Source organism: Brachypodium distachyon, chromosome 4 (assembly GCF_000005505.3).
Source record: "Brachypodium distachyon strain Bd21 chromosome 4, Brachypodium_distachyon_v3.0, whole genome shotgun sequence".
NCBI classification, from domain to species: Eukaryota; Viridiplantae; Streptophyta; class Magnoliopsida; order Poales; family Poaceae; genus Brachypodium; species Brachypodium distachyon.
Window position 1 is genome coordinate 43,593,448 of NC_016134.3, and position 263,914 is coordinate 43,857,361.

General features: G+C 43.8%; 36 protein-coding genes, 2 long non-coding RNA genes and 2 pseudogenes across 54 annotated transcripts in view; 23 read left to right on the plus strand and 17 right to left on the minus strand.

Moving 5' to 3' along the window:
* LOC100835279 (P-loop NTPase domain-containing protein LPA1 homolog) overlaps positions 1–2,254 on the plus strand; it is a 4,566-nt gene extending 2,312 nt beyond the window's left edge. Inside the window, exons 5-7 of one of the 2 annotated variants that reach the window (XM_010240251.3) lie at positions 47–790; positions 949–1,071; positions 1,450–2,254. In XM_010240251.3, the coding sequence (XP_010238553.1) occupies positions 47–790; positions 949–1,071; positions 1,450–1,863 (1,281 nt within the window). In that variant the 3' untranslated portion in view covers positions 1,864–2,254. The remainder of the gene's footprint in view (positions 1–46; positions 791–948; positions 1,072–1,449) is intronic. The other variant, XM_003578655.4, reaches the window with a different exon arrangement.
* A 1,308-nt stretch (positions 2,255–3,562) lies between these two features.
* Positions 3,563–7,508, minus strand: LOC100836203 (ABC transporter F family member 1). Its single transcript, XM_003578658.4, has 5 exons — positions 7,173–7,508; positions 6,197–6,270; positions 5,903–6,113; positions 5,517–5,751; positions 3,563–4,973 (listed from the first exon to the last, which is right to left on the minus strand). The coding sequence occupies exons 1-5, from the start codon at positions 7,377–7,379 to the stop codon at positions 3,913–3,915; spliced, it is 1,788 nt and encodes a 595-aa protein (XP_003578706.1). The 5' UTR covers positions 7,380–7,508; the 3' UTR covers positions 3,563–3,912.
* Positions 7,509–10,714: 3,206 nt separating this feature from the next.
* LOC100831769 (transcription factor RAX2) lies at positions 10,715–12,208 on the plus strand. Its single transcript, XM_010241160.3, has 2 exons — positions 10,715–11,135; positions 11,254–12,208. The coding sequence occupies exons 1-2, from the start codon at positions 11,000–11,002 to the stop codon at positions 12,000–12,002; spliced, it is 885 nt and encodes a 294-aa protein (XP_010239462.1). The 5' UTR covers positions 10,715–10,999; the 3' UTR covers positions 12,003–12,208.
* Positions 12,209–16,715: 4,507 nt separating this feature from the next.
* LOC100836506 (mannan synthase 1) lies at positions 16,716–19,022 on the plus strand. The gene is made up of 2 exons (XM_003578659.4): positions 16,716–17,030; positions 17,368–19,022. Exons 1-2 carry the CDS (start codon positions 16,716–16,718, stop codon positions 18,640–18,642), a joined length of 1,590 nt encoding a protein of 529 aa, XP_003578707.1. The 3' UTR covers positions 18,643–19,022.
* On the minus strand, positions 18,844–22,901 carry LOC100835894 (histidine--tRNA ligase, chloroplastic/mitochondrial). Its single transcript, XM_003578657.4, has 10 exons — positions 22,502–22,901; positions 22,330–22,418; positions 22,065–22,194; positions 21,860–21,952; positions 21,417–21,491; positions 20,670–20,787; positions 20,361–20,503; positions 19,767–19,895; positions 19,316–19,476; positions 18,844–19,194 (listed from the first exon to the last, which is right to left on the minus strand). The coding sequence occupies exons 1-10, from the start codon at positions 22,841–22,843 to the stop codon at positions 19,056–19,058; spliced, it is 1,419 nt and encodes a 472-aa protein (XP_003578705.1). The 5' UTR covers positions 22,844–22,901; the 3' UTR covers positions 18,844–19,055.
* Positions 22,902–22,912: 11 nt separating this feature from the next.
* LOC100836817 lies at positions 22,913–24,561 on the plus strand. Its single transcript, XM_003578660.4, has 4 exons — positions 22,913–23,050; positions 23,109–23,258; positions 23,778–23,965; positions 24,103–24,561. The coding sequence occupies exons 1-4, from the start codon at positions 22,962–22,964 to the stop codon at positions 24,237–24,239; spliced, it is 564 nt and encodes a 187-aa protein (XP_003578708.1). The 5' UTR covers positions 22,913–22,961; the 3' UTR covers positions 24,240–24,561.
* Positions 24,562–24,708: 147 nt separating this feature from the next.
* On the plus strand, positions 24,709–27,051 carry LOC100832072 (probable serine/threonine-protein kinase PBL23). The gene is made up of 2 exons (XM_003576846.4): positions 24,709–25,010; positions 25,123–27,051. Exons 1-2 carry the CDS (start codon positions 24,818–24,820, stop codon positions 26,202–26,204), a joined length of 1,275 nt encoding a protein of 424 aa, XP_003576894.1. The 5' UTR covers positions 24,709–24,817; the 3' UTR covers positions 26,205–27,051.
* LOC100832370 (stomatin-like protein 2, mitochondrial) lies at positions 26,946–34,897 on the minus strand. The gene is given in 12 exon segments (XM_024462687.1): positions 26,946–27,121; positions 27,214–27,463; positions 29,534–32,355; positions 32,357–32,482; positions 32,560–32,619; positions 32,720–32,811; positions 33,505–33,537; positions 33,773–33,865; positions 33,947–34,004; positions 34,085–34,234; positions 34,351–34,597; positions 34,683–34,897. Coding segments are annotated over 10 exon segments (1,104 nt in total). The 5' UTR covers positions 34,832–34,897; the 3' UTR covers positions 26,946–27,121; positions 27,214–27,463; positions 29,534–32,259.
* Positions 34,898–37,063: 2,166 nt separating this feature from the next.
* LOC100835587 (quinolinate synthase, chloroplastic) lies at positions 37,064–46,105 on the plus strand. The gene is made up of 7 exons (XM_003578656.4): positions 37,064–37,878; positions 39,542–39,826; positions 40,753–40,971; positions 41,073–41,252; positions 41,880–42,395; positions 44,204–44,365; positions 45,608–46,105. The coding sequence occupies exons 1-7, from the start codon at positions 37,144–37,146 to the stop codon at positions 45,674–45,676; spliced, it is 2,166 nt and encodes a 721-aa protein (XP_003578704.2). The 5' UTR covers positions 37,064–37,143; the 3' UTR covers positions 45,677–46,105.
* Positions 46,106–49,771: 3,666 nt separating this feature from the next.
* LOC100832685 (coilin) lies at positions 49,772–58,560 on the plus strand. The gene is made up of 13 exons (XM_010240253.3): positions 49,772–50,064; positions 50,351–50,415; positions 51,111–51,365; positions 51,462–51,623; positions 52,191–52,257; positions 52,393–52,470; positions 53,861–54,065; positions 54,951–54,985; positions 55,900–56,202; positions 57,120–57,191; positions 57,370–57,522; positions 57,599–57,806; positions 57,883–58,560. The coding sequence occupies exons 1-13, from the start codon at positions 49,792–49,794 to the stop codon at positions 58,107–58,109; spliced, it is 2,103 nt and encodes a 700-aa protein (XP_010238555.1). The 5' UTR covers positions 49,772–49,791; the 3' UTR covers positions 58,110–58,560.
* A 902-nt stretch (positions 58,561–59,462) lies between these two features.
* Positions 59,463–65,141, plus strand: LOC100837126 (E3 ubiquitin-protein ligase RGLG2). 2 transcript variants are annotated; one of them, XM_024463251.1, is made up of 12 exons: positions 59,463–59,796; positions 59,972–60,493; positions 61,314–61,398; positions 61,479–61,619; positions 61,714–61,827; positions 61,911–62,008; positions 62,128–62,207; positions 63,330–63,435; positions 63,508–63,635; positions 63,732–63,963; positions 64,701–64,757; positions 64,857–65,141. In XM_024463251.1, the coding sequence occupies exons 1-12, from the start codon at positions 59,782–59,784 to the stop codon at positions 64,935–64,937; spliced, it is 1,659 nt and encodes a 552-aa protein (XP_024319019.1). In that variant the 5' UTR covers positions 59,463–59,781; the 3' UTR covers positions 64,938–65,141. The 2 variants fall into 2 exon arrangements, with proteins under 2 accessions (XP_024319019.1, XP_003578709.1); XM_003578661.4 differs by having other exon boundaries at positions 59,467–59,796; positions 63,732–63,936.
* A 2,801-nt stretch (positions 65,142–67,942) lies between these two features.
* Positions 67,943–76,975, plus strand: LOC100837435 (alpha/beta hydrolase domain-containing protein 17B). Of its 2 annotated transcripts, none has more exons than XM_003578662.4 (5): positions 67,943–68,679; positions 70,953–70,989; positions 71,078–71,314; positions 71,396–71,443; positions 76,189–76,975. In XM_003578662.4, the coding sequence occupies exons 1-5, from the start codon at positions 68,378–68,380 to the stop codon at positions 76,663–76,665; spliced, it is 1,101 nt and encodes a 366-aa protein (XP_003578710.1). In that variant the 5' UTR covers positions 67,943–68,377; the 3' UTR covers positions 76,666–76,975. The 2 variants fall into 2 exon arrangements, with proteins under 2 accessions (XP_003578710.1, XP_014758474.1); XM_014902988.2 differs by lacking the exon at positions 67,943–68,679 and adding an exon at positions 68,732–69,348.
* Positions 76,976–80,940: 3,965 nt separating this feature from the next.
* On the plus strand, positions 80,941–89,301 carry LOC100837736 (oxysterol-binding protein-related protein 1D). Its single transcript, XM_003578663.4, has 8 exons — positions 80,941–81,661; positions 82,078–82,434; positions 83,082–83,166; positions 83,405–83,856; positions 86,038–86,193; positions 86,305–86,613; positions 87,751–88,095; positions 88,751–89,301. Exons 1-8 carry the CDS (start codon positions 81,266–81,268, stop codon positions 88,913–88,915), a joined length of 2,265 nt encoding a protein of 754 aa, XP_003578711.1. The 5' UTR covers positions 80,941–81,265; the 3' UTR covers positions 88,916–89,301.
* A 421-nt stretch (positions 89,302–89,722) lies between these two features.
* On the minus strand, positions 89,723–97,459 carry LOC100838043 (probable Ufm1-specific protease). Of its 2 annotated transcripts, none has more exons than XM_003578664.4 (13): positions 97,183–97,455; positions 96,721–97,068; positions 96,128–96,378; positions 95,675–95,768; positions 95,286–95,461; positions 93,910–94,000; positions 93,681–93,803; positions 93,514–93,561; positions 93,340–93,416; positions 92,146–92,234; positions 91,952–92,063; positions 90,686–90,788; positions 89,723–90,292 (listed from the first exon to the last, which is right to left on the minus strand). In XM_003578664.4, exons 1-13 carry the CDS (start codon positions 97,391–97,393, stop codon positions 90,063–90,065), a joined length of 1,953 nt encoding a protein of 650 aa, XP_003578712.1. In that variant the 5' UTR covers positions 97,394–97,455; the 3' UTR covers positions 89,723–90,062. The 2 variants fall into 2 exon arrangements, 1 of the variants encoding a protein (XP_003578712.1); XR_001407999.2 differs by having other exon boundaries at positions 90,253–90,292; positions 91,952–92,053; positions 97,183–97,459.
* A 3,519-nt stretch (positions 97,460–100,978) lies between these two features.
* LOC100838343 (ultraviolet-B receptor UVR8) lies at positions 100,979–105,902 on the minus strand. Of its 2 annotated transcripts, none has more exons than XM_003578665.4 (6): positions 105,519–105,900; positions 104,311–104,641; positions 103,888–104,237; positions 103,396–103,797; positions 102,482–102,860; positions 100,979–101,538 (listed from the first exon to the last, which is right to left on the minus strand). In XM_003578665.4, the coding sequence occupies exons 2-6, from the start codon at positions 104,536–104,538 to the stop codon at positions 101,293–101,295; spliced, it is 1,605 nt and encodes a 534-aa protein (XP_003578713.1). In that variant the 5' UTR covers positions 104,539–104,641; positions 105,519–105,900; the 3' UTR covers positions 100,979–101,292. The 2 variants fall into 2 exon arrangements, with proteins under 2 accessions (XP_003578713.1, XP_024310781.1); XM_024455013.1 differs by lacking the exon at positions 100,979–101,538 and adding an exon at positions 101,569–102,390 and having other exon boundaries at positions 105,519–105,902.
* A 333-nt stretch (positions 105,903–106,235) lies between these two features.
* LOC100838642 (alpha-ketoglutarate-dependent dioxygenase alkB) lies at positions 106,236–110,291 on the minus strand. Its single transcript, XM_003578667.3, has 7 exons — positions 109,622–110,291; positions 109,384–109,538; positions 108,775–109,130; positions 107,521–107,659; positions 107,373–107,439; positions 106,862–106,983; positions 106,236–106,776 (listed from the first exon to the last, which is right to left on the minus strand). Exons 1-7 carry the CDS (start codon positions 109,732–109,734, stop codon positions 106,637–106,639), a joined length of 1,092 nt encoding a protein of 363 aa, XP_003578715.1. The 5' UTR covers positions 109,735–110,291; the 3' UTR covers positions 106,236–106,636.
* Positions 110,292–111,744: 1,453 nt separating this feature from the next.
* Positions 111,745–114,160, minus strand: LOC100833309 (pentatricopeptide repeat-containing protein At3g46610). 2 transcript variants are annotated; one of them, XM_024455012.1, is made up of 2 exons: positions 113,841–114,160; positions 111,745–113,773 (listed from the first exon to the last, which is right to left on the minus strand). In XM_024455012.1, the coding sequence occupies exons 1-2, from the start codon at positions 114,143–114,145 to the stop codon at positions 112,048–112,050; spliced, it is 2,031 nt and encodes a 676-aa protein (XP_024310780.1). In that variant the 5' UTR covers positions 114,146–114,160; the 3' UTR covers positions 111,745–112,047. The 2 variants fall into 2 exon arrangements, with proteins under 2 accessions (XP_024310780.1, XP_014758199.1); XM_014902713.2 differs by having other exon boundaries at positions 111,864–113,763; positions 113,841–114,092.
* A 2,223-nt stretch (positions 114,161–116,383) lies between these two features.
* LOC100839151 (protein RETICULATA-RELATED 1, chloroplastic) lies at positions 116,384–121,921 on the plus strand. Its single transcript, XM_003578668.4, has 8 exons — positions 116,384–116,806; positions 117,926–118,087; positions 118,193–118,285; positions 118,369–118,484; positions 119,094–119,192; positions 119,274–119,579; positions 119,675–119,839; positions 121,186–121,921. The coding sequence occupies exons 1-8, from the start codon at positions 116,399–116,401 to the stop codon at positions 121,454–121,456; spliced, it is 1,620 nt and encodes a 539-aa protein (XP_003578716.1). The 5' UTR covers positions 116,384–116,398; the 3' UTR covers positions 121,457–121,921.
* Positions 121,922–123,051: 1,130 nt separating this feature from the next.
* On the plus strand, positions 123,052–132,081 carry LOC100839762 (DNA-(apurinic or apyrimidinic site) lyase). 2 transcript variants are annotated; one of them, XM_003578670.4, is made up of 9 exons: positions 123,063–123,416; positions 124,660–124,752; positions 125,401–125,545; positions 126,826–127,024; positions 127,591–127,669; positions 128,929–128,990; positions 129,986–130,072; positions 130,448–130,551; positions 131,774–132,081. In XM_003578670.4, exons 1-9 carry the CDS (start codon positions 123,162–123,164, stop codon positions 131,857–131,859), a joined length of 1,110 nt encoding a protein of 369 aa, XP_003578718.1. In that variant the 5' UTR covers positions 123,063–123,161; the 3' UTR covers positions 131,860–132,081. The 2 variants fall into 2 exon arrangements, with proteins under 2 accessions (XP_024319172.1, XP_003578718.1); XM_024463404.1 differs by lacking the exons at positions 130,448–130,551; positions 131,774–132,081 and adding an exon at positions 129,789–129,872 and having other exon boundaries at positions 123,052–123,416; positions 129,986–130,018.
* Positions 132,082–133,333: 1,252 nt separating this feature from the next.
* LOC100839458 (lysine-specific demethylase JMJ705) lies at positions 133,334–142,938 on the plus strand. Its single transcript, XM_010240256.3, has 7 exons — positions 133,334–134,364; positions 136,549–136,627; positions 136,727–136,794; positions 137,499–137,649; positions 137,968–138,656; positions 139,218–139,865; positions 140,562–142,938. Exons 1-7 carry the CDS (start codon positions 133,533–133,535, stop codon positions 142,577–142,579), a joined length of 4,485 nt encoding a protein of 1,494 aa, XP_010238558.1. The 5' UTR covers positions 133,334–133,532; the 3' UTR covers positions 142,580–142,938.
* Positions 142,939–145,883: 2,945 nt separating this feature from the next.
* On the plus strand, positions 145,884–152,018 carry LOC100833617 (zinc finger CCCH domain-containing protein 65). 3 transcript variants are annotated; one of them, XM_010240258.3, is made up of 11 exons: positions 145,884–146,342; positions 146,594–146,656; positions 148,283–148,345; positions 148,743–148,805; positions 149,002–149,046; positions 149,163–149,222; positions 149,400–149,459; positions 149,719–149,844; positions 150,407–150,733; positions 151,027–151,317; positions 151,579–152,018. In XM_010240258.3, exons 1-11 carry the CDS (start codon positions 145,962–145,964, stop codon positions 151,732–151,734), a joined length of 1,635 nt encoding a protein of 544 aa, XP_010238560.1. In that variant the 5' UTR covers positions 145,884–145,961; the 3' UTR covers positions 151,735–152,018. The 3 variants fall into 3 exon arrangements, with proteins under 3 accessions (XP_010238560.1, XP_014758740.1, XP_014758741.1); XM_014903254.2 differs by having other exon boundaries at positions 145,885–146,342; positions 149,017–149,046; XM_014903255.2 differs by having other exon boundaries at positions 145,885–146,342; positions 149,020–149,046.
* A 6,103-nt stretch (positions 152,019–158,121) lies between these two features.
* On the plus strand, positions 158,122–163,214 carry LOC100840065 (cystinosin homolog). 2 transcript variants are annotated; one of them, XM_003578671.4, is made up of 9 exons: positions 158,122–158,552; positions 159,941–160,073; positions 160,316–160,405; positions 160,503–160,627; positions 160,786–160,828; positions 161,583–161,700; positions 161,791–161,840; positions 161,962–162,034; positions 162,854–163,214. In XM_003578671.4, exons 1-9 carry the CDS (start codon positions 158,431–158,433, stop codon positions 162,904–162,906), a joined length of 807 nt encoding a protein of 268 aa, XP_003578719.1. In that variant the 5' UTR covers positions 158,122–158,430; the 3' UTR covers positions 162,907–163,214. The 2 variants fall into 2 exon arrangements, with proteins under 2 accessions (XP_003578719.1, XP_010238563.1); XM_010240261.3 differs by lacking the exon at positions 162,854–163,214 and having other exon boundaries at positions 158,129–158,552; positions 161,962–162,353.
* Positions 163,215–163,328: 114 nt separating this feature from the next.
* Positions 163,329–166,853, minus strand: LOC100833925 (GDSL esterase/lipase EXL3). Its single transcript, XM_003576852.4, has 3 exons — positions 166,372–166,853; positions 164,372–164,502; positions 163,329–164,288 (listed from the first exon to the last, which is right to left on the minus strand). The coding sequence occupies exons 1-3, from the start codon at positions 166,685–166,687 to the stop codon at positions 163,599–163,601; spliced, it is 1,137 nt and encodes a 378-aa protein (XP_003576900.1). The 5' UTR covers positions 166,688–166,853; the 3' UTR covers positions 163,329–163,598.
* A 3,424-nt stretch (positions 166,854–170,277) lies between these two features.
* LOC100840365 (U-box domain-containing protein 43) lies at positions 170,278–174,769 on the plus strand. Its single transcript, XM_003578672.4, has 4 exons — positions 170,278–170,577; positions 171,177–171,723; positions 171,808–172,117; positions 172,846–174,769. The coding sequence occupies exons 2-4, from the start codon at positions 171,193–171,195 to the stop codon at positions 174,423–174,425; spliced, it is 2,421 nt and encodes an 806-aa protein (XP_003578720.1). The 5' UTR covers positions 170,278–170,577; positions 171,177–171,192; the 3' UTR covers positions 174,426–174,769.
* Positions 174,770–174,992: 223 nt separating this feature from the next.
* LOC100834238 lies at positions 174,993–183,166 on the minus strand (annotated as a pseudogene).
* Positions 183,167–185,277: 2,111 nt separating this feature from the next.
* On the plus strand, positions 185,278–185,958 carry LOC100834538. Its single transcript, XM_003576853.1, has one exon. It carries the CDS (start codon positions 185,278–185,280, stop codon positions 185,956–185,958), a length of 681 nt encoding a protein of 226 aa, XP_003576901.1.
* Positions 185,959–186,429: 471 nt separating this feature from the next.
* LOC100840676 (senescence-specific cysteine protease SAG39) lies at positions 186,430–187,801 on the minus strand. The gene is made up of 2 exons (XM_003578673.2): positions 187,293–187,801; positions 186,430–187,165 (listed from the first exon to the last, which is right to left on the minus strand). The coding sequence occupies exons 1-2, from the start codon at positions 187,753–187,755 to the stop codon at positions 186,573–186,575; spliced, it is 1,056 nt and encodes a 351-aa protein (XP_003578721.2). The 5' UTR covers positions 187,756–187,801; the 3' UTR covers positions 186,430–186,572.
* Positions 187,802–188,417: 616 nt separating this feature from the next.
* Positions 188,418–193,079, minus strand: LOC100834838 (protein WVD2-like 7). Its single transcript, XM_010240262.3, has 7 exons — positions 192,768–193,079; positions 192,081–192,662; positions 191,585–191,989; positions 191,435–191,493; positions 191,020–191,116; positions 190,665–190,772; positions 188,418–188,796 (listed from the first exon to the last, which is right to left on the minus strand). Exons 1-7 carry the CDS (start codon positions 192,855–192,857, stop codon positions 188,665–188,667), a joined length of 1,473 nt encoding a protein of 490 aa, XP_010238564.1. The 5' UTR covers positions 192,858–193,079; the 3' UTR covers positions 188,418–188,664.
* Positions 193,080–194,353: 1,274 nt separating this feature from the next.
* LOC104585154 (GDSL esterase/lipase At2g24560-like) lies at positions 194,354–195,081 on the plus strand. Its single transcript, XM_010241161.1, has 3 exons — positions 194,354–194,581; positions 194,688–194,948; positions 195,064–195,081. The coding sequence occupies exons 1-3, from the start codon at positions 194,354–194,356 to the stop codon at positions 195,079–195,081; spliced, it is 507 nt and encodes a 168-aa protein (XP_010239463.1).
* Positions 195,082–195,881: 800 nt separating this feature from the next.
* On the plus strand, positions 195,882–199,324 carry LOC100835146 (probable solanesyl-diphosphate synthase 3, chloroplastic). The gene is made up of 6 exons (XM_003576855.4): positions 195,882–196,251; positions 196,376–196,521; positions 197,532–197,659; positions 197,749–197,852; positions 198,078–198,205; positions 198,287–199,324. Exons 1-6 carry the CDS (start codon positions 196,074–196,076, stop codon positions 198,833–198,835), a joined length of 1,233 nt encoding a protein of 410 aa, XP_003576903.1. The 5' UTR covers positions 195,882–196,073; the 3' UTR covers positions 198,836–199,324.
* An 841-nt stretch (positions 199,325–200,165) lies between these two features.
* LOC100835972 (WEB family protein At5g55860) lies at positions 200,166–205,146 on the minus strand. 4 transcript variants are annotated; one of them, XM_024463645.1, is made up of 3 exons: positions 205,037–205,146; positions 203,885–204,073; positions 200,166–202,150 (listed from the first exon to the last, which is right to left on the minus strand). In XM_024463645.1, the coding sequence occupies exons 2-3, from the start codon at positions 204,053–204,055 to the stop codon at positions 200,384–200,386; spliced, it is 1,938 nt and encodes a 645-aa protein (XP_024319413.1). In that variant the 5' UTR covers positions 204,056–204,073; positions 205,037–205,146; the 3' UTR covers positions 200,166–200,383. The 4 variants fall into 4 exon arrangements, with proteins under 4 accessions (XP_024319413.1, XP_010238568.1, XP_010238567.1 ...); XM_010240266.3 differs by lacking the exon at positions 205,037–205,146 and adding an exon at positions 204,532–204,917; XM_010240265.3 differs by lacking the exon at positions 205,037–205,146 and adding an exon at positions 204,663–204,870.
* Positions 203,935–206,419, minus strand: LOC104584741 (UDP-glycosyltransferase 88A1-like). The gene is made up of 2 exons (XM_014903005.2): positions 205,037–206,419; positions 203,935–204,073 (listed from the first exon to the last, which is right to left on the minus strand). The coding sequence occupies exons 1-2, from the start codon at positions 206,263–206,265 to the stop codon at positions 204,058–204,060; spliced, it is 1,245 nt and encodes a 414-aa protein (XP_014758491.2). The 5' UTR covers positions 206,266–206,419; the 3' UTR covers positions 203,935–204,057.
* A 2,867-nt stretch (positions 206,420–209,286) lies between these two features.
* On the minus strand, positions 209,287–211,004 carry LOC112268932. Of its 3 annotated transcripts, XR_002960487.1 has the most exons (3): positions 210,869–211,004; positions 209,931–210,766; positions 209,287–209,805 (listed from the first exon to the last, which is right to left on the minus strand). It is a non-coding gene; the product is annotated as an uncharacterized LOC112268932 (long non-coding RNA). The 3 variants fall into 3 exon arrangements; XR_002960488.1 differs by lacking the exon at positions 210,869–211,004 and having other exon boundaries at positions 209,287–209,694; positions 209,931–210,809; XR_002960486.1 differs by lacking the exon at positions 210,869–211,004 and having other exon boundaries at positions 209,931–210,809.
* A 49-nt stretch (positions 211,005–211,053) lies between these two features.
* LOC100841280 (oxygen-independent coproporphyrinogen-III oxidase-like protein sll1917) lies at positions 211,054–214,647 on the plus strand. The gene is made up of 2 exons (XM_003578675.4): positions 211,054–211,985; positions 213,842–214,647. Exons 1-2 carry the CDS (start codon positions 211,210–211,212, stop codon positions 214,470–214,472), a joined length of 1,407 nt encoding a protein of 468 aa, XP_003578723.1. The 5' UTR covers positions 211,054–211,209; the 3' UTR covers positions 214,473–214,647.
* Positions 214,648–218,686: 4,039 nt separating this feature from the next.
* LOC100841584 (cytochrome P450 71A1) lies at positions 218,687–220,670 on the plus strand. The gene has a single exon (XM_003578676.4). It carries the CDS (start codon positions 218,864–218,866, stop codon positions 220,421–220,423), a length of 1,560 nt encoding a protein of 519 aa, XP_003578724.1. The 5' UTR covers positions 218,687–218,863; the 3' UTR covers positions 220,424–220,670.
* Positions 220,671–221,598: 928 nt separating this feature from the next.
* LOC100841891 lies at positions 221,599–224,373 on the minus strand. The gene is made up of 6 exons (XM_003578677.4): positions 224,030–224,373; positions 223,818–223,909; positions 223,571–223,710; positions 223,447–223,496; positions 222,605–222,679; positions 221,599–222,519 (listed from the first exon to the last, which is right to left on the minus strand). Exons 1-6 carry the CDS (start codon positions 224,260–224,262, stop codon positions 221,913–221,915), a joined length of 1,197 nt encoding a protein of 398 aa, XP_003578725.1. The 5' UTR covers positions 224,263–224,373; the 3' UTR covers positions 221,599–221,912.
* Positions 224,374–224,980: 607 nt separating this feature from the next.
* Positions 224,981–227,165, minus strand: LOC112268722. Its single transcript, XR_002960102.1, has 2 exons — positions 226,639–227,165; positions 224,981–225,295 (listed from the first exon to the last, which is right to left on the minus strand). It is a non-coding gene; the product is annotated as an uncharacterized LOC112268722 (long non-coding RNA).
* Positions 227,166–233,557: 6,392 nt separating this feature from the next.
* LOC100842184 (isoflavone reductase homolog) lies at positions 233,558–235,464 on the plus strand. The gene is made up of 4 exons (XM_003578678.4): positions 233,558–233,992; positions 234,253–234,493; positions 234,626–234,829; positions 234,972–235,464. The coding sequence occupies exons 1-4, from the start codon at positions 233,678–233,680 to the stop codon at positions 235,133–235,135; spliced, it is 924 nt and encodes a 307-aa protein (XP_003578726.1). The 5' UTR covers positions 233,558–233,677; the 3' UTR covers positions 235,136–235,464.
* Positions 235,465–235,996: 532 nt separating this feature from the next.
* Positions 235,997–238,893, plus strand: LOC100842494 (annotated as a pseudogene).
* A 9,673-nt stretch (positions 238,894–248,566) lies between these two features.
* LOC100842802 (transcription factor IIIB 60 kDa subunit) lies at positions 248,567–259,596 on the minus strand. 2 transcript variants are annotated; one of them, XM_003578680.4, is made up of 20 exons: positions 259,169–259,596; positions 256,911–257,020; positions 256,660–256,741; positions 256,500–256,575; positions 256,336–256,421; positions 256,170–256,246; positions 254,696–254,752; positions 254,511–254,623; positions 252,636–252,715; positions 252,475–252,561; positions 252,236–252,316; positions 251,301–251,441; positions 251,034–251,222; positions 250,270–250,354; positions 250,073–250,131; positions 249,873–249,953; positions 249,718–249,792; positions 249,538–249,621; positions 249,366–249,413; positions 248,567–249,179 (listed from the first exon to the last, which is right to left on the minus strand). In XM_003578680.4, the coding sequence occupies exons 2-20, from the start codon at positions 256,973–256,975 to the stop codon at positions 249,003–249,005; spliced, it is 1,743 nt and encodes a 580-aa protein (XP_003578728.1). In that variant the 5' UTR covers positions 256,976–257,020; positions 259,169–259,596; the 3' UTR covers positions 248,567–249,002. The 2 variants fall into 2 exon arrangements, with proteins under 2 accessions (XP_003578728.1, XP_024310265.1); XM_024454497.1 differs by lacking the exon at positions 259,169–259,596 and adding an exon at positions 258,609–258,909.
* Between the last annotated feature and the right edge of the window lie 4,318 nt (positions 259,597–263,914).

A 263,914-nucleotide genomic window follows, 5' to 3' on the forward strand; every position in this document is an offset into this window, starting at 1 on the left:
CCTGATATATTCCGTATGAAATTGTGAAATCATTTGAATATTTCAGATGGGGTTAATGAGGAAACATCCATCAATAATTCCTTTTATGATCTACATATCCAATGAGGACAAGCACACTGAGAGGTTTGCTGTACGTGCAAAGTACATGACACTTGACCCAACAAAAAATAAGTATGTCAAATACATCAGCAACATTAGAACTATCCAAGAGTACCTCTGTAGCCGAGCTGACAAATACTTAGTTCCCAAGGTAAACAACACTAATGTTGACCGGAGTGTTGCTGCTATCCATGCCACCGTCTTTAGCTGTCTCCGCAGGCGAGCTACTGGAGATCAGTTGTGTGACTCTGATACAAATACCATAGCAGCTGTAAATGAAGAGTACAAGAACCAGTGTGTCGCTAACTCCATGAGTTCCAAGGGGATGTTCAAATTAATCCAACGTCTAGGATCCTCAAGAAAGCTCATGGCCATCATTAATGTGGATGGATCTGTTTCAAAGGCTTGGCCGGTTGAATCCAGTACTGGCAGAGATGGGAAATGCAGTTCTGAACCTGGGAACAAGAAATCTTTAGGAAATCCAATATATGGACCTCTAAGTATTGGAAGGGCAGAATCAGTCAATCTCCAGTTTGGCTCCTTTGGAATAAGTGCCTGGCCTACTGACACAGGTTGTACAAGTCAAGCTGGAAGTGCCGATGACTCATGGATCAATGCTAATGAAGGCAGTAGCAGCCATGTTGCATCTTCATCCGGTTCCCCTAAGAAGTTGGATGGACATTGTAAAGAGGTATGCGATTTTACTTTTTTGCTGATAACGTCAACTTGTCTGATTTTGTTGCCACCGGTCAGTCGAGAGAGATAACACCATCCGAATTATCAGATTGAAACAAGATGGAGAGCCTACCTGTGTCTTAATTTCTGATTATTTTTCTTTATTGGGGTTAGATTAAAGAGTTATCAGCAGCATCTGGTAGTGATGACGATGACGAAGAAGAAGCTGATGTTCCACCTAATTCAGGGAGTGATGAGGATCTAAGTGAGGAAGACAAAGAGGAAAACCATGATGAGGTGAGAGACAAGGCAGTCTTTTACCTTGATTTTAAGTTACTGTAGCCTGGATGTAGTGAGTTACAAAATGCTTGGATATCAATGACAAATGTCCACCACAAAAATAGTGAAATGTAAATGTAAATAATAATCTGATGATTTGATTCCATGGCACCTTTGGATTTTGTTTCAGAGATTAATGTTCTAAAGAATAAATATTAACAAACCAATAAGAAAGGATGTGATGTTGATCTTCTGCAATCTAGGTTGGAGATAGTTGGCTATAAACCACGTTGTTTTTGTAAGCTCCATTGCATTCTATGCATGCATAACAAAGTTTTTTCTTTCCTTTTGGGTTGAAAATGCTTGACAACGTTATTAACATTTCTATTTGCTTAGCAGATGGAAGGGTCTGTTGATGAGGATTGCAATAGGTCTGATGAGGAATATGATGACCTGGCCATGCGGGACAGTATGGAGAATGGTTATTTGAGTGATGATGGCATGGTTCACACCGGCTCATGCAAATTTTCAAGCAACAGGTTTTTGGATAGCAATCAACAGAACCAGAGCACGCCAAGAAAACAGCTAGAGACTATGCGCAGCCTGTCGAAGATCGATATATATGTTCCTGAGACTGCGCGGTCTTCTTCTGCTATGCCTGTGGGCACAAGCAGCAAGAGGAACATGACTAGGAAGTGGAGGCGGTCCCTGAGTGACTCATTCCGCTCGCGACCACGGAGTTGTCCATGTCTTGCGGAATCAGCGGTGAAGTTGAAGGGCCCTACCATTCCAGTTGCTCCTGAGAGCTAGGCATCTAGTTGTTTACCTGGTGATGAAATAATAACTAGGGAACATGGTCAGATGAATAATGGAACTCTTGGTTTCTTGTCTAGCCTCTAACCGTCTTCTGGTAGAATCTTTCTGTTTGGAATTGGAGAGTGATTTTTTAATGCAAGCTCTCTAGTAAAAGAAGACAGTAGATTACCTCCAAAATATGTGTAATTCTGGAGAGGAGTGGGAAATAGAGTGCAGTGCAGTAGAGTAGAGGTTTGCTAATGATGTTGCTCTGTGAACGAACAAGTGTAATAGCTCCAGTAGTGCATTTTTCTGCTTACGTTGTTGCTAGTTGGGTTGACGTGCTGGGCCATGATTTATAAATTGAAATTGGGAGGAATCCAGGTGAAAATTACAATTTTCCGCATGTTAATTCATGTTCGAGTTTTCTAAGAGCAAGTAAATTTCCATGCAAGAACAATGAGTTTTGTGCCTTGGGCAAAAGAAGACGATGTTGTGCTAGAAAGTTTGTTTTTAGCACATAAACTTGTTCCTTTTGTCCAGTAAACAAGAAGGCTCTTTTTTTACATGAAACTTTATGGGAAGGTTAAAAGCTCAAACATGTACGTACTCAATGTTTTTCAGAATTGGTCGACATTCTTTAATATATACTGGATGCATGAACACCCAGGAGAATAACAAAAATTGTAAATGATGTCAAAATTTCTTGTTGTAGTAAAATAAAACCTTTAAATGGGCCGGGCCGTATATCCTACGTGACGACGACTAAATCAACATTTCTCAGCACAAGTCAAGACGCCAACGTGACATGGTCAATCTTACATGACAAGGGAAGACAAGTCAAGCCTCTCATGCCATGATCAAAAGGAAAATTGAGCTTGAGTAGAGGGCAAGAAAGGAGTGAGAGTGCCCTTAGTCCATTGGACCATGGACCAAGCCCCACTTTTTTTATTTGGTGCACACAAACGCTATGGACCAAGAAGTTACTTTTAACATTTTGTCCCCACTTTTCTCTCCTCCAAGGGTAGCCATGTTCTTTTGTCATGGACCCCTAGGCTATAAATATCCTTCATGGGGGCAACCATTCACTCTCAACTTGAATAAAATTAAGGAAAGAGGGCTAGAGATCCTCTTTGAGAGGAGCTCTAGTTTCGGGATCTCAGGAAGCCTCGTTCGGCCTGATCCCGAAGGAGAGGGAATCGGGTTAGAGTCCTAAGAGTATCTCGACCTCGCTACTTGGAAAGCCTCGTTCGGCCCACGTACGAGACGGCCCCTTTCGACCTCTCGCTAAGTGATTCGGGGAGTTTCGATCGACCCGAAACACTTTGGCTAACGATTTTCTCGAAACCTCTTCTAACATAAGACTAGGTCGCACCCGCAGAGTCGACCGAACCTATTCAAAAAATATCGACGTGTCAAGTTGTCCAAGTGTACATGCCCTACTTTTACGCACTTGTGTCATCGAGTTTGGCACTCCTTACTCTAATTGTCGTCGAGAACAACAACATTTCTAAATTGTATTTTTAACTTACCCGCAAAGTTTCATGTGAAATGGAGCATTTTGATGAAAACAAATAAGTTTCAGCGCTTAAAATGGGAAGCAACTTGTTTGTACAAGCAAGATCGATTTGGACGAATAACCAACGTACAAGGAAGATCGATTTGGACTTATAGCCAACGTGTTTTGCCTATCTCGGCGCCACACCAACCACGCGAAGACCAAAACCATAAATAAATACTTTCAGAAACAGTAAATAACATCTCACAAACAGACAAAAGATGATAATCAAACCATGCATTCTCAAGGTCATAAACTACACATAACACACGCATCCGATTGGTGCCGTGCCGTGCTGCGCAGCGCATAGATAACTAACTGCAGACAGCATTACTCTCGGCATCATCCTTCATATGCAGCGGATTCACTCAAGATGACAAATTCAACTCCTACCCATTCTCCACAATACCCTTTTTGACTTGGCACTTACTCGATCAACCAGCAGGAAACGTGTTATCCCATACATTGAGATGCAGGGCATCACCTGCGGCCTCGGCACGGGAACCTCAGTCGTCCGACAGGCCAGACTTGTTCCTCAGGTGCTCCTTGAACTCCATGATATCGCCTTCCCACCGTGTCACCGCCTGCTTCTCACAGACCCAGATCTCCTGCGCCACCTGGTTGATCAGCCTGAAGTCATGGCTCACCAGCACCAGCCCACCGTCCCACTCGTTCAGCGCCTCCGCCAGCGAGTCGATCGTCTCGATGTCCAGATGGTTCGTCGGCTCGTCCAGCAGCAGCAGCTGTGGCTCCCTCCATGCCAGCCATGCGAAGATCACACGGCTCCTCTGCCCGTCCGACAGGTTCCTCATTGGCATCACCTGCGATTTTCCAGACAGCCCAAACCTGCCAATCGCCGCCCTCATCCTCTCCTCCCCGTTACCAGGGTATTCATTCATCATGTACTGCAGGGCCGAAAGATCCAGGTCCAGCTTCTCCGCCAGATGCTGGTGGAACTGTGCGATCCGAAGGTGGTTGTGCCGCCTCACCATACCGTCCAGTGGTACCAGCTCGCCAGTCATCAGCTTCAGAAGTGTGCTTTTCCCCGCCCCGTTGGGACCAACTAGTGCAACTCTAGAGTCAAGGTCAACACCAAAATCAAGCTTCTTGTAGATCAGGTTATCCTCTGTGTACCCAAACGTCACTTCAACAAACTGCAGCACCGGTGGTGGGAGATTGCCAACATCTGTAAAGCGGAATGTTAGTATCCTGTCTCTTGCAACCTTCTCTGTCAGCCCGCCGCGCTCCATCTTAGCTAGTGTTTTCTCTTTACTTTGAGCCTGCCGTGCCAGTTTGGCAGACCCGTGACCAAAACGTGCAATGTACTCTTTCATCGAAGCAATCTGCTCCTGCTCCCATCTGAACTGTTTCATTTGATTTTCTTCCAGTTCAGCTCGTGTTTGGACATACTGATCGAAATTACCAGTGTACAGCTTAAGCTTCCTATTCTGCATATGTATGATGTTTGTGCATACTCCATTTAGAAAGTCTTGGGAGTGTGATATAACAACAAGTATACGCTCAAATTTCTTTAGCGTTTCTTCCAACCAGACACACGCCTCAAGATCTGCAAATAGTGGCAAAGAGTTGCAGACATTAATTTAGAAAGTGGATGTTTTTTTTTCAGATATCATTTATCAGGAATACCTCAGTCACAAATGTGTCAGTTTCTCAGGGTACTGAAAACAGGCGTACAACAGCTAAGCGCTAACCATAATAATTATAGAAGCGCTAGACGTGATAAAATACATTTGGTAATAACATCAATGAGAGATGGGTAAACAAAGACCAATAGTTGAATCAAATAATATACCAACACTTCCTGCCAATCAACTGAAGCGCGTCTTGGGCAAACCAGGCCATTAGATAATTGAAGCATGCCAATAAACAGTACAGAATTTAGATTCCATCCTACCAACACCCAACTAAGTGAGGTCCAGCAAACTAAAAAACAAAACCCAAACGTGCCAAGATATGTATAGTCAAGACCTGTGACACTCTACTTTTTTTAAAACAACCTAAGTTCATAGTGATATGTGTGGTATTGCAGTAACATAGTGATATATGCGGTAAGATATGTATAGTCAAGATGGGCTGCAGAGAAACTCACCAAGATGATTAGTAGGCTCATCAAGCAAAAGGATGGTTGGATTCATGAACAGAGCTCTTGCCAATGCAATTCTCATGCGCCAACCACCAGAAAAATCCCTAGTTTTCTTGGCCTGCATCTGCTTGTTAAAACCCAGGCCAAACAAAATCTCAGCAGCACGCTTTTCAGCAGTAGATACATCAATTGCTTCTAACCGCTCATACACGCGTTCCAAAGCTTCACCTCCACCATCATCCTAAATATGCCAGCACGGACACATGTCAGAACAAATATTCAGAAATCAGAAGACTGATAAAGCTTAGAAGTACAACACTGCAGACATTGCAAAAGGAGTAAGTTCAAAGAACGTCATAGTAAAATAAAAAATGTAGTGATCAGAAACTTACTTGAGCAGCCAAAACTTCAGCTTCCTTTTCCAACTTGACTCTTTCTTCATCACAACTAATGACTGCTTCTAGTGCAGACATTTCTGAAGCCTCGATCTCATGGCTGAGGTGATATATATCCATGTGTTCAGGGATAGGAAGCTCTCTGCATCCTATTGCTTTAAGAAGGCAGGACTTTCCACAGCCATTCAAACCAAGCAAGCCATAGCGCCTGAAATGGTATAAACCCATTAAATAAGATCACAAAAGCAGATACCTGGGATCATGTTAAATAAGATCATGGCTTTGTTATACCTTCCATAGTTAAGTTCCAGCTCCGTATCTACAAGTAGATCATGGCCATGGAATGTCAAAGTGAGAGACTCTATCTGCAAGTGGCATTGAACATAGAAAATCGCATTAGAGCATATCATTTACTTTTAGTGAAAAGCACTCTATACGAATCAGTGATACCAAAAGGGATATAATGCCTCTGAAATGAAGCAGATAATATTTTGCAAGACATGAAGTAAATTACTCTTGTTGATATCTTTTTTTATGATTTTTTGGAAAGACATGAAGCGAATTACTCTGATTTGTCAGTTACATCATAGGCATTTTTTTTATGGATAGGCAATACATCACGATCCATGACAGAAAGCGGTGGCAGGTTTGAGAAATCCATCATCACCATCATTATGGCAAACTAGGCAAGCATTTTTTTTGTTGTTGCAGGGATCAGAATTAGGACCCGTATGGACAGTAGGAACCAAAAAAACAGGAAATCAAGTGCAAAACATAGGAAAACTGTAGGAATAGTCCTTTAGATAGAATATGTGAAAAATGCAGGAAAATTGCCTTGATCTTACTAGAGCGAATGGATGTTGGAATTCCCAGGAATTGGGAGCATACCAAAGTAGTAAACAATAAAATTTTGGCAGCATTATTCATATGATAAAAAAAAGGTCTCTATAGGAAAATTTCCTAAAGATCAGAATCCTACGAAGAGAATATGGAAGTCCTACAATCCAAAGAGGGCCTAAACGTGCCCAGTACCCTAGGTGATAAACCCGGCCCAGTCATGAGTTTGAGAAAGTAGTACACTCCAGTACAGTATCCCCTGATCTAGCGGCGGGGCACAGGTTAATACTAGACTAGTTGTGTTCTGGATTAGGCAGTGAATCCATGAAACCAATCAATTTCTAAAATCGAGTCTATAAAGTGATGAATGAACAGTAATATATAAGAGATAGGATTAAAGGACGATCGAGCGGGAGCGCGCAGATCTCACATGGATGTCCCGGGAGAGCGGGTGGGAGGTGAGGACGGCGGTGCAGGTGCGGTCGGAGAGGTGAATGGCGGCGAGCGCGTCGGCGGCGGCCTTGGCGGAAGCGGAGGAGGAGGAGGAGGAGGTCGACGAGGGCACCTTGGCCCCCCTCTTGGCCGCGGCCGCCGCCTTCTTCTGCGCGGCCTTCTTCTTGCTGGCGTCGGACACCATGGTTGAGGGCTGAGGGAGAGAGACTCCGGTGAGTCAGGAAGGCGGAGGCGGTGGTGTTGTTTGTTGCTGGCTGGTTGGTTCTTCCGGCTCCGGGAAGAAGAAGGGAACGGTGAAAGAAGGAAACAAGGTGTCGTGGTGGGCTTGGCCTTCCGGAAACTTCAGGTAGTCAATAATGGACACGTGTTGGGCTTCTTTCTATTTTTTTCCTGTTGTAAAGTAGGAACCGATGGTGATGGGCCGTCTTTCGGCCCCTCCTCGGACGACACGTCCACAACCCTGCATCTCCTTCTTCCTAATTCTTATTTGTTTTCTCTTCCCCTAAAAAAAATTGTTTTCTCTTCCGCTCTCTCTCTCTCTCAAAAATAATAATTTGTTTTCTCTTCCAGCCAACGTTGATTTTCCAAGTTGTCGGAACAAAATTGGGTTTTTTTCGACGACGGAAGGATCTGCCCAACGACGAAGATCTTCTGTGGGCTTCTCTCCGTTGGTCACTCGAGTATCTGTATTCGATTTTTCTTATTTCTCATTCGGTTTTTTCAATCTTTTGACAGGAACTCTGCTGTTCATTAGGATCAAATAAGGTTAGCAAGGAGTATTTGCTATGAGAAATTACAACCTGCAATCTCGGCAAAGTTGCTCTTGCCATCAAGATTAGCAACAAAGAACTCATATAGAAAGAGGTTTACGTTTCTTATATTATTTCCTTTCATGATAAAAATGAAAAATCGGATATCTAAATATTTATAGGTCATTTTGAGTCTTTGACCGTTGTAATTCTATCAATAAAATCGATAGTAACTCACCAAAAATAGACCTCTATTTACAAATGTACGAGTTATGGCATCCTCCGTGCTTTATACGGTGAGCACGAGCTTTATGTTTGTTTAGAAATAATTAAGTCTTTCTTATGAGGTGGTCAGGAGAGTACCGAATTTTATATTTGCTGAAATATAATTAAACCTTTCGTGGGCCATGAATCTTACGTGGCAGTACCAAGTTAACAAAATAAGGATATATCGTTCAAAGAGTCAACAAGTCGATCAAGCTTGTGGTCTCCCCCAACAAGGATACTTTTCTCCGATATTTAGTCCACCACAAAGTATGGACCATTTCCCCCCCTTTTTGCCACCACTTGTGGTCTCCCCCAAATTAACATTGGTCTTTTGTCAAGAATCCTCGGCATAATTTTCGAGCTCGTGGGGCTTGTACCCTCGTTCAATTCGTCTTGTAATAAGAAATCAAGGGGAGAGCCTAATTAAACCTCCTATGTTGATATCCTAAAAGGACCATTCAATTTTCATAGTCAAGGGACGTCCAAAAAGACCCATTCGATATGAAATCGAGTGATCTAGAATAGCCGGGGAGGAGGAAGGGATCGCGGGCTGCTAGTCCCACTCAGTGGCGCTCCTAACATAGGAGCAAGACCTCATGAAAAATTCTCTTTTGTGTCTTTATTTTATCTTGTCTCTCTTCAAATTCGTGCAGATTTTTTTTTTGCGAGAAGGCCAAGGCCATATATTAAATCAACCAACCCTTACAGAATCATCTTTGAAGTAAAAGAAAATGACACGCAGATTCTTGTCAGTAAGTCGTTGTTTTCCTCCTGCACTCGTTGGTGGCGCCGTGAGCGAATCTCGATGCTACCTCTGGACCTCCGAACCACGTCAGAGCCAGGAAAATGTTGTTGACGTAGCAACCGGGAAGTTGCCTGTCGGAGCCAGAAGACGTCGGCGACAGTGATCTGAGTAACAGACCACCATTCCGGAGAAGAAAACGACGAAGAGGGTTTTTGTTGCCTGTGTTTCAAAAACCCTCGTGACTCCAAATTCTATATTAATTTTTCTGTTCATGCATTTTGAGAATTCTGCTATCTAAAGACGCCCTTAATTGATTGCAATGCTGTAACCCATAACCTAGCAACTAGTGCAAGAAGATCAGGAGATGTTTTCTCTACCTCCTTTGCCTGTGTGAATTCCTCTCATAGAGCCACTGGTTGTCCTGTACACCAAGCTCTACAATATGTAAGCGTGCATGCCAGATATCACGTTAATCAGTGTACTTTGCTTCTAATTGAATAAGTCCTTTTCTTTCCAAAAAAGAAGACGCCCTTAATTTTCATGGAGCATCTATCCAACAACAACAGCATGTATATATGTATCATGTACGTTATACGTACTTTTGGTTGGGTGGCAATGCACTACGTACCAACGGCCAAAGTTTCAACAAGTTGCATGTACCTCACGAGAAAATCACTACCATCTATTAATTCCCTGATAGTACATTCTAGCTGGCTAGTACATATATGTATCATATGCTGCTGTGCGCAAGGCATTTGGTTTAAATACGATTGTTCGAAATACAGCACGTACGACACCAGTACGTATAGATCCGTACGTGTGGGTCGCTCAGGAATTCCGTTCAGAAACCGCATTATGTACTAGCTAGTACAATTATTAATTATCTGAATGTTTAGTACTCTAGCTAAAAGCTGCAAGAGGGCCGTGCGGTATCGTTACCTGGCACCTTTCTGGGATTTAAGTTTATAACAAGAATTAAGTATCAAGATGGCATGGCTTTTGGCGCCAGCGTGGCATGCTGGTATTTTTTTAATTTTCTTTAGCATTAAGTCCACTTGTTTTTGGCATCAAAACCAAGAAAAAACACGATTAGACCCACACCGACACGAGGAAATGTGACATTCTCTCGTCAGTAAGTTGTCTAGCTAGCTTCAGGTCCAACCAGATAGTCGACCGCGGGGGACAAAATCATGACATCTTGGCCGCTTTGAGACCGCGAGAAACTTGTGATGTCCGATTACAACAGTCGAGGGACGAAAAATATATAAAAAATTAAAAGACCATTTGCATATTTTTTAACAACTTGAGGATGCTTTACTCATTAATTTGTTTGATACAGCAAAATGCACTATACGTACTCGCAAGTCCTTAAAGCACCCACCTTATAATTTGTACCACTCACACGGTCACACCGTAGCTAGTCTAGCATTATTGTCCTTGGCTAGCTCTTTTTAGTATTAGTGTATTACCTTACCTATATAGCGAAGTTATGAGTTACGAGTACAAGAGAAACCTGCAGAGAGAGTACTGACCGTGACAGTGTGTGTAGTTCAAGGGACATGATGGACCAAAAAAGAAAGAGGCTCCAAAAGTACAGAGGAGGAAATGGATGGATGGGTGTGGTTGTCTAGTTGTCTGAGCCGTGCGTGCGTGTGATGTGAGAGTGATGACATGAGCAGCCGAGATTCATGACAGTGCGTGCAAAGGGAGAGATGGATGTCACTGTCACCATCACTCCCGGCCACTGTCACCATCACACTCTTGTACATATATACAGCAGAGCAGCTCATGCTGGAGCAGCTAGAGCTAGCTTTAGGCAGGTGATCGAAACTAGACAAAGAGGGAGAGAGCCATCCTCCTGCTTCCTTTTTGACTTGTTTGCCACATGTAGCTGGCTGGCTAGCTAGCTAGATTTCTTCTTCCTTTAGCTTGTACTCTCTCTGCCTTTCCGTTCGCCGTCGAGCTTTGTCTCTCTATATCTCCCCCAAGCTAGCTCGGTAGCCAGCCAAAGCCAAGAAGAGCTAGCTGCAAGAAAGGAAGAAGATGGGTAGGGCTCCATGCTGTGACAAGGGGAGCGTGAAGAAAGGGCCCTGGTCGCCCGAGGAAGACAGGAAGCTCAAGGACTACATCCACAAGTTTGGCACCGGCGGCAACTGGATTGCGCTCCCCGCCAAAGCCGGTATATATGTGTATCTAGATCAAGTTCAAGGTCGAATTGTTCCTCTATCTATATCTCCCTTCAGAATTAATTGATTGTGGATATGTGTGTTTTATGTTGCGATGGGGCCGGAGAGAAGGCCTGAAGAGGTGTGGGAAGAGCTGCCGGCTGCGCTGGCTCAACTACCTGAGGCCAAACATCAAGCACGGGGGCTTCTCGGACGAGGAGGACAGGGTCATCTGTAGCCTCTACGCCAGCATCGGGAGCAGGTGGTCCGTCATCGCGGCGCAGCTCCCCGGGAGGACCGACAACGACATCAAGAACTACTGGAACACCAAGCTCAAGAAGAAGCTACTACTCAACGTCATGAGCCACAGCCACAGCCAAATCAGGTCGTCCAAGGAGCCTCCTCCTCCTGCTGCTGCTGCTAATGTCGGGATCGGAGGAGCAGATGATCACCCACCACTCGCATTGTTCTCCCAGCTGCTGCTTGATCAGCAGCACTACCATAGCTCGTCGTCTCTCATGTTTGGAATTGGAGGCGACCACCACCATTACCAGCAGCAGCAGCAGATGGCGCCATCGTCGTCTGTCTTCCTCAATGACTTTGACCTCATGATCAGCAGCGGCAGCGGCAGTGATGGCCTGGAACAGAGCTCCATCTTCGCCGGCTTGCAGTTGCAGCAGCAGGAAGAACTTCCAGCTGCTGACGGCCTGATGCCTCAGCTGGATCATCATCATCATCATCACCATCACCGGCTTTACGCGTACGGCAGCAGCTATGTGGAGGATCAGCATGAGATGAAGCCGTTGGTGATTGCGCCGTCGACGGGTAGCTTCTTGTACGCTGCTGCCACGGCAACCCCAGGGACTAGGTACCAATATTAACTAGCTAGTAGTACGGTTTAGAGATAACCAGCCATTATGCTGCAGCCGATGCATGCATGCATTTGTATGATCAATGATGTGTGTTTGTCGTTTCTTTTGTTTTTTCATGAGGTGGAGTGTAATTTGGAATGCATGGTGTGTTTTGTTGGTACTTTTTAGAGTGGGTTGTAATGTTAATTCGACAAATATACTGGCAATTAAGTTAATTAAGCGTACTGGATACTTGCATATATACTAAATCCTTGCTTAAATATTACTCCGGTACTTTGCATGCATGTACTAGCAGAGTATGCGTACATGTAAATTAGTCGTTGCGTGTTTGAGGGGCCAGCTTAATTGAGCACTTGTGAAACTGGAGAGGAAATTGCATAAATTCATCTTTGGTCCCCTTGTCGTTGCAGAGAACACCCACTCGACGTCTTTTTGCACAAAACATCTCTAATCCGTTGCAGATAAATCCTAAACCGAGTTTTAGTCGTTAACGAGGTTTCTGACATGTGGGGCCCATCCATCAGTGAGCATTGCCATTGTCATCCTCAGGTTGCCACGGCTGAAGCGTTGCCGCTGCCTTCGGCGGCTCCTCCTCGCCTTGCCCTTCTTCTCTGCGTCCTCCTCTTGGGTCGGCGTTGTCGCAGCAGCCTCAATGGCGCCGTCGTCGACGATGTCGAAGGCACCCCGACGGCTTGGGCTTCTCCACCAGTTGAACGCCCGGAGCTACACCACGCCTTTGCCACCTGCGGCCTTGTCCCTGACGACCGCGCGCCGGAGCTCGCCCCGACGCCGCTCCGCCTCCTCCCTCGGTGCATCCCAGAACATGGACACGCTGAGGCTGATCATGCGCGGGGCGCGGCACCCTTGACCTGCTTGATCCTGTCCACGCCCGCCATTGCCGCCGCCTCGGCCCCGACTATGACCCACCTCTTACTCCGCTGGCCAAGCAGTCCAGGATGGCCGCCATGTCCTCCTCTCGCACTTGATTAGGTAGCTCTCTCCCGGCCATGCATGCGCCCAGCTGGTTTGTTTTCTTCAATTGGCCGTGAGCTGCTGCTGCTGCTAGGATTAGGGACGGCGGGTAGTAGCCGTGGCCGTGTTGCGGCACGTTGAAGCAGAGCTACAGGGCCTTGCACTGAAGCGGGTGTGAGTGGCGGTCTGACGGTGACGATGAGCTTGGCACTAACAGGTGGGCCTGGTCAGAAATCTCGTTAACGAGCTAAAACTCGGGTTAGAACTTATCTGCAACGGATTAGACGAATAGTAAATGTTTTACGAAAAAAAAAAGTCGAGTAGATATTCTCCGCAACAAGGTGATCAAAAATGAGCGGTTTGTGCAATTTCTTCCGGAACTGGAAGCAAGCAGAAGGAAAACTTTGGGAGCCAACGACTCAGCCAAGTGCATCTCTCTCGCCCTTTAATTTATCGATCGGCCTGATGGATGGATGGATGAAATGATATGTCCTGCTGTACGTACGTGACGACATGTTGACTAAAAATCTCGCTCTTCATCGATCGGTCAAGAAAAGACGTATGGTACCAGCTAGTGAAAAATATAGATCGAGATGGATGGGATGGATCGAAGCTAGCCAGGCGTGCGTGCGGATCGGCTATACAGCATTGCATACATATGGGTCGGGCATACCGATGTCCGTTTCTAGCTGATCGAGACTTCAAATCGAGCTCTCTCTCCGTCCCAAAATACGCGTGTCTAATAAAGTCTGTCATCAAATGTAAGCCGTGCAGGGACAGTACAGTACATGCAGGGCTTAATTTGCACTCTCCCATGGATTAATTCCGTCGCCTCCCGTACGGTACTTAACTTCTGTCAACAAAATCATCAATCCTAAAGGCAGTACGTACTCGTACGAATCAACAAATTAATCCATCCAATCCGTTTGCCGATGATCTGGGGTGCGTACGGGAGCTGAAAAGGAGACGTTATTGTGATATGGCAAAAAAACAAGGGGCACGTTCTTATTAATACCGGTAATAAATTATATGCATTTGATAGACTCCTTTCCGTTCAGAAATACATACAGATGGACATGGTCAACGTGCAACTTTGACCATTGTTTTCCACATCAACATGTTTCTCAAAATTTATGATACGGAGTAATACATTTTTCTCACAAGAATGATGTGATTCTTCGCATGCAACATGATGATGATGATGGCAAAATTTTCAAGTTACGAAAATAATGATGGATTCCCAGCGTGTCCGCTCTCCCCGGCCGTCCGTTGTTTGCGGTGAAGTTGGAGTTGTCTCGGCGTTGTCCAAGCAGTGGCGATGATAGTCAATGGACTTCTCTTTGCGACGATCTTTCCTGACACAAACCTTGCATAGCTCATCTGCTTCGACGGGTCACACTGCGGCAGCCACGATGACTTCCTCTATTAAACTACCTACTGTTTAAACATGTTTTCTGAATGCACGATTCAGTTCGCCATGTTTTGCAATGCAGCTAATTAATATGTTCGAGTTACACATGATAGTCGTTATTTTAGTCATGTTTAATATTTTAACATTTAATCATGAAAGTGTGAACAATTGTTCATGACACTGCTTCTCTTGTGTTGTGACTTGCGAGCTACGCTAGCTAGCAATTAGAAGAGCTGATAAGGCTGCAAGAGGTTAGCGCGACGGGGAAATCAGGAGCCGTTAATTGATGGATTAGTGTGGCGGGTGGGGTAAATTAATCCAGCGACTCCCAGTCACAGATTTTTTTTTATAATCACTGGTACAGTGCCCGTGCGTTGCCACGGGCTCTTAAACATGTGCACGCGAAAATTCATGTTTATACAAAACATAACAATATAATTGGACATTCAATCAAAATGATCTCGGGGCTGATGCTAGCGGCCGCGGCCACGGACATGGCACCCAGTCCACGCCGCCCGCCGGCCATGGCTGGCGTCAGAGCACGTGGTGGCGCAGTGCACGAGAAACCGTGCGGCGGTGTATAGCGCCGATCAGCCCTGGACCCCTTTGCTCGTCTCTTGCACAATAATCTAATCCGGCGCCGACGCGTATCGAGAGCGGTCACCATAGGAAGGTGTTGCGCGGGTAGATGAGTCGGCGGTGGCGGCCCGGGAAGGCAGCGCTGTGGGAAATATGAAAAAGAAGGTTCGATGGAGTGTAAGGAGACACGAAAAATCAGAACATGTACGGAAATTGATGCACAGCGGACGACGACGAAGGAAACCTTCATGCTTTTACTGTTAGGGAGGGATAGACTGAGACTGCAGAAGAGGAAAGTGAGAGAGGGCCGGGTTTTTAGGTCGATTGTGAGTAAATGGTTGGGTTTTAAATACAGCGCTGATCCAAAGACTTGGTTTCTTCCTCCCGGCCGCCCATGGTTTGGGCCGGCCCAAAACGGATTTTTCTTTTTTTACATGGTTTCCCATTTCAAGTTTCAACCCGCATCCGACGCTGTTCTGCACGTGCGTTCTGTGTTTGTGGCCAGATGAGGTAAGGGAAGCTTGAAAAAACTTAAAAAAAATGATCGGTGGCCGTTGCAGGAGAACGTACGGGTGACGTGGAGGCACCGTCGTCAGAGAGTGGACAGTGACAACACTACAACAGTCACAGGCGTTTTATCTGGCTTTTCTTTTGCGGGTAGACTTTCTTCTTCTTTTACAGGCCGGCCGTTTTATTTGCTTTGGTTTGATATGCCTTTTCCGTTTCTATATATCAAGTGTCACGACTTTGTGGTTTGAAAAAAAAAATGTCACGACTTTATCTAGACACACACTTATCTAGACGTGTTTAGGGTACATGTATATTTAGACAAAGTTACAACATTTAATATAAAACAAAACCACAAAGGGAGTATATAACTGCCGTGCTCGAGTACTTTTGATCCTTGTATGCATCCATCTTGCCGATCCGATCTTGTTGATTTGTTCGTCTCATCCTACGGCCATATGCCCATGCATATACATGTACCCGAAACACAGAAAAAGATCACCACACTCTTTTCAAGAAATTAATCACGATGCGTGCATGACCACGTATCTGGATATGCTGCACTTTTCTTCTCCTTTTCCTTCCAGTACGTACGTCCTCTTCGATCAGTTCGTCCCAGAATCCAGACTAGTTTCTTTGTTTTCTTCTTCACTGATACTTGCACAAAAGCTTACCCCATCCGGGCCTTGTTGAATCCCCCGGCGGCCCGCCTGCCCTCACTATACATCAAATACATGTATGCACGTACATGTATTTATGACCAATATGTAATCCCCCCCCCCCCCCCCCTCTCCATTTATCACTATACATCAATTTAACGCTATATATAGCTTCAATGGTGCTATATGCTCCTGGCCGTTGCATGCACCGAATGCACCAACTACTTGCCATACGTCTGCATATAATCTAGCACACGAATGAACTTCTGACTTAGTATGTCCAATGTACTACGGATGGAGAAGCGAATGGCTTTATTAGCTGCATCTGTATATTTATACTACGGAGTAGTATTATTAATGACAGCTATCGCCGCCTGCAGTGTATATATGCGTGTACAATGGCTTGCACCTGCATACTGCAGGCCTGCAGCCGCCTGTGTAGGACTGGTCTATGGATCCCAATTTACCACAAAACTAAAACAGCGCCCACTAGATCGATCGAGCCTGATTATTAGTTCCAGTTTGGGAAATTCAATCGACCAAAAACTGGATTAGCTCGAAAGCAAGTTTGCTAAGTCGGCCGGCCGGCCGGCCATGGGGAGCTTGAGCCTGGTGACGATGATGCGTGGGGCATGGCTGGCAGTGCGGCACTCGGTGGTGGTGCCGGCGCTGCAGGTCGCCGTGTACCTTTGCGCCGCCATGTCGCTCATGCTCTTCGTCGAGCGCCTCTACATGGGGCTCGTCGTTGCAGGGCTGTGGCTCCGGCGCCGCTGCAACCGCCGCCTGAACTCCGCCGCAGACGAAGACGATGACAAGAAGCTGATCATGGCGGATTCCGACGACCTGGAGTCCACCGGCGCAGACCGGCCCATGGTCCTCGTGCAGATCCCCATGTTCAACGAGAAACAGGTCAGTACTGCTAACTCCACACAACGGCTAGAGCAGTAAATGCAAACAGCTGCTTCTTTCTTGTATGATATGCATGACCACTCTGCTGTTAGTACTGCATGTTCGACCGATCGATCGGTCCCCATCACGTGAATTATGCATTGTCCTGCATATACTGTATGATTTTGTTTCTTCGCGTGTATACAAGGCTGTTTGATTAGGGCGTGCGTAGTATGTTGATGCTGATACCGGAAGAGGAAAAAAAAATACTACGAAAGAGTCAACTCTCTGGTAGTAGTAGCGGTCCTGATAGAATGACGACATGTAACGCGTTACTAAAATTATGTGCCAAATGCAGGTGTATCGGCTGTCGATCGGCGCGGCGTGCGGGCTGTGGTGGCCGAGCGAGAAGCTAGTGATCCAGGTGCTGGACGACTCGACGGACGGCAGCATCCGGTCGCTGGTGCAAGCCGAATGCTGGCGGTGGGCGAGCAAAGGCGTCCACATCCAGTACGAGAACCGGAGCAACCGGAGCGGCTACAAGGCCGGCGCCATGCGTGAGGGCCTCAAGAAGCACTACGCCAGGGGGTGCGAGTTCGTGGCCGTCTTCGACGCCGACTTCCAGCCCGACGCCAACTTCCTCCGCCGCACCGTGCCACTCCTCCAGACCGACCCGGGCGTGGCCCTCGTGCAGGCCCGGTGGCGGTTCGTCAATGCCGACGAGTGCATCCTCACCAGGATCCAGGAGATGTCCCTCGACTACCACTTCTCCGTCGAGCAGGAGGTGGGCTCTGCCTGCCACGCCTTCTTCGGCTTCAACGGGACTGCCGGGGTGTGGCGGGTCCAGGCCCTGGCCGATGCCGGTGGTTGGAAGGACCGGACCACCGTGGAGGACATGGACCTTGCCGTCAGGGCCAGCTTAAGGGGCTGGAGGTTTGTCTATGTAGGAGATGTTCAGGTCAGGAATGAGCTGCCCAGCACCTTCAAGGCTTACAGGTACCAGCAGCACAGGTGGTCTTGTGGTCCGGCAAACCTGATGAGGAAGATGTTCAGGGAGATCGTGGTCAGCAGGCAGGTGTCGGCATGGAAGAAGCTGCACCTCCTCTATGGCTTCTTCTTCGTCAGGAAGGTGGTGGCGCACCTTGTCACCTTCCTCTTCTACTGTGTTGTCATCCCAGCATGCGTGCTGGTGCAAGGGGACGTGCGCCTGCCAAAGTATGTGGCAATGTATGTCCCCGCCGTCATCACCCTGCTCAACGCCGCCTGCACCCCTAGGTCATGGCACCTGCTCGTCTTCTGGATCCTCTTTGAGAACGTCATGTCCATGCACCGCTCCAAGGCCACCATCATCGGCCTCATGGAGGCCAGCCGCGCCAATGAGTGGGTCGTCACCGAGAAGCTCGGCTCGTCATCTACTACTGTCACTGCAACGACAACCACCGCCGCCGCCAAGGGGAAGAAGAAGAGGGATCAAAACCAAAGTTTCCATGCTGCGGAGATCCTCATGGGCCTCTGCATGCTCTACTGTGCCATCTACGACATCATCTTCGGTCACGATCACTTCTATGTCTACCTTCTCATGCAATCCGCTGCCGCCTTCATCATCGGATTTGGCTATGTTGGGACTCAATAATTAGTCACATACTACAAGCTAGCTAATATGTTGGCTTGTATTCCATCTATATAGTTTGTTTCAGGACATTTTTTTTTTATCTTCGGCAGTTACTGTTGGTACATATGGCTCATATTCAGAAATTCGCTTGTACAGAAAGACAAAATGATTGCTTAACAATGGAAGATGATTAGAAAAAAGATCGGGCTATAGGTTTGGAACTTGGAAGTAAAACTTTCAGATTGATATGAATAACATGGGAAAGCAAATTTCACTCAACCATGGCAGGCATCGTACACTTCCTATATATATGATATGAATGACACAACTTCTTAGAATGTTGCAGAGGGAAGACTAACAGTGGAAGATGATTAGAAAAAAGATAGGGCTATAGGTTTGGAACTTGGAAGTAAAACTTTCAGATTGACTAACAGTTACTGCAACTCGCCTGCGCTGACCTCAAATTCTTCTCTGGTTGATAGTATCTTCACACGGACCATGCCTCGTTCCCACTCAGATTTGCCAACCAAAATCAGCCTGCTAGCATTTATCCTCTCTGCATGTTTGAACACCCTGCAGGCACAGTAGTAAAAAGCAATTACAGATAACAATATGGTAGCTGCAAGAACAGAATTCAATACGAAGTTTATAAAGAAATTTACGGAAGTTCTAAAAAAACTACTGAAAGTTATACCATTTAAGACGCTTGTCTTCTACAAGATCTACAGATCTGCCTTTCTTTCGCAGAGAGGATGCAACACTAGATGCTGGTTCTTCAAGATCCTCATCCAATGGGAAGACAATATCATCTATCTGACGTGATAGATCAGGCAGAAGACCCTTTTCTTTCAGCAGCTGACAGAATGTGAACATAGAGTTAGTGTTGCTGCCACTCAAACTGTGTCACAAATTCACACCTGCATGAAAGAACGGCATGGACTTATGCACCCAGTACTAGACACATAAGCTCATACTCAGCTTAATCAATTCTAGCCTGGCTTGTGCTATTCTGAACTTCTGAATTAGCACGCGTTTCTCGTATCTGTATTAAAATACTAATCCAAAAGGAACTTAAATTTGGACCAAACAATTTGCTTCACTCAACACAGAAAATAGAACCAGAGAAGGGATAAAACATATCATACTTCAACTATAACAGCATCTCCAAATCCAAAGCCACAGGCTGGTACATCTTCACTTCCAAATGTTGAAAGTAGCTTATCATACCTTCCCCCACCACAAATTGCTCTCAGTTCCCCTTCTCTATCGAAAGCCTGTAAACAAGCATCAAGAGAGTTCAGCATGAAACAAGGGTTGGTAACAAGAGAAAAATGGATGCCATAACAACATAAGTTATATGATTAGGACATCAATGTTAATAAACTTGTAACCTGCCATTTGCATTTACCTAACATGCTAGGACCATAATTTACAATACTCCCCAATTAATATGGAACCGAGGGAGTAACTAACTTGAGGAGCTAAAAACTACAATTCTACGTAAAATGAAACATAATCTCACAAAGAATTCTATGTAACTACAGAGCTTCCTGTTTCAAATATTGTTTTGTAAAATTGAATCATCATCATTTGTTGAAGATCAAGGATATATCATCAATGAAATATATCTCGTATAATTTGCTGATATAGATACTTTTGCTGCTTCTTAGCAGGCCTGCAAATTGTTGAACACAAAGATGCTATGATTTTTTTTAATTAAGAGATGCATCAACAACAACCTCGAAAACAACCCCTGTGTAGTATGCAAGGCCACGAACAACAGATGCATCGAAACAGATCCAATCAGCGTAACCATATTGCTCAGCAAATGAGAAGAGCTTCTTCAAGTCAGAAACAGCTTCAACACCAGGGCCTAGCACCTCTGCATGGGAGTATCAAGATATGAGACATGAACAGTGGGCCAGCTTGCTTCTCTCAGAGGATTCCACGATGGACTTTCCTTTCTTTTCTCAAAACATAGGCAAATAGGAATGACTTAAAGTTTGGACAGTATAAAGCCATGTTGAATACTAAAGCCAGAAGAAAACCTTCAAGTTTGGATAGTGACTTGAGAGAAAGCACTTCAATGATACCCTGTACAGCTTCAGACGACAGTCCAGTCGTAATTAGTTCCTTCTCAATATCTTCTCTACTCAGTTTTCCCAACTGCATAATTATAAAATCATGATGCAAGATAGGCACAGTACCAACATGAAGATAGCAAGAATTAATTACATAAACAACCAGGGGGGAATCGACCATGTGGCATGTATTAGCTACAAAGTTCCGTCTAATACAAAAACACTCAATTAAGTCCAGAAAAATATCTAATTGCCTGAGTATGAATTTGTTTTTTAGCTGTGGCATACCAAGAAAGGCAGCTGACTCATGTATTCTCATTGGAGCAAACTCCCAAATCACATCGTTATTCAAATTGTTTTGATGAATGCAGAATGCAATGGATGATAGTTATCCTAGAACAGCAGGCCCTACAGGAAACCACTGCTGTGGATGTCTCATACTTCATTAAACAATCTTTCAGAGAAAATGTCACCCATATTTTTTCAACACCCTCTGAACATTTTATAAAGTGTTGGTCCACGGATCAGAGTTCATGGATCAATTTGTAATGAGCTCAACAAGAGATCCTATTAGGCTCGTACTTCTATTTGAAATTTAACGCTGTTAACCTGCCAGCTACGAAGCTTCAAAAATAGTACAATGGACATGAAGACATCATTGTACAACAATCAGATTTCAAAAGGTAAATATTCATTAGCAGAATTTGGACATACTTTATCAACAATAACACAAACTTGAGTAAACAAGTGTTCTGGTATGGAGTACATATTCAACACAGCCTGAAGAACCTGGAGAAAACAGGGAATAGTCAGGCACACAACAGAGCTGCTAATAAAACATGCAGGGATTGAAGTAGTTATCAAGTGGCAGCCACAGGAACATTTGGGTTACACAATGGAGTTCCACCTCGTGAAATATAAAAGTGAAAAAGATACCAGTTTGTTCATTTTTCCATTACGCAAATCAACATGATAATGTATTAACTATGACAAATGGAATATTTAACCTTTAAAATAAATGGAATATTGACACAATTTGTTTACTTTTAGAGGACAAATGGAGGTAGATAAACTAAACCATAGACATAACTTTTTTGTTTGGAAACAACATTTGAGGATGGAAAGGTGAACTATATGAACAAAGAGTGATAGGTCACCTTTCGGCTGGACAGTCTGATCCCCACATCTGAGGATGTAATTCCAAGACGTTGAAACAAGAGAACAACAGCTTGAAGAAGTTCAGCCTCGGCCTGATTTTGAACAATGAGAAATCAATTGTGAATCATACAAGGTGCACACGATTGTAGCACATCAGCATCTTGAGTTGGTAAATTACATCAGGGGCTGCCAGAACGGACATACCCGAACTTTAGGCATACCAAAGATATCCATGTTCCATTGATAATGCTCACGCCGTCTTCCTCTTGTCATGCGTTCATATCGCCAGCATTGTCCTATAGTAAACCATTTCAGTGGAAGGGAGACTGATTTTCTAGACAGAAGAAAGGTAGGCGAAAATCAAACACTGGCGCAAAATTGGAAAAGGAAATTGAGTGAACTGAGATCGATATCTATCTTAGGTTGGGGGAACCAAACAAATCAGATGGAGAAACATAAACATATATACCCTTGCTTGATGACTAGGCGTGCGAGGGAAGGGGTGATTTCGGGTCTGAGAACAACACGGCGGCCCCCTTTATCCTCAAAGTTATACAGCTGCAGAACAGCCCAACCATCTCTAAGTAACAATGACATTGCATCGCATTGCATTGAGTATTTGAGGGTCCCGTTTAGGTTACCTGCTGCGTGATCTCCTCCCCGGCCTTGCGGATGAAGAGCGCCTCGGACTCCAGCACGGGGAAGTCCACTTCCTCGAAGGCCATCAAGCGGGACACCTCTCTGAAGTTGTCGAAGAGCCAGGTGCGGAGGCGCATGTCCTCCGGGGGAAAGTCCCTGGTACCCCGCGGCGGGTTCAACTCCACCACCCCCACGGAAGAAGCAGAAGAAGAAGAAGAAGAGTCTCCATGGGTCAGCACCGAGGAAGAAGACGAGGAGGAGGAGACGCAGAGGAGGCGGCGGGCGGGTCGAAGCGGGCGGAGCAGGAGGAGGTGGCGAAGCGACGCCGACGACGCGGACGCCATTCACTCCCGGCGGATTGGGGGTTCGTCCAAGCCAGGAGATGAGATAACAGTAGGAGGTTTTGTTCTGGGCCTGCCTCTCCGGCCCATTAAAGGCCCGAAACAGAAAAGCCGAGGGTAAATGTCGGCGGCGAGAAAGCTCCTCCTCCTTCCCCTGCTCGCCGCCGGCCGCAGATCCGTCCGCCCCTCGCAGCCTCTTCTCTTCCGGCGGTAAGTAACCACCTGTCCCAACGCACTGAAGATCCGAGACTGACACCATCTCTCTCAGCTCCTACTCTGCCGACAAGGCCGGAGAAAGCGCCAATCGCGGAAAGAGGTCGCCGGTACGGAGGGTCCTGTCGATTGGTGTCATCAGCCTCGCTGGTGGAGTCGCCCTCAGTGCCCTCAACGACCTCGCCATCTTCCATGGATGCACCAGGTCAGCCTGGTCACCTTCCTTCCTCTTTCCCCACACTTCCCTGCTTAGTAGTATCAGGCAAACTTGGAGACCTTGGTGCTCACTACCTAGCTACTCCGTACTTCTTAACATTTGCATTACGTTTGATGGGGATGACACGATGCCGGCTTAGATAGCATGTTCATGACCTTGGTTCTCTGTTTGAAATTTATCTGCCAATTGTGCTGAAAGGGAAAGAACTCATCATGCCAATTTCATTATTTCACAAACTTTGTTCTTTGATCACCTATGCAGACTGTAAATATTAATTTGCTGTTATGTTTGTGATCATGTATATGTTATCATCCATATAATATCCTATGTTTCTATCTGTTCAATCAAAACTCCACTTTATTCATGAACTTGTGCTCCCTGTATACGTCTGGGCCTTTTTTTCTGATGGGGTACAATTGGAGAAATATGCACTAAGAAAGCATCACCATGATGCTTTATTTCTTTTGTGATTAGTGTATGACACCATACATGTGGGCGTACTTTCAGGAAGGCCATTGAGAAGGCTACTGACAACCGAGTGGTTGTAGAAGCAATTGGGGTGCCTATAGTTAGAGGACCATGGTATGATGCATCTGTTGCTGTCGGTCAGCGACGGAGATCTGTGTTATGCACATTTCCCGTATCTGGGCCACAGGGGTCGGGGCTATTTCATGTTGAGGCCATCAGAAATGGAGGTTAGTTCTTATCCTCAAACTCTATTTGCTTCATCCATCTTTGTGAGCTATGGCTTCTGTTTTATTAGATTTATTCAGTTTTCTATCCTGTCGAGGCTGATGTTTGAAGTAAGTCTCGCATGTCATTTGTCTTGCAGAGGATGGTATGCTCTCATTTTTGCGGCACCATGATTGGGAGATACTTGTCATGGATGCTCATCTAGAAGCACCTTCGGATGATGGCAATCAGAAAACTATTATTGTAAACCTTACGAGCAGTGCTGATCGTCTATGATGGGACTGGTGGGGAATATGAAGGACTAAAGAGCTAGTTAAGCTATTGTCAAGAAAAAAAAGTGCTAGTTAGTTAGGCTAGCATCACTTGGGAAAGAAGAAGAATTTTGAGTAAGGTTTGGTTTGGTGTGTAGAAATGAGTCAAGAGGCAGATTCATCAGTCATGCTGCGCTGCGCCTATATATAATTGTGGTTTGTTGCAAGTTAATTGTCTATTCATAGGCGCAACGTGCATCTGCAGATAAACTGTATAATCTTTGAAACATGGGGAGTTCTAAAATTAGGAGCATTATGTGGGTTGGTTGTACCTGCATTTGCAGCCAGCCATTTACTTGTTCGCGATCGATCGCGTCGCATGCATGCAGGGGCGTTTCGGCCGGCCAATCACCTCGCCGGCCGTCGGCGCTGCCACCGTTCGGATTTGATTGAATGCTTGGGCAAATTCTTTCTATCGCTAGAATAGAATTTGCTCAAGCATTCGGTCGTCGTTCCTCTTCTCCCGATCCATTCGGATATAAATTGTGTTAACCAGAGGCAAGCAAGGTCGGATCGTCGGGCGACCGGACGGACGGTCGGTCGATGGGTATCTGGTGTTGCTTCCAGAAGAAGCAGCATCAGGATTGCGGCGGCGGTGGCGCACCGGCTGTCGCTCCAGCAGAGCCGCCGCCGTGTCATGCTCCGGCGACCGTTAGCCCTACTAAACGGCAGCAACCACGCGAGCAGGACGGCGGCGGCCTCGCCACCCTCGTCAACGAGATGGTCGCAGAATCCGGTAGGCATATCGATCTCTGCTTCCGTTTATGTTCAAATGAATTCCATGTTCTCGAGGGAAAAATAAGATGGGATTAATCAATGGATTGCACAAATTCAAATTCAAAATGCAGTGTCGTACCGGCACAACAAGGGGGTGGCGGACGAGTTCCTGGGGATGAACAAGGAGGCGGTGACGGCGCGCGCCTTCACCTACGGCGAGCTGCGGGAGGCCACGGGCGGGTTCCGCCCGGAGTCGATGCTGGGCGAAGGCGGCTTCGGGCCCGTGTACCGCGGCCGCCTCCGCATCCCCCATGGCGGCGGCGAGACCAAACCCGTAACCGGGGAGGTGGCGGTGAAGCAGCTGGACCGGAACGGGCTGCAGGGAACCCGGGAGTTCCTGGTGGAGGTTCTCATGCTCAGCCTCCTCAAGCACCCGCACCTGGTAACCCTAATCGGCTACTGCACGGACGCCGACCACCGGATGCTCGTCTACGAGTACATGCCCCACGGCTGCCTGGAAGACCACCTATTAGACCTCCCTCCTTCTTCCCCGGGGCTCGACTGGAAGACCCGGATGCGGATCGCGCAGGGGGCGGCCCGTGGGCTGGAATACCTCCACTGCGCGGCGGACCGGCCCGGCCCGCCCGTCATCTACCGCGACTTCAAGGCCTCCAACATCCTCCTGGACGGGGCCTTCCAGGCCCGGCTCTCCGACTTCGGGCTCGCCAAGGTCGGGCCCGTGGGCGACAAGACCCACGTCTCCACCCGCGTCATGGGCACCTACGGCTACTGCGCGCCCGAGTACGCGCTCACGGGGAAGCTCACCACCATGTCGGACGTGTACAGCTTCGGGGTCGTGTTCCTGGAGATCATCACGGGCCGGCGGGTCATCGACTGCGCCAGGCCGCGCGACGAGCAGAACCTGGTCCAGTGGGCCGGGCCCAGGTTCAAGAACAAGCGCCGGTTCAGGGAGATGGCCGACCCGCTGCTCCGGGACGCGTATCCCACCAAGGGGCTCTACCAGGCGCTCGCCATCGCGGCCATGTGCCTTCAGGAGGACGCCACCATGCGGCCCGCCATCAGCGATGTTGTCACCGCGCTCGAGTACCTCACCGGGGCTTCTCAGGCTCCGGCTCCTCCGCCACCGCCCGCCGGTGAGGACGACGGCGCAGCTGCCGGCGCCGGCGCAGCGGAAGTAACTAGCGGTAATTAATTAAGCGTGGCGAAGCATTCCAGCCACAGGGACGGACGACATGCAATTGATTAAGATGCAATTAACTGGATGCACGCATGTTTTCTTCTTCTTCAACTAATTCTGAGATGCAATGCAATACGCATGCATGTTGATTGCTAGTCCGATTATATATGCAAAGTATAGACAGATAGCTAGAACACTTGGCTTGTTTTGTTTCTGTTCGTCTAAAAACGTGCCTCAATCCGTTCACATATTCCCATGTCTGCAGTGGATACGTCGACGTCGTTCTATGGGAGAATAAGCCTGCTCGGCTCTTTCCTGCCTCGACCTTCTATCCAAAGTCCCTAAAACTCACACGAAGAGATTGGAAATTTGGTGCAGAGCAGAACTCTGCTGCGTTTTTTCTCGATCTTTTCTTTGCTTTTTTTTTGCGGGTAGATCTTTTCTTTGCTTTAAACATAGACAGACGCCTGCTTTTGTTAGAAATACCAGTCGCCTGCTTTTGGCCTTTAAAACAGGCGCCTGATATTTGTTGAGAATCAGTCGTCTAGTTTTGTGGCTAAAACCAGTCAAATCTGGTATGGCTGGCCGATTGAGCAAACAATTAAAATGTGCTCTCATCTAGTGCCCAAAAAACCAAGATGCTTTGGCGGCAAAAACACAGTTCAGGTTTGCTGTGCAAAGGGTTTAGGACAGCCCAAAAATTTGACAAAGCAAATACAAACTAAAAATAGCATTCATCGTTGCGTAATGTAGACATAGGCAAAACTTAGATGCTGGCTTCAATTACAGTAGAAATTCCCCTCAAGAAAATAAGAGCTACATCAGCATCCATACACACACATTATAGAACCAACAAGCAAAACACCCCATTCAACGTTAGGGAGCAGAACCAGAAACTTGCATACTCAGTTCATTTAGACTACCAGGTTTTACTACAACAATAAAGCAAGACCATAAGCAGTGGGTAACCATATGAACAAAACACCAAAAACTCCAACAGACAAAGATCATTGAGATGACATACCTTACAGCTTGTCAACACTCACAATCAGGCGCGTCGATGCCTTGAAGATGATGACAGAAATGAGCTCATTTATCTTTAACTTAGTTTTGGAAGTGAAATGTTTCCACATAGTAGATCCTGTTGTAGCCATACGACCATCAGTGTCAACACGAAACTGAAATGGTTCTTCACACTCTGGCTCCCCCACATATACTAGCATTTGACCTCTCTTTTGTGTCCTAAGAGCAGATGTGATTGGTTCAGGAAATTTCTGAAATAAAACTAAAAAACCATTACTAGACCATGTTGTAGGGTTGCAACACTAAGGAAAGATCCAAAAAAGACATAAATTAGCCCTACATAACACATAATGGCATTTGAACAGTTTGCATGTACTACAAAAGTTTCCACTAACTAGAAGCTACAAAAATGCACCATCTCAGATCATGCAATTGTGGTGGCTGGATATTACAAAAGCTACTGATTGCAATAACCAGAAACTATAATTACACCCACTCAAAAATCATGAAATTAAAGGGTGTCTTGGTAAAAAAAAAACAGGGGTACCTATCTGGCCACAGAAAATAGTACTTATAAGATTGTGGCAGAAATAAGAATCTAGAGACTTCAGAATTTTTTTTAAAAAAAACAACAGCATCTAAATAGATTGCATGTACTCCAAAGTTTGCACTAACTGCAAGCTGACAATACGCCAAAGCAAATTGTGGTACAAAGGCACCAGAGATTTGCACTAGCTAGAAGGTATAAATTGCACACAATCAAAATCATTTAATAACGAAAAAGGTTGTCTTAGCAAATTAAAAACAGGGGCTAGCAGGCTGGAACCAGAAAAACTTGATTAGTATATTGTGCGCAAAAAAATGAAATCACAACTTTCAAAAGCTATAAAAAATCCCAAAAATGCCACCATAGGGCAATTGCACTAACTAGAATCTTCATTTGCGCCGTCCCCATCTATTGCAATCCTAGTTGCTAGGAGTTGCAAAAAAAATCCTTATTGCAATAACTATAAGATATAATTGCACCCTAGAAGGACAATCAAAAAAATCATGAAGCTCCTGTTTTGCACTAACTAGAAGCTATAATTGCACACAATCAAATCGTGAAATTACGAAAGGTTATCTCAGCAAATTCAAAACCGGGGTGCTCTATCAGGAAACAAAAAATCTTCCTTAGTAAATTGCACTAAGTGGAAGCTAGAATTGCACGATCTGAAAAACGTGCAATTCCAGTGACCGCATGGTGCAAAGAGCCTGATTTTAATAACTACAAAAGGTTATAGATGCACACAAATAATAATAATAAATACTACAAGATTGCAATGATTGGAAGCTAGAATTGAAACATCTCAAAAATCATGCAATTCTGCTGGCTGCGTGGTGCAAAAGAGCCTGATTTGCACTAACTAGAAGCTATAGTTCCACACAATCAAAAATGATGAAACTAAATAAGGTTGCCTTAGCAGATTAGCACAAGCTATTTTTAAAAAGCTATCAAGCATCCCAAAGTACACACATACAACATATTGGCAGGTTAGCATAAGCTACGGGATTGCACTAAGTTTGGTCTAGAATTGCACCATCCAAACCAGTGCAATTGCAAAAAACCAGACAAATAGCCGTTGAACAAATTGCATAGAATACAAAAATTGCACTAGCTTGGAGGTAGAATTGTGCCATCCTAGATCGTCATTTCTAGCTGCTGTGGGAGTGCAAAAACTCGTGATTGCAATAATTAAAAGCTATAAGTACATCCCAAAAAAACTCATTTCACAAACTTTAGAACCCATCAAACATCCCAAGTAAGGTCGCATTGGGGGCAGATGTGCATAAGCTACATGATTGTGCTGGGTAGGATCTAGAATTGCAGCATCCCAAAAATCATGCAATTTTAGTTGTTGTGTAGTGCAAAAGCGCCTGATTGCAATAACTACAGGCTAATTACACCCATACAAAATCAGAAATAAAATAAAAAATACAGTATTATCTTAACTAGGAGCTACAATGACACCATCAAAAGCCAATGTAATTGTAGTTGATGCGGGGGTGCAAAAAACTACTAATTGCAATAGGTTTGAAGGGGCCACTATGAACTGGATGTGCTCATTAAATAACAAGACAATTTAATAAGGAACAACCCAATTAATAACTATACGACATGTAATACGGAACCCTAGACAAAAGTAAGAAGGAACATCGAGGAAGAACACAGCTCCCCGACACGCAGAACAGCTGCGAGGTTTATGGCAGCTGTCAGAGACTAGAGAAGAGAAGAGGAAGAAGAAACCCAGGGGGACTGCAAGATATCAAGCCATACTAACCTCATCAAGCAGGCGCAAGGGTGTGTTTTCCTTCCTCCATTGTTCTTACTGGTTTTATCTCCCTCTGTGGCTGCAACAAAACATGGGGGACACATAGAGTTTGATCTGATTGAACATCTGATTGAACTGCAAGCAAAAACATGTGTAATAAGTACAAATATGCTTACAAATTTGATTTACATACAAATTTTAGTGATCCTATGAGCTTACATATGTCTAGAGATGCACAGCAAAGCAAGATTGGAGGCAATCCCCACCTTTCAGATCAGGTAACAATGCACCCCTTATAATATGATATGTTCAAATCCACAAGGATTTAGAATAACAAAACCTCATTAAAGAACTGTCCAGCAAAACAAAACTAGCGCTATAGCTGCTCCCCTTATAGGCATTTACTATATTGATGTTAAAGTGGATTTCTGAATGCAAATGTTCAGAACTGTCTAGCAAAACAAAACTAGCGCTATTAGTAGGGACAAGAAACAGGGCTCAATTTCTTGAACCAGCAAAAACTAAAATTGATTGAACATATGCAGAGTTTAAAGCATTCTATGGCAGGTTGTAGTCTCAGTCAACTTCCAAAACTATGGAGAAGAAAACTCTCTCCAAAGCTCACACACTCTCTAGCCATGGAGAGAACTCTACAACTCAAAACCCTGCACAAACTGAAACAAAAAGATTCTTAGCCTGAACCTGAACCGATACAAATGTCCCAATCTAGGTTTAATATAGATTTTGGCTTTAGCTTCAGCCTGAATGCCAGATGCCAGCCTGCACTAATTTCATGATTCCTACCTGATGTTGTTACTTCAAATTACAAAAAGAGAGTTGGAAGAAATCAAATTCAGGCTAAGAATTAGCTGTCAGCTAAAGCCTGAATGACAGATGCAAGGGTAAGGAAACTAATTGATTGATAAATCGACAAAAGTCTAGGAAAGCCATATCCTGGAAAAGTCAAGAAACAACTCAGAAAGAATTTTACAACAGAATGATAAAGACTTCTAATAGAATATAAAACAAACCATATCCTGATAATAAACATGGCTATTCAAGAAACAAGACTGATAATACAAAACAAGTGCAATTGCAAGTAGAAATGAATGTGATTGCAGTAGGAGTATAGTGAAAAACAAACAAAATGCAGTGCAACTTTCCAGAACAGGGGCAAAATCACAGTACTCAGGATCAGGTTGTGAAATAAAATCCTCCTCATTAGATCCAGTGTCGCTGTCAGGAGAGAAAACATGCACGTCAAACACCGGTGTTCAAAAAAATTCTGCTAAAGTACTTAAAACAGTGAAAGCCCTCATCAAACCACTTCAGTTTTGTTGTAATCAAAATTAAAAAATGTTTAAAACAGAACACGTATGACAAAAATGCAGCAGATACAAATGACCCTATGTATATAAAATGATGATTTGTATAACACAAATTGGTTGGCACTCATGGTAGCCAATTCTAACCAGAACACACCCGACCCACTAGCATTTGAACTAAACAAAACAGGTACGGCCCATAGTTTTCAGTAAAGTAACCATAATGAGCTTACAGGACCTAGAAAGTGCTTAGGAAAGGCTAGAATCCAAAGCAGTACTAGCTAAAAAAGTATGGGTTGAATTGCAATAGCATAGAACCATAAAATGACCATGGAATGATTTACTAGTTCCAAAAGTACATAAGTTAGATTACTTGACAAAGCACATATCTCGAATATACATGAACTCGCAGTGGGCATGACTAGGGTATATGTAGCAACATGACAAATGTTGACACTGACACTCCTGCTAACTAAAAACACGACAAAATCACCCCTAATAATAGACAAATTAGAGGCATGAGCCACAAAAAGGGGACATATCCACATCATATCTACCTGGGTAAAGCTCCACAGTACAAAATTGAATCAAAATTAGTCATGAATCTGCCATTAAAAGTGGATAAAATTGGCGAAATGCACACTACTACGGCTAGCCGACCATCAATCAGAAAGGGTCACAACCTGCAGGAGAACACAAAGGAGCGCCAAATATCGTTACTGACGGCCCGGGCGACAGATACCTGGTATGGATGCTATGCCCCAACGTCAACCACCCACACCAAATTCCCCATACCACAGCGACCCAGAAAAAATGCCGGCTGAGAGCAACCACGAGAGACCACACATTTTCACCAGAGACAGACTACTCACCACAGGGGAAGAAAGCTCTGTAGTCGACGAGAAAGATGGAAAAGGGCGCCTAGCTCTGCTGCTGTCCTAAAGCACAAATCAGCGAACTAATAGAAGATACATTCATATTTGGTCAAATTTGAGACAAGTAATATGAGTCGGAGGAAGTAGTTCTTTTCACGTTTTCTTCCCTCCGCCTCCCGCTCAATCTTGTTCTTCTTTTCCTCTCTGTTCATGGTGTATTTTCGGGTTGTTTCTCTCGACTTCTTATTGGCGATAAATAGCTCGACGCGGCTTTTTCATCACATACATGTGAGTGATCAGACGGCAGCAAGTGGTCCAGACATAACGCCTCGTTCCAGCACGCCGGCGTGCGTGAGCAGCGCCCACAGGTGCGTGATGAACTCCCCTCCCCTCGCCACGGCCTCCAGGTGTTCCCGGGCCTCGGCGTCATCGCACGGCGCGATGTACAACACCATCTCTGCCCAGAAATCAGAGAGCACTTTCCACCGCAGCGCCGGCCCTTGGATTTCATCAATCAGCTTCCTCTGCCCAGAAATCAGAGAGCCCTTGGAAGCTTGTCATCTGATAGGACACCGATGTCGAGAGATGGCATCCCAGACAGCAAATCAGCAGCCCTGTCACTTCTCTTGTTCTACTACTACTGCATGCTGGCTTCCTGGCGTCAGTTTAGACTGCTGTGTGTTTTTGTATATCTTGAGGGTCTGAACTATCATTGCCCCTGGGTTGCCCGGATCGCTGGGAAGAAGCATCGTGTTTGTCTACAGTTTGACAACATGCATCAGTACGATAGTTAACCATCAATAACAGTAGACAATTCAACTATATACCGTCTCACATTTTTAGCCAGATGAGCAAAAGCTTTGATGTACTGTTCAGCAATCCTCAAACTAGCAGCCTACAAAAGCATCAAGGTAAGTTTTGTTAGGAAAGAAAGACCACCAAAATCTTACTTAATGATCAACTGTTCCATTAAAAAAAACTAGAGAATGGGATACCTTGATGCTGCCTTCAGTTTTAAAGGACTCCGAGACCATTTTTATTCCTTTAGCAGTGGCTTCTGACTTAGCAAGAATTGCTTCAGCTTCACCTGATGCCCATATTGAAAAACAAGAAGCATAAGCGTAAGAGGCAACGTTTTTTGGTTCAATACGGATACGGAGGGTAACAATCACAATATGTTCAAGCAAGGAATAGCAGAAACAAAAAGATTTTGAGTTTGTGCATTGCAAAGGAATAGTCCTTAGTATAGTAATCTTGTGCTAACAAACAAACAATTGGAACTGAATATTAGTGCTAAAATTCAAGTGTGACCATACTTGATTGTTTTATAAAATTCATAATCATAGGTTATATGTCCCTAACTCAACTTCCATTTTATAGTACTACATCAGGTTCAATCCCCTCGAGTGAGGGGAAAAAATGCATGCCAACAGATGCGACTAGAAAGATTGATTACTTGTCATTATTTTTAGTCCTAACAACAGTTTCGAAAAATTGTAGGACAAGCAAGAACATACAAATGCAGCAAAACTAAGTCTTTGCTATTTTAATGGAAGGATAGCATGTTACAAGTGAAATTTATAATGTTTTCCCGGTTAAAAAATAAAATCTATATGTAAGCTTCTTCTTTTTGCGGGGGAATGCTATACGTAAGCTTTCGGCAAATTAAGGTTCGAAATATGGATAAGGCAAAAGAAAAAGCTGAGCAGGCAAGATATTTCGGACTCTGCAGAGCAGGATGACATTACAAAGTAACTTTAGCCAAACAGATGTCACGTACCCTTTGCTCGATTTCCCTGGTCCAGCATAGCCCCTGACAGAACAAACATAGAGTTAAATCTTTATTTTACTGTGCCAAAAAAGGCTATTTGTAGGAACTCATTTTCCCCGAAAGTGTGTCTGCCATACAAGTTAGGTCTCATGAAAAGCAGCCATCTAGAACACTAAACATCAGGTAGCAGGATGCATTGTGCAACTTACCACATAAAAAGAGGGTTCCTAAACCGAACGAAAGTTTCAAATTAATAGAAGTTAAAAGTATCCACTACCTTCTGACTCAAGGATTTGAGCACGTTTTTTGCGTTCTGCTTCAGCTTGCTTCTCCATAGCTGCCTTAACCCCAGGTGGAGGAGATATGTCCCCTGCATAAAAGTGAACAGTTTGTATTAGCAATGTCAATGTGATATAATAGTTGGATATTTATGTCAAGTCAAGAAACCTACTGATCTCATAACGAAGACACTTCAAACCCCAGTCAGCTGCTGCCTCATTTATAGACCTCTGCCGAGGTAACAAAACAGGTCGTTAGATGAATGTTCTGTTGGCCGGTCATGAAAAGAGAAGTGGTACGAGGTATGTACCACAATGTTGTAATTTAGTGTATCCCTCTCCTCAAAAGTCTTGTCCAAGGTAATTTTGCCGAGTTCACTCCTCATGGTTGTCTGTGCAAGCTGGGTAGCTGCATACATGGGATTCTCCACACCGTATGAAGCCAGGTAGGGATCAACAATCTGGCAGGGAATTCAACTTGTGTAAGCTAATCAAAACTTCCTACCTAGCACATCTATCGAAATGCTCCACTGTGTCATGGTGGTAAAACAAAAGAAAGAAATACTGTCGATCGGACCTTAACGTAGAGCACTCCTCCAATCTGGATAGAGACGTTGTCCCTGGTAATGGCAGACTGGTCAGGAATGGGGATCGTCTCCTCCTTGAGGGAGTGCACGTAGGCGATGCGGTCGACGCCGGGCATGAGAAGGTGGATCCCGGATGAGAGGGTCTTGAGGTACTTTCCAAAGCGCTCCACCACGAACGCCTTCTTCTCCGGCACGATGCTCAGACCCAGGTTCACCGGAGTGGATGACGAATCGTACCTTTTTTTATTTGTATCACCAATTCATCGAATAAAATAAAATTGACAGGGGAAGCGGGCAGAATCGGTGGATCGATCGAAGAAACCTTGAAGGGTCGTCGCGGGAGCTGTAGTTGGAGGCGGCGGCTCCTCGGTACCAGCGGCCCCCTTGCCCCAGCGCCGCCGGGTTGGAGTCGAGGCTGCGCAGGAGGCCGGAGGCGGAGCGCCGCGCGTGCACCAGCCGGGCCGCCGCCATCTAGTCGCTTGAATGGATGGATGATGGTTGGGGATCTGACGGCTGCCGATTTAGGCGCTTGTTCGGTCAGCGATTTACCCGTGGGGGTTGGCAACCTGACCATTAGATCATTTGAAAACCTTTTATCTGATCCTTTTGTTTAGCTATACCGTGCACACGGAGGGTTTCTTTCGCATAAACAAAAAGAAAACACAGGAACAAAAAAGAATGTAAGATTTGAAATACCGTGTAACATGGATTCATCGTACAAGTTTAGTACACAAAAAAAAATTGCAGTAGAGTTTTCGGATAGTTCATAATAAATGAACACATGAGTTTGGAGTTTTTGGATAATTCACCCGAAATGAACACATGTATTCCATGAGATTTTGTCAACTCCGTTTATATGGTTCAAATAGCTCTTTCACGAACAAATCCTATAGATTAAAATCCTCCAAAATTCATTTCAAAAGACTTCTCCTCGAACGAAAAGGGAACATGAGGGTTCATTCAGTTTGGAGTTTTCCTATATGAAATTCAGAGGATCGAGAGTACGCGCATTCGTCTGTGATAGCTTACAAATCCTTTTTTATTTCATGTGTTTTTGTGAAAAAGAAGAACATTAGGTTAAACATCTTTTTTTATTGGGAATAAGGCATGACGTTCTTGTGTAGTGTTTGGTTGGTACAAAATAGTGAAATATTATAATATAATGGTTCCAGATTTGAGCATAATTCTATTTTTTGTTCTTATAATATATGAAAATGGAATGGAAACATCTGATTCCCCGTAAGGGAATATTGTTCTAATATGCCTAATGATCTCATTACTATAAAAAATTGTAGAAATCAGTTGGTCCAAATGGAACTAATGGTTTGTTTGGTTCGTAGAATAGAGAAAACTGTTCGATTTCATCCATTCCATCTTTCATGCAACCAAACACAATGACAACTGCTACAAACTATCAAAATCATACATTCTTCTCTTTTCCTATATTTTATTTTCATTCAAACCGGATGAGCCCTCTCATCCTAAGTTTATGTTAGATTTCCCGTGAAATTGAAGTCAAGGGGTTCACAAAATTTTCTACCACGAGAATCCAATGATCAAAAGAATATTGCGGGTTGTGTGCATCGATCGATGTAGAGGTTCCCTCATTTTCGAAGAAAAAAATGGACCGCAAAGATTTTCTTTGAAAACTTTTGATCCTTCCAAATTTCTTTTGTAAATCTTGCAATCCCTAGACGGCGAAGTATCCGGTGAAAACTCTCATTCAGTGCAAACCGTGAAAACTTCATAAAACCATGTTTAAATATTTCAAAAAAATTCTACAAAAATACCATACGTTGAGAGTGTGATGTTCTACAAACCTGCAAATTTCATGTTCAAAATCAAAAGCATTTGGAAGGAATTAAAAAAGAGAAATTTACAATGAATAGTGTCAAACACGGAAAGACCACTATTCATGTAGAATTTGTCTTTTTCGTTGCTACCAAACGAAATTGAGTTTGGACTTGAAATTCTACACATATATAAAACATCACTTTTCTAACACGTGTGATTTTTTTTGAGAATTTTTTGAATTTTTTCGATAGAGTTTTTACAGTTTGCATCATAGACGTGGTTTTCACCGGATACCGTGAGCGGCAAACAATGAAGGTGAAGTATTCGGTGAAAACCCTCGTTCGGTGCAAACTCCATAAAAATCACGTTTAGAAGTTTTAAAAAAATTCTAAAAAAATACCATATGTTGGGACTGTGATGTTCTACAAACCTGCAAAATTTCAAGTTCAAAATCAAAAGCATTTGGAAAAAATTAAAAAGAGAAATTTACAATGAATAGTGTCAAACACTGAAAAACCACTATTCATACAGAATTTGTCTTTTTCGTTGCTACCAAACGAAATTGAGTTTGGATTTGAAATTTTACACATATATAAAACATCACTTTTCTAACATATGTGATTTTTTTAGAATTTTTTGAACTTTTTTCAATGAAATTTTCACAATTTGCACCGTAGACGTGGTTTTTACCGGATTCTTCGCCAACGATGAAACAACACGTTGTTGACCTTGTTTACGTTCCCGAGTGACATCCGCTGTAGCAGGTGCGCGGGTAGGCAAGTTGTGTTGGAGCGTTGCTCTCTTTTTTTAAACTAATCTCAAAACGGAATGATACGGAGTTACCGGAGCAGGCTCCGTTCAACGTTTTCCTCCACGGGCACTCAACTCAACTTCCAATTCCCAACCCTGTCCGTTCTCAGCCGCCACAAAAAGGAAACACCCTCGCCGCCGCCTCCCACCACCCACTTCCAATAAAACGCGTTCCCTCCATGCTTCCGCACCACGCCGCCTCCATGGACGCCTCCACCACCCACGCCGCCGCCGCTCCCTTCGCCACGCCCGCCAACAAGCCCCGCCTCCTCCTCATCCCGCCCAACCCCTCTCGCTGCCTCGCTCGCCCCCGCGGCGGCTCCGTCGCCGTCTGCTGCGCCCACTCCCCTCCTCCACCCCCGGCGCCCCTCCCGCGCGCCGCCGCTTCCGGAAACGACGAGGATGAGGAGGAGTTCGCCCCTCCGGGCCTCCGCCTACGCCGGCTCGCCGAAGAGTTCCGCGCGCTCCCGGACGCCGCCCGCGTGCGCCGGCTCCTCGCGTACGGCGCCGCGCTCCCGCGTCTCCCCGAAGCCGACCGCGTCGCGGCCAACCGCGTCATGGGCTGCGTCGCGCAGGTCTGGCTCGTGGGCGGGGTCGACGGCGCCGGGCGGATGCGGTTCGCCGCCGACTCCGACTCGGAGATCTCGCGCGGGTACTGCGCCTGCCTCGTCTCCGCGCTCGACGGCGCGCGCCCCGAGGAGGTGCTCGACGCCGACCCCGCCCACCTCGCGCCGCTCGGCGTGGCGGCGCGGTCGCGGGCCAGCACGTGGCACAACGTGCTCGTCGGCATGCAGAAGCGGGCGCGGGCGGCCATCGCGGAGCGCGAGGGCAGAGCCCCCGGGCAGCCGTTCCCGTCGCTCGTCATCGGCCGCGACGGCGCCGTCCGCGCGCAGGGAAGCTACGCGGAGGCCCAGGTGAGCTCTCTATTCTTTTTGGCTTGTTCATAATTTTGTTATTACTCGCTCGTCTCTTCGAACTGATCTCGTGTAAATGGAGAAAGACATGTCTCTGTCTCCACAGATTGGAAATTAGTAGTAAATGTTTGACTAGAAGTAGCTAGAAATCAGTGGCTTGCTTGAATATGTTTGACGTGTAGAAGTAGAATCTGCCAAGGCTGGGTGTCCATTTCCCTTTTCCACTCTAATTGCATCGGATACTAAAAGGTAGCTTTTCTATTGGTTCTTGCATTTCCTGCTTTCCTTTTTCTGGAATCTGCAACGAAAAAGGAGCTGACTTTTGGTCTATTTGTATGGTCAAGAATGGAGACTATGGCCACCACCGAATAGTGTCAACATCACCGTTGCCTTTTACTTTGTGTGGCCTTGTTGCTGGCCTGCTTGGGGAAATTCAGTTGAATCTCATTATATACATATATCATATATGTACCTCACGTATTTGTGTTTTAAGTATTTAACAAAAATAGTACTTTATTCTTTCCTGCAATCAGTGATTTTGCGAAGTAAAATAAAATGAAAATGCATCCCTATCAAAACTGAAGTCAGTATTTTCTTTGGCTACACGAGGTACAACAGTTAGGAAGATCAAGGTTAGTGGGTGATAAGTTGCACATTAGAGATAGGTCTACCCTAAGGGGAGAAGAAATAGAGAACCCCTCTCAATCCTCGCAGCTGGGAAGTGCCCAACTTGCTAGAAAGTGGGAAGCAGGCGAAACTTCACTCTTTCTTTCGTAGGAAGATGCGAGAGACAAAGTGATCAAGTATCTTTTTTTCAGTTCTTCCACTTTTTATCCCCTATTTGTGATCTTGTGACAAATTTTAGAAAACTCTGCCATATTTTACCCCCTATTCGACTTTTTAGTCTATTACCCAATTTTAACCTGACAAACTGACATCCGGACGTGCAGCTGACTAGGCAGACAGATCGGATATGTGTTCTGTGGACGTCTTCTGGCATGACACGTCAGTCCGGTCCGGTGTGATTGGTTAGCCGCACCCGGTTCTGGACTTGAGAACACCATTCCTGCCAGCACACTTGGCTAAGGGTTAGGGATTGTGGCGGGGAACTGGTGTTGATGGAAGCACCGGTGGGGACTGAAGCGTCCTCGATGGCTTGGTCTCTGCATTGGAGGCACACTCAAATAAGCCTGCGAGGCTGCGAAGAGGATGCTCAAAATAGTTCATCTGCCATATCATCCTGAAAGGTGGGGTCAGTCTGTCATAAGTGGAAGATAATAAAATAGGATAAAACAGGTCTGGAGGGGTCCGCACGGTGCAACCACATACAGGATCCAGCGGATGTGGAGGGCATACCCCAGAAGCTTTAGACCAATCACCTGAGGCCCCTGTACTCCATGAGCGTGCAAACTTCCCAAACGCCTCCCATCACTGTATCCTCCTTTTCCAGCTCTACAGCATTTAACGACCGCCTTAATAAACTAAGCCAGAACACAAGCGATAACATTTTCTAGACAGGAAATGGCGAGATAATAGTCTCTGTAAGCTGCAACTGACCTCCCTCTAGTGAGCATGCTAGCCTTAGAGAATGGAAGTTAAATGTCTAGTAATTTACTGTAAGTTCGCCTTTTTGTTTCCTCATGGAGTAATTGTTAAATTGCAGGCAATGTTTTTATCTCCTGACAATTCCAAGATTGTGGAGCTTGTAAATGCCCTTGTGGAGAAAAAAATTGGGATTGTGGCCCATTTCTATATGGACCCTGAGGTGCAAGGCATACTAACTGCTGCAAAGAGGCAATGGCCCCACATTCACATATCTGACTCGTTGGTAATGGCAGATAGTGCTGTTCAGATGGCTGAAGCAGGATGTGAATATATTGCAGTGCTAGGTGTTGACTTCATGTCAGAAAATGTTCGTGCAATACTTGATCAAGCAGGATTTAACAAGGTATTTTATCAGTTAGCATCATTTGTTTCAATAAGCTTCGAGAAGTTCTATAAGTTTTTTGAGAAATTATGTAAGATTAAGTCTGGTGTTATTACATACACTGATACACATGCCAAGAATTAAGCTCTAGAGGGTTGTATATGCACATCGGCCATGTTAGTGATAATGCTGTATTTGGGGACCTTCGTATCACATTGTTCTTTTTTGGTATGGCTACTTATGTTATAATATTATTTAGTATATTTGTGGTCTTGTAGAAACCAGTCCAGACTGGCAATTTGGCTTTCTAAAATTCTAGAACAGAAGAGCCGTCAGATCCACTTCATCAATCGCATTAGCATGTATATCACTGTAAATAACATTATCTGAACTGGCTAAATCAAAACAGATATTTTCTGTAAATGTAGTAATACAATGTTTTGAACCCACAATCGTTCCATCACAGATTAGAGCACAATAATCAACTGCTGCATTGGTAGATCTGGGAGTTTTAAAGGGTACATGCCAATTGCTGTGACCTCTTATAGTCTTATGCATATATATTCAAGCATGACACCTTATAACTAAGTACGGAGTATATTTGACTACTGTGTGTTCCAATACATTATGTTACGGAGTGTGATAACCATTCAGGTGCAACTTATTACATGTTTATATTTAAACACATGTGAAGATTTTATGGTCCCACATCCAACTATTGTTCCATATTCCATAGATTCTCCTGTCTATAGTTTGTTCTACTGTTCTCGTAGTTAACTAGTGAACTGGTGAGCTGCTGATTGGATTGAATTCTGGTCCCATTTATGTCCGCAACCAAAATATTAGTGCTCGTCAGCATATTTAGAATGTCCAATCTTTTGATAACCCACAGCTGTCTAGATCTTATCTGTAGGACATCTCCGACTTACAGATTTATTATTATGCAGGTTGGTGTCTATAGAATGTCCAGTGAGCAAATCGGCTGTTCCTTGGCAGATGCTGCTTCTAGTTCTGCTTATACACATTTTCTCAAGACAGCTTCAAGATCTCCCCCTTCTTTGCATGTTATTTATATCAATACTTCTCTGGAAACAAAAGCTCATACTCATGAACTTGTTCCTACGATAACCTGTACTTCTTCCAATGTTGTTGCAACTATATTACAGGTACTCATTTTCCTCGTATCAGTATTATTATATATTTTAGTGGATTTGTAATTATTTATCTTTTTTATATCAAAATGATCTCCTAACGACCTACCTTGTAGGCATTTGCTCAAATACCAGATCTAAATGTCTGGTATGGTCCTGATTCATACATGGGTGCGAACATAGCTGACCTATTTCAGAGAATGGCTATCATGTCTGATGAAGAAATTGCTGAGATACATCCAGATCACAACAGAAAAACTATAAGTTCATTATTACCACGTCTACATTACTATCAGGTATGTGTGACTTTATAATGCAGAGTTGCACAGTTTGATCTTACGAATATTAACATGTCTTGATTGCTCTATTTCAAATATATGGGATGTCTTTTACGTAAAACAACACAAAGAATACTTCCATTCAAAGTTACATACACAAAAAGATCTATACTCTTTATTTACAGGCGAGTACTAGTCTTGATGAAAAGACAAACACACAGAGATGTATATTAGTAGTGGTAGAAGGGTGGTAGAGAAGAAACTTTAGAGGTATGCGGAAAAGTAACATTTTCAATATATGGATGCAGATGCTATGATTTAGTGATCTATGAAGTTTTTTATGATACTCATGTGGTATATACGAGAAGGATTGTCAGCTTGATTAGAACTGGGAACAGTTGTCTAGTATGAATTTGCAAGATTGTTTACTAGAATTTGTTGGGATCTCTAGGCCTCTTAGGAAAATATTTTGCCTCTATGTCATAAACATGTACTCCCTCCGATCCATAATATTATACTCCCTCGGATGGAGTATAATATTATGATGCTTTTCCTTACTGATTTGTTTATCTCGTTTGATTCTATTTATTTATAATTCTGCAATTTCCCCCTAGTATGACATCGTTTGCTTACATATATGTGCAGAATGGTAACTGTATTGTGCATGATATGTTTGGCCATGAAGTTGTGGAGAAAATAAAGGCGGAATATTGTGATGCATTTCTAACAGCACACTTCGAGGTCCCAGGAGAAATGTTTTCTTTGTCAATGGAAGCAAAGACGAGGGGAATGGGAGTTGTTGGGTCCACTCAGAACATCTTAGATTTCATTAAAAATCATTTGAAGCAAGCTCTGGATCGGAATGTTGACAATCATCTTCAGTTTGTGTTAGGAACGGAATCAGGAATGATCACTTCGATTGTTGCTGCCGTCCGTGAATTATTTGATGCCTATGAATCTCGTCAAGAAGGCAGTAACATTGAAGTAGAAATTGTGTTCCCTGTTTCATCAGACGCAGTTTCTAAGACATCTGTCAATGGTTCCCATCGGTTTGGCTCTTCAGTAGCTGACGAGCTAGACAAACTTACTATTGTCCCTGGTGTGAATTCTGGTGAAGGTTGCTCTATCCATGGGGGCTGCGCATCATGCCCTTACATGAAGGTTTGTGTTCTCCTTTTTGTTTCACTGATAATTGACAATGTAATAACCACTCAGTTAAATAATATGAATAATAATTTGTATGCTGTTTCATTTAGAAACCATTCTTTCATACAATCTATACCACTTTATTTATATTTATGATAGTATAGCATTATTGTTACCCATTTCGAATATCAGTCATATTATGCATTGCAATTTAAATGTTGAAGATTGATTGTTTAGATCAAGATATTTATCGATTCACAGAAACACGATCATTTCTCATATATAAGACAACATGCAATAAGCACTTAACTAGGAAACTAAGGTTGTGTTTGTTTGGGCTGCAACTTCACAGCTGCAGATTCTACGGCTGCAGCTTCCAGAATCAGCTGTGGCTGCCAACTGCAGTTGGAAGATAGGAGTTGTCTGATGCCTGTTTGTTTATGCGGCTGGTGAAATGTGCTAAAATGACCCGAATGACCCTGTAGTTCTGTAGATTAGGTATAAGTGGTGACTGTACTATTTCAAATTTAAATTAGTTTAAGAGTTGTTTTTGTTGTAGATGATCAAATTTTCACTCCACTAATCAATGTATACACATGACAATGATTTTGAACACATCATAACATTATCTTCTAGCATGAGCATTGGAATCTGTGATTATCCACAGTCTATTTAGTTGAAATGAAAATATGGTTATTGAATAATATACATCTTAGATTAATGAAGTCCCACAAATATCTGATAACAATTGATTAGTGCATGTGCTTAACAAGTGAAGTCTCACAAGGCATCAAGAGTTCGGGAGAGAGCACAAAAGAGGATTCGGGAGAGGCACAGAGCAGGCAAAGACATGGAGAAAAAAAGACACGGAGAGAGAGAGAGTCAGAACACAGCGGAGAGTTTGAGCGAGGGAGAGAGTAAGAGCACAGAAAGGAAAGGGGGAGAGAGAGAGAGGGGCACACAGGAGGAGCCTGGGCCATCGGAGAAGAGCTGAGCGAGCGAGAGAGGCACAGAGAGATCAGGAGAGATGCACAGAGATCCCGCCGATGTGGAGCAGGAGCGGGTGGACGGGAGAGGTGAGGAGACTGTGAGACGGCGTAGTTCGCCAGAGATCTAGTCGCAGGGAGCCGGGAGCAGGAGAGTGGGACGGCGGCGCCAGTGGCCGGCGAGGAGGTGGAGGCGGCATCAGGGGAGAGAGGTCGCAACGCCCAGCAGGATTCGAGGCGTACGATGGGGAACGGTCAGAAATAGAACGAACCGGTACGTGGCATTTTGGGTGTAGTATGTAGTTTGGTGGGAGGGCAATTCGGTAAAACGGGAAGTTTGGAGCTGCAGCAGCTGGAAGGAGCACCGATTTGGGTGCTTCTCGCTCGTAGTTGATTTTTCGGAAGCGCTTCCCTGGAGCCGCTGCGTGGAGCTGATGCAAAAGTCGCTGTTTGTTTGGGCTCCAAATTCTACAGGCTAGAAGCTGTTGGAGCTGCTCCAAGAATCCCAAACAATCGCGCCCTAAGAACTTCCTAATATATTGTTCCGTAAGGATAGATTCATTATTTTTCTCTTAAGGATAAGTTCATTTTTTTTACTCTATGTTGATATTACACATTTGTTTTTGTTTTTCATTATTTTTGTCCTAAGGATAAGTGTTCATGCGAGGAGTGCTGATGCCGATAGCATTTGTTTTTATAATATATCATTGTTCTTCTGACCTTGTAAAATTTTCTATGATCTACCTTATGGCAGTCAAAGTTTAGTGTGTTTCGTGATATCAGCAAAAATTTCCAGAGGTTTGTGTATCTCATCATATAAATGCCCAATGTTTGCAGATGAATTCTCTGGCGGCGCTACTTAATGTTTGCCAGCAGCTTCCTGATGAAGACAACAGGTTATCTGTCTATAAAGCTAACCGATTCAATGCTAAGACTGCTCTTGGGAAATTGGTTGCGGAGGTTGGATGTGAGCCAATTTTGCATATGAGGCATTTCCAGGTCTGCCATCCCGTTGCTGTTTATCTTGAATTTGGTGTACATCTTACATGATAGGGTTAATTGGATCTATGCCATTATAATTTTCACCGGCTGGAGATATGCCATTAAAAAAACTTGACTTGGAAAAATGCCACTCTAACTTGTTTAGAGTTGTATTTGTTGGTAGATTTTACATTTTTCTATAACTTAGGACAAAGCTAGAACATATTATATTTAGGAATGGAGCTGAGTATATTACTGATTCACTTGCTTCGTAATCCGTACACTGGAGAGAGAGCACCTGGATTTCTATATTTGAATAAATGAGACACCGTATTATGATTAAAGGAGAAGATTGTTCTTTTACCAAACATATGCGGATCAAATCACGTCTTATAATAAGAAGAAATCTTTCTCGGTATCAATCCCCTTGCCCCTCATTCTTTGAGAATCAGAAGGATCCTTTTCGAGTTTCCGTTTCTTCATTTGGAATCTGGGCTCTTCTATCTTCGACTTATTTTTTTTTGCTTTATTCTTTATTTATTCCATTCCAATTTCTTCTCGAAACTTCCCAAGAAAAATCCCGAATTGGATCCAAAATTGACGGGTTAATGTGAGCTTATCCATGCGGTTAGGCACTCTTCAAATAGGAATCCATTTTCTAACAGTTCTTTTCTGTATACTTTCCCCGTTCTATTGCTACCGGGGGTCTTATGCAATCGAGCGGATCATATAGATATCCCTTCAACACAACATAGGTCATCGAAAAGATCTCGGACGACTCACCAAAGCACGAAAGCCAGTTAGAAAATGGATTCCTATTTGAAGAGTGCCTAACTGCATGGATAAGCTCACATTAACCCGTCAATTTTGGATCCAATTCGGGATTTTTCTTGGGAAGTTTCGAGAAGAAATTGGAATGGAATAAATAAAGAATAAAGCAAAAAAAAATAAGTCGAAGATAGAAGAGCCCAGATTCCAAATGAAGAAACGGAAACTCGAAAAGGATCCTTCTGATTCTCAAAGAATGAGGGGCAAGGGGATTGATACCGAGAAAGATTTCTTCTTATTATAAGACGTGATTTGATCCGCATATGTTTGGTAAAAGAACAATCTTCTCCTTTAAAGCCCTTACCATAAAACAACATGCATTTCTTTTGTGGAGTTTTTTTTTTCACGTGCCAATTCTACCGGTGCTCATTTGTATTTCCTATAGCACCCCTATTTATGATAAACCTATTTACCATTTTGTTCTTATTTCAGGCTACAAAGAAATTACCGGACAAACTTGTTCGCCAGGTTATGCATGGCAATAGAGGGGAGCCTTCATGATAGCCGTTCTTCAGAACCTTTATATTAATCTGGTTCAGGTATTTTTTGATGATATATGCTGTTGCCCCACTGGAGTGCCGGCCACCTTATATAGTAGCTTCACCGGGTGCGGTATCCGCAATTTTGAACCCAGTGTTGTTTCCGCGTTGCTGATATTAATCGGTGGAGATTGAAACTAAGAGTTTGCAAAGGGTAGATAAGCTGAGCTGACCTGTTGTTCTTTACCCCAAGCAAGACGTTTCTCTCCTCTCCTTTATGTTCGGCTTCTGGGTGTCAGATATATGAATGGGCAGCAATGTAATACAATAAAGTTGCCCAAAAAATGTGCTTTGCATGTAACATAAAGGAACTAATCACCTGAGCGTTGCTGTGGAAAGAGAAATTTGGAGCCTCTGATCCTGCTCTTGGTTATAGAAACAACGTATCCCATATGCGAACCGCTAGACCTCTGCTTGTGGTCACACTCACACTGGGTGTTGACGCTTTTATTCTAGGCAAAATTGAGAGCACGCTTTAAGCTTGTACTCTCTCCGTTTAACTTTAGTTACGAAACGAATGTTGTGGGAGCATTTAACATGATTGCTTGCGTCACCATTACATTGTTTGCGAATTAGCTTTGTCACTGGCTGAGTTCGCTGATTATTTGGGCTCACGTTAGGAATCAAACAACCGCCGTCGGAGCCAAGAAAATGTTGTTGACATAGCAGCCGGTCGGGGTGGGCGTTCGGTACCCGAAATATGAGGACCTTATCTTAAAATTTTTGAGAATCGAAAGTTCGGTTCACCAAAAATTCGGTTCGGTTTTCGGTTCGGAACCGTACTGACTGAACATTGTGTTTATGGCAAAAAAAAATGAAAACAAATTTAGTTCAATCTTCTACTTACAACAGAAAATAGATTTAAGTTACATGCAAAAATAAACACATAATCTTATGTGACACAGACACACGTAATGAGTAAATATCATCTAACATGCAATGAAAACATTAATTTTTAAAGATGCAGCAATGAACTTCGGTTCATCGGGTTTTTCGGGTTAACCGAGGCAAGAGACCGAATTAACCGAACAAACTTCGGTTCTTTGAGTTTGCTGACCAAAGTTTTAAACGGTTCTTTGGTTTCGGTCCAATCGGCTCTGTTTCCGGTTCTTCAGTGATCGGTTTCGGTTTCTCGGTTTTTATGCCCACCCCTAGCAGCCGGGAAGTCGTCGGTCGGAACCAGAAGACGCCGGCGACAGTGATCTGAGGAACATACCACTGTCTCGGAGAAGAAAACGACGAAGAGGGTTTGATGACCATCCCAGATCCGGCCAGACATATCCGAAAAGACCTAACCGCAGTAACTCCACGATGTGGCCAAAGCTAGCCGAGCCTTGGCGATCGGAAAAAGAACCAATAAATCGATACACGCAGACGACCTGGAAAACACAAACACAAGACCAGATCTACCACTCCAGAAGAGCAACGACCAACTGTCCCGCACTCCTCAACGCCACCGGCGGGGACGCTGACGACGAGGTGGACGAGGAATCGGAAAAACCGTATTCTTGATCCGCACAGTGCCACCATCACCACCATAATGCCGCTGCCGGTTGACCAATGCAAACCCTAACTTTTGAAGACCTACGATAGCACGAAGAGTAGAGGAAGCAGGGACGTCGCTCCGTGCTGGCCGTCCGGCCGTCCGGGAGACGAGATCAATCTGGAGGTTGGGCGGCGGCGGCTAGGAGCTCCTCTAGATTGTTGATTGTGGTCGTGTTTCGAGTTCACAAGATACACATAGGTGTCAACTTCATGGGTTCGTACTATATTTTAATCATTTCGTTGATCTCTGAAATCTTATGCTCTTAGAGAATATGAGAAGATTGAAATATTGTAGAAGTCTTAGAGGGTCCATGAAGAATGATAACATTTACCATGGAAGACACTAGGACAAGTCTTCATGGTAAAATTAGAAATTCTCTGGAACAAAGATATTTGTGCAGCGTATTCTAGAATAAAGATATTTACATGTGTAGTGTTTGGATGACTGACACTTTCCAAGAATTCAACGGTCTTGTTAGGTGTAAATTAGGGTGATCCCCTATCTCATGAGGTATTGCGCTACAACCACACCAAAAAGAGAGTAACTATCGTGATGTAGTATAGTTGTGTAGTAGTAAGATAGCCACTAAAAGAGTGTTGTACCAACATTGAGATATCGGATAAAAAGGTTGTGTAGTTTTGCAAAGTCCTCAATAGTGGGTGTTGTACCAACATTGAGGTAGCAAATAAACCCACAAGTACTCAGATTTGGCCCGAGAAGATGTTTAACAACGTTCAATTAAACTCAGATTTAGCGCTAAAGTGTGTCGTTTAGCAGCTCTAATAGTAGCCTAAGCCTTGTTTCCAAAAAAAGTGATTAGCGCTAACGACAGGTACATGTCCTCCAGACGCTATAACGAGCGCGCCAAAACTTTGATATGAACGAATCAGATGATTCATATCAGATGTATATGTATAGATCAACCGCTAGCAAAGATACTAGATCAGATTTAGAATTCAGATAAAAATTAATGACCTCTAAAAAAATATAAATTAATGGATCGTTAGTTGGGATAATGACCGAATAGTAGGGTGCAGGGGAGACGACGCTAACGGGGCCTTTGGAGCCGTCGTCGGAGGCGGGGAGCAGATCGTGTAAAGGAGGGCCTGGAAGAGCTGCATAAATCCAGTGCCGACGATGACATGGTAGTCCTCGCTGGCGGCGTTGCCCACGAGGCGATGGAGGCGGCTGCCACTCAGGTCGGAGATGTAACTCATTATCTGTCGTGCCGGGATCACCAGTGTCGCCTGCTCCCCCATGGCCCCGTGACATAACTCTTCGAACATTATCGTATCACCGCTGCAACAACAAAAACGAATTATTAATTTTAGTCCTACATGCACGCACTGATAGAACAATTCGACCATGAATAAGTGAAGATTAATCACGAGAAGAGACGCGTACATACCTGATCCAAGTTGATGGTTAAATCGGGAGTAACTCGTGGCTTGCCCGACGACGGGAGGGTTGCCATCGCCTTCTTCTTCCCATTGCTGAAGAAGCGAAGGTAAAGTGCCAACGCAGCAAGATTGATTGCGACTGATCCGCCCCGCGCTTGCCACCAGACTTCCAGTCTGATACCTAGTCGCCATCTCCCTTATTCAGAAAAAACTTATTCGAAATCAAAAGCAGAACTCACTCACACACAAGTATAAGAACGGAGACAGGAATTGGGGTCATAAAAGGCATGACATAGTAGATATCAATTATCGTAAGGTCCGCTTCTTCAATTATGAGGATAATTGATTGTATAGTCTAATATTTTCTAATTGATTTTTGAATTTGTAGATTTATAATTTCTACTTTCATAGTTTTTAGGCACCAATTTAAACAATCAGATGATCAAAGTTAACTAATTAAGGACTCACCGTATGATTCCAACGTGAACGGCGAGCGACCACGGCCCTCGGCGCCGCGTTCTGCCGTCCTGTCGGGGCTGTAGCCGTGTTGGCTGCACAACAGGACAAGTATAGAGAGTAAGAACTAGATGGGGGAACCCAGGGTCCAATTCGAATTCCAGGGCGGCTAAGACCAAATCGAAGCAACAAGTAATCGCTTGGATTTCTCTGTTTACATAGCTGGGAGAAAAATATACTCCAATCTATATGAGGTAGGTAGTTGATGATTGACTAATGAGTGGTGCGGCGGCCGGCTGGCAAATTAAACTCGGGATGGAACTTCTACTCTCTATCTCTCGATATAGTATTAGAGTGAGAGTGAGGTCTAGAGAGAAGTGACAAACTCATTGCTCATTCCGACCCATATTACTTGTTGTGTATCTAGACGCTTTTTAAACATAAATATACTGTATTCATATTTGGACAAATTTGAGACAAGTAATATGAATCGGAACGACTAATTTATTATGCGTGCATCTTGAGAAATGTTGGGGAAGGATCAAGCAAACAACGAAACTCTTTTAAATACTTAAAGAGTGGTAAAATTCGCACGCAGTCACTTCATTTGAGGAGCAGGCAGGTGCATATTGGTCAGGAACTAATCCACCCCGTCAAAACCCCGAAAGCCCTGGAATGAAGAGGCACCGAAGAAGAGCGGAAAAAAACGAGAAACCCTTCTCGCCTCCTCCCAAACCAACGATGGCCACGCCGCCGGCGCCATCGCCGGTGAGGCTTCGGCTGTTGTTCGACAACCGCCGCCTTCTCCGGCGGGCACAGCGGGATGACGGCCTCCGCCGGTGCTGGCTCCTCCTCCGACCCGAGCTCGAAACCGTCGCCGACCTCTCGGCCCATGTCGCCGCCCGCTTCCGCCTCCGCCGTTCCTGTCCCCACGGAATCGTCTTCTCGGTGGGGCACTCTCTCCTCTCCCGCACGTCCCCTAACTCTCCTCCCCTTTCCTATTCCGCATTTCTGTGCCGAGTTTTAATCGGGAGCTCCCAAGTGTTGGTGACTAACTGACGCGGTTGTTCTCAAATGGTGATGACCTCACACACGCACCAATCCCTGAGGGTTTCTGTTTTTTAGATGCTTGTGGATTTATTTACTTTGTTGCTTATATATGTACACAGAACTAAAGAAGATGTGCTTTCTGTACTAATGACGGGATTAATGGATTGTCTCTGTGTGCATGCAGATGGATGGATTTGCCTTGCCACCATTCGAGTCAACTTGCATCTTCAGAGACAAGGATATTATAAGGTAATTGCTTGTGAAATGAAAATTGTTCGTTGAATTGAACATCGTGTGGACGAACCTCCCTGTGTGCCATTGTGATCTCTGGGTTCCAACTGTAATGCTCAATGAGAGGAATCATGGTGTTGTGGCTTGCAGAAAACCTATGTCATGGGTTGCTAACACTATGCTTCATTGTAGTGTATCTCTTCCCTTCTGTTTTAGAAAAATAAAATCATACCATTATCATACCAAGTCAACCTGTTGTGCTCAAACAAGTGAACTGTGAACATATGAGACATCTGCATGGCAGTTAATTGGTATTTAATATTTTGGATGCATTGCATGATATAAGTAACCTCTGTTCCTTTTAAAGAGGAAATAGTGGTTATTATCGAGAAGAGTAAAAGAAATCAAACAATGTACTAGCAGTAACATAAAGCTAGAGTTTCATATCAATGATGGGATTGCGGAAGCAGCAGCACTCTCTTGTTATGTGGGATCTAACAAGTCTGATTGCCACTAGCGTGTTTAGTTATATACTTATATGGGGATGACTACAGCGAGGAGTTATGGTGTACAGTTTCCATATACATTTACTTAGCTAGCAAAAAACCTTGCCATTTTGTATTTTTGACATTTTTTCTGTACAACCATGTATAACTTCTCGTTGAAATGATGTTATTGACAACATGCTCTCCTCCCCTCTGCTTGGATTACAGGGTTAAACAGAAATCTTGCAAGAATATAGTACACCATAATGCTGTACACTGTATTCAAGAACCCGAGATAGTAGAAAAGCGGCCTCTTCCAACTGATGAGAAAATCCTTGCAATCGAATATCAAATGGACTGTGGTAAGCATCAAGAAGAGGTGCATTGTGAGTATCAGTCTGAAGAAAATGCAACATCTAACCAGGATACAAGTTCAAAGAGGAAGCAGAGAGATGGAGATGCAGGAAGACCTGAGAGCTTGAAGTATCCTTTTTTATTCTTCTGATTGTATTTTCCTTTTGCCAACTAAGGGTTATCACTTTTATGTTAAGTGCTTCTGTTATCTATTTGATGATGCAGAAGAAAAAAACTGAAGGTGACAACTCCTGACAATGTTTGCCAAGACCGGGTTCATTGTAGCTCAAACAATTCGAAGCCATCAACTATTGATGCTGAAGCAAAGAAGGGTGCTAGTCAAGCAGAAGGTATTGTTAGGTTGGATGAAAAGCAAAAAACAGACAGGTAATACGTCATTTACTTATTTCCGCTCTTCTTCCATGTACAAAATGATGTGTTATTATATAGGCATAGGCTAAAACCTATATCCACTTTCTTTTTTTTCTTCATATAGTTCATGTTGGAGTATTTAGAATTAGTATATAAGTAATGAAGTATACTGAAAGTGATACAAGCCTAGAGGAGTATATAAATGCTTCAGCGGTGATATATTGGACACAGGGGTAAGTGCCACCGTTTCTAGGACGTATTTTCTACATGCTATCCAAAAGAAAACTGCAAAAAGCTAGTGATAAAAGGCAATTAAGCACTATCCAACCAATTGCTGAAATCATTTGAGTTCTCATATGTAATATGTTATAGGTAATTTTGTCTTTAAGACAATTCAAATCTAAAATCAACATTCTCTTTCATCTGTGCTTCTTTGGGGATTTATTTTCTCTGAAAGATGTATGCCAACCATAGTGTTTAACGTCCTGTGCGAGTGCGACTAGTAACATCACCCGCTAATAATCATGTATACGTCTTTGTCCTACTATATCATCATGGAAAATTAATGTCAGAATATTTTAGGTGCAACCAAACCATGTTGAACTGCGTAACAGAGGTGGCTGTCCAGACAACTCAAAGTGATAAAGTGGTTTGTAACTCTTCTGCTTCTTGATATATTCAGTGTTTGCACTGTATGCATGTTTGTCTGTATGTAGTCGGTTGCTGTTACTGTTCTCATCAACTTTGATGTTTAATTATCACATTTGTATTTCTCTTTGCTTAGTCCTGTCAGAGTCGAAGTGCTCGTCGTAAGAAACTCAAAAGGCAACTTAAGAAGAAAGCCAAAGAAGAGCTGAAAGAGGTAATATGTTAATGACTTCTTTTTTGTATATCTGTCGGCTTCATAGGGTATCTTTATATATGTACAAGGGCATGTCAGCTAGGAATTTTGCTCATATTGTGGATTCTGAACCACTTCAGTATAAATAACAACCTAAAATTGCATCCATGAGGATTTAAACCCAGATGGTGGGATTGTACATTCACACCCCCAACCAAGTGAACCAGGCCCACTGATGCGGTACACCTCACTGAAGCTGTTGCTGTGTTTTGTGAACACCTAGCTGCTGCTAATCAGGGTTCGAATGTCAGGAAATACTTTCCACAACGTATACAATTTCCCATGCTTCTGTATTACTTCTGGTTCAGAACAAGGGCGGGTAAAACAATGGCTGCTTACAGGTGGTCAGGTAATTAGCATGGGAAAAATCAAGAATATGCACGACCGGTAATCAAACATGTTAGCCATGCGTGTGCAAGAAAATAGGGAAGTTGGCATGGAAGGAGGTGTTCTATGCATGTAAAGTTTTGTTGCTAGGAAAGAGTCCTATTTCTGTGGGCATGCAAGAGCACTATGCAGAATAACTTTCAAAGAAAAATGAAGAGTGAAGGTTGTTTATTATTTCTCAAGGCCATGTCCAGCCTATGAAATAGAGGTGTGTATCAGGAGGGCTTTGCCCAGGGATTTACTTTCCTTGCACACATGCAGCTGGGGCCCAACCAGGAGTCCAAGTTAGAGTTACAGTTAAAGTCCAAATTAGTATAATTATTGTTGTTAGTAAGCACTACAATAAGGATGTGGGGTTGCGGACTCCTGAGGGACAACCAGAACAAGAAGTCAGAATAAAGAACCAATTTGACGTGTTGGGGGTACCGGTACTCCACCAGACCACCACCATGTGATTATTCTTTGTTATTTCACAAAAAACTAATCCTAAGTTGCCCATTGCTTCTCTTCAGACGCGATCTCACATCCATGGCACTCCTTTGTCACTGTCTTGCTACTATCTCTCCCGGTGGCAGGAAAGCTGTCTCCTTGCCCACTTCCTCCAGAAATGACTTTACTGTTGTGTGAAGAGGCAATAGTTATGGTGGCTTTTGTTTTTTCGGCAGCAGTAGAAGTTGTAGTAGATATATAACACATGTCGGATAACGTTGATCTGGGGATTGGGGGTAAAGCCTTGCATTGAGGGAAGAGTTGCTGGGAAAATAGCTGCAAGTTAGAGACCTTGATCTAAAATTGCATGTGGGGTTGCTAATAGAAGCAAAACCTTCATGTATGTCAATTGTTCCCGAGTCCCACGGCTCTCAATCTCTCATGAGTTGTACAGATGTGGTCTCATATGAACAATATGATTATTAATGGTGTTTGCGAAAATTTTGATCCCCAATGTGGCAATGTGTATTTGCAGAATGGGCACTGCCAGGAACCACCCATTGCTGCTGATTGTCCACCATCAAGCAACCAAGATGATCTTTGCCCGTCAAGCAATCAGAAGGACCCGCACTTGCCATTTTCAAGCCATGAAGCAGAAGCAGAAGAGGAAGAGTCTGAGACAGCAGATGATATTGTTCCAGTGGTGGTTCGTCCTGGTCACATCCGCTTTGAGCCAGCTGGTATTTCCCGTGAAGAATCTAAGTACTCTTAATATGATTATGTGCATTGCAATGGTTGATTTATTGATTATCACAAATAGCATATCTATTCATGTTCCTATTTGGGAAGAAGAATTTTATGAATTGAAATTGCCCCTGACTACACTGTGCATTGATCTTGCACACATTCTGCATGTCCAAGCATGGGTACATTTTATGTTCTATACAATCAACAAGAAAACTTTATTTGACATGTTGATAGGCATTTATTGAGACATACTCCCCTCCTTTTTATAATAGAAGGTGTATTAGGTTTCGTTAAGACAAAGCTTTGACCAAGGAGTACTCCATTAATGTGGTTTATATGATATGTAATCATAAGTATCAGCAAGTATTTTTGAAAATGAATCTATTGATGCCAGTTTCATGTCATATAAACCACATATTAACAAAGTTATTGTTGGTCAAAGTCTTGTCTTAATGAAACCTAATATGCCTTATATCATGAAAACTAGCGAGTATTATTCAGGTTTTTTTATTGGTTGGTTTATACAAGCTTGCCTTCTTATTACTGAAATTGCTTTCATACTTCTGTTCTAGTAACTGGTAAGTTGTCCCTATAAAGGATAACATTGCATCTTGCTCACAGTGAGACAAAATTTATTATGTTAACTCAAGTCATTTGTTTATATGCCTATGGAGATATTTTTTTCTTTCTGTGGGAACATGTAGAATTGCCATTCCAGTTTCTCGTCATGAACCGTATATTTTACTCTCCTTTTTTTATTAGTATTTGATGAAACAGCACATAACGTTATAGACATTGATACATCACTGTCCAAAACCTCAATTTCCACCTGAATATTCTTTATTATGTTTGACACATATTTACTTTTGTGTTTTTAGGTGAACGAAGTACGTCGTCAGCAAAGGAAATACAGGTTTATTGTTGGTTCTCTTTTGTCTTTTCTATAATTCACCATGGATTGCATATAATGTTGCATTTTTTTTCTGTAACAACCAAAATTTGAGGTCTATGTATATACTTATTTAAACTTCTTCCTTATCTCATAATTCAATTGGATGTTTTATTCTGCCCAAATATGCATTAACAGATATGAAGACTGAGATATTGGCTGGATTAACATCTGATTTGTAGGACATGCTAGAATTTTTTTATTAGCTTGAGAAACCACCCGCTCTGTAAAAACGCTGGCATTTAAAAAAAGAAATCCAAGGTGAGAGATGATGTTCTATGAACCTGTAAAGTTTCAAGATCAATCTTAATTATATTTTGAAGATATGAAACTGACAAGCAGTGAACTGAAGAGTGATTTTTTTCTTTTCATACCTTCCAACTTCAACTGAGTTTGATCCTGAAATGTAATTTGTTTAGGAAATATCATCGCTCGCCCATGCCCCACTTCAGATATTTTTTACTCCCTCCGATCCATATTAATTGTCTCAAATTTGCCCAAATATGGATGTATCTATTCCTAAAAAGCGTCTAGATACATGTAATATTTTCGACAACTAATATGGATCAGAGGGAGTATATTATTTTTAAAGCCTTCACATGTGGTTCCCTAGATCAAAGAAAGGTTTCTTTCGAAATCCCACCGGCTAGAGCCCTGAAGACTATCTAATGAGTTTCATGGATAATCCAGAGCATAATGTGAAAGGGATACATAACAATGCTAAAATCTAAGAAGCTAGCTGGAGATTTGAATTACGCTTTATTGAAATTACCATGGCTTATTTTTGCCTACATGAAAATAGTAAATAGAAAAATTATAATTCAAACACTAATAGTCTTCAACATGCTTTCCCATTGATTTGCTGCTTGTGGTTCCAGGGAACTTTCACATGGAGTGGAACTATGAGCAAAAAGAAGGGTCAGAAGTGGGGAATGAACAACTCAAACAAGAAGAGTGCTGATATCGGTCATGTCGGGAAAGTAGCTGGAACTAATACTGAAGTCAACCACCTTGTGTTAGATAGTAAGAATGAGGAAAATGGTTTTTGTGGGGTTAGTAATCAGATTGTTGAGAGCAGTCATGATGTATTGCTGAGGGAAAAGACTCATGCTGAGGAAGGGAAGTCTATCAGTGAATCTATGGATTTTGATAGCCTTTACCCCCTAACACGACTTCCAAAGGTACTTCTTTTTCGTATTAGAATAAGGAAGCTTCTCAAACGATAGGATTGGGATGAATGACTATGCTGATTGCATCTATCCCATTCACAATTTAGCATTCCAAGATGATATATTGAATTCTAAACTGAAAAAGGTTAGCTGCATCCTAAAAGACATGAATGCATATATGGTTTTCTTGTATGTGCATTTATGCACGTAAGGGGTAGAGAATTATGAGGTTGAATTCTGCTTGAATGTTGTGTTGTGGTCGTGGGTGCACAAGGCAGCAGGAGATAGGCATTGGATAGAATGTTAGGAAGCTTAGGAAATGAATAAATCAATAGTATGAGTCCTTGTTCGATACATTTGGGTCTGTTAGAAATATACGGTTAAACTAGGAAAAGTCCAATTGAACTAGGAAGGTGGTTTGATCTTGCGACTTTGAACTGATATCCAACTTGTGGATCAAGTCAGCTGTCTATATACAAGGGACCAGCGTATAACCTCTTGGATCGATCATCAATAATCTAAAGTTCCAGTAAGCCTCGGAGCCTCTCTTCCACACCAGGGACAAGCCCTGTCACTGGACAATAGATGGTGGGTGCACTATCCCCGTTCTTCAGACCTTTATCCAAGTTATCCTCTTATGCACCGTGGTTCATCCATGTGCAGTGTCTATCCGAATTTTCATTATTACCTGATGCAGTGTCTATCCAATTGCATAGACTTTTGTCACAAATTTGGATATGATTTCCACTCCATCCCCAGTCACATATTCACATCACATTTGGTATACATGCGTAACAAAGTATGCACTTCAGCAGGCATTCAAAGTTTTCGTTAGTAGCTTTGCAAGCAGTTGATTATTCTTATGCTCTATTTTTCTTTGCCTAGTTGACCTCTCTTTTATGAGCCTGCCCTTTTTTTTTGTCTTGCAGGAGGGAGATCTGATAGTCTATCGATTGGTTGAGCTGTCTTCCTCGTGGTGTCCGGAGATTTCTTCATACCGGGTATGCCATAACTACCAATAGAAATGCTGTATGGAGACATTTCTTGCCTGGGTCATTTGTTGTTTCAATGATGCGGTCGTGACTCGTGAGCATGAAGGAATAATGCATTGTTACTATTTAAGTCATTGGAAGTACTTAATTTGGGGCAGTCCATGTTGTGTTTGCCATGCTGTTTCAGGTTGGTAAAGTTCTTATATATGATTTGATATCAATGCGAATCATTCTCTTGCCTGTTCCGGAGTATCCAATTATCAAAGAGGAAACGGCAGGCGAAGACGAGTCAGATATGCCGGTGGATATGTCACCCTACAGTGAAGATGGCTCCTTGGAGGTAATCGCTCGTGTTCCATTTTCTATCTTACCACTTAACCAAACCTGGTACACATCACATTCATCATCTACTGCAGATCGAATACTCTTCCCTCCTTGATGTGAGACTGCTCAAGGGTAGTGAGTCAGTATCTACAGCTGTTAGTACTCCCATTAGAGAAACAGGAAAGAAAGGTGAATCACTGGTCAAACAACCAGTTACCTTAGACAAAAATAAAGGAGTAATTCACAGCCAGACAGAACCCTTGGTGCCAAATAATACTAAAGATCCAGAAGCCGCACAGGGTATTTGTTAGCATTTCTCTTTCTGTACCTAACAGATGTGGTTATATGCTAATTCTGAAACTACCATTTCTCGCAGAGAAGACAAAGAATAAGATCTGGGACGAGAGCATCGAATCTCTAAGTGACAAGCCTGATGAAGTTCAGGAGAATGGCTGGGGAACTTGGAAACCAAATTCGAGCACGTCGGCCTGGTCATATAGAGCGCAAAGAAGCACTGCCCTTGGTCCAACACTTGCGCTTTTGAGAGGAAAGAACGGCAAGGGAGGTAAAGCTAAACCCCCCAATCGGAAGTATGGCAAGTGAGATGTCAGATATAAGTACGGGGCGCCTGCAAGTACAGCGTGTTAAGGGATAGCTGATCATTTTGTATGTGATGTTTGATCGAAGTTTGTCCTTTAACTGCCATCCTAGTCAAGTTTGGATATCCCTGGAGCCTGGACCCTGGTTATGTACCTAGGACTGGACCTGAATGTTTCTAGTGCAACTTGCCAGGAGTGGCTACCAGCCGTACTATTGGAGGGAAGAGCTTTCCTGATGCTGGTTTGACAGTATTCTGGTACTTAGATGCATGGTACTAGTTGCTGATCAATACTTGCGTACTAATTTGCCCTTGGTCCAAACTGATCAGTAGTTCAGTGCATATAGGTGATGCTCAAAAATGCCAAAATAGTACTTCCTCCATTCCTAAATATAAAATGTTTTCTTACTTCCTCTGATCCAGATTAGTTGTCGAAATATTACATAACGTTTTTTATGTTTGGGCAAATTTGAGACAGTTAATATGTATAGTATCTTTGTCCTATTATAAAAAAAATCAACTAACATCTATAACTCTAAATTAGTTTTATTAAACCTGTCATGATTTTTTTTTCATGGTATACTTATTTGATGTGGTAGTTATCAGTGTATTTTTTTTTTAGTAAACCCACCCCAAGATGAGTGTTCTCTCCTTGGACTTACCGAGAGCCTCTGGTACCACAACAGCGACGTGACGAGTTATCCCATTGATTAGAAGAAAATAACAGAGATATCATCTTTAGCTCCCTTACGTGTATGTTTTTGACACAAAGCTAAACTCTGCATAACAAGAGTGTACCAAACCATGGCCTTGGTAAACTTGTCCAGTGTGTAGACTTCGTTTTCTAACCACACGCCAGCCCTTGGCAAAGCGTGGACAAGAAAAAGTCCTTCAGTCCCTCTCAAAAAAAGAAGAAGTCCTTCAGTCCCTTCCTGCCGTCTACTTAATAAACACCTAAAATTCGAGTTTTTTTTACAAGTGTCATGCCAAACCTTTTCTCACTCACTTCACTATCAGAACTTAGTTAAGCACGCAACCGCTCGCTACCTACTCTGCCAACCGCTAATTAACCTAGTCCGCTACTACTAGTACTACCCACCACTAGAGTCAACAGTCAACTGAGTGGAATAGAATAGACTAATCACGCTGATCTGTGCATCAATTGCCCATTTGCATGCCTCCGTGTCCGTCCGTGGTTACTGATCCAATGATAAAAGTCGCTTAACCGCTAGGCTTTTTATCTTTGTTAATTATAATTACTAAAGCTGAGCTTCTTTTCCATGTTTTGTTTACTGGAAAAAAGGTTGAGCAGAAGGCCATGGTGCGGTGCCCTCTGGCCCCGAGCAGCTGTGCATCTTGTTGTTTTATGCATAACACGTCACCACTCACCACATGGAACCTTGAGTGCACGCAAGCACATACTCACACGGACTTGGCAAAGGTAGCCAGCCGCTGCAATCAATGGGAGATCACCAAGAACCATCCGCTTGCACGGATTTGCAGTCTTTCCTCAGTCTCGTCGTCTCCGGCTCTGGGGAGGAGCCCAGTCCACCCCGCTGACATTTGGGCCCTGCCCTCGTAGTTCGACCATTTCCGTTACAGTCCAATCCCCAATCCTGCAAGCTCAGGTCTTCTCCGGAGCCGACCTCTCACCTCTCTTTCTTTCCCGTCGTCGGCATGAGCGGTTTCTTGGTAAGCACTAGTAGATGCTTTTCAGCTACGCTGAAACAGTTCCTGTTCTTGGAAGCTAAGCTTTGGTTTTTTGGTTGGTTCTTGTTCTTGGGAGCTAATTAATTCAGCTTTGATTTGGTTTGATTGATTGATTGGTTTTGGTTGTTGCCGTTGCAAATTGCTGGGAAATCGCTAGACTGTGGCTGGCAAGATTGGCACCTTCCTGCTGTGGGTGCTCTTCCTGGTCCTGCAGACGGCCACCAAGGTCGTCGGCAGCCTCCTGGCCCCGGCCGCCGAGGAGCCCCAACACGAGCAGCAGCACCAAGAAGAAGCGGCGGCGCGGCGCAGGTCGCCTCCGGCTTCTGCGCCGCCCCGCGCGGACCCGTACGAGCCGCAGCCGCAGCCGCAGCTGTGGGACCCACCGCCGTCGCCGTACTCGGCTCCTGTGACGGATGAGTACTCATCGGCCTCAAGCGCCTACCGGCGGCGGGCGAGCGCCCCGCCGGCCGCCGAGGATTTAGTGGTTTCCTCGAGCGCCTACTCTCGTTCTGCAGTGGCAGCGCCGCCGCGGGCGCCGGCTCATTCCGTGTCGGCGCCTCCATTGCTGCGGGCAAACAAGAAGCCACCGGCTCCGGCCAGGGCAGCGGTTGCCGGTAAGCGGCCCAAGCTAGAGAGGATGTACTCCAAAATTGTGGACCAGTACCGCTCCTTGGACGAGGTATGTATGGATTGGATCCGGTTATGCTCAAATATTGAACATGTTAGCATTCCAAATTGGGCTCGAAACTATGTAGGCATGAAATTAGTTAGATGGATCGGTAGTCCGGTGGGCATCTAGGCCAATGTAGTGCTTGTGAAGCTTGCACAGTACTTGCGGTAGAAGGTGTGGAGCTGGTAGCTTCCTGTTTTAACATGGATGATAACCAATCTACGCAGTAGTACCGACGTTGACCTGACAAGGACAATTGGCATGAGTTGCATAACCAACAGGTCTTTTGAATTCTTGAATTGCATCTGGAAGATCGGTATGCGAGTAGTACTAACATCAACATATTATGATGTCCCTTATTTCCTGAGAGGGTATGGTCAATTGGCAAGTGCAGTAAGCTTGTAGGTCACAGGTTAAAGTTCCAGAAGTATAGTTGGCAATTGGCAAGCGCCTCTAGCTTTGATGTCTTTTGCAGGGCCAGTCAGGCCCAGCCATCCTATCTGTTGTTAGTGCTTTCCTATGAAGGAGTGACCAACGAAGATCTTCCATTTAGGTTCGGATGGCACCTTCCAGATCTTGTAAATTTGCAAGCTGGGCCGGTAAAATAAACATGGCTTACGGACCAATGCCAAACAATTGAGTCCAGCACCTGGGGGGATGCACATTTAGATTTGTTTTGCATGCAAAATCGTCTTAACATTTCAGACAGAATATACTATCTTGCATATTTACGTGCCTCCATGTAGTTATGTTAGCCTCAATGAGCCATTGAATACTAATATGCTTATTACATTTTAAAACTTCGCTCAAAACTAGACTCTATATGCAGGTTAAAGAAGCATTAGCGCAAGCTGGCCTCGAGTCTTCCAATTTAATCATTGGAATAGATTTCACAAAGAGTAATGAATGGACAGGTAGTGTAACGGAAACATATAGAGGATGAATGAAACATTCATTCTTGATGCTTGACTATTTCCTACATTTATGTGTGCAGGAAAGAGGTCGTTTGATGGTATGAGCTTGCATCATATTGGTGAAGCCCCAAATCCTTATGAGCAGGCAATCTCCATCATTGGGGAGACATTGTCATCTTTTGATGAGGATAATTTAATTCCTTGCTATGGTTTTGGAGATGGTAAAGCTTTATGATTTTTTGTTAGTGTATAGTGTACTACATCATAAATCGTAAAAGATCAGTAGTTCAATTATGTTCTCTTTAAACAATGCAGCATCTACACATGACCAAGATGTATTTGCCTTCTATCCTGACGAGAGACCATGCAATGGTTTTCAGGAGGCTTTGGCTCGATATAGGGAAATTGTTCCCCATCTTCGTCTTTCCGGTAGGAAAGCTCTATTTTGTTGTTATTGTCTAAACCGTACAATCATGGTCAATGCACGCATTTAATTCATTATATATTTGAAGGTCCTACATCATTTTCTCCAATAATTGAAATGGCCACAACCATTGTTGAGCAAAGTGGTGGCCAGTACCATGTTTTAGTAATAATCGCCGATGGACAGGTCATTGCCTACCACCCTTCGTATTTACAGTTACTATATCACTTGCCTTTCTGTAAATGAGAATATTCTTTAAATTATATTGTAGTATTTGGCCTGTAACTGAAGCTATCATTATACAGGTTACACGAAGTGTGAATACTGAATTCGGCCAATTAAGTACCCAGGAGCAGATGACTGTTGATGCTATTGTGCAAGCTAGGTAATGGTACGCCGGAATATGTGACCTTGTGTATGGAAGGAATTTTTTAGTGGAAGTAAATAACAGATTCAAGATGATATTGTGTTGTATGTTAACATGTACATGACTCCTGTCAATAAAAGATGCTGACATATAAGGGCCTGTTTCATTATTTTGCCTCAATTTTCTAGTGTTTATCAGATTGCAGAATGCATATATGTACTTTAAGGTGTTGTTTCAGTATAACAGTATGTCACTAATACACCTATTGTTTAAATTCTTGTTCCTGCAATATCCAACTCCAGCATACAACTAACATTGACTGCATTTGACTATAGATTAAGACAATGAAAAGCTCTTGTACTGTAGTGTTTTTTTTAGCAACTGTAGTAACTGTTCTCAGGGTTTAATTGTCTTTGTTAGTCAATGTTTGTTACTTGTCAGAGTTAGTAAAAAATTTACTCCCTCCGATCCTAAATTGTTGTTGAAATATTACATGTATCTAGACGCTTTTTAAGAATTGATACATCCATATTTGGGCAAATTTGAGTCAAGAATTTAGGATCAGAAGGAGTATAATATAAATCAGAATACAATTTATTAAGATTGAAATAATAGAAATAGCTTTTCAAAATTAGAAGTCAAGGCAAATCAGGTTCAATTTAAATGTGTACAAATCTATGGTGAAAGAAGACATGTGCTTTTTGTGCTACGAGTTACCAAAGTTTGGTGCTACTTGCATAGTTGGTAAAGAGGATAGATTTACAGAACCCTGGTGGTTTGCCTAACGTAGGATTATTCTATTGGCGTCAGGAAAAATAAAGGTCAACACCGCAAATTACTAGATGTAGAAATGTCGGTTGTAAAATGAGCTGAGTTGTTTTTTATCATGCATATTTTTTGGGTTAATTTCATAGCGTCGTGCACCTCTTATTTTTACTGTTATCTAGAGTTTTTCAACAAACTGGTGCAGTTTATACATGAAACAAACTAAAGCTCAAGCCTTGCTTTTGCATTACCAGTGCCAAAAAGAGTGTTTTCACAATGATAAATTCATCATATGGAATGATAGATACCTCATATCACAACACTCTTAGAATTACACTAACTTCTCATTGGTTATGTGAATCTCTTTTGTTGCAGTGAATTTCCCTTGTCTATAATTTTGGTCGGAGTTGGAGATGGTCCCTGGGATATGATGGAAGAATTTGATGACAACATTCCTGCTAGATCTTTTGACAATTTCCAGGTAGGTGCCAAATCTATATGAATACTTAAATTCACTTACTAAGCAAAATAACCCTTGACATTCTCTGTCTAGTTTGTCAACTTCACTGGAATCATGTCAAAAAAGATGAGTCAAGGCAAGAAGGAGACTGAGTTTGCCCTTTCAGCACTCATGGAAATTCCTCTGCAGTACAAGGCAACATTACAGCTTGGAATCTTAGGGTATGGAGAAGCAAAAGCAAGACAATTTACATCTTTTTTTTTATGATCCTGGTTGATGTGATTGTCTCTTTTCCCATTCTTATTGTTACCAACCAGGCATCAAATCGCGAAGTCGCCTGAGCGGGTTCCACTTCCTCCTCCCTTTGCAAGTTATAATACCATATCAAGAGCAGCACCATCGCGGGCAAATAGCTTCCGGAGTGTGCCTTCTCATCCTAGAGAGGATGCTACTATAGATTCAACAATCACAGCATCAGTTACATCCCCACCAGCTGCAGATACTAGAGCATCAGAACTCCAAGTAAAACAAATCCTCTCCTGCTATCCTGTACGATCTTTACAATGATTCTGGCACGAACAAAATAACAGTTATCGTCTAATGAAACACGCACACATTAAAAAAAAAGGCACAACTGATTTGTTTGCAAAACCGACCCATCTAGGTGGCCCAACAGCACTAGTTGTGGTGGGTTAGCCTCACACTGGAAGTGTGGAGTCAGAAGTTAACTTATGTAACCCCCTTTGGGGCAAAATAAAAAATAAAATCTAAGCAGGTTACCATGTGTCCATAGGCCTGTCCCACGGGTTTTGTCCTTTGGGTGTTGCAAGTTTTATGGAACTAGAGTGTTTAAAGTTCGAACTTTCCAAGGTTCTTAGATAAAGTATTTTTTTTTATGTAGGACACACTGCAGATTTAGTTTTTCATTTATATAGGTGAACTGATGATGGGACAATCAGGGATCAAACTCTGTTGTACAACTGAGTAGGTTGTTCCTGAACATTATTGTATACACCGGCCTGCATAAGAGAATTGTAAAATGTAACCCACCATTTCCTCACAGAAAGCAAAGTTGATACTGTTATTATGTAGCATGATATACTGTTTATTTATTGCACCCATAAATATCTCACTAGTTGGATCGAGTCATCATGTCTGCCTCTACCTTACACAAGGAAACCCCCCAGTTTCTATGTTCTTATTCTTGGAGTACATAAGTTATCATTCTTCTGTAGATTGAAATCGAATCAACATCTTAATTCCAATTTTTTTGTATATATCTGCAGCTTTGCCCAGTTTGCCTTTCCAAACCCCGGGACATGGCATTTGGCTGTGGTCATCAGGTGCAACCCTTTTGGCGCTGCTATAACCTAGGCTGTTTTTCCCAGATTATCCTGCATTTTGTTTGCCAATAGTTGAGCAAAGCTTTTGTGTACCTGCAGACCTGTTCTGAATGCGGCCCGCAGGTGGCAGACTGCCCGATCTGTCGAAGGCCGATCGATACAAGAGTAAAACTGTACTGATTCCCTCTGATGTCTGACTACTAGGTTCCGCTCAAGCCTGAAGCGGAATCCGTGAAAAAGAAGCGAACCGTTTTAACTTACTGGTACTGATGTACTGGTAGCTAGAATCATGTAAAGAAGAAAAAACTGGTGTAGTTATTATCAGTGTACATGTTTAATAAAAGCAGCCGTGAAGGAGAAGAATATAACACAGTAGTTGTGTCCTGTGCTTCCTGGTGCTCTATCTTATGTGTAGTTAGCTGGTTGGGGCCATTGTTGGATGGAGGGCGAGGCAAAAAGTGAACAATCGTCAGCCTCTGATGGCGCCCTCCGTCCGGGCATTTTAGAGGGAACGGGATGCAATTGCAACGTCGGCGGGTCTGGGCTCTGGACAGAGAGCAGCAGGAGAGGAGGAAGAGTTCTTTGTGTCCTGTCGTCTGTCTCTGTGTTTGTTGCTGGAAAAACAACATTGCTGCGTCTCTCTTGTGATCTGACGGACGGACGACCTGGCACGGCTGGTGGAGGCCACCAGTTTACAAAGAAACAGCAGTTGGAACGAGCGGCAACAGATGGGCCGGCGCGTGATGATGCTCGCGGTTCCGCTTTTCTGCTGGCCGTCTCTCTTCGTTTTCTTTTCCTCACTCCACTCCACAGCCACAGGAGCAGTTTTCCGGGGAAGAGGATGGAGGGAGACACACACGTGCACGTGGATCCGCCCGTCCGAAAGCGGCCACAGCTGCTGCTGACAGAGAGGTACAGTACGGGTAAGCAGCAGCAGCAGCGTCTGCGGGTGCGGGGCCCCGATCTACTGCACGTCTCTGCGCGGATCCCGAAACGCTGCTGTGTTTGGCTTTGTTTCTCCTCTGCTTTCCGGCGATTGGACGTGCACAAAAGTGAACCCGGCCTCCGACGACGATGCCGGCTGCCCGACACCGGCCTATAGTAGTATAGGCATCATGGTTTGGAACGTCACGCCTCGCTTCCGCCTCAAGCTTCCCCGCTGTAAAAGCAACGTATAAAGCGGCGCTCTCTCCCGTGTGCCGTGCCTGGGTCGCGCTGCCATCTGATCTGTGGTTTATACCTACGCTTGCATCGCGCCGCGCCGTTCCCACACCATCGGGTGCATCCTCCTCCCTTTTTTTTCTTTTTTTTCTTTACTTTCTCTTTTGCTGCTGCTACAGCGCATCATCAACCTTTTGCACGTACGCGGCGCACACCCACGAACGCTTTAAACCGTGGCTGGGATGGCTTGCGAGCACGTGCGACCATGGTTCCCGTGGCAAAGATTGGTAATTATAGTTATTCCCTCTCTCCGATCCATATTAATTGTTGAAATATTATGTATCTAGACGTTTTTTAGGTACGTATACGTACATATTTGAACAAATTTGAGACAATTAATATGAATCGGAGGGAGCAGTTTGCTAACCAATGTAGCCAGCCAGCTGATGACCTTGAGCTGATGGGCTCACGAGACTCACACTTTCCTAGCGTTTTAAACTTTCTATGTATCTAAATACTCACTCCGTCCGATAAAAGATGTCCCAAGTTTATCAAAATTTGGATGTATCTAGACATGACTTAGTGTATAGATGTATTCAAATTTAGTCAAAGTTGAAACATTTTTTGTCGGACGAAAGAAGTACATCTTTTGAATTTACTGTTCATCCGTGTATCATGTTGGTGTAAACATCTTGATTCCCGCGGCGTGATCCTTGTTATTTTGAGTTGGAAAAATGAGTACCATCTTCTTTCCGATTTCTTAGAAATCGCAATAACGAGGCAGCCCTCCCAGGTTCGATCGCCGGTTGGGGGCGAATCCTGTATGTCTCACCGGTATTTAATCCCTTTTGGTTTCATCTCTCCCACGCTTCTAGCTTAGTAGTAGTGCAACGTACTTGTTGCCGGCAGAGTCCGTTTACCTTGGGAATCTAGTATGAGTGTAGTAGGTTTAGATCTTCCTTGAGCACTAGAGATAACGTGTGTGAGTGTGTGCGTAAGTTCAGATACTACAACTGTACTGTAGAAGAAAAGAAAAACGCAATAACCAAGTAGAAAATAGTTACTCCATACATTTGCCCCACATTAGGTCTCTTTGATTCGCAGGATTCCAAAAACATAGGAATAGGAAAAATGTAGGATTGAATACCATGGGATGTTGAATCCTATGGAAATTCAAAATATAAGAATGTGTAGTAAAAGTTGTTTGATTGCATCACAAGAAAAATACATGATTTGCTAAAAAGATTATGTCATACTCATAGTTGTCACAGAGACAAAGGAAATTTTCCATGAGGTTGGATCTCATGAAAAATTTCCTTTGGAATTTCAAATCCTGCAAACCAAACGAGCTATAAAGAAAAAATTCCTTAGGAATAGAACCCTCCAAATTTCGTATGAAATTCCTTTGAATCAAAGGGATCATAGGTATTAAAATTAGTAAATTAATCTGAACTTTTACCAATTTTCTTACTAGCAAATAGCTACTCCGTACAATTGTCATTGTCATTAATCATGCTAGGCTAACAATTATAGGTCCTAAATGAGCACACCTGGTCCTAAATTACAGGCTAACATTCGTGACACTAAACTAACATACCGATTTGGTCTCATAATATATGTTGCTACTCTTTCCAACAAAGCTGATTAAATTTAAATTTTTGTCACCGCAAGACAAAACCTACAAATAAACTTATCCGCGTACACTGAGGCTACTCATAGTGGAAGTAACATAGGTGGTAATATAAATGCCAACTAAGTAAATTTGGTGATGTGCCATGCTATTAACGAGGAAAGAGAGCTTTGTGATAGCTAGATATGTTACCATAACATCACGCAAATCAAAGTAAAATGGGTTTACAACCTAATAAATAACACAATACATGGCACCACACATAAGTTAGTACCTAACATATACTAATAACGTAACCATGTTAGTTTAAATTATTAGCCAATGTGACCAGAGAGTACGCTGCTACTCGTAAACGAGCGATCATCTGGAGTTAAAATCCAGCTGTGCAGCTAGCGAGCAGCAGCCACCGTCCAAACCTGAAACGGCTCGCTCACACCGTCACACGGCTTTGCTTTGACTCGAGGCAGCGCCACGCCATTCTCACCCCCTTGGCCCTTCCCTTCCTCCCTCCTCGAGCAAAGCACACGGATGCACGGAGCAGAGCATCTCGATTCCCCACACGCACCCGCTCCACTCTCCGGCTCGCTCCAGAGAGAGGCAGACACCAAGAACCAACCACACCTCGCGAGCCCAGTCCAGCTCCAGCAAACAAACAAACGAAAGAAACACACAACAAACATCGAACCAGGAAAAAGGGAGAGCAGCAAACCGACCCCCCGGAGAACGAGGCGCAGGCAGGCAGGCAGGCAGAGCTCCCAATTTGCAGTCGAAGCAGCACTAGTGGGGGGTGGGGATCGAGCGGCCGGCGAGCGGTTGGGGAGGGACGGAGATGGGAGGGGTGACGTCGAGCGTGGCGGCGAAGATGGCCTTCTTCCCGCCGACGCCGCCGTCGTACGCGCTGGTGGAGGACCCCGCGGCGGGGGTCACCACTCTCGCCGGCCAGCCGCACAGGGAGAACGTCGAGGTGCTGCGCCTCCCCACCCGCAGGGGGAACACCGTCGCCGCGCTCTACGTGCGACACCCGGACGCCGCATCCACCGTCCTCTACTCGCACGGCAACGCCGCCGACCTCGGCCACCTCTACCAGCTCTTCCTCCACCTCTCCTTCAGCCTCCGTGTCAACGTCCTCGGGTGAGATTAGACCGCCACGGCGCCACACCTTGCTTCATTGCTTTCCCCTTTCCTGCTTAACTTTGCCCATCCTGTCTCTGCGCCCTTGAATGCTGAAACTTTTACTGACTTATTTGGCTCATCCGCGAAATTTCATGTTTCGGTGCGAAATTGTTTCTGTTTTTCATTGCTGTTGAGAGCTGGATCGTGTAGATTCTCCATTTTTTCTTCTTTTGCCGGTAGTTTCATTTTTCCGCATGTTGCGATTTTACTTTTAGTTAGAAAAACACGGGCGAGCCCCCCAATTCCACTGATGAATGAAATCTAGAAGTCTCAGAGTGAGTGCCGACTGCGTGTCAGCGTCTTGCTGCTGTTTTCCTTTTCTTTTTTTGAAAGGGCCCTTGGAAACTGAGTTGTCTTTGCTTTTTTCTACAGTTTCCCTATCTGGGGATTTTTATGATTTCCCGTGGGAACAGTCAATCTCCTTCACAGGTTTCCCTGCGCCCGCAGCATCTGTCAAAATCTGCATATACACGATCCGACATGATGCGTCGATTCCTCGATTCGGGGATTTATTATTTTGTGGATAAAGTTGATGCAGCTCGGCTGTGCTTTCAGAGTTTCCCTTTCCTCTTTTTCATTTTCTATTTCTGGATCCTCGATTCCTGACTTGTTTTATTTTTCAGAAAGGTAGATGATTCCTGACTTGCATCTTCATTATGGCAAAATGATTGTTTGTTGTTGATTCAGTTTTCTTCTTGGGAAAGTTCTGACATCTCAAGATTCTATTCTCCATTGCTGATCTGTTCATGCTACATTCGGGAATCTTGGGTTCCTCGTCTGAGCCCCTGCACCGCGAATATCCTGTCTGACTGTTTCTTCGTTCGGTTTTGCGTCTTTCCTGCAATAAAATAGAAGTATCTGGCATATGCCATAGTTTTCTTAAGATTGGACCTTCGTCTTCACCGGAAAAATGAAAGTTTTTTGTTTTTGAAAGAGAAGAGAGTTTTTTTCCTTTGCGTGTGAATGTTTTGATAAGTTTCCACTTGACCGTCTTGTAGTGCCAAAATAACTTGTCGTAAAGGGAGTAGCTCAATCTGTCAATCATGTATATTGGGTTCATGGGTATACCTAGTTCCTACTTGATGGATCACGGGTACATATCCATAAATCATCTCGCACACGGTCTAAGATTAGATGTAGTATCCACCATAAATAGGGTCATGAATGAGGCCATAAATTCCGTGATGGGACTTCTTATTTGCTTTGATTCTTGATATGTTGGGCCCCCCATGGAGCACAGATAAAATCGAGGATATTGTAGCACTAGAAGATTTTATTTTATTTTCTCCACCTTCCTGCATCTAAATTTAATCTTGCCCCACTAACTTCAGTTTCATGTAACTAATTAACTGTACATATCAGATACTTGAACATAAACTGCGTTGTTTCTTATGAGCCATCTACTCTAACATCTTGTCCCACTAACTTCAGATTCATTTAAGTGCCATTTTACTTCAAAATTTTTGATCCAAAAGAATGATCTATTTCTCAGAGCAATATAACTAATTAACTGTACATATCAGATCAACTCCATTGTTTCTCATCTGGTCTGGTGAATCTTCGAATAATCCATGCCGTAGATGCTTGTTGGGTAAAACTTATTGTAAATGTCAACGTTTTAGAAATAATGTTCATGTCATATCACTATCTCTGCAAGTTCCTATTATGGGGCTCAATACCATCTTCCATATGGTGCATCTAGCCCTCCCATCCTTAGCCAATAGCCCATTATGATATGGGACGCAGAATGGGATGTTTGATGGAGTTTCATGTAGTCTGTCGCCCCTTGTTTGTTCTTTGTTGTCCATAACATATCTCCCCAGTGCTTCACCATTTCCAATTTGTTGTGGCCATCAATGATTGATCTGTATTGTAAAGATAGTTAGTATCTTTAGCTTGGGTGTTCGTGTATATCTGAATAGAAGCCCATTTGAAGCAACCTGATCTTAATCTTGTTGTCATTACTACCATCTTTCCCTTTGTCTTCTTCTTACATATGATGAATTCTGAACAACTAGCAGTCTCAAACTACACATGGTTGGAGCTTTACCTCTTAATTTTTTTTTTACTTCTGCTCAGTTTATGGATTTGAGTTATACTCTGCATGGTTAACACGATGGATATTCCATGACATATCTCTCAAGTTACTGTGAATATTCCGTCATAAAGAAGATTTTACTTATTTCCCTTTTCCTGGTATTGGAGTCTGACACTGCCTTGGGACAATGCAGATATGACTATTCAGGATATGGACAATCATCAGGAAAGGTACGAGAAAGTTTGTCGTGCGCATCATCTAACTACATAAATTTGACAAGCTGAACCTGGTTTACTTGTTTGCTTTGTCTGATTCCAGCCAAGTGAACAAAACACTTATGCTGATATAGAAGCTGCTTACAAGTGCCTCATAGAGAACTTTGATGCTAAGGAAGAAGAAATAATTCTTTATGGACAATCTGTTGGAAGTGGACCTACTGTTGATTTGGCCAGTCGATTGAAGAGACTGCGAGCTGTTGTCCTGCATAGTCCTATATTGTCAGGAATGAGGGTTATGTATCCTGTGAAACGAACATACTGGTTTGACATATACAAGGTTTGTTCTCCTTCACCCTTCACCACTGTGCTACTTGATCTATTCTCTTGCGCTCACTTCTTGTGCTTCATTTGCTTCCAGAATATTGATAAAATCCCTCATGTCACCTGCCCTGTGCTCATCATACATGTAAGTGCATTTCCATCTTGCGTTGTTCTCCATACAGAGTTTGAAGTATTTAAAAAGCAAATGCCAAACTCTAAGCTAAGTTCCATATGATGCGCTTTTATAAAATATTGTAATAGAATCAATTCGGATTGAATTATTCTACAAAAAGAGAACCTGAAGGTTGATGACATCATTTATTAGCCTTTATATCAGTTTCAATGCATTCTTTGGTGCTGGTTGCTTCGATTGTCAGATACCTTGAAGAGACACGCCATGATCAATCCACTAATATTAGATTGTCCTTAGAGACCCAGCGTAATTATTCAGACTCATCAATTTAGCTCGTAGGTCACTGAGTCTATTGAATGGCTTAATAGATCAGTGTAGCAGGTAGCACCTTGTGATAACTAACACTTCTGTGTGATCTGGAGTATATTTAGGAATTAAATTCATATTATGGCAATGTTTTGGGATAAAGAATGTCTCAAGAGTACAAATTTAGTACTTTAATGTACCTCGGAGCATGCTTACTAATATAACTTGAAAAAGTCCACTTTACAACTTCCAACTCTTGCCGAAGTTCACTTTACAACCTTCAGCTATGAAAACCATTAACTTTACAATCTTGGCCCCATCCTAGGTGGTTTCACGCTGACTCGGATGCCATGTGGTGGACATTAACACTCTGACTTGATCAGTTGTGTACAACAGATCATTCTATGACTTGCTTTTCTAGTTCAATTCTTTCCTATATAAAGCTTAGGAATGTGACAACATTGAAGTGGAGACAACAATTTTACTAAGGAAAAAGGATTGAGCCTAATCTCATAGTTAATATTAGTTATTTACAAAATTCATTACTGCCTCAACAACTAGCAAAAAATACCCTAAATCAAAATAAAGTACTATGGGCTCCTTAGGACACACAACCTTGTGGCATGGTTCTCCTGAGCCGCTAATCTGGGCAACTTAGGAGGTGATCCAAACCTTAGCCAAAAGAAACCCTTCATTGCATCCTGAACCTTGTTTCCATGGCAAGCGGCGTCAGAGCCCTCATCTTGCCTTCCTTAATTTGGTGATTCCTTCCTCGATCTTGTTCTTATTAGATGGTGCGCAGCTCTGGCGAGTTTCTTCCCTGGATCCGGGTAGGTCTGCCTCTATCGAGTTGTCTAAGACCAGATCTCTCCTCTAGATTTGGCCCCTCCTTGGTGGCTTGGGATGAGGTAGCTGGCCCGGCTTTGATCTCATAGTGGGTTGGTGGTGGCAAAGGCATTGGCGTCTCCTTCCTCCGCGGTGCTAAGCTACAATTGGCGTGATGTACTTTGTTGACACCTTCTCTAGACAACGCCTCCTTCCCAGATGCTTGTGTTGTTGTCGCCTCTCTAATGCTTGCGCAGATGTCATGGCCACAGGTGTTGGTTGTGGTTGAGAGCTCATGTTGATCTATGGTGTGGTCGTTTCCGATGAGCATGATGGATAAATACACTTTGGGATTGCTTCCTGCATTTGCTATTCTAGCCCTTGGCTAGGCAGATCTTCAATATCTGTCACTTGGTATAGATGGTCGTGCTGTTTATTTTACCTTTGTGCTTTTTACAGTTTCAATCTTGACAAGTGTAGACTGGAGCCGATCATGGCATCACATTGGTGAGTGGAGTGCTCTTTGGTGAGGTTGTGGCTTTTGAGTTGCAAATTTTTCTTTAATCGCTTTTTGTTTTGTTTGTCGCTACTATTGGTGTAGTTTGAATTGTGGCGTCATCTTGATGTCTTATACGTGTAATACAAAAAGGTGCGCACTTAGGTGTGGTGTTCGAGAAGAACTCCTTAGGACGCAACACGCCGACCGTGATTTCAATGGTGCACATGGTCTGAATTTTGAGGACTAACACATAGAATTCAATGGGAGACAATGATATTTCGGTGAACTTGAGCAATATCGTGATCCTTTAGTGTCAAATGATGGAGAGTGGCATCGGGTGAGCCACGGAGCTTGCACCAACAAACAAATTTTACTCCGCTATGATCGGGTTAGAGTTTGAATAAGGTCTGACATTACATGATCAAAAGAAGGTTAATGATACATATTCGGGGTTCTCCATCCCGGTTTTAATCTTGATTTGATGGGGATTGAGAAACTTGGAGGTTTGACCTAAACCCAAATGGTGATTTTCATTGGTTTTCGTCCAAGTCCACCGTTGATGCTTGAGTATAGCAACAAGGGGCGATATCCCAAACAACAAGAAGCACATGAAACCATACAAGAAGAAGCAACAAGCAAATATAGGTTTTTTTAAAAAAAATTAGTAGAGGTGGCACATGGATCTGTTTCCTAATATTATTGTACATAGCTTGGCACATATGTGAAACCGTGAAGATAAGAATAATGCACAGGGAAAAGAGGTGCATGGTGTACAATGTAAAATTGACAGGAAGGGAGGCAAGAGAGATATTTGTTTTGTTTATCTCAAAGGATAGTGACTTTCTTGTCCCTAAGAAATGTATGATCAAGTATAATGTGAACTCACTAATAAGGTAACAACTCGGGAAAAAAAATAGCCTGACAAACTATACAAATTTGGATGGTAGTTGTATGTCTCATGCATGGCTCATTATAGGCTCCAGGACATTCCTAAACTTACTTCGGAATAGGTAGGTTCGAGAGCTTCTATTTCAATTTATCTTGTCCTCCTGGCACATCTAGTAGTCGGGCTATGGTAAACAAAAGCAAGCGTTCACTCACTTTCCATTATCATGCCCTTGCTGAAAAGATCGTCATCATTGAAGCAATTCCATGACCGGCACCTGCTCTGCATTGAAGTTTTTTGCCCAGTGTTAAACAACCAAATTTAGTGCTTAAAATATCTTTTTGGAGCGCTATATTTTTTATTTTTGCCCAGGGTGCAAAATGTTTCTTCTTTTCATGAAAATTGACACGCCCACAAAGGACGCTAACATGTACTCCCTCCGTTCCTGGGAGCCATTTGCATCCAGCAAGGGGCGGGCTCCTAGGTATTTATGGGCCCACTTGGTTCAGCGGAACACAGTTGCCGTTATTTTGATTTCCTATGCTTTGCTGAATTTCATATAATTCTTGTCTCTAGCTCTGGTCTCTATCGGTAGTCAAATCAGTACTTTGTCTTTGCCTGTCTCTGTCCATTCCTTCAACACTGATTGACTCGGAGTGGCATAACCCCTTTAATAAGAAGCATAAGACCTAAAGCGAGGAGATAGAATAGAAAGAATGATAGCCAGTTATTTGAAAGTGGAAAAAAGCCTTTTTGAACTAGCCGAGGAAGGAAATTAAAGAAACCGGGAAAGGTCCGATACAAAGGAAAAAGGGTTGCGAGGCTTAACGATTTAGAATATAGCTGTTGAGGTGGCACCTGTTCCCCCGGGGCAGGGGTATATGCCCGTAGCTTTCTTCTGTCACTTCTTTCAGATCAATGAAGTGGAAAAGTAATAGAGTAAGGGACCCTTGTTTACAAAGAAAGCTGTCACTCCAAGAACTCGAAGTCAAGCATACTACTTGGTTCACTCAAAACTGCCTGAGTTCATTAGATGTATGGAAAACCACCTCATTCATCTTTTGATCTGATTCTGGTGGTCTTTGGTTTGGGGTTTTCCAGTTTAACGGTGGTCTGGTCCTGAACGACTTTTAAAAGTATGCACCAGTCTTGTCTACGCGCTAGTTGGAGGCGACGGTCTTTGACCCATGGTTTGCTTGGTTTGAGGCTTTCCAGTTTAACCGCTGGCCTGGTCATGTTCGGCTTTCAAAATCCATTCACTGGTGGTGTCTACCGGACTAGTCGGGGTTGAAAGTGGGAGCACTGCATGTTGAGAACTCACTGGCCGTTGTATTACCTGTTATTGTGATGCTTGTAGATTGCTTTGCTAATTTTTGACAATGTTGGACAGTGTTGGCTTCCTTTTGCACAAAGTTGGTTATAGGAGACTTGAGTTTGCCACACGGCTTTTTCTATGATTTTGCATCTATAATAGCATGTATGAACTTAGATTTCTCCCTATCAGAAGATTTGGCGGTTACCCCTTAAACCCAGTTCTTACAATCAGGAGGAGGAACACCACGGGAATTTGTTATTGGTCTGAGGGTGAGATTCAGGACCCTTGTGAGCTGGTGCAGAAATAGCTATGGCGCATACCTCAAATGATAGCAAAGGCAAATTTGACAAATATAGAATGAATCCAGCATTATATACAGCTAATTAGTAAGACAACAACATGAAGATGAGATAACATACTAGCTAAGTTAAATCTTCCCGCAAAAAGAATAACCTAAGTTAGTCTAATTTCCTTATTTCTGCATCGCATGCCTGTGCCCATCTGGGGCACCATAACAGCAAGAAACTGTGATCACTTAAGATGCCACAAATAGAATCACCGTTTTTTTTTAATTTGCAACTTGGAGTGGTCTACAATCCTAAAAACTCTGTTGCATGTCTGAGTAGCAATCGCTACAGCCTCATGTCTGATTGCAATTCCATCTCTTGCCTGTAGCTAAGTTATTAAACTAATTTAACCCTTTTTTCCAGTGATTTCTCGTCGAAGTTGTTAAACTATATTATAACCCTTAACCACAGATTGGTTTTAAAATTAAATAAAATGGAACAATCAGTTTCGTTGAAAGACCCTGCATGTAAACCTTAACATTTGCTTGTTTTGTTGCGTCCATCTCCATTTAGCTGCATTATTTTTGTAAATGTTATTTGCAAGCCTTCATAGGTATTTTTTGTCCCATCCATCTGTAGGGTACTGCTGATGAAGTAGTGGATTGGTCCCATGGCAAGCAACTATGGGAGCTCTGCAAAGAGAAATATGAGCCTTTGTGGCTGAGAGGAGGGAAGCACTGTGACCTGGAGCTCTTCCCAGAATATCTCCGTCACCTGAAGAAATTCATACACAGGGTCCAGAAATCACCGTCACACAGGCATGCCTGGAGGGAAAGCGTGGATCGGATGGAACCATCACGGAAGAGCCTCGATTACTTTGAGCCCTCGCGGAAGAGCACAGACAGAAGGGAGAAATCGAGGGCAACCCGAGACCGAAGCATAACAGATCACAGATACAGCAACGTTGAGAAGACAGACAATTCGAAGACCCCATTCGAACATTTCGAGAAATCCAGGCGAAGTGTTGACATCTTTGAGAGGCCGAAGAGGACCGTCGAGCAGCTGGACTGTGGCAGGAAGAGCGTGGATAGATTGGACCGGGTCTGGGCAAGTTAAAAAAAGGGAAATGAATGGCTGTTTTAACATCTTATACAAGGAGGTATACATGGGGCTTGGTTGTTTTGGGGGTGTTTTACTTGCTGTATTTATCTGTTCTTCACCCATGTACTGGAAGAAGGTGTGGTAGCATTAAGAGTTGGTTTGCTGAAAAAGAAACAAAAGGAAACGAGGGGAGAAGGAAGAGCTAACCGACTGATGGTGTGCTAGTCTCTGTAAAACTTGTACCAGTGTTGTTTATCTGGTCTTCAACAAACCGGTGGTGGTTGTTCTATTCTGTTAAGAAATGTTAAATTAAACAGTTAATTGAGCGGTTGGCGTTTGGGACTAAGTCCATGGCCGCATTGTGAGCATGAGTTCCAAACATGCTTCGTTGTAAAAAGATTGTTTCAAAGAGCATTCTGTTTGGCAGCTGACAACTTCTAGTGGTGGCACGGTAAAAGAGGACAGAAGACAGTCATTAAACAGACTGGCCGTTAAAAACAGTCGATGATATGAAAGGTGAAAAGTCGATGATAAGAAAGGTGAAAAGAAAAGAAAAAATCTACTCTTTAAATACTCGCTCCATCCCATAATTTTTGTTATTATTTTAATACAAATTTAAAAAAAAACAACGAATTTTATACAAATTTAAACTAAAACAGCCACCTCTCTTTTCTGGTACCACCACTCCACTCGACCACTCCCCACAAAAACAAACCACCCCCGCTTCCGCCCTCTCCTTTCTGAAAGATTGAAACCTCAAAATCTCAAACCCTCAGCCTCGCCTTCAGAGATGTCCCAAGAAGCGACCTCCAGGCCGCCGCCTCAATCCGGCGTCGGCGTCACAAGCGACGACAGCTGCAGCAGCGACAGCGACGGCAGCAGCATCAGCAGCTTCGACATGGACGACTTCGTCTGGGAGTACTGCATCCTGGACGACCCGATGGAGGAGTGGATGGAGGACCTGGTGGTGGCGCAGCTGCTCCGCGGAGCCACGCCCGCGCAGCGGCGGAGGATCAAGGCGCAGAGGGAGGAGAGCCGGGCCAAGTCCGCGGAGCTGCGGCGGGCGGTGGAGGCGTGGAGGGAGCAGAAGCGGGCCAGGAAGTCCAGGGACAGGGCGCAGCGGAGGACCCTGAAGAAGCACACGGATCTGCTCCGCGCGCCGACGTCTCCGGCTACACGGATGCGCAGAGGGAGCAGCGCCGCGGCCAGCTGGAGCGGCTTAGCCGGGAGATCTTTGGCAAGGATCGTTAAGTTCATCGGTCGCTATCGCTTAAATTGGCTTGATGACTTGGGTTATGATGATCTTGAAGTGTTCTAGGAATATGTTGTTGGAGCGTTCATGTTATGGTAGTACTAGCTGCTTGGCGTACCAGTAATGTTCCAGGTTGGATTAGTTCTTCTGTACTACTCCTACTGCCGGTAATATACTGTCAAGTAGCTGAATATCTGTGCATTGCTATAAATTGTTTAATTGGCATGCTTCAATAAGAAGCATTCAGCGTACTTTTCCTGTCACATACCAATACCAAGTGTCGAAATATTACATGTATTTAGACGAGGGAGGAAGTATTATATATCCCCAATGAATCGATGACTTGGAACAGCAAATCATACCCCTTTTTTTTCATATCGCTTTGGGAGTGGTCTCATAGAAGTTAGGCATCTTCCGGTGCATTGGGAAGAAATCTTATACGACCCGGTTGTTTCAGCCTATACAGTTGGACCTTCTACCGCAGCTGACGCGTGGCAAAACGAATCTCAAAGCTCTGAAACCTCATTACTTGGAGTTCTGCTTCCATCCCCCGTCGGACGCCGATGCAACTTCTCGTCCACACCACAAACCTACGGTTGTTCCTCGTTAGAGACACATCGCTTGGTTGTTCGTTGATGCCGGTCGAGACACAATCCTTGTCGGAGGAGCCAGGGTTTACAGAATACCCAAGTCATAGAGCGAGTCACACCACCATTCACAAACTTATGCATTTTATAGAAGACCCGAATCATGGAGCGACTTCGTCACCAGATTCACCACCACATTTCTCCTCTTCATCTTCTCCTCCAAAGGCTCCAACCAGCAATCTCTTTTTCTCCTTCGGTTTTGCTATTTCATAGGTGACTGAGAAATAACTATTTTTTAGTCGATGATAACAACCTTTTGATTCAATCATTGAGAATTGTGTACGATTAATGTAGATCCGATAAATAAAAAAATCTTAATTATTGGATGGCTACAATTGTCGACTGAGACTTTTCATTTCTATTCTGAAAGCTCAACCAGCGAGCCACACCACCGTCCACGAACCTATGAATTTAAGGAGCAAGAGGTGAAAACTAGCCGTTGCAAATAGTCGACGGAAAATGGAAATTCCTCTCTTCAAATAGCCGAGAGCCCATCACTTGCAGTTAATTTCCACTGTCGCACGAACTCCACCACCGCTTTCGCGCTCTCTTTTCCAAAACCGCAAACCCTCAGCCTCGCCTCCAAAGATGTCCGATGAAGCGACCTCCCGCCCGCCGCCTTAATCCGGCCTCACAATCCTCTCCTCCCCCGTCTCCATCGGCGGCGGCGGCAGCGACAGCGACGGCAACAGCAGCAGCCGCAGCCTCGACACGGACGTCCTCCTCTTGGACTCCCTCATCGACGACCCGATGGATGAGCGGATGGAGGACCTGGTGGTGGCGGAGCTGCTCCGCGGGGCCACGCCCGAGCAGCGGCGGCAGATGGAGGCGCAGAGGGACGAGTGCCGGGCCAGGCAGAAGGAGCTCCCGCTGCAGGTGGCCAGGGACCGGGCGCAGATGCGGAGCCTGAAGAAGTACACGGATCTTATAGGCGTCGACGTCTCCGGCTACACGGACGCGCAGAAGGACCAGTACGAGAGGCAGCTCGAGCGGCTTAGCCGGGAGGTCTTCGGCAAGGATCGTTAGTACGTTCGTCAGTCGCTTAATCGGCTGTTCACTGTTGGTTTAACTTGTTGGGTTATGATCATGTTTAGGGGAAGTGTTGTAATGCTCGTCTTCTAGCGACTAGCGTTATGGTAGCAGTTGCTTTTAGTTCAGGGTCATCTGGAGACTGGAAGTCTTGGCGTAGTTACTCCTACTAGTGTCGTTCTCTGTTGGATTTAGTTGTCTGTACTCTGTATAATACGTACTCCAGTATATGTCAATTAGCTGAATGTCGATGGAATTTGGCAATGCTCCGAGAATCATTCAGCATGGTTATTTTATCGCAAATCTAGCAACTTTGACTAAATTTGAATGCATTTATACACTAATTTATGTCTAGATACATCCAAATTTCGACAAACTTGAGATATTTTTTGTTGGGCGGAGGGAGTAAATAATTTACTTCATGTGGAGTACTGTAGTATATAATGCTCAGTTTCTTCATTTTAGTTTCAGAACAAAGAACATGCTAAGAGTTGCTAGTCTCGTCCATGTCCCAAGTTCGTTGCAACAGATCACTGATTTGATTGAGGCACTTTCATTGTACCTGAGAACCATATTCTGGTTAAGCTGAGAAAGCTATTTTCCCTGGAATGTGGATGATGATAACGCTCGATCTGGAAGCAGTGGCATATAGTCTCAGGAATTCACAGTTCGGTTACAAGCGCTAGAGGAATTGGGGGTCCAAGGAAAGAGAGAAGAATCGTGGGGAAGAAGAAGAAGAAGAAGCAGCTCCCGTGCCTGATCGTTCTGGAATCTGGACACGGTCTCCATCCTTCACGTCTCGCTACTACTCCAGTCTAGTTCCTAGGCCTTGGGCCGCTCGGCCCAGTCTGCTCAGTGGCTGCGGCTGCGCGGGTTGGGTTTCTTGAAGCTGATGGGCCTGGCTGGCCCTAGAGGCCCTCTAGTAGAGACACTGGGCTGGGAGTGCCATTAAGTCGAAGGCTTCTCTCAAAAAAATAAATTGAAGTCGGCAGTTTTTTTTTTGTTTCAAAGAAAAGTTGACGGTATTCTCGAATTCTTGGCCAGAAAAAAGAAAGAAAGAAATCTGAGATCGATATCAGAATCAAATCTCCCAAAATAAATACAAATCTCACCGACACGTGGACACCAACGCTCCTGCCTGTCCTACACGTCAGCACCCAACGGTCTCCCACATGACCACATCGCTCCTCTCCATCGTCAACCGCTCTCCTGTACCCACTCACTCTGGCAGGTAGGCCCGCACAACCCAGAGTCCCCACATGTCAGTGTTAGCCAGGGGTCCACCTCTCCAACCTCCCATCTCCCCCGGCACCGAAATTATTCCGCTTTCCTTCCTTTCCCCCTCCTACTCTGGCTAGAGTACACTCTCTCTCCCCTCTGTTGTTGTTGTCTGTCTGCATCTATCCTCCGCGCTCCAATATCTTTCTGACTTCTGCCGCATCGTCATCATCCTGCTGCCGCTGCCTGCCGCCGTCGCTATTATTAATCGCCATCAAAACACCGCTTCGCTCCCCATTACTCCACTGCACCGCACCACCATCTCTGCGCGCTGCGGCGGGCGGGAATGCTGCTGCGCTTTCCATGGCCTCGCTAACCCTAGCCGCGGCCGGCGCGGGAGGATCCTCCTGAGGCGACCGACCGACCGATCCACCGCCTAGCGCTCTCCGGGTTTGGCTTCGTTAACCCCATGAATCCGCTCTGCTGCATCGCGCCCGTGTCGCTCGACCACGCCGCCGAGTACCACCACCGGCCCCGCATCCTCGCCGCGGCCCCGACGCCGCCGCCGCCGCCGCAGCCAGAGGCGGCGGCCCCGCCGCAGCCGGAAGCGGGCGCGGCCGTTGCCGGGGTGCTGCACAAGTGGGTCAACTACGGGAAGGGGTGGCGGTCGAGGTGGTTCGTGCTCGAGGACGGGGTCCTCTCCTACTACAAGCTTCGCGGCGGCGGCGCGGGCGGAGCGGGGAATGGAGATTCGTCGGCGTCGACGGCGAGGGTGATCGGGGAGGGCGACGCGCTGCGGCGTGCAAGGGAGGATGCCGCTGCGGCCGGGAAGCAGTGGAAGCCCTTTGGGGAGATACACCTCAAGGTACGGTTACAGCTCGGTTTGTTTCGGCTCACCCCGCTAGATTAGATTTGGTTTGTTCATACGTGGGGTTGCGGTTTCTGGAAGTGAGATTTTTGAACCGCCGTTGCTTCGGTAATGATTGGTACATGGAGTATTGTATTCCCAGTGGGGTAGATGTGTTTAGTTTACGGCTTAAAATTTTGCGATGAGTATTTTTAAGTTTTCGTTTTGCCTTTTGCAATTGATGAGATGTGATGGGGAAGATGCGTGGTCATGGTCAAAGTGGTCGGTCATAGATGTGCCTTCGGCAGATAATTTAGTTTAGTGCTGGTGAATTTGCCGTTATTATGGGATTATGGGGATGATTTGGCGGAATGCTAGAGGGAACAATACCAACATTGCTTAAATGTAAAGGAATTTCCTGATTTGCTGTTCAGGTTTCATCAATCCGTGCAAGCAAGTCTGATGATAAGAGGTTGTATATATTCAGTGGAACTAAGACGTTACACTTGAGGTGTGAAACTGAGGAGGACAGGAATGCATGGGTAGAGTCTTTGCTGTCGGCGAAAGATCGCTTCCCGCGGTCGTTGACAAGCAACGATTTTGGTCCGGTGGCAGATATTGCATTGTCCACTGAGAAGCTGAGGGTGCGGCTGCTTCAGGAGGGGCTGAATGAAACTGTGGTCAAGGAATGCGAATCTATTATGACGACTGAGCTGCTGGAGCTGCACAACCAGATGAAGTCTCAGCAGCAGCAGCATTCTGTTTTGGTAGACCGGCTCCGGCAACTTGAGGTAGTTTAAGACGATGTTCTGTACTTTCTATTGGTTTTCCCATGCTTTTCGTAATGCAATTTCCAGATTCCAGCAATAGGAAAGGTATTTATCCTTTTTGCACACAAAACCAGTCCAATGGTTGGTGCTTCACATCACATACTATTTTGGCATGGGCATACTAGGAGGGCTCTTCTAATTGATGGTCTTAATTGCTTGGTATATATCACCATTACCAGTTTCTGTCTGTTTGTTACATGGTCGCACCCTGAATACAGTACTATATCCATGGAAATTTTACGGATGGTCTGGAACATCTTGCGAACATGAATGGTGGATATAGAATCCTTTGAGTAAACGTGAGATTCATTTAAATTCCTTCTGATTCATTGGAATCCAGTTAGCTGTGGTTAATTACTTTTAGTTTTGTATATTGAAAAACATTGGTTTGCAGCATAGGACAGTTTTATGGCTTAATCTGAAATAATTAGTTGTGTTATGGAAGTATGAATTAGTGGTTGAGTCGTAAGGCACACTTCAATTGTATAAGCTGCACATTGTTGGTAGCTCCATATAAAGTTCTCTTTCTTCTGCATAATTTTATTTGTTTTGAAGTGACAATCTGTTTTGCCGTAAACTTAAGGACTAAGGTCCATTTCTTTGGGTAGACAGAGAAAGTTGAGCTGGAGAGAACGGTTGTACATGAAACAAAAGAGCGGGAAGCGCATGGTTACACCAATGGCAGATATAGTGGTCAGTAGTTTCATCTTCATCATATTATATCTATTTTGGGATCTAGCTTGCTCTTTTGTTTTTCAAACCTGAATCTATCTATTTTGATAAAATTATTCTTAACTTTATTTCTAGCCACATCATATCAGTTATACCACTTAAAGCAATTCACATTATAAATCCTTTTGTAGTGCTAATTTTTTTTATGGTTATTTCATGCACTTTCAGCTAATTTTTGACTGCATTGTTGAATGTGCAGATTTCCATTCAGTATTATCAGGAGGGAGTGGAAGCGAATCTGATCCTGACACTGCAAGCCAAGTTGCAGACGTTGAATCTGATGAAGATGAAGTGACATACTTTGATACAAGAGATTTTCTGTCTGTAGAGTCTCTACGAAGTGCTTCTTCTCGAAGAAGGGAACTTCTGACAAATGGCTGCAGTGGATTAGAATATATTAGAGACTCCACTGTGAGTACTGTCAAATCTATTCAGTACCCCTTTGTTAAACGTCGAGATAAGTTGCCGGAGCCAAAGGAGAAAGAGAAGCCTGTAGGATTATGGTCAATAATTAAAGAAAATATAGGGAAGGATCTGTCGGGTGTTTGTCTGCCTGTTTATTTCAATGAGCCTCTGTCTTCTTTGCAAAAGTGTTTTGAGGATCTGGAGTACTCTTACTTGGTTGACAATGCACTACAGTGGGGAAAGCAGGTATAGTTGATAAGTCAGCCCACCTCTCCGTATAATTCGTTCATTGATGCAAAATACTTCTGCTCCATTTATTATTGTCCATACACTTCATTTTCCCAGCTTTTGAGTTGACATTGTTTTTGTCAGTGTTAGATAGTTTAGCTCTGTACTTTTATAGTTGCTTCTGTGCATCATTTCTTGTTGACAAGATAGTTGCTTCATTTTCCCTTTGGGACTTGAATGCTTGATCCTGCCTGTTATGGAATTTATCTGACCTACAACATGACTATAGGAGTGTATGTGGATTGTGGAGATCTGTTGTCCATTTTGGCTCTAGGTTGTGGTCTAGGCAGCCAACGAGGTCCTCCAGTGGTGGAGAGGCGTTGATTCTGCAAGGAAGGATATCAGGTGGTTCCAGCGGTGTTGGTTTTGGAGCAGAGGCGTCACTAGTTGTGTTGATGCGGAGGGGCGTCGGCGTTGCGATGCTGATGTTGGTGTGGAAGCAACAGAGCAGATCTGAGGCAGCGGCTTATAAGCTGTGGTGCTAGGATTTCCAGTTTCCATATGGTTAAAGCCCATACATGCCTCTATCCTTCATTGTCTTCCCTCCATAGTGACCTCACCCTCTCCTATGATCTGGCTGTGCAGATATAAGGCTCTGGGTAAATGCCCGACTAGCGCTGTTTTGAACCTTGAGCATATGTGGCATTAGAATTATAGTTGTATCATGGGTAGATTTGCTTATCTAAGTGTCAAAAACCTTAGCCTTGGTTATGTCTGAGACCCTTGGTTAGCTAGATGTGGTGCTACTTTAGAGCCATGTGTTCATCTGAGCTCACCCGCCGTAGCGACCTTGCCCTCTCCTCTGACATGGCTATGCAGATACTAGGCGCTGACTAAAATGCCTATCTAGTGCTTTTTTGAATCTTGACTGTATGTGGCGTTAGAATTATAGTTGTGTCATAGGTAACTTTTTTGGGTCTATGCATATCTAAATATCAGAAACCTTAACCTTGACTAGTCAGCTACTCCGAGTTAAAGGCTTATAGCTAGATGTACTGCTATAGAGCTGTCTCCATGTGAGCGCGTGACAAAGTTTTGCACCTTTAGTTTTCTTTGTAGCATGGATCAATGTTTTTCATGTGAGCACGTGACAGTTGGATCAATGTTTTTCTGGGAAACAATAGCTTATTTCATTTACTTGGTACAATGGAATTGGCATATTTGAAACCATATAAATTAATGCAAGTCGATTTTCAAACATTAATATGCAGTTATTTGTTATTATATTTGATGTATCTCGTACATGTCCTGAAGTGTCCCATAGCAGTCCGTGTTTGTCATGAAGTTTGATGTGATATAGGCGGAAGTGTTAAATGTGATGCAGAAACTAGTAATCATTGAAACATTTGCCACATTCAGCTTATTTATTGATCGCATTTAGAACAATGATTGCTTAGTATGTTGTTCCACACGAACGGATGATATATTTAAAGGACTCGAATAGTTGGGCAGGTATATGGTTTATTCTAGGAACATTCATTATTTTCTACAGTTTGTGCTGTTATTTCCATATCAATCATTTGTATATTAGACAGTAGGTATCACTCAGCTTTATTGTTCTGTAGAGTTCTTAGTGCTGTATCCATCTGAACCATTCATATTTCATATGTGATCAATGCACCTGAACCTGCATCAAAATCTAATCTTAGAGGAACTGTTGCTGATTTATCATTTTGCTAACTCTTTTTTGGGCTGATGTTAGAAGATCGTCTGCCTTATAAATAGTTATCCGTCAACTCTTTCCGGAGTCTAATTTGAGTTTACTAACAAGAGTTGATGGACAAAAAGTGTACATCTCCTGTAGTTCATTCTAAATTCTGAAGTAGTATTTTCTTAAGTTGATGTTTTCTTTGTATCACCTTCTGCATATTGCATATCTTGGTCTTTTCCTTTTGTCTCATTGGACAACATGTAATGTTTTGCATATCCTCTATTCTGACAAAAATTATGAGCAAAATATTTGATTTTAGTAACATACCATATTTAGTTGTGATTATTTCCAGGTTACTGAATATGGCAGATAGTATTCCTAGCTTTCTGCCCTCTTAATGACTTAACCTTTTGCCCTAAGGGTACTTTGCACTCGATACTTATCTGTTGTGTTTTGTAACAAACCAATTCTTGGTTAATACAATACAGGGTGACAGCTTGATGAGGATACTTCATGTTGCGGCTTTTGCAGTATCAAGCTATGCTTCAACAGAAGGTCGGCAATGCAAACCCTTCAATCCTCTACTTGGCGAAACATATGAAGCTGATTACCCAGATAAAGGACTTCGTTTTTTCTCTGAGAAGGTTGTGTGATTATTTGAAAACATTATGAGTTATTTCCGAATAGTGTTATCCTTGTTCATGACATTGCTTTTTTTAGAAACCTGTTCTTATTTTAAGTTCTGTTTATTTCAGGTCAGTCACCACCCGATGGTTGTTGCATGTCACTGTGATGGTAGAGGCTGGAAATTTTGGGGTGATTCGAATCTGAAAGGAAAGTTTTGGGGTCGATCCATCCAGCTTGATCCAATAGGTGTTCTAACTCTCCAATTTGATGACGGGGAAACATTCCAGTGGAGTAAAGTGACTACTTCCATATACAATATCATAATAGGGAAGATCTACTGTGACCACTATGGCACAATGCGCATCAAGGGAAGTGGCCATTACTCTTGCAAGCTTAAATTCAAAGAATTATCGATAATTGATCGGAATCCACACCAGGTAAATCTGTAGTTCCAATATAAAATAAATTTGTATCACACATAATTTAGATAGCTGTGCAATAAGACGCCTCTTAAATGTCTCTGTCCTTTACTTTCTGAAAGAGACACTTTAAAAAATTATCTACCCAGTTAGGATGTCAGATATCGTTATAGCTGCAAGTTCTGTTTCAATAACATGATAAATAATTCTTATGATGGCAAAGCAGCACTTTTATTTGTACTAACTTCAGTGAAACTATAATTATTCTGTTGGGCTTTGTGCAATCCCAGAATCCATCCTTTACAGTATCGAATGGAATATGTTGGATTTATAAACTTGTATATTGTGGAAATAGGTTTAAGGACAACTAGAGCTATACATTGTCCTGTTCAGAATCTAGATATTTTTTATAGTGTTCAAAGCTAGAAAGTTTGACCAGTATGAACATGGAAGTGACATGTTCTTTGGGCTGGATGGAGTCTCCATTCACCACCTGCCGCATCAGAAGCCTTCTTAGCAATTACACCATGTATTTCTTTTCTTTTCATTCGCTCCGAAATGTTCTCATGCCTGCCAAGCCTGCTAGGGCCTGCATTTGCCTAGGGTGCTAGCGTAGGCACCAGGTGACAACTAGGGTTGGGAGAGAGGGTGGTAACCTAGGGCACCGCAGTTGGAGGCCTTGTTTTGTATCTGAGGGCCGCAGCAACCAAGGGCATAGCCCATGATCGTTGCTGCTTGGCAGCTGCTCAGGGTAAGTACCATGACTCCATGAGGTGGGGGTGTCTGCCTACCTTTTAACACACTCTTTCTAGTTTTTCTCTTGTGCTCTGTAAAAGAGGAGGGAATGGAACGGGGGAGAGGAGTGCGCCAAATAAACATGATAAAGGGGAATGGGTCATCAAATAGAAATTGCGGACTAAAGTTCAACAAATTTTATGTGTACTCCCGTTGATAACAAGTGGCTGGCATCCTTAAAGAAGACACACAATGACTAGAAATAGAGCTACATATGTACTATGTATTTGCTGATTCTTACCCCTTGGGGGTGAAATTCATGGATAGGCTGCCTGTCATCAGTACCGTGTTTGCATTTTCACAAATATATTTGGACATACATAGGGCCAGCTTCTTAAATAATTTGGATCAACCGTGCAGGTGCATGGATTTGTACAAGATAATAGGACTGGACAAAAAGTAGCCATGTTAATTGGAAAATGGGATGAGGCTATGTATTATGTGCTTGGGGACCCAAGTGCAAAACCCAAGTGGTATGACCCAATGTCAGAAGCAGTTCTTTTGTGGGAAAGAGACAAGTCTATGAACCAAACACGATACAACCTTTCTCCATTCGCAATTTCTTTAAATGAATTGGCACCTCACATGTTGACGAAGCTGCCTCCTACCGATTCTCGCCTAAGGCCTGATCAGAGGCATCTGGAAAATGGTGAATATGAGATGGCAAATTCAGAGAAACTTAGGCTTGAACAACTTCAACGACAGGTATTCCAGCATTATATGTTTAATTTGATCTTTGTTAATATGTTTTAGCTTCTGACCTTTGTCTGTCATAGCATCATCATATGAGTAAGTTCCCGTCATATCTGGGTCCGTACCACAGCTAGTAATTTAGAGTTGTGGGTTTGAAAGTGTCACCTGTTATGTATTTTGAATTCATTATTATCATGAATAAAGCAGTTACGAATTGTTCTGCAGATCTGATGCTGCCACTTAATTAGTAATGTTTATGATCTGATTATGAAAACATATAACTTGCTAGGTGGTCTTCCGGATTTGTTTTAGCAACCAGCAAATACAGGCCCAGCTTATTAAATTTGATTTTGTTCAGGTGACTAAAAGTTTAGTTTGTTGCTCACAATTCCGACTCATGGAAAATTTCATGTGTACCTTATATGGCCATGAGGTGAATCAAGGGCACCACATGTTTTCCCCCATACATGTAACTTATTAACTTATTTTCCATGCGTATAAGACAGCTAATTATTCACATTCACAACACTGAAGAACTGCTAACTTTGTTCTTACTATACTTGACGTCAGATTACTTGTGTTTACTACCAAGTTCATGTCTTTGCTGGGATTCCTTTTGCTCCTGCGTGTGCTTCACCTGTAAGGCTGTAACCGTTAATATTTGCAGGCTCGAAGATTACAAGAGAAAGGATGGCAACCAAGGTGGTTCAGGAAGGACGAGGATGACAGCTACTGTTATGTTGGGGGTTATTGGGAAGCTCGGGAGAAGGGAAACTGGGACGGGATCCCGGAAATATTCGGCCAGAGCAGTACATTGCCTGGGTGGTCGTAGCTATAGCGCTGCCTTGTGATCCCTTTCGTGGTAGTTCTATCCACATTTCTTTACAGAAATATTTACCGGCTGCCATATACATAATGAAACAATGTCAAGATATGCCGACTTACTGGTGGTTTCAGGTAGCCAAAATGTACTGGTGAACACATGATGGGATTATGTGGGAATGCAAAATTCAGTTGTGGGCTCAAATGGCATCCTGATTTTTGAAACAATTCTTTGTTTTTGGAGTCTACATGTACATCGGGCATGCTTTGAGGTGTACCTTTGGTTACAAGCCTGTCAATTTTGAGTACTTCTCATTTTGGAGAATTAATGTAGTTAAAGGGATATCTTACTACAGAGATATAGTGATTCACTCCTCCTTTTCAGGGAAAAAACAATCTGACTGTCATCTGATGCATGTTGGAGATATAAAATTAATGTAGTACTCTTAACTCAAATTTAGTTCTGATTCTAAATTCTTGACTCAAATTTGACTAAATAGGATGTATCTATTCTTAAAAAGCATCTAGATACATGTAATATTTCAACAACAATTTAGAATCAGAGTACTACATGTCCCAAAATAAAAAATATGAATGCAACTGGGTGCATCGGAGGTTATTGACTATCCGACGAAGTGAACAACACCCAGAAAATGTAATCCCCTCTGCGGCCAAGCACTTCCCGTTGATTATTATTACGAAATCACAGTCGCCATGCATGCATGTTCCATTGCTTGCAAAAGCTGACATATGTGCTCTCATGATCTGCTTTGTTGCTCCATTTGCTGTCAGGAAATCTTGCTCATTTGACAGTCAATTTAGGTAGTGTTTGGTTGAACTGCGAGTTGGAATGGAATAAAAACACATGTAGAAGTACAGAGTCCAGATGGGCCAGCCTAGCTTCAAGTCAGAGCACAGTGCCTGAAACAGACCCATGCTTATGTCATCACCCTCGCCAATGAACAAAAATAACAGATCCGCACGGCCGCACACATGCAGGTGCCACAGAGCCTCCAGTTTCTCTATATGAGATGAGATGTACAAACCCCCAACCAAATCCCGCAAAAAAGGTGGTCTAGTATATGTCTCCCTTTGATCAGTAAGCTCGAGCACTCTTTGGCCCTTCATACATCAAAACTTCTAACACTACTCGGTTCTCACACCATATTGGGCCTTTGGGGCAGAAGAAGGTTGTAGAACTTGTCCTTCAAGAAGAAGCTCCGACCTTTGTTGTCGACTGACTTCTTCCACCCGCACCATCCACTATTCACAATCTTCTTGAGGTCATCAGCACCAGTGTAGTGTGGATCAAGGATGAGGAAAGCACAATCACCACTGGCTTCGTTGTAATCAACTCCCAGAAGGGTGTAAGCCAAGACTCCACCACCTGCATCAGTTCCCAATATAAAAAGCGACCGATCGGTACAGGATTAGTGTATGTATTCATGCAATCAAGTGTAGCCACTTTGAGATCATTTTCTCCACGAGTTATCCAACTCAATTAATGACAACCCTTATGTCACAATTAATTAATGCTATGGTCATTTCTCGTCATCAGAAAGAGTGGCATAGAAGACCTCTGAAGTCTGAAGTGCTTTATATATACCACATGCAGTGAGGTTAATTGACCCAGTGTCTTTGGGAAGATATCACATCAAAGTTTTATAGCATATTGAGATGAAGGGAGAATTGTGATTTGCATTTGCTTAATATCTTATTGCAGCCGTGAATAATTACATGAAACAAGAAACATATAGAACCTCTAGGCAAAAGTACATACCAATCATCACAGGAGTCCCCTGGGTTTCAAAATGCACTGCAAGTTCTCTGCATTTTTCAGGAAGCTCATCACCAGATCTTACGTTAATAATCTTGCAACTAGCCTGCAAGATCCACTTTCTGTTAACACATAGTATGATATTAACGCAGAAACTAATTAACTTTATGTGAATCAATTACGGCCTCCATATTAACAGTCCAACACAAAAAAAAAAGATAATACAAAGCACATTCACCACACTGGTGCAGCCTTGTATGCAACAGATCTTAGGATTATCCAAGTCCACGCAAAGGGATGTTTTGCAGCTTTTACAATTTATTTTGGAGGAATAAACAAATGCAAACAAAACCAGGATCTCAACTCAAGACCTTACCACTGTGGTATACATTGGTTTTTGCACTACGCGTGGCTACAACCAAATGTTATACATAAATAGAGACTGGAAATTCAAATTATTTTTTCACTTGTTTAAAATTTTACGGACCCACAGAGAAATTCAAATTTTTTTCCAAAATTGTTTTCCCTGGATCAGATGCATCATCCGAACTGACAGAGCAAAACCGACCACAAGACCAACATCCAAACAGAAATATATGCTCGGAAACACTCAACTATGTTGTTTCTAGGTTTACAGGCAGCACTGCAAGCAAGCTTCAACTACATGAAAACTGAAATATTACAAACTGCAGTCCTGCATTGATGGTTTGATGCCCCCAAATAATTCAAGAAGATGCATGGTGAACATGAACATTCTCAGACCATGTGGTGAACTGGTGTTATCCAAGTTGATGATGCTCATATTGACAATGCCAATTCTCAAAGTTTTGGGGTAGCATGTGAGTTCATTGCAAATCCCAAAAGTAGTGCAGAGTTCAAGACTTGAGGGGAATCAGGTCATCTGGCCTGGGAGGCTCAGATAGTCCAGAGCAGGAAAGGAAAGAGAAGAGAAAACACAGGAAACTAGAACATGTTTTGCATAGTATCGTTCATTTTACAACCAACACGGCTTCATTTATCCTTTTGAACACTCAATCTGACTCAATCGTACAAGCTAACAAGTGCTGAGACCCGCCAAACACACAACGGCCTATTGGATAGGTTGTAACTTGTAAGCCAATAATTACGAATTTGAAGTATTAGATAATGAGAATTTTCTAATGCCTAACTCAAAATATATATATACTAACCAAATCTCCCCATTCTTAGAATAGAAAACCATCATAAAACATACAGTTATTCATCAACTGGAAGGTAACAGAAACTCACACCAAGCAGTTTGTCAAGCACAAAGCTTAGTTCAATCGCTCCAATCCATTCACGAGATCCAATAAACGATGGATCCTTGTCACCAATTTCAACAAGTACTTTCTGTATCTCCCTAATTAGAAAGTTGGAGAAAATATATTAACTGCCATTGTAGAAAGAGGTTCTCTTAAAAAGTATGACCTAATTATTCAAACCTGTGTGAAGGAACATTTATAGATGAATACTGTTGCAATCTGTACCAAGACATGATTGTTTGTAGAGAACGGTAAGCACACCCCCATCCCTGAAATAGGAAGATAACTGAGCCCTGTCACCACTCACCAGTCATCATAACAGAAGCTCAGAGTGAAATCGTCCTGAACAGATGAGCTACACAAAACAGTATCCTCTTTTAAAGGCATGCAGTATGCACAAAGCTACCCCAAACTACCCAAACAAAATAGATTGGTATTATATCAGGAAGCCAAGACTATCATTATCATGATACTTCAAATTATTGATCAACACACAAGAGCAACTTGTTCGGAAACACAAAACCGTAAGCTTGGAAAATATCCAAAACAGAAATTCCAGCATTCAGTCTCATACCAAAAGGTTAATGGTATAATGCGAAACTATAAGGCACCAAAAGGATCCACCCTGTATTACCAACGTTTGACGTAGTGGCGGAGCAAGCAACTTTTGGCCTATTTACTATTCTTACTAAATTCAAAGAATGCAGTTGCGAGATTAAAGAAAATGTGAAGTACAGAGCGTCCTTCCTTAATTTCCTCCTAGCTATGCATGGGAATGCGCAAAAGATACCTACTTACACTAGAGAACTAACCACAAAACTAAAATATGACGTGGAACTAACAGTGCAGCAATTTCAGGAAGAACTTTTCAAATGCATCTCGTCAAATGTTGTTCCCTAAGGCCTTAGCCGAAGAAAAGAGCACAAACAAGCATAATAAAGCCTAAAACATGGGAATCCTCGGCAAAAATGTTTATGACAACATATTATTTTGGTTATAGATTCAGAAGTAACAACAGGTATACATGAACTAAATTATCCTTAGTGTTGGATTGTTTGGTAAAACACCAACCAGAATGATATGTGCAGTCAGATTAGATGTCAACGGGTTGGTCTGAGAAGATTGCAAGTCTTGTTGCTTTACAGTTTTGCTAGCAAGAAATAAAAATGTAGAAATATGAAGAGAACTGAAACATACAGCTATGCGGTGGGGATCGGCATTCCGCTGTACAGACTGAACAAAACACTCAAACAGCCCCTAAATCTTCTATAACATATGAGGAAGTCCAAGTACAATGGAAAACATTTACATGAAACAAATTGATGCAAGAAAATGATTATATAATAAAATGCTGCAGCAAAAAACAAACATTACATTGTCATCAATACCATCATGGAGGTAATGGTAGTACTCATATGAACCGTCAATCAACGACACAATTCCTCCTGATACTGCAATAAACATAAAATTAAACCGGTTATCCCATTAGAGAGAATCAGTATATTTGATAATTTGCTCAAAATTTAAAAAAATAAAGCTACTACTAACCACCACTAGATGGAATTTCTCTGTGAACATCTCGAAGCAATGAGGAACCTGGAATCAATGACAGGTAACAACGGATGTAAGGAAATTATTTTCTAACTGAAAGATAAAGACAACTAAGATATAATCCAATTATCCAACAGACTATAACATATGCATATAACTGATACCATTTCTTGAGGAGCTTTTATCTCTCCCTCCGATGCCATCAAAAGTTACTGCATTAGAAATCCGTAATAAAGGACGGTCTAAGGGCAGACCAAGCCTGCAGTGCAAGTTTCTTCTCAATTCACCTGCAAATATATAATTAAGTGATTAGGTTCAAGATGCATACACTAATAATACGAAGCAAGTAAGAAATTAAAAAAATACAAGCATCACAGACAGCCAATTTCATACTTTGCTTTTCCTCAATCTCCCCATATCTTGTGTCATATATAGCTGTTACAGGAATAAGCAATCCAGGAGGAATAAAATGGTACGGACAGAGCTGCAAATGATACGACAAACATTATGTAACAAAACCTGTGAAGTTTTGGATTGCAACCAAATTCATGTCAAACACCAACAGTTTATGTGTAGTGTATGGACATTAGAAGAAGAAAAATACACATGCCAGCAAATTACCAAGCATGAATTTACTTAACTTATCCACGGAGCTCCATGTTACTCTATTATTATTTTTACTTCTCTAGTTGCATTACAAGTAGTGAATTTCAAATCTCATGCTCCAAACAAAACTTCACACTACAACTTAGATTGGCAAGCATGACAACAGGTATATATCTGTGCTCGTGTGCACACATGTAGATTTTCTTCATGACAAATCAAAGTCAAAAGAGGACGTGATAAGTTAATGGAATTATTTAATATTACGGTTCCAGCTGGATGGTGTTCGTACTGAGCAACTGATGCAAGATGCGAAGGGCCCATTCGTCTAATAAGATAATGTTTATCTTAACTTTTTTATTCCTAGTTGATCTTTATCCTGCTGGACCTGGTGGTGCTATACTCTGCATGGGCGAGTGACCTCCATTAGCACACAACAATATTCAGTTCAGAAATGAACTAAAAATTGTATAGAATCTGATAATTGCCACTGCTACCAATTTTGTTAGGTCAGACATGGAGCATTGACCAATAGCTTTCATACAATTCCCAGGATCTGTTAGACTGCTAAACCAGGTCCTTAAGATAAAGAGCAGTTGGCAGTTGGCACATCACCAAGCATCCACTTAAGAGTTTCATATTACTATGCAAGAACCACTTTAACACGTGATTACATGCCCAAAAACTCGCAAGTCTATGCAAGTGCTAAGGCTTATGCAAGCATCGATGCTCAATTTGTGATTCCATTTCTATCCAATGAGGCAAGAAAAAAATATCGAAGCATCCCAGCTTGGAGAATAGGAGATATGCCCTCAGTTTTCATGCATGTTAGGTCTTTATTCTAATAAATCGCACTCATGGTTTTAACTGTATGTTTTAAAGAACCTTTGCAACTCATGCAGTGGGTTCCCTATATTATTGTAAGATTTCAGATCTAATTAGACCTTTTTTTTTCTTTTTTCTGGATTCATAGGTTTTTAAGAACCTTTGAGTAATAATATATTAGAGCCGGTGGCATTGTACATCTCCACAACAATGTCTAGGCAACATGTTAAGTGAACCCTCCAAACAATCCATGCTGTTCATTACTTCATTTTGTATTTGTTAGTACCAGGGTAGTGCATTACCAATTCAGTCATAGTTACAAAACTACAGAAAACACAGACCTGGGGTTGTTGAGTTAGGAGCTCTGATACAATAGCCTTCCTCATAATGCTTAGCTGATCAGCTAATCCCGGAATAACAAGCTCAGATACAGCAGCTGCTACAGGAACATCTATAGAAGTGTAGCATAGTATATCTAGCTTCAAGTTGATTACTCTCAGGGTAGTTGATGGTGGTGCTGATATCAAACATGAACATATTTTCAGCAAGAACAGATGAGCCAAATGTGAAGGAAAAAAATGCATACATATAGGAAGTGAATGTCCAGAAGTATAATCCTGCTGACGGATTTCGCTACAAAGAAAGTGTGTATTTTGCTGTAAACGTCTAGGGAAAAAGGCCAGAGGCTTTACTACTGAAAAGAAGAATAAAAATATAAGAAAATAACTACCTGGAAAGTACTTTACCACAGGGATAGGGGCACCAGCCTTTGAGCTATTGACCGATTGATTGGATAAGACAGTTATTTGAATCACATCTGCATTCTAGCAAACAAAACTTTCAGAGACATTTGATCAAACATAGTCATAGGATATAGAAGTACAAATTCAGAAATTAAGTGCGTGTCCATCAGATGCCTTGCAACTTTCAAGACAGTCATTCATACTTCATATATTTTATATTTCCAAAAACGTCATTGATAAATTCGAAAAGGTTTTCATGAGATATGTTACTCTCAAATACTGAAGATACATATAGACAAATTTGATGCCTGAATAAACAAAAGCGAGAGAGGCAGGTATCCAAAGTTGACAATGTCCACAAAAGTTAAAATTCTTCACAGTTGTCATTAGTCGTTGGAACAAATGAACAAGTACAAAAGTTTAGTTCAGACTCAGCTTACCTCTCTTGTCAAGGAGAGGTCGTACCTCTTTGTTGGTAAGAATTCCGAACAAGATCCAATTTTTGCACTGCGCTCATTTGCGCTTAGATTGGGTAGATGGGAAACAGACTTCAAATCATTGCCATGTAAGATAACAGACTTCCGGGATCCGTCAGATGTTGCAGTTGGACCTTCAACTAGGTAAGAGACACAAGGATCTCTGAGGTTAGCAGCCGTAGATTCAATGAGTGAAGAAAACCTTGCTTTAATGCCTGCAACAACACATCGTACAAAATCATGCCTTTCGTTGCTAACCAGGGTTTCTCAAGTGTAGCGCTTCCATGCGAGTAAAGACTACATACTGAAATACATTCACAACCCCCTCCCTACATGTGCAATTCCCAGCAAAATATTAGCATGGCAGCTAAATGTAGCTTTTTACCATGTGAAACAAAAGCATACTAAGCTCCAGTGTGCATGAGTGCGACCAGCATTTTACATCATGAAGGTGTAACACACTTCAGATATGATTTCACACAACAAATTAAGCTAGAGAATTGGATCATACAAGTTCAAACGGACCGCAATTGTCGAGAAGAGAGGCCAACATTTACCAGACATGTCATCAGAAGGGATGTAGAGTGGCAGCTGCAGCGGCAGCTCGCAGCGCAGAAGGCAGCCCTTCTCCAGCAGCAACCTCCCGGGCTCATCCTCCCACACAACCTCCTGTACCTCCACCATTTCGGACCCGTCGCTCTCCGCAACACGAAATCGAACCTCCCCAGTGGCCGCATCCACGCAGCCTCCAACCATGCCATGGCTCGCCCTCTCGCCGAACAACCGCTCCCTCAGCGCTAGAGCCAGGTCCAGCGCACGACCGGCATCCGACTCGAAATCGGCGCTCCCCACGAGCAGGCCCCCCACGATATCGAACCCCCTCACGAGCAATCCGCGGATTTGGTCTGCACGCCGCATCAGAGATCGTCAGATACGAGAGACCACGACTGGGCGGCTAGCTACAGAGGATCGAAGACTATCAGATTGGTTGTGTTCAGGGTTGGGTGCGAGAGACTTGCCTGCTTCGTGGGGAAGATCGGGGGAGAAGGGGCCATGGTCGGATAGGGAGCGGAGGCAGCGGAGGGCGACGGTGACGGTGACGGGCTCGAGAACCCGAGGGGCGCCAACGAGCCATCGGAGGGACGGGGAGGTGGAGGAGAGGAGGGACTTCTTCGGGCAGAGGAGGCGGAGGGCCGGGCGGCGGCGCGAGCTTGCTGCGGCAGCTTCCATCGCCGGCGAACTGGGGAGGAAGCACACACTGGCTTCGCGTGAGTTTTAGTCGGGCCCGCTCGGCTGAGGCAGGTGAACGGGCCGCCGAACAGTGGGCCGTGGCCCGTGGCTGGTTTTCGAAAGAAAAACTATTCCGTACAACAATGACCTAGGAGGGTGAAAAATGTTGGAATTTGGTCTAAAGCCCGTTCATGAAGTGGAATTAGGTGAGTGGGAATGAGAATAGTCATACCTCTCTAGTTTAGAGTGAGTGAGACCAACATATAAGCGATGTTGCTTCTCACCTAGTAAGCAAGTGAGTAAGAAAAATCCCCACGTATGCTCCTCCTCCTCCCCCGCTCGCCTCGCCACGTGCCGCGTTTCGTGGATCGAGTTCGAGCCGTGACGGGTCGGTGTGGGGCTTCTTATCTTTTTGTCACACGCGCGAGATATTTTTGGAATTTGTTACGGACGACGCATGCAGATTTTGTGGAGTCGGTTCAGGTTTCCTAAACCAAACCGACCTATAACTGCGTGACTATATATACAGTCGTCCCGTCCCTCCGATCGGTACGCAACACAACCGAGCTAGAGTTTCTCCTATCTCTCGCTTTTGCGCCGTCATCGTAGTCTACCCCATCCCGAGCGCCGGCGTGCACCAGCGATCGGGAGAGCAGGTCTCCGGAACCTTTCGCCTTTGCGATCATGTATAGGAGAGAGCGAATAAGGTTTTTGGGAAGCGCTCCGCGTGACTGCTCGCTTCCCTGCAACCATGGGTCATCTACCTCCTCGAACCGGCGGGTGCGCGACACGCCGCCGTCTTCTTCGTCAACAACTTTGTCAAGCGAACGCAACAGCAACGGCTTTCTCTCCACCGCAATAGTACATATACCGTGATTCGATCAACTGTTTAGTTATGATCTGCGAGATTATACTATTGGTGATTGTGCTGTTGAATACCTCTAGTATATTCGAGATGTATGTGCTAGTTGGTACTGTCGTCATGATCTATATTATGGAATTAATCATTAATTTGTTATTCTCGAAATTGATTAATTTTCCAAAAAAAAAACTAAGTATTTTGGAAGCAGAAATCCACGTACAGAGAGATCAAAAGCTGTCTTGAGTTTGCCTTTGCGTTGATAATGAAGTAACCTGACGTAATGTTTTTTATTTCTTCCTATTAAGATAAACAATGAAGGACTTGAAAACTCTCCTTCTTTGGCGAGTCATTATCTTTTTATCACAATATAAAGATTGCATATATTTGCATCCATCAGCTCAAACCAAGAACATTATCCATCTCCAGACCTTGTTGGTATCACTAAACGGTGCACAATTTGCATCCATCGGACTTATCTTAGTTTCCATATTTTTCGTTCTTCGATCTTAATTTTACACATTCGGCGAAATGGTCGAACACCATGTGTTCAGGGCGGGAGAGAGGTGACCTCGGCCGGAGCTCAAACGGTCCACGTGGCGACGATAGTGGTGCAGTCCGAGCTACCAACTACCAGATCCATCGTGCACGCCGTAACGAGAGAGGCGGCGGGTCGGCCTGCGTGGTCGTTGGGGACTCACGGTGGCAAACGACCAGCTGCGAAATGGGAAAGGACAACAGCGATTCGGTGGGGAGGGACGTGCACGCAACGATGAGAACAACGCTGGGTCTCAAACGACGGCATAGCAGCAACGACGAGTTGGCCCGCTTTGTTGATGGTCCCACCTAGTGGTGGTCGATCGACGACTATTCCGTGGGAGGGAGGAGATGCACACATGAGAAATGAGGGAAAATGGCTAAGTCGCTCACACGTGGTTCCCGTGTATTTGAGTCATGCGGGTGTAAAACATGATCTACAGAGATTTATAAACCAAATGGATCTGCTTCCTAAAAGTTACGATTTCTACAAGATATCTAATCTATAACCAGGGTGATGTGAATATCAACTTCTACCGAAGATCCGCTACATCATCCGCACAAGGTGATCCGAAGAGTAGAGTTTGACGTGACATTTACAGCACAAAAGGAATTGGCTAAGATGAATCTACCGATCAGATGTTACGAGGTCTACAAACATAGGCAGACAAAGTGAGGTGTTGTGTAGATACAAAGTTTATTGAAGATGCACTAGTGGTGATAACCTTAACAAACAACAACTGTAACAATACCAAGCATAGAACTCGTCACTAATTTAGTAGGAATTTGATCTTTGCCAGTTTTCATGTCAACAATAACATAAGAGCAATATTGCGCCGCCTCGACAATGGCAGCATTCCCCTGCCGCGGACCAGGCCCCCGCCGCTCTGGACGAGATCCTCCGGACCGCACCTCCTTCCACTGCCGTCGCCAGCCCCAGGAATCAGGTAAAGATTTCTGGCTTTCTTCCTGTACTGGTTGCACTGTTAGCTTCAGTTAACCGAGTTAGGTATGTTAGTCTATCAGTTAAGTTCAGAGTTAGGAGTTTGATGATTTTTCTTACCTTGCGGTTGATTATGGAGGTAACCTTTATTTTTACCATAACCCTGTATGCTTTTTGTAAAGAATTACTATTATTATAATCATGGAGAGATAATACTATGAATTCACTCCTTTTATCAATTTCTTCAATCTGATCGCTAATGAACTTCTTATTCCTTCTGAAATAACCCTCATAGTTAAAGTTCCAACCCTTCAACACTTGCCTAGCTTTCCTTAATTTCGGCTCTATGATATCAGCAATGCCAAACTTTAGTAATAATAATGATCTTGCCAAACTTTAGTAATAACAGTAGGGAGATCAGCCCCTAGTAAACCAACTCATTCAAAGCGACAAGGTCTATTTACTTCAGTTTTAATCTGACCATCCTTCAGCACTAGTGGTGCATGATCGGAATAGTAGGGAGATCAGCCCTAGTAAACCAACTCAATTCAAAGCGACAAGGTATATTTACTTTAGGCATTGTTTGGATGTAGGAATTGAATTGATATGGAATGCCAAATAGGGCTGCAAAAGTGTGACCCTCAGGGTACCCTTTGATCCTCCTTAGTTCAACCAAATGAACTAAAATTTTGAAATGACACAACTTTTTGAAAAAGTATTTCATTTGTTTGAAGCAAGCAGGATCAAAGGGTACCCTGAGGGTCACCATGTTACACTTCTAATGTCAAATCTGTGTGGTATTGGAATTGGCCCCCAATTCCAAAGCCATTGTTTGGATGTGCATGGTATTGGTAGTTGGAATCAAGGGTGGGATCCAATTCCAAATCATGTTTGGACGTACAAACTATGAAATTGGCAACTTTGTTGAGTTTGGACACTATACTATTGTCAAGAATTGTGTGTATATTAAAATGTTTATATACTTATTGTCAAAAAAAAAACTATTCTGAAAAAGCGATGACAAGGATATAATTATGACACCAATCGGCCAGTTCTTTTTGGCTTTGGACCGGGTTGTCCAAGAAACTGCACTCCCCCAGTTTTTTTTTTATCGGGTGTTTGGGATTGGGAAGCTAGTTGTTGTGGTTCACTCCTTAGAAACTGAAGGGCTTGGTTAGGTACAACGACATGCCTGAACAACGTGGGCGTGCCCCAAAAGTTATCACTACCAACTAAAAAAAACTACTCGTATGTAACTTTCACAACATGTTAAATCATCAATCACAAGCCATTGCTGCTCATGTTTAAAAGAACTGACAACAGACCTGGCTGTTATATTTACAATGACAACTATATACACAAGCTTTCTAAAGAGAAACAATCATATGCACAACAGATTGTTTGTCTTGCTGGGTAACTATTTTTACAAGGATCAGCTGAGGTGCAGAATGAGGCTGAACAGGACACACTCAAACTAAGTGTCTGCAAGGCAAAGAGTTAGAAATGCGATGGTTAGAAGTGTGCAACCGGAGCGCAAACAAGGTGCTGTTGCAACTGGACCTAACTGAGGTCAATTTCAACCCGCTCGGGGGCACCCCTCTCGTTTTGCTGCGCGACAAGTTCAGTACCTAGCTGTCCTTTGTCCCCGGCGCCGAATGCATAGAGTTTCCCTGACTCTGTCAGTGCAAATGTGTGCGCATTCCAGTATATGGAATTTGTAAGGCTGACCTGCACCACCCTTTCATTGGTTCTCTTCAAAGAAGTCACCAACTCAGGGCTAAGGACGTTGCTGTGCCTGTTGTTGCCCTGGAAAAGCAAAGGTGGTAAAGAAAATGGTGATGATCAACTCAGCAGCAGAAAGAGAAGAAGTTACAGAGTACCGAAAGGACTCGCATGAGCAAAAGAGAAATCTGCTTACTCTTACATGGAAAAGTTAATAGGTTTTTAACTATACACAAATATATACTTCCTCCGTTCCACAGTTCTTGTCTCAAATTTGCCCAAAAATGGATGTATCTATTTCTAAAAAGTGTCTAGATACATGTAATATTTCAACAAGAATTATGGAACGGAGGGAATACATACTTAAGATAAACACTTCATAAAGGTTGGGTAAACAGGAAAACACGATCAGATAGCAAGAAAAAAATAAATTATTCACTTCCGGTTAATAAACTCTGGTTACTTGCATCACACTAAACAAAGAATCTTGCTGGAACAAATAGAGTGAATGATTTATTTCTTAATTATCATGTGTTATACTATTTCTTAAATGGATGAAACGGATAATAATAATAATAATAAATGAAATTCAAATCTCTCCTGTAAATTTACAGCGGTATATTGGTGGCAAAAATTTTTTACAGTGATATAGATCATCGTGGATTATATATATGAGGATGATGATTTGCCACCTTAGTGACTCATTTGTGATTGCTGTGACACATGGGATGGTAATCTGTAACGAGCCAAAAGTTGGGTTGGGAAATAAGTAACTGATACCCCATCAATTTAATATTGGATCATTTAATGTATATGATTCCATATTATTTGCTGATTACCTACATGTCGAGAGGGTATACAACTAAATGCATGGTGTAGTCGTCTTGCAAGTTGCAATTGCACATTATGTTTTTCACGTCAGAACTATTAAAAGAACTGCACATAGGGAAGTAGAAAAACAAAATCAAAATTAAGTTGCATGTTTTGTTAACCACTTAGAAATAGGTGTGTGAAGATTGTGACTAACCTCAATTATAGTATTGTGGCCAAGACTTGATGATTCGCCACACCCAAATGAGTAAACATCACCTTTATCCGATACAACAAATGTGGTGTAATCTCCAGTCGCTACATGGACAGCCTTCACACTGCCCAAGGCCTCAACTACTTTTGGAACAGACTCACATTCCTCATTACCATGACCCAAGCAGCCATAACGCCCCCATCCCCAGGTGCAAACACGTCCATCCTTGCTCACAACAGCAGCATGCCAAGCACCAGCAGCGACCACCACTGGCTGTATATTCAGAGTCTGGAACTGCTCAATCAACCTAGGGTATTTCTCATCAGTTCGTGAGCCATGGCCAAGCTTCCCTCCTAAACCACAACCAACAGAATAAACAGACCTGGATAAAAATTGAGACTAAACCATTAGAATAGTATCTTGTTAGACTATTCGTTCATGTCGAAGATATGATGTGGTTAACTTAAATTCTAAATCACTTCAGCTGTTGTTCAAAAGCACAACAATAATTCAATGAGAAGTCTGAAATTCTGTAGACATTTCTTCATTCTAATAAGAAGAAATTAGCTCTTATCATTCCAGAATAATTTCTTTAAGGGTTATTGATAAAATTTAAATTGTACATTCCATTAATACATTTAAATAGAGCACCTATCCTTCCTATGTATAATTCAGAAGTTATGGTACAAGTAAACAATGACATTTCCAATGTTTATATCTCTTATGTCCAGGGGTTTGCATTCTATAAGAAGATACATTGTTAACCTTGATTACCTATCAGTTCCATCATTGTAAAATTAATCAAAGTGTGAGGCTAAAGGCAGATATGAAGAATCACATTCTTAAATAAAAGAAAAGGCGTGTCAGACACCACATAGATGAGCACATATTTGCATGCTTGGGGTGGAAAATCTTACATGCCGCTTGGTTGGCATGCCAGAGCAAGGAGATAGCAATAGCCTGCAGCTATCTGCACAACTGGAATGTTCTCGAGGGGGCCTGTGAGAAGATGAGGCTGCACATCATTTGGCTCTGTTTGATGACCAAGTTTCATGTCGCTACCCCAAGAAAATGTATATACACATCCCTCCCGAGATAGCACTGCAGTAAAGAAGTTCCCTATTGCTGCCTGTACAATGTATATGTCCTTCAATGATTCTACCATCTGCGGGGTAGTCACAACCCTTGAGCCTTGAACCCCATATTCCACCTCTCCAAAGGAATCCTTCCCGAATGCATACACCCTACCAGCATCACTAACGAGCATTGTCCGTCCTGCTCCTGCTGCTGCTTGAATAATTCTAATCCCCTGCAACGATCTACAGGAGAACCAAACAAATGCTTAGCACTCTGCTCACAGACATTGGAGTCATGTTTAAATTCACAGCAACTGTAAATTTCAGAAGCACCTGATGGGACGCGGTCTCCACTCTTCTTCTAAACCATCATGGCCAAGTTGACCAGAGTTGTTGGATCCAAAAGTGTACACAGCACCGCTTGTTGTTACAGCGATGCTGTGACCAGGTCCAGCAATTGCCTGAGATTTTTCTCGCCGACAACATGCTTCACCTGCCATTATGAACCTAAGAACTAGCTTCCAACTCCCACCACAGCGTTGCTTAAACATTTCTCTTTCTTGTGTAGTCATATGCTTAAATATAGCCCGTTTGTGGCACATATCCAACGCTGCGAGCTCCGACATCGGCAATTGGAAGTCGGGAGGGAAATTGGCAGGCTTCCTGAAGAACTTGCATGTTGCCTATTGCAAGCATAAAGCTCATCAGCGGCAATATCAATTCTACAGTGGAGATAAAGAAAGAAAATCTACTTGCCTCCAAGTGAGCGAGGTCCTCAGGTTCTACATTGCATGATGTGAGGACATGGAGGACAATTGATGGGTTTGCAGCCAAGGGGAACTCCCCAGGAGAAGAGTCGCCAAAGCAATGACGCTGCGATCGCTGAAATGATTGCTGCAGCGGAGAAACGAGGGAAAGTGTATCATCCACGATGAGTCGGAGGGGAAGAGAAGAGGAAGCTCCACTGCTGGTCGTGGCGTCCATCTGCCACAGCTGGATCCTGCACTGGCCTCTGCTTTAAATTCGAACTTGTGGTGTTCCTGGTTTCAGGCCTCTACACCAGAGTGCATTGAAGTGCAGGACCATTCTGCAGTGTGAAATGCATTAATTTAATATAACCATGACATATACCTAGAATAATTGATCGTGGCTTACTTCCCCAACAAGCTCACAAACCGTTGGATTTGTTTAGCAACACTAGATAAGTGAATATATATTATTCGGCCAAATCAGAGAAGTGGATGAGAAAGAATCACCCAACACATGTAATCAAACAGTTATATACTATATAATCGAAACTATTGCATGAGTCAGTCCAATCAAACAGAGCACATCCTTTAAAAACAAAACAGATAGAAATGCCATATTATACTGACACGCAAATATGCACTAAATCAGGTGCAGAACACGCTCCAGGGATCGAGGAAAAGAAGAAGGAAGAAAGCAACTCTAATCATAAACAGTATCCAAAACCCAATCAAGAGCAGTACAGCTTGTTGCGAGGCTTGCACCAGCAAAAGATTGCAGAACAGTGGGAGGCTTCATGCAGAAGAGGACCATGGAGATGGTGCCACAGCCACACTCACAAAGAAAGCATATTCCGCCTCACTCCCCACACCCCAAAAGGTCCACCTTTCCTAGCCTACCCAACAATTATCAACGATATCCTGAGTTCATTGCACACAGGCAAGATTCCAAACTGCAGCATCGGCGGCAAAAGATGGCAGCCACTAACTGTCTAGCAGCCACAACCGGACCAAAGAACACAGGATCCGTATCAAGACACCGGAATTCGGCAAAAGAAGAAACAAAAAAAAAACTCCTCTTGAGTACAATTGACGAAATTCACCCAAGAAGATCATCGCCGGCACGATCGGCTCAGATCATCGGAGACAGGGACTCGAAAGCAATCCAAGGAAACAATCCCGCGCGTAGCTACCCAGGAAACGATGAAAAATCCTTACCCCCCTCAAACAATTCCCCCTCTCTCCCCCCATGTTCGCGGATTGGGCTGCGGATTGAGTCAGGACACCACCATGGGTCGATCGACCAGCTGGGTGGGGGGAAGGAATCGATCGATCCTGAGGTTGGAGAAGCGTGAAGCCAATCAAGAATGGGTAGGGGGGGATGTGGGAGAAGGGACGGGCTGGGACGACTCTCCCGATAATGATGTGGGGAGAGAGAATGAGGAAGGAGGTTGCTGTTTCGATGGGTAACTGCGCGGATTTGTGTATTGCTTTCTCCTTTTTTTGGTGCTCCTCCCTCCGCTCTCCCTCTCTGGCCGGAGGATGGAGGCTTTCGGCTTTCGTCGGTTGGTTCTTGGTGTCTGGGATGAGGTGTCGGAGCCTAGGGGCGAAAGGCGAAGGCACCCTTCGTGTCTCCGTTCTACTGCTTCTCTTGCTCTCTCTGCCATATCGACCACGTGTCGTACAGTTTGCGAGGGGAGGCACTGACAGGTGGGACCGGTAAAGGGGTGCTGTGACTTGTGGGTGGGCTTAGCAAGGGGCTGTTAAGGTCAATCATCAATCAATTAACTTCGATGAGAATTTTTCTTCCTTGTTCTCTAGTGTCAAGCAACGTCTTGTATACAGTTCACCAAAAAAGAAAACGTCTAGCTTGTTAGTCCATATTCAGTTTGATGCTTACAAGGAGCGATAGGGAAAATCAGCTGACGTAACACATAACAGTACACAAATCTCTTGTCATTAAATTATTTAGGATCACGATCTGGGCAAATGATTTTTCTGAGTCAAGTCTCCCAAAAAATCGAGCGACAAGAAGCCAACAACTGATATACAATCTCTTGCATTAGCCGGAAATCAATGAGAATTTAGATCTTCCCGAGGGTGTAGAAGTATCAAAACTGGCATGTGTCCATTGGAGGCCGATCCTTTAGAAGGCCAAGAATGGGTTTCCTGATTAGTCTGGCTACTAAATTGTCGTTTGAGCAATGAATTATCCTATGGTTCAACAACAACCTTTCGGATCCATCTCCAGATGTAGTAACCATTGCACAGCACGGGGAGGCGGCAGGAAAGCAGCATTCTAAACCTTGCTATTTCAATCATAACTGAAGTAAACTTCAGTATACTTGTCTTATGTTGATATTTATCCTTGAATTACGAATGTAGTCCGAGATAAAGCGGTCATCGTCACCAGATAGTTGTGATACAACTGCAAGGATTTCTTGCTGGTCACTTTCTGTGAAGATCCGTGGAACACCTATAAGAAAAAGCAAAAAGTAATTCTAGCAACCACATTACTGTTTAAGTATTGAGGCAGAACTTCCATTTATAAAATAAATTACCATGGAAGCGTTCTCGTGCTTCCCCAGCCATCAGTACAATATCACCACTTCGCAGGAACATTGCTCTTGGAGCTTCATCTCTCGTTTTTCCTCCAAGAAGAAAAATGCACTTGCAACCCAAACTGACACAGCAAACAATAAGACACCATGTACAGGCTAGTAACTGAGTACACACTAATATATTGAAAATTATTGGTCAGCGAAATTCCAAATGATTGCAGTAATTTAAATTAGTGGATTGGTAATTATTTGAAGGTTCTATTTTTTTCCAAATTACTCGCAACATGAAACTAATGGGATTGATTTGTACCTCATTGGGTTTCCATAGTTGATGGGGAATGGTGGGTAATTAAATCGTGATGTGCAACATACATCATTGAAGCGACATGGAAAGTCGGATTTAACTGCTTGGATGACTGAGATCTTTTGGATCCGCCACGGCTCGTGTTTTTTAATACTAGTAGAGATGAAGTGAAGATCATGATCTAAGAAATAAATTGAACCATAGTACCTTATGCTTACAATAGGTTTTGTCCAGTCTGCTTCCATGTCATCAACATGGCCACCAAGCATGTCACCTACAAAAGTCAAAACTTAATACTTCCAATAGTCTATTGGTCTACTAGGTCATTAAATTTGTGACGAGACAAGCAACATACTTGGACCATAGTAGTTCACGATGGCGGCTTCTGCATTGAATTCTTCTCCAGAAGGCATGGCTGGAATGGCCATCTTTTTTGCTAGAGTAGCAAGGTGATCTGGAATCTTGTTATGTGGAAGTAATACATCATAGTTACGCTGTCACGATTGAAGGGTTTTAGAACAGGAGAAGATACTAATATGTAGTTGCAACCAAACGAATATCTTACTGTGCAAAGGATATGATCTTACTAAACTGTAGGTATCGTGCAAAAGATTACCATTATATTTCCCGCAAACAAACAAAAAAGTGATTGCTAGCATCAAGTTTCATGGCTGAATTTAATACAAGTTACAAAATGGTGGTATGGTATCAGTATATGATGTATGAGCACTGGGATTAGTTCAATATTATTTTCAAAAATCATCATGCTAAAAAGTAGCTTGCAAGGTCTATTGTAATCAAACAAGAACTTCAAGAAACAATTTTGTTATGGGCTTGAATAGAATTTTACATTTATAATATAATAATATATGATTACACCGAATGGTGGGTTTTGTACATGCAAGGCGGGTGAATTACATTGCTAATGGGAGTGGATTTTGTACATGAAAGGGTGGGTGGTTGAGTTAATAGTTTACCTACTTGTGCTTGTGCATCGTAAAAGATTCTCAAAACATTAATACTCCCTCTGTTCCATAATTCTTGTCTCAAATTTGCCCAAAAATGGATGTATCTATTCCTAAAAAGTGTCTAGATACATGTAATATTTCGACAAGAATTATGGGACGGAGGTAGTACATGTTTATCATGTTATAACATGAATAGCTACAAAAGGCATGCAAAAATATGATCAAAATATACCTTGCATAGATAATGCAAATGCACAACTTATTTATTGGACAGTTTACTTCAGGACTCGTCTTTTATGTACAGGAAAAAAATTGCATGAAATTTTGCCGGTGCGCAAGATTTAACATGTTACACACCTATTGTTTTTATTCTAAGAGTTTTCCAAATTGCGAAATTACCTAAACCCTAAACTCAAGCACCACCCTTGCATGTACATTTGCTTTTCCCGTATATTGAATTGGGCATGTATATATCAATTCAACCAAATTTTAAAGAAGTTACCAATTAGTTTAGTCCTGTATAAAGTATCAGAATATTTAAACGTCATCACAAGTTAAAAAGAACTCAATTCAAACAAGGAATGAAAATAAAGACAAATTTGTAATTGTTAGCACTAGAATAAATAAAAGAGGGGACGTACTTTTGACCAATCAAACTGCAAGCCAAGGGTGCTCCACCGAAGCTTGCGTACAAGAGTAGCAGCTGCAATTGACTTGCGTGTTTCCCCCTTTTGGATCTCCGAGTCTGCCACAAATTTGAATATTTTGCAACGTGTCTTCTCCCCATCATTACCTTGCTCCTTTCTTTCCTGGCCATCAGAACCTTCCACTTCAACAAAAATCTTTTGATTTTCAGCAGCATAGAGCAAGTCCGAAATTTGTCCATACATAGCAGTCAAGTTTGTTCTATTAGGAGGCTGTGGAAATGTTTTCAAGCTTTCCCTAATCCAATAGCATTGTTCCTCAGTAGAAAGAGCGCCAGGAATGAAATAGAATCCTACAAAATTAAAATGTGAAGAACATCAGTATATGTTGAGTTTGTGTCGAATATTATGAACGAGTTGGGTTACGTTTGGCCTTCGCCGAACATAGTTGGAGCGCAAAAGTAGTTGCAAGTTGCCATTGTTGCAATGCAATGTCGAATCGTGAGAACAAAATGCAGACTAGAACATCCAAAGCTTAAAAAACCTTCATACGACAGATTTCCAAAGGATCGAATAGAGTAAGAACAGGGGCAGTTGTGCAGTTACCTGGCCGATCCAGGAAGCAGAACACGGGCTTGACGAAGCCGGCGGAGTCGCACCTCCCGATCCCAGCGGGCAGCTCGCTAACGCCAGCAAGCAGCTCGTGGAAGTCGACTACCGCAGACAGGTCCCCGTCTCCGCCGCCACCGGTTGGCTTTCTCCTACAGCGCTTGAGAGTTCTGTCAGGGATTGGGGATTTCGGCGTAGAGACGAAAGCGAGTGCGGAAGGGAAGGGGAGAGAGACCTGGAGCTGGACCTGCCCTTCGGGTTGGACGGCTTGTAGAGCTTATACTGCTTCTCGGCTTGCCGGAACGCAGTGCGCTCCGCGGCGGTGGCGGGCTCGGTTTCGCCGTACATCGCCGGCAAGTGTGGCGCCGCCGCCTACTCGGGTTCTCTCTTTATCTCTCTCTCCTTTTTTTTTCCGGGGGAAGCCTGTTTGCGTCCTGGTCTCTTGGGCCTATACCTCAATGCCTGGGCATTTCTCTGGCCGGGCTTGTAAAAACCGACCGTCATCGAAGCCTGAGCCCAATTTGTTCCAAACTCAAGCCCAAGCCCGGCCCGACGGAAAAGCCCGAAGCGCGGCCCGAAGCTCAACAGTTCACAAATCAATCTCAGATTCTCACAGATCAATATTCAATACACATCATGTAATTTTTCAATCATTTTCAGAACAAATTCCCCACATCGCAGCCTGATTCTCATGAACAGAGGCATTATCAAGAAGCTTTAGGGCTTCCTCAGTTTCCCTGGTCAAAAGGCAAGCAGGACAGCTCAAGGCACATCATATCTCACTATCTCACCAGTTACCAGTCAGCATGAAGAAAATCACTATTAGGGCAAACTAAAAATCAACTGGCAGGGAATATAGGATGCGTTGCAAAACAACAAATTCATTTTTTTCCTTTGCAAGAATATAGAGAGAGGGTTAGAAGGCCGCAAGAGGAATAACTCACTTTAAGCCAGTATTTTCAGTGAAAAGAGTTGGTGCAGACATCACAGTGTGGAAAAAAGAACAGTTTTTTTTTCACATAAAACATTTGCCAAAGCAGAATATTGAAATCAATATACGGAGTATGTATTATTCTCTCTTTTCCATTATTTTTATTGAATTAAGACGTGTAATATTGTACTACTGCTGCTTGAAGTGAATTTCCTGTGCTCTCTACAGTCTCCTCACGTGGTCCTACAACAATCTATCTCATGCAGCAGAATAATAGAAATCCCTGATTTGGAGTGGAGCATTAAACCTTACCTCGTAGGTGAACACACTGAACAGCCTAACAATACATCTATGATGGATTGTACAATAAGCTAAGGAGAATAAATTTGATGCAACCTGTGCAAACTTGGATCTTGAATGCCGCACGGAACCAGAATCAAGCTCTAGACCTTTGCATTTGATGGCGCACATTCTGCTGAGGTATCGAGGTAACCTATTAAAGCACCAGCAGAACATTCATCTCTTTAGTAATCGACATGGAAGTATATATTGAATATTGTCTCCATATAAACAATTTTCCAAGAATTTGAATGAAAACAAAACTGGAATCCATTTCTCTAAAAGCAAATTGAGAGTGCAACCTGCAGCTATTGAATATCCCACTATTAACCATATTGCTCTAGGATTTGCATAGGTTTGTCTAATAACTTTCTGAACATATATTTGCATTTCCATAATCTCCATTAAGTTTTTCTCGTCCGGTTTCTGTTTCAGAGGCGATAACCAACTGGTTGCCACCAGAACCAGGTGTGGAAGATAAGACAGGTTTAGAGGTATTGTAGTGATACTCTCTAAAACATTAATGTTGAGGGTTCTGAAAAGGTTAAGGTAGCAAACATTGAATACACACACAAAAATATAACAAAATGACTTATGGGAAATCAATAAAAAATCAGCATACTGCCATACAGACCATTTTCCTAGAAAAGGGCTTCCTTTCCCCCGGATCGATAAGGACATAGATTCAAACGTCATAACTCATAACACAGTAGAGCACACCAATTTAATCAGTAACTCATTTCATTGACACAAGTTAGAAAACATATTGTTTGAACATCATAACATGTCCTGCAGCAAGGTCTGGTGATGGCGAGTTCTCAGCCAGTACAGATGTAGATGACCCTGAAGTGACAATTCGTGCAAACATAGATGTACTTGGAGATGACAAATTGCCAATTAAATATTAATGTGAATAATAATTCATATAGTTAGGTGCATGCATTTGAAGGATCGTGTGCATATTTAGGAACTATTTGCTGGCCTAAGGCAAGAAATACAAGATTGCACAGATATGAAGTTTCTGACATATGTAACACAAGTTAGAGCAATCAATTCAACAATTAGCAGGCAATATGAAGCATTTAAGATAAACAAAAGCAACTGATCGTAATCCATAAACATATTTCAATGGTGCACCTTAAAATTCCTATAAAACAAATAACAAATAGGCTATTGTGTCAAAGCTTACAGGTTAGGCAACTTACAATTGCAAATACCTCTCGGGTGGTTATGGATGTTTGACTGAGTTTGGATGGTAGAGATACAAGGAGTAGTGTGTGACACAGTTTACCATTTGGTTTCTGTATAAACCATATATTCCAGTGCCACCCAAAGTCCTTTGTGCTGCTACAAATATCTTCAATGCACAAAATGCGTAAAAAAATTGTACTTTATCTCAGTGGATCCACTTCTGTTGTAGGGCGAAGACCCAAATTAGTTAGATCAATAAGGGAACCATAAGCTTGGCATGCATCAATTACAGTGTCATATGATTTTGCGGAAAGCTTGAGCCCTTGGTTGCAAGCCCTGATGTACATCTCATAGGCAAGTTTCGGTTTACCATCTTGTACAAGAGCTTCAATCAACACCTGATACGTAATCTCATCTGGCTCAATATTCTGCATTTTCATCCTGTGGAACCACTCAAATGCAGCGCCGCCCTTCTTGTTCCTCGCGCAAGCACTGATTATCGCGTTGAAGGTCACAACAGTTGGTTCTATCTTTGCATACAACATGTCGCGAAGAACAGTATCTACCATATCATGGTTGCCCTTGCCAATGTAAATGGACACCAAGATTGTATATGCGTGCAGATTTGGGTCAATACCGACTTTTAGCATGTGCTTCCAGACTCTTAGCGCCTCATCATACAACTTGCCTTTTTCAAGTGCACTGAGCAATGCTCCATAGGAGACAACATCTGGTTTTAATCCCTCATCTATCATCCTCTTGAAAATATTCACAGCAGCAGATGTTTCGGCTGCTCTAGAACACGCAAGAAGGACAGAGTTCCATTCTCTACTTCCGGGCTTCAGGCCCTTCTCTTGCATCTTGTCCAGCAGCCTAACACCCCACCTCCAAATGCCCCTTCTCTTGGCAGCATTGAGTAGGATGTTGAAATGAGACATGATCAGCTCGTATGACAAATTGTTCGGCTGTGGGCCTTTCTCCAACAAATCCTCGTAGATCTCGAGAGCTGCCCACCACTTCTTGGCCTTGCCCATCAACCAAATCAGATGGTTGCATACTGACAAGCTGATCCCCCCATCGCACTCACGTATTCTCTGGTACAGCTCCTTGGCAATGGTGTAATGCTCCTCTCCCATGCACGCCCACACGAGACGCTCGTAATAGCTCCTGTCTGGCCTCACCCCAGCTTCATCCATGGCAAGAAGAACCTTCAATGCCGCAGTGGCTGGATTATTCCCACCTGCAAGTGACCGCCGCATCGCGATATGACATACGCGAACAGCCAGCTTCTCATACTTAACAAACTCTGGCTCCCAATCTGCAGGATTCCCCGTCAGCTCGCCATTCTTGTACCTCTCCCTGAGCTTCACAAAGAACTTGAGGGCGGCATACGCATCACCGGCACTCTTGTAGGCGGACATGACCGTCGAGTACGTCGCGGCGGTCGGCACCAGCCCACGGGCATCGATGTCATGGTACACCCTGAAGACATCATCAATCTTGCCTTGCTCAACATAAATGGACATAAGAGTGTTGAAGGTCACAATGCTCGGGGAAACGCCCTGTGCCTCCATGTCTGTGAGAACATCCCCAATCCTCCCAAATTCCCCACAGCTCTTAACCGCGCCTAGCAGGCAGTTGTACACGAACTGGTTGACGCTGCTGCCCTCCCTTCTCTTCAGATACTCCACGACGGCAAAGGTGGCGTCAAGACGCTTCTCCTTGCCGAGCCCCCTTATCACCGTGGTGTAAACCTTGAGGGGCAAGCGCTCTTCGTCACCGCCGAGGAAGTCCTTCACCAAGGACTCCACATCGTCGGCCGTCTTCGCGTCTCGCAGCGCCCCGGCGATCGCGGCGACGTCGACGCCCGCTCCCCTCCTCCTGCCGTTGCCGCCGCCGCCGCCCCCGATTGCAAACTGCGGAATCCTAGAACGGAACGCGTCATACACTGGAGTTCTTCGATGGGGATGACGAGTACGGAGTTCGGGTGTACCTCGGCGGCGAACGTGCGGGAGCGGCGGGGCGGCCCGGACGCCGGCGGGTGGGGGAGGAGGAAGGGGGGTGAGCGCGGGTAGGCGGGGTTTTGTGGACGGCGAGGGCAGGGGAGGTGACCGGCGGCGGGGTGAAAGACGGCGAGGGAGGAAGCCATTGGCAGGTGGCCGGCCGCCTCGGTGTCCGGAAGATGGTGGCCGCGGAAAGTAGAGAGCCGGAGAGGGCTATCTGTTTCTCCCAGCCACAAGTTTTCAGGAGCACCGGGAAGCAGAGTCTGACAAAATCACAATTCACAAATGCAGCCATCGATCGGACTGGAAACTTTTCTGTTGGAAAACAAAAATCCATTCTTGGCCACTGCGAATGCCGGTTAAGGGAAGTTTTTTCTCTTCATAATTTCCATATCGTCAGTTCTGCTTCGTGGGCCCCTAGCCGAAGCCAGTCACGTAAGCCGATCAAAAGCTGCTGAACCTGTCTTGATCAACTTAAAAAAAAAAAAACCTAAATGTGCAATTTACTAATCTTACGATAATTCTTGTCGAAATTTTACATCTATCTAAACACTTTTTAGGAATATATACATCCATTTTTAAGTAAATTTGAGACAAGAATTATGAAACGGAGGGACTAACTTGATACTTTCTCAAGAATGGTAGGACCACGGGTGCATTTTACTCTTCGTAAAAGGTATGGTCTTTGTTTCATTTGGTGATTTCCATTTGGTAAGAGTCGTGTTGTGCCGAACGAAATTGCATTGACTTCTCCATATCCACAGCATTGAGAAGCTCATGTGAGGATCATGTTGTGTCGAATAGAAATGCATGGGCTTCTTCGTCACCATGGAGATATCAAGCAGTCGATGGCTCGTTTGCACACTATTCATTTGTGAAGGTAAGATTCGTTGTTCTTTGTGTCGCTGGTGGTTCGTGCATTTTGCACCAGTGCTACTGACCATGATGGTGGTTGGAAACATGTTTTTGGGTTCATAATGGTTGATCCGGTGCTTTTTACTAACTTCGTAGCGGCACGATAGATCCAGGTTTAGGTCAGCACGGGGACGTTCTTTGGCCGATGTACCGCAAAGACAAGTGCCTCGACGCCCACTGTAGGCCTGTTCATTAGCTGTAGAAGCCATAATGGAGGTTGTGCTTTTCTTCTAGCAAGTGCCTCGGCGATGATGGAGTTTGGCGGCACCTTGTGGTTTCAATGTGTGAGGGGACTCCTATGAACCTATCTGCAATCTCAATTTGAAAGTTTTTCTGCGTAGTCTTCCACACTTGTCTTTTCTCAGTCCATCTAGCGGTTTATGTGTGTGTTTGTACCATGGTTTTAAATAGCGGGTTATTTCCTCGCTATAGCATATCTAGAGACCCGACGCTACGTTTAAGCAATTTTTCTCGCTATGCCGTTATTATCGCTATTAGCCCGCTAAATGACGCTAAACGCTATTTGCTATAGCGTCGCTAAATGATTTAGCGTCCAAAATCCAAATAGTACCACGCCAGCGTAAAGTCCAGCCTCAAAATCTCTTGTCTCAGTCTCTCAGACCTAAACGCCTCCACCATGAGAATAGAAGCGGCAAATCTTATAGCTCGTGACTGGCAGCGGGGGCGGCGGCTACTTCCTCCAGCTCGCAACAAGCCGCCTTTCCTCCAGCTCGCCACCAACGGCGGCGCCTCCGGTGCTTCAATTATGCCTCAAATCTATGTTTATGTCATTGACTTGATCTTCTAAATGATTGAGAACTTTTTAGTATGTTGTTATACTGAAACCTTTAATTTTAGGCTATATTTGATTCATTTTTTTTGCGAAACGCTATTTGAAATAGCGCGCTATAGCACGCTATAGCGTCTATAGCATCTGGAGAAAACCGGCGCTAAATGTCATAGCGCGCTATTTAAAACCATGGTTTGTATTCTTTTCTTTAAACAAAGTTTGTTTTGTAGATGAAATATGTTAAGATCACGGCTGCAATAAATAACTTGCAGTTAGGCATTCAGCCGATGAGCATAAGATTTAGCAAACGAGTAGTTTTACAATTAAAATGTTTAGTATCAAGATAATTTTACATACCCCATTGAAATGTTTCTATAATCTACTACTGAAAAATGTACATAATAATAAGCAATTAACTAGACAGTAAAATAGGCAAATATGAATGGAACCGAATTATAAGTGTCCACAAAAATTCCAAATTAAACCTTGGTGGAAGAAAGTTGATTTCCAGAAATTCATTACTTTTCATATATGAGATTTGTTGCAGTTGCAACAAAAATTATGAAGGGGTCTACGTAGACATTTACCGCTAATGGTCACTTCTTTACCCTTCTTTCTTGTGCTTCGGCGACAGGCGGTATCTAGTCGCTGAAGAAAGACGACTATTCAAACTTCTCCACGTCAAGAAAAGAAAAGAAATTATCGACTAATCGAATCTATTGATAATAAACTCATAAAAGGAACGCCTAAATCAGCAGATAGCCCCCTCTTTCGATAAAGCCCCCGCGACGGCACGACGCTCCTCCGGCGTCGACCGCTACCACCAACCCTCCATCGCCTCCGATGGCGTCCCTCGCCGCCTTCCACCCTACCCTTCCCCACGCCCCCGCCCCCGCCCCCGCTCACCGCCAGCCCTCCCACCCCAACCCCACCACGGGCCTCCTCCGCCTCCTCCCCTCGCGCCGCCGCCATCGTGCCCCGCGCCGGCGAGGGTTCGGCCTCGCCATCTCCGCCTGCTCCTCCCCCGCCCCGTCACCCTCGGCCGCCGGACGAGGCGACCGCTGCGAAGCCACCTCCTCGCTCGAGCGATGCCTCGCGGCGTCCGCCCCCAGCGCGGCGGCACCCGCCGCCGCTCCCCCCCACGCCCCGCCGTCAATGAAGGGGGGAAAGCAGTACGGCGCGTTCGGCGCCGTCACGCTCGAGAAGGCAAAGCTTGACCTATCCCAGCGCCGGAAGAAAATCATGCCCGAGGTACCCAATCCTGTTATCATCATAGATATGTTGATGGAATTTGAGACATAGATATGGTTCTTCCTGCCTTCCGTTATTAATAACATGATATAGCCGATGAATCAACTAAGAAATCCCGTTGAAATTAGATGGCTGGACCACTGGTCCGGGATGTCAAAATAATGGATAAGGCATGAGGGTGCAAAGAACCCCCTGCGTTTTTTTTTTGTTCTGTGGTGGTATATTATTTGTGATTGCCCAATAAGTTCTGTGGAATAGGATGGGAACATGGGACATGATTTAAGTAACTACTAAGGAGAATGTTTGGGCGAACCATTTTACCGCTGCTCCACTCTGTAGATGCCGTCAGGTCTACTAATGATTTTGTTCCCTGGCCCTGCATGATTTTAAGTTACTACATACTAACCATGGATTGTTGCTCCATATTTCCCAATTGGTATGCTTTAAACGCAAGTATATGCTTGTGCATTTGGCCTTCAAGGGTATGTAACTTGATAGTTGATACATTAAACTGAGCAAAACAGAGTTGTTGCCTTTTGCGTTGGAACCAAGTACTCACAAGTTAACATTTCTACCTGATTGATCATGTTATTATGTGTGATTTGTTGCTCCTCCAGTGGCAAGTAGACTGTAGGAGCGCCAGCGCCACTATTTCGTGTAGTTTAGCTTTACCTGAATGGACCTAAATAACAATTGCGTACTCAGGACTAGATATACGACTGTACTTGGTTTTGTTGTTATTTGATTAGATTGCATAGGGCAGTGGGCACACCCGTCAATTACATAATGCAATAATAAGAACATATGTGAAGATACTGGTAATTCCTTTTTGAGTTCCATTTTTTTAAAAAAATTATTCATTTTATTTATCATGGTAAAAGTAATACTGTAAAACATTCTAGAAATTTACCGGTCCCAGGTCCATTTATCATGATGTGAATTAATACGATAATAGTTCAACATGACTTACAGGGTCCCGGGTCCATTTATCGTGAACTACTGCTTCTTATACGGAATAACAACTTGATAGCTTGGTTTAATGAAATACACACACCATTAACTTTGCCAAGTTTTCAGAACTGCTAACATACATCACATGGTGCTTTTGGAACGTTGCAGCTGGCGACAGGTGGTGGTGGTGGAGATATTGGAAAAAGAATTGGCCATGGTGGTGGTGATGGTGGAGATGATGATGGAGACGATGACGATTACTTCGATGATTTTGATGATGGAGAGGAAGACGACGGCGGGCTTTTTAGGAGAAGAATTGTTATACAGGAGGTGAAATTCCCAAGACAATCCTAATATTTTTTCACTGAGATAAGCAATATATGAATCCTAACAGAGATTGAGCTTGTGTGCTGATTACTGCCTGTTCTATTGCAGCTTTTCAATAGAGAGTTCATAGATGCTGTAATGCAAGAGTGGTGCAAAACGCTGAGTAATTTACCTGCTGGTCTCCGCCAAGCTTACGAGATGGTATATGTTTGTCTTTTTTTTTTCTTATGTCATTCTTTGGTATAGTTGTTGAATAATAGACTGAACATGATATATCAATCTAGGGTTTGGTAAGTTCTGCTCAGATGGCACGGTTCTTGTCAATGTTTTCAAGGCCTACACATACTCGGTCCTTTTCACGAGCTCTACCGGGATGGTTATCCAGAGATCTTGTTGGAAGGTAACACCCAAATCATGTGCCCATTTTGTTTTAACTATAGTGGAATGGAGAAATAGGGGGACAGCGTGGATGAGTATGGGAACATGAGAAACATTGTGCATTTCTCTTTGCCTCCTATGTGTTCTATGGGAGGATGGTAAGATTTGGACTTAATGGGCAAGCCGGGTAGCAACACTGAGATGTTCTGGCCTCCTCTGCTGGAGGTTTTCTTTTTGGAATTAGGTTGACGTCTATCATAACAATATTAACGGCAACTGGCTGGTTCAAGCCAGATCGTATCTGATAAGATCATCTCTGAAATGTGGAGTGACAGTATCTAGTCTCTGTCACCTTGGATAATTTTATGTTCCAACTTAATGTCAAGCCTTGCTCAGCTTTTAGTTGTGGTTAGTGGAGCCATCTGAACTCATATTTATTGGTCTTCATTTGAACTCAACATTTACTTTTTAACTACTGTTTCCTTGTAAGTTGTCTCACATGTTAGTTAACTGAATAATACTGTAGCTGCTTATATATGAATGTTTGACTTGGGCTCGAATCTTGGATATTCCTTATTGCACCAGTTCTGGTAACACTGGTTTCAATTGCCATGTTTTCTCTTTAATGCAGAACACTTGCAGATCCATCATTCCCACATAAGATGGCTTTTGAATTCATGGCAACTTTTATTTCTTCTGTTTGGTGGGAGATGAACATTCGTAAGGAGAGGTATGTTGTACGTTATCTGGTATTCAACAGCACATTTTTTGCTACTTCATCTAAACCTCTGTTGCACCTTCGAGCAATCAGGTTTGAGCAGGAGTGGGATTTGGCAGTTGTCAATGCTTTGACTGCGTCATGTTGCAACCTGATGGTTGTTGGTCTCCTGGCACCATGCCGTTCCTATGGGAGTACATCCCGGTTTGACTTCCAGAATGCTATTGAGAAACTTCCTAACAACATATTTGAGAAGAGTTATCCTCTGAGAGAGTTTGATCTGCAGAAACGAATTAGTGCATTCCTTTACAAAGCTGCTGAGCTTAGCCTGGTTGGGGTAGTTGCTGGCTCTATTCAAGGTGGTCTATCAAAAGCCCTGTCCGCAAGGAAGGAGAGCAGGTTGGTTTAGTTATCAAGCATTTACTTAGCCACAAAAGCATTCTTCTTATGTTTCTCTGATCCATTAATGGGTATTTTCTGTTAATTCCATCTAGGTTATCGGTGACAATTCCTTCTGTCAGCACTAATGCCCTTGGTTATGGAGCTTTTCTAGGACTATATGCAAACTTGCGATATCAATTAATGTGTGGACTAGATCAGTATACGGTCAAGCGGTTTGATGTTCTTGGTGTGGCGATCTTCTTTGGTACAGCACTAAGGTAAACTGACCTATTTAATGCATATCTCACAGGTGAATGAATATTTCCTGTGGTCCATTATGCATAACGACAAGAGCCAGGTTATATTTGCGAATCTGCTTGTAACACCAAGTCAGCAATAAAGATTATATCAATAATTATTTTTAACCTTCTTACCTTTTGATGTGAATGTGGATAGAGAAATCAAGCATTTGTACTGGATCTAGACTACTAAGACATGATCTATGGACTTATGTCTAAACACCCATTTCCCTTAAAAATGTCACTGTCAATATTCATCTGTAAATAGGAAGTTAAGAATCTAACTATTTCCCATGGCATTATTTGATGCCATAACATAACCTGGGTTATAAGGCATAAATTCCTGACATAACCATTGCTGTAGCTGCAAAGCCAGTGCTTGTTTCTGGCATTTACAGTTATTTTAATTGGTCTGTTGTTGTTTTGGACCAGGCGGTACCAGACAACTCTAAGCTAATAATAATCAGTTGACACAGGTGGTACCGGACGCATTCAGAAAAATTATCAAATTTCTAAAATTTGAATTTAATGCATTGTAAACTGGCTTTTGATCTGCTTGATTTTTAACCTTGTGATGTGATATGCCTAATAGTCTCTGCCTCCGTACAAATCTTGGCCGCTAAAACCAATTTTCACTGTATATCAATCAAGATTGTTTTTCTGTTGTTACGGTCCCCAACTTTTGTGGCATGCATGTTTACCTTGAGTAGGTTTTGTAATTTTGTTAAATTGTGAGACACTGGACATAGTTTCTATTATGTTGGGTTTCTAACTTTTAAATCTGAATAAAAAATAATATATTTTAACTTGTGATCGTTTACTGTACTACTAGTTGGCTGTTGGTTAGAGTTCCTATGCTGTTGCTTAGTGATCAGTTCATTGGTCATTTGTAGGCATTGTATCAGTGATTGACTACGTAAAAACTAAAAAAAAGGATTTCAGCACTTTATTAGTTTATTGTTCTTTTTAAAACTGTATTTATTTTGTTTAGTGCTGTACCATTTGTTTTGGTCTTGATTTAACCAAATTTTATGAACTCTTCTTTGTCATTTGATTATATCTGCTTTGTTCGTAAAAGCTGGATCTCTGTGCTTCCTTAGTAACTCCATCCATTTATTCTACTCCCTCCGTCCCATATTAAGTGACTCAAATTTGCTCAAATATGGATGCATCTATGACTAAAAAGCGTCTAGATACATGTAATATAAAATCACTTAATATGGGACAGAGGGAGTATTTCATTGTGCCGTGCTCTGGAAGGAAGTCTGGAGACAGCAGTATTTTTTATGGGGGCTAAGGTCTACCATGTGGCATATGTATTGCAGATTGATGAACATTCAGATTGGTGAAGCATCGAGACGCACATGGCTTGGAGAGGAAGCTGATCCACAGTACTCGGATCGATTGCTGAGGGCATACAACAGACCAATCGAGGTGGCTAATACTGTGGGTGAACAAGAGTCAAGGTGGTTTATATCCAAGGATGCAGTCGTGTCTGGCCTTGGTCTTCTTGGCATCAAGCAGGGTGGACCTGAGGCACAGCTATCAAAGCCCCGGCGAAAGAGAGTTGTCCGAAAGAAAGTCGCCTCAGGTTGAAAGTAGTGGATTTGCTTGCAATGCTGGAACAATTTTGCTTCAGTTCCACTATGCCGTGCTGAGTTCAGCCAATGTCAAGTGGTAGTAATGAGGAAAAGTCACCATCGGGAATCAGCGCACGATCTAATCGGGGAAGGCATCAAAGGGGGGGAAGGTTGAGAGCTTTAGGTCCTCCACCATTTTGTATGTTTTCTTAATATCTGATAATAATCTGACATCTCAAGTTATTGCACTCTTGTGAGCCAAATAGGCACGTTTGGTGGTAGTCTCGGGGATTGATAAAGATACTGTCAGTAATATGAGAAAGTACATTGCATTTTTTGAATCAGGCCAAGTAGCTGTTTGGTGTATTCTTGTAGCGTGACTGTAATATGTCCTAGTCGTTGCCCAAATTTTCACCGGGTCTGGATGTGTATGCCCGGGGGCATAATAAAAATCCATGCTCTTAACCTTGGGCAAATTGCAGTGGAGATCTGTTACCGTGTACAATTGTTACCGTCTCAACTTGGCCACTGCACGTGCAAATTACTTCCCTAAATACTTTCGCAATCTTAGGGGGGGTGGGGGGGGTGGTGTAATTCTATACGCATGAAGACATTCATCTCTTATCTTAGCTAAGAAAATACGAACTTCTCTCTTTTCTCAAATCTCTCTTCTAACTCTGCATTCAGCAACACTTTGGGGGTGTTTGGTTGGGCTGAGCCCTTTTGGTCGCATCGCAGCCGTCGTGCTGCAGCTGGGGTGCATGGGGAAGCTGCAGCCGGGTGTTTGGCATTCCCTGCATGAAGGAGGTGCAGCCAGGACGGAGGGGTGCCGGAGGAGGAAGAGGAGCCGCTGTCTCCATTTGCCGGCAAGGAGCAGCTCAAGGAGAAGGTGCGGCAGCCGGGACGGCGAGAGGAAGCTGCGAGAGGAAGCTGCACGGCCGGTGGAGGAGAAGGGGCAACGGCAGGCGGCGGAGGAGAAGCGGCAGCGGCGGCCGGCGGAGGAGAAGCGGCCGCGCCTGACCACGAGGAAGAAGGGGATGATGACCACGAGGAAGAAAGGGGGGGAGGCGACTGACCACGAGGCAGGGGGCGGCTCATCTCGTGCGTACGGCGGCGGGCGGGACTGAGAAAATGGGGGCGGCGGTCGGAGGAGTCAACGCGAGGTACACATGATGGCAGAGGAAGAAGAACACGGAAGAGATCGACTGCAGCCAGAAAACGCCCGATTCGGGCGTAGGCCGCGTGCAGGCTGAGGAGGGTTTTTTTTGCATCTGGGCTGCAGCCACCAACTATGGCCCAGGAAACCAAACGGGTCGACATTTGCATCGTGGGTGTGGGCCAACTGCATTCTGGGCAACCAAACACGGCCTTTGCGTAGATGAAAGATCAGAAATGGTATTCCATTTGCATTCCGTGGTTCAATGAAAGGGATACTCAAAAATCAATGAAATGATTTACTACTCAAAGTGTTGCTGAAATCATTTCCGTGGTTCAGATGAAAAGTATTCCCTTTCTCTCAAAATTTGCATTCTGAAAAGAGTAAAATATCAACGCCGACTCGCGCTTTTTTCCTTTTTGTACCGATTTACGTTTTCTCTTTTCGATGGCGTACAGTTCGTCGCTTCGCTTCCGGTGATCCCTCCCCCTCCGCTGTTTAGGAAGACGGGCGAGGAAAGGAGGGCAGCCGCAGTCTGCACTCTGCAGCAGTACCAGCGGCGGCGATGAAGCGCTTCTTCCAACCCGTGCCTAAGGAAGGCTCCCCCGCCAAGAGGAGGCCCTCAGAGGTCGTCGCCTCCGACTGCGTCGATGGCCCCGCCGCCACCGCGGCCGGCGCCGGTGGGGAGGGGGCTCCCGGCCAGGAGCCGCGCAGGTTCATGACGTGGAACGCCAACAGCCTTCTCCTCCGGATGAAGAGCGACTGGCCTGCGTTCTGCCAGTTCGTCTCCCGCCTCGACCCCGACGTCATCTGCGTCCAGGTGAGCCAAGACAGGATTGTTTAAATTTGGGTCCGGATTAGCTCGCCCCCATGGGTTTAACTTTAACCTTCAATGCTATGCGCTGTTTGGAGGGGTTCTTAGGCGAGTACGCTGCAATGTGGCATGCAAGAACTGCGGTTGCTCACAGGCATTTCATCGAGCAGATCGGGGCGTGCGTTTTAGTTATGTTTTTTAGGTCAAGATTAATCCAACAAGGTATGGTTTCAGATAAGCTTAATGGTCATAGTCAGCCAGGTTTTAACCCTTCTAGATGATACTGTATCTCCTAGTACATGGTAGGCATCAGGTCCCTGCATTGTATTCACAAACATATAAGCCAGTGGGTTTCCTTGTGAGAGTGATGGTAAGCAGCTGCAACAGCTGCAAATTGTTGTATCTGATGATTGTGATTGATTGTGCCAATCAAGTACTCTTGCTCTACATTTTTGGGGGTGTTGGCGTGCTTTGCTATATATGAACATCATGCAGCAAGGCCTGACCATGCTGTATACTGTTGAGACTTGAGAGAAGCCCTATTACACTGTGCTAGATTTCTGGAACCGTGGAAACATGCAGTGGCGGTGTCTCTTTTTGCGAGGTGCAATGGCGGTCTTTGCAGAGTTTGTTTGAGCATTTTATGAAACACGACTGAATGCAATGGAACTGTCTTTAGATCAGTGAGCCGATATTTTTTTTCCCATTTCTCTTCATTATGAATTAATTTTGCAACATTGCGGTATGAAAAAATTGCGTTCATTTGGTCAGTTACTTGTTTATCAGTTGTGTGGTACTATCACATGTACTAGCATTTAATGCCATGGGCTGCAATTGTACAATTACAGCAAACTATAGACCATTTCATGAAGTATTTCTCAAGCTAAATCATTATAGGAGAAAACTTATGCTCTCTGGATATGGTGGATCAACTAACTGTAGCCTCACCAGAAATTATAGCTCAATAACTAAAATCGTTTTCCTCGTGTTTTGTTTCAATAGAGTAGGAATGAATCATGACAACTTAGCAGCCTGACATTATATTGTTTGTCTCTTTTTACTGTTTATAATTTTCCAAGCCGCAAACTATAATTTTTCTTTATAGTTACAACAGCCACATCTACGTTGCTGCTCTTTGGGTAGGCGCCCACCATCATTTTTAGTTACTATATTTCATAAATACAATCTAACCATATTATTTATATATCTCTGGGAAAGATTATCAGCTGTCACTGAACCTCTTTTGCAGGAAGTGCGGATGCCGGCAGCCGGTTCCAAAGGGGCACCAAAAAATCCTAGTGAGCTAAAAGATGACACAAGCTCGTCACGCGAAGAGAAACAGGTAATGTTGAGTTTATTGGGTGTTTTTATGTGGTTATCATGCAGGACTGGATTAATTTTACTTTATGTGATTATGCAAGACCAGAATCATTCTATTTCTTAGCACTAGTGTATTACTACCACATAAGCTAGAATATTTTAGATCACTTGCAGCCCCCAAAATGGATTTTTTTTTTATGTCCATTTGTTTGGTCTTGAGAGGATACTAGATTTTTAGTTAGGTTGTGAAAAATACATGTACTTCAATCCAGCTGAAATAAAGCACCCAATCATGGGACGATTTTTACCTGAATAAGAGGGATCAGCCTTATGCTTAGGGAAAGTGGGCCCCACATGTCAGATCCATTGGTTCTGACTGAAATGTATTTATGCAACCTAATGGAAAAGGACGTGTAATTCTTTCTTCCTAAAACTGTGGTTTTGTGATATATGTGTAGTTTGTATGTACTCTTGCAAAATTAAAGGCAAGCAGGAAAGTATTCTGAATGAATATCAACTTATGTTTCCCCTCAAAAAAAAAAGAATATCAACTTATGTGTTCAGAATACTTGCTTCCAGACTCAGATTTTGTCCTCAACATTCCTTGATGCAGTTGCATTTTTTTTTGGCTAAATGAAGTTGTTCTACAATCATTTTCAATGTGATGCAGATAGTGCTGCGTGCTTTGTCGAGTTCACCTTTCAAAGACTACCGTGTCTGGTGGTCTCTTTCAGATTCCAAATATGCAGGCACAGCTGTGTTTGTAAAGAAGATGTTTGAGCCAAAGAAAGTGTCATTCAACTTGGATAGAACATGTAAGTTTGGTTTGAAAGTTGGAGAGGTTGACTGGGACTTCCCTTGTGTTGGCATTTATCACCTACCCTGTTAGACTGCATTTTAAAATGTCACATGCTCTACTCTATTGGACAATCCTTCTGTTCTTATTTATTTTGCTGAATGTGTTATAGGACTTAGTCCTCTGGACTCATTGGATTTTTTCTTTGGCATTATTCTTTAAAATCTTAGACCCAAGAAGATACAACTATTCTTCTCCAGTGGTATGCGGACAAATAATATATATTCCCCAAACAACCAAAACCCATTGTCATGCCATTTATGGTCGAAGTATACAGGTGCAGTTGCCCTGTTCTAAAAGCTGGGTATGGTGGAAGAAATCAGCAAGCTACATGATGACCAGGTGCTGAAGATGGCGATGGGAACAAGCAAAGAGCACTAGAGCAGAGTAATCTTAGGGGGTTCTTTATCATTCTGGGAGGTCGAGGAGGTGCTGTGGGAGTATATGAGAGGTTGGACCCTGTGGGCTGTGGTACTCGGGGGAAAATCTGGAATCCTTTGTTCGCATCTTTCATGATGCTACACATACATATACACACTATGGTTCTTGGGCCACGCGCAGACAGCCCAACATTCTCTCAAGAGATGAATGATAGATATGTATCACTCCCATCTGATCACAAGCTATTCGTTCTCATCCCCAGAGGTTACATGACTCAACTTCAATGCTCCCTCACCAAGTCGCTCATTGATAAAGAAGCTATCTATCTCCACATGTTTTGTCCTATAGTGCTCAACTGGGTATTTTGCAATATTAATTGCTGGCTTGTGCCGCAAGCTTCAAATGTGCTTTCCTTAGCACCTTCAGGTCAGATAAAGTTTTTTTTCTCACTCAAACCAACTGTACTCTATACTCCTCCTCAGCAGTTGATCACAACTGGTGCCAGGACGGTTGCATGGTTAGGGCAGTGGGTATGAATGGATAGATTAATCCTTGTTTGCTTTATATAATTGCCCTTACATTATATAGCCATATTACCAGCTTACACAACTAGTTGGAAAATGTAACTTTGGAATCAAGCCTTATCATGATTTGCCTAACAAACTCAAGCTAAGACTACTTTGGAATCATGCCTTATCACGAGCCCTCCTGGTGTGGCTGATGTCAGGCGGTGTTGGTGCCAGGTTTGCCCTCAAATGGAATATGAATCACCAACTTAGGATTATCGTGTGCTTTCCAGGATTATATTTTGCTTACGCTGTCATTCTTTCTTAAAGTACAGTTCTCTATCCTTTTCAGCTTCCAAGCATGAATCGGACGGTCGTGTCATCATTGTAGAATTTGAATCATTGCTGTTACTAAACACATATGCTCCAAATAATGGGTGGAAAGAGGAGGAAAATTCATTTCAAAGAAGAAGAAAGTGGGATAAGAGAATGTTCGAGTTTGTTCAACAAGTAGACAAGCCCTTCATCTGGTGTGGAGACTTGAATGTCAGGTAACGAACAACCTATTGCTGATTTTTTTTTATTGTTAGCATGTACACCTTCTTGCATGCAGTTACATCTTGATCTAGATGTACCGCCTTTACTGGTTTTAAATTAAGCCATGGGGTAAGAATTTTCTTTGTGAATAGCATAAAACCAGCACCCAGCAAAGCCTTCAGAAGAATTTTCTATCAAAGGTTACTGATAGAGTGATAGTACATGGTATGGTGTCAACAAATTACATATCGATAACAAGGTGCGGAACTGTGATTTGTGTGATAGTCTTGTTGGATTCTAGAAAATAAGAGGCAATATATATTATATCATGTAATATGCACGCGGCAATACAAGATAAAATGTGCTGGGCAATGTCCCTTAGTTACAAAGTACCATAACAATTATTTGATACCCTACCCTTTGTATGATACAGTAGCGATTGTTTCTACAGTAGAAGTGGCTATATCTGCCTAGTACCATGATTTGCTTTCCTAGCTATGTATAATACAAGATAGACAGAATGCTTGAATTTCTACAAGCTAACCTTAGCTATGTAAGTTCAATTGCTTTTGAAATTCAGCCATGAAGAAATCGACGTCAGCCATCCTGACTTTTTTAGCAGTGCTAAGCTCAATGGATATATTCCTCCAAATAAAGAGGTATTTACTGTACAAATGTAACTCTTGGTTACTGTTTTACAAATCCAGTTTATCTAGGTGCTTTTGTTGTCATGACTCATGAGACAAGTGTTGGCAATAACTTTAATCTTGCGATAATTCCTTATACAGCTTTGGTGCTCAAGTATATAATGCTTGCCATGCCAATATGGGTCATTTTGCTGTTCTATTGCCACTCTTTGGTTAAGAAACATCTCATGCTAGGCGTGACTTGCATATATATGATTTGGCCCATCTAAGGATTGGCCCATGTGGCCCACACTCTCCTGTATATATGCCTTGCAAATGAATAAGATGCGTGGTTGAGGATAGCCAAATTCCCTCCTCCTTCTTACTCTCGACCTATGTTCATCGAACGCTTAGTTTATCCCTATTTTATACTGTGTTGTCCTCTTTTTGGAATTTTGAAACCGTACTCTGCAATTGGCTATTAAAGTTATTTTATCAAGTAAAAGTATGTGTTTCTACAAGAGAAGGCAAACTCAGGACAGAAATATTTTCAGAAAGGAACCTACTGAATTAGCCCATTGTTGCTATTGCTAGCCATGTCAGCAAATAGGCTGGCCTTGGGAATTAGCTGCTTCACTTTACATGTGTGGCGTTGGCTGGCAGGTTTCTGGAACGTGTGAATTTTAAGCAAATAGCTTAATTACAGCTCATTGGGTGCTGTTCCATAGTTATTTTACCAATGATGCACATGCTTTGTTTGTCGAGAAAAATACATTGAAATTCCCTAAACTATCAGTACCTTCTTACTTGCCTCTCTCAACTTATGTTTCTGTTCTGGGTCTCTCTAAACCTTTCTCCGTTTCTCAAGTAGCTTGTTTTCACTGTTAGGCTAACTGATTCCGTTAGGTGGACACTGACATGGAAAAATGAGTGCAAGCCATGTTCACCCGTTTCTGTCAGTCTAAAGGTGAAAAGGAGCCATGTGAGAAATGGAGACAAGTTCAGGAGACCTAGTGCAGAAAAACAAGCTAGGGAGCCATGTGAGAAAGTCGTCATAGTTTAGGCCTTTAGGGAGTTCCAATTCAATTTGTCTTTTAATACTACTGTAAATCCCTCAAACTTCATATACTGCATATGACTGGACTATTGTAGACAACAGCTTACTCCCCGTTTTATCTAACTTCACATGTTGGGTGCATCTTTCAGTTTTACTGGATGGCTGCTACCCTTTTACTGATGTTCTATTTTGGCTATTGCATTAATGTGATAAAATCTCTTTATCCATTCTGCAGGACTGTGGGCAGCCAGGATTCACTCTTGCAGAAAGACAGCGGTTTGGCAATATATTGTCCCAGTAGGTGAAAGTAATGCATTTCAGCATTAGTTAATTTGATTTGATAAGCAACACTCCCTCAGTTCTCAAATTGATGCTATCATTGTACTTTGTGTCCGAACTTTTAATTTAGTTTGCACTCTCAGTCTACCTCAGCCATCCCTCGTTGGTTTCAACTGAGGCTCCACACTAATATAGGCTTGAGCATAATAGCATCTCTACTTGGACCCAAGCAACAACTAATGATCATCTCAATTGTAAATACTACGGGACTGTGGCCATGAAACATAAATGAGATTTTTGAGTACTCTACTAAGTCAAATGTTCGACATGACATAGAAAAAGATGTTTGTGATCAGCATCAGTATCATATACCAGTTGCGTCTTAACTGGATGAAGTCCTTGGCATAGATATATATTACAGTGAGAATCAATGTAGTATTCTTGATAAGGAAGACTTAGATATGATATGCAACTGCCAGACTATGAAATATGTCTTCAGAAGAAGTGCCTATCATCATATTGTTTCTTCTACTGAATAAGCTATCACTTCCGGTCACAAATAAGTGACCTTTCAGAATTGTCTTTGTTCCAACCCACAAATTGCATAAATTATGCTGTAATATATTTGTAAATCTAATAATGCTATAATCTTATGGAAGTATTTTTTGTGACAAGTTCTCATATCTTCATATAGATATTGCTGGTTCATACAATCTCTTAATTTTGTTAGGAAGTGCATTTTATTATCACTGTACCTTTTCAATTTTAAAAGAGAAAGGTTTTTGCACACAGTAAAAGATGACTTTCAAACTACAGGGAAACAGTACTGGCAGCTGTCTCTGGACTTTCTCAAGAAGAGTTTTGAAAAAAATATCTATCAACCATGGAATGATGAATAAGGCATACTCAAACAAATCATTAAGCCCCAAGTTGATTGCATAGAGGCCTTACTGTTTTGTCTATTGATTGTTTATGCCTTGAATACCTTAGGGACTTACAATTTGGATATACAGGGGAAAGCTAGTAGATGCTTACAGACACCTGCACAAAGAAAAAGACATGGAATGTGGTTTCTCTTGGTCTGGGAATCCTATTGGCAAGTAAGAAATATGGCCGTGATTATATTGCTGTTAATTATAGTGTTCAGTTTCTTATCAGATGCATCTCTGTATCATTGGCATGTCTCTTCCGAACGTTTATCTGCTATTCCCTGCTCACTTTTATGTTCGTGATGGGTAATTTGATTCCTATTCTATAGACATGGTTATTTCTTCGGCATGTGACCTTCCAATGTTTACCATTAACAAATTATCCTCCAACTCAACATTATTTTTGGCACTTATAAAAGAAATTGGCAGTATGAATGCCTGATAAGCATTGTCCTTTTGTAATTACTATCTATAGATGCTAGTGCCGGAGTATATACTCTTTCATCTTTTTCCTATAGACTAATTTACTACTTAATATTCCTCCAGGTACCGGGGAAAGAGAATGCGGATTGATTATTTCATCGTTTCAGAACGGTTGAAGGACAGATTAGTTTCATGTGAAATCCATGGTCATGGAATTGAACTCGAAGGTTTGTATTGCTCTACTTTCTTCGTGTCGTAATTTATTATATCACTTTGATATGGCTGGACTTTTGGTCCTTCTGAAACTGTATGTTTATTTGCACGTCATCATGCAAACAAATAAAGGGGAGGGATCAGGGATAATAGGATCGCTGTTGAACCTAGTGAAAAGAAAAATGTGTTTTGTATACAATTAATGTCAATATACAGATGATTGGAGTTGTTTTATCTAGTTTGTTTGTTAGAAGACCTGGAGGCAGGCTGATATGTGGGCAGATGCAGGGTGTGCTACGGCACAGGGCCTCAAGTAGTAGTAGTAATACATTGTGATGCTCACCACGTCTTGAAATATAAGGCAAATTTGACGAATAGTCTCAATGGTAGTATAATTTTTGTGTTATGTAGTCCATACTTTCTTCTATCTGTGGATCAAACTTAAATTTGAATATGTGTGTGAGGTTTACATTTTTAGAACGGAGGGAGTATTTCATATGCAACCGTAACAATTCCAATGCCTATCTAGTTAGTCCACCAATATAATTAGGACCTACTCACATAAGTACTTAATATCTCCGTCTCTTTTTTCTGTATTAACATGAGACTTATATATTTTACTAGAAAACATGTATAGGTTTTTTTAGGTCTAGGGGCCTAATTTCAGGTTTACCACAGGGCCCCCAAATTCTTTGGTATGGCCCTGCGTGGAGGGATCTAGGGGCCTAATTTCAGGTTTACCACAGGGCCCCCAAATTCTTTGGTATGGCCCTGCGTGGAGGGACATAGATATAACTGTAAATAGGTTTGGAGATGCCCTGAATTGCTAACTGGTACAAATCATTGTTGATTTATTGTTTGTGTATCCTGTGTGCATTTGAAAAAATGGTACTTCATGTTGGAGTTCTCAATATATATGGCCAACTGCATACTTATCTCTCAGCTAATCACATCAAGTTCCCAATCTTGTTCAGGAATGCAGTCCTTCTCGAGGGTGCGTGTAGTACTGTAGTTTATGCTTGCTTGGCACTTAAGACCATATGTATTGTTTATGTAGCAGTGGTATGTTTAGATGCTTTTCATGTGAATCCAACTACTGCCCAGCAAAATAAAAAATAAAATCAATGGTAATGGTAATAAGAACCCAGCATGTACAGTTTTATTTTTCCAATATTCAAAAGGTGTAGATGGCTTGTTTTCGACCTTTGTTTAATTCATTGATGTGCACGATTACAGGATTTTATGGAAGTGATCACTGTCCTGTTTCACTTGAGCTCTCCAAAGACGCAGCGGAAGCACCAGGATCCCAAAACTCCAGCTAACTTCTATGTTTCTATCTTAACATATCATCATGGATTATTATTAGGTTAGGTCAGGTTAAGCGGACTCTCACAACAATGCTATTCTATCAGTTTCTAAGACCTGCAGTAATTATGTATATCCCATTATTGCTGGGCATTCTCTAGCTCGGATCCTGGTTGTAACTTGTAGGTTACTGTGATCAGCTATTGCTATGTCAGACGTTCAAACTTCCATGGGTTGTTCCTCTTCCGGCTCCAAAATGGCGTTTTTGCTCCCTTTGTTATTGATAGCTGGTAGCCGATTTTCTTAAGCTTTGAATACATCCGTTTTTGTTCCCTTTGTTACTCGAGAAAACGCAAAAACTAAAGCTGATGCGGAGAGACTCCTCCGGGTGTCACTGAGATTTTAACACGAAGCCATGAAGCCTCGGCTTTAGATAGACATCTCGACACTGCCAAAACAAATATAAATGAAATACTGAAAGCATCACTTTGCAGGCAAGAAAAATTCTCCATTTCCCTCGAACTGAAACCGTTGGTACAGATGACAAACTCAGAAGCATCGTGGTTCAAGTCAAAGCAAACTCCAATAGAAAGGAAAACTCAGAAGCACTATGAACCTGGATGAGGAGCCAGATTCGAAACATAATCAGAACCAAAATTACACAAGGATTCGACTCGAACAGGAGACCAGCAGTGCAGACAACAACTTGACACTTCCGTCTTTAGGATTCAGGGCCTGGGAAACATGAAGTAAACCTTGGCGGTTCTTACTTCAGCTTGGTTTTGCTGGAAACTAATAAGGAAAAATAGAGAAGACATGAAGTAAACCTTGGTTAATTCAAGCCCATTTTCCGGTGTTGACTAGAAAACAAAAGCTTCAAATAAGACTAAGGATATTTTGGTTTTTATAGCAATACGAGGATGATCGACCGTTGATCCCATGACTGTTTATGGGGGCAAGATGTGTAAATGAAATGTTACACATAGAATTTGTAACCACTACGCCTCTATTTAAACCACATCTTCCAACCGACCTCCAAATTCCACCCGTCACTGTCTATTTGCCGTCTTCTATAACCCTAGTGCTTTCTCCTTGTGCTCCGTCCTTTTAAAATCCCGAGGCACCGTCCCACCCGCACTCTCCTTCTTCAATCTTGTCACTCAAGCGCCATCATCGTTTTGCGGTGTCGCCGCTGACCCCAACCTACAACCAAAATCGCCGCCCTGGCTACACCAGACCATCGTCGTCGTCTTGTCGTGGCACCGCAAGTTAGTCGTGACCCGTCGTAGATCTAGATCTCAGGTATTCAGAGTGGCCCGTCCTAGATTAAAATCAGGTGTTCATATCTTACCAAAATTCTTAATTTCAGGTCGATTTGTTTCCTGACAAACAAATCACAGTCGGTGCTCTAAGCTATTTCCCAAAATTTCCAGAAAGATTTCCAAATACAGGATCGAGAATTCCATTTCTAGCCCCTCTGCAGCCGGAAAAAAAAGAGGGAAATCCCCACCCCTCGTCTTCCTCTCTCTCCTCCCAGTACTCCCTCTCTCTCACTTCCCCATAGGAGCAGAAGCAGCGGCAGCAGCAGCAGCTAGCAGCGAGGGAGCAGCAAAGCCGATTCCCCAAATCGCCTCCCAAATGCAATTCCTCGCCTGAAGAAACCCTTCCCCACGCCCCCGCCGCCGCCGCCATGTCGCTGCCACCGGTGGACCCGCCGGAGTGGCTGCGCACACTGCCCGAGGCGCCGGAGTACCGCCCCACCCTCGCCGAGTTCGTTGACCCCATCGCCTACATCCTCAAGATCGAGCGCGACGCCTCTCGCTACGGCATCTGCAAGATCGTGCCCCCGCTCCCGGCGCCGTCCCGGGAGGCCACTGTCCAGCGCCTCAAGGCCTCGTTCGCCTCCAATGCGGCGGCCACTGCCCCCGGCGACGCTTCCCCCACCTTCCCGACGCGGCTCCAGCAGGTGGGCCTCTCCACGAAGAACCGCCGCGGCGCCAACCGCCGGGTCTGGGAGAGCGGCGAGCGCTACACCCTGGAGGCCTTCCGCACCAAGGCGCGCGACATGGAGCTCCCGAGGCACGCCACGCCCCCCAAGCACGCGACGGCTCTCCAGCTCGAGGCGCTCTTCTGGGGTGCTTGCGCCGCGAGGCCGTTCAACGTCGAGTACGGCAACGACATGCCGGGGTCCGGCTTCGCCGAGCCGGAGGGCACCGGCGACGCGGCACCGGCGCCTAGGGACGTCGGGGACACGGATTGGAACATGAGGGTGGCTCCGCGAGCTCGAGGCTCGCTGCTGCGGGCGATGAGCCGGGACGTGGCGGGCGTCACGTCGCCGATGCTCTACGTGGCGATGCTCTACAGCTGGTTCGCGTGGCACGTGGAGGACCATGAGCTGCACAGCCTCAACTACCTCCACTTTGGCAAGCCCAAGACCTGGTACGGCGTGCCCAGAGACGCCATGCTCGCCTTTGAGGACGCCGTCCGCGTGTACGGCTATGGCGACGACCTTAATGCCATCAGTGAGTGCCCTCTATTCCCACCCTTCTTTTACTGTGCCTGTGATTCCGTTTCTTTCTTAGATGCGCATGAATTCTACTTGACTCGCTTGGAAAGTCGTATGGGTCTTACTTTTGACTTGCAGAGTCAAAACTGTCTGTTCTGTAGCCAAATTCCACCCTATTGGGGGAGAAAACTGAAGTTGCCGTTAGTGTCAGCTACTCCAGATGAGAAATGTGCCACTACAATAGCGTGTGAATTAAGAATTCAATGCCCTTTAACATGTGATTTATGTCTTTGAAAAAAATTGCAGCCAACATGCATCAACTAATGAGATCCTTTTGGTTTAAATAAACAGCCATCTGTTGCAATGTGTGTTTTTACATTGTACAGTACATGTCGATACAACAGATTATTGGCTCACCTCCAAACAAAATTTGCCAAGCAAAAACAACTTAGCAAGTGTCCAACTCAATACTTGAGCCATTTGATAACTGTTGGCTATATGGTTCAGATTGTTTGGATTCGTCAAACTCATAGCTTATATTGGTATAGATATAGATACTGTAAAGTGTAAACCGAATTTACCAAGCAGATGTATCAATTCCAAATTGAACCATCGCAATCTTGATGATGATTGGAGGCTGCACAGCCTCGACCTGGTAGGCTGGCTAGAGTCGCAGCTGTACAGACTCGTGGCTTGTTGGTAGAGATGGAGAGACAATGAAGAGGTTTAACAGAGTGTAAGCTTATTTTTAAGGTATGTTAGGCATCATAAATTGGGAGTTTGGGATGTAGAACATGTAGGATTGGGGCAATGAAATACAGGTTGTACCTAAAACTATTATCTTGTTGTGTAGTTCAAGCCTGTGATTGTGTGAACAGAGGTCCTATGCAGGAACAGAAGGATAGTTAGAAACACAATTCAACAACACAGTAGCTAATGATATTATTTATTTCACCTTCTACCTTGTCGATTTTGCGAACCACAAATGTTGGTGGACCAGTCCATGCAGTGATGAATGTGTTGCATGAATTGGTTCATGCAATTCCATGTCATCACATGGGCGTCCATGGTTGACTTGGTTACAATATATCTTACAAGTGGAGTGATTACAAATATAGGGGCATGGAAGTAATCGTTCGAGACCGATTGCTTGCATCTATTATCTCGGTTAATGGTTATGGTGTATCCCCGTCTAGCCCAGCTCCCGTGCTATCACATATGTGTCTAATCACGGCCTTGTTCTCAACTGCTGTAAACTGTAAGGAACATGAACTTTGATTTGATGTTATCGACCATGTGCGACAACTCGACAAGGCTCTTGGGGGTTCGATCCCTACGAAAGATGCCTGCACATTCCATCACAATGTGTGTGGTTGAGCTGTCAGAAAAGTTCGTGTCCATTGTGTGAGGCCATAGGCCTGGGGGAAGGGAAGCACTTTTCATGATGAACGAGAATTTTATTTTCATAATAGGTATTCCTAACCATTGGCAATATATCTGTAATGTTTGTTTGGTTGGGCTATTTTAGGTCCTTAACTTCCTACTCCCTCCGATCCTAAATTGTTGTCGAAATATTACATGTATCTAGACGCCTTTTAGGAATAGATACATCCATATTTGGGCAAATTTGAGACAAGAATTTAGGATCGGAGGGAGTATTTTACATATATAAACTAGGTTCCATCCACGCCATTTCTCTGTCCCTAACTGGTGGATGGATCTAGGTGGCATGCTGATAAACCTACCATGTTAAATCTAAATCACAATTTGACCATGTGAACGCATTTGATTATCATTTTAGAATTAATATTTTTGGGTTTAAAGGAAATATTCACATGTCATTGGACGTCTTGTCTAAGTTCTTGATTTACCTTAGTTTTCAAGGGCATGTTTAAACACTGTCTTAAATGTCATCAAAGTGCCACGTGATCATTACTAACTTCAGTTTGAACCTCAGTTTGCACATTTATACTGGTCTAGAGATCTGAATGTACAATTTATAAAGCTCAGAGACCCAGGTAGGTAACACTCCCATACAAGTATAGTGACCTATGGCTCACTTCACTCTTGATAATTCTTCCAACCGAAGCCAGCTTTCTTAAATTATTCTTAATCTTGAATATTCATGGAAGAATGTTTCAATTATCTTGACTCTGTATATTAAAACTTGCTAATGGGCTATTTATGCTGTCACATGCAGTGGCCTTTCAAACTTTAAATCAGAAGACGACTGTTTTGTCTCCCGCAGTGCTTCTTTCTGCTGGAGTTCCTTGCTGCAGGTATTGGCACGTGGTTTAACATTCTTGTTTGTGATATTCACTCTTGGCCATTATTTTGAGTATCAGGTATATTTATTGATAGATACTTCTCCAAAGCAGATTGGTTCAAAACCCTGGAGAATTTGTTATCACATTCCCTGGAGCTTATCATTCTGGTTTTAGCCACGGTAGGCCATCTATCATGTCCATATTTAAAGAGTGCACTTGCTGGAAAGTACAATCATCCTTGCAGAAGTTATCTATTTGCTCGTGTATGTGTAGAATGGTCTGCTTCCACTTTTGTTGGAAAGGAGAGGTTGCAGTTTATAGTTACTTAAGAAATGGAATGGCATCTCTGCAATTTTGAGAAGCTACTTTCAATTGTTTATCTTACGATTATTTATTTATTCATGACTACAACATGTATGGTCAACTTCTATAAAATGTTTCAACTTCTATAAAATCTAATTTTGTTAGCATCTGTTATTCTACAACTTCTATAAAATGTTTCAACACATACCCCCTTTTAGAGGATCAACAGTGGGCTTTCACTTGCCTGAATGATTTTGTTGGTGTAAAATAAATTACCTGATACGATGTCTGCACATGTAGAAGAATTGTAAAACACCTAACTTCTGGTAGAAATAATTTCTTTAAAATAATACAGCTCCAAATTGTTGGAAACCGGGCTACAGGATCGACCGAGTGGTTTGCAATTTCATTTGCGGACATGGATACCATTTTATTCATTTCCTTACTACCAAATCACTACTGTGTTTTAAAGTTTGGCATATGATGTGTGTTTCCTGAACAGTTACGAGTACTTATTGTAAAGGATGTCCGCCCCCTGTTATTGAAACAACGAATCTATTTAACTATTTCATTTGCACAGGATTTAATTGTGGCGAAGCAACAAACATTGCTACGCCTCTCTGGTTGCAGGTGGCCAAAGAAGCTGCAATCCGGAGGGCTTCAACTAATTGTGGTCCAATGGTATCTCATTATCAGCTGCTTTACGAGCTAGCTCTGTCATTACGTCTAAGGTGAGCTGCAATAAATTGTCATTCTTTGTGCTCATAGAACTTGCAGGTTATATAAGAATATTGGACAAGATGTGTCCTCTTCATATATTTAATTTAAGTTGCACTAATATAGTTATATATATATTGCTAGAATTCAAATTATGCATGATGCATGCATTGTAGGTTCATCTGATTAAACTAGTCTCTTTAATTATGACATAGCCTCCTCTATGAAATGGATAGCGTATATAAATTCCTTTTGTGTTTGGTAATTTCCTAGAATTGTGATATGAATGCAGCTGGACACATTCTAAAACTTTTTTTTTTTGCCTTCTATAGGGAACCTAAGGATTTCCATACTATTCCAAGAAGCTCTCGGTTAAGGGATAAGAAGAAGAAGGATGAAGCAGATATAATAGTCAAAGAAAAATTTGTTGGAAATGTGATTGAAAACAACAATTTGCTCAGTACCCTTCTGGATAAGACTTCTTGTATAATTGTTCCAGAGATTGTATTTCCCCGTCCATTCTTTTCTAAGATGATGGTACCAGAAGTCACTGTTAAACAAAGTTTGGCAGCTGGTCACTGTAGTATTAGCCGGCAAGCAGTGGAAAGTATGTCTGTTGATGTGGCACTAGACAAAATTATAGGGGTAGATAACGTCAGTGGGCCTCAATCAGTTACTGAAGCATCTTTCTATGCATGTAACAGAAAGCTTTATGAAACAAAATATGGTGAGCCTGATACTGCTGCTTTGGGTTTATCAGCATCAGAGATGCAGAATGGAGTAACTGATAAACATAGATTACATCGAGAAGGTGGGCTCTTAGATCATGGAAGGTTACCGTGTGTTCAGTGTGGTATATTAAGCTTTGCTTGTGTAGCCATCATTCAACCTAAAGAAGCGGCAGTCCAGTTTGTCATGTCAAGAGAGGGCATCTCATCGAGTGCAAAAGTTGGAGAACTTAGCAAATCGGATTCTATCTCAAACTGGATAAGTGGAAATCATGAGATGGTTCCTCCACAAGGTTAGCAAGACTATCTTAAAATCTCCTATGCACAATAATCACTTTTACCTCATATCATTGTTTGGTCCTTGATTGTGTCACTTCTCGTGTTGTAGTTATGGATTGTTTTATGATCCAGTACATATTATCCTAGTCCTAATCCTCTTTCTGATTTTAGTCAAATTGGAGCTAAAAGCAGAAATGTCATTGAATTCGAAGTACATTCATATAGTACCATGCGTTTTTGCACTACCTAAGATGATCGATCTACTAATATTTATCTACTTCAATGTTTCTTGTGACCATAATAATGATCAAATAATGAATTGAATTTTATGATACAAAATCATTCTGTGAAAGCTTCAAGGACAGTGCATATCGCTGTTGCTCCTTATAAGTTGTTTATTTTGAGCAAGTGATAGATATCATCAATGCATCTTTTTCTGACCATGGATTTCTAATTCCTTACACCCACAACTCAGGCCCTGAAAGTAACTAAACAGAAAAAATAATATAATGAAGCTTCTTTTCTTTTTGTATACCTTGAAAACACACTATAATCATCATATCTCTTTTAAACAGGACAAGCTTCTGGAGCACGTAGTGTAAATTTAGCCCAAGTGTCTGATAATTGTAGACAACTGTACGACAGGAACACCAATGGATGCACCTCAGCTCTTGGGCTTCTAGCTTCTATGTATGAATCATCAGACTCTGAGGAGGAAAAATCTGATAATGAATCGACCGATAGAGAGAAACATGCGGCAGCAAACCAAGGCAAAGATATTCAGTTCTTGGGAACATCTGATAGCTGTCCTAATACACTTCAGCCTGAAAGGGCAAATTTGCACTTGTATGAAGAGGGTTGTGAAACCAGGAACGCAGCATCTTTGATGAAACCCATAAAGCATAACAGTATGCCACAAACTTGGTCTAGTAAGGACACAGATATTGGTCATTTTGCAAGGCTGGGAGAGCCAGGAACTTCGTATGAGCAGTGTTCTGTGTATCTTGATTTGGTTGATGATCTTACTGTATCAGGTGTAAAAGCCTCTCCAGATACTTGTGTAAGCAAAGCTAAATCCTCAATAGAACCAGATGTGTTGACCATGCTCAAGTACAACAAAGATTCTTGCAGAATGCATGTATTTTGTCTAGAACATGCTTTGGAGACGTGGACACAACTTCAAGACATTGGTGGTGCTAATGTTATGCTTTTGTGTCACCCAGGTATTTACACTTGTTTTTAACTTCCCTAATTTCTGCAAAGTTCCCATGGCATCTCCTGTTTTTGTGCTTCGCTATGTTATCTTGAAATCCTGGACTTGAACAATAGAAGTTCTCGCTTAGAATATTTACTTATTTGTACGATTATAGTGCTGTCTTATGGTAAAATTAGATTGTCAATCAAGTGGTGGTATATGCAAGTTTAGGCACGAAATGAGGTGAGGTTGCAAATGTAGAATTTAGTCAAATACAATGATACCCCTTTGAGTCTGTAGAACAAGTATGCTATTTGGATTCCTTTTAATACTTGCATGATAAACATATATAGTTTTCATGCTATTTGTTTTGCAGTGTCTTGAAATTAGTATGTGGGTGTACAGAGATAAAGAAGTTTAGTTTGTACATTTTAAGTGGTAGAATATATGTTGAGTTTGAACTTACGGGAGTATGGGACAGGCGTATGATTCCATACTCCTGGGAGTATGCACTCCTCCTCGTGTACCACTTAGACACATGTGTTATGTTCTGTTATCACTTTTAATATATTTAAATATACTGTAATAATGAATATAAGATACGCCAAAGAGAATTGAAGATCGTTGCTAGAATCATCAGATTATTTGTTTTTAGTGGATGTCAATCCTGCATTCCACATAAAATTAAATGTTTCTTGATCGGTAATCTACATTGCATTTGCAGAATACCCTAGAGCAGAGTCAGCAGCAAAACTCATAGCAGAAGAACTTGGTTTGAAGCATGATTGGAAAGATATAACTTTTGAAGAAGCGACGAAAGATGACATCAGAAGAATTCAGTTGGCTCTGCAGGATGAAGATGCTGAACCTGCAAGCAGTGACTGGGCAGTTAAAATGGGTATCAATATATATTACAGTGCAAAACAGAGCAAATCCCCACTTTACAGCAAGCAAATACCATACAATTCCATCATTTACGAGGCATTTGGCCAAGAAAACCCAGACACCTTGACAGATTACGGAGAACAAACATCAGGGGCAACTAAGAAAAGAGTGGTTGGATGGTGGTGTGGGAAAGCTTGGATGTCAAACCAAGCTCATCCATTTTTAGCTCGTAGCAAAGCGATGTTCGCTGCCAAGTCCCATGACAAAGTACAAGATGAACCATCGACTCTAGGTAATATAATGATCAGCCGTGGCCCATCAAAAAGGATATCCAGAAAAAAAAGAGGGGACTCTATGGAAAAATCTGGAGCCAAAAAAAAGAGATGCTCTGCCAATGATGAAACCGCTTTGCATGGCGGTAGCCTGGGGACAAACACTGAAACCATCAGTGATCAGTCTGAAAACTTCAATGTTCACAATAAACATGAAGGAGATGAATTTGAGGAAGCACCAAGTACTCAGCAATATCAACAACATAAATTGCAAAATGTTGACATGAAGTTAAGTTCTAAGAAGCAGAAGAGTGACAAAAGAAGCAGCAATCTTCATGAAGTATGTTATGAAGATAATGACTTGGACTGCTGGCTTAACATAGATACTGGAGACAATGCTGCAATAGGGAACTTGGATAACAGTCCACAAGGACTTGATGATGAGAAAGCAAAATCTCCAGGTAAATTGCAAGGTAGTAAGAGAAAATCCAGCAAGGGCAAGGCAAGTGATGATTCGCTGAATGGAGACAAGAAATTGCAAAAGATGAACAAGAAATCAATTTCTAGGAAGCCAAATAATGGCAAGATAAATAGACAGTTCAGAGAAGATTACAATGAAGATAACACCCTGGACAATTTGCTTGATGTAGAGAGTGGAGTTGAAGCCACCCTAGGCAACTTGGATAAATTTCCAAAAGAAAAAACTGCTGATGTGAAAGTGGAACCTAGAGGCAAACGGCAAAGTGGTAAGGACGATAAAAGAAGCAGCAACTTCCGTGGTGAAGATAATGATGTGGATTGCTGGCATGCCATGGATAGTGGAGATAATGCCACGACAGGAAACTTGGATAACAATCAACAACAAAGACTTGAGGCTGTGAAACTGAAATCTGGAGGTAAATCACAAAGCTGTAAGAGAAAATCCAGCAAGGGGAAGACAAATGATGACCCGCCGGATGGAGACAAGAAATTGCAGGTGGTGAGCACAAAATCAAGTTCTAGGAAGCAAAAAGTTGATAGCATAAACAGACAGTCTCGGGAAGGTCCTGACGAAGATAACCCCGTGGACTGTTTGCCTAAAGACGAAGATGAAGCTTCACGAGACAACTGCCATAAAGTTTCAGAAGAACAGACTGATGATGTGAAAGTAAAATCTAGGGTCAAAACGCAAACCGTTAAGAGAAAAACCAGCAAACGTCAAGCAGGTGATAAAGCAGCAAAATTTTCTTGTGATATAGAAGGGTGTGACATGAGCTTCAGCACTCAGCAGGATTTGTTGTTGCACAAGCGTGATATTTGTCCAGTTAAAGGATGCAAGAAGAAGTTCTTCTGCCATAAATACTTGCTTCAGCACCGCAAGGTGCACATGGATGAAAGGCCACTGAAATGTACATTCGAGGACTGCAAGAAGACATTCAAGTGGCCGTGGGCGAAGACAGAGCACATGAGGGTCCATACAGGGGCGCGACCTTATAAATGCAAGGAACCTGGCTGCACTCAGACATTCCGATTTGTGTCAGATTTCAGCCGCCACAAGAGGAAGACTGGCCATTCCATTGATAAGAAAAATAAGGAGAGTACATAACCTCTAACCCCTGTGCACAAGTACAGGATCCTTCTCTGATGATCACCTGAAGGGGATGCTGATTGAATAATTGCATCAGATTCCATTTATTGCCGGATTAACCCGCATTAGGAGTCTAATTCATTTCATTGTTTAATGACCCTGCATGCGAAGCCAATTTTTACATTTCTTTAGGTCCAACTGGCCTGTCGTTGACTGGAGTTATTCCAAGTCAATTGTATGTTGTTTAGTTACCTGAAAACTTGGGATGTTCCTTCTGTCAGCATGATTAAATTGGCATACTTGTCTTGGTTTGTGGTTTCGTGTTTGTCACTTTTGTTATAAAATTGCTGCATGTGTAAGAAGCTTCGCGGTGCGTATATCGTTCTGCAAAAATATACTATCTTTGAAAAAATGACCAGCCAAGGAGCATGTGATTATTGTTTGAGCTTCCTGCTGGCTAGTGAGATAGGTGCAAGTAGTATTACAAGTTGGTACCTACGTTTCCTTTAATTTTTGAGGGAAATACATTTGCTTTTGTAGATACAGACTTTTGTTGTTGAAAATTCGGATTGTTTGTGTTAAAAGCTAATAGAAAGCTTTGTAGCCAAAGTTTGGGCTAAAAGTTGAAACCTGCAGGAGTTGAAACTTTTGGTTACACAATTTTTGGGTAAAAAGTTGAGAATTGAAAGATGGTTTGACTTTGGCCGAAAGTCATTTTTTTAAAGCACAGTACAAAAGCAGACGCTCACAAACGCGCGTGTACACTCATTTTTATGAATGCACGTACTCACCCCTACCTACATTCGAGAAACTGATCCGACAGATCTTGAGAGATTGATGAAGACACCACATACGCCTCTGTTGACGGATACTTCACCAATTCCTGAAAGAATGGCGCCGATTAAATCCTATAGTGGCCAGAGAAAGATGCACCTGAAGGAGGCGATGGACAGAAGCAACCAAAGCAATCACTTCTCTTCCTTTTCAGAAAACCATTGCGATACAATCCCACTCCTGTCCTGAGACACACAAGCAAAAGTACGAAATCAAAACACTCCATCACTAACCTCATCATAGTGACCAAACCTGCAAACGCTGCAAGCAAAATTGGAAGTGCAGAGAAGCAACATTCTGAAGCAATTAGGGTTTTTTTTTCTTGCGCGGAGGAGCAATTATGATGAAACCACCCACAAGATCACATAAACTTTGCAAAGTTAAATGGCTACAAACCAAATGAAAGACCCAACAATTTTGCCAAAATTTTGGTAGTCAACGGTTACAAAACCAAACAATTTTTTACTTGACCAAAATTTCAGCAAATTGTTTTGGTAGTGCAAGAATTGTGGCAGCCTACATGGGGCTTGAACCAAACGCATCCTACATCTTTTGTGAGCAATGGTTGTTCAAGTGGCTAGATATCATGGTCTATGGCGTCGAGTTGTTGACTTTCTTGGAGGCTGAAATCGATATTTTTGATATGTCAACACCAACACTGTCATTATTTATGTCATTGAACTCTAACGCGTTGAGCCCATCACCTAGACCATCTGAAACACTGTAATCACGAAATCGCTTTATACGGCGTTAACCTGGTCATACCAAACGTTTCGGAGGTTAGCGTTCAGTAGAAAAGCTAGATTTGCTTAAAATTCTGCACTAGAATTGTCTTTGGCTAAACTTCTAAAACACGTTCGCCTCCGTCGATTCGCATCGCCAAGTGCAAAATATATAGAAAACCTAGATCTGCATAAACTTTTGCACTATAGTACTCAGTAACTGTTTTCGCTAAACTTATAAAAGAGGTAATAACACCAGCAGTCAAATTACTTGAGATGCGCGATCAGTTTAGTCCATGCACTTGAAAAAAGGGATGGACTAGTCCAAATAATCGAGACTACAGATCACTATATGGTCCATATATGGTCGTACGAGGTGAGATGATGACACGTGGCAAGGGAGGCCCGCTGGCTCGGGTTTTTTTTTTCAAAAAACCCCGTGTCCGCATGTATTTAAACTTTTTTAGTCCTTCCACACACATGGCGTATATAATTTTGACGAAAAGATCATCGGGTTCTATTCTTTTTGCCCGATCTCCCGTGGCACTTCGTCTACTCAAAGCAGAACCGATCCCTTCGTCTCCCTCGACCGTCATCGCCCGGCCCGACTAGACCGAGGCGATCTTCGACGTCGATGCTAGCGATTTATGGAGATGCCGCCCGAGCCGCGGCTTCGCAGATGGGACGACGACTCACCGCAGTAAAGTAAGCCTCTCTCGCTCCTCCATGCTTCGGTTTAGGGTGTGTTTGGTGGGGTTTGGGTAGGTTTTGATGGGTTTTCAGGTGATTGGTAAATCCTAGTATGGTAGCTCGATTAGATGATTTTGTGGTTGCGGTCTCAATTAGATGATGTCCTAGTATAGAGGTGGTTTCGTGGTATTGAAAATCGCTCTAAGCTGGCCCGCCAGAGCTCGCGTCGCCGCAACCGCAATTTAGGGTTAGGGATTTTGAGGCCGTAGACGCGGGGGGATTTAGAAAACATGAGATGATACGGAGAAACTAGGGCTGCGAAGTAAAAATGTGTTTTATGCAAGTTCTTTTACTATTTTGGAAAATAACATGGGACGGGAACTAACTTAACACGTGTCACGTCATGTGTTTAGACTAATTGATTCAACTTTTTAAGTCGCACTTGTAGCGTTTACAATTCTGTCATTCTGCTGACGCACGTCCCATCGATCGAGTCCCTGCATTCATGGAGGTTCTGTAACGACCTTCGGAGTTCCGACCGCGACCGGAGAGACCGACCGGTCCGAAGTCGAGACCCAAACCCAAAGCCGAAGGAAGCCGCCCTCGCATCGAATTCCCCTGGGCGGCTTTCCCATTTTCCACGGTCCAACCACCCCCGGCACCGGTCTTCGTGGAGAGAGAAACGGAGTAAACCCTGCAGTCCGCACCGCGTCTGACTAGCGCGTGGGCCCCGGCCAACCCCAAGCCCTACACAGTCGCACGCGAGTCAGAGAGAGAGACACGCTGCGCGTCACATGCGCACAGCAGTCAGTCCCGATTCTCCACCACCACCTCCCTCTTTCCACCCACATCCCCCTCCTATCACAAATTCCCGAAACCACCCTTTCCCCACTTTCGCCTTCCGTTTCCCTCGTACCGTAGCAGGATATTCAGAATGGAGTGGGGGTATCGTGAAAGATGACGCTTCTGTAAAAGAAAGGCAGCCGTTTCTTTTTACGTTTCACCCCCGCCCTTTTTTTTTTCCTACACGGACTCTCTTTCTTTCTCTTTCTCCCCCCCAGGGGTTTGGTTTTCCCCACTCCTTTTGCTTCCCCACCTGCTCTAGTCCCCATCATCCATCACCGTGTCCCTCTCTCTCCCCCCGAGGAGGCCCAATGGCGGACACCGACGCCAACCCCGCGCCCGAATCAGACCCGATCGCCTCGATCCCGCCCTCCTCCCCTCCCGCGGGGGATGCCGCCGCGGCGATCGAGGCCCAGTTCGCCGACCTCGCTGTCACCGTCGAGCTGCCGGCTTCCGGGTGGGAAGACGACGATGGCCCTGCCGCCGTCCCCGAAATCGCTACCGCCGGCGATGAGGTCACCGGGGACAAAGTGCCGGCGCCGGCGCCGACGAAGGCGGCCGTGTCCGATTCGGGGCCTCGCTTCCCGCGCCGTCCTGCGGAGCCCGATTGCACTTACTACATCAGGTTCGGGACTTGCCGCTTCGGGATGAAGTGCAAGTTCAACCACCCCGCGCGGAGGAAGAAGAATAGGGTGGGTCACTTGGGGGGGGACTATTAGTGAAGCTCTCTCTAGTTAGTATTATTCTCGCTACTCTGTTTTTTTTTTTTTTTTGGGGGGGGGGGGATTTATTCCATTTATTCCAGTGTGGGTTTTCGATCTGTGATGGCGAGCTTGGGTTTGGTGTTTTGCGGATGGGTGAAAGGGACGCGGCCTTTTTGTAATTTCTCTCTAGTTTGTTTTGTGGCCTGATGACATGCATGTCTGTGTGTGTGTGTTTGCAGGCGAAAGGGAGTGGGAGCAGCGGCAGCAGTAACAAAGCTTCTTCGCCGCCGGATGATGATCAGGTGATTCGTCGTCCTTTTTACGCTTTGCTTCTGCATGTGCATGCCTGTCTAAGTTTGGCACCTTGTTGAGATTGTGGAAGAGGTTGGCTGTTGTGGGACTGTTGAGACAGGTTGGCTGGAGCAACGGAGACTTGTCTTTTCTACTGGATTGTATTGCAAGTCCACTAATTTTTGTTGGCATCGATATTGTGAGTGATGTGGGTAAATGCAGCTCAGCCAGAGAGATACTTGCCGTGATTTATGCTCTTTGCATTAGTTTAGTGACATACTGAATGATTTGTGAGCATGTGTTTTTTTAGTTGTTAGGTTCCGGTAAGATGCGAAATTGTAGTTATTACTTATTAGCAACCACATGTCCATACACTGCTTCTGGGTTATAACATGCCAGTATCATATCGCTAGATGTGGTTTAGTCACCTGCCTATTGGATAAACGTTCATTATTGAGCTCGAGTAAAAAAAAAGAACGTTCATTATTGAGCTTGTGGATATGATGTGAAAGTAATTTACTCACCTGATCAGTGTGCATTACTTTGTGATATTTGTAAGCACCTAAATCGGACATAAGTTGTCTTTACAACAAATTGCACCTAGGTCCTGATTGGTTTCCAAAATTATATTAGTCATTGTGTTCTGGTTTCATATGCTTTGATAAGGTTAAGGTGAGGTTCTTTATCTTTTTTGGCTGGCAAATATACTTGCCAGGCATATTGAGGCTTGAGCTATTTGATTAACAGCCATCATGTAAAATTTTCATATATTCAAGCAAGTTATACTGACTTCGTCAATTGCCATTACCTTTTTGGTTTAGTGAGACTTACAACTTACAAGAACCTGCAGTGCAGCTCTGTACTTATATATTTTCTTGGGGAAAGTATGGTATTGGATTTTTTTTTCCTTCTGGGATAATATCTGGAATGAATAAGTTAATGATTGGTAAGCACCCAAGACTAAATGACTTCACAAAGTTTCTTGTCGAATGAGTAGCTCATACTAGCTTATTATTCTTACTGAAGAAGCTTCAGCCTTCAGGTTTTCCACACTTTAATTATTGTTTCTGAAATTTCAAGCTAGCTTTGTCCCTCACGTCCCACTTTATAATCTATTACTCCGTATGACAGTCCTATGAAATATCATCTACTGTAGTTTGGCGTTGTGGTGGATTTTGATAATCCCATTTGCCTGACAAGCTTTTGCCTATTTTATCTTTTGTCTAACCAACTTTTTCCTATTTTCATGACTACTTTTCAACAACACATCATAAAACAAGTCCAGCGTAACACAGTTCAGCAAACATGAACTGGTGCCATGGTTCCCCGCATGGTAAAAAATATGTTTGAAAAGCACCTACATATCACGTGGAATTAAACTTGGTATTGTATGGCCCTGGCAATACCTTACACGTGGGTTCTTTGTTTGATAGCCACCCCTAGTTTAAGTTTCATAGCTCTGCCCCGCAAAAAACTAATGCTGGAGCATATTAATGTGTTCAACTGTCAACTTCTATATGTATGACTTTTGTACAGGCGATATGGATGATTCTTTACTTTGTAATTCTAAACTAGTGCGTGAAAATTCTTTGGATACTCTAATCAGTTGTTTTCTAATTTTCAAACTTTTGTGTCAGACTCCTAAAGAAGAATATGAAGAAGATCTTGTTCCAGATATTGCAGCTGAAGTGGATTCCTTGGTGAGTCTTCTTTACTTGTTTCTCGAAGTGAATGTAAAGAGATAACATAACTATTTGTCTGTTTTTCAAAGGGATTGAAGCCTGTTTGAAACCATAACAAAAGCTATTAAGAACTATGTCCACACTACCATTGTCCTATGTTGTTATATTTTTCTGTCCAGATATGTTGTCATCCATAAAAACATATAATGGGTTTGATTAGTTTGAAGCAACTGGAAAGAGATGTGCTTCCATAATATGTTGCTATCAAAAGAATGGCATGCCATACCTAGGTGTGTCAATTTTGACAATGAATCAAACAGCTTGAGCATGAAATTTAGTACTAGTTATTACTTTTACCGTTAAAGAGATTTTTTGCTTAAACAATTGTCAAATGCTACCAAATAATCTTCTGTAGGGCTTTGTTAACAAGGGGAGTAAATCATCTAACTCAGGAGATCTTATGAAGACGTCATATGAGGTTAGCAATCAGTATTGCCTTTCAGCATTCTATGCAATGGTTAAGATATTTTTTCTCCATGTTGGATAGGTATTTGGTAGGTTTTGACAAATGGATCAACAATTTTATATATAGAAAGCTAGCATCAATAATCATAAGTATTTGGTAGTATTCCTGTCTTTTATATTTCTTACCTCTGTATTTTTGTTTATTGCATGTCATTGATGTGAAGAAGGGACAAATGGAGCCAAAGGAACTTAAGGTTAGCTGTTGCAGTTATGCCGGTGCCGGATATGATCATGTGCACCAATGCTTGGGTTTGCTTCACACATGTGATTAAATTTTGAACTTCAAAATTTCCATCCCATTTGTTGCCAGATTGATGCGACTGAAAAAGGAACCTATCCGAAGAAGTTTGATGAGACAGATGATCAAAAGGTTTGCAAGTCTATACATTATGAATTGAAGACCTTCACTAATGTCTTGATAGTCCACACATTTATGAGCTCATAAAAATATATTGTGGTTGATAACCTGATGGTCTGTCCTTTCTTCAAGCCTTCGGTTTATTGTTCTCTGATTATTCTGTATTTCTAACCTGTTGAGATTCTGAAGGTTGCTAAAGAGAAAAGAAGGGACACTGTTTCAGAAGGTAGTGCTCAGGAGGAATGCAAGGTTAGGTTCCTATCTTTTACCTATTGGTAAACTACCAACTGTGTTAATCTATGTGATTTGTCGGTAGGTGTGTGGGTTCTGTAATTCCACTAACCCACGTCTGGTTTAGGTGTTCTGTAATTCCACTAACTAGGTGTTCTGTAATTCCACTAACCCATTTCTTGTTTAGGTGGTTAGGCTACCCAAAGACATTTACAATATACATACTTATGATCTGAGTTCTCCTGATAAGTCTTTTTTAACTCAAATTATATTGCAGTATTATAAAACGTTTGGAGGGTGCAAATTTGGAAAGTCTTGCAAATACCTCCACCCTGGAGGGAAAGAAAGGAAAGCAGAGGTTGAAGAGGTTGAGCTGAATTTTCTAGGTCTTCCAATTCGTCCAGTAAGTCTTCCATTGGCTTCTTCAACTTATATCCTCGGTTCCACTGGACTTGCATTATGTTGTTATTTTTTTCATGCTCTAGAGATGCTAATGATGTGGGGCGTTATTCAAGTTCAACCATATGAATGTTGTTATGTACACCCATCGATGAATTAGTACTCCCTCCGGCCGGAATTACTTGTTGAAATATTACATGTATCTAGACACTTTTTGAACATAGATACATCCATATTTGGACAAATTTAAGACAAGTAATATGGGTCGGAGGGAGTACAATTAGTATACTATTCCCATCAATGTTGATGTTCAAGTTGAAACAGACGGAAATTGATGTTTACTTTGCTTTTGGGGTTGGAATTTTGAAGGATAATACAACAAAACATAGACTGTACACCAATTTTTTTATCCTAGAGTTTTTAGTATTGATCTGGTCCAAAACCAAAGTGTTTGCATGATTGCACCTTACTATTGACGAGCAGTGAATATGCTCAAATGATGTTTATATTGTTGTTTCTTAAATCGGATTGTTTTTCATGAGAATTTGATGTTCTTAATCTTACAGGGAGGAAAGGAGTGTCAGTACTATATGCGCACTGGGAGCTGCAGATATGCCACTAATTGCAGGTTTCACCATCCAGATCCTACTAATGTGGCTTCAAGAGAACCAGTGTTGGAGCATGAGAATGGTGGGGATATTCCACAGCAAAATGTTCAAGGACCATCTCAGCCGAATGTTTCAATATGGCCTGCTGACCAGAGGACATTGAATGAGCACCATGCTCCTTTTCTAGCTCCAGCACCATCATACAGTGCGGGAATGATTCCACCTCAGGGAATGATTCCACCTCAAGGAATGTATCCAACTCCGGAGTGGAGTGGGTATCATCAGGTAAATGTGTTTCTATGCATTTGAAAATGTTTCTTCCACTCAAATAGTTATTATGCAATTTCCATGGGTGATACTAGTGATTGTTGTCCATTGATTTTCGTTGAATTCAGGAAACTGAACATTTAGCAGACTTTGCGACTTATGCATTGATATTTTGGTTGAGATGGCTGAAAAGTATACATGTCTTTCTTAATGTTTAATCCTCCAACCCAGTCACGACGCACTTAATAGTTTTCAAAATATGTTAAATATTGATACCTTAGATATCTATTTTATGTGTTTGTTCTTTTCAGGTTCCATTAAGCCCATATTATCCTCCAGGGACCCCCTTTCATCATTTTCCAGGACCTCCTGTTAATCACCAGATCTACAGGGGAGCAGATGTACCTGGGCATCAGCAACTGCCTTCTGATGAATATCCAGAGAGACCAGGCCAACCCGAATGTCAACATTTTGTTAAAAGTGGGTATTGCAAATTTGGTGTGAAGTGCAAGTATCACCATCCAAGGTCACTTATGCCGCGTCCTCCTCCACCACCACCACAAGCAGGAACTCTTAGCCCTCTCGGTTTGCCACTGAAACCTGTAAGTTCTTCCGTACAAGTTTTTTCCCCATCAAGGCAATATTTGTTGTGATGTTTAGAAATAGATCTCAAATCTTGGTGGTTGCATGTAGTTTTTAGAAGGAAAGAAGAGATAAATTTTGATACTTAGTGGAGCCTGTTATTCCTGTTATTTCTGAGAATCTTATTCCTTTTCTCAAAAAAGAGAGAATGTTATTATTCCTGATCTATCCTTTGGAGATATGGGATGCTAAGCTTTCTTTCTTGATATTGCTTATTACAGGATCAGCCTGTGTGCACGTACTACGGACGTTATGGAGTCTGCAAGTATGGGCCAGCGTGCTTGTACAACCACCCCTTCAATTTTGGCCATCCTGTACCGGCGGCAGGGCCACCTCTGGCTGGCCAATACCTCACTCCAGGAAACTACACGGTCTAGCAAGCAGGCAGGCATGGGCGAATTTTTTCGGCTGACTGCCCTGATGCTCGGAATGAATAACTTCACTTGTAAAATAGCCTTAGCTGAAAGCTGCAGGTGGGTTTACATGTTTTCGGCAAGAGATCTAGCTCGCAAGTCGCAACGAAGTTGCATGAAGCTGGGCTCATTGCCGCTGGGATTCTTGTAACCGGACAGAAGACCTTCTTAGCTCATCACAGTTCCCCCTTTACGTTGTACAGCACTTACGGTTCATATACAATTGTTTTCCGTCGTACTGAAACCAACATTTGCATCTATTATTCTTTTCTTTCCGATCCACACCCACGTTTGCATCTCTATTGTTAGGAGAGACAAGCTTCGACACAAACTAACGAATTGCTAGGGGGTGGAAAGCCTAGCTTTTTGTCAGCATATCTACCTTCAGGCTTCAGCTATAATAAAGTAAAGCTTTGGATTATAAGCTTTCAATAGTGATCTGAAGCTTTTAACCACATAAGAATTAAGTTTCAGATCCGCAAAATCTCAAGTTTCAATTCGTCCCATGCCCTCTAGTAAATGATAAATAATTTTTTTTTTACATAGAATGTGGTGATTTTAATTCACATACTCATAATTAATGTCAAATGAAACCATGGTAAAAGTTTCAACTCAAAACATGGACAATCTTTAGGAAATTTGGTTTGAGATTAAAATTTGGAGGTTTACTTTCAAGATCGTGCAATTTGTTAAGAAAATAGGCTTTTCGTTTTGTGTATTGATTTTTAATTTGTATCACATAATATGACTCCATGCCACAAATTGCTAATTTTTGACAAAAATTTAGTACTTGTTGAATATTTTCTATAAAATGGCTCTAAAAATGGTAAATAATTATTTTTACATAAAGTTAGTGGTTTTAATTCATATTACTCATCATCAATAGTAAATTAAGCCAGCGTAAAAGAATCAACTCAAAAAGGAAAAATCGTATTACAAAACTTGGTCCATGACTCAAATTGGATTGTTTTTTTATAAAAAGACTGTCATACAGTATAATTGTGAGCACCAGTATTTAAACCCTGATGGGTCGAGTCATGCACCCACAACCCCACCACCACACCAAGAGGTGTTTCTCCTCAAATTGGACGTTTGGACTCTAAGTTTGGGAATTTATACGAAAATGTTGTAATTTGTGAAGCATGTACAATCTTAATTTTTTAATTGACTTGTAACTTTTATCCCGATGTTATATATCAAAAAAAATGGCACCATGCCAAAAATGGTTAATTTTTTACAAAGTTTGAGTATTATTTCATTTTTTCCCTATTAAACGGCTATAAAAAATGATAAATAATTATTTTTACATAAATATTTATGATTTTAATTCACATTACTCATCATCAATGCCAAATGGAACTACACTAAAAATTTCAAATCAAAAAGCGGTGGTTTACATCATAATTTGAAACAAGGAGAAATGGGATAGAAAAGAAAAAATACGGAAAAAAAAATCTTTGCCGTAGGCCCGGCTGCTGACAAAGGCCGGTGCCGTTTTCTCGCCATTACCGCAGCGGCAAGTCCACATGGTCACCTCAATGCCGGAGGCCGTTTTTATTCTTTGTCGGAGGTTTTTCTTTGCGGGGACGTTTTTATTTTGCCGCTTTGCCGGAGGCCCAAGGAAATGCTGCCGGCAAAGGCCGTGGCCTCTGGCAAAGAGAGGTTTTTCCGTAGTGATTTAACTTTCTTCTACTCTCTCGGTCCAACAAAAGATGTCTCAAGTTTGTCAAAATTTGGATGGATCTAAACATGACTTAGTGTATAGATGCATTTAAATTTAGTCAATGTTAAAACATTCTTTGTTGAACGGAGGAAGTGAATACTTTGTTTACAATTACAATCATACCAAATGTGTTCTGCAGATGCAATAACATGATGTCACATAAGCCACTTGTTTCAATTATGTTACTCCGATAACAATGCTGATTAATGCATGAGCTTTGATAATCAAAACATATTATATATCCGATATATCCGATAGATCAGGAATACTTTATATATGACGACACGGTGACTAGACCATTGCATCAAACTAACCAGCTGCTAGACAAAGGAGGAGTCCAAGAGACGATTGGAAATTGGATGAACATGCACGTATGGGCGCATGTTGAAAGCTCGAGCAAGCTGATACGAAACAAATAATGCTGGATGCCGGTGATGCATGCAAGTTTGGTCATAGGCCGGAGACGTGTCATGGGTCGAGATAGTGCAACCATGCAGCAGCTAGCTAGTCGCCGGGATGCTGTATGACCACCCTGCTCCGTTGGTATATCTTGGCTTGCTTGTCGCCGGGATGTTGTCCAGATACTTTGAGCATCTCTCTTTGCTGCGCTCACTTGCTTTTCAGCAGGAGCTACCTACATTTTGCTAGCATGTGCGTCATGTTGGACTCGCGTGTACGTATTTATATTTCCTGATCTAATGGCGCGTGTATCAAGGGAGTCCGGCCCAGCTAGCATAGCATGACACCACCTGATAAGGGGGCCGCCGGGTACGGAGTCTTTAATTCTCTGTACACGAAAGTCAACGTAGTTAGACCAGCAGTGGTGTCCATTCGACATGACGGCAGTAGATAGATACGGAGCAGAGTATATAAAAGAAAGAACCTAATTCATAAGTTATTTATTTTGGTTTTATGCGCGTACCTTTTTTATTGGTCAAGCAGTTTGCAGCCTTCAATTGAGTCATGTATGTCTTTTCGCGCTGAACCTTGCTGGTATAAACATGTGAGAGCTAATTAGTCATGGTTGCATGCATGCATTTTGGCTTGGCTGCATTGCTGCATTCATTTTGTACTAACTAATTTAAAACTTAAATTACTTTATAGCTTCAACCGTTTGTCCGATTCACAATCCGTTTTTACTGTTAGGTTCGTGTCAACGAGAGCTTCAAAACTAGATCTCACTTGAATATTTTTCGACGGATTTTTTTGACCTTTTCTTGTTACCAAGTAATAATGCACAAGTTACCATCATACCTTGAAAGAAGTTACCATGTGTTAACTTGGTAGTAACGGAGTGGCAACTTCATAAATTGTTGGACGGTAATTTTAATGCATAAGTAATCATCCTTTTTTTGTATGAAATTTTCGTGTGGTTACTTCTTACTGACATGGTGGCAAATTCATATATTGTGGGGTGTTAACTTAAATGCATAAGTAACCATTATAATATGAATTTGTCATGTGTTAACTTCTTATTATCACAGATGGTAACTTCATATGTTTATATATTGGGTGGTAAGTTTAACGCATAAGTAACCACCTTATTTTGCACGCATGTGGTAACTTATTCGTAACAAGGATGGTAACTTCTTATTGCTGATAAGTTTATCACATAAGTAACCACCTATTTTGTGAGATGGTAACTTGTTGCTAACAAGCATGGTAACTTCATATGTGATTGGATGGTAACTTTTACGACGGATATTTTTGATCGAAACATATCAATATGAGAGTTAGTTTTGAAGATCTCGTCGAGACAAAGCTAACCGTGAAAACGGATCGTAAATCGAGTACACAGTTTGAGACCTATAACTTTTTAAAGTCTCAGATTTTACAAATGCATTAATAATGCATGCATGCAACATGTTGCCGTCTTGTCTGCTCTCCGTGGTCTTCTGCCTGTACGCGCATCATGACCAATGCGCGTACGATCGCGCATTAGCAAAGTCCAAGAAAAAACGTTACTCCAGTTGAGTTTAGTTTTAATTAGCCGTGTCCATAAAACCTGACAAAATCAGCATTTAACTTGTACTATAGTAATAGCAATGCACGATAGGTTTGATCCCTAGATCGACAGCATTGCGAACAGAAGTAAATAGAGTAAATGAAAAGCCCGAAGACAGGGTATGGAGTTACATTTGGCAACGCAATACCCGGACATCCCTTTTCTGTACCATCACCACGTATAACCAGCATTTTAACTTCTCAGGTGTTGCCGTTTTGGTAGTTGGTCTTAATTGGAGTTTCTTCTTGTTCTTGTCCATGTGCTATACAGCACGGTGAAGGCGAGCAAGAGTCGATCGGATTGTTTTGTCACGATACACGTCATACAGTATCAACTCTTTTTCTTCTGGCCGTCACAATGCACAAAACGTTGCATGGTGGAGTCGTTTGACGTAGATGTCGCGCAGAGGAGACGGTCAGGATCAGGGTCCCTCGAAGTGGCGCACGACGTCAGCGTCAACGTCATGCTCTTCCACGGTCCTTTTCGACGTCAGGACTCAGGAGTTTTGGAGAACCAGGGGTGTACCGTAGTTTTGGTTGTATTTTTCTTGTAGGAGTAAAAGTTTGTACGTCTCTGCATCATGGTTTCCGGCAGCGGCGCTGAAACCAGCTGCGCATCGAATAAACATTTTCACGGTCTGCAACATATGTTGGATCTTGTAGCTTCTATCATTATCTAAAAAAATCTTTGTGTTTTAATTTGTTTGGTACTCCTTCCGTTCATAAATAAGTGTATTTTTAGATTTTGTCCTAAATTAAATTTTATTGCTCCCTCTGTCCCGAAATAAGTGACGGGGATTTAATCTATACAAATCCATATCACTTATTTTCGGACGGAGGGAGTTGATTTGATCAACTTTGTTGAGAAATGTGACAACACATATGACATCAGATCGACATATTATGAAACTGCATTTAAAAACGGATCTAATGATACCAATTTAGTGGCATAAATGGGGCTACGTTTTCTAGTAAAGTCGGTCGGTCAAACTTTGATATGTTTAACTTAGAACAAATGTTACTTTCTCTGTCCCATATCAAGTGTCGTAAGATCACATGTATCTAAACTTATTTTAATATAGACACATCCATATTTAGATAAATTTGATTCACTTAATATGGGAAGAAGGAAGTAGTACACTTATTTGTGGATGGAGGAAGTACTACCATACAAAAAAAAATTTAAGAAACATTAAAAATAAGATAGTACTTCCTCCGTCGCATATTAAGTGACTCGAATTTGTCCAAATATGGACGTATCTATGTTTAAAAAATATCTAGATACATGTAATAGAAAATCACTTAATATGGAACGGAGGGAGTACAAAAGATGAGATCGATGAAATTTCAATGCGACATGTCAGTATTGGATCCAGTTTTGAAAATCCCATCGCGAGAAATATAACAGTAAAAAACGCAACATAATTGAAACGGTTGGATCAAATGTTATGCTGCAATTTCAAATTCAATTTAGAAAAATGACCACTTTGTGAGGCACACGTGTCACATGGGAGGCTCCTACAATGAATGTGCTCACCCAGCGCGTGACGTTTGTTGCGTTGGGAGGCCCTCTTAGGGGATGTCATGAGAGATTTTCAGACTTTTGTGTCGTGTGACTTTGCATCACTGGCATTTTCAGACTTTTGTGTCGTGTGACTTTGCATCGCTGGCATGTGGTCAGACAATATGAGCTTCTTGGGAGGATATCTTAAAAAATACTCAATTCGTCTCGAAATATTACATGTATCTAGAATTATTTTAATATTCCATCCATTCCAAATTATTAAGTGCCGAAATATTACATGTATCTAGATCTATTTTAGTATATAGATACGTCCGTATTTAGTCAAATTTAGGTCACTTTTTTTTTCTCGAACACGCCGAGCGGCGTGTCATTTTCATTAAGAAGGAACCGCAAGAAGCACGAATACAAACGAAAGCAACAAAAGGTGAGACCCATCGGGCTCAAAACAAGAAAAAGAGAGAACGGAAAAAAAAAGAAGGCAAAGCCACTGTACAGGGAGGGGGGAGGGCCTAAGTCCGGAGGACGGGCATGGAGGGGGAGGTGATTTAGTGCGCGTGCACCAGCGGCACGCCACAGATCAGCCTCCACAAGGATGTCCTCGACAAGCCGAGACATCGCCGGCCTAGTGCCTTCAAAGATGCAACCGTTCCGAAGCTTCCGAAGGCGCCAAAGAGAGAGAGTAAGTGATCGTGCAGTCAAATTTAAATCACTTAATATGAAAATGATAAAGTATATACTTCCCGTCCCATATTAAGTGACTCAAATTTGTTTAAATATGAATGTATCTATAACTAAAAAACGTTTAGATACATGTAATAGGAAGTTACATATTAGACCTAAGTCATTTAATATTTAATATGGGACTGCGGAAGCAATCTTCCTTCTAAAATAAAGATGTTTATTTTTTCAAGCATACATCCGGCTGATTGATATCCCGCTCCGCCGGTAATAAATGCAGCAATACAATGCAGGACCGGCAAGTCCAGCCGCATCCGCCCGTTTCTCCACCTCTGCGGCCGAAAAGTCTGCATATCGCCGGGAACTCGTCCAGATCCGTTACAAGAAAACATCGAACCAGACCCCCGAAAGCATGGAACCCGACCCATATTTCCACGGGCCGAACAGCGAATAACCGGAAACTCCAGTGGCCGTCTTGAACGCCATCCATTTTTCTCTCCCACCAAGCCCGGGCAGGCAACGAGCTGGTGACGGCGACGCTGTGAGGGGAAGATATTAATGATTCCATTTCCTCCGGATTCGTGGAATCTCCTTCCCCGCACTATAAAATCCGGGTGAGCCGGCGGGGAAATTCGGAAAAAACTCGATATCGATATCGAGATCACAAGGTCAAACTAAGACAATAGAAGGAGGAGGAAGAGGAAGGGGGGAGCGATAGGAAGGAGAGTCGATGTCGTCGTCGTGGAACTCGGTGGGGTTGGAGGTGTTCTACCAGGTGCTCGGGTGGATCGCCTTCTTCGCCTGGTCCATCAGCTTCTACCCGCAGGTCATCCTCAACTACAAGCGCAAGAGGTGTTCCTTCTCTCTCCCTCCCTCTTCTCTTCTTATGCCGTTGACATGGTTGTTCTATCCGAGTAGCTGTTGGTCGATCAGTCTGTGCATCTTGCATCTGTGATTCGTTTGTCAAGCACTATATGTGATTTGGGGGAATTTTGTCCTCTTCACTGACGGACTCGGACCTGCGGATTTGTCCGGTACTGTACGATGGAAATGTTGGAAAAAAAAAGTATCAAATGTTTAGAAAATGCAGTTCTCACTGAGCTGATGCTGAACCCTGTATTCGGCTGTGTGAAATTCTCTGAACTGTCTCGATTCCTTTGCTCCTGTGACAAGATATTGTCCCGGTTACAGGAGGTGACATGTACTCATGTATCTATACGCGTTTTAGTGTGTAGGTACATGCGCATCTAGACAGAGTTGCGACACTTAATATGGGACAGATGGAGTAGCAAATTATAGGAAGGAAACAAAAAAGGTAGGGAGTGGAATGAATGAACCTTTGGCATATAGTAGGACACGTCTGTGTATAAGCACCGTGGCTGCACCTCGTGCTTAAAAACCATGTATGCTCTGTTGTCCATCATGATTGTGGGAACGATTAGTAAACGATTCTTGCTGTTACAGTTACATCAAAATCATGACTGGTAAATGGTAATAGCTACTTGTGTCTGAAACTCCCATCCAGCTAGAGTTCCTCTAAATGCATTACTCATAAATGATCTTACTTTTTAGTTATGTAGAAGCACACCCTGCAGTTCCTCATGGTTTGTCCTTCAGAAACATAGGTCGAAGTTGGTACACTTGTTGAAATGAAATGTTTTTTTGTTACTGAATTCTTGTAATCTTTGAACCCATGATGCACCCTTTAGTTGTTGTTAAAGATGGTTGGACGTTGATTATTTCCGTTTTTTGTAATTTAGTTCGATGTAGAGTTTGGTAGTGCTTGAATTGTAATGTTGGATACTATTGGTCAGTGTATCTTTGCTCTACAAGATGACAATTTGTTGCAGTTTATTTTGAATCAGCTTGCTCTGTGTTTGGAAGATAGATACATGGATATTTTTCCGGGTATTTTTCCACGCTTGAATACGATCAGTTCAGTATTTGCCTGAAACATGCAAATTCATACTCCCTCCGCCCCATATTAAGTGCCGAAATATTACATGTATCTAGACGCCTTTTGGGTATATATAGGCATCCATATGTGGGCAAATTTGAGTCACTTAATATGAGACGGAGGGAGTACCATTATTCTTTTTAAGAATCTAAATATCTAATTCTGTTAAAAATTTATGTCTGTTATATTTTTTGTTAGAATGCTCAGCCCTATCAGTGTCCAAACATGTACTCTATCATTTAAGTTCCTTGTTCTGTGTTTTAACTGTGTTCATCCGTTGCAGTGTCGTGGGCCTGAACTTTGATTTTGTGGTGTTGAACTTGACAAAGCACTCTTCCTACCTCATATACAATGCTGCTCTATTCTTCAGCCCCGTAATCCAGAGACAGTACCATGACAAGTATGGTGTTAATGAGGTAAATTGTTTGGGACATTATGGACGTTTATATTTGTTACCTGATGCCTGAAGATCTTGATCAGTTTGTTTGCAATCTCAAAAAATAATGTTTAAAAAATTGTAACTACAAAAATTAATGGTCAAAGATGTATATTGGAGACTGTTGATGTCTGAAACGACAAGTAAAAATAACATATGGAGTATCAAAACTATATTGCCCAGGCTAGGCCTAATATTAACTCAATTTGTTGTTTGATGCAGATGATTCCTGTTGCTGCCAATGATGTTGCCTTTTCTCTACATGCTGTTGCCTTGACAGCATTTACCCTTTCTCAAGTATTCATCTATGAGGTTAGTTAACTTGTCCTATGGGGACTGCAGATATATCTTTTGTATTTATATCATGGTTTCACACTTTGCTTTGAATATTTGAACTGGAAACATACAGCGTGGAAACCAGAAAGTGTCCAAAGTGTGCATATCAATCACTGCTATTGTCTGGACAGCTGCTATTATTTGCCTCATTATAGCTTGGCCAAAAAGTAACTGGCTTTGGCTTATTGATGTGTTTAGGTACGTACTTTCTAGCTTCACTCTCTGCAAATCTTTTTAGTTTTGACTCATGACGGAGTTAATTATTGCCAGTTATGCTAGCTAAATGTTAATCATCATATCTTGTGCCTCTTGGAGAAAGTAGGACTGATTTCCCCCTTTTTTTTTCTATGATTCAGTTCAATACAGGTTACAATGACAGCAATCAAGTACATCCCTCAGGTTGTGCTTCTTTCTTATCATTACTTATGTTATGCAATACAGCCAATTGATTGTCTGTCGATATGGATAGTGAACTCATGATATCCTAGATGTAGTACATAATACAGGGTCAATTAAAACTGAAGTTTAATATGATGTGTCCACTGTTAATCAGCAGCTCATAGAATAAGGTTAACTGAACATGTTGCCATTGATCTAGATGTCAAAAGCCTAGATCTCAGCCCTTAGCCCATGAGATAAGTATGCTATGTTATAGTATATATAGTTTCTGAGTATATCTGTTTAGTTAGGAAAGAGAGCAGTGTAGTTATGAAGATAAATATGGTTTGTTAGGAAGTCAGGATTCTAATTTAGGTATCAAGTCAAGTCTTCCCTTTAAAAGGAACCATGGCCCCATAGGGATTATCCAATGAATGAGAGTAAACTAGTAACGATCTAACCCTTGTTTTCCTATCTTATCTCCCACCCACCCTCGGTACCGTATCCAGTCCCTCACTCCTGGGGCACACCTCCTATGGATTAACATCGGTCATCTGACCCTTACCCACCATGCTACTGAAAAAGGCCCGATGTATTTTATCTTTTAGATTTGAAGAAATAAATAAAGTTAGTTCTATCATTCTATAAAGTTAAACTAATTTAATATCACTTTGATATTATTGGGGTATGCTAATATAGTCAGTACATTCATGTAGGTTGTGCTCTTCTATGTCATTCCTTTCTAAGCTGTAACCATTATGTTTCTTTACCTTAGGCTGTCATGAACTTCAAGCGCAAGAGTACAATTGGTTGGAGTATTGGCAATATTATACTTGATCTTACAGGAGGGGTGCTGAACTTTGGTCAGATGGGTGTGCAATCTATTGATCAACGTAAGCTGCATTTTCCCTTTGATTGCAACGCACGGTTTATGTTACTTCATTTTTTGGATTATTTTTCTGACTGAACAAATTGTGTTGCAGACACTTTAGTGAATTTCTACGGAAATATCGGGAAAACCCTTCTTTCATTGGTGAGCATGATTTCTAGTCTTCAACTACAATTTTCTGTTACATATTGGCTGGCTTTCAGACATGTTGTTACAGTAAACCATTTCCTATGCTAATTAAAATTTCACTGCCCTGATTTTGTAGGAAGTCGTTTTCTTCGATGTTATATTCATAATTCAACACTATGTGCTGTACCCTGTCAAACGGGACGAGAATGGTAAGGCCATCATTTCTGAGAGGGTAACTCCTCTTATCAGACCCTCTGACAAGCCTGAAGAAGATAATGTATGATATGTACAATATAGTACACGCTGTGGCCTTGATTAGATCCATTCAGGCCCATAGTATGTTATATCTCTTATCTTTGCTAGTACTAGCGAAGATACCTTTTCTGTAACGTGAACTACCTGCTGTGCATATTTCTTCACGGATTACTGTAAAATTTTAGATATTGCACACCTTTAATTCCGTTCATAACATATATATTTGTGTAAATATTTTTTGAAGAATTACCATGGATTTGGCTAGTAGTTTAATCCTTTTGCAGATCGGACAAAACAAATATTTTCTTATGGCAGATTCATGATCCTAGGTGAAAAGGTTACTGAAATTTGGGATCTTATGTAGTAAATCAAGATGTAACATAATCGTAACTATACTCTTCGTTTGGTACAACTTTCTTTGCATGGGCAAAATTGAGGGAGCCTATTCGCTGCATGGTGACAACTTTCTTTTGAAATTTGTTATCTTTTGAAGGGAGAAATATTCTTATAATTTGGCATGTTTTGTAACTCAACTAGAGTTTACGTATTCCATGCAAGCAATGACAAGAGCCAACTAGCCATCACTTGGCTAAGCAAGCACTACGAAAAAAGTGAACTGCTAACACTAGAATAGGATCATTTTCATCTTGTGGGAAATGTCCAACCCGAAACTTGGTCGCTAAAGTTTCTATGTTTACCGCATGCTAAAACACTAGTGGAAATTCGAAGGATGCCAGTCCTTTTTGTCTTACATCCACTCTCTTTTTCACCAGATGTTGACTATCCTGTCCTCCCTATCCAAGCAAAACAAGAGGCGAACGCGTAAAACTCTCGGATCGAAGAGGAAGATGGGCCATATGTGTGACGAAAGAAGACAGGACGGAGGGCCAAAACGGGGAGTCCAGTGTGAAGTATGTACAGAGAACAAAAGGAAATGGGCCTGAACTGCGGAACGTCGGAAAGAATGTGACATATAACCAATGTTAGAACCCCCTAAAAAAAACAATGTTAGAAGCCCTGAAAAAACTATAACCAATGTTAGAAAGGAAATTAATGTGCGTCTGGCATACCCAGATGCTCTAGGAATGAAAATATTTACATGTAGCTCTTAAAAAAATTACATGTACTAATTAATAGCTCTTAAGATTGTTCTTGATTCTTGATTAATATCAGCAGTTCACTCTCAAAGTTTGGGCGGACTAAAGAAGCAGTATAGTTTCTTACGATTCACCGACCAGCACCCAAAAATAAAAGTTGATGCTCATCCAGGAACCCCTTTTAATAGTGTTGATCATCCGGGATGAGTGCTCACCCGGTAACAATTTTGAACCAAACACCATCACCCAACTTATATACTCCAACGTTTTCGGAACCGACAGACTTGAGTTACACTGAAGATGGATATCTCCAACAACTAAACGAACAAGAATGAACATTTCAAAAAGAACAAGACATATAAAACGAATATACCGGCACAAATACATGTTTATTTGAGCCAGCTAATACAATCATCAAGCTTCAGAGATGCAGGAACTGGATGTAGTGATCAAAGATATAATCCACGATGATCTTATACGCCCTCTGCGTAGGATGATAGCTATCAAAGAACACCCTCTCCGAAACATCATCGCACACCTTCACGAACCTGTCATCGCACAGCGCGGTCACCTCCACGGTCCCGGTGCCACAGCACCCATGCGTGGTCTCCGTGAACCCATACTTGGCCGGCCCATTATCCACAAGGTCCTGAATGATGTTATAGATGTCGATGTACACCAGCGTGGGGAACCCGGGCTCCTTCCCGAGCCGGCCCACCATCTCCTGGGCCCTGGCGTTATATAGCCGCGCGGCCTGGTTCCGCTCCGGGACGCAGCTCCGGGCCGGGCCGCCGCCGAGGGTGCGCTGGGACGGGACGCAGCCGATGGGCGGAAGGCCCACGAAGCCGATCCGCTGGGCTCCCCTGGCGCTGACGTTGCGGAGGAAGGACTCGGCGGAGGTCAGGAGGAGGGTGACGTAGGAGGGAATGTCGTATTGGAGGCTCCGGAATGGGGTTGTGAAGTATGTGTTCGCTAGGTCGTCTGTTCCGGCGCACACTATGAAGAGGGCTCCGGAGATTATCTGTTGGGTTTTCTGTTCGTCGGTGATGGAGACTAGCTTGCGCCGGTACTCGTCGAAGTACTCCAGCTGCTGCTCCATGGTGATCACGCTCTGAGAAATGAACAACGACCGAGGTTAAGTGTGGTAATTAAGTTTTAATTAGAGGTGAAGTTGATACAATTAAGGATTAGTACCACGATGGCAGGGGTGAGGGGGTCGAATCCGGTGGCGCCGGAGGCGAAGCTGACGCCGGTGAGGAGGTCCTCCGGGGTGTGCTCCACGCCCAGGTACGGAGGAAGTAGCTGCTTCAGGTTAAGCCCCTGGGCTGGAATTAATCCGGACAGTAAAAAAACCATTAATTAGTACTGTAGTAGTACCTTGGATTATTGGAAAGAAATAATACTCGGAACTCAAATGCAAAACAAGTAATGAGACCAGCGTAGCCTAAAACGTCATCTATTCACGGACCAACTAGTACTACTCTGATTGCAGAACTAATTAATGAATTAATCCGAAAAAATGGGCCGACATGTCGCTGATTGCAGACTCAAAATGCACTGGTGTGCTACAGTATGGCTGCTCATAAATTAAGAGGATCAAGTTGTTGGGCCATCAAATCAAGGAGACGCGGCTGCCGCTAGATTGACCAAGCACAGTAGAAGGCGGCTGTTGGCAGGCAGAAATCGACCAACAGTACTTTTGCATTGGCCCCGGCCGACCAGGAACCAATTGGCTGCAGCATCAGCAGTTCAACACCACGCCTCTGGGCTACGTCGTGGTCCTTGGCTGGCCACGGACGCTTGGTTTATTGCAAACTGCTGTGTCCATCCACTTATAGCTCATGCTGTCATGCATAGGCATGATTAGTTACTCATCTCCCTCTGTGACTCTGTCTCTTTCTTTCCTAACTGACACGTACGACAACGTTATTTACTTCCAAACAACGACAAAACTGTAGTGATATATCTAATTTGTATGTACGTCGTCATACGGGTCCACGGCCGTCGGTTGTACTGTGTACATAGATTTTCTTTGCAATGTTGTACATTGTGGAGTGGGAGTATATGTGTACAAGGTCCTTGTACATAGTTTTCTCATTATCAGCTAGCTAGCACAGCACTTATGTGGGCATCATCATTGAAATTTTCATCGGAAATTTGCGTTGATGATTATCTGAGTAAAAAAATCAGCACTGTCATAGTAACAAGAGCAGGGAATCCGGCTGAATCTGTCTAGATGTAGCAGCTTAGACAAACACGACCTTCTAGCTAACAGAAGGATATACTCTCTTTTTTTGAGAAAACAAGTACTCTCCACCTTTCGGAAAAGGGTAAACCTGAGTTCATTTACCATGGGTAGTGGTACTAGTATAAGGTTGTGTTTGTTTGGGCTGCAACTTGATATAAATTTGTTTGAATGTATTATGTGATTTGGTGGGAGGGTAATTCGGTAAAAGATGCCGTTTGGAGCTGCAGCCGTGAAAGGAAGCACCGAAATAGCAGCTTCTCCTTGGCAGTGCAAATTTTAGAAGCCCTCCATGCATGCAGCTGCTTCTAGGATCCACGCTAAAATCTGGTGTTTGTTTGAGCTCCGGATTCTATGGGCTAGAAGCTAGCCGTTGGAGTTGCTCCAAGAATACCAAACAAACGCACACTAAATCTATCTAACATGCCTCGCGCCAGTTCGATCGATCGCCATGTGCAATTAGTATGCATGGCATGGTTTAATCAATGTGTACTCGATCGGCGTCGTGTGAGGACGTACGTATATACGCGTATATATATGAGGTCATATGGGTCTTGATTCAGACACCAAAGGATATTATCGATTCGAATAACAAATTCCATTTTCTACCTCTGCCTGAATCGCATGCATGGCACATGGACCAGAATTAACACTCGACCTGTTCACACAAACTCTCTCCGTTTCTAAATATTACTAAATCACGACAAATATTTTATTTAGCAACGGGAGGAGTAGTATACAATAGCTTATCTTCTCTCAGCCAGCGAGTCTGTATTAATTAGAGCGTGTCAGTCACATGCATTGCCGGAATATATACTCTGGGCGACTCTAGCTAGTCCATCCCAAGAAATTAACCCAGTCTAAAAGGTGCCGTAAAACTTTCGGATGCCATTTCGTTCCCCAAACAAAAATCGAAAGATCCCAGAGGAAAATCAACATGTATACGTACCGATGAAGTCGGAGGGAATGAGGCCGTTGGAGAAGCGTCCTGTGGACTGGTGGCCGGCGAAGTCCTTGCCGTAGGGCGGGTGGTTGGCCTTGATGAGCGTGTGGAGGCCGTTGTTGTTGCCGGGGTCCATGATGGAGTCCCCGAACACGATCGCCGCCGTCACCATCGCCTTCTTCTTCTCCTCCTTCCCCTCCTTCTGCGGCGCCGTCTCGCCCAGAGCCGGCGCCGCCATTGCCACGGCCGCCAGTACTACAGCCACCGCCGCAAGCCGCCACCGGACGACGACGACGACTGTTCTACATGTCGGCCTCGACATCGCTGTGGACTACTGTGGTTGTGTATATATGTTCGCTTGCAGCTGCAGCTCCATGTCCTTTTGCTCGCTATATATGGAGCTAAACTGCTGAAGGTTTTGGAGCTATACAGTTGATGGTTGATGAGGCCGTATGCAACTGTCTCATTAAGTCTTATCCATGTTCGCGCTTCTGTTCTCGATGATTATTTTAGATGATTCTCGATGATTATATATTACTATAAGCTGTCATATGCAATGCACGATGGGGACTTGTTGAATGCGGTTGATGCATGTGCCTACAATCTAGCTTTAATTTGCTGATTCCCTGCATGGTCATATCAGGCGTAATGTATAGGTTCAGAAATTAAGAAATAACGACTCGGGATGACTAACACGCACATGCACGCATGGCAGAGGCTGACTCCAGCTGACTCCTGTCCTGACCAGTAGCTTAGCTGGTGTAAATTGTGCAGTTGGGGTTCGCGTTCAGCCGCTAGCCTTTGATTCCCCTGTTCTGAGAGATACCGTAAACAACAAATGAGAAATTTCCCATGGACCGATGAATCATTCCCCAGCGAAAACTCAAGCTAGCTAGCTAGGACACGTCTCATGTGAACAAGTGAACAACTAATTTTGTGGGCATTAATGGCCGTGCATTATGCTATGCGCGTGATCATGGAATCATAAAACTATATGTATATAAATGTTGAATCGATAAATTTCCGTCTCGTATACATGATGTTTACAGAATAAGCCTCCCCATATTAAACAAGAGTCAAAAGATTTAGATATTACTCCCCTGTTTCTAAATATTTCTACATTTATGGTTGTCCTAAGTCAAGTTTCGTCAAGTTTGACTAATCTTATAGGTAATACCAAACAAATGCGATATGAAAATATACTTATCCTAATGATACTAGTTTGCTGTTGCATATGTTTGTGTTTTTTCCTACAAAATCGACCAAAATTGATAAAATTTGACTTAAAACAACCCCATATGTACGGTGCTGCACTGTTTTGCTAAACTAGCGTACATTGATCGATATACCTTCTCAGATAATAAGTGTCTTAGATTTAACACAAAATTAGTATTATGGATCAGAGGGAGTCCTAGGCAGTGCAGTTGAGGTTCCAATCAAGGAAACAACTTTTTTAGCAGAAAAAAAAGCGATTAAACACTATTCTTTATATATTTTTGATAAAACACCGATTACATGGAAGAAAACAGAGCCAAGCCACCGCAATCACACATATGCATGGAACGCGCATATATGGACATATAATCGAGCTTATGCACATGAGAGCCATGCATGTATATATATTCGTAGTATTAAGCACAAGATTACGGGCGTCCGACCTTGTAAAAAAAGAGACTACGGGCATCCGAGAGCCAAAAATCTACTCCAACGGGCTAGCTATATATACTCATTTTTTTTAACAAACCGAAGATTTAGCTATATATAGCCTGACAATGACATGCATCCGCGATATATTTATGCATAGACTTCCAGGAAGCGCATGCATGTGGATCAATAGTTTCTGTAGATTTTGTTGAAGCAGTCCTTTGTTTGCAACTAATACGTACCGACTTGGATCTACTCGATCTAGCGGACTCATGTAGCGCCGAAATGGAGTATTTCCAGCTTGGATCAGCTTGTGAACTCATCACCTCAACCATCTAAATCGATATGTAAATGATTCAGAAAAATAGTACTCGGTATCATTGTCTAAAAATGAGAAACTTTTGGAAAACTTGACATGGTGAAGGCACGGGCTTAACATTTTTACTGGAACAACATATGTCAAGCACTAGTACTACTCCAGGGACGAAAGTTCAGGTCGTGGGAAAAATCTCTTGTCCTTGAAATTTTCCAAACAGCCCTTTTTGTTTTCTTGACATGCGCTAGCTAGAGCGTACGCGTTGTCGATGCTTCCGCGAATCGGCCGTCGAGGTTGCTATCGGCGGACGGATGTTCGTTGTAGTTTTCCAGACAATCATTAACTTCGTCTCGTGTTACTCTCTGCTAGTGCTGTCTGGATCCACCTTTTTTTCCCTCTCTTTCTGGACTGAAATCTGGATCACAGTGTAGAGATAGCACGGGGGATGCTGTGTTTCAGCGCAACTCAGGCGACGGGTGTCAGACTATCATCGTCATGCACCACAGTACCACACGCCCTGTTTCTCAGTGGCAGCAAGATATTGCCGCGGTAAAACCATCCTTATTACCTTGTGTTTTTTGTGGACGGGAACACAAAATAGTCATATACTCAATCCATCTCATATATAATTCTTGTTGAAATATTACATGTACCTAGACGTTTTTTAGACATATACATCTATTTTTGACAAATTTGATATAAGAATTATGGAACGGAACAAGTACTAGTGTATATCGGTTGATGAACTTTTATCAGTTCCAGTTTGTAGCCATCCACTGTTATGGAAGAGTTTTAGAATTTATGAAAATCAACCTTGAAAGATAAAACCATCCTAAAAACTAGTTCAGTAATGGGTAGTTTTGTGCTTCCCAAGTTTTTGTTTTTGTTTACTATAGAAATGCACTAGAATGGGAACACATGAATATTCATTAAAAAAATGATGATCTTGCATGTGCGATGATTGGTAAAAAAGATATATTTTGCACATGGCAAAAGATATATCGTTTGACAAATGATTGGAGATAGTAATTTCATATCATTCTCTACATCTATGCATTTACATATATTTTTGGAAACACTAAAAAATAAAAAAAAACTATCAAACCCAAGCTGAAACGGTTCTTGAAATTTTAGTGCTACAGTTTTGCAGTTTAAGGTTCACCAACAATGCATGCCTCAAGGTATTCAGAATTAGATGCGCATTGATTTTTTTTTAAAAATAGATGCACGTTGATTTTTCCTATAAACAGGTGCACAATTGCACTCTTTTTTAACATGCATTGCACTCATTTTTGTTGTTGCAAATACACCCTAATTAATGTGTTTAACAAAATAAAATTCCATTGTATATTAACAGCGGTGATAGAACATTGAGGATAGTAGCTAGTGAACGTTAAGAATAAAATTAAAACATGAATATAACCCTTTGTTCCATGTGCTCGTAAATTTTAATCTACCGCGGAGTGACTGGCGGTGAAGAAAAATATCAGTTGCAGCCTGCTGGCACCACAGGTTGAAGTCAACGCCCACGTCAAGGCGTGACTTCGCGAGGAAGCCAGGAGAGCTTCCGTCGTCATCAACCGCGTGCCGATGACGTATGTCACCACGATTTACCGCGTACTACGGTTTGAGCAGTAAAAAAATGACAATTTGATTTTTCTTATAAAGAAGAAAAAACAATTTATACTCGTATCAAATAGACCCCGGAGTCAAAAGATTGTCCCGACGACGCGAATCTAATCGTGCCCGTTCAATCGATCCATCAAACGGCCGTCCTCCTCCGCCGTACGTCGCTGCGCTATCCTGCCGTTCCAGTACGGAGAAACCGCAGCCGTTGGATACCGAACGAGCGGCGGATACGCAAGAGTCCGCGGCTTCCGTTGTTTCCGCTCCGCCAAGCGGGTCCCGCGCCCGCCCTGTGGGGTTTGGCTGGCTTCGCTTACCCACTCGCAAACGCAGAGACTAGCAGCAGCAGCAGCAGCCGAGAAGTATCTCCGGTCCCTTCCCTTCCCGGCTCTAGCCCGCCGCCGCCGCCGTTCCCCCGCCGGCAGATCCCCCTTGCCTACTTTCCCTTTGGATCTGCCTCTCCTCCCCGCCGCTATGGTTGGGTAGCAGAATCACCCCCCCCCCCCCCCCGCCGTCGTGTGAACTGCGGTGTGGCCGCCGGTAACTCACTTTCTGCAGGAGGTTTCCCCGTCTGCCGCCGCCACTTACTTGCTGCGCTCCGGTGTCCTGGTATTCGTCGGGCTGAGGTAAAATCCGTCTCACTAGCCCCCGATATATGTTGGAGGTGAACCCAATTTAGCTTTTAGATAGTCAGGCCTTGCGGGGTGAGTTATTGGTTAGTTTGATTGCTTACTTAGTATACATCAAAGGGTTATGGAACTTGGGAGCCTCATCTGAGAAAAAAAGTTGGGAGTCTCAGTGCAATATATTCACACCAAGTAAGATATATACATACAAGATGTTTACATATAAACTAATGAACATTCTGTACATCTGCAGCGACTTTTGATTATTTATTTATGGCATTCAGATAACATCGGACATGATCCTTTTTTTTTCCTTTTATGTCTGCAAATAAGGGAGAGCAGAGCTCATAACTTATGTCACTACACTTTGGTGGTATGAATCCATTTCTCTTGTATTATGCTGCGGTGAAATCTGTGAAAGGTTCTTTGTGTATCATGGTATTAATCGCATCTAATTGATTTTCGTTAGCTTCAGTATAAGGATCTGAGTCCCATTTTTCACATTTGTAGTAATCCACTCAATTTGCGTTCTCGGATTCTCTTTTACGAACCTGCTTTTCATCTTATCTGTTTGTAATGTATCGCCTCCTTGTTTGCAGTGCTTTAGGTAAAGTGATGGCAGAAGTTCAAGATGGCCATTATGATTCGTCTACTGACAGCTTGCGCGTGGAGCCTATATATGAATCATTCCTGTGTCCACTCACAAAACGAATCATGCGGGATCCTGTCAATATAGAGAGCGGTGCTACATTTGAGCGTGAAGCCATTTTGAAGTGGTTCAAGGAATCTGATAGCAGAGGAGAGAGACTTGTCTGTCCTGTTACTAGGAAGGAGCTCAGCAGCACTGAGTTGAATCCAAGCATTGCTCTGAGAAACACTATTGATGAATGGATGCATCGAAATGAGGCAGCCAAACTTGACGTGGCCCGTAAATCCTTAACTTCTGAGAGTTCAGAAAGTGAGATATTGCAAGCACTTGAATATGTTGCGGAGATATGCCAGAGAAGTAGATCCAGCAGACATGTAGTGAGGAAGCTTGGCTTGATAAGCTTAATTTCCGAGTTGATGAAGAATAGCAGTACAAAAGTACGACAAAAGGCACTGGAAAGTCTTCGCTTTGTTACAAAAGATAACAATGACAACAAGGTGCTCTTTCATCAATCAAGTTTCTTTTATTTTTCAACTTGTCACCACTCTTGCGTTTCTGATATCTTGAAATATTCTTTGCAGGATGAGATTGCTGCTGGGGACAACATTCGCACAATCGTGAAGTTCTTATCTCACGGGCACGTCCAAGAGAAAGAACAGGCTGTGTCTCTGTTACATGAACTTTCGGAATATAAGCCTCTTTCAGAAAAAATTGGGAGCGTTCCTGGGGCCATACTTATACTTGTTGGCTTGTCAAGTAGTAAAGTAGAAAACGTGTTGACAATTGATAGGGCTGAGAAGACACTTGTGAATTTAGAGAGCTGTGAAAAGAATGTTAGACAGATGGCTGAAAATAGTAGATTGCGACCGCTTCTTAGGCTTCTTCTTGAAGGTATCACTTATATCCTTTCCTTTTCTCGAAAAAAGAGAGATTGTGTTTGTTGCTATTGTCAGTATATATACAGCAGAAAGGCTGTGATATACGCCGCCTGATGTTCTAACTACATTGCTTCTAAGCTGTGTTTTGGTTTTCCTTTAGTCTGTGTTCCTCTTTTGTCTCGCCACCCATATTGTATGGTCGTTGCTCACCACTGTTTGTTACCATAGGCATAAAAGACTTTGTAATAAAATATATAAAGCAGAAAATTATCGTGTATACAGAGAAATTATGCACATTGGGATATGGTGCCGAAACCAGCCACCTAACCTTAGAATTCATATTAGTTGAAGTTGGGGGTAATTAGCGTTGCTGCATGCCTAAGATGTACAATTTGAAAGCTATTTTTTCAGATCACTCGTAGCTTTGTCATTGTGGTATACTTCAGTGCATGGATAAGAATTGCCTATAAGCACATACTTAGTTCTCTAGCATCAATTCATGTTGATCTGGTTAACATTTTTGTGCCAAATGCCCAAATAAGCTCATACTTCAGATATATATAGGACGGCCTTGCTATCAGAGCATTTTCCTTAGTCTTGCTGTGTGCTAGCATGTGCATGCATTGACAGCATTGGATTTGATTTCTAAATGGTATTACTGGAATGCTAGAAGTGTTATCTAGTTGGTCTCTTATTTGCTTTCGTATCGTAAGTTTCATTGCTTCTTGTCTGCATTTGCAGGTTCACCTGACACACAACTGTCTATGGCTGCCTATCTTGGGGAGCTTGTTTTGAGCAATGATATCAAGGTCCTTGTGGCACAAAAAGCAGGCTCTGCACTGGTCAATGTTATGAAAAGTGGGAATAGGGAGGCCAGAGAAGCAGCTCTTAAGGCGTTGAACCAAATTTCATCTTATGATACCAGTGCAAAGATACTAATTGAAGCAGGTATTCTTCCACCTCTTGTAACAGACCTCTTTACAGTTGGCAGTAATCAGCTTCCAATGAGGTTGAAAGAGGTATCAGCTACGATTCTTGCCAATGTTGTGGCATCCGGTGCAAATTTTCAGTCCATTACACTTGATCACAACCGCCAGACCTTGGTATCTGAAGAAATTGTTCACAATCTGCTTCATCTCATCAGCAATACTGGACCTGCAATCGAGTGCAAGTTACTCCAGGTCCTTGTTGGTCTAACCAGTTCTTCTAAAACTGTCCAAAACGTAGTTGATGCCATAAAAAGCTCAGGTGCTACTGTCAGTTTAATTCAGTTTGTTGAAGCACCTCAAAGAGAGGTTCGCATGGCTTCCATCAAGCTCTTGAATAACATATCACCATATATGGGACAAGAACTTGCTGATGCTTTTCGTGCAAATTTTAGTCAGCTTAGCAGCTTGATTAGGGTAATTGCTGACAACAACGGGATTTCTGAAGAGCAAGCACCGGCTGCTGGCCTCGTAGGTGATCTTCCTCAGCAGGATTCGGTGCTCACCAGACGTCTTGTTCAAGATGGGGCCTTTGCCACAATCATATCAAAAGTGATAATGATCAGACAAGGGGAGAGTCGTGGGGGGCGTTTCGCCAACCCTTTCATGGAAGGTCTAGTTAGGATAATCTCCCGGATCACATTTGTCTTGGATGATGATCCAGATATCATTGCTGTTGCTCGTGAATACAATCTCACTGCACTATTTAGTGACCTGCTTCAGATGGGTCTTGACAGTGTCCAGATTGTCTCTGCCACTGCACTAGGGAATCTGTCTCGCCAATCAAAGCATCTAACAAAGATACTGCCACCTCCTAACCCAGGGTTGTGTTTTTCAATATTTCCATGCATCAGTCAGAGGTCTGTACCAACTGGGGTATGTCGAGTTCATGTTGGGATATGTTCTTCCAGGGAGAGCTTCTGTCTCTTGGAAGGAAAGGTGGTGGAGAAGTTGGTTGCTTGCTTGGATCACGACAATGAGAAAGTGGTTGAAGCCTCTCTAACAGCACTGTCCACATTATTGGAGGATGGAGTGGACATTGAGCAAGGTGTGATGATCTTGTGTGATGTTGAAGGGGTCAAACCGATTCTTGATGTATTATGTGAGAACCGTTCTGAGGCACTAAGGGAGCGAGCGGTTTGGGCTGTGGAGAGGATCCTGAGGACTCATGAAATTGCTTGCGAGATCTCAGGAAACCAAAATGTTGGTACAGCCTTAGTTGAAGCTTTCAGGCATGGCGACTTCAGGACAAGACAAGTCGCGGAGCGAGCACTAAAGCACGTTGATAAATTGCCCAATTTCTCTGGGATATTTTCCAAGATTGGGACACAATGATCATGTTTCACAAAAGTAGGCTAATTTGCATGATAAATCCCGGTCAAATTGGATCGTGTTCCCAGCTTAACCTTGTTGGTTTCGCTGACTGCTGCTCTCCAAATAGTTCCCAAGATGATCAGGTTGATTGAATGGGAATTGAAGGTATTGCTTGTGTTGTATAGTATGGTGTATATTTTCCCCGCTGTAATCTTGTTGTATTGTATTATTCAGATGGCCAGACCCATAGCGTGACATTCTTCTTGTGTTCATACAATAATTACACGTAAGTCCCATCTTGGGTTGAAACCCGAAAGAAAAGAAGGGAAGTCTTTGCATGAAGGAAATTTTGCAGTTTCTTTTCATACCATTTGATCGAGATGAGTGCCAGTTTGGTTGCTGCTGCATTATGATTTTGTATGTTATGTTACAGTACAGAGTTGCTTGACAAGGCAATGAGAGTAGCTAGGGGCTGGCGTCTGTGATATCATCAGAAAGCAGGTCCCGATGGCTTGCTGAATAGTACCATAACTGGTTGTGAATTGGTGTTTTTCCAAAGTTCTATTCGTAATTTGTAAACCATCCAAAAGTAAAAAAAAATTTGGCAAAATTGGCTAGACATAGACACAACTAGAACTACAAAAAGAATGAAAAAAAAAGAAAAGAAACTGATTAATCTTAGACTCAACCATGCCTCAGTCAAACTGGGCAATCGCATCAGCATGATCTTATTTTGCGATTGGTTGCTGCTGGTGTTCATAGCTTGTTTGAGAGGTGTATTCGCACACAAGCTTGGAGAAGACGTCGAACTATCCTTTAGCAGCCTTGCTGGTGTGTCATGCTCTGAAATTTTACCTGTTTAGACAATGCATTGCAGTTTAGGTTCTTAGGGAGAGAAATATGCAAGAACGGTGTGCGGAGCTTCAAATGCCATACTCACCATCATCAAGAACCAGGACCATATCACTGTCAAGAACAGATGTGATTCGGTGCGCGACCGTAATCACAGTGGATTTGTCAAATTGCTTCCTTATTGTTTTCTGGATCATATTATCTGTTGTGGGATCCACGGAAGAAGTCGCTTCATCCAAAACCAGGATCTTGCTCTTCTTTAAAAGTATCCTTCCCAAGCAAACTAGCTGACGCTGGCCTATGCTCCAGTTTTCACCATTTTCTGTCACTGCAGTCGGAAACAAAATGAGCAAGTCATGAACTGAAACTTCTTTTCTAACAAAATCAACGTTTCTTCTTTCTTCTGGGAGATACCAGACCTGCATAATCAAGCTTGAGTTCATTCTTTCTAACCTCCTCTCCTAGATGGCATGAGTCCAACGCCTACAGGGATAATAAAATCACACAATATGTGTAAGCAGAAAGAGGATATATGCCAAAACTAAAACAGTACTGTGTAACGTAGTCCCTCTGCAATAGAAGCACTGGGAAAAAAATTGGAGTGTGAAGTCACCTCCCAGATTTGTTCGTCCGTGTACTCGCCTAGAGGGTCGAGATTGCCACGCACGGTCCCCTTGAACATGACAGGATCTTGGGGAATGATACTTAGTCTAGTCCGGAGGTCATACAGTCCGACAGTGCAGATGTCAATACCATCTGTCAGCACTTGCCCGATATTTGGATCAACAATGCGGAAGAGAGATTGGATCAAGGTTGACTTCCCACTTCCCGTTCTTCCAACAATCCCAGTCCTCATTCCTCCAAGGAAGGTGCATGTAAGGCCCTTCAGAACATATGGCAATTGTGGTGCATACCGTACCTGTATCAGATTAAATACACAGTGAACAGAGAAACAAAATTAGAAATGATGTTTTCATATATGCTTAATTGCTAATACATAAACATAAACACAGCCAACAGTGAGTCCGGCAACAGATTCTCTGGAAGGGACAGCAGAGAGGACTATAGATCAGAATGATTTGTTCTTTCACTGCTTCTTGCTTATCTCTCGAAGAGATGACCTTGCCCCTGACACTTGCAACGGACTAACACAATATGTAAGAAATACTACTACTAATAAAATCATACAGTTAACATGTGCACATGAGAACCATATGTATTAACTAATGTGATCTGTCCTTTGAAATCAATTAATCATCACCATGCTACCAATGCCACAAAAAACTGGAAGGCTTATCAGGAAAAAAAAATCATGAACGTGGTTTCTAACCCAACTCCTGTTTTTTAAAGGAACTGGTCAACTTTAAACAAATAGCTACTCCCTCCGATCCATAATAAATGTCGGTGATTTAGTAAAAATTTGTACTAAATCCCTGACACTTATTATGGATCGGAGGGAGTAGCGAATACTCCCAGCAACATTAAAGAATGATATTCCAACGAGCAATTGGCAACTTGAAAAGTTTTATACTTTCAGTGAAAAATTTCAGTTGAATGGATACATTAGAAATAAATAGCAAAGTTGAAGAAGCATACACTAAGATCACGAAGCTCAATATCTCCTTTTGATGGCCAGTGTGAATTCAATATGTTTCCTTCCGTTTTAAGAGGTGGTTCGGCAGGAATAGTAGTGTACTGCAGAATTCTCTCCACGGCTACCATTCTATTTTCCAAACTACACAGGATTAAAATAGCCCATCCTTGTAAAACATTCAGACTGAGCCCATAAGTAACTGCAAGACCAGCCATCTCTGCAATTTTTTTTTTCATTTTATCAAGGGTGTCAATGCAAATCATATCAACTAATTAGGCAGCAATTACCAAATGACCACATTTTGTATTAAGGTTACTTACTAGGGTCGATCACACTTGCTGGCAACGTGACCAAAAGTGTCAAAGCGAATGAAAAAATAATGGATGACAGAATGTCAAGACGGAAGGAAAGCCATTCCATTGTGGCAGTACTACATAATGTTGGACGTGATAAGCTATCTATCAAATGGTTGGTAGACGATATAAATTGTCCCTCCTTGTAAAAAGTTCTGATAATTGTTGTTCCTGCTATTGTTTCAGCAATATGTTGTATCAAGGGAGCTTCTTGTACTCCATTCAACCTTTGCAATTCCCTGGCGCCATCTACGTAATATTGCTGAAATGAACAAGCAAATAATGACAAAAAGTAAAACAAGGTGTCTGGAGAAGCAACCAACTAAGCAACATGTTTATCTATCCCTGATTTGAAATCTCTATAGTTGGCAATTAAGAGAACAAGGAAGGATAGCACTAGCTGCTCCTGTTAGAGGAAAGTTTTCCGCAAAAAAAATGTTAAGAGGAAAGTCCCTTTTATATGTATGACCTGTCACTTTCTTTGGTTCAATTAAGCATAGAATAACAAATCTATTTCCCTAGTCTTCTTCCTCCCTGCCGTTGAGGTGCAGCTGCTTTAAAGGCGCCATAATGCATCTTGGTTCCAGGATCATCTCGAGCAGGCGCTAGGGCCATTATCCCCTTGTAATTAGCACATGATAAAGAAGCCAACCCAGATGCAATTGCAGTAATTCTAGGACCATAGGAATAAAAAGTTACCTTATACCACAGGGATGCAATAATAGTTGGAATGAAAATTATGAAGACTGGCCAGGCAACCTGTGATATGAGAACTATTGATCCTAGAAGTTCGATGTTTGGAAACAACAAGTGTCCCATCAAATCAAAAATTCTGGAATCAACTGCGCTTTGATCATTTGAAGCCTGCGATTTAAATAACCATTAAAATCGTAGAACTACATAACTTAATTCTAACAGTTCAAAATGTAAGAGGTTGGCACAATCAACTTACCCGGCTCAGGATACGACCACTGGGAGTGGAATCAAAGAAGGACATTGGGGCACGAAATATGCACTGGTGCATCTTGTCAAATAGCATAACTGCTGTCTTACATCCAGCCGTGACAAGAAAGTGGGATCGCATCAGCAAGAACAGGGAGCTAATAAGAGCTAGCGCCAGATATATATTTATCATCTTCAGGATACTGACAGGAGGTTTCACTTCTCCAGATATTGGAGTTGCCCATGCAATCCAATAGTTGCCGCAGATCTGAAGAACTTGAAAGACGATATGACATAGCACGATTAGCGGGACAAATGCTCCTCCATACGCCATTGTGATATATTTCCAGTAGACCGAGAGACCAACCCTTCCTTTCTCCCTTTTCTTCTTCCTGCACCAGTTGGCCATTTTGAACAATGTCTTCTTTCAGCTGACTCTTATCATGGTCTATCTCCTCACCAGCACAGATCATGCTACTTGAATTGTCATTTGCAAGATTAGTGCTCCCTGAAGTTCCATTTGTGATCTCAACGGTGTTCAGAGAAGAAAGAGCATCCTTATGTGAGTCCACTAAATCTGCAAACTCTTTTCCAGAGTCGAGGATTTCAGTGTACTTCCCAGCATTTACGATTCTTCCATCTTTCATGACCTACAATATCAGAGAAATGTGGAATGAGACATCTTTTTGAATGAAACATTCGATATGCAGTGGAATTCTTTGTCAACGTTAGTTTTACCAGGATAAGATCTGCTGTAGGTAAAAAATCGACATGATGCGTTACATAGACGACAGTTTTGGAAGCCAAAAATCCAAGCAAGCATTCCTGCATAACACAAGCAAGTTAGAGGCAGCAATTTCCAATTGGTTGATGTATGGGTATATTCTGTTGTACCCAAAAAAATTCTATTAGCTTGCATGAATATTAGAGTGAAAACAATATGTTTGTGCACAAGATGTAGGAAGCTGTTTCTGTAACTATGAAAAATGCCAGATCAAACTGTAAATATGTACTCCCTCCGATCCTAAATTCTTGTCGTGGTTTTAGTTCAAATTTGTACTAAAATCACGAAAAGAATTTAGGATCGGAGGGAGTACATACTTTCACCCAGCTTAAAGCATGTTTGCTTATGTATCGACCTGTAAATTTTAAAGTCAAACCTGATATAGTTGAGCCATGAATGGCCAGTTATAAGACCTTGTTTTTGTTGAAATAACAGTTTTAACCATAAAAGCAGGCTGTTGAAGAAGATAGAATTGAGTGGATTCAGCAAGAGGATCAAAGGGCTTGTTTTATGGAAGAAAGGTTTGATACACTACACTTACATCGTCACTACTAAAAACACAGAAACTATGCCTTGCTCTTAGTTAGCTGTCTCTGGGATGCTGCTTATGTAAATCTCTTACTAATCTATGGCATGCTACGTCGAGATGGCATGCTCCTTTCTAAATTTCCTGATAAGCTATAGTACGCTCCTTGAAAGTTCTTCCTAATCCATCCTATGCTCATTCTCTAAATTTCTTCCTAATATATGATATGCTTGAAACTATTGATTTATTAACAAAAACTAATCCTCATGGATAAACGAGACTATAAGGTACTAAATTAGTGGTACATTAAAATTGACAATGCCAACATGCCAACCAAAGTTACAATTGTTCTTCAGAATAAACACAAAGAGACACATCGAGGAGTGTAGGAATCAACTCAGAAATATTCTTACGGCACATGTAGCATATATTAAAATAGTATTATCGACATAATAAGTTTCAGCAATAGAAACATGCGATTAAAAAATTGTGTAGTAATCATATTGTGTGTAAGAGATAAACAAATGTAATTGGTCGCCCCGTTTAACTTAAATACAAGGAAAGAGCAAATTAAAGGGAATGTCGCTAAATATACCTTCAGTAAGTACGATCCAGTATGAGCATCAACTGCACTGAATGGATCATCAAACAGGAATATATCAGCATCGTGGTATAAAGCGCGAGCTATCTGTAACCTTTGCTTCTGTCCTCCACTTAAATTAATACCTCGTTCTCCTATGACTGTTTGATCACCAAATGGCATGCTTTCGATATCTTTCTTGAGAGCACATGCTTCAATGACCATCTCATACCTCTCTTTATCCATTTCTTTACCAAATAATATGTTATCTACAATCTTGCCACTTTGTATCCAAGGAGACTGGCTAACATAAGCAATATTACCATAAGTTTGGACCTCTCCTGATAACTTTGGAATCTCACCGAGTATGCAAGAAATCAAACTTGACTTACCAGAGCCCACAGCTCCACAAATAGCAACCCTCATTCCTTGTTCTATGCGAAGATTCACATCAGAGATAGTAGGAACAAGAGAAGATGTATCCCAGGAGAAGCAACCATTACTCACCTCAATTGACAATTTAGTGTGACTGTCTCTAGGAAGCTTTAGAACTATGTCATTTGGTAGTTCCTCGAGTCGTAGAAATGATAGTATCCTATTAAGTGAGACTCTGCTTTGAACCATAGTAGAGATGGCGTCAGGGATGTGGTAAATCGGTTCTTGTAGCTGCCTAAATGTCGCCATAGCAGTTAAAACCTTCCCTGATTGCAGTGGAATGCCCAGGATCACACAAGTCCCAAAAGTCACCACAGCAACAAAAGCAGGAGCACCAAAGTAGACAGATCCAAGCATACTAGAGGTGTAGACATATTTCTTTAGCCAATTCATCTCTTCCTCTCTCAACACCATGATCTTGGACAAGAACATCATCTCCCATCCATGAAGTTTGAGAATACGCATGTTCCGTAACAACTCAGACGTGGACATAATTCTTGCATCTTTAGAATCCATCAACTTCTCCCGATAATTCCTCTCAATCCCCCCTAGTGGTATATTAGCCAGCATTACCAGAATAGTTGCTGCCAGAGCTGCAAATGCTGCCATGCCAAGAGCAGAGTACAAGATATACAAAGCCAGACTAACCTGCACAGGGAGCAACCAGATTTCATGCATGGACGAACTGAAATCAGACACACACTCTGCATCGATGCTCACAATGTTTATCATCTCCCCACTTGAGCTGCTCTGCCTGGATTTACTGGAAAGAGTGAGGCCCTTCTGGTATATAATGGCAACAAGAGCTGCACGTACACGCAGACCAACCTGTTGTGATCTGAAGCTCAAATGCCGCGATGAGAGGCCCTCAAGGAGCTGTGCAACTATGAAAGCTAGTATCAAAAGATAGCCATTGTTCGTGGATCGTTGGCTTCCATTGAGGTATTCAACAAAGTATTCTATCAGGTAAGGGCCAACATAAGAAGCAACGGTGCGGACTAAGGCAAAGATTGCAGTGACGAGGATTAGCTTCCATGTGCTTAACACAAGGGCTTTGGCAAGTTTTAGTACTGTAACTGCATCATACTGTCCAGTGGAAGAATTTCTCGGATGCTTTGACTGATCAGACGAAGATTGCTCATCCAAGTAAGCCTTCAACTTAGGGAGGACACAACTTGCACGATCCTTGTCATCCAAGAGTGGAACATCATCGAGATCTAATGATCTCTTCTTGCAAACATCAAGAAAAGGACCTACCCAGGAAAAGGTGATGGTACTAAAAATTCCAGCAGCTGTGAAGAGGGAAGCATTGCTGCTGTTGCTTTTTGTCCTAGACAAGTTTGGAGAAACCGAGTGGTTCAGAAGTGGCTGCTGCATTATCAAGGATGGAAAGGACAACCTTGTGTGGGGCTCTTATTCATAATCTTGTCACTGCATGGAGGAGGTTAACGGTCCATTCGATATAGATCCTTTGGACAATGGAAAGCCCTGAAAGGAGAGAAAAAAGGCCATGAGATATTCTTATACAAAGTACGATTTATTATTAAAATCAAGGAAGCTACATACTAATATATTAGGTTGCAAGGAACTGGAACAAACTCAACTACGTCTTAGAATTTCTTCCCGCGATACAGTTAAAAAAAACAACGTGAACATCAAACAACTGAAAACAAATCAACATGGCACATTTTTTTCTTCAGATGCATGAACTTAATTGTCCTGCACTACCATATATATAATGACGGTCGCACCAGTTTGTCAAAATGCGGTCAGCAGGATCAAGCAGATGAAGAATCACAAACGTGTACCAAGTGTTTGAAAATTGAAAGAGACAAACTGCATGCGTGCGTCTCACCCTAGTCGCTCCATGCGTGTGCTGACAGGAGGTTCACCCTAGTCGCCCGGTAGGAGGTCCGAGGTTGGGTCGGTCGCCCTGAATGGCAGGCATGCCTTACTACGACCTCAAGCCGTCAAACCAAACGCCCAGCGCGCTGTCTTGGGGCCGGGTAATCTCAGGTGGGCATTCTGTCGAGCACGTGGTGGGCAAGGTGGCCATGCACGCGATCGCCTCCAGCGCCGTCACAGGCAAGGCCGTGGCGGCTGGCGCGCCGGCGGCTGGCAGAGATCTATACGTATGCCTCGCATCTGCAAGCTAGCCCGGGTTTGAATCTCTGCTGTGTAGATACGGACATGGGCACATGGCCAGGAAAACGGCGGATATATAGAACCGACTCAACTGAGAACACGTACGGGAAGCAAATCACGCACATCTCCTCGAGAAATCCAGCAGCGAATGGGGTATCATCAGGAAGGATAGGATGAAGGATCTGACTACAACTAATAACTATTGTCATCTACTATCTGCACCTACATCGATCTGGGTTTGACTAATCCAGAAGAAAATTCATACTACTACTTTTTTTTTTGCGGGCAAAAATTCATACTACTACTACTAAAACTATTCTGATTATTTTCCTGCGATTGCGATTACGGAGAAGCTATACCGTGGACAGCAGAAACACCTATACGAGAGGGGAAACGATACGTACCTTGTGCCACAGTTCGTTCTGTGCGTAGTTAGAAGACGATCGACCGGCCGGCCGGCGACTCGATTGGTTGCCGGCCTGTTGAGGCGGCGGGCGGCGCTCGAGAGAGGCGGAGGGCAGGATCGGCGGCGGGGCGCCTTCGATGATGTATATTGCCGCGCGCCTGGCAGCAGCAGAGGGCGGCCGTGTTACATATATAGGCTCCAACAACCCTGACTACAACGTAACCTTCCGCGATCCTGGTCTCCTGGAGGCAAACTCAAAAGGCAGGGGACTCGCCAGTCATTTTACTTTGACAGCGGCGCTAGATGCAGTTAGGTCTCAATTACTTCCAAAATTTCTGTGGGTTTTACGGTTGTGTCGACACGTACGCACAGCACGTTTTGTACAATCATAATTGGGTCTTTGCTGTTAATCCTTCTTATATGCCAGCGTTCAGCTATATACGCGTTTTTGTTGTAATTAACCGTGTCTTTCATCATGTTTTGCGTCTACGTCTAATTTCATCGTGACAGGAAATTTGAAGGTCGTTGAAAGCCGCATATGGAAATGGTTTAGTCTGGAGGAGCATGTTTCCATTTTCTTTATTTTTCACATTCATAACATATTGGATTACATAAAATGGACTATCTGGGCTGTTAATTACCAGATTTGCCACTACTTCGCCCTAAACAATTTTTTTCTAATAAAAGGAACCGTTAAAAATATTTGTCGTTTTCTTTTACTTGCCAACGAAAATTGATCAAATCACTAGTACAAAACAGGACACTATTTGCGACACGCCGGACCAAGCCGTCACAGAAAGAGCCAATCCGGGGCGTTTGGGCCTAGTCCGGAGTTGCATCGGAGGCTCGCCTCTAATGCTTTTCACAGTGGATGATCTTTCCTTGGAAAGGGCCTCTTTCCATTTTTTAGTTGGCGTTCCGACTACATCTCCAAGGTCAAATTTATGAGGCGACTCATTATTTAAAACCACCTCGCATAGGGGTGTCTTTGACCTATGAACCTTCGTCAGGCACCAAACTCTAGCCCATATATGCATAACTCTTCTTCCCCTCCGGCCAACACCAACCCTTCGGTTCCTCGACTCCAGTACTTCCAACCCCGCTCATCTCCTTCAGTCGGCATTGTGTCGACCGCCTTCTCCTTCCCATGTAGATCCTCTCTCTAGCTTTTTTGAGGCTCTGGTGCTCGCTAGCTGGACGACATGGGGAGGAGGCACTTTGGGACACACGGTGGTTGCACACCCAGATCTGGTGGCCATGGATATTTCTTGGACGATTGTCCAAGAAATGAGATGGTGGTCAAAGGGTGGCGGCTTTGGCATTTGTTCTTGACGACGTTGACGGCAAGCGGCGGTTAGTTAATTTCGAGATTCAAGAAGTGTTGGGATGTTCAACAATGGCTCTGCCGGCGGTGACCTTCTTCGAATCACAAAGATCTTTCGGGCAAAGGTATTCCTTCCCTTCCGACAATGGAAAATGATGACGACGATACTTGCAGAAACCTAGTGGGCTAGCTCATCCTTTTTTTTCTTTTGCTCTTTTTCCTGATTTTGTTCATGGTAATGCGCTAAACAAAATCTTTCCAAGATCACATATTTCCCCGTCCAACAAAGAATGTCTCAACTTTTACTAAATTTGAATGCATCTATACAGTAATTGATGTCTAGATACATCCAAATTTTGACAAATTTGAGATATCTTTTGTTGAACGGAGAGAGTACTATATTATGTAGTAGTAATTAATGTTGATATCCATATCGTCTGCATCTACTACTACTATACGGAATCAATTAATTTACATACTCCTATAAATGGCATCCATATATCATATCCTATAAATGGCATCCATACATCATATCCTATAAATGGTCCTCATAAACCCTGAATCCCATCCTTAATTTGCCCCCGATCACAAAGATCTTCCGAAACTACATGCATGGCCATGGCCGCGCGTATACATACAAGAAACTAACAACGGAAGCACTTTAATTGTCCACATTGATTTCTGGTGCATTTTCCTTTGACTGCCTTTTCTTTGGTAGCATCTGGCCTGGTGACACCAATATTTATGGCCTTCCTCGATCTTTTGCGATTTAGTAGGTTCATGCACCGTCTATACGTGACTCAATGCCCATTTGTAGGATACCGGAGCAGTACTAGCTAGTATTTCACTACTCGATCGACGACGATCGATCACCACAATCGGCAGAGGAAATTCAAAATTTCAAATCAACAGGGCAAGCAGACCGATCAAGGATGGACGTGACGTTCGAGACGACGCAGGGGCGGCGGTTCGAAATCGAGATCTGGTTCCTGTCGACGGTGCGGCGGATGAAGGAGTACGTGCGCGAGGAGGCCGGGATCCCCGTGGAGTCGCAGCGGCTCTTCTTCAACAACTCGGAGCTCGAGGACGACCTCGACACGCAGCACTACGCCATCGCCCACGGTTCCCACGTCCTCATCGTCCTCCCCGACTCCGCCGCCCCCTCCCCCGGCGCCGCCGCCATCGACAAGCAGCAGATCAATCAGGCCGCCGCGGAGATGGATCAGGACGACCCGCCGGAGGGGGAAGGGACGGAGGTCCGCGACCGCGCCGTGATCCGCCAACCGCCGGCGGCGAATCCGGTGGCGGCGGCGGCCAAGGTCGTCCTGTGCGGCGGTGCAGGTAACAAGCAGCAGGGGCAGCAGATTGGGAGGATGTCGGTGGAGGTGAAGTGGGGCGGGAGGAGCGCGACGGTGGAGGTGGGGGAGGCGGACGCCGTGAAGGAGCTGCGGGCGGAGCTGGACGGGCAGCTGCTGCAGCTCCCCGAGGACGGCGGTTACTTCTTCATCTACAAGCAGAACGTCATGGAGGAGGACCGCACGCTGCGGTGGCACGACGTCAGGAGCGGCGACACCATCGAGATCTTCAACGGCAGGGTCACCGGAGGCGCTTGATCGGTCGATTCATTGTTCCTCCTGTATTCGTTAACATCGATTTAGGGTTAACCGATCTACATCTGCATTAAGTCGGTAGTGAGTACTTATTCGAGAATGTGTTGCGTTGTTTTGTATCATCGTGCCTGTCAGCGTCTAATCTCTGCATGTTACTGCTAGTACTCCAAATTCTGCTGGAGTATCATTTTGTCTCCTTTGCTTGTTGTTAAGTTTGCTCCGCGCGCTGATGACTTGTTGAGTTAACTGATCGATCGCGTTAATTGTTGTTTCACAGCATGCATCGATCTGTTCATTTCTGTTAGCTTTAGTTGGAATCCAACTAAAAATATATATTCCATTGCTACTCAATTAAGTCGACTGGCTTTAGTTCTCGGAGGAAAAAAAAGGGGGTCAAATTTGGGGAGAAACATCGTTTGTACGAGTAACAATTTGCACACCTATAATGCTGCTTTCTCGTGATACAAACATACATGGAAAAGTTGGATCGGAGGGAGTAGTATATCCACACAAACAAAATACAGATAATTGTGCAATGAACATTTAGTTATTTTCAAAACGGAATTTTAATTAATCTGCAGACAAGTATTTATACGACAATTGGATCCGTCGTCGTCCTACTCGGTGGGGTAGGAAGGCTGCATGGCCAAGCCACACATACCACCGGCGTCAGCAACATCCTTCTCCATCCTGATGTAGCCGTCCTCACCCCACGTCGTGCCCCACGAGTTCTTCATCAACCAAAACTTAGTCCCATCGTCCGCCGCTCCATACCCCACAGCCACGATCCCATGGTCCAAGCTAGTCCCACAGGACCCAGACAACACGCCGCCAGCGTAGTGCTGGAACACCATGTCCCCTCCGTCCACGGCCACCGACACCGGCTGCGCGGCCACGGCTTTCATGAGCGAAGCCTCGTCGTTGGCCGGCACGTCCTCGTAGCCCTTAATGGTGGCAACGCTGTTGATTGTGTTCTTGGCCTTGCATTGCCCGTCTTGTGCCGTGTATGGGTAGTTGGTCTCGCTGGTGAGGCCGCCGTTCTTGATGATGAACTCGAAGGCGTCGTCCATCTCGCCGCCTTCGCACCCGTGGTCCGCGCCGTTGGCGTCGCAGTCGACGAGCTCTTGCTCCGACAGCGGGACCAGCTTGCCCGTGCTCAGCTGCACGATGCCTTCCGTTGCAGCCACGGCCGAGAACGCCCAGCAGCATCCTGCAGATTAACAACCATGCATGTTTGTGCATGCTTATTACTGTACTTTCAATGATCAATCCATGGAAATTAGCATGCATCGTATGTAATGTAACCTGATGAAGAATGACATGAATCTGCTTATTACCACATTGTCCTTGGTTTTTTATGGGAGTGACGGCGCCCTTGGCCCTCCAATCGACGGCGGCAGGAAGTGCATCGGCGCTGACATTGCTGTACCTGAACGTCCCAGTTGGAGACGCCTTATTAACGGCGGCAGCATTCCGTTTGATGAAGCCCTTGTTGGTCTTGGTCGCCCTGAACTCGTCGTTGGTAAGGTCGGTGAACTGGTTGACGCCGAGCCAGAACTTGCGGCGGTTCCCGGCGGCGTTGAACGACTCGATGAAGACGACGTTGTTCCTGAACGCCTCGAACCGCCGCGCCTTCTCGGCGCCATCCTTGTAGACACGGCCGTGCTGCGCCATCCACTGCTCGTGCCGCTCCACCATGGCCGCGTCGCCGAGCTCCCGAGCTGATAGGACAGTGCTGCACAGGCAGATGCAGCCTAGGACGACGGCAAGGAGAAAAACCTTTGGGATGGCCATGATCATCTGGCAATTGAGGGCTTTACTAGTAGTACTGCCTTGCACTGTGGTTACGTTGCTTGGTCTGTCAATAATGATCGGTGGTGTCTGGTTATATAGCTAGTCCTACTGCACACAGGCATGTACGTATCAGACACGATGATGTCTGAAGATGGACACCGACGTAACGGTGAAGTTAGTGACCAGATGGAATAAATAATCTTGTGATTGTTGGGCGTACGTTAACTTTAGTCCTGAAACCAGTGGTTGCTTTGAGTATTATTAATCCTGGCTGGCAAAACAATGAGAGAATAAAACTGCCGGGCTGGATTGCAGCGACGGGGACTGTATTTTAAAAGTTCAGACGGAGCAGAGGAGCTTGGTTGGTCAAGGATGCACCGCCATAATTATTTATCTTTAGTTTACTTCTGCGTTTGGATGCAGAATAATTTAGCTGACAGTTTCTCTGATGTATATACTATTTCCGGTCTTAAACCTGGCATCGCGTATGATCTGGTTCAGTTACATCACCTTGACGATCCCAACAATGATGCCAAAGAGTGACTCGGGTCTCCAGCAGTCTGATGTGCATGATTCTTCATAGATGGCCACGGTCCAGGTTTCTTCGACGCCATCTACACCGCATAAACCAACACTGACAACAGAAAAGCCCAGCATCACCAATTATATTTTGCTCAGTAACATCACTTTGCCTCGATAGTGCATGATTGTCCAGTCTTATAACAGATGAATGTTCAAACAACAGAATGCTATACTTTATTTCAGTCAGGAAATCTGACTATAGCATTAGATGGGATAGATAATGGTATCCTCCAAAGAAATACAGAAGATAGCATAACTACAGATTAGCATAACACAGCACAACAGAATCAAATGAAATGAATAAGCTATTATTTACTGGAAGCTACGAATGTCTTAACACAGCCTTCTGAGGGGGAAACAACATGTGTGTTTGTCCTTCGCGGATCCTTTGCCCATTCGGTGTGGATTACTAGCATCATTCAGCAGATGGTCGTTGTTCGGCAAATGTGTGATCTCTTGTGCACTCTGCATTTTTAGACGCTTGTTGTCAGAAACACATATCATAACTTTGGTAACCAAACAGATTAGAAATTTTTACATCATATTGTTTATAAGGAATGGAAGAGGACATGGACAACATAGAGATTTTTCTTTGTCGCAAATCTGTCGTGGCATCAATTAACACTGCACGCCCTTATAATTATGTCTCTATTCCTTTTCCTTTTACACAGTTTTTCAGATCAGAGACTAAAACACCATTTCAGTTACGTTAGATGTTGGTTTAAAAAAAAAAGTTACATTAGATGTTGGAATACCACATAAGATATGCAAGTACGCAACTGAGGTTTCGTGCAACTGTTCTGACATTCGAAGGTACTTGCTTCTGCCAAAACAAAATGAAATCAATCCTACTTCCGTCCACCCATGACAACTTGTTAGTTGCTTTCAGCTATCCACGATTCTATGTTGTGTCCCTTTTCGAACTTGCTGACGGCATAATTTTAATTCGACGTCACGATTAACTACAAAAGTTGAGGAAATGATCTTGCTGGAAATTAATAATATAATATTTCTGAACTTCGCTGTGCTGTCTGTTATGTACTTGTTCCCTGATGATTCCAGTAAATATTTTAAGAAATGAACATGCTAACTAGGTGCACAATTGCAATGACCTATTGCCTGACTGAAGGATCAATGCCCTGCCCCAAAAAGCTCAGCTGCTCAGCCATTTTACTGATGCAACAATTTATGAGGTAGGCATACTAGAAGAAATAAGCAGTATGGCTATTCCACGATATCCAACAGTGATGAATATGAAAGCTGGATTATCTGCAGAGAGGTGTTAGTTATCTCTAGCTTTTTCTATATTAACGGCTGCAGAGACGTGCCCTTTACCTATTGCATACAGTATATTTTGCAGAATTTTCCATTCAATATCTGACCAAGATAAACATATGTTTAGAAGCTATTGGGTGTTTCTCACAGAAAGAATCTGCGTAAAAAATATTACTTGGAAGTTGTAGTTCCAACTTCCAAATAATTTATGCAAATAATTATTTAGTCCTCGCATAATTTGGATCTCATTTATTTCTGGCTCAGAATAGTAAAAATGAAGAGAATCGCAACACTATACACAAGCGTCAGAAATCCGTTTTTACAATCCCCAGATTTTAGATCTTCTCTGTTTATGGTTCTGAGGAAACAGAAAATAGCCCATGGAAAGCCAAATGACAGAGTTCCATCTTTGATGCAAAACTATGTCTTGAAATGAAACATACTGATGGAAGGTTCGAAGATAACTAATGATGCTATGCCACAATTTGAAAACAATCCAGAAATATCTCCGCCAAAACTCTGTAATGTTAATGGAACATGTCCATATCATGGTTACCAGGAACTAGGGTAGAAGAACATGGTCATGGGCCACATGTTTCTGTTGGCCAGTAACATTGACCTGGATTGATGCGATCATACCCTGCATCCGCAAGAACACTACTCCAGCAATCAACTGGTTGCGGCAGAAAACTTTTAAGGCTAGCATCAAGTATTAAAAAAAAGTGTAACAGGACATGTTCTCAAACTCATGCTTTTCCGTTTAAAATTTAAAAATTGCTGTTTACTGCAAAAATTTAAAAAGAGGTTAACTGTAAAACTGAAATCAAACAAACTTTACAAGATGACATCAACTAATCAGTGGTAACTGGGGTAAGAGCGTAACAGTGACATGTTCTCCAACTCATGCATTTATTTTTGGAAAAAACAACTAATCCAACATTAGCTCTCTTTCGCAGGGTAACCCCATGATGTAAATGCTAGCAGTAAATTGCTGTGGCTAAGAGGGATTTGATAACATGTTATCAATTAGCATACGGAATCACAGAACCTGTTTGTACCTGCTGACTTGAATCCTTCGGTTCTTTATTTTTCCGACAGAAATGTGGGGCCTTGAAACAAATGCCTTGACGCAATTCTTTCAACTCAGGTTCATTGTTGGCTTTTCCCTGCATAACAGTCACTCATAAGGTTCTATATAATGCACTTTCTTATTTGGTATTCCATTTTTTTTAAACAATTATATTTGTCAGAATTTTGACTGAAATTTACAGTAGAGAATTAGCTGATCATCAAAGTGGTGATTTCTTCGTCTTTCTGATTGCCGCGAGCTTAAAATTCTTAAAAACAAAGTACAACAGAAGGGAACTCAACATAACAAGTACCACGTTCACTTTCAGGCATTCAAGTGCTTACCATCTTTTCGGTAATTATATTGGTTTTCCGATGCACCGGTGGCGAAGTTGAACCAAACAACTTTTCTTTGACTCCCATCACACTGACATCTGAAGACCTGAATGATGCAAGAGGATTCAACCAGAGGATAGTTGTTATGCTTTAATGGTATTTCATGATTTCGTGAAGTCGTGAACTACATTAGCATGAGAAAGGAAGTAGATCAATGAGCCATTGCAATAATGTTAGATTACAGAGAGAACAATCATCACCCATTAGTTCATTAGAGTAAAAATGCGTATGCTTTTACTTTTTATTTATAAGAAAACTCAGTTTTTTCCTTAATGAAGTAAAATGTTTTGCTATAACGATCTGATGTCCCAGTAAACTGCTAATCAACTTTACTGTATTCAGACTCTTGGCTTTTGGTTGCTACCTTTGTTCATCTAGCTGAGATGTTCTCGAAACTATTTCTGGCATGCCTCTACACAATCCCTGAAACATCCAGCAAACCAACTTATTAGTGACACCCAAACTATTAGTTTGAAAAAATTAAATTCGTGTCATGCATCAGTATATCGCAAACCTTTCTTGTTGGCCCGAATTGGCTCACTTTAGGATGAGTATCTTTCACTGGTCTACTTGCATATTCCAACTGACTGATCCTGGAAGCAATTGTGGAGCCAAGGTTTCTTGATCTTGAGGTGGCATTGCCCGTTTCACATCTCCTGAAGTTCATAGACATATGCATAGAGTCCAGTGTAGATCTCTTATGTGGGACTGAAGTTTCGGGTTGCTTGGTGCTGTCAGTGCTAGGAGGTGGTGAGCTGTTCTCCTTTGCTGAACGCAGCATTGACCGCTTTCTCATCGACGTTTTCTTCCCTGATGATGGGGGAGAGCTGCATTCCGTGGGCTTGTGAAAAAACGACGGCATCGGAAGCCTCCTCTTCTTGACAGAATCTGTTATACCCTGATTCACAATAGAACTCTCCTGCAAACAACCCACATGCTTCAGTTCGTTAGTAGTGCAGTTCAATTCCGCATCTATGAAGAAAACTCTCGTTTGAGAATCAGATTCTCACCTGTAACGGTTGCTTCTCAACGGAATCAACAGCAGCCACCATACCATAATGACCGTGCAATTGTAACCCTTCTCTGGCTTCAGCAACTTGCGGCACATCATCCTTTTCGTGGGATTGATCATCCGTGTCAACCAAACTGCAGGACGAACCAACACCGTCCGTCTCGGCCTTCAGCTCCTGTAACGCTTCCACGGGCCCAGCAGCATCGACACCGCCGCCGCGATCCGGAGCATCCGGATCGACCCCGCGCGTCTCCTCCTCCCCGTCCGTCATACACGACGAGTCCGCCGACGAGGCCGCAACGCCGCCGTCCGCCGGGTCATGAGGATCGACCTCCACGTCCTCCTCGTCACAGCCAGCGTGATCGGCGTCGTCGGCCTCGCTCTTGCGCTTCTTGGCGTAGTGGTCCTCGAAGAAGGCCTTCTTCTGCGCGACGGAGCCCGGGCGCGACTGCCCCGCCGCCTCCTCGATGTACCGCTTGTGCTCGAACGCCGACCACTTCCCCCACTCGAGCGGCTCGGCGAGGAACCGCCCGAACGACACCGACTCCCCCAGCGCCGACATCATGTCCGCCTTCCAGCTCTAAAACCAAACCCCAAAAAAAAAATCAAATCAAATCGAACACCAAAACGGCCCAAAATCAAAATGCGGAAGGGGGAAGGAGGAGGCGCTGCCGCCGCGGCTTACCCGGTCGTCGCGGGTGAGGATCTCCGGCTCGAGCGACGCCGTCGGCTCCAGCGGCGGCGGCGGCGGGGAGAGGTCCGTCTCGGCTCCCATGGCAGCGCGCGAGGTCGGATCGGATCGGATCTGAGCGGGGGATTCGATCGGCAGGCGGGCGGGCCGGGGGGCCTAATAAGCTGCGCTGGAATGCTGGATTGGGGGGCGGGGGGCTCACCAGAGGAGCGGACGGGCGTCGCCTTTTGGGAGTCTGGGTAGTGTGGGAGGGGAGCAGAGCTCGTGAGGCTGCGTAATTGCTGCTGCTTTGCGGTGAGGTTGGCTGGATTTGAATCGGGTGGGGTGAAGCTGTGAAGTGAAGGCAGGCAAAGTGTACGTTGGGGGCACACCGCACAGCGGCTGCGGCGGAGGTGACCGTTGCGCGGTATTTATGAGCTGGATTAGGAACCGAGATGCTCGGATACAGAGGTCCCGTTTGTGTTATTAACAGGGGACTGATTAATTATATTGTAACATGGTTCTTTGGGGAACGGGTGGCTGACTGTTTCCTTGTGTTCTTAATAAATTATTTTGGCCCAGACATTCCACTTATGGTGTCTAGTGTGTTGCCTTGTCGCGTTTCTTTCTTTATTTTGAGGGGTGCGTGGTCTTGTACATGTTGTGAAATTTGAGAAGATCCAAGAGGAACATGCAACGCTCAGGTTCAACTACTCTATGCTAAGAAAGATTCACACACAACGAAAATTGCTTAGAACCAAGCTTTACAGTTTCCCTCTGCTAGCCAATTCGTTCGGGTCTTCCCGGACGCCTTTGGATCCATAATCCATTGCAACTTTGATGGTTGCAACGACGCTTGATATTTGTGCTGTTGCGCGGCACTAAAGAATGACCATCAAGTCCACCGTTGTCAGGGATTGGTGAACATTTTCTTCAGTCTTTGCAAAAATCGACATTTTGGACACTGGCATGATCTCCGTAACGAATTGAGACCATCAGTATAACTTTAGAACCAAAGGTTTTTTCTAGTGTGAAAAAAAATCATTTCAGACATTTCACACATCCAATCAAAATATATACTACAACAAAAATATGGTGGTCATAGAGTTAAAAGCCATTTGGTAATTAACATCTGATGCATGTTACCAAAGCAACCAAGTGCCTAACCGTTAACCGAGCGTACTAAAAATGGGAACAACACTAAATAGGCTTACCTTGGACGCCTGTTTGGTTAATTTGCTGAGGATGGCCAGAGCTAGAAGCTAAATAAGTACGTGAGTCAGGAGGTTGACGGTTGTTGTTGGATTTTTGTGCACAAAGTGGGCTTGAGCCAATCTGGCTCGCTCGCGTGGGCAAAGATTTTCTTGCCCATTCAAACTAGTTTGTCCCCAAAAGTTAGAAATCTTTAACAATTCCAAACACCATGCTTGGACCGGCAAGGCTAGATTAGTTATTGCCTGGGAACCAAACGGGCCGCAGCTGCGCGCAATCGAACCACGTAAGCATACGCAATCATATATACAGCGACGACGATGGCGTGTCGTAGAACAGTCCGGTGGCGGCAGGCGCTTGCTGCGGTGGCTGTACTCCTGGCCGTTGCAATGGCGCCGGCTCTGCGCGAGACGGCGGCGAAGCAGGAGGCGAAGAAGAAGGCGATGGCGACGGCGGCGATCGTGTTCGGGGACTCCATCGTGGACCCCGGCAACAACAACGACCTCTTCACGCTGAGCAAGGCCAACCACCTGCCCTACGGCAAGGACTTGGCCGGCCACATCCCCACCGGACGCTTCTCCAACGGACTCATTCCCTCCGACTTCCTCGGTACGCGCGTATGCATGAATGCATCTTCATATATGTGCCTTTTGGGATTTTTCATTTTTGTTTGGAAATGGCATCTCTGATCGAGTTTTATATACTGGATTAATTTCGGCCCAGCGGCTTAACCTGAAGCAACTCCTTCCTCCGTACCTTGGCGTGGCTCCGGATTCGACCCCCTCACCCCGGGGAGCCCAGCGGATCGGCTTCGTGGGCCTCCCGCCCATCGGGTCCTTGCCTTGCCAGCGCACGTTCGCGGGAGGCCTGGTCCGGCGCTGCGTCCCGGACCGGAACCGGGCGGCCCAGCTCTACAACTCCAAGGCCCAGGAGCTCATGGCCATGCTGCAGGGGAAGGAGCCCGGGGGGGTGCTGCGGCACCGGGTTGCTGGAGGGTGGAGGCGACCGTGCTCTGCGATGAGAGGTTCGTGCCGGTGTGCGATACGGAAAGGGCGTATAAGATCATCGTGGATTACATCTTTGATCGCTACACATCCAGTTCATGCTGCGTCTCTGAAAGCTTGGTTACATATTGGCCGAAAGAAACATGTGTGTACGTACGTACGTAAATCATTTTGACAGCTTTCGCCCTACGGAAAGGGGGTATAATTCGTGTTAACTGCCTTGTCGCGTTTCTTTCTTTATTTGAAGGTTGGTTTTGTGATGGTCTGCTCATCAACTTACGGTCTCTACCTGCTCCTCGCCCGTTTCATAATTCTTGTCGAAATATTACATTTGTCTAGACACATTTTAGGAATGGATACATTTTTTTTCTAGCAAATTTGAGACAAGAATTATGTAACGGGAGGAGTATTTTTTACTGGGATTTTGCATACTCCCTCTCTCCTTCGAAATGTCTAATACATTCGGGTTTGTTCTAAATCAAACTTCGTCAAATTTAAACAAGTTTTTAAGAAAAAACACTACTCCCTCCGAGTCATAATTAGTGTCACTTATTATGAATTATTATGAATAAGGACTAACAATTATAACACCGAACTAAAATAATAAGGACTATTATCAGCCAGGCATCAGTTAACTCTTCAGCCGCGAGTCAAAATGGGGTGAAATTCTAGTAGTAGTAGGCCAGGGGAACATTTCATGATTTTTCTGAAATCCAGGGCCCTCATCGTCGTTGATGCCTCCGGCGACTCTTGCAGCCAGCGAGGACGCGCGGTGTGTCGTGGCCCGCTACTTTACGGCGCATACGTGGCGGAATGCAGGGCCGTGGGTGGCTGGCCTATCCCGTGGCTGCTCGCCGATAAGGCGCACGCAGGCGGCCATACAAAAGCCGTGGCCGCGGACTCGTGCACGCAACCAAACCAACCGCGCGCGGGGGTGCCCCGCACACCTAACCTCGCTCAGCGCGCCTCCGTGGCCTACCGCCGTCCTCTTCGCAATCACCAAAAAAACTGCCGGGACCGCGGCGCGCACGCTGCTGTCACCGACGGCCACCGCGCGCGCCGTCGCAGCGGAGAGCCAGCCAGGCAGGCAGGCAGGCAGACGAAAATGGCGGCGCCGTCGTCCCTCGCGGCCTCCTCCCACCTCTCCGCCCCGTCGCAGCAGCGCGTCGCCGTCGCTGCGGCTGTACATGCGGCCGGCAAGGCGAGGCGCCGGTGCCGCTGGTCGGGACGGACCCGGCGCGCGCCAGGTGTTTGCTTCGTGGCCTCGCCCAGCCAGCCCGCAGGTTCTCAGCGACGACTTCCGCTTGCCAGACTGCCAGTTGTACCTGTCTTATTAGTTCTACCTTTCAAACAGCACACACCGGTGTGGCAGTGAGCCTGAGCTGCCACGGCATTTCATTTGTGCAGGTCTTGCCGCGGTTGATCTGCCGCCTGCAGCCCATACGACGATCCCTAGTGCGACGGCAGCGAGCGTCCCGGATCGCACTTCGGTTTCGTCCTTGTTGGAGGTCGTATCGGACGATTTGCTGAACCTTAACAACAATCTGAAATCGGTGAGCCTTTTCAGCCTTTTCTTCTAGGGGACACATCTCTTTGTTCAGATCTTTTTGTTCATTCGAAATCATTGGTCAGGAAACTGAAGCATTGCGCATTCATCTAATATGTGTGTGTACTATAATTTCTCTTTGCGTGAGTTCATTTGGTAGAAAGCTCGTCGTTGCACATTGATCATACTTTCAGCTGCTTTTATGATAGCATCTTTGAACAAAGCAATGCTTGTTTACTAATGTAGAGCAGAATATTAAAATGCAGCACCAGAAAATAAAAGGTTCTGGTGTCCAATTTATTTTACTTCAGTTTACGAATAGTGAAGAGACTAAATGCCTACGGCTACCATTACAAGGATCAAAATGGAAGAAGTTAAAAATAATCTAAAGATGGAGATGGCCTACATTGATTATTGAATTTCCAGGCATGTACTTTTTATTTTGCGAAGTAGTAATTGGCAGCATGTGACAAAGCTTTAAGGGTTTCAAAATTCATGCCATAACTTATTAGTATCCATAAGTAACTCTTGTGGAAATTGTATTCCAAGTTCACGGGGTTCTTTATGACAAATATTGATCAAGCTCATCATACTTAACTTGTGGAAATTGTTTAGGCAAGAAGCTACCATCATTTGCACTGTGCACTTGTCTTTTCAAGTCATAGTGCTGAGTGCTGGGAACTTTCTGCAGAGATAGAGTACAGTGAGAATTGGCTGCTGGTGTCTAACTTTTTGAGTTCTGAAATAAAAATCATCATATATTTCATCATGTGTTAAGCTCAGAGTCAAATTCATAATATGTTCATCATATATTTCTGGGTTCTCCATGAAATAGAATCTTCATTCACAGTAATCACAATATGCTCTTAAAAAACCTTATCAATAGACCAAAACATCAGAGCATTACATATCAAATAATAATATCTGCACAATATTAATACGGAGATTTTACTTTAGTGCTTCTTGGTAAATTGAATGCCTAGCTGCCACAATAACCAGCTGACGTAACTTTAATAGCTTGTTGGTGCAGAAAATCCTGTTTTAGTTTCTGCGGCGGAACAAATTTTTGGTGCTGGTGGAAAGAGATTAAGACCAGCATTAGTTTTTCTGGTGTCCAGAGCAACTGCTGAATTAGCTGGTTTATCGTAAGTTGCTTTTTTTATTGCAACCTTACCATTTCTTACAGAATGTTGAAATTAATTAGTCACTCAGACCATTGATTTGTGGATTCCAGGGAGCTAACTACAGAACACCAACGCTTAGCAGAGATCATAGAGATGATTCACACTGCAAGTTTAATACATGATGATGTCATAGATGACAGTGGAATGCGAAGAGGTATATATGGTGCTACTTTTTAACAAGTCCTTGATACTCATATAAACAAACTGTTTGTTTCTTCTTATTTTTTCTTCCCTTTTTGATTTGTACATGTTACTACTTTTTATTTTTCAAATTATGTATCAAGATTATAAATAAACAGTGATATTGTAAAAACAAAACGCTTAGGCATATCGAGAAATTCACCAGTTTAGTCTAAGGCATAAATTACTTTGTTTTCAGGGAAAGAAACCATTCATCAATTATATGGAACACGGGTGGCTGTGCTTGCTGGTGATTTTATGTTTGCCCAATCTTCTTGGTTTCTTGCAAACCTAGAGAATATTGAAGTTATAAAGCTCATCAGCCAGGTAATCAAAGACATGAGCAAGCTTTCCTCTCTTATTTGGAACCATATATGATTTGTTTTACATAAAATGCATTCCTAACAGGTAATTAAGGATTTTGCCAGTGGCGAGATAAAACAACAATCTACTCTTTTTGACTGTGATGTCACCCTTGATGACTACTTGCTGAAGAGCTACTACAAAACTGCCTCTCTGATCGCTGCAAGCACAAGGTCATCAGCCATATTTAGTGGTGTCAGCACTGCTATATGTGAACAAATGTATGAGTACGGAAGGAATCTCGGACTCTCCTTCCAGGTAGTAGATGACATTCTTGACTTCACCCAATCAGCTGAGCAACTTGGCAAACCAGCAGCAAGTGACTTGGCAAAGGGAAATCTGACAGCTCCAGTCATTTTTGCTTTGCAAGATGAAACACAGCTAAGGGAGATCATCGACTCCGAGTTCAGTGAAACAGATTCCTTAGCTGCTGCAATAGAGCTAGTTCATAGAAGTGGTGGAATAAGGAGGGCTCATGAGCTTGCAAGAGAGAAGGGTGACTTGGCTATCCAAAATCTGCAGTGCCTTCCGAGGAGCGAGTTCAGAGATGCGCTTGAGAACATGGTGAGATATAATCTCCAAAGGATTGAATAGACGGGATTGCTTGATTTCTCTATCAGATACATGCCTCGTTTGTGGGTTTAGAGTAGCTCCCAGTCTCCCACAGAAATATGTCTTATCATGCCCCATTTGGAGCAGAGTATTGCCAAATGAAACTAGGAGGGAGGAACTGCGCTATTTCCCTTTGACACGCCTACGGGATTCCTGTAAAACAGGCCATTAGTACCACTTTCGATCTTTGGGATCATTGGTGCACGATATCACAATCCAGCGAGTTATCCAGGTGCCTGCCGCCTTGTACCTACATGTATCTTAGCACTTCATTTTGCTGCTCTTGTAAATAAAAGGAGCATGCTGTATCTTGGCATTCTTTTATTTTGCAATTTGCACATGCTTATAGACAACAAGCTGTGTGTTGGGAACTTGACAGAATGACAATAGTATAGCAGTTGTGCACTCTGGGCTGATGAGATGTGTATGTTCTTGCACGAAATAATATAGTACTACATTCCAGTTTTGTTACTACTGTCATGCTATATGGAATCTGGGAGGCACACTGTATTAAAGGCTGTCATGAGAAAATCACCTTGTTATCCCTCTTCCCTTTTTGTATCTCTCCAGTTCTGGGTGTAAGAAAACCACCTTTTTAACATTGTTGTATCAAATAAAAGATAATTAAAAAATATTCAATAAGAAAACAGATAAAAACCAAAGAAATCAGGCAGGAGTATGGAATGCTCCATTCCAAAACTTAAACTGAATTATACAGTTAGATCAATTATTGAGAACAAGCGTCACTCGATAGGGCTCCAACCTAAACCTCAGATGGATCGTGAGGAGCAAAAATCTCATCAATGGCTCTAACTATGTGCCCGCTGAATCTTATTTTTCGTACTACTTGATTTCTTCCTTTTCTCAAGTTTGCACATGTTTGCAGCACAGATATCTTTCCTCATGTTTCGACGGGATCATAAAATGTGATCCTTGTTGATAATTTCTGCTTGAATTCGCGTAAAAGGTGTTCTACCTTTGTCTTAAGTCAAAAAATTTAAAGTCTGACTGATTTTATAAAAACAAAATGTACTAGAAGTTACAATATTAAATAAGTCTACTATGCAGATATATATCATGAAGGATTTAATAAAACTAATTTGAAGTTTTATGTGTTTGTAATTTTTTCTATAAATTTGGTCGAACATTAAGAAGTTTGATTTAGGATAAAGCTAGAAAATGTTACAAAAAGTAACAGGAGTGGTATTAAAAAAAGAAGCATGTGATCCTTCCATTTATCTTACGTTGCACACTATATTATGTGAAAGCAGCCAGAACTGACTTAGATGTGGTTGATAGCAGAAAAAAGTACTACTGGTATATCAACAAAAAGACACTGAATATTTGACATACAAAGTACCGATCCAATTGTCCCGAAAGAGTTAACAAAAAATACCAGGTAAAATATACATACATAACAGGATAAAGTTACGTCAGCAATGTCCTGCATGCAACCACAGATATATTACACAAGTTGTAGCATCCAACCATGTACTCGAATTTGAATTCACAACATGCGAATGAAAGATATTATACAGATTTTTCCCCAGGAAGGTATGATGGAGAACTGCCATCGGCCTGGTTCTTCTTCTTATGGAACATGCTTGTGATGTTTGGCAGCACAAAGCTCTTCCTCAGTAGCGTTTTGCCGCTCCTTTGTTGCCCATCGTTCCTCTCGGTGGGTTTTCCAGAAGAAGCTTTGTATACAGGCGGCTGCGTGCTTGCATGTGCTTCTGACGAAGGCAGGGACTCAGCAGTTTTCTTCTGTTCCCTCTCATGCCACCTCTTAAGCTCACCTTCTACAGCTTTCTTTGCTGCTTCAGCCATTTCAGCCCTCTTCAGTGCCTCCTCTGTTGCCAACTCCATGTCTTCCATCTCTTTTCGGGCAGTTTCCATTTTCTTTATTGCCTCGTTCTCACTGGCTCTGACAGCTTCCACTTGAGCCATGGCCGCAGATACTTTCATCTCACTCAATTTCTCTGACTCCTCCACCTTTCGGCTAAGGGATTCAAACTCCTCTTTTGAGATTGTGATCTTTCCCCCAGATTCAGAAGTTGAGGCTCGAACAGCACTTGCCCTGTCTGATAGTTGCTTTATCTGTTCAAGGGCCTTTGCTTCAGCTGCTTTTGCTTCTTCTGCTTCTTTCAAAGCAGATTGCAACTTTTCTTCGGCTTCTGTTAATGCAACCCGTGCTGCTTCAGCTTCATCTCTCAACTCTGCTGCACTCTTCTGCATCATTTCAGCTTCCTGCAGGGCATTTTTTGACTCGGATGACAACTGTTGCAGAGCTAGGATCAAATCATCAGAAGCTGTTGCTGCTTTTGATTCAGCAGAAACAGCTGCTTCAAGCTCAGATTTGCATTTTTGAAGCTTGACGTGTAGGTCTCCAACAATTGATTCCGTATCGGTATCCTTCTCTTTGAGCTGACTGTGCTCCTGCTTTACAGCTTCTAACTCCAGTTTCAGTGCTTCTACTAAACTCCGAAGAGAGCTTTCCTCTTCTGCTACTTTCTGCAACATCTCCTTAGCGTCATCCAACTCTGTGGTGACAGCAGCAACAGACTCTAAATCTAAAGCCCGGGCATCTTCAATCTTTTTCTGCATAGATAAAATCTCAGAGTTGGTCTCATCTAGCTTTTCTTTAAGAGTTTTATAAGCAGCAGGATCAAATTCATTTCTCAAAATTGACAATTTCTTCTCAGTTTCTTCTAAAGCTTGTTTGTATGTTTTCCTGGCGACATCCTTCTCAGCAAGGATTTGTGACTCTTCTTCATTTGCTTGCTGTGTCGCTGCCTTCACATGCAAAAGCGATTCTTGAATTGTTGCAGCCTCATTATGAAGTTGAGCAGCCTTTTCCTTGTTGGCTTCAGTTGAGTGCAATGATTCCTCTTCCTGCTGGGCAGCAGACAGCCTCATATCTAATGAGGTTTCAAAATCTTTCTTAAGCTTCCTAAGCTCCTGTTTTGCTGCATCAAGGTCTGCTAGGGCAGTTGCATACTGTTGCCTTGCACTGTCCAGTTCCTGCTTCAAAGAACTGTCTTTTCCAACAGCTTCATTCGAGCTGCCATGTTCAAGCTGCTTGGTTCGAGCCTTTGCATCTTCTGTGGCTTGAATAGCCAGCTCTTTAGACTTGCTGATTGCATCCAGCTTAGTTGTTAGCTCATCAACAGTTTTTCTAGCTTTCTCTAGCTCAGAGAGGGCTTGTACTCTGGTTATTTCAGCATTATTCAGCTGTTCCTTGTATTTATTCAACTCTTTCTGGGCCAAGTGCAGTTCTGTCTCCTTAGCTAACACCCTCTGCCAAAAAAATATGATTTAAATATTGAACTTCCAGAGTAAATTAGGATAACGGGATAGCAAACAGATCTAGTGAATTGTGTTGCATGGATAACAAAGTAGAGACTATGATAGTTAAGCCAATGCATCAGTACTTCTGTAATCTTCTATATCTAAGTAGGAGAAGCCCACTACCTTGATTTCTCTCAACATGCAAGCATGCCACATCATCACATCATTAATTTGTTCACACCTATTTAGTGGGAAACTCATATTTTTTGCACATGCATGCATGCTACTTTCCACAAGCTATAACCACTAAGTAAAATGTCAATCATACAATTTCATCAATATACTATTTTGTCGCAACTCACTTTCACTCATGTATGTTAACTACAAATTTCCGCAACAACGTGCGGGTCATTATCTAGTTATGTAAAACTCTAGGAGCCAGATATGAAGGTTGCAAAGGTAACACACACTTTTCCTGAATGCAGAAATATCTAGATGCATAAGAAAACATGTTAACTATAAGCTTATAAAATGATAGCAAGAGTATAATTTAATTCGAAGTCATGGATATTGGAAACAGGTGGAACAACAAAGACCTAAAAATTGGAAATAGTTGTAAGATTCTTTGAGAATCTAACAACTATTTACTTGGCAGAATCCAGCAGCCATAGGGCTAGGGCTACACTCTATGTTCAATTTAAAAGTCGCAAAGAAAAGAAAAGAAAAATATCAAGAAATTTGACTTATGGAAATCTTGCAAACATATTAACATTTGCAAGATAACAATACAAGGAAAAGTACAGTGCAAAACTTAATATTCTGTCAGGAACCAACAAAAATCTGTTATCATGCGTCATGGATGAGGACCCACAGCAATGTGCAGAAAGGTGGCTGCTGTAGGACCAGAACACCATATGTGATTATTGTTCAGACAATTCTGGTGGGGCAGATAAGTTCATGGCTTAGGGATAGATTAGTTGGAAAGCATATTTCTTAATTGGTTAAAAATATCTTCATGTGATATCTTCAGACAGAACAAATTAAGGGTCCTTTGATTTGAACGATTCCAAAACATAGAAAGAGATTTGAGTGGATGGAAATTTCCCTATGGAACAGGGTGCAAAGGGATCCCAAATCCTAGAAATTAAACAACACACATAGGAAAAATTCCTAGGGATTACAACACTTTGAATAAAACAGGTCCTAAAGAGGCATCGTCGTTATGTGCAATCCTAGAAATCAAACAACACATATAGGAAATATTCCTAGGGATTACAAGGCACATAGGAAGTTCATAATTTTCTTCCCATTCTCAATCAGGCCTGAAAGAATTGGCCTGTAATACTGTAAGAAGAGCTACAAACCAGCTGGTCAAGGGCGAGCACCATACCAGAACAAGGTTCATATCATCATGAGTTTCATAACACAGTGACATAAATTTACAAACAATCCACGTGTTTAGAATGTATATTTCTGTAAGGTAAAAGGCTATAACTTCTAAATGGGAAACACTCTTGCCATCACCATCAACAAATGAAAGAAAAGAAAACACATGTAAGTAACAGCAGCGGGTTGGTACCAAAACATAACTGATATCTCTCACTGAAATATGCTGGAATTTGTTTTCAATATTATAGTTATAGGGATACTGAAGGTAAGAGCAGACATCCTCAGTATTCATAATAGGTGCATAGGTTCACACATTAGATTCCTACTTGCGTAGTTCATTTCCAAAGTACCTACCTCCGCTTGAGGAGCCTTTGGCTTTCTTGCAGCCGATTTGTCAGATGAAACCCGAACTTCACCAAATAAGCTCACTGCAGCTTTGACAGATTCAAAAGGAGCTCTTGTGTCTATTTCACCAACCTCCAGTTTTTCTGCGTCGGTAATAGGTGGGCGAACTTTCGTAGCCATATTTACCTAATATGCAAGCTGCAATTGTAAAAGAGAGAGTAACATAGTTATAGAATGACATTAGCAGGGAAGCTATTGGTACATACCATAAGTGAATGTTCGACAATAAATACAAGCGTGACCAATTTGATCAAGGCAACTACCAGGGTGTGGTAATACAACATGAAAGAACAATAATTATGACTCGTCATCCTTTTCCAGTTAATGCTAATGTCCAATTTGGTGATTTGTGAACTCTCTGTAAGGCCTATCCGGCCTAGAGATGTCCAGAGTGAGAATCTACATGTCTTGCTCGTCTTCTCATCGTTCAAGCATTACAGCACGGGCGGAGGACCCGGTAGGGCAAGGTAGGGTGATTTTTGCCTCAGTTACGGATTGGGGAAGATTATGAAACGGGGAGCTAAAGGGCGGAATCCGTTCGTGGGGTGATGGGAGGAGAAACGGTCGGGAGCGAGAGAATCGAAGGGGAGATCAACCTGCTGTGGAGGCGCTCGCGCGAGGAGGAAGACGATGGGCGCTCGGCAGCGGGATGGGTGGCGGCGCTCCGCCGAGGAGGAAGAAGATCCAGGGAGCGAGGGAAAGGAAAGGTGTCGATTCTAGGGCTTACCAGGGACCAAGGAAATGTTCGTCGGTGTCGATCCGGAAGATGAGAGGACAGAGGTCCCGACCACTGCTTCCGGAAGAGACTGAGGCCGATAAGGAAACAAGATGGCCTCTACGGCGGAGATGGACGGAGAGGAAAGGCGGGCGGGGGGTTTCCGGCGGCGGCGGCGGAGGGGGTTGGGGTTAGGCGATCGGTCCGAAAGGAACGTGCGGCTTGGTCGGAGAGAGAAGAAGAAACGTTGGTGGGACACACGTATTTTCCGGGCATCCAATTGCCAATTCAATGTCCCTCAAAAATAGCCAATTCAATGGGCAGTGGCGGGGCCCACGTTTTTCAATGGGCAAAGCGATTAATAATCATAGGGCCGATAATCATACCCTCTCATCTCCACCCCGAGCCCCATCCCCTCGACCACATACACCTTGTTCATCCTCTGCTCCGCGTAGAGCGGCCAGCACAGCAGCGGCAGCCCCGCCGCCGCCACGCCCTCCAGCGTCGAGTTCCAGCCGCAGTGCGTCACGAACGCCCCCGTCGCCCTGTGCCGCAGCACCTCCACCTGCGGCGCCACGAGGCCTCTGTCCCTGGTGCGGTCCAGGAACCCGTGGGGGAGGAGCGAGCCCAGGTCCGTTATCTCCGGGAGCGGATCGCCGGGCCTGTGGTGGGCCGGGTCCGGCAGCGGGCTCCGCACCACCCAGAGGAATCTCTGGCCGGACTTCTCCAGCCCGGTCGCGATCTCCGATAGCTGGTTCTTCGAGAAGGTGCCCATGCTGCCGAAGGAGAGGAATACTATGCTGTTGTCGTCCGGCTGAGAGTCCAGCCACCGGAGGCACTCGTGTTGCTCGTCGTCTCCGGCTCCGGCGGAGACCAGCGGCCCGATGCAGTAAACCGACGGCGTGGGGCGGCCGGGGACGCAGAGCCCGTCCTCGAGCGCCTGCACCGCGAGGGGTTCCAGCGATTCCATGGAATTGATGAGGATCCCGTCCGATTGGGGCAACCGTTCGAACACGCGCAGGATGGAGTCGAGCGCCTCGCCCTGGGCCGCGACGTCGGAGGGCAAGTCGGAAGGTTTGAAAGGGGGAACGCCCGGGAAAGAGATTGTGGAGGAGTCGCGGAGAAGCTGGGTGTCCATGGCGGCGAGCTTGCTGGGCAGGTTGAGGAAGACGGCGAGGTTGCTGGCGGCGGACGAGAAGGCGTAGTAGGCGGGGATGCCGAGCTCGTCCGCGACGTCCTGCGCGTCGGCGCAGAACATGTCGATGACGAGCGCGTGGACGGGGGAGGAGCGCTGCAGCGAGCGGAGGAAGTCGCGGAGCGGCGCGTTCATGGCGGCCAGGAGATGGAGCATCTTCATGAGGTGGTGCGTGGGCGTGGCCTTGTCGTCGGCGGGCGCTGGCGGCGGCGGGGGAAGGACGTGGAAGGCGACGGAGGGGTTGGAGGCCTTTGCGCGGGCGACGGCGGCGGAGAAGGCAGAGGCCGCGGGGCTGTCGGCCGGCTCGACGAGCGCGACGGCGACGGCGAGGCCGTGGTCGAGGAACACCTTGGCGAGCTCGACCATGGGCACCAGGTGGCCGACGCCCAGGCCTGGGTACAGTACCACCGTCTTCTTCATCGGCTTCAGTTCACTATGCTTCTTCTTCCCCTGCTCCGTAAACGAGCCAGCGGCGTAACTTTTCGATCTTCCATGCCCAGACGAAATTGGGATTTTAGCCACGCGTGGTATGGAGTAGGGACCAAATTATTGAGAAAAAAATGCGTGGCTTTAATTCCCATCAAGTTTCTCCACGATGCCGATCGCCATGGTGCATTAATGGTGCTCGCGCGACGTCGCCTGGATCGACCTGGCGGATGGAGTGAAGCGTTGCTTGTGGGTTGTGGCCGAGAGCATTGCCGCGAACGCAGAAAGATTTCTCCTATTCTCGGCCTGTCGATTGCCTGGCGTTATTAATTGGTATCTGTAGAGAGGAAAGAGATTGGGAGAACGTGCCTTAGGTGCTCTCGATGTATTGCGCCTCAAATATATAGAGTACAAGATGTACAACCGCACGGTCAAAACTGAAACGGGGGAACATGGTGCAGAACTAGACTACGTCGGCGTCGTGGGCATCTTGGAGGTGATCGACGTGGGACGCAAGGCAGTTTCGTTCAACACCTCGGCGCAGGTTGAGCGTCCGATGGTCGATGGCGACGAGCGGATGCACAAGCTGGATCGGAAGTCCTCAAACACTAAAGTGGGCAATCCCTTCATCATCACGTCGGCAAACTGCTGTGTCGTAGGAACATGCCGCGAACGAAATGGATATCCAGCTCGATGTGCTTTGTCCGGCGATGATGCAAAGGATTGGCCGCCATGTAGACCGAGGATATGTTGTCGCAGTAGACGACCGTGGCGCTGTTGAGGGGCAGGTGAAGCTCGCCGAGGAGCTGGCGGAGCCAGCAGCATTCGGCAACGGCGTTTGCCACGCCGCGGTACTCGGCTTCGGCGCTGGACCGCGGGACAGTAGGCTGGCGCTTGAACGACCAGGACACCAATGAGTCGCCGAGGTAGACGGCGTAGCCGGAAGTGGAACGACGCGTGTCAGGGCAGCTTGCCCAGTCGGCGTACGAGTAGGCGACAATGTCCAGCTTGGCGGAGCGCTGAATGTGCAGCCCGTGCCCGGTGGTGCCACTGATGTACCGGAGAATGCGCTTGACGAAGGTGAGGTGGTGCTCCCGGGGATCATGCATGAAGAGGCACGCCTGTTGCACCGCGTACGTGATGTCGGGGCGTGTCATCGTCAGGTACTGCAGGGCCCCAACAATGCTCCTGTACTCAGACGGGTCGGCGACGGCGGGCGTAGAAGCAGCATCCAGTTTAGGCTTGGTGTCCACCGGCGTGCTGACCGGTTTGCACGCCATCATGCCAGCACGCTCAAGCAGTTCGTCGGCGTACTGCTGCTGGCCGAGGAAGAAGCCCGCCGGAGTGCGGGAGACCTGGATGCCGAGGAAGAAGTGCAGAGGCCCCATGTCCTACATGGAGAACATGCCGAGGAGCTTGCTGGTGAGGAGCCAGAGCAGTGCCGTGGAGGAAGCGGACAGGACGATGTCGTCGACGTACAGCAAGATGTAGGCAGCATCGGGGCCGCGCCGGTACACAAAGAGCGAGTGGTCGGACTTCGTGGTGATGAACCCGATGGATCGGAGGAACGCCGTGAAGCGATCATACCAGGCGCGGGGCGCCTGCTTCAGCCCGTAGAGTGACCGGTCGAGGAGGCAGACATGTCCCGGCTGAGTGGCGTCGACAAAGCCGGTCGGTTGTTGACAGTAGACACGCTCGGTGAGGAAGCCGTGCAAGAAGGCATTGTTGACGTCAAGCTGGTGTACCGGCCAATCACGTGACGCTGCAATGGCGAGGACGGCACGGATGGTTGCCGCTTTCACCACCGGACTGAAAGTTTCGTCCAAGTCCACTCCGGCCTGCTGCAAGAAGCCGCGGACCACCCAGCGCGCCTTGTACCGGGCCAACGTGTCGGCCGGGTTGAGCTTGTGGCGGAACAGCCATTTGCCGGTGACGATGTTGGCGCCGGGTGGGCGAGGCACCAGCCGCCACGTGTTGTTGGCCATCAGAGCCCTGTATTCATCCTGCATAGCAGCAAGCCAACAAGGATCGCGTAATGCCGAGCGCACGGATTTGGGAATTGGGCTGATGGCGGAGGTAGTGGTGGCGAGGTTAGTCTGGGTTTTGTATTTGGGGTTGGGTTTGAACGTACTGAGCTGGGAGCGGGTGATCATGGTGTGGGTAGGTGCGATGGCCCCGATAGGCGCAGCTGGAGGGGCGTCTGCCGCGGCAGAAGGGTAGTCTGGCGCGGGAGAGGGGGAGGCAGACGCGACGGAAGGAGAGGCGGGCGCAGCCGGTGTGTGTGGAGGAGTGGCAGATGGGGAGATGGGTGCGGCAGAAGGAGAGGCTGCTGGTGGGCACGCAGGAGACGCAGAGTTTGCCGCGGTAGAGGGCACGACAGAGGTGGGTGTTGCCGCGGCAGGCGCGGTAGCGGGAGGCAGCAGTGAAGGACGGCGAGGGGAGAACCCCGCCACTATGCAAGGCTCGGGAGGGGGGTGCGATGGGCGAAATGGGAATTGGGACTCGTCGAAGAACACATGCCGGAAGACGACAACCTTGTCTGTGGCATTGTTGTAGCAGTGGGAGGGAGAGTAGCCGATGAACGTGCACGCGGCAGAGCGTGGGGCAAGCTTGTGCGGAGTGGTGGCGGTGAGGTTTGGGTAGCACAGGCAACCGAAGGTGCGCAGGGAGGAGTAGTCCGGGGTGGTGCCATAGAGGAGCTCGAAGGGCGTCGTGTGGTGGTGGGGACGGCAGAGTCGGCGGTTGACGAGGAAGGTGGCGGTGGCAAGGGCTTCTGCCCAGAATGAGTTGGGCATGGAGGCATGTAGGAGGAGGGTGCGCATGGTGTCATTGAGCGTGCGGAGCATGCGTTCGGCGCGTCCATTCTGAGGGGAAGTGTACGGGCAGGACATGCGGAGCTGCACGCCATGCTCAGCAAGGAAGGAGCTCATCGCAGCATTGTCGAACTCGCGACCGTTGTCAAATTGAAGAGTGAGCAGGGGGAGGTGGAATTGGGTGTGGACGAAAGCAATGAACTGGCGTAAAGTGTTGTCGTAAGGGAAAAGACCAAACAAAGTGACTGTAATCATCAAGAACAACAAGATAGTAGGTAAAGCCGGACAAACTAGGGACCGGCGAGGTCCATACATCACAGTGAACAAGATGAAAAGGCACAAACGAAACATGAACTGAGTCTGAAAATGGAAACCGAACATTTTTTCCTAGCTGACACGAGTGACAAGTATGCGCAGAGCGACGAGGTGTGGCCGGTGATGCAGTGCGGAGAAGACGGGCGAGCGACGAGCGTCCAGGATGTCCGAGGCGGGCATGCCAATCATCGGCGGTAGCAGAAGCTTGGAGGCTGATGGGTGGGCGCGGCGCGAGCAGATACAGGTCGTCGCCGGTGTCATCACTGCGGAGAATCACCTGGCGAGTGTGCCGATCCTTGACAGAAAAACCAAGATCATCAAATTCAACGGAAACCGGGTTCTGACGACGAACTAGACGGTTGACAGAGATGAGGTTCTTGACAAGGGAGGGGGGAACGAGGATATCCTGCATGTGGAGAGGGTGAGAGGAAGTGGGAATGGAGAGATGGCCGGTGTGCGTGACAGGCATAGTTGATCCGTTGCCCACTACTATACGAGAATGAAATGAGGGACTGAGAGACGACAACATACCAGGGGATGAAGACATGTGCGTGCTCGCCCCAGTGTCCATGTACCATTCGCCGGGCGCCGGGGATGAGGACGAGGACGCCGACATGGTGTTCAGAGCCCGGATGAGAGCCGTCTGATCCCAGGCTGGCGCGGCGGTCGGGACAGGAGGCGGAGGGGGCAGCGCGTAGTGCAGACCGGCGAAGTTGGGCATCGGCAGAGCGATGGGGCGCGGGCCGAGGACGCCGGCGCCTGGAGCGTGGGGACGCCAGGGGACAGGCCAGGCGTGAACCAGTCTAGTCCACGGGTTGGTTCCTGGAGCCGGCAGGGTCGACGCGGACTGGCGAGAGGAGGAGCGGTCGATGTGGAGGAGCCCCCGCCGGTGGTCTTGGTCTGCGGCCGCCCCTGCTGCTTCCCCTTGCCCTTGTTGCGGGAGTTGCCGTTCCCGGTGTTGTGGGCGCCGCCGGTGCCGCCCCCGTGATGGACAGGCGCAGCGTGCTGGGCTGTGTCGGTGGAGCGTGTTGGGGTGCCCTCACGAAGCTCCTCCAGGACAAGGAACGCCCTGCAGCGGAGGAAGGAGGGAAACGGCGACATGGAGGTGAGGATCGAGACGGCGTAGTTGTACCGCGGGTTAAGGCCCTGGAACATGGCGAGGACGAGGTCGCGGTCGGTGATGGGGCTGCCGAGGTCGTGAAGCTAGTTGGCGAGGTCCTTGAGCCGGGCGAAGTAGTCGTGCATCGACAGGGCGCCTTGCTCGAGCTTGCGAAGCTGGGTGGTGATGACGACCGCCTGCGTTTCTTGGTTGTCGAGGAAGATGCTGGCGATGGCGTTCCAGGTAGCGACCGGAAATGGATGAGTTTCTAGCAAAACCACAATGAAAATAAATACTGAAAATGAAATTGTGACCACCATTTCAAAATACGCGGTTGGGCTTAAAATGGGCTAGAACAAGCAATTGGCACCGTTGAATCGCTCGCGAGCATCCCACGGCCCACAGAAATTTTATGCCTTCTCTTGCACGTTTTGGGCCTGTTTATTTTTCTAGCTTTCTCTTGACTGAGCCCATGCTCGGTTGCTCGGAGGGACACTCGGTCCATTATCGCCCCCACACCAGAAAATGGGTTGCTCGGAGTCGGAGGGACAGTTGGCACGTACTGTAGTCAAGTTATTTCTTGCTCTAAAACTCCAGAAAAATGGACTGGTTCATAGCAGTACGCTAATCGCCCATCCGTACCGCATAGACTCTCTCGATTGGATTGTACTGTTGGTTCCACCAGGTCCACTCGGAAGCCGCTGGTCAGCAATGCTAAGATCAGCCTTGCCGTTCGTGTTCCAATTCCCGCACAGGAAACCGCCCCCAATCCGCCCACGCCCACCACCTGTTCGTCGCTATGCCTCCCCCCCAGCCGCCGCCGGCTCCGTCCCACCGCCGCTCCCTCCGTCCTCCGCCTACGTCCACCTCCCATTCTGCCGCAAGCGCTGCCATTACTGCGACTTCCCCATCGTCGCGCTCGGCTCCTCCTCTCCCTCTCCCCGGGGCGAGGCCGAGGACCCACGGATCGCCGACTACGTGCGCCTCCTGCTCCGGGAGGTGGCCGCCACGCGCGCCGTGTCCGACGACGGCGTCCCTCTCGAGACCATCTTCTTCGGCGGCGGCACGCCGTCGCTGGTCCCGCCGAGGCTCGTGGCCGCGGTGCTCGACGCGCTGCGCGGCAAGTTCGGCCTGTCCGCGTGCCCCGAGGTGTCCATCGAGATGGACCCCGGCACCTTCGACGCCGCCAAGCTCAGGGAGCTGGTCGGCGTGGGCGTCAACCGGGTGTCGCTCGGCGTGCAGGCGTTCCAGGAGGACCTGCTCCGAGCCTGCGGCCGCGCGCACGGGCTGGCTGAGGTGCGAGAGGCCGTCGGGATCGTGACCGGGTGCGAGGGGCTCCAGAACTGGAGCATGGACCTCATCTCCTCGCTGCCCAACCAGACCGAGGAGATGTGGGAGGAGAGCTTGAGGTGCACCATCGATGCCCGGCCCACGCATGTCTCCGTCTATGACCTGCAGATCGAGCAGGGCACCAAGTTTGGCCAAATGTGAGTTTCTTCTGGCCATACTCTTGTCTTCGAAATTTGCTCGGTACTGAAAAAACCTTATTTTGTTGTGTGTGTATTGTGGCCTTATGTTTTTGATTCGGTGTGTAGTGGTTCGATGCTGCTATAGATAAGGAGGAACTGGAGAAAACAACAAATACAATAGAATCACCGCTATCATACAATTAGCTAAAAGTCTTGTTTCATTTGCACTTGTTTGTGTTGTCGAAGTTCTCTAGTTCAGTCCTGTTCTCAAAGTCATGATGGAGGTAGTTGCAAAGTTATAAACCCTCTTTTATTGAAAGGAATTTGTAGGATTTTGATTTTTCAAAGTTTAGGCCATGTTTGATAGCTCTGTTTTTTCTCAGTATTTTGAGAATGCTACAGTTTTTTTTATATACTCTGGTTTTATATACAAAGAGGTGTTTGGCTACCTAAAAATACTACAGTTTTAATACCAGGGTATTCTCAAAACTGAGGTATTTCCTCTGTATAAAATAAAGAGGTCTGGACCTCTTTATTTTTTACAGAACACGGAGAGAAAAACGCCCCCGCCTGGTTCCCTGTCCATCAGGCCGCCACCGCTCCATCGCCGGCGATGGGGAAATCAGGAGATCGCATCAAATCAGGAGACTGGAAATCAACGGAAGCAGTTCTTCTCATGCCATCGCATCAAATCAGGAGACTGGGAAATCAACGGAAGCAAGACATGGCCCAGCCACGGCAGCACGTCGTTGGTGAGGACGCTGAGGCGCTGAGGCGATCTCTGCGCCTTGATTCCTTCTCGGGTGTTGAAGGCATATCGTTTGGCTCCGGCCTGAACCAAGTTAATCAAAAATATATGTTTATGCGCGGCACCGGCGGTGGGCTGGACGGGAACGCGAGGAACGCGGCGGCGCGGCGCGGTTGGACAGGGATGTGAGGAGCGTGGCGCCGTGGCGGGCTTGACGGGGATGCGACAGGTGCGAGGCTGAACGGGGACACGACAGGTGCGCGGCGCCGGCGGCGAGGCTGAACGCGCACCGCCAGCGCACCGCCATGGCTCCTGGAGCTTATCGCCTCTGTTCAACGCAGTGGATAATCTGAGATTCTATCTACTCATGGGTGGGTCCAATGCAGAAAATACAATACAGACCGAAGTATCCAATGCAACCAAACACTGCATAGAATTTTCAATACTCCACAATACTCTAGTTTGGTAAAACCGTAATATTTTGTATCTGAAGTTTAAAATACCGTAGTTTGTCAATACTCTGGTTTTTGAAATACTTTGTTACCAAACATAGCCTTAGGCTGTTTGCTTTGTTGGATTAGAAACCTTGACAATTTTCCTCTGAGCCACTTTGCAACTTGATTCCAATAGAAAATTTGCATTGGATATAACCTCTTGGTAAAGAAATTATGAGTCATGCAATCATGGGGTTCTTGTGGTGTAATCAAACAGCCTTTGGTGTCAGTCCGATGTTTTTCAATCCGATAGAATCGAAGAGGGCTTGTCTTTGCAATCCTGCAATTTTTATTCCATGATTTTGGAACCCTACAAATCAGAGACCCTTGACTGCAATGAGCTTTTTATTATTACTAGCACAGTACCTGTGACTGTGCGTTGCTACGGCTCTAAAGTACATGTTCCAAGAGAATGTTGTGATTAATAGATCATATAATCCATAGGAGTTATCATCTCAATGAATTTGCAAAATCAACAAGTGACACGAATAAAAATAATGCTGTCCAAAGTTGGACCACCGCCACCAATCGAGTCGTTTATAGTACTATAGAAATTTCAAGGATTCTCATATTCTCATTGTAAATATGTGTCAGATGGATGCCAACCATTTTTTTCATATTAAATGTTGCAGGTATACTCCTGGTGTATATCCTCTTCCAAACGAGACCGACTCTGCAAACTTTTACAAGATGGCTTCCAAACGGCTTTCTGAAGCAGGATATAAACACTATGAGATCAGTAGCTACTGCAGGACTGGCTATGAGTGCAAGCACAATCTAACATATTGGCAAAACCGACCATTCTATGCGTTTGGTCTTGGATCGGCAAGCTACATCAATGGTGTCAGGTTCTCCAGGCCCAGAAGAATGAAAGAATATGCAGATTGGGTTCAGAAGCTGGAAGACGGAACTTGGTGCCATGAGTCTATCACCTCTGAGATGAAGGACATGGCAATGGACTCGGTGATGCTATCACTAAGAACAGCTTGGGGGCTGGATCTGCATAGTTTCAGTAAATCCTATGGAAAGAATCTGACACTATCTTTGTGTAGTATGTTTAGGCCTTTTGTAGAGAGTGGGCTTGTGATTGCGATGGACGCGGAGCGACAAGCCCTGCACCCTAGTGAGTTTGAGTTGGAGTTGGATTCAGAAAACAAGGGTGAGACTGGTAGCAGGGTTGCCTTCATCCGCCTGAGTGACCCAGATGGATTCTTATTGTCCAATGAGTTGATCTCACTTGCTTTTGGGATTATTTCACCATAAGAGGGGTTTGCTCTTCAGTTGTTTTGATTATCTGACCAAATTGACATGTACTGATCTATTTTGAGTTTGGTTTGATAGGCAGAGGTTATCCTGAGACGCATACCATTTTTGTCCAGAACTTGCAGATGGATGTAAATTGGAACAGTTATTAGTCTCGAGAGAAGTATTACATCTATGCACTTCAGGCGTTAAAAAAGTTTAGGTCTGCCTCATCATATGGGCTGCCCTGTCCCTAACCAAGGATAGAGATAAATCTCGTCAATGCAGTATGGCCAACTTGGCCCAGTAGCTGCTAGCCATTTAGAACCTTCTAGGGTGAGCCATCCTTCTAATAACGGCAAAGGTGCATTTGATATTTAAGTATTTTAAAAGAGGTAATTCACTGTCACTCGCGCCATCGTTAGAGGGTAAAAAGTATAATCCGTTACACAATCTCTGACATCAAGTATGATCTCTATGAGTCTGTCTAATCCACTCGCGCGCCGGCCAGTCGGCCACACACGAGACGTGCACGGCTCTGTGGCCTTATGGGACACCCGCGTGTGTGTGCATGCACGAATTGTATATACCTTCGGTTCAGGATATTTGTTTTCTGGAAATGGAACACAATAAAATGGGAGTATTATCTTCAGAGGATCGTACGGTTCGAAATGAAACACCGGATATGGGTTGGGACATACTCCAATTGATTACGAATTCCTATTTCTAGCAACCACCCCGTTGTCTGGTTCTGTTGACTTCAGAATTGGGTTGGGACCTGCAGTAGTACAGTACAATTAAGTTAGCGTGGACACGTTTCAATCAAACTAGAGTTAGCCTGCGGACGCGGCGCTCGAACGCAGTGGTTAGCCGATTTGCATTGAAATCACGACAAGTATTTAGAAACGGAGTGAGTACCTATAATCAATCATGTCAGGTTTCAAACCGGAAAAAAAAACATGTCAGGTTTCAAACTTCTAACAATATCCCCAAAGGAAATATGTTGGAAGATAAGGCGGTTATGGGTCGCCCACGCCACGAGCCAAGAAAGATAATACACACAGTCACACAGACATGGCTGGTCTTGTATTGCTACGTCGTTGCGTGTACAGATATCTGAAAGGGACAGAGCACATAACTACGGGCGCCTCTCCGGCAAATCAGCATCGCAGTCCGTGGTTAGGTAGGGTGAAAGATCCAAAAAGAGGTCGAAGGCGATGAAAAGGTTTAGCCTCCACCAACTTTTTCCTTGTCGTTCGACGCCGTGGGACTGGGAGGCCCGGTAAAAGCGTCATCTTAATTTAATCTTTATTTAGTTCAGACTTTAATTAATTAGAAGAAGATGTAAACCTCTGAGAGTAACCCCAAAAGGTGGCATCATCATCAAGAGACAATCAAGAGACCGATCGACTCGTTCCAGGAAACTCAGTCCATGGACTTGTTCACGTTCGAGTGCTCGACCGTGCGCAGGAAAAGTGGAATTTGGAAGGTGTATACTGTATACAGTATACTAGATGGAGACTTTGGAGAGGAGCAAGTCAAACACATGCATGATGTACTACTGCAGATGTATTCTAGACGCCGTAGCTCCTGGCGTCTGGAAGGCGCGCGATCGAGAGACATTGGAGAAAAAGGTCCGGACTGGCCCTGCAAATCCCCGACGTACGAGAATTTTGGGCGATTATTTCTTTGATTTTAGTCAAATACGCATGCAGTATGTCAGGATAGGAAAGTAAACCAAATAGGAGTAGGCAACAGTGATGAGTAACATAAGTTTGACTAGACTTTGGATGTGTTATCGTCATGCATGTTCTCCCGATGACCCCTGGAGGTTAAGGATGTAAATGGCTGGTCAAACCGCGCTAGTGTGTTTTTTCATTAAAAAAAATCATTGGCCTGCAGAAGTCATAAACGGGCCTGAATGGACACCAAGCGGGCCGCCGTTTACATCCCAACTGGGGGTTGATGTCCACATTATCTTTTCGTAACAGCAATAAGTTTCCTTTTTCTTCGGTTGGAGTGGATAAGTCACCAACAGTGGTGTGATTTGGTTAACTTGTTCATATTTTTTATCAACAAAAATGTCATGGCGAATAAATTAGTACTCCCTCCGTCCTATATTAAGTGACTTTCTATTACATGTATCTAGACGCATTTTAGGCATAAATACATCCATATTTGGACAAATTTGAGTCACTTAATATGAGACGAAGAGAGTACTTTTTTCTCTAAAAAATTAAAAAAATACTTTTAGGTTAAAACGTTTGAACAGAAACGTTCATTACGGATAAACTGCTGAAAACACAACAGTGAAATTGGACGGGGCGCACGCTCTGTCTCTGGACATTCTGAACGAGGGTATTGTTGCAACTTTCGGAAGGAGGCACGTAGACGCTTACGCACGTGCAGTTGTGCATTGACAAGTACGTACAGGCATGTGTTGGGATAGCGAACCTTCTTCATTCCAGGCCGCCAGGGGTTTTCCTGGTGCATGATGTGTACAGCCTCGCGGTCTCAAGCCCTTTTGATAATTTCCTGGCAACCGGCTAAAAGCAGAATAAGATGTGCAGATGTTTCAGTTAACCCGTCAAAGGAAAAGCAAGGAGTACGTACTAGACACTCGGCACAGCATCGACCAGCCGCGCGCGGTTCCGCAGGCGTGCATGCGATCCGTGGACAAATTAAAAACGGCATCTAAATTAATTCCCACACTGCATATACTCCGGGTTAATACTGTCGACTAAGCTGGCTGACTGTTAGGTCAGATGTATTATATCGCCGACATGCTTTGCATTTTACTGAACATTTTCCGTGCTCCAGGAGTCAAAGACACGTCTGCCAGTCGTCACGCACGTCACGTTTTTCTTAATCCTTTGAGATGCGTGCAAGTCACGCTGACATGGAGGGCATGCACATGCATACGCCTACCTTCCTACTGCTACGTGTTGGAGCCCACGCTGCATGCGGGCGGCCGTACCCGTATGTATGTATGCTGGACTAGGACGTGCGGCAAAGCAAACGCCTAAACGCCTGGTCAAATCAAGAGCTGTGCAACGCACAGATGCGGCATGCTCGTAGGCGTTAGTACTTGGACGGGTGGAGGATCGCCGGAATTGGTCGCCGGGTCAATTCGGCCGGTCTTGCGTTTCAAATGAAAGAAAAACAAAAGCAGCGTGGTGAGCTCCGTGGCTGACCCGCCGCTGCCTGATGCCTCCACCCATTTTACCCTACGCGCCCACATGCCCGATCCTCGATCTCCATCGACCGATTCCGGGTGAAAAGGACGGCAGGAAAACCAGGGGCGCTAATATTTATCTCTCTCTCACTGACACACAGAGTTTCTCGTTCTGATCAGATCATGCATGTTCTCCTTCGCCGCTCTAATTAACCTTGGGACTCGTTTAAAAAAAAAAACCTTGGGACGGCATTTCAGATGCTTTTTTTTCTCCCAAGTAAGTACTCGTACGGAACCACTTTTTCTCCCGAGTAAGTACTCGTACGTGACAGTGGTTCCGTACGTATATGGTTGAATGAATATAGAAGCCGTCAATTAAAAGAAATGACAGCCTGCCAGGACCAGACTGATTAATTAACAGACCGCCATTTGAGATGTCCAGCGATAACGTAACGTGGTCTCTGCCCCACGACTAGACTCGACTCGACTGAGTACGTACGTACCCAAGTGCAGTGGGTGTGTACAGCTCGAGCTCGAGGGGAGGGTCGACCGACAGTGGACACTGATACAAAAAAGGCCCAGAGCGTTGACGGATCAGAACAAAGAAGAAGCACAGTGCTTAATTTGTACAAGTAACATGGTTTCACACGCATCGGATCGAGCTGACATGTGCCGATCGAGAGATCGATCAAACATCAATGCTCTCTGGGTTTTATTGCTACACATTTGCAGTGCCTGTCACTCCGTCAGCAACCCATGCAGAGGAGATTTTATTGCCTGTCCGACTGAATGTCTGAATTAACCGTGCATGCATCTCAGCATCTGCATTGTGCTGAACCATAGTGATTCTGCTTGACTTTTCTTTTCCCATAATTCCCTAATTATGTCGAAACTAAGCGATCGACTGGTACTGCGAACGTGTTCCAATCCAATCTGATCTCTTCCACGACGAAATCCGCCTCCAGGAGAAAACCCAATGGGATCGAATATTTGAAAGCCGGAAAACGAAGAACCGTTCCGACACAAAACCAAGTCTCCCTCAACTACCTCTCTCTCCATGGTCAAACACTCACTACTTATTAGATCATCCACACTATAAAAGCATCCCAGACAACCCCGGCTCAGAGCAACCCACCCCCATCCCATACATAACTAAGCTGCTCTGCACTTTCCCAAGACAAACCTTTTTTTTTCTTTTGAAGAAAGAAGAACACAAAACCAACAAACTTCCGCAGCCATGGAGCTCGGCCTCGTCTCCTACGTCTCCGCCGCCCTCTTCATCTTCTCCGGCGCCTACCTCTACTACACCACCACCCGGAGCAGCCGCCGTTCCCCGCGCCGGCTCCCCCCTTCCCCGCCAGGCTACCCCGTGATCGGCCACCTCCACCTCCTCACCGACATGCCGCACCACGCGCTCGCCGAGCTCGCCAAGACCATGCGCGCGCCGCTCCTGGCGCTCCGGCTGGGGAGCATCCCCTCCATCGTCATCTCCAAGCCCGACCTGGCCCGCGCGGCGCTCACCACCAACGACGCCGCCATGGCTTCCCGGCCCCACCTCCTCTCCGGCCAGTTCCTCTCCTTCGGCTGCTCCGACGTCACCTTCGCCCCGGCCGGCGCATACCACCGCATGGCCCGCCGCGTCGTCGTCTCCGAGCTCCTCTCCGCCCGCCGCGTGGCCACCTACGGCGCCGTCCGCGGCAAGGAGCTCCGCCGCTTGCTGGCTCATCTCACCAAGAACACGGCCCCGGGGACGCCCGTGGATCTCAGCGAGTGCTTCCTCAACCTGGCCAACGACGTGCTCTGCCGCGTGGCCTTCGGGCGCCGGTTCCCCCACGGCAAAGACGACAAGCTCGCCGCCGTGCTGGCCGAGGCGCAGGATCTCTTCGCCGGGTTCACCATCGGGGACTTCTTCCCGCAGCTCGAGCCCGTGGCCAGCACAGTCACCGGGCTCCGGAGAAGGCTCAAGAACTGTCTCGCGGATCTCCGTGAAGTCTGCGACGAGATCGTCGAGGAGCACATCAACGGCACCCACAAGCGCGTCCCCGGAGACCGCGACGAGGACTTCGTGGACGTGCTCCTCCGTGTCCAGAAATCCCCCGACCTCGAGGTGCCGCTGACCGACGACAACCTCAAGGCGCTCGTCCTGGACATGTTCGTGGCCGGCACCGACACGACGTTCGCGACGCTCGAGTGGGTCATGACGGAGCTCGTCCGGCACCCGAGGATCCTGCAAAAGGCCCAGGAAGAAGTCCGGCGCGTGGTGGGCTCGAAGGGCCACGTCGACGAGTCCGATCTCGGCGAGCTCCACTACATGAGGGCAATCATCAAGGAGACGTTCCGGCTGCACCCGGCGGTGCCGCTGCTGGTGCCGAGGGAGACGGTCGCCGCGTGCAAGCTCGGCGGCTTCGACATCGCGCCCAAGACACGGGTGTTCATCAACACCTTCGCCATGGGCCGGGACCCGGAGATCTGGGAGAGCCCGTTGGAGTATAAACCCGAGCGGTTCGAGAGCGCTGCCGGGGAGATTGATCTCAAGGATCCGGATTACAAGCTGCTGCCGTTCGGCGGGGGAAGGAGAGGGTGCCCCGGGTATACCTTCGCGCTTGCTACTGTTCAGGTGTCCTTGGCGAGCTTGCTGTACCATTTTGAGTGGGCGTTGCCGGAAGGCGTGAAGGCAGAGGATGTGAGCTTGGAGGAGAGCTTCGGGCTCGCCACCAGGAAGAAGGAGCCGCTCTTCGTCGCCGTCAGGAAGAGCGACGTGTACCAGTTCAAGGGCGAGGAGCTCAACGAGGTTTAATTAATGTTTATGATAAAGAGTCGACGGTCAAGTTTTGCTTTTCTATCCGGCAGATAAATTATTTCGTTTTTTGTTATAGTGAACAATAAGGGATCAGGGATGGGGTTGAATAAGGGATGATGAGGTTGCATTTTAGTAGTAGCTACGTGGAGTAGGACTGTGGAGCAGAGTGCCTGGTTCACTCTGCTTAAGAGGCGTGTCTGCGTGTAATATCTTAAAGAAAATTCTTCTCGTTTTTTTCTACATTGGGAGTCCTTGTCACTTGTCACCATTTTCTTGCTTTTCTCCACTTGTACTTATAGAAAATTGCACACTCTACACATATAGACTTTTCAGCGACGGATAGAAGTGCACAGCACACGATTTCTTGACCATGTCATGCCATGTACAGATGCGACAATTTTTTTTGTCTCCAAGACATAAGTGATCTCTGTTACTCTTGTTTTGATCCGGTAATCAAGCATTAATTGGTACTCCTTCCGTTTCTAAATACCTGTCGCTCGGTGCACAGAGTCTTTTTAACGCGATGTGCAGCGCTAAACTAGCCAAGTGTCCGGTGCCTAGAAGGCTGGCGCTTCAGAAATCCGGATAAATTTATAAGCAAGAATCATATTTTTGACGTTTAAAAGAGGCCAGTTTTGTCGATTCTCACGTGCTGCGGCGGCGTGGCTACCGTTTAGAGATCCGGACATCATTTTCTCTCACGCATCTGTCAGAACAGAAGAGGAGGCCTGGAAGCTGCACGAGTTTCGCACGTTTGATACTCTGGATCTCCCGCTGGAACTTTGTCGGAGGAAAAAGACGGTACGACGCATGATGACAACTTGTGCGAGGAACAAATCTGTGCTACTTGTACGAGATTTTTCTTCCTTTCCTCCGTCCGTTTAAACCTTATCCTTTGCCTTGCCAAAAGATTGCAGTACCAATATTTACAAACTCATGCTAACTCGAACCGTCGAGATTTGCTAGCTCGGCGACACAACACACAATGGTAGCCTCATAACTGAAATCCGACGCTCGTATCAAACAATGCTACTTTGTGACAAGATCAGAGTAGATCAGGGAATGCTAAAATTGTACTGTACCATCTTTTCTGAACTCTTTCCAGTTCAGGTTTACATCAAGAAACTGACAGCAAGACAAATCATTTCTCCTGAATAACAAAGGACAAAACATTAGGACTCCAACCTCATGGACATTACAAATACTAAACAAACCATGACCATGGCATGACTGTTCAGTTAACTTGATCAGTCAGATTACTTACAGAAGTGAATCTTTAGGACTTCTGAGCAGGCAATGAATTATGGCCATCCCATACAGGAAGTATATTCTTTCATGAAAGTGGAAAAAATTCAGGCAACACAAATACAATACAAGTGATTAATTAATCACCACGATACTTCTGCTACAGTGTACCAGAGGAGGAAGATTCAGGCATCAGGCAAGGAACTGAACAGAAAGCAAGAAGGCAAGAAAAAGAAGAAAACTAAAGGGGCCAGCCGCGAGCGCGAAGGCGAACGGCCCGAGAGGCCATGGCTCTCAAGCTATCTCGCGCAGCGGACACGGCGTTCCTTCGCTGCGTCTCTCCTCCTCCCTCTTCGCTCTCAAAAGCCGTCGCGAACTCTTCCTGCTGCAGCCTGTATGCCAACGCAGCATCATCATCAGATGATGGCGGGTTTGCAGAGCCCACCCTGCTGGTAGCTACCAGCTGCGAAGCCTGGACAAAGCTCCTGCCGCCGGTTCTGCCTGTGATGCCGCTGGTGTCCTGTGGCACGAAGCTCCCAGTGTTGTTGGTGGTGGTGCTTCTTCTGATGCCTTGTGTTGTGAAGCTCCTCCTGCTGGCGTTGCTGCTGATCCTTGTGTTGGTGTTGTCTTGTGTGGTGATGGAGCTGACACTACCACCGGTGTTCCTACTTCTTCTCAAGTCGCTTTGTACCAAGTTGGTGTTGCTTCTTGGTGGGTTTTGCTTCTTCACCTCGTCTTTACTTGCCGAGCATGATGCAGTCGAGCTCCTCCTCGCCTCGACTTCGCTGGGGAACAAGAGTTGGATGGTGTTCCAGAGTACTGTATTGATAGTGTAGGATCTCGAGTTGCTGCAGAAAGACAGCCATTTAGGTAAACCCCTGGTTGGATCATACTATTTGGAGGTCTGCAAATACTTGGAAGGTTGAACTTTACCTGATTAATTGGCGGCATTTGGGACACCTCTTTCCACACTTAGAGGCAGCATGTTTTAAGCATTTCACGCAGAAGCTGTCGAGTGAAAGTGGCAACAGTGTTATGAGATTCAAAAATTCACACTTCCTAAGAAATGATCAAATAGGCATCAGTCTCCATTTAACCTTAAAGAACATTTTTCTTAAGCCTAATACCAAATATGCTGAATTCAGTATTTGACCTCTGAATTACTGGGCCAAAAGTACCAGCCTAAGAGAAATTCATAGATTGGCATAACACTATGCATTTAAGTGAGATGAGCACAATTCAGTTTTTTACCACTGAATTACCGGGCCAAACACGTCAGTTTAAGTAGAAGAAAAATAAAAGGTCATAGCACTAGTAACAATTTATGTGAGGTGAATTCAATTGTTAGAAATTAATGAGCTTGAATAAGAAAATTCATGTCTGCTACAGATAATATGAATGTTAATCCTAGGTTTAACTCCCTCTTCTAGACTCTCAGAAGTCATAAAACACATAACTGAAAATTGGCTAAACTGCACACTTGTACTGAAAATAAGCTTTGACAGGTAAAGTTGCCACAAGTAAATTAAATGTAACGAATCTCGTTCTGACAGCAAGCAGAAAAATTACTCCTAGTTCTTGGTAAATGGAGTAAGATGAATTGTAGTTCTTCTAACAGACTTAAACACATCAAGCATTTACATCTTGGGAACCAAAAGAGTGGAAATGGGTACAATATGACAAACCCTGATCCAAAGTTCCCACTTGGCTCTTTGCTTTGCAAATGCTCTGAACCATAGAAAAACTTCCTACAGACAATTACAGTGCAGAATTACCTGTGACCACAAGGCGTGGTGCTCGGCTCAAAGCAGATCTCCAGACAAATCTGTGCAAAATCAAACATCAATCAGAGATTCAAACACCTCAAACGAAAGGAACAGATGTGCGAGACGCCCTTACTGCGCAAGACAGCTCCTCCCGTAGCCGATCCATACACGGCAGCTCTCCGGCTGGCACGGCCTCCTTGCCGGATCTGGACGGCTGCTTCGTCTCCACGACGACAGCCTTCTTCTGCTCATCCTCTATCTCCTTTTTTCCATCTGCAGATTCCCAAATTAACGCCAGATCGATAATTAACAAAAATGAGACAGCCGGAAATGCTCCAAGAAATCGTGCCAAGGAAGAAGGCGACGAAGCAATTACCGACCTGCAGGATTGTTCGGCTTCTCCTCCTCGTCGTCGAGCGCAAGCATGACCGGCGGGATCTCGCCCGGCGGCGGCCTCCGCGACCTTCGCTTCCTGCAGTAAAGGCGACCGTTGGGACGAATCAAGAAATCAAGCAAGAAAAAAAAGGGGCGAGGAAGGCAGATGCGTCGTGAAAGGCACTCTCCCTGGGGAGATTGGTCGGCGGGCACATACCTGGTGTTAGATCCAGCGCTGCCGCCGGCAGGGGAAGGCCGCCTCTTGCGACGGGACTCGCGGACCGGGGTGTCCTCGACGACGAGCGCCGCGAGAAGGAGGGACTCCTCGTCCCAGCCAGCCATCTCGGCCGCCGACAGGAACCGGGGGCTGAGCAGGCCCAGGCCAGCGCCGTTCTTGGCCGCCGCCGCCGCCGCCCGCCGAGGCGCGGACTTGGGGCTCTCCGCCGCCATCCCTCCCTCTCTCTCGTGGAAGATGGTAGCCGTTGCCGCAAGGGGAGGGGAGAAGGGAGGAGGAGCGAGCAACGCTAACGGTCGGGAATTTCGAAATAGACTCGAAGATATCGTTCGAGAACTAGCGCCCTATGCGGTTTATACTTAACGATGGGCTTTTTTTGGACCAACTTAACATGATGGGCTTCGCTAGTTGCTGCTACTCCCTCCGTAGGCCCATGAGTAGGCCCATCACAAGCAGATCACCACGTTCAGAGGCAGGACCGACCGCATGAGACAATCCCGAATCAACGTGGCAGAGCTACCGCATCTCTGTGTACATATCCTATCCTCTCTTGACGATAGAATTTTATTAATTATGATGTTTTTTTCAACCATAGAGCTTGTTTGATTTGTGGAATTCAAAAACAAATAAACTTTTTATTACTTTTGCAAGCAATTTGATGGACAATTTCATTGAGCCGGCCTTAACGAAGTCACTGTTTTTTTTCTTCTAAAAATATTTGCGTTTTTCCTGTGAATGCCCAAATTACTTCTATCACACATCTATGTATTTGAACCTTTGTAGATAAAACATGTCATGACATTTTTTTTATGGGATTCTTTTCTTGCATTATTTTAATCTCACTTTGCGGGCCGACCTATTATTCTCGGAAATAGATAGCCAAAACGAAGTGCCTCAGGTAAGAGTGTGTTGTTCTGTCTTTACCAACCCAAGTTGAAGTCACTGAACTCGTAATTTGGAATAGATATACACCACTCTTCTTAATCAACTGTCCAGTTGATAATGTCCGTGGAGTCGTCAACTTCATTCGCGAAGGGACTCTCAACATATACACAAGATGTTCATGTAAATCAGAGGACATGTACAACTCATTTAAATTCGAGTACATCCTTCTCTTGTACTGTACACCTTTGTGTCAACGATTTTGAAGCAGAAGAAAACATGTATTGACAATTTGCTATTTGCATGTGATGGAGACCATGTACTGAAAATGAACAGTCTCCACAGCAGTTATATCAACATTGAGCCCTGCAGAAGAGAAAACAAATTACAAAAAGTTATGTGAGAATTATAAAATGGTTGTTCACCTGCTTTAAATACACAATTTTATTTTTTTCTAAATATGTTATAATATCGATATTGTAGATTGTTCGGAACATTTTTGTGACTAGACGTCACACCTATGTGAAGACTAGCAGCACCTAAGTCAACGGTCTATGCCAATTTGGCGAGACACGAGGCAAACCCTGTAGCCCGGGTTTAAACCCGGGACAAGCCGGCCTATAGGTTAAACCTCGTGTAATACGACTTTACTTGGGTCAAAGGACTAAAAATCTTCGATTATACCAATTGAAGAAATTAAAGTTTAGAGACCAGATATCGTCTACTCTCACCCCAATTAAAAGACCAAACATATGCTTTCCTTTATAATTAAATTTGGGCGGTCAACCATTTCTCTAAAGTTAAACTGATTTTTACTTTACCATATGAGAGTAATAGAAGAAGACAGGAGAATCTTGTAGCTATTGATGCTAGCTGCCCTACTTATGTTACTAACTGGTTTCGTACGCCCGGTTCTGTACATCAGTCGGCAGACTAATTCTCAACCACAAGATCATCATCAAACCAAATTGAATGGAATGATTCCCGTAAATGATTGAAATCAATGTCGACCGAATCAAGTTTACCGAATCAAGTTTTCGGTTGCATAATTGATGGGCAGGTTTCATGCGATGTCTCGATCTGTACTACAGGTGTGCAGCACCCCGCGTTAGTTGTTACAACTAATCCTAATAATGAATGGCAATATATATCGGTTTGGTATCATTGAGGAGAGGTTTGTCCCACTAGCTTGTTTCATCATTAGTTTGCCCGGGTGTCAAATTTAATGAAATTGTGGTTTAATTTGTTCCCACGTAAAAAAAAATTGAAAAAAAATTGTTGCTTTGTGTGGCAAGCAATGCATCTGGACAAATGGTCAGTGAGACCTCCACGTTCAAGCTTTCTCCGGCGTACGTAGACGAGAAAATAAGATGAGTTTGTGTGTCGACGAATAGCGAAAAGCCTAGCGAAGTGTGTAGATCAAATTTGAATTTTATACTGTACTGGTAAACCGTCGGGTAACTAAAGCGACATCTGCAGTAGTAGTGATATTCTTGGTATATCAAATACTGGGTTAATTAGTACTGTAATCCGTAGTACTGAACACATCTGTCGCAACTCGATCGATCAACCGCGAAGCCGAAGCGAAAGACGAACGAACTCATGCACGGGAAGGAAGATCGTCGCAGGCTAAAGAGAAGGACGGCATTGCTGGAAGAGAAAGCATCGATCAAATGTACACAGCAAGCAAGAAAGTACTCCGTACTTACCTCTGGTTAATTAACTCAATGTGTGGCGGATCGGAGGAGGCGGGCGACCTCGTCGGCGGCGAGGAAGCAGGTGGAGACCCAGCCGTCGAGCAGCACCCACACGTTGCAAGCGATGCACACCGCCATGTCCCACGGCATCGCCATCGATCCACAATTTCCGATATCTCTATCGATCCCCGGCGGCCGGCGGCAGCAACAAACAACAACGAAGCCTAATTTCTTCGGCGATCAACAAATGCTCTCCTCTATAGCTCCCTCGATCAAACAAGCTTTCCCAAATGGCGCGCGGTCGACTAGCTAGCTAGTTTTCCCAGCTATCTGAGGTAGGAAATACACTATTAGAAGAAGGGAGTAGGTAGGTTTATAAAGGGGCGGGAGACCGGCCGGGGAGATGATGTAGTGAGAAGGAAGAACAGATGGCGCGTGTACGTATGGAGACGTACAATCTGGCAGGCAGAAGCTAATAGCATGCATGATCCACACAATTAAACTCTTGATCATGGTTGTATACCAGCTCCAGCTCATGAATGCCGACGACCCACGACCGAATGATTGCCTCTTATTCGGTTGGGGCGTATATACGTGGAGTTAATATCGTCTTGATCCACGTATATACGCTACTACGCGGCGCGCGCGCGGCAGCTACGTCGTGGGCCGCCAAGGATCGATCAGTGCTGATTGTTAGCAGTAGTAGTAGATGACAATATTAGTGTGCTGCTTAACCGGCCCATGTGCCCATCTCTCCAATTATATGTGCATATCCGCAATAAAAAATAGTACGGAGTATTAAATATTATGTGCAGAATACTTGGAATTCCAGTCCATTGGCAGTAACTTTATCAGAGCTACTCCTTCCACGTGTCGTCTGTCTGGTCCCGTGCGTGGCGTGGATCACGCCGGCGGGGCGACACATCCTGACCCATCCTGCACGTACGCCTTAATTCGTCTTAACCCTACACAAGCCGCACGCGCTAAATGTGCTTGACTGCTCTTTTTTTTTTCTTTTTTTTTTAGAAACTCATGACTGCTCTTTTTTTATTGAGCGAATTACTGACGCCGGCGAGGGCGACGAGGCCGTGCCGAATAGAAGGGGCTGGGCTCGCAACCAACTCCCTCCAGGCTCCAGTTAGTGAGGCAAGGACGGCCCATGAGGTTCGCAGAAGCGCGTGTGACTGCTGGGCTCACTATCTTTGGTCCGGCGTCCAAGTACGCACCGCCCTGATGCTTTCTCGAGGAGGAGGGCCCAGCTGCTCTGCCGTGGCAGTACATTGACAGAGGTTCGACCGGCCTGTATTCGGTCGGCCCAGCCCACGGACTTAGCAGGCCCCGTGCGTGAAAAATAACAAGCCCACCTAAATCCTACGTCCACCGCGTACGATTCTCTCTACTGTGCAAAAACGGTGAGACTTGGGTCCTTGAGATTTTTTTAAAAAGTTATATATGGGCCAGGCTCATACTAAAAAAAAAATGTACTCTCTCTTCTCTCTGATCCTAAATTCTTGACTCAAATTTGCCCAAATATAGATGTATCTATTTTTAAAAAACGTCTAGATACACGTAATATTTTGACAACAATTTAGAATGGGGGGATTACGTAGGTTCTCAAAAAAAGTTGCTTGCCTCGGATCTGTGTGTACACTGTTCAGAGGTGGGCTGGTAAGATCGTTTTTTTCCTATCTCTCTACCCCATAGAAAACTTGAGAGAGAAGGTCGTGTCTGTCCAGAAATTTACCCTCGCCGGACTTGCATACTCCGATCCGGGTGAGACCTACCGCTTTCAGCTGTGTAGGCGGTTATAAGGGAAGATTTTCTGGGGCAAAGGACCAGACTACTCTTAAAATATCTCCGAGTTGCCTTGGTCGCTACTCCGACTCGATTTGGGCCCCTTTAGTGGGGTCAGACCACCTCCCAAAGTCTTCAACCATTCCGTGATGGATGGGTCGGGTTAGGCCCCGTAGGCATATGCGAGTCCCATGACCTCGTCAGCTCCTACTCCAAATCGATAAAGGCCCCGAGATGGAGACCCGGCGCTTTCCAAAGTGTTCGTCTATCCTTTTTTTGTTGGGCCAAGTTTGGTTTGCTTAGACCTACCCGAGTCTCGTGACATCGTCAAACTCGGTTTCTGCCAATGTTCAAAATGGACGGGAACAATGCGTGTGATTAGGGTCGACTCATGGACTTAAAAATGGCAACGGGTTGTGCCAGCTTGACAAGACATGGGGCAAGTCTGAGCCAAAACTGCGTCATGCTAACAACAATACTGCCTTGTGAGATGTTCTTTTTTTGCCTTGTGAGATGTTCGAGGAGTAAGAATCTCCGATTTGACCAATCGAAGAACAAAATGTTTAACCCGTCCGATTCGCAATAAGTGCGGCTGATTTAGTATAAGATAAAATCAGGGACCAAATATCTACTTCATTGCCAACTAAAATACCCAAAATATGGTTTTCAGCTATAACAAAACCCTTTTATACATGTGCGTCAGCGAAAGACGCTTTCTTCTGACCTGAGGTGGGTATCAAAAACCTGGCATAGCGAATAGCTCATCGCTGACGCTGGCTGTGAAAAAGAAATCTCTCATCACTGACTCATGGTTTTCACTGTCGCTCGCTTGAATTACCGGCCCGTGACGCAGGGTCGTGTAGTACTCCCTCCATTTTTTATACAGGGCGTCTATTAGTTTGCACGGATATTGACGCGGACGTAACGATCTCGGTCCGAGGAACAAGTCTGGTCGCACGCACGTCTCAGTGATGGAAACTGCCCACATGCAACGGCAGGTCTCTCATTTGGAATTAGCTGCATGCAACGGCCGGCGCTAATTTTCAGTTAGCAAACGCGCGGACGAGCGGCTGCGCGTGCACGCGGATCGCGCGGACGGGCGGTTCGCGCCTTACATTTGGAAAAAAAAGGCAGAAAAAAAATACGCGCCCTGTATAAAAAAAACGGAGGGAATACTGGGTAGTGGGTCCAGCCGAAGGTGATGTGATATCCTGAGGACAAACTCTCCTCCTAACTACTCAGAGATGTCCCATTCTCACCGAACCCGGAATCCCTGTTTTGGAAGACGGTTTCATCCAAGCCCCTTAATTACTCACGCCGCTTTCAAGTAAACCGCGTCCACAAAGAAGCTAAGCCAAAGATAGGTAGCAAGCCCGCAACCGCAATTATTTGCATCTTTTTGTGCGAGGCGTGGAGAAGAGCAAGGACCTTGTTGTCGCCTTGTCGTTGGCACCTGGCTTCCTCGGCAAAAGGATCGTAAAGGCGAGCATTGCTCAAGGCCACGACTTGCTGTGTTGTTGATCCTGAGCATTATATTGCTCTGTAGCAATTGTATATCCCTGGACCGTCCGCACACTCATATATAGGGCAGCACAGTGCGAGCGCACCTGTAGATGGATTGATGCCATGGCCGAAGCGATGACGACGTGCCAGCTGATGTTGACGAGTGCGGGTCATATGAGAAAAGTAGCACAGCACCGTTCACCAGCTGGCTGCTTCTTTTTCTTCTCCTTTTCCTTTGTTTAAAGTATTGAAGCTTAATGCACGCGTGAGACAAGCAACAACTACAAGCTTCTTTTTCTTCTAGAGGCACGTGATCCTAGTGTCATGTCAAAAGGATATGATTCCCCTGATTGTACTCTCCCAAGGCATTATTTTTTAAGACATACAGATAGCAACCATAAATAACAATAATTTTTGGAAGCATAGTTTTTTTTTTCATGTATTCCCTTCGTACAAAAATATAAGGAAAAATCCTAAGATGAGAAATCTAAAAATACAACAATTTAAGCCTTGAGCTCCCATCACACGTCCTATGTCTCCGTTACTTGTTGCCCAAATTGATTCTTAATTGCGCCTATACTCAATGTTGCATTGCCATTGACCTAGTGGAACATTTACTCATAACTATACCGTCCTTCTCTCGAGGATTTTTTTCTTGCCTCCATGATACTTTTTTTGACGTAAATGATGCCTTTTCATCGAAGAAGGGGGAAATACATAATTACAAGAGAACAAACGAAGAAAAATCCGTTCCTGCCAAGCAGTACGGCTGTACAAGCAAAGACCCAAGCTACGTCTCTCCCCTCGCGTCTTTCCAGAGGCCAAATTCATATTTACATAAGTAAGCAACGTCCTCCGGCTTAGCGTCGGTCTCGTCGTCCTCAAAGGTTCCTCTATTTCTCGACTTCCAGAGATTCCAAAGAACATAACCAGCCTGAACCACTTGGGGGGCCGGCCACTTTAGAATTTCACACCACCAAGTCCAGATTGAATCCTTGCCCACCAGCGACTCCTGCCCCCTCAGCAAAAATCTCAGACATCAGCCTCCAGACCTCCTGCGCAAAAGGGCAGTGAAGGAAGAGATGCAAGGCCGTCTCGAGCTCAGTCTTACAGTGGCAGCAAACATCTTTATGAGGCCAGCCCCTATCTAGAAGTCTATCATCAGTCCACAGCCTGTTCTGAAGAAGAAGTCACAGGAAGAGCTTAACTTTTCCTTCCATCTTGAACTTCCACACTTTCTGCAGATCCGGCGCTGGGATCCGGCCCAAGAACTGGATATTGTAGGCAGATTTAGCAGTGTAAATGCCAGACTTATTCAAGTTCCAAGTAATAGAATCAGGGGCATCAGAAAGATGGACATCCCTGATCCTTTCCCACAGGAAGACAAATTGATGAACAACATCTTCCGAGTCCAACCTCGACAGTCCTCTCATCCATCTACCGTTAGTAAGACCTTCGCGAACAGAAATTAACTTTCCCCTTGCGAGAGAAAAGAGTAGGGGAGCGCAATCCTTGGGAGCAATGCCATTCAACCACGTATCAAACCAGAATTTTGCTTTGTTTCCATCCCCCAGCAAGATCGAAGTGCAAGCAGAAAAAAGATAGGTATCAACTTCATCGCACGGGATTTTCGAGCCCTTCCATGGCTTGTCCGCCTCCATCCAGTCAAACCAGCACCAATGCAGCTGGAGAGCCCGGCTATGACTCGTAAGACATTTGATACTCAGTCCGCCAGCCCAATAAGGAGCACAAATCTTCTTCCAGTTGACCAAACACTCCGCCCCCGAACCCACCTCGTCCCCACACCACAGAAAATTCCTCCGCAACTTGTCCATCTTCTGAATCGCCCACTTAGAAAGAGAAAAACTGGTGAGGAGGTAAGTGGTGCAGGAGGAGAGGACAGCATTCACCAGGACCAATCTCCCAGCACGAGACAGCGGCTTCCCCTTCCAGGTCTTGAGTCTACTGGCCATCTTGTCGATGATGGGCAAATAGTCAACTCTTCTAGGCTTGTGAAACCCCAGGGGAAGACCAAGATAAGCGCGGGGGAATTCGCCCCAAGCACCTCCAAAATCCTGCAGCAAATTCTCCAAATCCATACCATCACACCGAATCGCGAAAGCCTTGCACTTTGCCAGGTTAATAGAAAGCCTAGAGACAGTCCCAAAACCCTCCAGAATCTGAACCAGTGCCGAGATCTCCTGCTTCACTGGATTCAGAAAGAGGGCTGCATCATCCGCATAGAAACTTGCCCGCAACCTCGCAGCCCTCTGACGCAGCGGAGAGAAAATGCCCGCCTCCGTTGCCATATCCAGAATCTTTTGCAGGGGGTCCATCGCAAGAATAAACAACATCGGGGACAACGGGTCCCCCTGCCAAAGTCCTTGTTTATGAAAAAAGGGGCAGCCCGGGATTCCATTTAATAACACCCTCGAAGAGAATGAGGCCAAAACCAGCTACACAAAGTCTCTCCATTTTTGACCAAACCCAAACCCCTCAAGCACCTTCAGCAAGTAATCCCATCTCACCGAGTCAAAGGCTTTAGCAATGTCCAGCTTGAGAAACAACAACGGGGATTTCTTCTTGTGTGCCTCCGAGATCACATTTTTGACGAACAAGAAGTTATCTTGAATGCAACGGCCGCGGATGAAGGCACTTTGGCTAGAGGAAACCAGATCCGTAAGCTCGAGCGCAAGACGGCTCGCCAAAATTTTGCAGGCTGTCCTTGGATTTTTGGATGGAGGGAGTATAAATTAGGCAAAGGATATTTTATCCACATCTCTTGTATTGTTAAGGAGGTATGCCTCTGAGGCGAAGCCCTAGGCGCTGAACTACCCTGATCATGTGCCTAGTGCTCCGCCATCATCTTAGTGTACCATTTGTAGGAGGTTGTAAAAGCCAGCGTGCTTCACTATACCGCTGTACGGAGCTCATAATTTCGGTAGAAAGTTGAAGTCTTCCTTTGAATCTAATTGTAAACTCCGGACTGTATAGTTGGAAGTCTTTTTTTTAGCATTTTTGGAATTCCAAAATAATTAGTTCGAACCTAGTGATTTCGTGGCGGAAATACCCTTTCGAAGGAAGTGTGAAGCGTGGTCTTAAATCTTGGAAACAGGAGTAATCCATTCCTACAGGGGATATTTCCCCTTTCCATTATGAAAAACATAAGGGAAATACAACGGTGTTCCGAACCACTTATCGACTGTAAACAAGAACGAGGGAAATAAGGGAGAGTGAACACCGGGAAACTATTGGGCATGAAACTCAGTGACCAAATCCCACAATTGGGATGAATAGTCCATTCCTTACCAAAATGAATTGTTTCATAATCATTTTGAGAAACTTTTCATTTAATTAAGATGAATTTTGATCAAAATTGTAGTTTCATTTGACCGTAATCCAAAATTTTGAAATAAAAATTATTTTGCACTCACCGAAATTGTTAAACTCTGGTGGAAAGCTTGAGGTCCTACCGGTACCAGAGTGGTCCGCGAACTACGGCCTCCCAAAAATAAAATATGATGTCTTTCGTTTTCCTATCAGATCACGGACATCTCCTTTTTCTACGACTTTCGCACATCTCTCTGTCTTATAAGCGGTGATTCAGTTGGTAGTACAGTAGTAGTTGAATACAACGGCGACTCCACAATCTCACCTAACAAAACTGCACATCTGTACCCATAATATAAGCCAAAGTTGTGTGGCAGCCAGCAGCCACATCCATCACATTTCATCTTTGCTTTAGCCTTTAGGCATGGAGAAGAGCAAGGTTCTCATCGTCGGTGGCACTGGGTACATCGGCAGAAGGATCGTGAAGGCGAGCTTGGCTCAAGGCCATCCGACCTACGTCCTGATGAGGCCGGATATCGGCCTCGCCGTCGACAAGATCCAGATGATCCTGTCGTTCAAAGCGGCGGGAGCGCGCGTCGTCGAGGCCTCGCTGGACGACCACCGGAGCCTCGTCGACGCCGTGAAGCAGGTGGACGTGGTGGTGTCGGCCATGTCCGGGTATCAGTTGTCCCGGCAGCTCAAGGTAGTGGATGCTATCAAAGAAGCCGGAAACATCAAGGTTGGTTGGTTGCTTTCTTAACTCACCCAAATACTAGATTTAGGCATATGCAGAAGACAATATTTCCTTTCCTTGAGGGATTGAGAACGGAATGGAAGGAAAGCCTCCTGACATATCCTCAGGAAGAAGTTCTTGAAATGAAGATTATCGAGAACTATATGCTGTGATTCTTCTTTTGTCTGTTTTCTGAATTTTTGAAACTGACAATTACTATGAACTGGCGTGCAGTCTGAAACATACATTTTTTTTTGTCCGTGCAGCGTTTCCTACCATCTGAATATGGCATTGACCCGGCGAGGATGGAGCATGCGCTTGCACCAGGAAGGATTACATTTGACGAGAAAATGAAGATAAGAAGGGCCATAGAAGAAGCAAATATTCCCCACACCTATGTTTCTGCAGGATGCTTTGCTGCGTACTTTGCGCCTAACCTCTCTCAACTGGGTACCCTTCTCCCACCCAAAGAGAAAGTTCAAGTATATGGAGATGGCAACGTTAAAGGTAATTAAACAAACACATTACTTGTACGCAAGGTGGAATGCAGAGCTTAAAATTTCGAGAACATTACTTCCCAATCAGATGTCAATATATTGTAGAAGTATATAGTGTAAATAGTTGTATTCTGCTTTCCAGTGGCATTCATGGATGAAGATGACGTTGGAACATACGCAATCAAGACCATCGATGATCCTCGGACCTTGAACAAGACAGTATACCTCAGACCGTCAGAAAACATTCTTACTCAAATGGAGCTGATTGCCAAATGGGAAAAGCTCTCAGGAAAATTTCTCGAGAAAATTCACATTCCAAATGATGAATTCTTGGCGTCAATGGAAGGTAAAAATAGAAAGACATTTCGTTCTTTGCAAATTAATCAAACGATTTTTTTTTAGAAAAATAAAAAAAACAGCAAAGATTCACCGCAACTCCAATAGGCAAATTCACAATTGACATATACACTTGTTTTACTTGCATTCAGGGGCGGAGTTGTTTCATCAGGAGGCCGTGGGGCATTTCCACCACATTTTCTATGAGGGGTGCTTGACAAACTTTGACATTGGGGACGGTGCCGAAGAAGCTTCTCTACTCTACCCAGAGGTCCAGTACACCCGGATGGACGAGTACATGAAGCCTTATTTGTAATTTTAAAATTGACCTCCACGAACTATATATATATCTTCATTAGTCAGATCTCGACACCACGGGGACAACAATAACACCACCACCACACAGATGTTAGAAAAGGTTCCGGTTTTACTTTACTCTGTATGTGCACAATTCTCGGAGTTGTAATAAAGTGTAGAATATGCAAGTTCCATGAAAATGTCTTAGCAATATACTCCCTCCGTCTCAAAATAAGTGACGTAGATTTGTATAAGATTCTAAACAAATTCATGTCACTTATTTCGGGATGAAGGGAGTACAAAAGTTTAATGTGAATCAATAGAATGTGCAAGATGTCAACGAGTAAACCCTGACTAGTCTTAAATCTTGAAACTTGTACTACAACTTCTTTGGTACGTGAAAATTCCAATTACCATGTGGATTTGGTACTACATATTCAACTCTGTTGGTACATGGTTTAGAACCACAATTGTAAAAATGTGTGCATCGGTACGGAAACAAAACTCTAAGAACATAACAACATAGTGCCCTTGAATTGTTGGTCTCAAATTATCGAATTATGGAATGAGAATAAAACTATAATACCTTTTTTGCGGCAATATAAACTTTATTAATCTCATTTTACCATCAAATGAGGACGGAGGATATTCTCTTTTTCGTAAAAGAAACATGGTACAATCAATAGAAGTGTTAGAGTTCACTCCCAATCTCGCATGGAAAGATGGGAGAAGGATTCGGTGAAGTAACTGCACCTGACTTTGGCTTGCTGACATGTTAGCCACCCAAAGTCAGGTGCAGAACTTCTCTGAATCTGCGTCCGGAAAGATGCACATAGCCACATCCCACATGCATCCAAAATCTGAAACAGACTGTAGCAAAGTGAATCGATTTCCCACCAGAATGAAAAATGAAACTAAACATCCAGTATTCCTCGGAATATGATATGCGCCAAAAACTCGGGAAAACAAGCAAGAAAACAACGAACCGAAACCCAACTAAAGGGGATGCGGATGCAAATTAAGTTGCTGGGTAAACACCTCCTTAACCTGAATACATCCAGCTGAGACCAATGACATGTCTTTCTCCCCGCTGGAGCAACAAGTAGCTTGGAACTAGTATCTTCAATCCAGTCCACAGAGTAAGCAGATAAGCAATCTCAATCATCCAACGGCAATTCTGTCGGGCCATAGAGATTGAAGCGATAAGCCAAAGACCAAATCTCTGTGGCAGCCACATCGCAATTCATCTTTGCTTTAGCCTTTAGGCATGGAGAAGAGCAAGGTTCTCGTCGTCGGTGGCACCGGGTACATCGGCAGAAGGATTGTGAAGGCGAGCTTGGCTCAAGGCCACCCGACCTACGTCCTGATGAGGCCGGATATGGGCTTCGCCGTCGACAAGATCCAGATGATCCTGTCGTTCAAAGCGGCCGGAGCGCGCGTCGTCGAGGCCTCGGTGGACGACCACCGGAGCCTCGTCGACGCCGTGAAAAAGGTGGACCTGGTCGTATCGGCCATGTCCGGATATCAGCTGTCCCGGCAGCTCAAGCTGGTGGATGCTATCAAAGAAGCTGGAAACATCAAGGTTGGTTGGTTGGTTCTTTAATTCACCCAGATACTAGATTTATGCTTATGGAGAAGATAAATTTTCTTTTTTTATGGAGAGAATGTAAAGAAAGCCTCCTGACATATATATCCGCAGGAAGAATTTCTTGGAAACAAGACGTGCAGTCTAAAGCTTTTTTTTTTCTGTCTGCTACTCTGTTTTCTGAATTTTTGAATTGACAGTAACTTTGAAAACTGGCGTGCAGTCTAAAGCTCACAAAAATAAAATTCGTACAGCGTTTCCTACCATCTGAATTTTACATGGACCCAGCGAGGATGGAGCATGCTCTTGCACCAGGAAGGAATACATTTGATGAGAAAATGGAGATAAGAAGGGCCATAGAAGAAGCAAATATTCCCACACCTATGTTTCTGCTAACTGCTTTGCTGCTTACTTTGTGCCCAACCTCTGTCAACTGGGTACCCTTCTCCCTCCCAAAGAGAAAGTTCAAGTATATGGAGATGGGAACGTCAAAGGTAATTTAACAAAAACAAGTGGTGCCCTTTTTGTTTGCATAGCCTGGAGAGTGCTGTGCATATTTTTTCGCAGTGTGTGTTTGCTCGCCAGGTTTGGACTGCTATCGCGGCATGGATCAGGTGTGCGGTCTTCGACCCCTCCGGCTGGGAGCCGAATGATTCAATGAAAAGCTGGTGGCTGCGTAGGAATGAGACGGCGAGGGCAGAGACCTCTAAGACGGTTGGGCGTGGCCCCACGTCTCTTTTTCTACTCACCCTTTGGTCTATTTGGAAGGAGAGGAACAACTGCATTTTCAATCTTAAGAGATTGCCGGCTGGCGGAGTGGTCTCCATCATCAAGAATGAGGCGGCCATGTGGAGCTTGATGGATACTTCAGGACTTGGGAAGCTGGTCTCCGGAACGGATGACGTTCCTTGATACTCCCTCCGTTTTTATATATAAGGCGTGTAAATTTTCAGACGATTTTTCATAATGTAAGGCGCGGACGTAGCACCGGCCAAGCGAGCGTACGGTTGGAGAAAAATCAGTAAACCGCTGCATGGGTGGAGGAAAGATCGGCACTTTCTTAGACTGCATGCATGCTTTCAGTTTCCCATGCGTGGAGCAGTTTCTTGCGCTGGGCTAGTAGCAGGCAGTTGCTCTCGGTGCTGGCCGTATGCGTTGATATTGGTGCTGATAAATACACGCCTTACATTAAAAAACGAAGGGAGCACCTCTTTAGCTCTTTGATCCCCTTGTACATTGCTTTCTTTATTTTGTTTTTGTTTTGATCTTTCTTGTACTCTCGGGTTAAGGTTCCCTTGACCTTCTTTGATATATGAATGGTATGCCGTACCGTTTCGTCAATTTTTTTTAACAAAAATATTAATACTTCTTAATTTTGAGAACATTTCTCAATCAGATGTCGATATGGAGTAGTAGAAGTACAATAATTGACATAAGATGGGGTCCCTCAAAATCGTCCACTTCCCAAGTGTAAATAGTTGTACTCTGCAGCGGTATTCATGGACGAAGATGACATTGGAACATACTCAATCAAGACCGTCGATGATCCTCAAACCTTGAACAAGACACTGTACCTAAGACCGCCGGAAAACATCCTTAGTCAAAACGAGCTGATTGATACATGGGAAAAGCTCTCAGGAAAAGTTCTTGAGAAAATTCACGTTCGAAACGATGAATTGTTGGCTTCAATGGAAGGTAAGGTAAAATAAACATTTTTGCTGTTTGCAATTACCTCATTAGTGTGTCAAATTTCTTAGCTCGATTTTGCTTAGAAAACGAGATTTTTAAGAAAATTGAAAAGGCATAGATTCTCCCGCAACTCGACCAGGCAAATTCGCAATTGAGATATTCACTTTTTTTACCTGCATGCAGGTGCAGAGTTCCTTCATCAGGTGGCCGTGTGCCATTTTCACCACATTTTCTACGAGGGTTGCTTGACAAACTTTGACATTGGAAAAGGCTGCGAAGAAGCTTTTCTACTCTGTCCAGAGGTCCAGTACACTCAGATGGACGAGTACATGAAGCGCTATTTGTAACTTCAAATTTAAAATTCCACCCCAAACAATTTTTATTTATTAGAACTAACACCATGATGACAATGCTATTTGTTACTTTACTCTGTGTGCACACTTCTTCGAGTTGCACTGAAGCTGTGCAATCTGCAAGTTCCATGAAGATGTCCTAGCAATAAACTGAAGTTTCATGGGAGCAAAGTGAACCGATTTCCAACTAGAACTAAAAATGAAACTACAAATCCATTATGGAATATGATTTGCGCCAAAAACTCAAGAAAGCAATAGTTGAATACGACCAAGAAAACAGAGGACCAATCTATACCAATTTAAAACAGAGTAAAAAAGGAACGCTCCGTCCAAAATCTTTAATATATTTTCGTAATTGCATATTTTTTATGTGTGTGTAGGTGGATGAAAATGATATACCCAATGCAGAGATGTAAGTTTTGTGACTATCCAATCTTAGTTAAAGTGCCACAAACATCACAAAAATGAAATACTAGTATTGACCATAAAGATGTCAAATATGTAAGCTTTTCAAATACAATGCTCAGAAAACAAACTACTAAAATATTTTATCTAAATACGTATCATAAAATTCATCAGTGGGGAATATTTCTTATGCACCCGCAATACTACTTAACTCACTGATACTACTCGGCATATCGGTGCACTTACCGTTGAATTCACGGTTTTCATCACCTGGTTAGTTCACGTACCAAATTTGCACGGGCACACTCGTAACACCGTATTTATTCGAAAACCTTGTTTCTCCAGTAAATGCTAATTGCTAAATTGTCACCTGGGGGGTTTTCGTGCGAGGAAGCTTAACAAGTCGAGCAAATGAATTAGAGAGAAAATGGGAAAGGGCACAGGAAATATGGAGAGAGCGAGATAGATCCCTCCCGAAAAGGTTGCATTAGAGAAATAAATGTGCCTGTCTGTAGATCGATCAATCCCGAAAATGTCCCTGGCTTATATGGAATACTAAAGGGCGTATTTGAATTGTTGTCCAAGTGTACCAAGCCATTTTTTACGCATGACAGACATTTTTTTGCAAAATCAGCCAAAACAATATTTTATCATTTTATGCATGGTTTTCACTTTGGAAAAATCCCAGAATATCCTATTAGCATATTTAAACAACTTCTGATAACTTTATAAAAGAATTTTTTTTGACTTCAGTTCAAATGTTCAGAGAAGTTTCAAATTCAAAATTTGGCCAGATTTGAGTTTTCAATTTGAATTGAGAAAAATAATTTTGATACCACAACCATTTGAATCATATCAACACCCTGGAGCCAAATATGAATTTTTTTTTGAAGATGCCCAGTTGGAAAAATCGAGCAGTTGGAAAAAACTCAATTTTCTGGCAAATTGACAATTCGGGAGAATCCATACACTTCCATGTTTCAAAAAAGCCTGAAACTTTGCACACACATACCATAAACCTAAATGCACATACGTTTCTGCAATAATATGAAGGTGCACGGTGGATTAATCGACTCTCGGTCTAGGATGAATCTGGACAGCCGCATGCAGTTCTTCTCTCCCACTCCGCATTCCCTGTTGCACCCAGCAATTCACCCTTTCCCTTGCTTCTATCCCTCTGCCAGTAGGCCCTTGGACCAACCTGCCAGCCTTCATTCTCCCGTGCCTCCTCCTTATTCCTCTTGTCATCACTGCCACATCCGGACACACCCAGGACGTGCCCGACAAGATCCATCCGCCCTCCTGACTGCATTGCTCCGCCACTGGAGGGGGTCCACATCGACACCTGCCGAGAGCCCACAGGCTGATCTACGTGCCCTTCTCATCTCTCTCCTGCCTGGCGCTGACCCGAGATGCTCCCTTGTCAAGATCTGACGATCGGATGCCACGGCCGGCATCGGTGCTGCTGCTGTTCATGGAGCCGCACCAGCGCCTTGATGATCAAAAATAACCGAGACGAGTGAACAAGGTACGAGTGAAATATTTCATGTACATTATGATAACCAGGTCGCTGCAGGTCATGGTGATGGTGGTGATAGACATCAGCATGAGGATAATCAGGAGGATCCCTGAACTCCTTTGGGTCACAGTGGAGGGTGTGTGGCAACTTCTCGTACCCGCCTTCTACCTCGACAGTCACGAAGTATCTCTGCTGCGGCAGACTGGCAAGATGCAGCGGACCACCAAAGCACTGAAGCTACAGCAGCAGGGAATTCATCTGCCGCGGCAGAACAAATAGAAGAGGATCAGGGAAGCAGTGCTGCTGCCGCGGCAGGAAATCCTGCCGCCATGGCAGGAAAGTCCTCTGCCGCGGCAGGAAACTCTGCCGCCACGGCAGAACAGACAGAGGAAGTACAGTCAACTTTGGGGGGAGGCTCAGGGCGAGCTACATCCACGCCTGAGGTAAAGTTGGCTTGATGTTGTATCCTCCTCTGGAGAAAATAATTAGGAAACCGAAGCCGGCTAAATTAAACGACGCGTGCAACAAGATCAAGTGCCTAACGTTTGAAGCAGCAAATGAAGAGGAAAGTTGGCGTGTGGCAATGAAAGAAGAGCCGGATTCGATAGAAGACAACATGACATGGACTCTTGTTGACCTGCCCCATGGTCAGAAAGCAATTGGCCTAAAGTGGGTATATAAAATCAAGAAAGATGCCGATGTTGAAGTCGTAAAGCACAAGGCCAGATTAGTGGCTAAAGGATATGTTCAAGAGCAAGGTGTAGACTTTGAAGAAGTGTTTGCCGGCCGCCAGGTGGCGAGGGATGGAATCAGTGAGGCTTTTGATAGCTCTAGCTTGCAGCTCAGAATATGTGGAAATTGCATCACATGGATGTGAAATCTGCTTTTCTAAATGGAGAGGTAGAAGAGGAAGTATATGTGAAGCAACCTCCTGGTTTTATCAAGGAAGGGGAAGAACACATAGTGTTTAAACTACACAAATTAAGCGTTATATGGCTTGCGACAGGCACCTCGGGCATGGAACATCAAGCTAGACCGGACCTTTGATCTCCCTTGGTTTTGAGAAAAGTCATCTAGAACATGCAATGTATAAACGAGGAGTTGGAGACAGCCTTCTACTAGTTGGCATCTATGTACTTCCTCCGTCCAACAAAAGATGTCTCAAGTTTGTCAAAATTTGGATATATCTAGACATGACTTAGTGTATAGATGCATTCAAATTTAGTCAAAGTTGAGACATCCTTTGTTGGACGGAGGGAGTAGATGATCTGTTGATAACAAGATGACATGAAAAGGAGATTGCAAAATTCAAACTTCAGATGTGAAAGATTTGTTCAAGATGAGTGATCTAGGGCTGTTGCTACTATCTAGGGTATCGAGGTACATCAACAAACTACTGGAATTTCACGTTGTCAAGAAGCATATGCAAAGAAAATTCTGAAGACTTGTGGTATGGATGATTGCAATCCAACTCATGTTCCCCTGGAGCCTCGGTTCAAATTAAGCAAGAAGAGTGGGGCACAGTTGGTTGATGCCACGGAATATAGAAGCATTGTGGGTAGTCTTCGGTACCTAGTAAACAGGAGGCTCAACCTAGCATATTCGGTTGGGATAGTAAGTCGGTACATGGAAGCTCCCACAACTGAACATTATGCTGCTGTAAAGCAAATACTCAGGTACATAAAAGGAACAAGCAATTTTGGTTGTATGTAGAAGAAGGGGTGGCCAAGCTAGTTGGCTACAGACAGTGATATGGCAGGAGATGTGGATATCCGTAAAAGTATTTCGGGTGTTGCGTATTTTCTGGGAAATAGCATGATCACGTGGTTGTCACAAAAACAAAAGGTGGTAGTATTATCATCTTGTGAGGCTGAGTATATAGCAGCGGCAACAGCCAAAGCGGCGATTTTAACGTCTCCGCCATGTGCCGGTGCTTTGCATGCCTGCCACGTGGCATTGGGTCAGGTAATGATATATGGTATGGGTCAATGGTATATGGTATGAGTCAATGATATATGATATTGGTATATGATATGAGTCAATGATATATGGTATCAGTGCATGTGGTTTTGGTATATGGTATAAATCAATGGTATATGTTATAAGATACCACGTGTTAGTACATGGCTGGTTGCATGCAACACATGGGTGGTTGCAGTCTGATGGCAGACTACCGCTAGTTAGCGGAGCCGGTAGATAAGTGTTTACGCAGCAGCATCAGCATGTCAAGGAGTTTGGTTGCATGACTCCTAGGAGATCTGATGAATCAAGAATCGGAACAAGTGGTGCTATATGTCGACAACTTGTCAACAAGTCTACAATATCATTGAGTAAAAATCCAGTACACTATGTACTCGTTGCCCGTAAACTTCACCCAGAAAATTCAGAAATAAAGAAAGCAAGACAGGCACGATACGGGCATGTGGCTATAAATCGATTCTCGCGTGTTCGTGTGTTGCCTGACGTGATTAGCAGAACTAGTTGCTTCTGATCGATGGATGCTGGCTTTGCTCTGTACGTGTGCGTCTCTCGCCGGATTCCATGTTTGATATTTGTTTCTTCCTATTTTCTCATATAAAAAAATTTGATTTTCTTTGAAAATGTAGTGTTACCGTGAATGGTATTTAACGTTTGTAGGAGATGGCTGAATGATTATGATCTCTTGCAAAATTGTTAATTCTTCAGGGTCCAAGCAAGAACAATACGATGTTCACTGGAATGGGAAATCATTTTTGCTGTTTGCTGGCTCAAGGTGACCGAACTAACCATTCCTAGAGACACTATTATGATCATAACAGATGCACCAATATGTGAAAAGGAGGTATACCTGTGACTGTGAGAACCAAGAACAATACATGGAGGTATGTTCATATGTAATCATTTTCATGCGAAGCTCGGGTGAGTAACAATTGTTTTTTTTCCAATCACGTTACTTGCACATACAGGATGCATGAATAAAACACATGTGGGTGAAGATAGAACATGCAAAAGCACATGTTCGATCGTGAAGACCGAATATACATGAAACTCCACTGAGACCAAACCCAGTATTAGAGAAGGGCGTTTTCGACTTTTCACATTAGTAATAGAAATAAAAAAAATTCAGAATTGTGTTCCTCTCTCTCTATCCCGATTCAGGCAACCGCTGGTCTCCCAGCGCCAAGCCGCCGCCGCTTGCCTCGCATCCAGCGCTGCCGCCGGCGGCCTCCCAAGCCAACCCGTCGCCAGCCTCCAAGCACGCCTACGCCGGCCTTCCAGCCTGGGCCGCCGCCGCCGGCGTCACCGCGCGAATCCGCAGCCCAACTTCCAGCGCGCCTCCGCCGGCCTTCCAGCCTACGCCGCCGCAGCCGTCCTCCCCGCTTCAAGCTGCTGCCCGCCTCCCAGCATGCCTCTCCACTGGCCTTCCTGACGCGCCGCCGCCGGTGGCCTCCCAGTGCGCCTCCGCCGTCCTTCCAGTCCGACCCGCCTCCGCCGCCATCGGCCACTAGCGCGCGCCTCCGCCGCCGTTCCAGCCCGCGCCGCCGCCGTCAGGACCTTCCTCTGAGTCAGGCCTGCTCTGAGTACTCCGGCGACCGGCGAAGGAGAAGAGGATGAGACTGACGTTTTTCTTTTACGTTTTTACCCTTGCCGGTTGGCTACTCCCTTTTTCCTGAGGGAATACTCCACTCAACTGATTTGGAGTATTTAGGAGTATAAAGTAATCTGAACCTTTAGATCAAAGAAAACGGACGACTCAAATTAATTCTGGGGTATCAGAGAAGATCTCTAATATATACGAGTCGAAAGATTATGGTTGTTTCACGGCAACAATTTTTTTTTTGAGGGGGACAAAAGTAATTATATAACCATGTCATAGTAAAAGATCATTATACAACCCCGCCGCGCCACCTCCCTGCGCCCGTGCCCGCCTGCCCACGCCCGTGCCACCGCGCCGCCTCCCCGCGTCCGCGCCGCCACGCCCGTGCCCGCCTGCCTGCGCCCGCACCGCCTTCCTGCGCCCGCGCCTGGAGAAGAAGCCGCCTGCCCGCGCGGCCTCCCGTGGCTCCCGTGTCTGGGTCCTGCTGCTCCCTTAAGGAAGACGATGGGTCAAAAAGAAAAAAAGAAAAAAGTCAGGGTTTTTAAAAAAAAAGGAAAAGACCTTACACGCGGGCCCAATTTGTCAGTTCTGGTGTCAAATGCACTAATCCGCGAAATTTGGGCAAACTGATGGTTATTGCCCCTAGAGTAGTGGCAAACTGATGCGAACCCCTGAGGTGGTAGCTCCGTGAAACCCTAACCCCTAGAGTAGTAGTTTTGTGAAATTTACTCGTAATATTACCGTGCCAGTGTGTGAGAATGGTACTTGCCAGTGGATGACTGAATGGAATTGGGAGGTATCAGAAAAGCGTGTTCGAGGAGCGTGCAAGCAAAGCCCGGAATTTCTCAAGTACGAAGTTGTGCGTTTCAACTCATAGCTCAGTAATCACCGCCACAGAAGTTACATGCATCAACTATGTTTGCAAGGTCGATGTTGGAACCATCAATTTTTCAATGTTTGCTGCCTTACTGTGTTATGTATGGTATTATGGATCCATGCCGTGGCACTTTGCCTGTCATGTCTGGTTTCTGGCCCAAATTTTGGACCAAGCACAGCGAACTCAGGAAAACAGAGAGGGCTCTTGGGGAGAAAAACTATTGGATTGCATAAAGCATTGCAAACACAAAGTTAGGATGAAGATACTAACCTAACCCCTTGAGAAAAAAAAAGGACAAAGATACTAATAGATCTGGAAGCTGGAGACTGAAAATTTCCATGGCAACGAATGCTAAGGGCCAAGTATGCAAGGGGACAAGAAATGGTGAAGGCAAAAATGAAAGATAAAAAAGATTAGCCATCATGAAAATTTACTCTGTTTCTATGTTTAGTGCACGTAGAAAGTATGTAACGACGAGAACACTCTGTTCTGGGTGTTGTTAGAACATACCTAGATTAGTGGGCAAATCTTTGGCTGCCTTGTTTCCTGATCTATAATATGATTTATGACGAAACAAAGTAGCTGTAGCCAAAGTTTTGCAGACACGTACGGCTCAAACAGAATATGTTTCATACTCCGTAGAAGACTAGATGATCTTACACGAGATATTGAACAGGATCAATGCTGAATGTGCCAAAATTCAGCTAAATGGTTAACTACATTTTGTGATCTGTGCTACACATGCCATATGTTAAACGACTGGACCATTCAGCAGGAAGAAGAGGCGTGCGGCTGATGGAGCATCATGGCTAACGGGATCTTCGCGGCCGGGCTATCATGCTTCCATGAGGCCATGATAGCCTATTGACAAGCGGCAACCATCTGATGAACACGGCGTCATCGTCTTTGTTTTCTCTTCGATGGTTTCTCTGCCAATGTGGTTCATTTGTTCTGGTGCCATAGCTCTGTAGTCAACTACTCGCAATCTTTCCTTTGATGGGGATATTTCCATAAGCGAAGAAAGCTGCTATATATACATGTCCCTTGCATAAATTACATAACACTTTAAAAATAACTAGAAGACTCCGTGCGGAAGCTACTAGCATGAAGTCCATAGGTTCAAGAAAGAAGCAGGAATTTGATTCCACCTATTGATACTTTGTTGGCACTAGAGATTGTTCAGCTCTCTTTATCACCTTTCAAAATTGATGTTGTTCTATGTACAAACTCAATTGCTGGTGGACGGTGATTTCCGTACAGCTTGTTTGGCACCCATCATTTGCGCATAGAATTGTAGAATTCATTTTGAATTCCAAAAATCAACTTGTTTGGTTGGCGCGGAATCAGCCACATGAATTCAATCTCAAATTTCATGGAATCACACCATAACTAGCCTCAATTCCTCTTAAAAGCCATCATTTCTGTAGAATTATCTCTCACTCTTCAATTCCATGTGGTAGACAAACATGATTTTTCAACCCGGAATTCAAATTCAACCAAATGAAATCCTATCAAAAATTGGATTTCATTTCATTTTGATCAAATGAAATGAATTCTTGGTTGCCAAACGAGCTGTTAATGAAACAAGGTCCAACCCTTTCAAAAACCGATAATACAACGAGCCACTTTTCACGCTCGATCTATTATTGTGGCGACAAATAGTGTGGATCATATTTGCATTACGGTACACGTTGTCCTTCACGTCATAGAATGATCTGAACAGATCGTAAAACAACTTTTCCCGACATCTCCCAAGCTCACGCCATGTAATTACGAATGTAGCTTGGTTTTGAATATGAAAAACGATTTGCCATAAGGACTTGCGGTATGCAACTACCTTGGCCTTTAGCAAGATTGATTCTCATCTCTCTCACATGTACATATGTATAAGCTCATCTTTGGGAAAACCATATCTGATGTCTATATATACTCCTCTCATGTGGTTCACTTTTAGGCACCTTCAGTAAGTGGGGCATAAGAGGTGGACCACCCACGTGACTTATGTGAGAGGAGGTAAGTGGAAATTCATAGACGATTGGAAATTGAAGGTTTTTTCTTACCAACGCATACAACTCACACGTAGCACACGTACCTATACTCAGGCTCTTCCTTTATACTCACTCTGTCCGAAAATAAGTGACATAAATTTGTATGAGTTGTTATGCAAATCCACATCACTTATTTCTGAACAGACAGAGTACAATGATTTATTGAACTCCTCATCGCCGGCCAAGAGACACTGCTAACCACACTCTGAATTCCAATTGAGATTACTAGAACTTCCTTAATTTTTATATCGACATTCGACAACATCTAGGCGCATCCTCCGTCTGCTAACGTTTCCAGCCCAGCCACTAAATATGCCAAGCTACACAGTCACTACAGAGATCAAGTTACCAACCACGGAGACATGGATGACAAACCATCTGCTGGTTTGAGGCGAAACTGATGGTCTAGCTAGGGAAAGAGCTATCAGAAATTTCAGAAACCTCCTGCGTCGATCGTCAACGGCATTTCAGGATCACCAAAGCTTTTACCTTTTATTTTTGAGGGAAAATCACCAAAGCTAGCACTTGGCCATTTCATTGAGACATCTCCTAGCCAGGGTCAAGAACCGAATCATGAACATCTTGGTCATTAATAGTACTACTAGTTGACAGTTTTTATCAACATCTTTGGCACGGATGATGGTATTTTTCCTTTCCCTTGGGAGCTGAGTCAGCTGATTCTATCAGCTTTCTATTATTAGTTCCTGATTATAGTGGTGTTGAGTGTTGACAATGCGGCTATGGGGGATCAATGGGCAGGTTTTGAAACTGGGCAAAGCCTTTGAGCCAAGTGATGTTAAGAATGAAATGTTAATCTGATTTAGAATCCAATGCTAAAGTGTGTTGTAGTCTCTGTAGATATAAGCCAGTCTAAACCAAGAGTGTGGCGTAGTCTCTGACTCTGTAGATATAATAAGACAGTCTAAACTAAGATGACTCCAGAACAAGATGAACCGCAGAAAAAAATAGATGCCACAGCTTTTCATGAGTAAATTGCCGGAGTAGTTCATCTGAGGCTACTTAAGAAACCGACAATGTCGCAGCGTCATTTTTCTTTTGCTGTGAAGCCATAAAACAAGTGAAAGTTCAAGATTAAGATATTGATCTGAATCGAGTTCAAAATAAGGAAAAGATATTTATCTCATTCCGTATGTAAATAGCCACTGTTTTGTTCATCCACAGTAGTAATACTTTATTTGGGATTTTGGTCATAGAACAATGTAGCTGCTGCTTTGGCCAAGTCAATAGTTAAAAATTCCGTTCTGTTTTGGCAGAAACGAGTGGCTAATCAAAGTCCAAAACCTGGAGTCTTGATGGTAAATGAAGAAACCACACTGAAGACAATGACAATACTCAACTAAAACTTGTTTCAAACCTGCTCAGCTTAGCAATTTCAATGCATGTCAAGGCCGCTGTATCATACATCGCAGTCACCAGGAGTAACTTGTCACAACCAGCGATATAATGTATATGCATCAAGCAATAAACATACTGAGTATGCGACCTATTACATTGCAATAGCACATTGGCAATTCTACCTATTTCTTTTACCATCAGTAACAAATTACAACCAGTTACCAGGCCTGAGTAGAAGATTCGTAGTTAAGATCACACTGATATTTCTTTCAATCATACACTGATAGACTTGACTATGAATTCGGTCTATCTTAACGAAACCTCATTTGTTTTAGAAGTTCAAAAATACTGAAATATCTTCTTGTACAAATGAAGAATATTGCAATCATTTCTTCCAGCTTTTGGATAAAATAGGATTTTTGAGTCAACTGAAACTCTAAATAAATTTTGTTGAGCTTGCCTCTCAGAATTTTGCTATTAGAAACCAAACTCATCATAATCAGTATAGGCTCCAGCACCACCTTCACCATCATTGTTGTAATCTGCATAGTCGTCGCCCCCTTCAAATGTTTCGCCATCACCAATGTCCTGTGTATATTCCCCATCAAAGCCCATGTCTCCTTTTTCATTTGCCTCGCCTTCTTCATCTTTAGTCTGCTCGCAGCAAGCATTTGAGTGGCAATGAAGATGAAGTAGACAAGGAAAAAAAAGTCAATATTAATAGACAAGTATAATTTGACGCAAGAGTGATTTACAAGCATAAATCATGAATTAATTAATCAGTTAATTTCACATGTACAAAGAATTATAGATCCAGTCAACTTGGAAATATAAGCATACATTGTACAATCCACCGACGGCTTCAACGTTGATTTTTGACCCAAGTCCCTGCAAGGAGCAACATTATATATTAAAATCTCAGCTTGCTTAAATGTTTAGTTTTAACACATAAGTACGCTTCACATGACAAACTATTCTTGGGCATCTATGGCTGAACAGAAAGTTCATTTACCTTCCTTTTCAACATATTGTATGTTGCTTCAGCTGGTGTTTCAGCAGGTGACAAGTTCTTAGTGTCTTCATTACGTCTTCGTTTCTACATTAAAAATGCAGGCTAGGCATGAGCTGAATCTAATATAGTGAACGTACACAGGAAGCTTGATTTATACTAGAAAGTATAAACATTGCATACTTTCTGTTGTCCCCCTCCCACGCCCACACCCCTAGCTGCTAATTCAGCTGCCAAAGCTTCCTTTGCAGCTTGTTCCTGTAAAAGAAATCACCATACAGTTACACCCTCCGGTGAGAATAACAACCACCTCATGTTGCTAGAGTTACCATAACTACCTCTATGTATTCTTTGTTCATTTCTTCCCAGATTATCTTTTTGTAATGTGTCTCTTCCTCGTTGTGAAGATACCCGTCAACCTACAAAATTAACACAGCATTAGAGATCACAAATAACCGATATGGTCATCTTCCAGGCTGAAAGACAACACAAAATTAGTTTGTGAAAAGTATGTCCAAAAGACTCTGGATAAAAGTACCTCCACATCATCAATATCAGAAAAACTCTCTGGATCAGCATCAGGTTTACTGTTTTCACCTAAGGATGCAAAACAGCATCCAGCAAGTTGATCAGCAATAGTAACTTCAGAATACAAATTTATGAACCCAAAAGGGAGAAAATTGAACCGAAATTATTATATTGTTGCACAGTATCATGTTACGGGAACTAACAAACCTCCCACTTCAGGATCTTTCGAAGCTATGTTATCATTTGCATTTTGCTCAGAAGGAATGGTCGAAGATTTATCTCCAATTGGCCCCTGGTCAGAGAAGATAAACTGAATTTTGAAACACAAATATGTGTAGAGCACGAAGAATGGATCATAAAGAAACAACTATTGCAGATGTGGTAGAGAGGTGACATACATGGGTTACATCCCAATGCAATAAATCTTAAGTTCAGCACTATAAACAGATTCAGAAGGTTCAAATATTCCATTAGAACACTGCTACAGTTAGCATCAGAATGGAAACAACAGCTATATTTCAGCCTTTCACATCTTTCGAGTGTAACAAATAAGGCAGTGCCTAAGTTTCGCCACAAATCAAGAAAAGTTACTTCGGCACTAGAAAATTTGAGACACTGTCACTTGTCAGCTAACAGATTTGTTGGGATATGTCATGCAAGGAAATCTTTAAGAATAATTAGAAGCAAGCTGTGAGGTCAATGTTGCCTCTGAGTGAGACCTTCCTCATCTCAAAACAATCCAGCATCAGTAAGGTCCTCTGCTATCCCACCAAAACAGAACACCAGTCAAGTTATCTTCCTCACTTAAATTTAGTGCATCTCCCAAAGCACGGACAGCGATGCCACTCTTGGCCAAGATGGCATTGCAGGCGATGTCTCAGATGAGCAAAGGCAGAGGCAGGTGTGATTGCAGTAGTGCCTCTTGAGTAGATAGGTAAGAAGCATCAGTTCATGCATGACAGGATTATTACCTTCTTAAGGCTAATAATGTTATCTTCAACATCAGAATTCTGTATCTCACAATTCGACTCTCCTAATGCTGCCTCCTTAAGTGCAGCAGCTTCCTCGGATTTTTTCGCAGCTTCGAGTCTTTGTCTTTCAGCTCGTTGAAAAGCTGGAGGATCAGCCCCGCCCTCTAGTCCACCCGACATTTTAATAAACTGCACAATCAGGTCAAGTGTCAATAGTGAATGAAGTATCGAAACCGATGCATTACAGACATACTAAGTGTGTATTACTTTGTTGTAGCATTTTTCACAAAGTCCATGAGCAAAATGCTCAGTGTCTTTATCCTTGTGCTTGCAGAGGACTTCTCCAGACTTGCGTGAAGGTTTTGAGACAGGTTGCTCTTCATCAGCCTTTGCCAAAAAATCTTCAATCTAGCATAGGGGCCATGAGAAAGTGTTCATAAATAAATAAATTAAACATCAGCAGTAAATGCAGTAGATTGTAGGGTATTTAGATATATGATACATTTGTAGTAGATAACGAGGTAGCAATATGAAATAGAATGCCCAATGCTCTAGCAGATTAAGAAAAGTGTCATCTTAAGTAGCTGTCTGACATGCTAAATGAGGTAAAGATAGGTCTAGTTGAAATAGAGTTGCATTACTCGACACTTGTTCAGGCCACCATTTGATTCAGTATGACACAAAGTCCAATTCTTGTCACACAAGAAACAACACCCTTATTCGCTTTGGTGTGCTCTAGAATGGACAGTTTAAGGACTTTAGTAGAATGGTAATAATCAAATATTGTACCAACTGATCGCTTACAATTCTAGTGTATGAAAAAAACAGAATAACAGATTCACTAATTTTCACTTATGTTTCAGTCACATAAACTTTCACAGTACTAAACCTAAAACTGCAACGATAAGTAATAATATGAAGTTTTAGTAGACGTTCACTGCAATTTTCGTTTATATTTATTTTTGTATTTATGGTGTCAGCATGGGCTTACATTTCTTTTAAGGCTGAACAATTTTATCCAGCTTAGAATTTTTTGTGTTCGTATCTTGTGGGACATGCTTTTAAATAGGAAGTGAGGGGAGTGACGAGAATTGTTAGATCTTCACCAAAGAGTTAGCAAAAGTGACTAAAATATGTACAATTCAAGTGATTTGATGAACAGAGAGCCCCATTCGGCAATTTCAAGGAAAGCAGATGCATACCGTTAGGCTACCAGAATCCGTATTTTCAAACTCTATCAAACGTTTAGTTAGCGTTGCCTCACAGATATGCACAACTCCAACCTAAAAACAGAAAACAAATTGTATCAATATTCAATCCTACATTATGCATAGAAAAGCTGCGTATACACAATAAATGCTGATTAATACAAAAGGAAGGCTTGTAGAATACAACTCTCAAGTCTCAAAAAAGTAGATTTGTCCTGAGCATTTGAGCTTACAATATCTGACTTGGTATAATTATACCCGTGCGAAAGTGCAGCGATATATAATGCTGCACCACATAATCCACTTGGCTTTCTCCCAGTCTGCAGATCAGAACAAACTATTAGAACCTTCAAAAGGAACCAAATAAAAAAACTAGAAGGAAGAAGATGCTAGCCTGCATCCAGTCTCGCTTCATGCTAGCTACGATGCGTAAGGCTGTGTCCGAGACGGCATTGTCCCTTTTTCCAAGTAAACCTACAGACAGAACCAATAAATTGAACTAAATGCATAAAAAAATAAAAGCATGGTTAATTTCCTTAATGCAGTTTTTGGCCATACTCCTATGTTAATTTCCTTAATGTAGTAATTTGCATGACGGTACATAGTACGATTACACGAACTCCCAAAGGCACATTGGTAGAGTTGCTGCATGAATGTAGGTGATGCCGTTAATCACAAGATGCACACATCCACAGGGAGCACTATCAGATGGTCCATAGGGGGTGCCAGTCCCTTTTTTTTTCACTATCATGTCGTCATAGAAAGCCACATGATCCCAATTCCAACGATTTTAGTTACTTTTACTAATATAGAGTAAAATGCATCAACAGTCCATTAAATTGCAAGATGCAATCACTTTCATCCTCCTATTCTCAAAATGCAGTTTGACCCCCTAAACTTGCTAAGGTGTCCATTGGAGGTTCAATCCCCTCTGCCCCTGCTTTCTCCAGAACAAGGCGGGACCTCCCTAGTGGTGCCACCAGCCGCAGCAGAAGACAGCAAGCTGGCGGCAAGCTCCTCTGGTCCTCCCCCTCCCATACCAGGCTATAGCAGGACAGCAAGGTTCCATCTCCTCTTCCCCCTCTCTCTTCTGCACCTGCACACATTCCATCCCTCTAATGACTGCTCCCTACTTGCACTGCAGATCCCTAACGGCAAACTCATTCCTTGGGTGCGTGTCCAGTCTAGAAGATGTGATGTCTAGTAGTGATCTACCCAGCAACCTCAGTGCTCTTCTTTGGAGTCATGTTACTATTCCAGAAAAAACAGTGGGCGGGGGGAATACTAAATGGAAATGCAACTATTGTGAACATACTGGTGGAATTCAACCGTGTAAGAAGGCGACAGTTCATGTTCTTAATCAGTTTAGAAATGAGGTAGCAAGGGCTAAAGAGGCATTAGCAAAATCAAAGACAAAAAACGTGTCAGAGGTGCTTCTTTATGCTTAGGAAAAGAACAAACAGCAATGTAATCTGTTGTTGCAACCAATACATAATTTTATTTTATGTTTTAAAATTAGTAAAATGTATTCCGTGTATTTGAAAAATGATGTATCCCCAAACCATGTGCATCACCATATCCATATTGGCCTGATACCGATACTCGTATCTGTATCAATGCAGCGTCGTGCATCTGAAGCAACGATAATCTAGTGAGGGAATTAGACTATTGGCGCATGGGATGAGAAGCATGGGCAACAGTTCCAGCAGGTTTAGTATACCTAGAATAAGGTTTGGAGGATGAATATGAGATCACATAGAAAGACTCAAACGACGAATAGAACAGCAAGTCAGCACTCAGCACTCAGAAGAAGGTTTGGAAGATGAATATGTGATCCCAGAGGAAGACTGAACAGACGAATATAAAAGCCTGGAGGAAAGTCCATCTTTTAGAACACAAGGGCTTGAAGTTTGATTCGGTGTCGAGGAACAATAGAATTTAGTCTAAAATGCTAAAAGACATAGATCAGGTACAATAAAAGAGATCTTTCTTTTAGGCTGTTTTGATACGATCTGTGAAGTACTCAACAAGGTTATGTTGAATTCGTAGAGAATAATCAGAATTACAGAAAACAAGACCAGTTGTGGCGCGGTTACCGGAAAAACCAGGAAAGTGACAGTGCTGCAGAAAGGCTTGAGAAAGACACAAAAATCGGTTCATGTGTACAGCTAGAGGTTATGTCCATATTTTATACAAGAGTGCACATAAATGGAATAGAACAGTCTGAACCAAATAAAAAGTAGAAGCAAATAATAATTTATTAACTTACGTTCTGTAAAACGATGAATGAAGAGGCTGGGATCTATGAGCTTCTGAACAATTGGATGTTCCGCAAGCAGCAAAACTTGGCAAAGCTGCAGGAAAACAGCACCTAGGACATAACTGAAAGAAAACTCCAGATGAGCCCTTTCACTAAGGACTACAAGATAAAGGGCAAGAGAATGGTGCACTTACACACTTATCTTCAAATAATCTGAGAAGTCGATAAGAAGATAAGCCTTTTTACTTTGCCTGACAAGAAAAGCAATTAAACATGGAGATAAGTATTATCCATATAGTTTTCCAAAACCAAAACAACAGTCGGTGAGAGTTCCAGGAAGAAATGAATATCAATACAAACATGAGTCAAGGGAGCAGTTTTCATGAACCAGGAACAGAAAAAGAAAAAAAGTGGTTACTCTTGACACTTCAAAGCACAGCAATAAATAATGAAACATAAGCATGTGGTGGTGGTGCTTCCAACTGCAAAGAGTAGTCAAATTTGAACACTGATAGAGTCTACAAGGTGCCAGTTTGGCTGCTCATATAACAATATGCTAATTGAAAATCACATAAAGTGCAGATCATGAAAATACATTTCATGATGAATCTATTAAGTAGTGATACCAATTTCATGTGGACGATATAGATGGATGCTCTTCTTATATGCATATATATTAATGACCGAACATATTTTGTTTACTAGCATGGGTTCCAGGATGACATATTTTGCAAGTGCATAGCCATAAAGTATCAATTATACCAAAACACACAAACTAGGCTGCTAAGAACTCTGAAATAGAGAATTTGGGGCCGCACAATCTTAATGGTAGACCATTCATTAGAACTTACAAGATATATATTTGTGCCGGGGAGGGGGGGGGGGGGGGGAGGGGGCATGGCTTCTACGTTCATGTGCATGGTCCAAAAAACAAAAGGTTTAGTTGTCTCATAGTTTAGACACTTACCCCGTTAAATGCTTATCTCCTCCCTATGGTTGTGAATACTTTTGAAAATAATCATGGATGTTTACCACCTATGACATGTACATATGAAAATATTTATACAAAAATATGATCATATGTGCACTGCACAAAAAGAACAAACTGGGCATGGCTGAATAGACTATTCAATATTCAGCATGCACCGATTTGTTTTGCGCAGAATGCATACGGCACCAAATTTCATAAGTGCATGTTACAGCATTGTCAACATTTTCATGAACGTTATTTAAATATTTCCTCAACTTTTAGAATGGGAAAAAAGGAGAGAATCTAGGGCGAAGATCCAAGTGAGTGGAGAGAATCTGCTTGGCACTTATCCCTTGGTTTTATCACCGTTTGTTATGAACCCACTGGGACAAGTTTCTCAAGACCAAGCATTTGATTTTCTAGTTAAAAACCAGAGATATGGAACAAAATAGCACATAGTGTGGCAGCCCTGATTGCAATTTTTGTAGGTACATAATAAAGAACACTGGAGGTTATCATTATGTAATTAAATAAGGAGTTGCAGGTTTGCAGCAGCAACTGTGCAACATAGAATATTCCTAACTCCACCCAAAGTGGAGGAGAAGGTCATACTTTACTAAGGATTAAGGAATGGAGAAGATGGATAGGAAGGCTTTCAATAAGGAGAAGGGCTAATTTCTAATTAGGCAATAGCGTACCGGCAGGCAATGTAAAGACAAGCAGCTGCAACTTGAGTTGTTCGACGGCCCCTTGTAAAATTATGGTCAACAGCTAGCTACACTTCAACGAGAAGAAGTATCAATATCATAAGGTATGATGACTATTTTAGAGAAGATAACTCATGATTGATAACAAAAAGCATACTGTATAAAATTTATGAGCCATGTCAATGATAGTATCTCCACCACCAACATGTAAGCTAGTGACAATCTGCCAGATCTCGTCTCTCCCTGGGATAAACAAAGCACAAATTAAGTGACAAAGTGAGACAATCAATAATATAAAAGGAATGCCCCCAAAAACCATGCCTTTCATTAAAGTTCTTTCATGGGATAGCGAACTGCCGCTCTCGATGCTTGAGATAACGTTTCCAGCCCTCTGGCTCTGTCAGATCCAAGAAAATGAACCAAACAACTAAACAGATAAATCAAGAAAATGAATATTAAGAAGCACTATAACAACAACAACCTGCCCTAAGCCGTCCTTGACAAAAGTGGGCTCAGCGTTGTAAATGTCCTGATCAAGAACCTTCCCACACGTTCCACAGCATCTGATCATCAAATATGAGACAAATATTCAAGCATTAAAGTTGTTTAACAAAAATATACGAAGCAAGAAGTAACAGAATGACCAATAAGACCATGTTCATAAACAATTATATGGACTGAGTTCCCATGCAACTAGAAGAACAAAGAAAGAACAGGAAGGGAGGGTCTCACATATATCCTTTGTCAGGATCCTTGATGTATGGGCAATAATCAGCACAGTGAGTGCAGTAAAACATTGCTTAACAGAAGTGGACCACAGAGGATAATCAGACCGGATCAACCTGCGAATAAGAGGAATACAAGGAAAACTCTTAAACCTTCAAAACAAACAAATTGAATGCTCTTCAGATTGGGTTATTCCAGAGGCCAAAAAGGGAAGCAGGGGGGGACTAGATTCTGCGGACAAGCACTGTTCACAAAACCGCACGCCATTTCTAGTCCGATCAAACACCAAAACGCACGAGCAAGCATTAAACTTCCAGTCCAGTAAGATAACAAAATTTGGGGCACTCTAAATTTTAACTTTCAATTCAAAATCGACCTTCAAGTTACAACTAGCCTTCACTCAAAGTATGGATGCTGCAGCGGAGTTGGACGATGCATCTATGGTTGATAACATGATGTTGTAGGGTTAGTACACTGCACTACACAGAAACAAATTGTAATATCTAATCCCAATAGTAGTAAACCCCATAAAGTTAGTGAAAAGCAAAAGAACCGACCAAATTATAATCTGTACACGCAACAAGCCAAGCTTGGTGTGACAACTGATCATATACATCAGAGTTTGTGGGATCAGATAATAGCAAAATCCATAAAGAACAGGAAACAATATTTTGAAGTACTAGCTACCAGAGTGAACTTAACAGACAATATGTCCATGGAAAAGGTGTCCCACTTTCATAAACTATGGCCCCCTTCTAGGTAGCTTGGGCTTGTGCATAAGCCATCTAAAGCTTAGGGCGTGTTTCAACGCCTGCAGGGCGTCGGTCTGCACCGCACGGGCGCTACGGCATCAGGGCTGCAAGCATCCCAGATGCAAACAGTGGCTGCAGCCCGGTGTTTGAAGGTCCGATGCATCCGGGCGGAGCAGCCGGCAGATAGGAAGGAGGAGGGACAGCGTAGGAGCAGCGTCGGCTGAAACGAAGAATGAGGGCCGACGGAGGGGAAGAAGAAGGAGAGGCGCCGGCAGGGGGATGGGGCGGCGAGGGGCTCTACCTTGGCGAGGATGTGGGGATCCGAGCGGCGGAGGGCCTCTGCACGGGAGGTGCGCGGCGGAGGAGCTCTGCGCTGGCGGCACAAGGGATGGGACTTGGGAGGGGCTCTGCGCGGTGGAGGGGCTGGGGGCGGAGGCGGCATTACTTTTTTAAGGTTTAGGGCATGTTCGGAAGTCTCCCGCTCCAGTAAAACTCCTCAGATCCGGCTTCCGATCAATGCTCCAGCGCCTGGGGTGGAGCAGAGAACGTTCGGCTGGCTCCTCAGTTCCTACTGGGCTGGAAGCCCATAATCTGCTCGCTGGAATCAACATGGGCCGGCTGGAGAGAATTGGGCCAGCCTGCTGGCTGCACTGAGCGTGGATCCGGCGAGGTGCTGCTGCACCCGGACGAGGAGATAACTGGCGAGGTGCAGCTTGCTGGAAGGATCTCTCACTGGAATAACCAGGTTCCAGTTCACTGAAGGCAAAATCATCACATCGTGCTATATAATTGAACTCAGCTTTAATTCACGGCAACGAACAGTACAGTTCAGGCAACAAGATATGCAGTGAGACTACTTCCTGTTGTCCTGGATATCCTATCAAATTTCTACTTTTCATTTCTCAGCCCGTATATTAATTATAATTTGCAAAACAAATGCATATTCTCTCACCTTTTTGGCCTTCTTCCACCACTCAGCATCTTGTGTCACAGTGTTTTTCTCTAAGTTCCATCCCCCTCCGGTCTGCATTTTCAGTCTCTTGAATATGCCATACTCACCTTTCAGTTTGTCCCATTTGTTTTTCAGTTGAGACTGCTTGTACTCCTTACCGGTCAGCATTTTGAATTTACGAGCAACCTCCTCATATGCAGCGGGGGTCAAGTGAGTGTTTGGCCTATTTCCCAACCGCACTTGCTCGACAAACAACTCCGTGATAATCCTAGTGTTATCCTCAGTCCATTCGGCGGCCATTCTGAACAGAACTCTACAAATCGGTGTCACTTTTATCTACCATATTTTCAACCAAAATTTCTCCCCATCTCACACCAAGTTTAAAATGCAATTTGACAAAGCAATTGTAGAACTGTTCTAAGCAAATACACACTGCAATTTCAGGTTACCAAATACACACTGCAATTTTGAGATAGCCACACACAACAGCAACTAGACCCTGCAAATAGGGTTCACGGATAGCAAATACACAGAGCAAAATCGGTTTTTCCAGACCTCACCTTGAGTTGCTACTGAGGCAAGACGACGTGCAGGGGCGGACGAGGGGCGAGCTGCTACTGCAGCTTGCGGCGGAATGGTTCACGGAGGACTGGAGAGGGCCGGGTCGACGCAGCTTGCAGCGGAGCGGCTCCGGTCGTTGTCGGGGAGGGTTGAGGCAGGGGCGGAGGAGAACGGGGATGAGTAGGAGGTCGCCGCCGGACCGCCGGCTCGCCAGGAACTGGATTTGGCCTCCTCGGTGTGGGGGTCCTCGTGCGGAGGAGAACGGGGAGGGGGAGGAAGAGGAGGAGGAGGAGGAGGGACGGTGGCGGGGCGGCTACCGGAGGCGGGGTCGGACGCGGCCCATGCGGCGGCTAGGGCTCCCGCACTCCAGCATCGGGGACGAGTTGGGGAGTTGGGCGCTGGGAAGAGAAAGGTATCGGGAAAGAGGAGGACGGGGAGAGAAATAAAGGCACACGAACCGTTTTTTTCACTCCGGCGGTGGTATATCGGTCCGTAATTTGGAACTGCTCCGTGTTTTTCGGTTCCGAAAATGCTTCGCGTTTTGTAAAAAAAATTCGGTTATCTTTTTAATCTAGTTTTTTAGTTTTTTTTTCGATGCCGTTCCGGGGTGAATTTACGAGAAACAGGAAGCCGGAGTGTTACCGAACACGTCCTTAAACACTAGCGAATTTGGATGAAAACACTCGATTTGGTGTAAAATCGAATTAACAAGGCAAATAAAAAGAAATTCTGCTGACCTAGTGCGATTCGGCTTCGAGTCGAGGTCCCCCGAGGTTTGCTGCTCAGGTCCAATTTCCCCTCTCTCCCGGTAGCGGCAAGAGCAGTGGGACGAGACCTCGCCACCGGCAGAGCGTCTAGAACGGCGGCCTAGCCCCGGCGTCCCCTGCTCTCACCTGTCCCGGATCCGCTTCTTCCGGAGCACCAAGTCGAGGGCGGCGGAGATAAGAGGACCCGTTCCGGTGCTTCAACTCCTCCCGAGAGAAAGGACAAGAAGGCGCGGCGAGGACGGCCGGAGGTTGCAGGTTGCAGCGGCGATGCTTGCGAGCTCGTGAAGGAGGCAGACGTGCCGGGACTGGGTCTGGGGCTGACAAGCTAGCTGGGCCTTGGCCCAAACAGGATCAAACGACCCACAGATAATTATCTGCGGTTCTAAATTTCTCCAAAAAAAAACTGTGGTTCTAAAAAAACGAATAAATTATCTGCCGCGTTCTCGAAAAAAGCTTCAGATAGCTCTATTTAAGATTGTTGTTGGGAACTTAATTTGGTAAAATAATGTTGCGTTTTCCCATGTGCTGGTTTATTGATCAATTTCTACGATTAGGGACAGAGGATATAAGTATCGCTAAATATGCTTGAGGTCACTTCATTCACGTTGGGCAATGAATAATTATCTGTCGCGTTCTCGGAAAAAGCTTCAGATAGCTCTATTTAAGATTGTTGTTGGGAACTTAATTTGGTAAAATAATGTAGCGTTTGGCCATTTTCTGGTTTATTGATCAATTTCTACGACTAGGGACAGAGGATATAAGTATCGCTAAATATGCTTGAGGTCACTTCATTCATGTTGGGCATATGCAGACAGTACTAACAATACATTTTCTTGGCTGCAAGCATTCAACATTAGTTGGGTCACAAACTAATTTATCACTTAAAACAGATACCAAGTAGCATGTACAATTGTGGTTTTGTGAGACCACTGCCACAAAAAGTGTGGTTATGTGAAATTTACTCTAACAACAATGCTAAGTCTTCAGATTTTACACTTTTTTGAGGAACACGAAGAAAACCACAATCAAAGTAAAGCAAAATTTCATCTTCCTATGATTTTCCTACAAATGAAAGAGGCCCTTAGAATGCATCTAATGTATTACACGATGTTTTCTTGCACCTAATAAAAAGTTTCTTCCATCTCCCCAACCCTATGCAAGTGCTTCATAAACAAAATAATGTGTCATGTTCTGTACCCATACAAACTTGCTTCCATCTACTCCCCCCATACACAAGTTCAGCTGCTTCCAACATTTGCAGATGTGCATACAAGTTTTGGAAAAATAGGTGGACTATTTACGATTTCAAAAATTCAACTAGTCATCAAAATTCTTTCCTACATAACCGAGTTATGTTTCTAACTTGTAGAAAAATTCAAAATGCTGGGACACCACAAATATGGAGCTTCAATCTATAGTTCAGTTTGCTTCCGACGTTTTAAACCATGGAATGTTCTACTGTAATCCTCTAATTTAATTAATCTATACTTGTAGAATGATTCTCGGCGGTGGCCATGATTATCGGCACTGGTTGCGTGGAAATAGATCACATCTCAATTGGTTAACGAATACTCACTGCTTCTCAATTTAAATGTCGTTTTAGGTTTTATATTTTTTTCGGATTAAATATCGTGGGTAATTAGTTCCTGCCTGCACGCGCTTTGCTTCGATTCATTCGCTCCCCAGTCAAAATGCACGGGCTGGCGCATGCACTGGCACAAAGGACTGGACCCCACCGTTTGCATGGCTCACCAATTGGACAGAGCAGCGCATGCAAGCAGTGCACGGCTGCACGCGACTTTCGGCCTTCCGAGGCGCGTAATTAAATGCGTTTGCAACTGCTAGTGATGCACTGTACTGATTTCGTTGGTATCTGTGTTTTTTCTAGAACGACAAATAAACTGGAAAGGAGTGATTACTATGAAGCCTAGTTGTTTCCCCGATCTTCCTTTTCGAAAGCGCTGCATGTCGGGGGATGATTCCGGGAGAGTCATGACGACACAACTCTATTCAAGATGACGGAGGCAAAGCCGGCATTGTAAAGTTAAACTAAAACTAAGCCGGCATCCCGGGTTTATGCCGGTATGGCTATCTTGTCTTATAAGTTCGTAGGATAAGGACGAGCACTTTGATCTCGGCGATAGCCAAGATCCTTCAACGGTCTTATCCTGACCACGTGGTGCAAAATAAAGCAGCGCCATCATCATCTCAGAAAAGCAGTCAGCGCCTGCGTACCGATGTCAGGTGACCACGCTAGAGAAGCACCGAAAGAGAATCTCTGACGGAAGCCGGCAGAGGATAGTTGTAGCCGTTGCAGGCTGGCAGGGAAAAGTAAAGTTGTCTTGTCCCCTACGGTACTGCCTGGAGGGAACCAAGCCGCGTGCCCGGCGGGGCCTAAGGAAGATGACGTTAGACTCGGCCCACATGTCAGTGTGACATGGGCGGCCTATAAATAGAACCTTACCCCTCTGTAGAGAGGGACGAGAACACTTAGGCATCTAGGGTTTTCCCTTCTTCTTCTTCCTCAAGGATACAGCTCAAGGTTGTAAAGCTTGCCTATCTCAACTAATACAACAAAACATGAGTAGGAGTCTTACCTCGACAAGAGAGCTCCGAACCTGGGTAGATCTGTGTGCGCTTGTGCATATTGTGCGTGTTTCACTTCACGTCCTCCCTCCTCTGGATCCTCCTTCGTACATTGGCCCCAAGTTAAACCATCCTATGACATCTGCCGTGACACCACCACGACACTTCAAAGCAAAGTAGAATCCAATAATTACAAGGCATGCAAACCCGTCGTACAACAGTTTGTAACCATTTGGAGGATCAAGCGTGCATTACCAGCCATCACTCATGATTGTTAAGGGCTTAACGGGTAACTGAAGCTTGGATGAGATTTCAGGTTAAATGCCTATTCCCAATGTCTTCCAAACCCATTGCATACAATCGAAGTGGCTTAATTTGAAGCAAGGAAAACGATTTCTAGGCAATGAGGAACTTAGAAACATGCACCTCCCTAGTTTGATAAATATCTCACGTATGTTATCTATGTGCGTGTGTGTGTACTCCTCCCATGTATGTTATCTATGTCCGTGTATATATATACTCCTCTCACGTATGTTTCATACCAGAGGACATGTAAGGTCGTTGTGTGATTTAAACTTTTATCGTGAGCGGAAGTAGTGGTTTAATGGTAGTGGCTGAACTTTTATTGTGTCCTTGCCACCCACTCTTGTCAGTCAATAAACAGACTAACTTTTTTTCAAAAAGGGGAGGAATCCCTGTCCTCTGCACACGGCCAAAAAAAACAGACTAATTGGAGTTTTTTTGCGAGGAAAAACAGACTAACTGGACTTACCCGTATAGAAAACTAAACGGAGTTTCCCAGTCGGGTGCGCCTGCTAACCTATATATCTCTCGGTCAGTTGAACCATATGAATCGACTTGGATAGAAACTCTAGAAATTATGAAAACTAAAAGAGTAAGAAACTCCATGTGCTGCTATATTGCTGAAAACAATCCACATGATTCAATTCAAGACAGAAACATTTTACACAGACAGAATCCACGGTTCAACACAGAATCTATCATCCATCCACAGCTGCAAATGCTACAAGACACAATCTGACAGATCCACACAGCTAGCTACAAATGCTAAGAAAACAAAGCGGTAACCTCTCTCTGCTTCATTCATGCTTTGATGATTTCTGCTCAAAGAAATGCAAAATCAGAGAGACCAAGAAAAAACTGAGGATTTAAATCAGAGGCATGCATTAAAACCATTAACTGACAAACAAGGGGATAATGATAGGCTATGTCACACGTTTAGATTTTACCGTTTTCGTGATTGGTGTTTGAGGGTCACTCTGCACTGATTGCTGTTTACTGAACTTTAAGGAAGAAGCTTAATTATGGAGTATTTTTACATAAGGAGAATTATGGCAATCGATGGGAAACCTGAACACCCTCGTCTATCTC

Bases quoted from the DNA above. Each gene is read 5' to 3' on its own strand.
- LOC104585154 (XM_010241161.1), top strand. From the start codon at position 194,354: ATGGCGCCGGCTCTGCGCGAGACGGCGGCGAAGCAGGAGGCGAAGAAG. The intron at 194,582-194,687 runs GTATGCATGAAT...ATTTCGGCCCAG, and splicing joins CCGACTTCCTCGGTACGCGC to CGGCTTAACCTGAAGCAACT.
- LOC100841280 (XM_003578675.4), top strand. From the start codon at position 211,210: ATGCTAAGATCAGCCTTGCCGTTCGTGTTCCAATTCCCGCACAGGAAA. The intron at 211,986-213,841 runs GTGAGTTTCTTC...TAAATGTTGCAG, and splicing joins GGCACCAAGTTTGGCCAAAT to GTATACTCCTGGTGTATATC.
- LOC100838343 (XM_003578665.4), bottom strand. From the start codon at position 104,538: ATGGACGCCACGACCAGCAGTGGAGCTTCCTCTTCTCTTCCCCTCCGA. The intron at 104,238-104,310 runs GCAAGTAGATTT...TGCTTGCAATAG, and splicing joins AGGACCTCGCTCACTTGGAG to GCAACATGCAAGTTCTTCAG. The intron at 102,861-103,395 runs GTAAGATTTTCC...ATTTTTATCCAG, and splicing joins GCATGCCAACCAAGCGGCAT to GTCTGTTTATTCTGTTGGTT.
- LOC100833309 (XM_024455012.1), bottom strand. From the start codon at position 114,145: ATGGCTGCATTTGTGAATTGTGATTTTGTCAGACTCTGCTTCCCGGTG. The intron at 113,774-113,840 runs GTACACCCGAAC...GTTCCGTTCTAG, and splicing joins CCCGCACGTTCGCCGCCGAG to GATTCCGCAGTTTGCAATCG.
- LOC100835894 (XM_003578657.4), bottom strand. From the start codon at position 22,843: ATGGCGTCCGCGTCGTCGGCGTCGCTTCGCCACCTCCTCCTGCTCCGC. The intron at 22,195-22,329 runs GTATATATGTTT...TCTTCTGTCTAG, and splicing joins CGCCTAGTCATCAAGCAAGG to AAAATCAGTCTCCCTTCCAC. The intron at 20,504-20,669 runs GTTTTCTTCTGG...ACTCCCATGCAG, and splicing joins GTCACTATCCAAACTTGAAG to AGGTGCTAGGCCCTGGTGTT.
- LOC100831769 (XM_010241160.3), top strand. From the start codon at position 11,000: ATGGGTAGGGCTCCATGCTGTGACAAGGGGAGCGTGAAGAAAGGGCCC. The intron at 11,136-11,253 runs GTATATATGTGT...GCCGGAGAGAAG, and splicing joins TGCGCTCCCCGCCAAAGCCG to GCCTGAAGAGGTGTGGGAAG.
- LOC100833617 (XM_010240258.3), top strand. From the start codon at position 145,962: ATGGCGGACACCGACGCCAACCCCGCGCCCGAATCAGACCCGATCGCC. The intron at 146,657-148,282 runs GTGATTCGTCGT...CTTTTGTGTCAG, and splicing joins CGCCGCCGGATGATGATCAG to ACTCCTAAAGAAGAATATGA. The intron at 149,047-149,162 runs GTTAGCTGTTGC...ATTTGTTGCCAG, and splicing joins TGGAGCCAAAGGAACTTAAG to ATTGATGCGACTGAAAAAGG.
- LOC100836203 (XM_003578658.4), bottom strand. From the start codon at position 7,379: ATGGTGTCCGACGCCAGCAAGAAGAAGGCCGCGCAGAAGAAGGCGGCG. The intron at 6,271-7,172 runs GTGAGATCTGCG...TGCCACTTGCAG, and splicing joins CGCTCTCCCGGGACATCCAT to ATAGAGTCTCTCACTTTGAC. The intron at 6,114-6,196 runs GTATAACAAAGC...ATACCATTTCAG, and splicing joins CTGGAACTTAACTATGGAAG to GCGCTATGGCTTGCTTGGTT.
- LOC100839762 (XM_003578670.4), top strand. From the start codon at position 123,162: ATGAAGCGCTTCTTCCAACCCGTGCCTAAGGAAGGCTCCCCCGCCAAG. The intron at 124,753-125,400 runs GTAATGTTGAGT...AATGTGATGCAG, and splicing joins CGTCACGCGAAGAGAAACAG to ATAGTGCTGCGTGCTTTGTC. The intron at 128,991-129,985 runs GTAGGTGAAAGT...TTGGATATACAG, and splicing joins TTTGGCAATATATTGTCCCA to GGGAAAGCTAGTAGATGCTT.
- LOC100841891 (XM_003578677.4), bottom strand. From the start codon at position 224,262: ATGGCGGCGGAGAGCCCCAAGTCCGCGCCTCGGCGGGCGGCGGCGGCG. The intron at 223,910-224,029 runs GTATGTGCCCGC...CCTTTACTGCAG, and splicing joins AGCGCTGGATCTAACACCAG to GAAGCGAAGGTCGCGGAGGC. The intron at 222,680-223,446 runs GTAATTCTGCAC...TTCACTCGACAG, and splicing joins ACCACGCCTTGTGGTCACAG to CTTCTGCGTGAAATGCTTAA.
- LOC100839458 (XM_010240256.3), top strand. From the start codon at position 133,533: ATGTCGCTGCCACCGGTGGACCCGCCGGAGTGGCTGCGCACACTGCCC. The intron at 134,365-136,548 runs GTGAGTGCCCTC...TGTCACATGCAG, and splicing joins CGACGACCTTAATGCCATCA to TGGCCTTTCAAACTTTAAAT. The intron at 139,866-140,561 runs GTATTTACACTT...TTGCATTTGCAG, and splicing joins TATGCTTTTGTGTCACCCAG to AATACCCTAGAGCAGAGTCA.
- LOC100836817 (XM_003578660.4), top strand. From the start codon at position 22,962: ATGTCGGCGGCGAGAAAGCTCCTCCTCCTTCCCCTGCTCGCCGCCGGC. The intron at 23,051-23,108 runs GTAAGTAACCAC...CATCTCTCTCAG, and splicing joins CAGCCTCTTCTCTTCCGGCG to CTCCTACTCTGCCGACAAGG. The intron at 23,966-24,102 runs GTTAGTTCTTAT...TTTGTCTTGCAG, and splicing joins TGAGGCCATCAGAAATGGAG to AGGATGGTATGCTCTCATTT.
- LOC100837126 (XM_024463251.1), top strand. The intron at 61,399-61,478 runs GTAGTGTAACGG...TTATGTGTGCAG, and splicing joins AAAGAGTAATGAATGGACAG to GAAAGAGGTCGTTTGATGGT. The intron at 63,964-64,700 runs GTACGATCTTTA...ATATATCTGCAG, and splicing joins AAATCCTCTCCTGCTATCCT to CTTTGCCCAGTTTGCCTTTC.
- LOC100841584 (XM_003578676.4), top strand. From the start codon at position 218,864: ATGGAGCTCGGCCTCGTCTCCTACGTCTCCGCCGCCCTCTTCATCTTC.
- LOC100838043 (XM_003578664.4), bottom strand. From the start codon at position 97,393: ATGGAAGCTGCCGCAGCAAGCTCGCGCCGCCGCCCGGCCCTCCGCCTC. The intron at 95,769-96,127 runs GTAAGCTGAGTC...TTTGTTTGCTAG, and splicing joins ACCTCTCCTTGACAAGAGAG to AATGCAGATGTGATTCAAAT. The intron at 92,235-93,339 runs GTAATGTTTGTT...TTCCTATTTCAG, and splicing joins ATGATGGTATTGATGACAAT to GGATGGGGGTGTGCTTACCG.
- LOC100835972 (XM_024463645.1), bottom strand. From the start codon at position 204,055: ATGGCTACGAAAGTTCGCCCACCTATTACCGACGCAGAAAAACTGGAG. The intron at 202,151-203,884 runs GTAGGTACTTTG...TTTTTTTGGCAG, and splicing joins CAAAGGCTCCTCAAGCGGAG to AGGGTGTTAGCTAAGGAGAC.
- LOC104584741 (XM_014903005.2), bottom strand. From the start codon at position 206,265: ATGAAGAAGACGGTGGTACTGTACCCAGGCCTGGGCGTCGGCCACCTG.
- LOC100835587 (XM_003578656.4), top strand. From the start codon at position 37,144: ATGCTTCCGCACCACGCCGCCTCCATGGACGCCTCCACCACCCACGCC. The intron at 39,827-40,752 runs GTATTTTATCAG...ATTATTATGCAG, and splicing joins ATCAAGCAGGATTTAACAAG to GTTGGTGTCTATAGAATGTC. The intron at 42,396-44,203 runs GTTTGTGTTCTC...CAATGTTTGCAG, and splicing joins CATCATGCCCTTACATGAAG to ATGAATTCTCTGGCGGCGCT.
- LOC100840676 (XM_003578673.2), bottom strand. From the start codon at position 187,755: ATGATCATGGCCATCCCAAAGGTTTTTCTCCTTGCCGTCGTCCTAGGC. The intron at 187,166-187,292 runs GTAATAAGCAGA...GTTAATCTGCAG, and splicing joins AAAAAACCAAGGACAATGTG to GATGCTGCTGGGCGTTCTCG.
- LOC100839151 (XM_003578668.4), top strand. From the start codon at position 116,399: ATGGCGTCCCTCGCCGCCTTCCACCCTACCCTTCCCCACGCCCCCGCC. The intron at 116,807-117,925 runs GTACCCAATCCT...GGAACGTTGCAG, and splicing joins GGAAGAAAATCATGCCCGAG to CTGGCGACAGGTGGTGGTGG. The intron at 118,088-118,192 runs GTGAAATTCCCA...GTTCTATTGCAG, and splicing joins GAAGAATTGTTATACAGGAG to CTTTTCAATAGAGAGTTCAT.
- LOC100836506 (XM_003578659.4), top strand. From the start codon at position 16,716: ATGGGGAGCTTGAGCCTGGTGACGATGATGCGTGGGGCATGGCTGGCA. The intron at 17,031-17,367 runs GTCAGTACTGCT...TGCCAAATGCAG, and splicing joins CCATGTTCAACGAGAAACAG to GTGTATCGGCTGTCGATCGG.
- LOC100834538 (XM_003576853.1), top strand. From the start codon at position 185,278: ATGGACGTGACGTTCGAGACGACGCAGGGGCGGCGGTTCGAAATCGAG.
- LOC100840065 (XM_010240261.3), top strand. From the start codon at position 158,431: ATGTCGTCGTCGTGGAACTCGGTGGGGTTGGAGGTGTTCTACCAGGTG. The intron at 160,628-160,785 runs GTACGTACTTTC...TCTATGATTCAG, and splicing joins TGGCTTATTGATGTGTTTAG to TTCAATACAGGTTACAATGA. The intron at 160,829-161,582 runs GTTGTGCTTCTT...TCTTTACCTTAG, and splicing joins CAATCAAGTACATCCCTCAG to GCTGTCATGAACTTCAAGCG.
- LOC100834838 (XM_010240262.3), bottom strand. From the start codon at position 192,857: ATGGGAGCCGAGACGGACCTCTCCCCGCCGCCGCCGCCGCTGGAGCCG. The intron at 191,494-191,584 runs GTTTGCGATATA...TGGATGTTTCAG, and splicing joins AATTCGGGCCAACAAGAAAG to GGATTGTGTAGAGGCATGCC. The intron at 191,117-191,434 runs GTAGCAACCAAA...TGCATCATTCAG, and splicing joins TCTCAGCTAGATGAACAAAG to GTCTTCAGATGTCAGTGTGA.
- LOC100837435 (XM_003578662.4), top strand. From the start codon at position 68,378: ATGGGAGGGGTGACGTCGAGCGTGGCGGCGAAGATGGCCTTCTTCCCG. The intron at 71,315-71,395 runs GTTTGTTCTCCT...ATTTGCTTCCAG, and splicing joins ACTGGTTTGACATATACAAG to AATATTGATAAAATCCCTCA. The intron at 71,444-76,188 runs GTAAGTGCATTT...ATCCATCTGTAG, and splicing joins GCCCTGTGCTCATCATACAT to GGTACTGCTGATGAAGTAGT.
- LOC100842184 (XM_003578678.4), top strand. From the start codon at position 233,678: ATGGAGAAGAGCAAGGTTCTCATCGTCGGTGGCACTGGGTACATCGGC. The intron at 233,993-234,252 runs GTTGGTTGGTTG...TTGTCCGTGCAG, and splicing joins AAGAAGCCGGAAACATCAAG to CGTTTCCTACCATCTGAATA. The intron at 234,830-234,971 runs GTAAAAATAGAA...ACTTGCATTCAG, and splicing joins ATTCTTGGCGTCAATGGAAG to GGGCGGAGTTGTTTCATCAG.
- LOC100837736 (XM_003578663.4), top strand. From the start codon at position 81,266: ATGAATCCGCTCTGCTGCATCGCGCCCGTGTCGCTCGACCACGCCGCC. The intron at 81,662-82,077 runs GTACGGTTACAG...TTTGCTGTTCAG, and splicing joins TTGGGGAGATACACCTCAAG to GTTTCATCAATCCGTGCAAG. The intron at 82,435-83,081 runs GTAGTTTAAGAC...TTCTTTGGGTAG, and splicing joins ACCGGCTCCGGCAACTTGAG to ACAGAGAAAGTTGAGCTGGA.
- LOC100833925 (XM_003576852.4), bottom strand. From the start codon at position 166,687: ATGTCGAGGCCGACATGTAGAACAGTCGTCGTCGTCGTCCGGTGGCGG. The intron at 164,503-166,371 runs GTACGTATACAT...GATTAATTCCAG, and splicing joins CATTCCCTCCGACTTCATCG to CCCAGGGGCTTAACCTGAAG. The intron at 164,289-164,371 runs GTACTAATCCTT...TTCATTTCTCAG, and splicing joins CCCTCACCCCTGCCATCGTG to AGCGTGATCACCATGGAGCA.
- LOC100838642 (XM_003578667.3), bottom strand. From the start codon at position 109,734: ATGTACGGCGAAACCGAGCCCGCCACCGCCGCGGAGCGCACTGCGTTC. The intron at 106,984-107,372 runs GTACTATGGTTC...TTGCTGTGTCAG, and splicing joins AAACCTATTGTAAGCATAAG to TTTGGGTTGCAAGTGCATTT. The intron at 106,777-106,861 runs GTAATTTATTTT...TTTTTCTTATAG, and splicing joins AGCACGAGAACGCTTCCATG to GTGTTCCACGGATCTTCACA.
- LOC100842802 (XM_003578680.4), bottom strand. From the start codon at position 256,975: ATGTTTTACTGCACTCACTGTGCTGATTATTGCCCATACATCAAGGAT. The intron at 256,576-256,659 runs GTTGTTGTTGTT...TGGATCTGACAG, and splicing joins TCAAGGACGGCTTAGGGCAG to AGCCAGAGGGCTGGAAACGT. The intron at 249,180-249,365 runs GTATGCTTATAT...TGCTGCGAGCAG, and splicing joins CCGTCGGTGGATTGTACAAT to ACTAAAGATGAAGAAGGCGA.
- LOC100840365 (XM_003578672.4), top strand. From the start codon at position 171,193: ATGGCAGAAGTTCAAGATGGCCATTATGATTCGTCTACTGACAGCTTG. The intron at 171,724-171,807 runs GTGCTCTTTCAT...TATTCTTTGCAG, and splicing joins AAGATAACAATGACAACAAG to GATGAGATTGCTGCTGGGGA. The intron at 172,118-172,845 runs GTATCACTTATA...CTGCATTTGCAG, and splicing joins TCTTAGGCTTCTTCTTGAAG to GTTCACCTGACACACAACTG.
- LOC100832072 (XM_003576846.4), top strand. From the start codon at position 24,818: ATGGGTATCTGGTGTTGCTTCCAGAAGAAGCAGCATCAGGATTGCGGC. The intron at 25,011-25,122 runs GTAGGCATATCG...TTCAAAATGCAG, and splicing joins CGAGATGGTCGCAGAATCCG to TGTCGTACCGGCACAACAAG.
- LOC100832685 (XM_010240253.3), top strand. From the start codon at position 49,792: ATGAAGAGGCACCGAAGAAGAGCGGAAAAAAACGAGAAACCCTTCTCG. The intron at 50,416-51,110 runs GTAATTGCTTGT...CTTGGATTACAG, and splicing joins AGAGACAAGGATATTATAAG to GGTTAAACAGAAATCTTGCA. The intron at 54,986-55,899 runs GTTTATTGTTGG...TTGTGGTTCCAG, and splicing joins CGTCAGCAAAGGAAATACAG to GGAACTTTCACATGGAGTGG.
- LOC100835146 (XM_003576855.4), top strand. From the start codon at position 196,074: ATGGCGGCGCCGTCGTCCCTCGCGGCCTCCTCCCACCTCTCCGCCCCG. The intron at 196,252-196,375 runs GTTCTCAGCGAC...TCATTTGTGCAG, and splicing joins CTCGCCCAGCCAGCCCGCAG to GTCTTGCCGCGGTTGATCTG. The intron at 198,206-198,286 runs GTAATCAAAGAC...CATTCCTAACAG, and splicing joins TTATAAAGCTCATCAGCCAG to GTAATTAAGGATTTTGCCAG.